At 40.7% G+C, this 288,358-nt stretch overlaps 13 protein-coding genes and 2 long non-coding RNA genes across 25 annotated transcripts; 1 reads left to right on the top strand and 14 right to left on the bottom strand.

Moving 5' to 3' along the window:
- Positions 1-3,319: 3,319 nt before the first annotated feature.
- LOC124279551 lies at positions 3,320-13,242 on the bottom strand. Its single transcript, XM_046715380.1, has 3 exons — positions 12,928-13,242; positions 12,492-12,772; positions 3,320-5,717 (listed from the first exon to the last, which is right to left on the bottom strand). The coding sequence occupies exons 2-3, from the start codon at positions 12,598-12,600 to the stop codon at positions 4,360-4,362; spliced, it is 1,467 nt and encodes a 488-aa protein (XP_046571336.1). The 5' UTR covers positions 12,601-12,772; positions 12,928-13,242; the 3' UTR covers positions 3,320-4,359.
- A 10,745-nt stretch (positions 13,243-23,987) lies between these two features.
- On the bottom strand, positions 23,988-31,962 carry LOC124279584 (tripartite motif-containing protein 45-like). The gene is made up of 4 exons (XM_046715425.1): positions 31,773-31,962; positions 26,946-26,992; positions 25,001-25,148; positions 23,988-24,841 (listed from the first exon to the last, which is right to left on the bottom strand). Exons 1-4 carry the CDS (start codon positions 31,960-31,962, stop codon positions 23,988-23,990), a joined length of 1,239 nt encoding a protein of 412 aa, XP_046571381.1.
- A 312-nt stretch (positions 31,963-32,274) lies between these two features.
- On the bottom strand, positions 32,275-42,874 carry LOC124279583 (tripartite motif-containing protein 45-like). Its single transcript, XM_046715424.1, has 3 exons — positions 42,848-42,874; positions 41,806-42,486; positions 32,275-32,601 (listed from the first exon to the last, which is right to left on the bottom strand). Exons 1-3 carry the CDS (start codon positions 42,872-42,874, stop codon positions 32,275-32,277), a joined length of 1,035 nt encoding a protein of 344 aa, XP_046571380.1.
- An 8,220-nt stretch (positions 42,875-51,094) lies between these two features.
- On the bottom strand, positions 51,095-102,349 carry LOC124279581. The gene is made up of 8 exons (XM_046715422.1): positions 102,298-102,349; positions 80,967-81,121; positions 79,573-79,879; positions 77,830-79,383; positions 66,046-66,164; positions 65,202-65,897; positions 64,118-65,116; positions 51,095-52,024 (listed from the first exon to the last, which is right to left on the bottom strand). The coding sequence occupies exons 3-7, from the start codon at positions 79,877-79,879 to the stop codon at positions 64,262-64,264; spliced, it is 3,531 nt and encodes a 1,176-aa protein (XP_046571378.1). The 5' UTR covers positions 80,967-81,121; positions 102,298-102,349; the 3' UTR covers positions 51,095-52,024; positions 64,118-64,261.
- On the bottom strand, positions 52,165-59,122 carry LOC124279582. The gene is made up of 3 exons (XM_046715423.1): positions 58,816-59,122; positions 58,559-58,665; positions 52,165-53,754 (listed from the first exon to the last, which is right to left on the bottom strand). The coding sequence occupies exons 1-3, from the start codon at positions 59,120-59,122 to the stop codon at positions 52,216-52,218; spliced, it is 1,953 nt and encodes a 650-aa protein (XP_046571379.1). The 3' UTR covers positions 52,165-52,215.
- Positions 86,938-88,741, bottom strand: LOC124279580 (E3 ubiquitin-protein ligase TRIM56-like). The gene is made up of 3 exons (XM_046715421.1): positions 88,634-88,741; positions 87,903-88,209; positions 86,938-87,746 (listed from the first exon to the last, which is right to left on the bottom strand). The coding sequence occupies exons 1-3, from the start codon at positions 88,739-88,741 to the stop codon at positions 86,938-86,940; spliced, it is 1,224 nt and encodes a 407-aa protein (XP_046571377.1).
- A 10,804-nt stretch (positions 102,350-113,153) lies between the features above and the next one.
- Positions 113,154-241,544, bottom strand: LOC124279547. Of its 5 annotated transcripts, none has more exons than XM_046715376.1 (4): positions 241,510-241,544; positions 117,399-117,544; positions 116,000-116,306; positions 113,154-115,823 (listed from the first exon to the last, which is right to left on the bottom strand). In XM_046715376.1, the coding sequence occupies exons 3-4, from the start codon at positions 116,304-116,306 to the stop codon at positions 114,193-114,195; spliced, it is 1,938 nt and encodes a 645-aa protein (XP_046571332.1). In that variant the 5' UTR covers positions 117,399-117,544; positions 241,510-241,544; the 3' UTR covers positions 113,154-114,192. The 5 variants fall into 5 exon arrangements, with proteins under 5 accessions (XP_046571332.1, XP_046571330.1, XP_046571329.1 ...); XM_046715374.1 differs by lacking the exon at positions 241,510-241,544 and adding an exon at positions 123,107-123,165; XM_046715373.1 differs by lacking the exon at positions 241,510-241,544 and adding an exon at positions 122,887-122,909.
- Positions 143,411-275,968, bottom strand: LOC124279579. Its single transcript, XM_046715420.1, has 7 exons — positions 275,733-275,968; positions 168,178-168,311; positions 166,023-166,329; positions 164,956-165,848; positions 158,137-158,337; positions 145,283-145,388; positions 143,411-145,122 (listed from the first exon to the last, which is right to left on the bottom strand). The coding sequence occupies exons 1-7, from the start codon at positions 275,929-275,931 to the stop codon at positions 143,411-143,413; spliced, it is 3,552 nt and encodes a 1,183-aa protein (XP_046571376.1). The 5' UTR covers positions 275,932-275,968.
- LOC124279552 (E3 ubiquitin-protein ligase TRIM56-like) lies at positions 168,937-175,756 on the bottom strand. The gene is made up of 3 exons (XM_046715382.1): positions 175,739-175,756; positions 173,514-173,820; positions 168,937-173,352 (listed from the first exon to the last, which is right to left on the bottom strand). Exons 2-3 carry the CDS (start codon positions 173,818-173,820, stop codon positions 172,520-172,522), a joined length of 1,140 nt encoding a protein of 379 aa, XP_046571338.1. The 5' UTR covers positions 175,739-175,756; the 3' UTR covers positions 168,937-172,519.
- Positions 190,013-234,502, bottom strand: LOC124279546 (protein wech-like). 7 transcript variants are annotated; one of them, XM_046715369.1, is made up of 3 exons: positions 234,436-234,502; positions 191,860-192,166; positions 190,013-191,697 (listed from the first exon to the last, which is right to left on the bottom strand). In XM_046715369.1, exons 2-3 carry the CDS (start codon positions 192,164-192,166, stop codon positions 190,052-190,054), a joined length of 1,953 nt encoding a protein of 650 aa, XP_046571325.1. In that variant the 5' UTR covers positions 234,436-234,502; the 3' UTR covers positions 190,013-190,051. The 7 variants fall into 7 exon arrangements, with proteins under 7 accessions (XP_046571325.1, XP_046571324.1, XP_046571322.1 ...); XM_046715368.1 differs by lacking the exon at positions 234,436-234,502 and adding an exon at positions 223,138-223,231; XM_046715366.1 differs by lacking the exon at positions 234,436-234,502 and adding an exon at positions 209,782-209,830.
- On the top strand, positions 198,116-218,691 carry LOC124279556. The gene is made up of 3 exons (XR_006899411.1): positions 198,116-198,255; positions 217,460-217,464; positions 218,628-218,691. It is a non-coding gene; the product is annotated as an uncharacterized LOC124279556 (long non-coding RNA).
- Positions 238,259-258,273, bottom strand: LOC124279550 (E3 ubiquitin-protein ligase TRIM56-like). The gene is made up of 3 exons (XM_046715379.1): positions 258,135-258,273; positions 256,232-256,538; positions 238,259-239,954 (listed from the first exon to the last, which is right to left on the bottom strand). The coding sequence occupies exons 1-3, from the start codon at positions 258,177-258,179 to the stop codon at positions 238,834-238,836; spliced, it is 1,473 nt and encodes a 490-aa protein (XP_046571335.1). The 5' UTR covers positions 258,180-258,273; the 3' UTR covers positions 238,259-238,833.
- On the bottom strand, positions 245,967-248,759 carry LOC124279553. The gene is made up of 2 exons (XM_046715383.1): positions 248,627-248,759; positions 245,967-247,760 (listed from the first exon to the last, which is right to left on the bottom strand). The coding sequence occupies exon 2, from the start codon at positions 246,900-246,902 to the stop codon at positions 246,240-246,242; it is 663 nt and encodes a 220-aa protein (XP_046571339.1). The 5' UTR covers positions 246,903-247,760; positions 248,627-248,759; the 3' UTR covers positions 245,967-246,239.
- On the bottom strand, positions 262,040-271,829 carry LOC124279558. Its single transcript, XR_006899413.1, has 3 exons — positions 271,754-271,829; positions 270,176-270,182; positions 262,040-262,229 (listed from the first exon to the last, which is right to left on the bottom strand). It is a non-coding gene; the product is annotated as an uncharacterized LOC124279558 (long non-coding RNA).
- A 4,798-nt stretch (positions 275,969-280,766) lies between the features above and the next one.
- On the bottom strand, positions 280,767-282,396 carry LOC124279578 (E3 ubiquitin-protein ligase TRIM56-like). The gene is made up of 2 exons (XM_046715419.1): positions 282,075-282,396; positions 280,767-281,887 (listed from the first exon to the last, which is right to left on the bottom strand). Exons 1-2 carry the CDS (start codon positions 282,394-282,396, stop codon positions 280,767-280,769), a joined length of 1,443 nt encoding a protein of 480 aa, XP_046571375.1.
- Between the last annotated feature and the right edge of the window lie 5,962 nt (positions 282,397-288,358).

Below are 288,358 nucleotides of genomic sequence, written 5' to 3'. Positions count from 1 at the left end.
AGAAGTGATCTGCAGCAACCCAAGCTGGTCCTTAGAGACGACTAACGGGATCGGGTGGTCAGGCTCGCCGTCTTGGTTGGCACATGTTATCGTATCCCAATTCCCAAGATCGAATCTCATGATGTTGATGACTGGATTGACTGGTAAAGACACGAATATTTACAGTATTCCGCCATGTAGCTGGAATATTGCTGAGTTGAGCGTTAAACAACAACAACAACAAACAACACAAAACTAATTACATCCCCGTGACATTGGTGTACGTGACTGTCGAATCTACTGAAGTCCCTTGGTCATCTCTTAAAGTCACCCTCCTATCAGGCTATTGGTTGAATGGTATGTTTTCTCTACTATTCCAAGTTTCATGTAAAGGGTGGAGTACTTTTTAGTTATAGAATGGGAAACATTTCTTATGATGGCCTTTCTTTACTTGGCTGTTTCATGTTCATAATATCTTTTGTGTCTATAACTCAATCCACGAATGGTCAATGCCATACATTACATTTGAAAATTATACAGTCTGTTTTAGTTGTACTGTTCTCCATTTGTGTTATTTATAGGTAACATAAAGAAATACCGAAAAAGTGAAGAAATCTTGCCCCAACTTCAGTGAACAGTTTTTGATGATGCTAGTAAATGATTTGATACTTCAAATAGAAGTTGAGTTCATGATACTGCCTCCTGAGGTGTGCAAATTCTAAACTAATACTGAAAGCCATTAAAAACGCAATTGGTATTTGTTGTCCTGAAACTTACAAAAGTTCTATTGAAGTTTTTTTAGTGCGATACAGAGGATGTAGGGATAAAAGGCTGTTATTCTGGCCCATTTCGTGTTCGAGTCCCGGAGCATTCCTCTCACATGAACTTTGATACTTAAAACTGAACCTTTGATATTTCTCGTAAACACAACCACATTCATGAAACACGTTGTGCACATGCGTTACCTGCACCCAGGCCCTGTAAAAGCACAAGGAATTGTGGAACTCAATCACTTTGAGAAAATGCCACACTTGACACAAGACGACAGGAATCAGGTTATCGGTATGGTCAGCCAAGGTGCTTCAGATGTGATGATTGCCAGGCACTTTAATGTGCATCCATCCACTGTAAGTCGACTCAGACAACGTTTTCGGGCTACCGGAAGTGTTGCTGATCGTCCGCGACCTGGTGCACCACCTGTGATAACAGCTCGACAAAACTGCAATATCCGAGTTTCACACTTGCGAAATCGGTTCCAAACAGCTGATGATTAGGCAAGGAAGACAATTGGGACAAGTCAACGTCATTTCAGCGCCCAAAAGGTGCAAGGACGCCTTGCTGCCTTCAACATCCGGTGTCGTCACCCGTACCGTGGTCCAACCTTATTGCATCGCCACAGACTTGCCAGACAGCGATGGCCAGCAAATGGGACCAATCTTGGCAACAGGACATGGCCAGATGTCATTTTTTTCAAATGAATCCTTGTTTAACTTATCCTTTGCAGATGGACGTCAACAGATTTATCGACGTAAAGGAGAAAGACTTGCGCCAAACTGTGTCATTGAACATGATCGTTTTGGAGTGTGTGTGTGTGTGTGTGTGTGTGTGTGTGTGATGATCAGACCACAGACCATCAGAGGCTGCAGACCATCCAACAACTGTTCCTGAGAATTGTGTGTCTTTCAATGCCCCAAACACTGCGAGCATGTCTTGCAGCGCACGGTGGACACACACGATATTGGCTGAAAGTGACCCCCTCCTTTGTGTGATGTCGTTGTTGCGTCACTGATGTTGTTGTTGACTGGACATTTTCAGATGTAATTATTCACAGATGTTTACTTAAAACATATCTGCCAGTTTGGTTTATATATGTTGAATAAGTGTGAGTAAAGAAAGTATGAATGTCAAATTGCATTTTTAATGGCTTTCAGTATATATCGTTCCTGTTTGCAACTGTTTTGTTCCTACACAATGGCAAACATAAAGCTATGTTTCACAGAAATCAGTATATTATTACTGTTTTCCATATAACCATACTTTGTACGAAGTTAAAGTTGTAATGCACGTGCATCACGATCACAGCCCGTGCTTGAATAATGACAATTCAAGCAGCTCCATCGCCCTATTTGGACCATGAATGTAACCGTATTGTCTAGTCCGGCTCTACGCAAAGGACCACATTGCTACTCAGGCTGAAATGCGACCTAACCTTAGTCAGAAACTATCATCGAACACGAATAAATATCATGCACTACTTGAGCTCAGCTTGGATTGTCAGCTTTAACATTGCTCTGGGTGCAGTTAAAAAACACACACAAATACTTTAGTGTGAACAAGACCCTATTAGGCTATCATGGATATTTTCTCTCGTTTTTTCGCTCATATTTCAGAATTATTACTAGACAGTTTATGTCATGCTCAAGAAACAAAATGCTTTTACATTTTGACAAAAGTTCGACGTATTACCTTGATAAATCAGATAATATATATAGAGGGCACAGCCACTCATCTGATATGCTCCGGAAATGAAGCCAAACTTTCGTTAAAGTCTCACACAAATCTCAAGGCTCCTGCAACTCCTAAATGCATAGTATACCGCACGCTCCATGTCAATTCCCAACTTGTTTGAATCAGCGACGTGAAATTGACCAGAGACATGTGAATGAATATTGAGAAAGAAAGACAAGAAATGTTGCCTCATTTTAACGCTGGGTCAAATGAACTGGCAAACACTCAAGTGTAATTTTAATAATTTTTCCGCGAATGTGGAAAGTGTTTTGTTTAAAATTTTCCGGAATGTTCATGCATGTGGTTGTTAGGGAAACTGTATCCTTCCGATTATTGTAATCACATATCTTATTAACATGGAATTCCATGGGTCCTTACAAATATACTTGACGTCTTTCAAAAACAGAGTATGTCCCATTTCACTAACACCAAAACAAACATACTTTGAACAAACTGACACTTTATGTGTTTTCAATTTAATGACCTACTACTTTTTTTCACCAAAAGTATCACCGTCAAACAATATCTGTCGCTGGCCAAAATATACGTACAATCTAGACTGACAGTATCTCAGACTGGTATCCCAGATTTGCGATCTCGTCCCAGCAATTTCATCTATAAAAGGTGGGGCCAAATGTTACCAAATGTCCTTGTCCTCCTCTCTAGTATAGTCTACTCACAGTATTTTGTGCCTCTCGTCATCATGCCCATCTAACTGTATCACTATAGCACAGCTGTTCAAAGCGGCATTACACCTCATTCCATTGACTTACAACTCGCGATCGTTCATTCACGGCTACAAAGAGAAACGAAGCAAAACAGAACCAAAAGCTGAAATATACATGTGCAATATAATGGTCTGATGTATAGGAAATGTGAAAATGGGTGCACAAAATAGAAACGTGACGTCAAGTATTTCAAATGTTAGCATTGCTCTACGAAATAATATAATTTAATACCTGAAATCTCACTAAATTTCCTTGTCCAACCATATTATCACATGAATTTCTCATCTTCAGGGTCATCTAACGGACAGAAATAAAAACTGCGCACATTCATTTTACTTCCTAACAAGCAATAAAATCTGAAAAGAGAACAATTTGGCTTGGGGTGACATTTCAATATAGTGTCTCCTGTGTACAATATGTGAAAACAGGGATACAGTATACCCTTGACCTCAAGACTTCAATTTGTATACTTCCTTTCAAAAGTTTAGACTCACTTAAAACAGTCTAAACTTTTGATGGGAATTATATTACACTAGTGAGTCTAAACTTTTTGAAAGGAATTATATAATGTTTTAGGAAACATCACTCAATACTAGAAATATCGTTTGGAATTTGTTTGGGCCCACGCTTTGTTCAACGGATGATGAGATCATTCTAAATACACATACACTGGTGTGGTCATATACACGGAAACATGTACACTTCCGAGTAACAAAAAACCTAACCAGCACCGGGGTCGTTATTCCTCAATTCTATCCAACACAAAATGTTCTTCGTTTTTCGAAAAACAAATAATATACCCTGACTCTTTCTTAGCTTTAGTCTATCATAGGGATAACGGAGAGGAATATTTATATTTAGGGATTTCTTCAAACTTCAGCTGGTTCAGCACACTGTTGAGATCAAGTAGTCGTTGTGTAGCTCAGGTCATCCCAGGAATCTCCACAACAGCTGGTGATCTTTCACCTGGTGGACTTTTTCACTTCATTCTGGAAACGACCTAATTGAATATTGCATGTCTGCAATTCACTGACAAAGCTATGCCCATACGTTTTGGTGAAGACACAAGCCATTCCTGACGAACACCATGCACAGAATGTCATAAACCACAGCTCTGCACTGACTTTCATTCTTTTGATTTTTGTCAGACAAACACGTACTCGTTCACTTCCGTGCCTGTGCATAGAAATAGGAAACCGTATTTATCACAGAATATATCCCACATGTCTGTCAGATCGATATCTTCGAACGTGAGCAGTTCACTGACAAACTCTCCCGACTCTGTCAGCTGTATCACCATGTTTGCGTTCCTATCTGTAACCAGGATGTCTCCTGTGCTGGTAGTTGTGATACCATGAGGGTAACCGAGTCCCTTGTCTCCGGTGGGGGCGTATTTCCACACAACATCCCCTTCTGACGTCAGACATGTCACAGACTTCTTCCCCCAGTCAGACACAAGTAGGTTGCCCTCGTTGTTGACACACATGTACCAGGGGCGGGTAAACAGTGAGTCGCCATTGTATGTAGTGACTGACCTCAACACGTGTCCAGCCATGTCCAGGATATCAACACAGTCCCAAGTACCTGCTGCTAGAGATGAAGGATTCAGAACAGCCAGACTGTAGTATCCGGTACGTGTTGTGATGGTAGAGAGCAGCACCAGCTCAGGGGTCAATTCTACTGTTACAATCTGATGGGAGTCTCTGACAGCAACCATCACCTGCTTCTCATTCAACTGTGTTATCCCATGTGGGGCGTTGCCAAGGGGAAGTTTACTATGGCATGAATGATTATTTCTTGTGAAGAAAGATTTCACGCACTTGTTATTATCGTCCGTAACAACACATGTTTGTACACCATCTACAACCAGGACTGTCACATCACATAGAAGAGGGTCCTCCTCATCACCCGACACCCTCATATCTATCGTGTCACCCAGCACTAGAGATGGCAGATATTGCTCCTGATCCTGGTATGTGACGTCAATCTCCCCCAACTGCAGGTTATCTAGGACCTTCAGGACGTTGTCAGTGTCTGGTGTAAAGATGATGTCATCTATTCTCCGGGTGTCTGCTGCCTCTGTATCCCTGACATCCTCCATCTCTACAGCTCCAGACTTCCAGGCCTGATACGCGTCATACAGGTCCATCTCACAGTCCGATACCAAGGCCTGGTCAATAAACTCACAATGTTGTCTGTACATCTGCATCTCGATCTCTTCCAGCTTAACATCAGCTTGGAGTTGGCCGGCGTATGTCTGTGTTGTGTTATTCAGTTCATCCAAGAGTTGTGTTTCTTTCTGTTTAATCTTGTTAATCGCTGTCTGGCAGATCGACCTGATATTTTGAACAGCTGACTCTGTGATTCTAGAATTACTTTGGAGCTTCTCGTTTCGTATGTCTACTTTCTTCGACCTCACTTTCACTCTCTTCTCCATGCCAAGTCTCTTCTCCATCAGTGCTGCCTTCATCCCTGGCTTCATAGACTCAATGGTGACGACAGTTTTACAAGCTCTGTGGTAGATGATGCAACATGTCTGACAGGCAGCCTTCCCACAGTCTTGACAGTGGAACTCAACACGGTTACTCTTGTGTTCCGTACACTTGATCCTACGTTTGACCTTTGACCTAGACGACAGATCACACAGGATATGGTTCAATGAATTGGGTGTCACTCGGTGTATCTTCACACATTTGTCACAGAGGGCCACTTCACACTCAGGACACCACAAGGCCCCCTGGAGTTGTTTCCCCTAGTTGCTGACAGATCGTACAACAGGTGCTCGAGGTCCCTGTAAAACAAGTACATACGTACATATTTTCATCGCAATTTGAAAAGGCTACGAAAGGAAGCAGGGTATTTTTTTACACACTACCACTGGTTTTAAATACACACACACGCAGGCACACGCACACGCACACACGCATATCATATTTTCACTTTACCTTGCACAGCCACCTCCGACCTATAGGTGTCAATCAGCCCCTGTATAATGATGCTGGGTTTGATCTGCCCCGCCCACTCCTCCACCGGCCTGCTGGGGTCGGGGACCTTGGTATCTTGTCGACAGCAGGGACAGGGGATGGTCTTGGACTGTACAGCATCAGGTCTGGTTTGGATGTATGAGGTGACACATTTCCTGCAGAATGTGTGATCACACCTCAGTGTACACGGGTCTGTGTACATCTCGAAGCAGATGGAGCACGTCAGGAAATTATCCTTTACTTTCTTCTCTAACCCGGCGGTCGCCATCTGTAAGATACACATGCAGTTTGTGCCGTCTTAGTTTAATAGAAATTAATTAGATTCAGTATAAGCAGCAATGATTGATCTGAACATACGCGCATCTGTATGTGAAGCTGTACACGAACACGCGCACACACACAGATACATAGTAAATATAAACGGATATCTATCTACATGTCTATCATCTATCTATGTATCTATATCCGAGCAGTCAGACTGGGAACACTGACATCTTGTTGACCTTATTATTTACCATGCAAGTCCGTAATAATTTTGGGAGCGTATTCGTGCCAGTGGTGCCAATTTCAGCTGTTTGTCGTCCAGGAATATGTTACTACTATACAGTATCGGGGCCAGGTTTTCACCCATCATCTTCGGCCATATATGCAGCTACATGATCCTGGACTGACATGTTACTATGACAACGTCGAGCCCCACCCTGTTATTACTAACGCTGGTGTTGATGTCATGGACTGTCCTTCCTGTTCCCCATTAGGATATACACAGTGTTTTCTCTTACTGTCTATATTGAACAGTATATTAACAGGGTAGTTCGGACGAAACCTACCTTCCTGTCATGATGATCAGGCGTGGCAAACACAACCCACATATCTGCACCGGCACGACTTGGAGCATTACATGTTATCTATTCACTCACGGATAACCTCGACCCCTTTCAAAGGCAAACACTGACACTACACATGCTCGACACGCCCTCTAGCCACAGACAGTAAGTTGTCGCACAAAACACAGATGTAGGAAGGATTGAATGGATACCTTCACCGAAATAACACCTGAACACTGTTAAATTTTCAACTCAATGAACCAGTCAATGATAATAGCCTTGTATAATTAGATTTACCCAGTTAGCTCCATCGCTGCATGTTACAACATCATCGCGAGGCCATCGTTTATAGTGATAACGAAAGTAGACAACTTCCCCGTTAAATTCTCACTATTATCACTGATTTCAAAACGTATTGACACTCGTAGACTTCTGTTAGATAATGAATAACGATAGACAAAACACAATACCAGTATGAGTGATTAGTTTGACAACATGTACTCTACAGAAAGTCCACCTTTCCGCTGGCTGTGTCCTCGAGCATTGTTTGTCACAATCGGTTGAACTCGGCCTTTTCCGTATAATATTATGTTCTCTCGGCTGGGCTCTTATCGGCCGGTATTGACTATCCGTAAAAACCCGCACCAGGTGTTGGTATGTTCACAGGAAATTCACGTAATTTGTCACCACAACCCAAAGGAAACGTCGACGCAGGGCATCTACACGGCAGCAACACAGTATCACATTTTCATTGAAGTGCCAAACAAATTAAATGTCCCATAAAACAACTTTCAGAAAATGTTGGAAACAACATGAACAATACTTGTTACAATTATTTCCCTGTCCTACACCCACTCCCTGTGTTCCCTACTAAGTGATTACATGTGTCACATATACTGAATTTGAAGGCTGGACACGATTTCTCGAAACAAATTTAAGTTTTTACTCCAATTTCAAACTGAGTTTTACAATTTGAAGCAGCTGAATTTCTAACTTGGCTGCATTTTTAAAATAAAGAGCTCAAACAATTTAGTACTCTATTCTTCCAACTCAAATTGTCTACTATATTTGAGTTTATTACCGATTCTGGGCAATGCGTTCTCTCAAATTTGAGCAAAAACTCTAACTTAAGTCAAAACTCAGACTTAAGTTTGTTTCTAGAAATCGGGGCCTGAACAGTAAGTGAGCGTTGTCGCCCATAAGGCTAACTCTTGTAATGAATTGGCACGGTGACACCTCCTTTCACTCGACAAACTTTCCAACCAAAGGCAATAATTTTAGTGTTTTAAAATCCCGAACAGCTAGAATCTTATGGGAAGTCTGAAAAAGTATGACATGTTGCAAACCGTTTTCTAAAATAAAGAAATGCATGTGTTTTGGAACTGTTTCTCCCATTGACTTCTCGGAGCACTAATTCAAAGAGAAAGAGAACAAAAAATACCCTGGTTATTCAAATTCTAATTTTAAAACATACAGTGAGAAAAACGTTATTCGGAATGTTATATTGACATAGCCACATTGAGAAACATATGTTTAGCAGACTGATGTCAGCTGGTGCAGGCGGAGCAGCACTCTCTACGTACACGATGTGTCAGTGTCTCTCGCTCTAGCGGTTCACTTGTTCCACAGGTATATGTTGTTTGGCCTCTTTTATGCGCTTACTTCCTCTATGGGGTACATTAACACCGCTCGCTGGGACCTCGAAATAATCTCGGTAGTGTTGTCTCCCTTCCATTATTGCAAAACTCTTTCCTGCACTGTTAATGGATTTAGAACTGAAGAAAACACACCCAGCAATACTGAAGTGTCACAAACCAGAGTTGAACTGCATGCATTTCCTATAAAGTTACCGATAAAGCGACATGTACTTACTTTCTTTTTTAAAATAAAAGCTTGAGGTATTGTGATATTTTAAATCATTCAATGGCCACCAAATAGCTAGTTCTCTTCCACTTATTCGACCAATTGAATTGTAAATGCACGAGGCCGGTGAGACGAGTCATCTCTGTATATTTATCCCTAAAGATTTAGAATGACACTTTCCACACGACTTTATAACAAGAGGATGTCTTCAACCTTCCAACAGTCAAGTTATTTATGTGCAAGTCAAATGTCCGAAAGTAGAAGCCATTATTTCCTGCTGCAGTCATGGGTTGTTCTCTGTGTATGGAAAACGGAAAGTAGCGAACGCGTCAGGACTACAGGTATGTTTCACACAGGTAAATATTGTTTGAAGATCCACTAATGTCTTAGTGATACAGTATTCTTTCTCTGCGCAGTCTCTTTGTTTCACGAAGGAGAGACCAGAGATCTTTCAAATGATTAGTTTACCTTCAGTCTTCCTATTTTCAACACATAGACGTTGCCAGTTAGCTAGGGCACCGGACGTCCTGTAGTACTTAAAACCCCATGAAGATCCGGGTTAGAAGTGATCTTCAGGAACCCATGCTTGTCCTAAGAGACGATAACGGGTTGACACATGTCATCGTATCCCAATTGCCAAGATCGATTATCATGATGGTGATCTCTGGATTGACTGGTCCAGACTCGATTATTTACAATATTCCGCCATAGAGCTGGAATATCCCCGAGTTGAGCATTAAACAACAAACAAGCAAACAGGACAACAATAATTACATCCCCGTGACATTGGTGACAATTAGATAATCCGCATATCAGGGTATAAGATGAATGGTTTTCTCTGCCATTCCAAATCTCAGACTGCAATTAATTTCTAGTTATAAAATGGTGATCATTTCTTTCCATGGCCTTTTCTTACTGGATGTTTCATGTTTGTGTTGTGTCCGACATAAATCAGTCCACGATGAGCATATTTAATGTCATAAATTACGTTTGTAAATTATCCAGTATGTTTTAGTTATACTGTTTTGCATTTGTTTTGGGGTAACGCAAAGAATTACCGATAAAGTTAAATATGCCCCTAACTTTAGTGAACAGTTTTTGATGATGTTGTTAAATGATTCCTCGTTTTAGTTCATGATATCACCTCCCGAGGTGTGCGTTCTAAACTATATGTTGCAGCTTTCCTGTTTGCAACTGTTAGGTTCCTACATAATGTCAAACATAAAGTTAAAATGGAACATACACGATGAAGCTTAAGTTCTTCCTATATGCCATAAAAATCCGTATATTATTACTTTGTTCCATATATAAATACGTTTTACTCAGTTACAGTTGTAATGCACGTGCAACACGATCACAGTCCGTGCTTGAACAATGAAAATTCCAGCAAATTTCCATCGTCTTCTTCGGGTCATGAATGTAACCGTTTGGTCGAGTCCGACTAGACAAAACGAATAAGTATCACTACTTGACCTCAGTTTGGATTGTCAGCTTGATATTGCTCTGGGTGTCGTTAGATAAAAAGCACAAATACCTTCATTTTAACAATGCCCATTTAGACTATCAAGGACCTTTTTTCTATTTTATTTTTGTGCAGTTTCAGAATTAATACACTACAGTTTATGTCAAGCTCAAGAAAACCGTTAACGGTCCCACATTTTGACAAAGGTTCGCCGTCTTGCTTTGAAAAAAGTAAATAATCTGTTATGCTCATCTGTTATGCTACTTAATGAAGCCAAACATTTGTTCAAGAACCACACAAATGTAAAGGCTCGTGCAGCACTTAAATGCCGTGTATCCCTCATGCTATTTAGCCGATTCCTACATCGTTTAAAACAGCGAAGTGGCTTTGACAAAAGACACGTGACCGAATATTGAAAAAGAAAATGTTACCTCGGTTTAACGCCGGGTCAAATGAACTGGCAAACACTCAAGTGTAATTTTAACTATTATCCCCGAAAAATAAATCGGATTGTAACCATCTGACTGTCTAATGTGTGTTTTCAAATGAAAAAACAGCCTTCATGTCATGAATCCTTTAACAGTGCTCAGTTAATCCACATAGCACATGATTGTGTTAAAGTGGTCGACAAACAGTATATTCCTGGAAACAGCTTCTCGTTGACAAAACACTACCGACAATAGTCAATGAAGCGTAAGTTTAAAATGTGGATGTATGTGGTTGTGAGGGAAACTATATCCTCCCGTTACTCAAATCCCTTTTTATTCCCGTACCGAAGAGGCCACAGACCTATCGTACAAAATCAGATGGCATGCAATCACAATGTTTGAAGTCGGGTTTTTTCTGTGTACAAAAACATGTTATATGTTATAAAATATATCCAATTACGCTGAATCCTATGAAACTTCGAAAACTGACCAAACATTTCACAGCTGCCGTGGTCCTTGTCCATCCATCCATTAGTCTGTGCATACGCATGTCTCCTCGGTTTCATGCATACTTTGAACGAAGATATATATTTCCTTTTACCAGGGAAGATCCGGGTTAGACTTGATCTGCAGCAACCCATGCATGTCGTAAAAGGCGACTTACGGGACTGTGTAGTCAGGCTCGCTGACTTGGTGACACATGTCATCGTATCCCACTTTTGTAGATGAATGCTCATGTTATTGATCACTGGATTGTCTGGTCCAGACTCGATTATTTACAGACCACCATCATATTACTTCTTTGATGGGCATTTTAGAAGCTGAGTTGATGAAGAATGATGACAATTTTTATGGATATACAACTTCTTTTATTCTGTGAAGGGCGGCGTTTCGACATAGACATTAGAATCTTCCCAGAATAAAAGAATTTGTACATCCATAAAAATTGTCACCATTCTTCGCCATCATATTGCTGGAATAATGCTGAGTGCGGTGTGAAACTGGGTTATATGCGTGGAACTGTTTTTATGTCTACTGGGTTTCATGCATGTTTTGAATAGAAAGGTATATTTCCTGAGGGTTTCGTTACACTTCAGCTGTGCTCAGGACGTTTGTACTTCAGCTAGCACCAGGTTCAGCACACTGTTGAGATCAAGGAGTCGTTGTGTAGCTCAGGTCATCCCAGGAATCTCCACAACAGCTGGTGTATTTCACCTGATGATCATGTGGACTATTTCACTTCATGCTTGAAATGGTCTTTTTGAATATTGCATGTCTGCAATTAACTGACAAGGCGATGCCCATAGGTTCTAGAAGACATTCATTGAACCTTAGTATTCTTTTCATGGACTGGATCTGTTTTCTCTGTAAATGTTTTCGGAGTAAATCACCTGAAACACAGCTTTAGATTTAACCTCCAGTTTTCGTTTTCTACCAGGCTATATGCGATTTCACCCCCGTGTCTTTGCATAGAAAGAGGAATCCGTATTTATCATCCGTCTTTCAAATCATCATCTTCTGACGTAAGCACATCTCTGACAAACTCCCCCGACTCTGTCAGCAGTATTACCTTGTGACTGCTTTCTACACGCAGGACGCCCTGTGCTGGTAACTGTGATAACAGAAGCGCTACGAAGTGCACTGTCCCCAGTTTCGTATGTCTACTTTCTTCGACCCCATCCCTGGCTTCATTGACTCAATGGTAACGACAGTCTTACAAGCTCTGTGGTAGATGATACAACATGTCTGACAGGCAGTCTTCCCACAGTCTCCAAAGTGGAACTCAACACGGTTACTCTTGTGTTCCGTACACTTGATCATCCGTTTGACCTTGACGACAGGTCACACAGGTCATGGTTCAATGAACTGGGCGTCACCCGGTGTGTCTTCACACATTTGTCACAGGGGGCCACTTCACACTCAGGACACCACAAGGCCCCTGGAGTTGTCTCCCCTAGTTGCTGACAGATTGTACAACAGGTGCCGAAGGTCTCTGTAAACACAAATACACACGTACTTATTTTCATTGAAATATGGAAAGGCTAGGAAAGTAACAAGGATGTATATTATCACAACACAAATGTCAATGTTAGTCCACCACAGGTTTTAAATACATACACACACACGAATATCATATTTTCACTTTACCTTGCACACCTGGGACCTATAGGTGTCAATCAGCCCCTGTATAATGATGCTGGCTTTGATCTGCCCCGCCCACTCCTCCACCGGCCTCCTGGGGTGGGGGACCTTGGTATCTTGTCGACAGCAGGGACAGGGGATGGTCTTGGACTGTACAGCATCAGGTCTGGTTTGGATGTATGAGGTGACACATTTCCTGCAGAATGTGTGATCACACCTCAGTGTACACGGGTCTGTGTACATCTCGAAGCAGATGGAGCACGTCAGGAAATTATCCTTTACTTTCTTCTGTAGCCCGGTGGTCGCCATCTGTAAGATACACATGCAGTTTGTGCCTTTTTAGTTTAATAGAAATTAATTAGATTCAGTACAAGCAGCAATGATAGATCTGAGCAGACGCGCAGATATTGCCAGCAGAATCGTTGTATGTCTGCCTCCTGGGCAATCATTCCAACCAAATTCACACTCAAGGTTGAATGTGTACTCCCATTTGCGTGCATGCATACATTGACACCTTAGCCACTTGGAGTGCATGGTGTCCAGGCCACTGTATCTACACATATTTATAATGGGCGCACATCCACGCTCATAAGAATGTTCTTGGCGCTACATTAAAATACATACATCATTATATTCAGTAAGTGTCTACTGATATCAGTTATATCAACACGAGTTGATAAAGTTACAAGTGTCAGAGGCTGGCCGAGGATATATGTAGTTTTATCAACGAGTGTTGATATATTTGATATCAGAAGACACAAGGGTGAGATTCTAATTATGATCAAAATCCCTCTTCATTAGTTTTAAATAAAACATGTATATCTCTCAAAGCTGTACCACCATGAGACATGAAGTGCAGCGATGTCATAGCATTGTGACGACATCACGTTCGTGACACCATAGCATTGTCAGGGCATTTGTACAAAATCTACTGTCAAAACAATATCTCCAAGGTGGGGATGTGGGGTGACATTGTTTACGTTTTGTCTATGAGAAATATATGTGTCGCCCAGTAGTGAAGGTCGCCATTGGTCGCCATTGTTGGTATCAGTGTCGAAGCGTAGCGCAGAAGACCTAGTGAACCAGGCTTTTCGTATTAAAGGTACCTCGTCAATTACCTCTGTGTCTCCGACATGCCAGCAGAACACACACATGCAAACATTATGCATGTGGCATATAGAGAATACTACACGAGGTCTAATTAGACACGAATTATACGAAACGAGTGTCCTTCCTACGGTATCTGACCGAGCTAAAGCGAGGTCAGAAACCATAGGAAGGTCACGAGTTTCGTATAACTCGTATGTAATGAGACAGAGTGTGGTATTTTATTTATTACCCACGTCTTACATGCATTAAATTGACAAAATAGCGTATTATTGTTATTGTTATGGTTTCAAAGCGAAACCGGTTACATAGAGAGGTTGCGGAAGAATTTTGTTCTGTAATCACTTTTGCATGACGTCACACTGTATTGACGTCGCTACGCCATTCTCGTCTGTCCCCCTTGGTAACCGACGTCACGATACATGTCAGTTGTCATCGCCTCCTACTGCTTCCTACAGTAAACTACTCCGTAGCACCCCTTTGCTTCACTCGGCTAACATCACTTGTGGAAACATTACGTTTATGTTTTTAGACGGATTTTATGTCTCAGTTCGACTCACAATTAAACAGCAACACGGCAACTTTCGCAATGTTTACATTCCCACAATGCATTTAAGTTGTAGAATGAATGAATTCACGTGTTTGTTATGAATGAACAAGTAGTTCTGTCACACTGTGACCTAATTGAGAGGTCATCGGCTATCCAATAAAATCGTTAGAATCTCAGGTCAAGTCGTTACGACACAGGCCAACGCGATACGACACTTGTGTGACGTACGAGATCAGTATGCAACTACCCATACGTTGACCACGTGGGTAATAATTATTCATGCCTGGACCTGACATTCCAGTGACTGACATCATCAACGTTGATCGACGTACACTTACACATGATGACACGCAGTTACCAAATCACAGAGACAGGCCGCACCTGCCCAGTCCACATAGTCGCCTCTTGGGTTTACCAGGGGCCCACACTCCGGCACAGCGATGACTAACATAACATCACTGCCACAGGCTAATTTGCATATCACGTGACCGACTTTTCTCTTGTTTGTTATCAAACGCGCATATTCATAATAAGAAGAGACTGGACTCACGAAAGCTTTTCGGCGCTCCCTTCATAATGTTTTACTTTGTCACATATATATTCTTCCACAACTGCGACAGTAAGGTCTATGACAGTACATATTTAGATACCAAACTGGCTGCATCGTTTGCTCTTCATCAGCTTCGATGACAGCACGTGGAGCCGTACAACCTATGTAAACAAAGGATCGCTACGCAAATCGAAATAGTGTTACATGTTTTTGGATATTTTCTCAGTGAAACTAAACTATTCTATTAAAGATGATTAGTTAGATGTGTAGACTCGTCAAAAATAAAAGAGTTAAGAAAGATGTACATTATATTGAATGGACGGTGCAAGATGTGACGAATCGTCACATTTTTGTGGCCTGTGGCAGAGGTACTATGCTGGCTTGCCGCACGGAACTCTGGGTAGGAGAGTGCCAGGGGCCCAGATTCTTACCAGAAATCATGTATATTGTAATACTGATAGCGGGTGTAGTGTTGTGTTGATACGTTGATGGCTAATTATCAGGAGAGTTCGTTGTTGTGTGAAAACAGACAACGTGTGGAGAATATCGTGATCAAATCAAGACAAACACGTAGAGAGTCGGGGTATATACTAGCTGTCTATTCTACGACACGTAACGTCACCCCTGCGAACACGGGTAGTATACATTATCTGCTCGTTCCATGGCAACACATTGTAAGGTACAGATTGACACATGGTTAAGGAGGAACTGTTCAGTAGATATCTTCGCCGAAATTCGACTGGGACCTGACTTTTGCTCATATTATTCAAATCTGAGAACCATTTTATGAAAACTCTGTATTATTTTGTCTATTTTGTTTATTTGTCAGTGTCAGGGGTATGTGACGTAACACCACCAGGAGGGTATAACGTTATGGCTAAAGCCCGTAACTTCCATTTAAGATTTGTCGTTTTTCGATATCAGGATGCTCAGGTACTTCTAACATCACGAATAATGTTTTATAAAGATTCAGCTGGACAGTATATACTAGTACGTTTAAAGAAACATCAAATATATCTGAAAATCTACCTTTCCGCCGGGTGTGTCCTGATGTGATTTGGTTTGAGTCGCCTTCTTTGTGACCGTTCACTCGGCTGCACTCGCCCTAACTCGCCCGTTCCCAAATCGTCGTCATTCGGCATTGTCCGTTAAAACATGGCCTGGCACTAACAGCTCACTGATTGCAGGGATACAAAGTTAAGTTGGGGACTATGTTCACAAAATAGAATCTTGACGTCAGGAATTTCAAAATAGGAAATAGTATGCTTAAGTCTCACCAAATCGCCTTGTCCATATTTTGCCATTCGTCACCCATCGCCCCTTTCCGTAAGCCCCAAGAACAGTCTTGTACCGGAATAACACGAGTTGGTCACGACTGAATATTTTGTGTTTCTCATCTTCGGGTAAGCCTAAGTGCCACACTGTGACAAAACTGTAAACTCACCACGGGGGTTTAAAGAGCTTTCTACTTAATAATATCAAACTCGTCCGCCAGTCTTCAAGCTAGTTTCCAAGGGAGCGGTCGTTCTGAAGGAAACAATGAAAGCTCAAAATAAGATACAACTCCAGGAAATATGAAAGATGGGTACATAAACTGACTCGCTGAAGTCGGGAGTTTGAAGCATAGATATTTCATTTTTTCAGGTGTTAAGTGGCAGTGTTAGTGATTGTGATAGAAGGTTCTAAGTGCAATACATTACACAAGTGGATAGTCAGTGAGGGGCAGTGGTGTGCTATATCTATACATGTACAAACATCTGGAAGCTACTCGAGGATACTACAATCCAAAGGTTATGATAACACAATGCCATTTGTGTGTGATGGTCATTGTACCCTTGGAAATCTGTATTTCTTGCAAGCAGGAATATTGTTGAACATAGATTCATCAAATAGCATCTTCTAAAATGTCAACGAAGCAGGAATATTGTTGATAAAACTGAATATTACCACATTGTTGTAATCACTGCCCTTCTATTATTACTGAGTTTGAATCTGTAGTACTACTGCGCTACCCTTATAATGATTTGTGATCTTAGTTAATTTGAGAATAATTTCGTTGTGAACATTACAGTAACTACATTCCTTATGGCTTAACTGGTCACGTGTTATTGCATTGATTTCCCAATGATTGTGAAAAGCGGACCAAAGCGGACTACTTTTACTGCTACAGATTGTTGGAGAATATCGTCTACAATCAAGGCAAGTCCCCTTTTTGTTTGACCCATGAAGATCCGGGTTAAAATTGATTTTCAGCAACCCATGCTTGTCGTAAGAGGCCGTTGGGTGGTCAGACTCGCTGACTTGGTTGAAAAATGTCATTCTTATTGGGAAGATCGACGCTCATGCTGTTGATCACTGGATTGTCTGGTCCAGACTCGATTATTTACAGACCGCCGCCATAAAGCTGGAATATTGCTGAGTGCAGCTTTAAACAACCAACCAACCCTTTCTGTTTACCTGTGTGATTCGTCTACAGGACATTTAAGCGATGTTCATTTATATGCAGGATCACTCACCTATCTTTCGATACAGAAGCCTGAAAGGAATGCATTAACATCCCTGCAGGGACTGAAGGCTCGCTGTCTTGATGTTTATTTTGAGTTACACAAAGGACATGTGTTCGGGTTCTATTCTCAAGTAGCATTTTTTAAAATGTGTCCGCTCGTTCTCAGGAAACCAATGCTTGAATTTGGTTGTTACTGACCATCTCAAGTAAAATAGAAACCTTCTGCCTGACATGTTTGTTCGTTCGTTCCAGTCTGACGTTTGTAGTTCTTCTAGCCTCCTACTGTGATCGATGGGTCCTGTCGGCCTATGCTACTCTCCGCTGATCGGCTACTGACGTTATGTGCATAAATTAACAACAATAACCTTACACACGTCACGCCACAGTATGAATTCATTCTCGTATTTTCTGCCAGTTTTAATGTATAGGGCTTTCTTATGAAAGTGTTGTAGATATCTTTTTGGGAACAATTGAATAGGGGGATTGACGGAGTTCCTTTTTTCTAGGTTCACTGAGGTATGAATCGAAAAAAGATGTGCAAACTGTATGAATTCGCTCGGTTTTTCGATTCATACCACAGTGAATCACATTTCTTTGGTTTATTTCGTCGGTTTCACATCTAATTCTTTATGGACTGTTTTTCGGTTGGATGAAAATGTTTCAGCAAAGTATGCGCATGATTACTGTGATGTAATATTCAAAGAAACGTAAAGGTGTGATGCAATTGACTCTTTCTCTCTCTGCTTCACAGTACATTTCCTATATATAGTTGCAGTTCCAGTCATTCTTGATTGAATCAGAGGACTCACTTAAAATCTCACCAGAGAACAAATAAACAGGATATCATACTGAAGAAACGCCCATGCTCTGTATACAACAACTTACTCCCCTCTTACGTGCTGCTGGATCCAATGTCATACTTATCCTTGATCCTTGATTGGACCAGTCTACGTAAGATTATATGAGGTGGAGATGGTAGCATAAAATGGAATTGTTTCATGGTCATTGCAATTCCAGTGGTATTGCAGTAATTGAGATTGTAATGTTACTCATCAAGTTTAAATTTAAAAAGGACTGAATACATTTAGTTTTGTGTATTATATTGACAGTTATTCATTTCGAACATGACGTAACCTATCTCCCCCATTAGATAATAGCGTAACCCTTCTTTTGTCGTTTCTCGTAACTGGGGCGACAGCGAACCTGACCACGAGAGGCTAACCGCATAGATCATTCTTGGCCAATATGCATGACCTCGAGGTCAAATCGAAAGCGAGGCTTAAATAGGTTGACCCAACCTTGAAAATGTCGACCTCGAAAGGGAAAGATTACTGCCGTGTGCCTTTGCGTTGGAGTGATGCCCGTAAGGATTTTACGGTATCTTTTCACCATATTCCCAAGAATAAGATCAGAAGAAGGCAGTGGTTGACGAAAATACGGAGAGATCCTGGAAAATGATTCATAGTAAGTACAAAATAATAACGGCACATGGCATAGTCTAGATCTGCCGTGTAATGTACAAACTGTTCACTATGCAAGGTATTAATATCAGGGGCAAATGTACAATGTGAATGTCACACACACACAGACACATTCAACCCCCAACCCCCCACACACATTGTCATGTTCAAAATCAGTGATCACCCCCTAGTTCATATGTACACAACTGACCCCTCCCCCTGCCTCCCAAAACAAACTGGGAGACACCCCAACCCCCACAAACACCGCACCTAAAATCATCATCACCCCCCTAGTCATAAATTATGAACGGTCCAATATATTAAAAAAAATTAAGCATATGGACATGTGCAGACACTCTTGTCATGATGGCAAGGGAATTTTATTTGCAAATATTCTGTATCCGTGAAATTAGATTGGCTGCAAATCAAAGTAACATTTCAAGTACATATACATTTGTATATGCAGGACATTCACATGCTGTTAAAAAAATCTTAAATATGTATCTACTTTCAAAATTACTGCATACTGTCCAGTACTTCAGGGATACAGGACATATTACTGGACAATCTAATTACACCAACTGAAATATATTTAGTGTTTAAATATCCATTCTAGATGGTGCTAATTAAGAGTCAGAGAGCATGCCACCAGCTCAGGAACCTCCCATAAGTAATCTACCACAGTCACCATCTCAGATACAGTAAGAATCTCAGATCGTATTAAGTTAATTTTGCCAACTGACATGGTTTTAAAGAATTTAATACAACTGAACTTTGACCTATATGCTATGTTATTTACATATAAAAATATTGATTGCCCATACTGTCTAAAATATGAAATGATGTTAGCCTCTATTTGTAATTCCAGAGATATATTTATTGTTTGTGTGGTCGAAGAGATAATAGTGATGCTTTACAATGCTTATATTACAGTGAAGCAGAGAGTGATACAGCAGCCACTGACCCCAGTCCTACATAGAACAACTCCAGCAAAACTTACATGAACAGGGGAGGCAACTCAAGGAAAAGGTTGACAAAATAGAAAAATTGAACAGAAAACTGAACTTGAAAAGTTTGGAGTTTGTAAATTCATGTATGATGATAAAAATTGATTGAACATTTTACAGTATTCCATCATTTCAAACATTGGCACTGATAAGCTGGAACGTTTTTATTTGTTGAATATCTTCCCAGGTTTTGTGAAGTACCTTGCCCAAACAGCACAAAAATTGAATGTAAATGAAATTGTTTGGTGCTTTTGTGTTGTGTAAATGATGGATGAAAAAAAAGACATCTGTAATACATACACATTGATGGATTTAACTGAATAATAGAAAGGTCTTTCATAATGGCATAGTTGTAGATGTAACTCATTTGCTGCTGTTTAATTAATAATTGATGAAAAAGAATGTATTTCATCCTGTTTGAAAAGAGTTAGTTGGGAATCAGAAAAAAACATCATTCATAGGTATTATATTATGATAATGTGTAAGGGGGAGAAAACTATGATAAATTATGCATTGATCCAGCTGTAATTGTTGCCATTTATGTCAGACTAATCTAAAAGGATACTTCTATCAACATAAATATTGCACCCAATATATTTTCAATTTGCATCCTCTGAAAATTTTATTGTTATTCATCAGTATTACAGTTGGAAGCTATTGTGAATGTGTCTATTGTTATTGGACTTTTAAGACACCATTTCAAAATACATTTTTATTAACTGCACTCCAGGTGTTCGTTATTTATTTGGGTTAATTGTTTGCTGTAGTGTGAATCTTGTTATGTTAATCTGATAATATGTTCTCCTTAAAAATGTCTTCAGTTACGGTGGTACAGAATAAATACACCTGATCTACAATAAAGCAATGTTATGGTATAGTAACACAATATTGAAAATTGGTTTAAATATTCCCCATGCAGGTACCACTTGTCCATTTAGGTAAATTAATTATTCACCTCCAAATCAGTCAAGAAAAAACTTGAAAAAAATCATCCAGTTTTGTCTTGTGTCCCACCAGAGACCATATAATAGATATGGTCTCTGGTCCCACTCATGTTGATTGAAATAAATAGTTTCTACATGATGATGTGGCGATTCGTTTTTCCTCTGCGATTGTAACATGCAGCTGCGCGCACATCGCCATCACCACTAGTCCTGTACAACTGAAAATAAATGCGTGAATATATACCCTATATCTATAAAACAGAGTCGATAGGACAAAACATTTTAAACAGAAAATATACCAAACAAATAATTTCATCACATGAATAATACAAACAAATTTGTTTGGTCCAGATCCACTCGAGGAGAGCTATCTTGATCTACACATTACTTATAATCTCGATTATCCAGCTCAAGAATTAACAACACTACTCCCATATGGAAGTGGATGATTTGAATCCAGGTCAGGAAATACGTTGAGTCTTTTGCTTTGTTCATATGTTGATAAAGTAAACGTAATTGACTTCCCTTGGTAATATTTCCACTAATGTGACTTTAGAGTAGCTTCCCTTCATAAATGCTGCGCAACATGGTAAACGTTAACCTAGATATCTAGGTCATATGACTTATCGTGATATGTCGTGATGTACAGTAATTATTAACCCTTCAATCCGTGGATATGCTACAGAAACATTTGTGTAGCCCTTTCCAATTTCTCTGCGATTTCCCCGAACTACTGGACAGTTTCGTAATGTACCGTTCAAGGGAAATTTGAAACCAGGAAGTATACATTGAGATTTGTCGCCATTATGCGATTGTGTCCTTGCCCCATTTAGCCTCGTTTTGGTACAGATATGAATATTCATGAGGCCTCATTAAGAATGGTCTATTGCGACACACGATCGCGCTACATTCAAAGAGCTCCTTGGAAAAAGGCTTCTCACTACAAATTGGTTTACAATATCGATAAATAGTTTGCTTTGTTCAATTTCCGGGATTCACGCCGTCGATTTTAAACTAAATTTGCCTATGTTGAATTCCAATGAATCCCGGAAATTGAACAAACCAAACTATTTATCTTCTAATTCCATTGACTTACACACTCGTCCATTCATAGTTATGCAGCTACAAAGAGAAACGAAGCAAAACAGAACCAAAACTGAAATATACATGTGCAATATAATGGTCTGATATATAGGAAATGTGAAAATGGGTGCACAAAATAGAAACGTGACGTCAAGTATTTCAAATGTTAGCATTGCTCTACGAAATAGTATAATTCAATACCTGAAATCTCACTAAATTTCCTTGTCCAACCATATTATCACATGAATTTCTCATCTTCAGGGTCATCTAACGGACAGAAATAAAAACTGCGCACATTCATTTTACTTCCTAACAAGCAATAAAACAATTTGGCTTGGGGTGAGATTTCAACATGTGTATAATATGTGAAAACAGGGATACAGTATACCCTTGACCTCAAGACTTCAATTTGTATACTTCCTTTCAAATGTTTAGACACACTTAAAACAGTCTAAACTTTTGATGGGAAATATATTACACTAGTGAGTCTAAACTTTTTGAAAGGAATTATATATGGTTTTAGGAAACACCGCTCAATACTAGAAATATCGAATTTGTTTGGGCCCATGCTTTGTTGAACGGATGATGAGATCATTCAAAATACACATACAGTGGTGTGGTCATATACACGGAAACATGTACACTTCCGAGTAACAAAAAACCTAACCAGCACTGGGTTCGTTATTTCTCAGTTCTATCTAACACAAAATGTTCTTCGTTTTTCGAAAAACAAATAATATACCCAGACTCTATCTTAGCTTTAGTCTATTATAGGGATAACGGAGAGGAATATTTCCTTTAGGGATGTCTTCAAACTTCAGCTGGTTCAGCACACTGTTGAGATCAAGTAGTCGTTGTTTAGCTCAGGTCATCCCAGGAATCTCCACAACAGCTGGTGATCTTTCACCTGGTGGACTATTTAACTTCATGCTGGAAACGATGTATTTGAATACTGCATGTCTGCAATTCACTGACAAAGCTATGCCCATACGTGTTTCCAGACTAACACCATGCACAGAATGTCATAAACCACAGCTCTGCACTGACTTTCATTCTCTTGATTTTTATGTCAGACAAACACGTACTCTTTCACTTCCGTGCCTGTGCATACAAATAAGAAACCGTATTTATCACAGAATATATCGCACGTGCCTGTCTCACCGCCATCTTCTAACGTGAGCAGTTCCCTGACAAACTCCCCCGACTCTGTCAGATTTATTACCTTGTCAGTGTCTCTGTCTACAAGCAGGATGTCTCCTGTGCTGGTAGTTGTGATACCACGAGGGTTGGTGAGTGTTCTGTCTCCAGTAGGGGCGTATCTCCACATAACACCCCCGTCTGACGTCAGACATGTCACAGACTTCTTCCCCCAGTCAGACACGAGTAGGTTGCCCTTGTTGTTGACACACATGAACCAGGGGCGGGAAAACAGTGAGTCGTCATTGTATGTAGTGACTGACCTCAACACGTGTCCAGCCATGTCCAGGATATCAACACAGTCCAAGCACCTGCTGCTAGAGATGAAGGATACAGAACAGCCAGACTGGAGTATCCGGTACGTGTTGGGATGGTTGAGAGCAGCACCAGGTCAGGGGTCACTTCTACTGTTACAATCTGAAGGCAGTCTGGGACAGCAACCATCACCTGCTTCTCATTCAACTGTGTTATCGCACCTGGATTTCTATCCAGGGGAAGTTTACTATGGCATGAAAGATTCTTTCTTGTGAAGTATGATTTCACACACTTGTTATAAAAGTCCGTAACAACACATGGTTGTACACAATCTATAACCAGAACTGTAACGTCTTGTAGCAAAGGCTTCTCCTCATCACCCGACACCCTCCCATCTATCGTGTCAACTAGCAGAGAGTTGGCAGACATGTGCCCTGATTCTGGTATGTGACGTCAATCTTCCCCAACTGCAGGTTATCTAAGACCTTCAGGACGTTTTCAGTGCCTGGTGTAAACCCGATGTCTTCTATTCTCCAGGCGTCTGCTGCCTTTGTATCCCTGACATCCTCCATCTTTACAGCTCCAGATTCCCAGGCCTGATACGCGGCATACAGGTCCATCTCACAGTCCGATACCAATGCCTGGTCAATGAACTCACAATGTTGTCTGTACATCTGCATCTCGATCTCTTCCAGCTTCACATCAGCTTGGAGTTGGCCGGCGCATGTCTGTGATATCTTATTCAGTTCATCCAAGAGTTGTGTTTCCTTCTGTTTAATCTTGTTAATGGCTGTCTGGCAGAACAACCTGATAGTTTGAACAGCTGACTCTGTGAATCTATAACTACTTTGGAGTTTCTCCTGTTTTATGTCTACTTTCTTCGACCTCACTTTCAGTCTCTTCTCTATGCCACGTCTCTTCTCCATCAGTGCTGCCTTCATCCCTAGCTTCATAGACTCAATGGGGACGACAGTTTTACAAGCTCTGTGGTAGATGATACAACATGTCTGACAGGCAGCCTTCCCACAGTCTTGACAGTGGAACTCAACTTGGTTACTCTTGTGTTCCTTACACATGATCCTCCGTTTGACCTTTGACCTAGACGACAGGTCACATAGGTCATGGTTCAATAAAGTAGGGGTCACCCGGTGTGTCTTCACACATTTGTCACAGAGGGCCACTTCACACTCAGGACACCACAATGCTGCTGGAGTTGTCTCCCCTAGTTGCTGACAGATCGTACAACAGGTGCTCGAGGTCTCTGTAAACACAAGTTAACGTACTTATTTTCATCACAACTTGTAAAGGCTACTAAAGAAAGCAGGGTATTTTAACACACACAGATGTAAATGTTAAGTCTACCACTGGTTTTAAATACATACATACACATACACACACGCATACCATATTTTCACTTTACCTTGCACAGCGACCTCGGACGTATAGGTGTCAATCAGCCCCTGTATCACAATGCTGGCTTTTATCTGCCCCGCCCACTCCTCCACCGGCCTGCTGGGGTGGGGGACCTTGGTGTCTTGTCGACAGCAGGGACAGGGGATGGTCTTGGACTGTACAGCATCATGTCTGGTTTGGATGTATGAGGTGACACATTTCCTGCAGAATGTGTGATCACACCTCAGTGTACACGGGTCTGTGTACATCTCGAAGCAGATGGAGCATGTCAGGAAATTATCCTTTCCTTTCTTCTCTAGCCCGGCTGTCGCCATCTGTAAGATGCACATGCAGTTTGTGCCTGTTTAGTTTAATACAAATAAATTACGCTTTACTCACTACAGATTCCATAAGCAGCAATGGAAGATCTGAACATACACGCACCTGCATGTGAAGCTGTATACAAACACACTCACACACTCAGACACACTTGAAATATAAACGGATGTCTATCTACCTGTCTTTCTCTCTATCTATCTAACTGTATATACATACATACACACAGAGAGAGAGAGAGAGAGAGAGAGAGAGAGAGAGAGAGAGAGAGAGAGTCTGTGTGTGTGTCTGTGTGTGTGTGTGTTATGTAAACTGCATGTGAGCCTCTGTACCCGAGCAGTCAGACTGGGTACACTGACACCTTTTTAACCTTACCATAGTTACCATATTATTTACCATGCACGTCCGTAGTAATCTTGGGAGCATATTCGTGCACATGGTGCCAATCTGAACTGCTTGTCGTCCAGGATGTTACTGCCACACAGTATCGGAGACAGGTCTTCATCCACGTTCTTCTGCCATATAAGCAGCTACATGATCCTGGACTGACATGTTACCATGACAACGTCGAGCCCCACCTTGTTGTTACTAACGCTGGTGTTGACGTCATGGACTGGCCTTCCCAATTGTATACACATTTGACTGGAACGGTATATCATAGGGAAGTTCGGCCAAAACCTTTATTCCTGCACATGCACATGCACTTCAGGTGTGGAAAACACAACCGACATATCTGCACCGCCATGAATTGGATCATGTACATATATTTAATCTAATCGCTCACCATTAACCTCAACCCTACTCAAAGGCAAACACTGAATCTACACATGGTCGACACGCCCCCTAGCCACCAGAAGTAAGGTATCGCACAAAACACAGTAGGAGGAACGATTGAATGGACACCCTCACCGAAATTATACCTGAACACTGACTTTTACACAAATCAATGAACAGGTCAATGTCAGATCTTATTTACGTCATCATAGTTACCATATTATTTACCATGCATGTACTTAATAATCTTGGGAGCATATTCGTGCCAATGGTCGATCTCAGCCGATTGTCATCCAGGATAATGTTACTGCTATACAGTATCGGACCAGGTTAACAGGGACTCTCGACCTAAACCTACGTTCCTGCCAGATACATGCACTTCAGGCGTGGAGAACACAACCGACATACTGCACCGCCACCACTATACATGGTGTCTATTAACCTCAACCCTTTTCAGAGACAAACATTGACAATGCATATGATCGGCAAGCCCCGCAGCCAACAGTAGTAAGGTATCGCACAAAACATGGTAGGAGGAACGATTGAACGGATACATTCATTGAAATTACACCTGAACACTATTAATCAACTCCACGAATCAGTCAACGACAAAACCTTTGTATAATTGGATTTACCCACTTAGCTCCAGTACTACGTGTTACAACACCAATGCGAGGATATCGTATAAAGTGATAACGAAACTACAAAACTGACGGGGTCTTAGTACTATTAACGCTAAAAACTACCATCAAGGTATATACTGTCACTGACGGGGTCTTATAGTACTAAGACCCCGTCAGTGACAGTATATACCTTGATGGCAGTTTTTAGCGTTACAAGCCCCTGCGAAGTAGACAACTTACCCTCACAATTATCACTGATTTCAAGACGTACTGACACTCGTACATTTCTATTAGATAATGAACAGTTTACAAAACACAATAAATGGTATCAGTTGTCAGTTTAACAATATCTACTTTGCCGAAAATCACAAGCAATGACTTAAGTCTACCTTTCCGGTGGCTGTGTGTTCGTGTGGTTTGTCGCATTCGGTTGAACTCGACCTTTTCCGTAACTGTTCCCTCGGCTGGGCGCGTATTGCCCTTTGTTGACGTGGAGGACGTTTCTGTTTTCTGTGCTTTATGACAAACCTAAAGTCTATGTCTTTTTTCGCTGATTTGCCATTATTGTAAATCTTTGGTTACAAACAGGTGATATGTTTTGAAGGGTATATACGTCAATAATGTCGGCCTCATTAAAAGTATATTTAATGATTCTGAACTCTTGTTAAAGGGAAATATGGATGTGATATGATCTTGGAATCTACAGAATTTAGGACCCACTTTGTTGAAGGTGTGTAAATAGCAAATATTTCTATTGTCTAGGACATCGCAGTGAGGCAGTAAGGGTGTACAAACGGTTATCTGACGACCAGAAAGCTGCAGTGTCCAACTACCTGAAAAGTCAAGACCAGCCGAGGCTCACCTGCAAACCACCGTAACCATGGTTACAAAGACCGACCCAGAGCCAGAATGTGCTTTTGGAAAGGCTCGTTCACAACCCGAAATCCTATCTACTGACAAACCTTTCCATGTCACTCTAAGCTTTAAGCAGTTAATAATTAAATAAACAATTTTATCTTTCGAATTTTGTTATTTTATCTTGTCACAGGTATTCCCACTTGTAAAACCCGGTAAGGGGTCTTTATTCAAAAGTAAAACCTCTAAAACCTCTAACCTCTTGGAAATTCCAAGGTGTTAACTACTTCAATAAAATGGACAAAAATAGGGTTAGGGTTTATAATGTCTGTAAAACACGACCCGGTGTTGGTATGCTTACAAGAATTTCAGATAATGTGTCAACATAACCAAAAGAGAACGTTGATGCATTAAAGTGGCAAAAAAACTAAATGTCCAGTAAAGCAACTTTCAGAAAATCTTTGAAACAACATAAACAATACTGGTTACAATTCTTTCCCTGTTCTACACCTACTCCCTGTGTTTCCCAACTCAGCGGTTTAATCTTTTACACATACGTATACTGAGTTTGAACACGTATCTAAACAGTAAGTGACCGTTCACATGTATTCATGTTCATCCAACTTCTAAATGCCTTCCAAGAACTGAAATGCCAGTGTTGTGTAATTGTTACTTATAACTCTCCCATTGACTTCTCCCACCCGTGAAGGTCCAGGTTAGAATTGATCCTCAGTAGCCCATGCTTGTCGGCTTGTCGTAGGAGGCGACTAACGGGATCGGTTGGACAGGCTGGCTGACTTGGTTGACTCATGTCATCGTATCCCCATTGCAAAGATCGATGTTCATAATGCTGATCACTGTCTGTTCCAGGCTCGATTATTTACAGATAGCCGCCATATAGCTGGAACGTAGCTGAGTGCGGCGTTAAACAAACCATAATCAGCCAACATTGACCTCTCTGAACACTAATTTAAATAGAAGAGAAAAAACACCTTGTTTATTCAAATTCTAATTTTTAAAATTACAGTGACAAAAATAGGTATTCAAGATGTTATACTGACACAGACACATTGAGAAACATATGTTTATCAGGCCGAGGTCAGCTGTTGCTGGCGAGGTGCAGGCGGAGCAGCATTCGGCACATACACGATGTATCAATGTCTCTCGCTCTCTCGGTTCATGATGTTGATCACTGGACTAACCGGTCCAGACTCGATTAGTTACAATATTCCGCCATATAGTTGGAATATCGCTGAGTTGAGCGTTAAACAAGAAACAAACAAACAGGACAGAAATAATTACATCCCCGTGACATTGTGACAATTAAGATCACCCGCATATCAGGCTAATAGATGAATGGTTTTCTCTGCCATTCCAAGTTTCATGCAAAAAGTGCAATATTTTCTATGTACAGAATGGGGATGATTTCTTTTATTAGCCTTTTCTTACCGGATGTTTCATGTTGATAATATGTGTTGTGTCCGACATAAATCAATCCACGATGAGCATATTCAGTGTCAAACATTACGTTTGTAAATTCTCCAGTATGTTTTAGTTATACTGCTTTGCATTTGTTTTGGGAGAAAGTGATGAAATATTCCCCAACTTTAGTGAACAGTTTTCGATGATGCTAGCAAATGATTTGGTACTTCAAATAGAAGTTGAGTTCATGATATCACCTCCCGAGGTATGAAATCTGAACTAGATGTTGCAGCTTTCCTGTTTGCAACTGTCATGTTCCTACACAATGTCAAGCATAAAGTTTAAATGCAACATCCACGATGAAGCTGAAACTCTTGCTACGTTTCACAGAAATCAGCATATAGTAATACCTTTTCCATATAAACATACCTTTTACACAGTTAAAGTTGTAATGCACGTGCATCACGTGATTGAATAATGACAATTCAAGCAAATTCATCGTCCTATTTGGATCATGAATGTAACCGTTTTGTCTAGTCCGGCTCCACGTCAAGGACCACATTGCTACTCAGGCTGAAATGCGACCTAACCTTAGTCAGAAACTATCATCGAACACGAACAAATATCATGCACTACTTGAGCTTAGCTTGGATTGTCAGCTTTAATATTTCACTGGGTGCAGTTAAACAAAAAGCACAAATACCTTCATGTGAACAAGACCCTATTAGGCTATCATGGATATTTTCTCTTTTTTTTTCGCTCATATTTCAGAATTATTACTAGACAGTTTATGTCATGCTCAAGAAACAAAATGCTTCTATATTTTGACAAAGGCTCGACGTATTGCCTTGATAAATCAGATAATATATAGAGGGCACAGACACTCATCTGATATGCTGAAATGATGCTAAACTTTCGCAAAGACAAAATCTCAAGGTTCCTGCAGCTCTTTAATGCAGAATATGCCGCACGCTCCATGGCGATTCCCAACTTGTTTGAATCAGCGAAGTGAAATTGACCAGAGACATGTGAATGAATATAGAGAAAGAAAGACAAGAAAATGTTGCCTCATTTTAACGCCGGGTCAAATGAATTGGCAAACACTCAAGTGTAATTTTAATAATTTTTCCGCGAATGTGGAAAGGGTTTTGTTTAAAATTTTCAGGAATGATCATGCATATGGTTGTTGGGGAAACTGTATCCTTCCTATGATTGTAATCACATATCTTATGAAAATGGATTTCCATGGGTTGTTACAAATATGCTTGACGTCTTTCATAAACAGAGTATGTCCCATTTCACTAACAGCAACAGAAACATACTTTGAACAAACTGACATTTTATGTGATTTCAATTTAATTACCTACAACTTTTTTACCACAAGTATCACCGTCAAAGAATAACTGTCGCTAGCGGAAATATACTTCCAATCTAGACTGACAGTATCTTAGACTGGTATCCCAGATTTGCGATCTCGTCACTGCAATTACATCTATAAAGGTGGAGCCAAATGTTACCAAATTTTCCTTGTCCTCCTCTCTAGAATAGTCTACTGACAGTTTTGGTTTTTCATTAAACCTCATTCCATTGACTTACAACTCGTTCATTCATCGTCATGCAGCTACAAAGAGAAACGAAGCAAAACAGAACCAAAACTGAAATATACATGTGCAATATAATGGTCTGATGAATCGGAAATGTGAACATGGGTGCACAAAATAAAAACGTGACGTCAAGTATTTCAAATGTTAGCATTGCTCTACGAAATAATATAATTTAATACCTGAAATCTCACTAAATTTTTCTTGTCCAACCATATTATCACATGAATTGCTCATCTTCAGGGTCATCTAACGGACAGAAATAAAAACTGCGCACATTCATTTTACTTCCTAACAAGCAATAAAATCTGAAAAGAGAACAATTTGGCATGGGGTGACATTTCAATGTAGTGTCTCCTGTGTATAATATGTGAAAACAGGGATACAGTATACCCTTGACCTCAAGACTTCAATTTGTATACTTTCTGTCATAAGTTTAGACTCACTTGAAACAGTCTAAACTTTTGATGGGAAGTATATTACACTAGTGGGTCTAAACTTTTGGAAAGGAATTATATATGGTTTTAGGAAACATCGTTCAATACTAGAAATATCGTTTGGAATGTGTTTGGGTCCATGCTTTATTGAACGGATGATGAGATCATTCTAAATACACATGCACTGGTGTGGTCATATACACGGAAACATGTACACTTCCGAGTAACAAAACCCTAACCAGCACCGGGTTCGTTATTCCTCAGTTCTATCCAACACAAAATGTTCTTCGTTTTTCGAAAACAAATAATATACCCAGACTCTGTCTTAGCTTTAGTCTATCATAGGAATAAGGGAGAGGAATATTTCCTTGAGGGATTTCTTCAAACTTCAGCTGGTTCAGCACACTGTTGAGATCAAGTAGTCGTTGTGTAGCTCAGGTCATCCAAAGGAATCTCCACAACAGCTGGTGATCTTTCACCTGTTGGACTTTTCACTTCATGCTGGAAACGACCTATTTGAATATTGCATTGTCTGCAATTCACTGACAAAGCTATGCCCATAGGTTTTGGTGAAGACACAAGCCATTCCTGACTAACACCATGCACAGAATGTCATAAACCACAGCTCTGCACTGACTTTCATTCTCTTGATTTTTTATGTCAGACAAACACGTACTCTTTCACTTCCGTGTCTGTGCATAGAAATAAGAAACCGTATTTATCACAGAATATATCACACATGCCTGTCTCACCACCATCTTCTAACGTGAGCAGTTCCCTGACAAACTCTCCCGACTCTGTCAGCTGTATCACCTTGCACGTGTCTCTGTCTACAAACAGGATGTCTCCTGTGCTGGTTGTTGTGATACCACAAGGGTTGGTGAGGGCCTTGTCTCCGGTACGGTTGCGTATCTCCACAATACCCCCTCTGGCGTCAGACATGTCACAGACTTCTTCCTGTAGTCAGACACGAGTATGTTACCCTTGTTGTTGACACACATGTAGCCAGGGATGGTAAACAGTGAGTCGCCATTGTATGTAGTGAGTGACCTCAACACGTGTCCAGCCATGTCCAAGATATCCATGCGTTCGAAAGCACCTGCTGCTAGACAGGAAGGATTCAGAACAGCCAGACTGAAGTATCCGGTACATGTTTTGGTGGTAGAGAGCAGCACCAGGTCAGGGTCACTTCTACCGTTACAATCTGATGGGAGCCTGGGACAGCAACCATCACCTGCTTCTCATTCAACTGTGTTATCCCACGTGAGGGGTTTGCCAGGGAAGTTTACTATGGCATGAATTATTATTTCTTGAGAAGAAAGATTTCACACACTTGTTATCATAGTCCGTAACAACACATGTCTGTACACCATCTACAACCAGGACTATCATATCCCATAGATTAGGCTTCTCATCACCCACCACCCTCCCTTCTCTCGTGTCAACCAGCACAGGAGTTGACAGACATCTGTCCCGGTATGTGACGTCGATTACCCCAAACTGCAGGCTATCGAGGACCTTCAGGACGTTTACAGTGTCTGGTGTAAACCCGATGTGATCTATTCTCCGGGTGGCTGCTGCCTCTGGACATCTGAAATCCTCCATCTTTACAGCTGCAGACTCCCAAACCTGATACGCTTCATACAGGTCCATCTCACAGTCCGATACCAAGGCATGGTCAATGAACTCACAATGTTGTCTGTACATCTGCATCTCGATCTCTTCCAGCTTCACATCAGCTTGGAGTTGGTCGGCGTATGTCTGTGATATGTTATTCAGTTCATCCAACAGTTGTGTTTCTTTCTGTTTAATCTTGTTAATGGCTGTCAGGCAGATCAATCTAATATTTTGAACAGCTGACTCTGTGATTCTAGAATTACTTTGGAGCTTCTCGTTTCGTATGTCTACTTTCTTCGACCTCAACTTTCAGTCTCTTCTCCATGCCAAGTTTCTTCTCCATCAGTGCTGCCTTCATCCTTGGCTTCATAGACTCAATGGTGACGACAGTCTTACAAGCTCTGTGGTAGATGATACAACATGTCTGACAGGCAGCCTTCCCACAGTCTTGACAGTGGAACTCAACACTGTTACTCTTGTGTTCCGTGCACTTGATCCTCCGTTTGACCTTTGACCTAGACGACAGATCACATAGGTCATGGTTCAATGAAATAGGGGTCACCCGGTGTGTCTTCACACATTTGTCACAGAGGACCACTTCACACTCAGGACACCACAAGAACCCTGGAGTTGTTTCCCCTAGTTGCTGACAGATCATACAACAGGTGCTTGAGGTCCTGTAAACACAAAGTACATATGTACTTATTTTCATCGCAATTTGAAAAAGGCTACGAAAGGAAGCAGGGTATTTTTTACACACACATATGTCAATGTTAAGCCTACCACCGGTTTTAAATACACACACACAGGCACAGGCACACGCACACGCACACGCACACACGCATATCATATTTTCACTTTACCTGGCAGAGCCACCTCGGACCTATAGGTGTCAATCAGCCCCTGTATAATGATGCTGGGTTTGATCTGCCCCGCCCACTCCTCCACCGGACTGATGGGGTGGGAACCTTTGGTGTCTTGTCGACAGCAGGGACAGGGGATGGTCTTGGACTGTACAGCACCTGGTCTGGTTTGGATGTATGAGGTGACACATTTCCTGCAGAATGTGTGATCACACTTCAGTGTACACGGGTCTGTGTACATCTCCAAGCAGATGGGGCACGTCAGGACATTATCCTTTACTTTCTTCTCTAGCCCGGCGGTCGCCATCTGTAAGATACACATACGGTTTGTTCCTTTTTAGTTTAATAGAAATTAATTAGATTCAGTACAAGCGGCAATGATTGATCTGAACATACGCGCATCTGTATGTGAAGCTGTACACGAACACGCGCACACACACAGACACATAGTAAATATAAACAGATATCTATCTACATGTCTATCATCTATCTATCTATTTATATCTGAGCAATCAGACTGGGAACACTGACATCTTATTGACTTGATTATTTACCATCCAAGTTCGTATTAATTTTGGGAACATATTCGTGCCAATGGTGCTTATCTCAGCTGATTGTCGTCCAGGAATATGTTACTACCATACAGTATCGGGGCCAGGTTTTCACCCATCATCTTCCATATATGCCATATATGCCTGGCTACATGTTACTATGACAACGTCGAGCCCCACCCTGTTATTACTAACGCTGCTGTTGATGTCATGGACTGGCCTCCACGTTCCCCATTAAGGTATACACAGTGTTTTCTCTGTCAATATTGAACAGTATATTAACAGGGTAGTTCGGCCCAAACCTATATTCCTGCCATGATACATGCACTTCAGGCGTGGATAACACAACCCACATATCTGCGCCGCCGATTCTGAGCATGTATATGTTATCTATTCACTCACCGTTAACCTCGACCCTTTTCTTAAACAAACACTGACAACGCATGACCAACACGTCCCCGAGCCGCCAGTATTAAGGTATCGCACAAAACACGGTAGGAGGAACCATTGAATGGATAGCTTCACCGGAATTACATCAGAACACTGATTATTATTCAACCCAATGAACCAGTCAATGTCAATACCTTTGTATAATTGGATTTACCCACTTAGCTCAAGTGCTACCATGGTTAAAACTGATGACGAAAGTAGACAACCTACCCTCACAATTATCACTGATTTCAAGACGTACTGACACTCGTATATTTCTATCAGATAATGACTGACTGAGTTTGGTTTTACGCCGCTGTTAGCAATATTCCAGCAACATCACGGCGGGGGACACCAGAAATGGGCTTCACTCATTGTGCCCATGTGGGGATTCGAACCGGGGTCTTCGGCGTGACGAGCCAACGCTTTCACCATTAGGCTACCCCACCGCCCCCTATCAGATAATGAATAACATTTGACAAAACACAATAAATGGTAACAGTTCAACAATATGTACGTTACAGAAAATCACAAGCAATGACTTAAGCCTACCTTTCCGGTGTGGTTTTGGGTGTGGTTTGCTGCAATCGGTTGTACTCGACCTTTTCCGTAAATGTTCACTCGGCTGGGCGCTTATCAGCCGTTGTTGACTGAGCATAAAACAAGCCCCCAGTGTTGGTCATGTTTACATTCAACATAACCAAAAGGAAACGTCTTCAGGACATGCACATTGCAGCAGCACAATATCATATTTGTTCATTAAAATGGCAAACAAACATAATGTCCCATAAAGCAACTTTCAGAAAATCTTTGAAACAACATAAACAATACTGGTTACAATTCTTTCCCTGTTCTACACCTACTCCCTGTGTTTCCCAACTAAGCGATTTAATCTTTTACACATACGTATACTGAGTTTGAACACGTATCTAAACAATAAGTGAGCCATGTTATGTATTCATGTTCATCCGACTTTTAAATGCCTTTCAAGAACTGTAATGCATGTGTTGTGTAGTGGTTACTTATAACTCTTGGTCTTCAGTAACCCATGCTTGTCTACCAGAAGATCCGGGTTAGAATTGGTCTGAGTGCGTCGTTAACCAACCAACCAACATTAACTTCTCTGAACATTAATTCAAATAGATGAGAAAATACCGTGTTTATTCAAATTCTAATTCTAAAACTTACAGTCACAAAAGAAGTTATTCAAAATGTTATACTGATACAGACACATTGAGAAACATATGTTTATCAGGCCGAGGTCAGCTGGTGCTGGCGAGGTGCAGGCGGAGCAACACTCCGCACGTACACGGAGTATCAGTGTCTGTCTCTTGCATTCTCAGTTCACTTGTTCCATAGGTATATGTTTAACTGTTGTTTGGCCTCTTTTATGCCTTATTGTCTTAGTGGTGTTGTTTAGCCATTCCCATAGTTACATAGATGCAAACATATAATTGTAACAGAAGTGAGTGAGAGATTATGTTTTAACGCCGCTTTCATTATTGCAAAACACTTTCCACACTGTTGGGGCGGTTGGGTAGTCTAGTGGTTAAAGCGTTGGCTCGTCACGCCGAAGACTCGGGTTCGAATCCCCACATGGGTACAATGAGTGAAGCCCATTTCTGGTGTCCCCCGCCGTGATATTGCTGGAATATTGCTAAAAGCGGCGTAAACCCAAACTCAGTCATTCAGTCAGTTCCAAACTGTTAATCACTTTAAGGCTCCGTTGAAAATAAAGCTGAAACATTTTACAACTTAATCGTGATGTGTAAAACACATACACCAAAACAGTATTGTCACAGACCAAATGTGAAATGCATGCATTTCCAGTACAGTTACGAATATAACTTAAGTTTCGAAGATCTTTTATGTTCAATGGCTATCAAATAGCTAGTTCCCTTCCATTTGTTTGCCCTCGGGGACTATGAGATACAGGAGGCCGGTGAGACGTGTCATCTATTTATATTTATCTCCAAAGATTTAGAGTGACACTGACCATAAGACAATATGACAAAATGGTTTCTACTTTGTTTAAAGACATCGACCAAAGACAAGTGAATGAATATTGACAAAGAAATACAAGAAAATGCTGCATTGGTTTAACGCCGGGTCAAATGAACTAGCAAACACTCAAGTGTAATTTTAATAATTTTCCCCGACAAAACCCCCTGCTGGATTGTTATTATCGGACTGTGGATTGCTACTATAGGACTGTTCCATGTGTGTTTTCAAAAGAAAATATTAGCCTACATGTCATGAATCCTCGAACCGTGCTCCGTTCATCCACATAAAACATGCTTTTGTTTAAGTGGTAATATAGTTACTGTACTAAAAGCAGCTGTTCAACCAGAACGTTACCCAAGATAGTCAATTAAGCGTATGTATCCTTCCTATTATTGTAATCATCTTATGAAAATCGAATTACATGCGTTTTAAAAAATATACATGACAGCGTATACACATTTTCACTAACACCGACAGAAACATACTTTGAACATATTAATAGCACTTTATGTGTTTCCAGTTTAATTTCCCACAAGTTCTATTTTCCAAAAGTATCACCGTCAAAGAATACCTGTCACCAGCTGAAATATACTTCCAATCTGGACTGACAGTATCTCAGACTGATGTCACAAGACTTGTCATCTCGTCCCTGCAATTACATTTGGAAGATACATCTGTACCAGTAAGGGCCAAATGGCACCAAATCCCCTTGTCCACTCTAGTATAGTCTACTGACAATATTTTGTGTGTCTCTCGTCTTCATGCTCATCTGGGGCGGTAGGGTAGTCTAGTGGTTAAAGCGTTGGCTCGTCACGCCGAAGACCCGTGTTCGAATCCCCACATGGGTACAATGTGGGAAGCCCATTTCCAGTGTCCCCCGCCGTGATATTGCTGGAATATTGCTAAAAGCGGCGTAAAACCAAACTCAGTCAGTCAGTCAAACCTGTGTACATCCATTTTATCATAAACTCTCAACAAGCAGTAAAATCGTAAAAAAAGAACAATCAGTCTTGGATTGACACTACAACATTGTTGTCTGTGAAAACAGGCACACAAGGTGTACCCTTGACCTCAAGCCTTAATTATAAATATGGTTCTTGGACACAAAGATCAATACTAAAAAAATATCGTTTGGTGTATTTTTGGACCAAGGCTTTGTTAAAAGGGTGCTAAGATCATTCTAAAGATACAGCACTTGATGCTCAGTGCTTACCAAAGTATTCTAGATGAGGACATGTTTGCTCAAGGTAAAACAACACTGAGCAGGAAAACAATACTGTAATAATGAAAGAAATAGAAAGGCATGTTCTACATAATTATACAAGAAGTCAGGATAAAGGCGTCGTACATTAGGTACCTGGGTGTGTGGTAACACTTGAAGTGATTTAAGACACCTTTCCAGACTGTTTTGTTTCGGATGTGTGATCTAAGAAGACTATGGACACGGGTGGGTGGGTGGACAACCTGTCTCCCGCCAGGTGTGAACCTGAAATACTATGCCACGTGCACGTGTCTTATGTAGCCTTGCATAACTCCAGCACAAAACGCACATTTACCTTCGCAGTTTGTACACAAACCGTATTTACACTAATATAAATGATTGTAATGCAAGAAACTAGTTCTGTTTCTCGGTAAATTTCCCGTTCACAAATATAAGGTCTGGTCATTCTTGATCCTCGTGTCAGAAGACTCACTTACATTCTCTCCATAAAACAAAAAATAAACCAGATATCATCTTGATATGTAATTAGGTTTCCTTCCGACCAATCCATTTTGCAATGCAGATGCTCTAGATCAAGTCTCTTTAAATCTTTGAGTCCACTTGTGTTCCTTTTTAATTTAATTGGACTTATATGTATCTTATAAATCCAGACACTAAGCTTTAGTCTACCATACCTACATCTGGATCCTTTTACTAACGCTTTGTCTCAATAGACATAATTTGGATAGTAACAAATAATCCCATTGAAACTGAAATTGAGCTGTAGTAAGATGGGAGATCCTGAACCCGATTCAGATTTTCTAGAAGGTTACATTACTTATGACGAATTATTGATGTCGCTGAAAAGTATGAAAAACAACAAAGGTCCCGCTACAGATGGTTTTACTGCAGAATTCTTCAAGATTTGGGTTATTTTGTGTTGCGGTCAATCAATAGTGCTATCGACATTGGCGAGTTATCCATTACACAAAAATTAGGTGTATTCCTAAGGGTGATAAACAATGTGTAGACCAGTTAAGGTTGGTGGACTGGGTATGATTAATATATTTGAATATGTCCGAGCTTTGAAGGTGACTTGGATGAGAAAACTAGTCACTAAAGATGGCAAGTGGAAATATATTTTAAATGTTAGTTACTGTAAATGTAGTGAATTTGATGAGCATGGCAAAGGATTTTTTTTTACAAAATTGTCAGAAATCTAAAAAATCCCTTCTATATTGATTGTTTCAATGCTTTTTATGATTTTTCAAGTAAAATTAAACCTGACAATTTTGAAGATTTCTTGTCTGATCATATATTTTATAATAGCAATATTGTTATTAATTAGAAAACATGTTTTTATGAAGGGTGGTTTCAAAGGGGTATCTCTCAAATTTGTGATCTTGTTGATGAACATGACAATTATCTGTCATTGGTTGATGTTAATGAAATGTATCAGCATAGAATTCTCCATAGAATTTTAACTACTGACTCTGTTTTTGACTTGCTCATATTATTTCGAAAATATAACTTGTACAAATGCATGCTCAATTCTGCTTCACCAAATATTGCTCAGTTCAGAAGTAAGTTGAGATTGAGATACAGTATTGAAAAATGTATTTTCTTTTACAAAAGCTGTAACACCGAATTTTATTCTAAATGGCTCTTGTATCATGACTTATTCAAAGACGACTGAATTAATTATATTCTTAATTAATTTGTTTGATAATTAGAAATAATCTTGTGTTTGTGTGAATGGTGAGTGGATGGTTTGTCTTGTTTCGTAAAAACTTACACCTGTATCCCATTAGATTGCTGCATGTCTTCTGACTGAGCGGTTCCCTGACTGCTGAGTCTTGAGTGTAACAGGGTTTCAGAAATAAAATTTAAATTACGAAAAGAAAAGAAAAAAAGAGACTTCCCACGTGCACTTGCATTTACATTCACATTTTGTCCACAGCAGCACCGAATTACCGTATTTACACTAACACAATGTAATGCAAGAAATGCTCTAGATGAAGTTCCTTTTCATTTTAATTGGAGTTATATGTATCAGATGGTATAATAAAGCTTTGTCTCTGAATATCCATAATTTTGATAGCTACAAATAATCCCAATTAAATTGAAAAAGAGCCCAAAAAAGAATGTGAGGAAATCTAGACTTGCGTCATTTAGGGCTTCGGCATTGCAGATGGCGCTAAGCAATCGGGGAAATAATGGCTTTGAGACAGCCTACTGCAGCTGGATCGGTGTCCATTCACCTTCTATGTTAAGATTACATTGTCCTTCCGTCTAAGTATATCTATAACCACTGTCAACACTCTCTATAACCACTGTCAACACTGATGTGTTTCACCCAGTCATCATACTCCATTTATTTGCTAGAAATGACATATAACTGCATATGGTATGTCTGTACTGGACAATATAAACTATATCCGCAGATCCTCAAGATCACGTGTATCGATACTGAATACTCTGAGAGGAAGAAACTGTAAAATTGACCAATCTTTGGGGTTTCCTTTGCCCAGGACGTTTATACTTCAGGTAGCAGGAAAGCTGACCTTGTCAAAGTCCATCCGTATATTAGTCTATATGTCTCCTGGGTTTCATGCATACTTGAAACGGAGAGGTATATTTCCTTTGGGGATTTCTTTACATTTAAGCTGTGCCCGGGACGTTTTATACGTCAGGTACCGCCAGGTTCAGCACACTGTTGACATTAGTAATTGTTGTGTAGCTCAGGTCATCCTAGGACTCTCCCAATAGCCATATCCACTGGTGTCTTTCACCTGGTGATCATGTGGACTATTTCACTTCATTCTTGAAATGGGGGGCGGTGGGGTAGCCTAGTGGTTAAAGCGTTCGCTCGTCACGCCGAAGACCCGGGTTCGATTCCCCTCATGGGCACAATGTGTTAAGCCCATTTCTGGTGTCCCCCGCCGTCATATTGTTGGAATATTGCTAAAAGCGGCATAAAACTAAACTCAGTCAGTCAGTCAGTCAGTCATTCTGGAAATGACCTATTTGATTACTGCATGTGTGCAATTCACTGACAAAGCAATGCTCATACAGTTGGTGAATACACACACATTTCCAGACTAACCCCATGCACAGTATATAACGAACCGTCAGTGACAAACGCTTAAACCACAGATCTGCACTGACTTTCATTCTTTTGTTTTCTATATCAGACAAATATGTACTCTTTCACTTCCGTGTCCTTGCATAGAAAGAGGAAACCGCATTTATCACAGAATACATCGCACATGCCTGTCTCATCATCATGTTCTATCGTGAGCAGATCCCTGATATAATCCCCTGACTCTGTCAGTTGTATCACCTTGTGAGTGTGCCTGTCTACAAGCAGGATGTCTCCTCTGTTGGTAGTTGTGATACCACAAGGGAAGGTGAGTTCTCCGTCTTCGGCAGGGGCGTATCTCCATACAACATCCCCCTCTGACGTCAGACATGTCACAGACGTGATCCCCATGTCAGACACGAGTAGGTTGCCCTTGTTGTTGACACACATGTACCAGGGGTATGTAAACAGTGAGTCATCATTGTATGTAGTGATTGATCTCAACACGAGTCCAGCCATGTCCAGGATATCCATGCGTTCCCAAGTACCTGCTGCAAGACAGGAAGGATCCACAACAGCCAGACAGCGGTATGCACTACGTGTTTTGATGGTTGAGAGCAACAACAGGTTAGGGGTCACTTCTATTGTTAGAATCTCATGGGAGTCTGGGACAGCAACCATCACCTGCTTCTCATTCAACTGTGCTATCCCGATTGGAGAGTTATCCAGGGGAAGTTTACTATGGCATGAATGATTATTTCTTGTGAAGAAAGATTTCACGCACTTGTTATTATAGTCCGTAACAACACATGCCTGTACACCATCTACAACCAGAACTGTCACGTCTTGTAGGAAAGGCTCCTCCTCATCACCCGCCACCCTCCCATCTACAATGTCATGCAGCACTGGAGATGGCAGACATGTACCCTGATCCCGGTATGTGACGTCAATCTTCCCCAACTGCAGGTTATCTAAGACCTTCAGGACGTTGTCAGTGTCTGGTGTAAAGATGACGTCATCTATCCTTGTGTCTGCTGCCTCTGTATCCCTGACATCCTCCATCTCTACAGCTCCAGACTCCCAGGCCTGATACGCGTCATACAGGTCCATCTCACAGTCCGATACCAAGGCCTGGTCAATAAACTCACAATGTTGTCTGTACATCTGCATCTCGATCTCTTCCAGCTTCACATCAGCTTGGAGTTGGTCGGCGTATGTCTGTGATATGTTTTTCAGTTCATCCAACAGTTGCGTTTCTGTCTGTTTAATCTTGTTAATGGCTGTCTGGCATATCACCCTGATAGTTTGAACAGCTGACTCTGTGATTCTAGAACTACTTTGGAGTTTCTCGTGTTTTATGTCTACTTTCTTCGACCTCACTTTCAGTCTTTTCTCCATGCCAAGTCTCTTCTCCATCAGTGCTGCCTTCATCCCTAGCTTCATAGACTCAATGGTGACGACAGTTTTACAAGCTCTGTGGTAGATGATACAACATGTCTGACAGGCAGCCTTCCCACAGTCTTGACATTGGAACTCAACACGGTTACTCTTGTGTTCCGTGTACGTGATCCTCCATTTGACCTTTGACCTAGACGACAGGTCACACAGGTCATGGTTCAATGAATTGGGTGTCACCCGGTGTATCTTCACACATTTGTCACAGAGGGCCACTTTACACTCAGGACACCACAAGGCCCCTGGAGTTGTCTCCCCTAGTTGCTGTAAGATCGTACAACAGGTGCTCGAGGTCTCTATAAACACAAGTTAACGTACTTATTTTCATCACAACTTGGAAAGGCTACTAAAGAAAGCAGGGTATTTTTAACACACACAGATGTAAATGTTATGTCTACCACTGGTTGATCTGCCCCGCCCACTCCTCCACCGGACTGCTGGGATTGGGGACCTTGGTGTCTTGTCGACAGCAGGGACAGGGGACGGTCTTGGACTGTACAGCATCTGGTCTGGTTTGGATGTATGAGGTGACACATTTCCTGCAGAATGTGTGATCACACCTCAGTGTACACGGGTCTGTGTATATCTCCAAGCAAATGGAGCACGTCAGGAAATTATCTTTTACTTTCTTCTCCAGCCTGGCGGTCGCCATCGGTAACATGCAGTTTGTGTCTTTTTAGTTTAATACAATCTATCCATCTATCTATCTACCTACCTACCTTCCTGCCTATCTACCTATCTCTCTATCTATGTGTATATACATACACACATATATGTGTGCGTCCATGATAATGTTACTGCCATACAGCATCGGGACCTGGGAGGACGTCCTTCTGCCATGTATGCAGCTATATGGTCCTGACATGTTACTATGACAACGTCGAGCCCCACCCTGTTGTTACTAACGCCTCCCCGTTGCCTATTAAGATATATACAGTGTTTTCTCTGACTGTCTATATTGAACGGGATATTAACAGGGAAGTTCGGCCAAAACCTACATTCCTGCCAGATACATGCACTTCAGGTTTGGAAAACACAACCGACATATCTGCACCGCCACGACTCGTAGCCTGTACAAGTTATCTAATCACTCGCGGATACCCTCGAACTTCTCAAAGGCAAACACTCCCAATGCACATGATCGACACGCCCCCTAGCCACCAGTAGTAAGGTATCGCACAAAACACGGTAGGAGGAACGATTGAACGGATACCTTCACCGAAATTACACCTGAACACTGACTCCATGAACCAGTCAATGTCAATACCTTTATATATTTGGAATTATACAGTTAGCTTCAATGCTACGGGTTACATCACCGCGTGGCCATCGTTTAATGTGACAGAGAAAGTAGACAACTTCATCGTTAAATCTTCATGTATCACGGATTCCAAGACGCACTAACGCTGGTATATTTCTCTTAGATAATGAAAAACATTTGACAAAACACATTAACTGGTATCCGTTATCAGTTCAACAATACGTACTCTACAGAAAATCACAAGCAATGACTTAAGTCTACCTTTCCGCTGGCTGTGTGCTCCGGTCTGGTTTGTCACAATCGGATGAACTCGCCCTTTTCCGTAACTGCTCTGTCGGCTGGGCGCTTATCGGCCTTTGTTGACTGTCCGTAAAACAAGCACTCTAAGCACTCCCTACTAAGTGATGACATCTTTTACCCATACTGAATTTGAACTTATATCTCCACAGTGAGGGAGCGTCGTCGCCCATCAGGTAAACTCTTGCTAATTGGTAGGGTGGCACTTCCTGTGATTGGACAAACTTTCCAAAGAAAGGCACTCATTTCAGTGTTATAAAAACCTAAAATTGAAAACTTAAAATGTTATGGGGAGTATAAAAAAGTATGACATATTGCAAACAATTGTTTTGAAAAAAGAAATGCACGTGATTTGGAATCACTCATAAATCAAATTGACTTCTCTGAACACTTGGGGCGTTGGGGTGATTAAAGCGTTCTCTCGTCACGCCGAAGACCCGGGTTCGCTTTCCCACATGGGTACAATGTGTGAAGCCCATTTCCTGTGTCCCCGGCCGGGATATTGTTGGAATATTGCTAAAAAGCGGTGAAAATCTAAATTCACCCATTCAGTTTAATAGAAACTATACCATCACTCATCAACACAAATTCAAAACAAAACCAATTGTAAAACATACAGTGATGAAAAGGTTTTTCAGAATATTGTATTAACAGAGGCACATTCAGATAAAGAAATGTTTTGTTGGGTGAGATCAGCTGCACGATGTATCAGTGTCTGTCTCTCGCTCTCTCGGTTCACTTGTTCAACATGTATATGTTTGACTGTTGTTTGGCCTCTTTTATGTGCTTTCTTCCTCTATGGAGTACATTTACAGCGCTGGAACCTCGGAATAATCTCGGTAGTGTTGTCTCCCTTTCATTATTGCAAAACACTTCCGAAGACTGTAAAAATGAATTTAGGACTGAACAAAAACACACAAACCAAAACTGAATTGTCACAAACAAGTAGGGCCCAGAGTTGAAATGCATGCATTTCCTATACAGTTACCTATAAAGCGACATGTGCTTACTTTCTTTTTTAAGATAAAAAGCCTAAGCTTGAGGTAGAGCGATATTTTAAATCATTCAATGGCCATCAAATAGCTAGTTCCCTTCCACTTATTTGCCCAAATGAACAGTAAATGCACGAGGCCGGTGAGACGTGTCATCTCTGTATATTTAATGACACTTTCCAAACGACTCTATAACAAGAGGATGTCTTCAACCTTCCATCACTCTAGTTATGTATGAGCAGGTCTGATGCCATAACGAAAGTAGAAGCTATTATTTCCTGCTGCAGTTATGGGTTGTTTTCTGTGTGTGGAAAATGGAACGTAATGAACGCGCCAGGACTACAGGTACCGTAGTTAGCTATAAGTGAGTCATCATTTGTGAAATTTCCATATACTTTCACGTTAATTAAATGTTGCAAGAATAATTTTTATAAATTTAGTAGAAGTATTTCTATTTTGATATTTGGCAAACATCTTGGAAATCATCTTCAGCTACGTGTACATAATTTTCTTTCATTTTTCCGTTGATGTTTTCGAATGGCACCTGATTAAGCACTATACATAAGTACAACTTTTAATCTATCCCATAGACAGCCATGTTAAACCTGATTGGTATGTCTAATATATGTTGTTTTAATAGTTGCAGTTTTCTTAATAATCATCGGAAAATTGAATGGAAATTATGTGTATGTAGCTGAAATGATTTTCCAGCAGGTAGATACGTATTGAAAGCAATTCGACCGAAACTAAATTTATGAAATTATTCTTGCAAGAGTCAATTAACATGCAAGTCTATGGGAATTTCTCTAATGATGACTCACTTATGGCCAACAACTGTATGTTTCACACAGGTAGAAATTTTGTTTGTACATCCACTAATGGTTTTCAGTGACACAGTATTCTTTCTCTGCGCAGTCTCTTTGTTTCCAGAAGGAGAGATCAGATATCTTTCAAATGACAAGTTTACCTTCAGTCTTCCTATTTTCATCACATAGTCGTTGCCAGTTAGCTAGGGCACCGGACGTCCTCTGTGTAGTACTTAAAACCCCATGAAGATCTGGGTTAGAAGTGATCTTCAGGAACCCATGCTTGTCCTAAGAGACGACTAACGGGATCGAGTTGGCACATGTCATGTATCCCAATTGCCAAGATCGATTATCATGATGTTGATCTCTGGATTGACTGGTCCAGACTCGATTATTTACAATATTCCGCCATAGAGCTGGAATATCCCCGAGTTGAGTGTTAAACAACAAACAAACAAGCAAACAGAACAACAATAATTACATCCCCGTGACAATTAAGATCACTCGCATATGAGGCTATAAGATGAATGGTTTTCACTGCCTTTGCAAGTTTCATGCAAAGACTGCAGTAATTTCTAGTGATATAATGGGGATCATGTCTTTCATGGCCCTTTCTTACTGGATGTTTTATGTTGATTACTAGTATATGTGTGTCAGTCCACGATGTGCACATTCAATGTCATAAATTAGGTTTGTAAATTACCCAGTATGTATTAGTTGTACTGTTTTGCATTTGTTTGGGGGTAACACAAAGAATTACCGAAAAAGTTAGAAATATGCCCCTAACTTTAGTGAACAGTACTTGATGATGCCAGTAAACGATTCCTCGTTTTCAAATAGAAGTTGTGTTCATGATAGCACCTCCCGAGATGTGCAATGTAAACTATATCTTTATAGTCTCATGGAGGACAGTATCAAATACTTATCAAGAAAATTCATACTTGCCTCAATCATCCCCAGTATATAAAATATGACCTGGTGTTTACGTTAGTGGTCATCAGATACAATTGTCACAAACAATGAATGATCACAAGATCCCCGATTCACTTGGCTTCTAATCATTATAGGTTGGCCCTGGGAGTCTCTCTTGTAGGTGTATTTCAAAGAGTAGACAAACTGGGAGTAATCAGCTATACAGGTACAGTACATTATTAAGTGTAGGTGTGCTCCATTACATATTTATGGTCACGAGAAGACAAACTGGGAGTAATCGGGTACAGTTCATTATTAAGTGTAGGGGTGCTCCATTATATGTTTATGTTCATGAGTAGTCAAACTGGGAGTAATCAGCTATACAGGTACAGTACATTATTAAGTGTAGGCGTGCTCCATTACATATTTATGGTCATGAGTAGTCAAACTGGGAGTAGTCAGCTATACAGGTACAGTACATTATTAAGTGTAGGTGTGCTCCATTACATATTTATGGTCACGAGTAGACAAACTGGGAGTAATCAGCTATACAGGTACAGTACATTATTAAGTGTAGGTGTGCTCCATTACATATTTATGGTCACGAGTAGACAAACTGGGAGTAATCACCTATACAGGTACAGTACATTATTAAGTGTAGGTCTGCTCCATTACATATTTATGTTCATGAGTAGTCAAACTGGGAGTAGTCGGCTATACAGGGACAGTACATTAAGTGTAGGTGTGCTCCATTACATATTTATGGTCATGAGTAGTCAAACTGGGAGTAATCAGCTATACAGGTACAGTACATTATTAAGTGTAGGTGTGCTCCATTACATATTTATGGTCACGAGAAGACAACTTGGAGTAATCGGGTATACAGGTACAGTACATTATTAAGTGTAGGTGTGCTCCATTACATATTTATGGTCACGAGAAGACAAACTGGGAGTAATCGGCCATACAGGTACAGTACATTATTAAGTGTAGGTGTGTTCCATTACATATTTATGGTCACGAGTAGTCAAACTGGAAGTATTCAGCTATGCAGGTACAGTACATTATTAAGTGAAGGGGTGCTCCATTACATATTTATGGTCATGAGTAGACAAACTGGGAGTAATCAGATATACAGGTACGGTACATTATTAAGTGTAGGTGTGTTCCATTACATATGTATGGTCATGAGTAGTCAAACTGGGAGTAATCAGCTATACAGGTACAGTACATTATTAAGTGTAGACGTGCTCCATTACATATTTATGGTCACGAGTAGACAATCTGGGAGTAATCGGCTATACAGGTACAGTACATTATTAAGTGTAGGGGTGCTCTATTACATATTTATGGTCACGAGTAGTCAAATTAGGAGTAATCAGCTATACAGGTACAGTACATTATTAAGTGTAGGGGTGCTCCATTACATATTTATGGTCACGAGTAGTCAAACTGGGAGTAGTCAGCTATACAGGTACAGTACATTATTAAGTGTAGGTGTGCTCCATTACATATTTATGGTCACGAGTAGTCAAACTGGGAGTACTCAGCTATACAGGTACAGTACATTATTAAGTGTAGGGGTGCTCCATTACATATTTATGGTCACGAGAAGACAAACTGGGAGTAATCGGCCATACAGGTACAGTACATTATTAAGTGTAGGTGTGTTCCATTACATATTTATGGTCACGAGTAGTCAAACTGGAAGTATTCAGCTATGCAGGTACAGTACATTATTAAGTGAAGGGGTGCTCCATTACATATTTATGGTCATGAGTAGACAAACTGGGAGTAATCAGATATACAGGTACGGTACATTATTAAGTGTAGGTGTGTTCCATTACATATGTATGGTCATGAGTAGTCAAACTGGGAGTAATCAGCTATACAGGTACAGTACATTATTAAGTGTAGACGTGCTCCATTACATATTTATGGTCACGAGTAGACAATCTGGGAGTAATCGGCTATACAGGTACAGTACATTATTAAGTGTAGGGGTGCTCTATTACATATTTATGGTCACGAGTAGTCAAATTAGGAGTAATCAGCTATACAGGTACAGTACATTATTAAGTGTAGGTGTGCTCCATTACATATTTATGGTCACGAGTAGTCAAACTGGGAGTAGTCAGCTATACAGGTACAGTACATTATTAAGTGTAGGTGTGCTCCATTACATATTTATGGTCACGAGTAGTCAAACTGGGAGTACTCAGCTATACAGGTACAGTACATTATTAAGTGTAGGGGTGCTCCATTACATATTTATGGTCACGAGTAGTCAAACCGGGAGTAGTCATACTGAGAAGATGCCCTTCAGTGAACAGTTTTTGATGATGATAGTAAATGATTCAACGTTCTCAAAAAGAAGTTGAGTTCATGATACCACCTCCTGCGATGTGCAATATAAACTATGTGTTGCAGCTTTCCTGTTTGCAACTGTTAGGTTCCTGCATAATGTCAAACATAAAGTTGCAATGGAACATACACGATGAAGCTGAAACTCTTGCTATGTTTCACAGAAATCCGTATATTATTACTTTTTTCCTTATGTAAATACTTTTTACTCAGTTAAAGTTAAAAGGCACGTGCAACACGACCACAGTCCGTGTTTGAACAATTAAAATTCCAGCAAATTTCCATCGTCTTCTTCGGGTCATAAATGTAACCGTTTCATCTCGTCCGTCACGACAAAACGAATAATTATCACTACTTGACCTCAGTTTGGATTGTCAGCTGGATATTGCTCTGGGTGTCGTTAGATAAAAAGCACAAATACCTTCATTTCAACAAAGCCCATTTAGACTATCAAGGACCTTTTTTCTATTTTATTTTTGCGCAGTTTCAGAATTAATACACGACAGTTTATGTCAAGCTCAAGAAAACCGTTAAGGTTCCCACATTTTGACAAAGGTTCGCCGTCTTGCTTTGAAAAAAGTAAATATTCTGTTATGCTCATCTGTTATGCTACTTAATGAAGCCAAAGATTTGTTGAAGAACCACACAAATCTAATGGCTCGTGCAGCACCTAAATGCCGCGTATCTCTCATGCTATTTAGCCGATTCCTACATTGTTTAACACAGGGAAGTGGCTTTGACAAACGACATGTGAACGAATATTGAAAAAGAAAATGTTGCCTCGGTTTAACGCCGGGTCAAATGAACTGTCAAACACTCAAGTGCAATTTGAACTATTATCCCCGAAAAAACAATCGGATTGTAACTATCTGACTGTCTAATGTGTGTTTTCTAATGAAAATAACAGCCCTCATGTCATGAATCCTTTAACAGTGATCAGTTAATCCACATAGCACATGATTGTGTTAAAGTGGTCAACAAGTAGTATATTACTCGAAACAGCTGCTCATTCAGAACGTTACCGACAATAGTCAATTAAGTGTATGTTTAAAATGTGCATGTATGTGGTTGTGAGGGGAACTGTATCCTTCCCGTTACTCAAATCCCTTTTTATTCCCGTACCGAAGATGTTACAGACCTATAGTACAAAATCGGATGTCAATGGTGGCATGCAATCATAATGTTTGTAGTTGGGGTGCTTTTGCATGCAAAAGCATGTTATATTTATAAAAAATATATATCCAATCACGCTGAATCCCATGCCACACATTTGCCAGTGCTTCATGCAAGTCACGAGCAGATAAGTAAGTTTTGCTTTTGATAGAATGCCTCCGCGAGTACAAATTACCACATTTCCTAAAGATCACGCTGTCCTTCTATGGCCAAAGTATAAATATCTCTATAATCACTGTCACCAGTGGTGTGTTTCAACAAGTCCTTTGCTGGACAATGTAAGCTTTATCCTCCGGCTTGGGTGAAGATCACATGTATCGATACTGAATATTCTATGAGGAAGAAACTCCGAAAACTGACCAAACGTTTCACACCTGCCGTGGCCATTGTCCATCCATCCATTAGTCTGTCCATACGCATGTCTCCTGGGTTTTTATGCACACTTTGAACGATCATATATATTTCCTTTTACCAGGGAAGATCCGGGTTAGATTTGATCTGCAACAACCCATACCTGTCGTAAAAGGCGACTTACGGGACTGTGTAGTCAGGCTCGCTGACTTGGTGACACATGTCATCGTATCCCACTTTTGTAGATGAATGCTCATGTTATTGATCACTCGATTGTCTTGTCCAGCCTCTATTATTTACAGACCGCCATCATATTGCTGGAATATTGCTGAGTGCGGCGTGAAACAGCAATCATTCAATCAATCAACTATATTTCTTCTTGGGGTTTCTTTACACTTCAGCTATGCCCAGGACGTATATACTAGTACTTCAGCAGGCCGGCTGACCTAGTCCTTGTCCATCCATACATTAGTCTATGGATATGTGTCTACTGGGTTTTATGCATGCCTTGAATAGAATGGTATATTTCCTCTTGTGGTGTCGTTACACATCAGCTGTACCCAGGACGGTTATACCTCAAGTAGCACCAGGTTCAGCAGATTGTTGAGATCAAGTAGTCGTTCTGTAGCTCAGGTCATCCCAGGACTCTCAACAAGAGCTATATCAACTGGTACTTTTGTAAACGGGCTAGTCCCATTGATGACAAGGGCCAGCCGTAGGTCAGAGTTCTTTATTTAATCCAGCCAGATGTAGTGGTACACACTCGCGATCAATTCTGCAATATGTTATAGCACATGTACGTGTGTCACAGATTATAACATTTAAATACAAAGTAATCTTTAAATATTGCATAAACATTAAATAAATATAACTTACTATTTAAGGAACATTACAGAAACATTAAATAAATATACATGTGGCCAGTGACAGCTATTATAATTATTGAAAATAGCATTATGGATAAAACTACCAAATTACACATAATTACCAGCTATGGGCTGAATCAAATGGCTGGTGCTTCATCAGAACGCCTTCACTAGTATATCTAAACACAATATTAAAATTATAAATGTTATGCAAAACACTAGTATAAAATACATCACAAGTGCAATGCAAATTGTTTTGCACAAATACATCACCAAGATATTGGAAAGTATTTTAGCTCAACATTCCATATACTTTCAACATTTCTTTAAAACACCATAAACCAACTGAAATATTTTTGTACTGTTTATCCTTAATAAAATACATTATAATACATAAAACTAACCTTCAGTTACTTCAAGACCAAAACATGTGTCCCTGATGAAGTTGCCAGCCAGAATGACAAATACTGAGCATCTTGCCTTGCATGAAAAGCTTGAGCAGCAACTTACAGCTAATGAGAAGTTTCAAGGCTTCTTCATAAACTTTGGGCCAATCAGCACAGTTGGTATAAAATATGAACTGTGAACTATCCTTACATAGGTGGCAAGGCTCCAAATGAGTAGTCCTGAGGGTCCCCACATCATTATGAAATTAATATTTTAAAGCTCATAATTAAAGCCAAACACCAAGACAATACCAAAATAAATACAGTATTTTGCACCTGTTACATGTTTCACCTGGTGATCATGTGGACTATTTCACTTCTTGCTGGAAATGACCTATTTGAATATTGCATGTCTGCAATTCACTGACAAAGCGATGCCCATACGTCTTGGTGAAGACACAAACATTTCCAGACTAACCCCATGCACAGTATGTCACGATATTCAATGACAAACGCTTAAACCACAGCTTAGTTGTTAGGCTAATCCCAGCTCTGCACTAACTTCTTTTTGTTCTATGTTTTATGTCAGATAAACATGTACTCTTTCACTTCCGAGTTGGTGCATAGAAATACGAAACCGTCTTCATCACAGAATATACCGCACATGCCTGTCTCATCATCCCCTTCTAACGTGAGCAGTTCTCTGACAAGCTCCCCCGACTCTGTCAGCTGTATCACCTTGCACGTGCTCCAGTCTGCAAGCAAGATGTCTCCTGTAGTGGTAGCTGTGATACCACGAGAGTTGCAGAGTGCTCTGTCTCCGGTAGGGGCGTATCTCCACACAACATCCCCCTCTGGCGTCAGACATGTCACAGACTTCTTCTCACAGTCAGACACGAGTAGGTTGCCCTTGTTGTTGACACACATGTAGTCGGGGTAGGTAAACAGTGAGTTGCCACTGTATGTATTGACTGACCTTAACACGTGTCCAGCCATGTCCAGGATATCAACACATTGCCAGTCACCTGCTGCTAGAGATGAAGGATTCAGAATAGCCAGACTGCAGTAACCGGTACGGGTTGTGATGGTTGAGAGCAGCACCAAGTCACGGGTCACTTCTATTGTTACAATCTCATGGGAGTCTCTGACAGCAACCATCACCTGCTTCTCATTCAACTGTGTTATCCCACGTGGAGAGTTATCCAGGGGAAGCTTCCTATGGCATGAATGATTCTTTCTTGTGAAGAAAGATTTCACGCAATTGTTATTATAGTCCGTAACAACACATGTCTGTACACCATCTATAATCAGAACTGTTATGTCTTGTAGGTAAGGCTCCTCATCATCATCCGACACCCTCCCATCTATCCTGTCAATCAGCACAGGAGATGACAGACATGTACCCTGATCCCGGTATGTGACGTCAATCTTCCCCAACTGCAGGTTATCTAGGATCTTCAGGCCGTTGTCTGTGTCAGGTATAAACCTGATGTGCTCTATTCTCCGGGTGTCTGCTGCCTCTGTACCTCTGACATCCTCCATCTTTACAGCTCCAGACTCCCAGGCCTGATACGTGTCATACAGATCCATCTCACAGCCCGATACCAAGGCCTGGTCAATGAACTCGCAATGTTGTCTGTACATCTGCATCTCGATCTCTTCCAGCTTCACATCAGCTTGGAGTTGGTCGGCGTATGTCTGTGATATGTTATTCAGTTCATCCAAGAGTTGTGTTTCTTTCTGTTTAACCTTGTTAATAGCTGTCTGGCAGATCAACCTAATATTGTGAACAGCTGACTCTGTGATTCTAGAATTACTTTGGAGCTTCTCGTTTCGTATGTCTATTTTCTTCGACCTCACTTTCAGTCTTTTCTCCATGCCAAGTCTCTTCTCCATCAGTGCTGCCTTCATCCCTGGCTTCATAGACTCAATGGTGAGGACAGTCTTACAAGCTCTGTGGTAGAGGATACAACATGTCTGACAGGCAGCCTTCCCACAGTCTTGACAGTGGAACTCAACACAGTTACTCATGTGTTCCGTGCACTTGATCATCCATTTGACCTTTGACCTAGACGACAGCTCACACAGGTCATGGTTTAGTGAATTGGGTGTCACCCGGTGTATCTTCACACATTTGTCACAGAGGGCCACTTCACACTCAGGACACCACAAGGCCCCTGGAGATGTCTCCCCTAGTTGCTGACAGATCGTACAACAGGTGCTCCAGGTCTCTGTAAACACAAGTAAAAACGTACTTATTTTCATCACAACTTGAAAAGGCTACTAAAGAAAGCAGGGTATTTTTAACACACACAGATGTCAATGTTATGTCCACCACTCTGTGTTAAATACAAACACACACGCCTATCATATTTTCACTTTACCTTGCACAGCGACATCGGACCTATAGGTGTCAATCAGCCCCTGTATCACAATGCTGGCTTTGATCTGCCCAGCCCACTCCTCCACCGGACTGCCGGGGTGGGGGACCTTGGTGTCTTGTCGACAGCAGGGACAGGGGATGGTCTTGGACTGTACAGCATCAGGTCTGGTTTGGATGTATGAGGTGATACATTTCCTACAGAATGTGTGATCACACCTCAGTGTACACGGGTCTGTGTACATCTCGAAGCAGATGGAGCACGTCAGGAAATTATCCTTTTCTTTCTTCTCTAGCCCGGCGGTCGCCATCTGTATCATGCAGTTTGTGTCTTTTTTAGTTTAATACAATCTATCCATCTTTCTACCTACCTACCTACCTACCTTCCTGCCTATCTACCTATCTCTCTATCTATGTGTATATACATACACACATATATGCGTCCATGATAATGTTACTGTCATACAGCATCGGGACCAGGGATGACGTCCATCTGCCATGTATGCAGCTACATGGTCCTGACATGTTACTATGACAACGTCGAGCCCCATCCTGTTGTTACTAACGCTGGTGTTGATGTCATGGCCTGGCTCTCTTATAGGTATACACGGTGTTTTCTCTGACTGTCTATATTGAACAGTATATTAACAGGGTAGTTCGGCCAAAACCTACATTCTGACCAGATACATGCACTTCAGGTTTGGAAAACACAACCGACATATCTGCACCGCCACGACTCGGAGCCTGTACACGTTATCTAATCACTTGCGGATACCCTCGAACTTCTCAAAGGCCAACACTCCCAATGCACATGATGGACACGCCCCCTAGCCACCAGTAGTAAGGTATCGCACAAAACACGGTAGGATGAACGATTGAACGGATACCTTCACCGAAATTACACCTGAACACTGACTCCATGAACCAGTCAATGTCAATACCTTTGTATATTTGGAATTATACAGTTAGCTTCAATGCTACGGGTTACATCACCGCGTGACCATCGTTAAATGTGATAAAGAAAGTAGACAACTTCATCGTTAAATCCTCATGTTTTACGGATTTCAAGACGTACTAACGCTGGTATATTTCTGCTAGATAATGAATAACATTTAACAAAACACAAGAACTGGTATCCGTTATCAGTTCGACAATACGTATTCTACAGAAAATCACAAGCAATGACTTAAATCTACCTTTCCGCTGGCTGTGTGGTCCGGTCTGGTTTGTCACAATCGGCTGAACTCGCCCTTTTCCGTAACTGCTCTGTCGGCTGGGCGCTTATCGGCCTTTGTTGACTGTTCGTAAAACAAGCACTCTAAGCACTCCCTACTAAGTGATGACATCTTTTACCCATACTGAATTTGAACTTATATCTCCACAGTGAGGGAGCGTCGTCGCCCATCATGTGAACTCTTTGTTAATTGGTAGGGTGGCACTTCCTGTGATTGGACAAACTTTCCAAAGAAAGGCACTCATTTCAGTGTTATAAAAACCTAAAATTGAAAACTTAAAATGTTATGGGGAGTATAAAAAAGTATGACATATTGCACACAATTGTTTTAAAAAAAGAAATGCACGTGATTTGGAATCACTCATAAATCAAACTGACTTCTCTGAACACTTGGGGTGTTGGGGTAGCCCAGTGATTAAAGCGTTCTCTCGTCACGCCGATGACCCGGGTTCGCTTTCCCACATGGGTACAATGTGTGAAGCCCATTTCCTGTGTCCCCGGCCGAGATATTGCTGGAATATTGCTAAAAAGCGGCGAAAATCTAAATTCACCCATTCAGTTTAATAGAAACTATACCATCACTCGTCAACACAAATTCAAAACAAAACCAATTGTAAAACATACAGTGATGAAACGGTTATTCAGAATATTGTATTAATAGAGGCACATTCAGATAAAGACATTTTTTGTTGGGTGAGATCAGCTGCACGATGTATCAGTGTCTGTCTCTCGCTCTCTCGGTTCACTTGTTCAACATGTATATGTTTGACTGTTGTTTGGCTTCTTTTATGTGCTTACTTCCTCCATGGAGTACATTAACACCACTAGGACCTCGGAATGATCTCGGTAGTGTTGTCTCCCTTTCATTATTGCAAAACACTTCCGAAGACTGTAAAAATGAATTTAGCACTGAACAAAAACACACACACCAAAACTGAATTGTCACAAACAAGTGGTGCCCAGAGTTGAACTGCATGCTTTTCCTATACAGTTACCGATAAAGCGAGATGTGCTTACTTTCTTTTTTAAGATAAAAAGCCTAAGCTTGAGGTAGAGCGATATATTAAATCATTCAATGGCCTTCAAATAGCTAGTTCCCTTCCACTTATTTGCCCAAATGAACTGTGAGATGGCCGGTGAGATGTGTCATCTCTGTATATTTATCCCTAAAGATTTAGAATGACACATTTCACACGACTCTATAGCAAGAGGATGTCTTCAACCTTCCAACACTCTAGTTATGTATGAGCAGGTCTAATGTCATAACGAAAGTAGAAGCTATTATTTCCTGCTGCAGTCATGGGTTGTTTTCTGTGTGTGGAAAATGGAACGTAATGAACGCGCCAGGACTACAGGTACCGTAGTTAGCCATAAGTGAGTCATCATTTGTGAAATTTCCATATACCTACACGTTAATTAACTGTTGCAAGAATACTTTTTATAAATTTAGTAGAAGTCATTTTATTTTGATATTTTGCAAACATCTTGGAAATCATCTTCAGCTACGTGTACATAATTTTCTTTCATCTTTCCGTTGATGTTTTTGAATGGCACCTGATTAAGCACTATACATAAGTACAACTTTTAATCTATCCCATAGACAGCCATGTTAAACCTGATTGGTATGTCTAATATATATTGTTTTAATAGTTGCAGTTTTCTTAATAATCATCGGAAAATTGAATGGAAATTATGTGTATGTAGCTGAGATGATTTTCCAGCAGGTAGATAAGTATTGAAAGCAATTCGACCGAAACTAAATTTATGAAAATTAATCTTGCAAGAGTCAATTAACATGCAAGTCTATGGGAATTTCACTAATGATGATTCACTTATGGCCAACAATTGTATGTTTCACACAGGTAGAAATTTTGTTTGTAGATCCACTTATGGTTTTCAGTGAAGAAAATTTCTTTCTCTGCGCAGTCTCTTTTTTTTTGACGAAGGAGAGATCAGACATCTTTCAAATGATTAGTTTACCTTCAGTCTTCTTATTTTCAACACACAGATCTTGCCAGTTAGCTAGGGCACCGGACGTCCTCTGTGTAGTACTTGAAACCCCAGAAGTGATCTTCAGGAACCCATGCTTGTCCTAAGAGATGACTAACGGGATCGAGTTGGCACATGTCATCGTATCCCAATTGCAAAGATCGATTATCATGATGTTGATCTCTGGATTGACTCGATTATGTACAATATTCCGCCATATAGCTGGAATATCCCCGAGTTGAGCGTTAAACAACAAAGAAACAAGCAAACAGGACAAAAATAGTTACATCCCCGTGACATTGGTGACAATTAGATCATCCGCATATCAGGGTATAAGATGAATGGTTTTCTCTGCCATTCCAAATTTCAGACTGCAATTAATTTCTAGTTATAAAATGGTGATCATTTCTTTCAATGGCCTTTTCTTACTGGATGTTTCATGTTTGTGTTGTGTTCGACATAAATCAGTCCACGATGAGCATATTCAATGTCATAAATTACGTTTGTAAATTATCCAGTATGTTTAGTTGTACTGTTTTGCATTTGCTTTGGGATAACGCAAAGAATTACCGAAAAAGTTTAATATGCCCCTAACTTAAGTGAACAGTATTTGATGATGTTAGTAAATGATTCCTCGTTTGAGTTCATGATACCACCTCCCGAGGTGTGCGTTCTAAACTATACGTTGCAGCTGTTTGCAACTGATAGGTTCCTACATAATGTCAAACATAAAGTTAAAATGGAACATACACGATGAAGCTTAAGTTTTTGCTATATGCCATAGAAATCCGTATATTAAAAATTACTTTTTTCCATATATAAATACGTTTTACTCAGTTAAAGTTGTAATGGACGTGCAACACGATCACAGTCCGTGCTTGAACAATGAAAATTCCATTAAAATTTCATCGTCTTCTTCGGGTCATGAATGTAACCGAGTCTGACTTTTGTTGGGTTGAGTCCCATCCGGGATTCGAACCCATACCCTTAGTCCCGGTGGATGATCAACCTGATATTTTGAACAGCTGACTCTGTGATTCTAGAATTACTTTGGAGCTTCTCGTTTCGTATGTCTACTTTCTTCGACCTCACTTTCAGTCTCTTCTCCATGCTAAGTCTCTTCTCCATCAGTGCTGCCTTCAGCCCTGGCTTCATAGACTCAATGGTGACGACAGCCTTACAAGCTCTGTGGTAGATGATACAACATGTCTGACAGGCAGCCTTCCCACAGTCTCGACAGCGGAACTCAACTTGGTTACTCTTGTGTTCCGTACACTTGATCCTCCGTTTGACATTTGACCTAGACGACAGATCTCACAGGTCACCTTCACACATTTGTCACAGAGGGCCACTTCACACTCAGGACACCACAAGGCCCCTGGAGTTGTCTCCCCTAGTTGCTGACAGATCGTACAACAGCTGCTCGAGGTCTCTGTAAACACAAGTTAACGTACTTATTTTCATCACAACTTGGAAAGGCTACTAAAGAAAGCAGAGTATTTCAACACACGCAGATACCAATGTTATGTCCACCACTCTGTGTTAAATACATACACACACGCATATAATATTTTCACTTTACCTTGCACATCTTCCTCGGACCTATAGGTGTCAATCAGCTCCTGTATAATGATGCTGGGTTTGATCTGCCCCGCCCACTCCTCCACCGGCCTGCTGGGGTGGGGGGCCTTGGTATTTTGCTGACAGCAGGGACAGGGGATGGTCTTGGACTGTACAGCATCTGGTCTGGTTTGGATGTATGAGGTGACACATTTCCTGCAGAATGTGTGATCACACCTCAGTGTACACGGGTCTGTGTACATCTCGAAGCAGATGGAGCACGTCAGGAAATTATCCTTTACTTTCTTCTCTAGCCCGGCGGTCGTCATCTGTAAGATACACATGCAGTTTGTGCCTGTTAAGTTTAACACAAATAGATTACGTTATACTCACTACAGATTCCATAAGCAGCAATGGAAGATCTGAACATACACGCATCTGCATGTGAAGCTGTATACAAACACACTCACACACACAGACACACTTTAAATATAAGCAGATGTCTATCTACCTGTCTAGCCCGGGTAAGGCAGCCGACTTTGTGTGCTGGCGATTTGGTGCCTGATTCTGAGGGTGTGGGTTCGAATCCCGGATGGGACTCAACCCCCCAAAACGTGCTAGAATTTGTACTTTACTAAGAAAATGTAATCCAAAATATAACATATGTAACAAATATTTCTATTGTCTAGGACATTGCAGTGAGGCAGTAAGGGTGTACAAACGGTTATCTGACGACCAGAAAGCTGCAGTGTCCGACATCTGACGAGTCAAGACCAGCCGAGGCCCACCCGCAAACCACTGTAACCATGGTTACAAAAACCGACCTACAGCCAGAATGTTCTGTTGGAGAGGCTCGTTAACACTCCGAAATCCCATCTACTGACTTGCACAAAACTGTCCATGTCACTCAAAGCTTTAAGAAGTTAATAATTAAATAAAGAATTTTATGTTTTGAATTTTGTTCTTTTATCTTGTCACAGGTATTACCACTGGTAAAACCCGGTTAGGGGTCATTATTCAAAAAGTAGCACCTCGTACCGGGTTTTACCACTGATAAAACCTCCAAATGGAGATTATTCCAAGGTTTTAAGCTACCTCTTCAATAAAATGGACAAAGATAGGGGTAGGTTTTTAATGTCTGTAAAACACGCACCCGGTGTTGGTATGCTTACAAGAAATTCAGATAATGTGTCAACATAACCAAAAGAGAACGTTGATGGATTAAAGTGGCAAAAAAACTAAATGTCCAATAAAGCAACTTTCAGAAAATGATTGAAACAACATAAACAATACTGGTTACAATTCTTTCCCTGTTCTACACCTACTCCCTGTGTTTCCCAACTAAGCGATTTAATCTTTTACACATACGTATACTGAGTCTGAACACGTATCTAAACAGTAAGTGACCGTTCATATGTATTCATGTTCATCTCTAAATGCCTTCCTTGAACTGAAATGCATGTGTTGTGTAATTGTTACTGATAACACCCATTGACTTCTCCCACCCGTGAAGGTCCGGGTTAGAATTGATCCTCGGTAACCCATGCTTGTCGGCTTGTCGTAGGAGGCGACTAACGGGATCGGGTGGACAGGCTGGCTGACTTGGTTGACTCATGTCATCGTATGTCAATTGCAAAGATCGATGTTCATAATTCTGATCACTGTCTGGTCCAGGCTCGATTATTTACAGGTAGCCGCCATATAGCTGGAACGTAGCTGAGTGCGGCGTGAAACAACAAACCATAATCAACCAACATTGACCTCTCTGAACACTAATTCAAATAGAAGAGAAAACACACCTTGTTTATTCAAATTCTAATTTAAAAAATTACAGTGACAAACAAGAAAAAATTGTGTCCAGGGACACAGATGCCCCCGCTGCTGTAGGAAGAGTTCACACATTCAGGGTCCCACTGAAGTACTTGAAAACACTAAAAACAATGTGTTGAGGAGTTGGATAACACAACCTATTATCATATAAAGATCAATAATTGAACAAAATTCACGAACAAGTTCAATAAACATCTATGAAACTATGAGATGCACACCTTTAGAGTCCCAATGAAACACGTGTAAGCTTAATCAATTCTGTTGAGAAGTTTTTGTGGAGAAGTGGATGGATTTCACCCCCTACAACACTATATTCAGAGAGAAATTCAACAAAATTTATCTAAGTTCAAACGGCATTAAAATTGGAAAAATAAATAAAATACAAAATTAAAATATGAGATGTACACCTTTAGAGTCCCTATAAAGCACATGTGTAATCTAAATGAATTCCATAAAATAGTTTTTGAGGAGACGTGGATAACGTACATCCCGTGTTGGATGGAACGAACAGGCTTAATAGAACAAAATTCAACTAAGTTCAAACATCTGTAAAAGTGACAAAATTAAGAAATTGGATGAACAAGGTATGAGATGCACACCTTTAGAGTTCCAATGAAACACACGTAGAAGCTCAATCAATTCTGTTGAGCAGCTTTTGTGGAGAAGTGGATAGACTTCACCCCCTACAACACTATATTCAGAGAGAAATTCAACAAAGTTTATCTAAGTTCAAACGGCATTAAAATTCGAAAAATAAATAAAATACAAAATCAAAATATGCGATGCACGCCTTTAGAGTCCATATAAAGCACATGTGTAATCTAAATGAATTCCATAAAGTAGTTTTTGAGGAGAAGTGGATAACGTACACCCCCTGTTGGATGAAACGAACAGGCTGAATAGAACAAAATTCAACTAAGTTCAAACATCTGTAAAAGTGACAAAATTAAGAAATTGGATGAACAAGGTATGAGATGCACACCTTTAGAGTTCCAATGAAACACACGTAGAAGCTCAAACAATTCTGTTGAGCAGCTTTTATGGAGAAATGGATAGACTTCACCCACTTCAACACTATATTCAGAGAGAAATTCGACAAAATTTATCTAAGTTCAAACGGCATTAAAATTGGAAAAATAAATAAAATACAAAATCAAAATATGCGATGCACGCCTTTAGAGTCCATATAAAGCACATGTGTAATCAAATGAATTCCATAAAGTAGTTTTTGAGGAGAAGTGGATAACGTACACCCCCTGTTGGATGAAACGAACAGGCTGAATAGAACAAAATTCAACTAAGTTCAAACATCTGTAAAAGTGACAAAATTAAGAAATTGGATGAACAAGGTATGAGATGCACACCTTTAGAGTTCCAATGAAACACACGTAGAAGCTCAAACAATTCTGTTGAGCAGCTTTTATGGAGAAATGGATAGACTTCACCCCCTTCAACACTATATTCAGAGAGAAATTCAACAAAGTTTATCTAAGTTCAAACGGCATTAAAATTGGAAAAATAAATAAAATACAAAATCAAAATATGCGATGCACGCCTTTAGAGTCCATATAAGGCACATGTGTAATCTAAAGGAATTCCATAAAGTAGTTTTTGAGGAGAAGTGGATAACGTACACCCCTGTTGGATGAAACGAACAGGCTGAATAGAACAAAATTCAACTAAGTTCAAACATCTGTAAAAGTGACAAAATTAAGAAATTGCATAAAAAATTATGAAATGCACACCTTTAGAGTCCCTACAAAAGACATGTAGAAGTTCATTCAATTCTATTTAGCAGTTTTTGTGGAGAAGTGGATAGACTTTACCCCTATTACACTATCAGCATAGAGAAATTCAGCAAAATGTACCTAAGTGCAAATGTCTCTAAACTTACAAAAAAAAAACAAATAAAATAAAAAACAAAATATGAGATGCACACCATTAGAGTCCCAAGAAAGCCCATGTATAAGTTCATTGAATTCCACAGAGCGGTTATGTTGGAGAAGTGGATAGAATACATTCCCTGTTTCGTACGGACGGACGGAAAGACGGACGGACGGACGGACGGACACCGAGGGTAACCCTATATGCCCCCAGCCAATATGGCGGGGTCATAAAAAAGGTATTCAGAATGTTATATTGACACAGACACATTGAGAAACATATGTTTATCAGGCCGAGGTCAGCTGTTGCTGGCGAGGTGCAGGCGGAGCAGCATTCGGCACGTACACGATGTATCAATGTATCTCGCTCTCTCGGTTCATGATGCTGACCACTTGACTAACCGGTACAGACTCGTTTAGTTACAATATTCCGCCATATAGTTGGAATATCGCTGAGTTGAGCGTTAAACAAGAGACAAACAAACAGGACAGAAATAATTACATCCCCGTGACATTGTGACAATTAAGATCACCCGCATATCAGGCTAATAGATTAATGGTTTTCTCTGCCATTCCAAGATTCATGCAAAAAGTGCAATATTTTCTATGTACAGAATAGGGATGATTTCTTTTATTAGCCTTTTCTTACAGGATGTTTCATGTTGATAATATGTGTTGTGTCCGACATTAATCAATCCATGATGAGCATATTCAGTGTCAAACATTACGTTTGTAAATTCTCCAGTATGTTTTAGTTATACTGCTTTGCATTTGTTTTGGGAAAAAGTGATTGAAATATTCCCCAACTTTAGTGAACAGTTTTTGATGATGCTAGCAAATGATTTGGTACTTCAAATAGAAGTTGAGTTCATGATATCACCTCCCGAGGTGTGCAATCTAAACTAGATGTTGCAGCTTTCCTGTTTGCAACTGTTATGTTCCTACACAATGTCAAGCATAAAGTTGAAGTGCAACATTCACGATGAAGCTGAAACTCTTGCTACGTTTCACAGAAATCAGCATATAGTACAGTATACAGGGATACAGTATACCCTTGACCTCAAGACTTCAATTTGTATACTTCCTTTCAAAAGCTTAGACTCACTTAAAACAGTCTAAACTTTTGATGGGAAGTATATTACACTAGTGAGTCTAAACCTTTTGAAAGGAATTATATATGGTTTTAGGAAACATCGCTCAATACTAGAAATATCGTTTTGAATTTGTTTGGGCCCATGCTTTGTTGAACGGATGATGAGATCATTCTAAATACACATACACTGGTGTGGTCATATACACGGAAACATGTACACTTCCGAGTAACAAAAAAACTAACCAGCACCGGGTTCGTTATTCCTCAATTCTATCAAACCCAAAATGTTCTTCGTTTCTCGAAAAACAAATAATATATCCAGACTCTATCTTAGCTTTAGTCTATCGTAAGAATAACGGAGAGGAATATATATATTTAGGGATTTCTTCAAACTTCAGCTGGTTCAGCACACTGTTGAGATCAAGTAGTCGTTGTGTAGCTCAGGTCATCCAAGGAATCTCCACAACAGCTGGTGATCTTTCACCTTGTGGACTATTTCACTTCATTCTGGAAACGACCTATTTGAATATTGCATGTCTGCAATTCACTGACAAAGCTATGCCCATACGTTTTGGTGAAGACACAAGCCATTCCAGACGAACACCATGCACAGAATGTCATAAACCACAGCTCTGCACTGACTTTCATTCTTTTGTTTTATGTCAGACAAACATGTACTCTTTCACTTCCGTGTCTGTGCATAGAAATAAGAAACCGTATTTATCACAGAATATATCGCGCATGCCTGTCTGATCGCCATCTTCTAACGTGAGCAGCTCCCTGACAAACTCTCCCGACTCTGTCAGCTGTATCACCTTGTCTGTGTTCCATTCTACAAACAGGATGTCTCCTGTGCTGGTAGTTGTGATACCAAAAGGTTGGCCGAGTGCCTTGTCTCCGGTACGGTTGTATCTCCATAAAACATCCCCCTCTGACGTCAGACATGTCACAGACCTCTTCTCACAGTCAGACACAAGTAGGTTGCCCTTGTTGTTGACACACATGTACCAGGGGCGGGCAAACAGTGAGTCATCATTGTGTGTAGTGATTGACTTCAACACGTGTCCGGACATGTCCAGGATATCAACACAGTCGTTACTACTTGCTGCAAGACAGGAAGGATTCAGAACAGCCAGACTGTAGTATTCGGCACGTGTTTTGATAGTAGAGAGCAGCACCAGGTCAGGGATCACGTCTACCGTTACAATCTGACGGGATAAAGGGACAGCAACCATCACCTGCTTCTCATTCAACTGTGTTATCCCGTTTGGAGTGTTATCCAGGGGAAGTTTACTGTGGCATGAATGATTATTTCTTGTGAAGAAAGATTTCACACACATGTTCTTAAAGTCCGTAACAACACATGTTTGTACACCATCTACAACCAGGACTATCATATCACATAGATTAGGCTTCTCATCATCCACCACCCTCCCATCTCTCGTGTCAACCAGCACAGGAGTTGACAGACATGTGTCCCTGGTATGTGACGTCGATGTCCCCAAACTGCAGGTTATCTAGGACCTTCAGGACTTTTACAGTGTCTGGTGTAAACCCGATGTGATCTATTCTCCGGGTGGCTGCTGCCTCTGTATCCCTGACATCCTCCATCTCTACAGCTCCAGACTCCCAGGCCTGATACGCGTCATACAGGTCCATCTCACAGTCCGATACCAAGGCCTGGTCAATGAACTCACAATGTTGTCTGTACATCTGCATCTCGATCTCTTCCAGCTTCACATCAGCTTGGAGTTGGCCGGCGTATGTCTGTGATATGTTATTCAGTTCATCCAAGAGTTGTGTTTCTTTCTGTTTAATCTTGTTAATCGCTGTCTGGCAGATCAACCTAATATTTTGAACAGCTGACTCTGTGATTCTTGAATTACTTTGGAGTTTCTCGTTTCTTATGTCTACTTTCTTCGACCTCACTGTCAGTCTCTTCTCCATGCCAAGTCTCCTCTCCATCAGTGCTGCTTTCAGCCCTGGCTTCATAGACTCAATGGTGACGACAGCCTTACAAGCTCTGTGGTAGATGATACAGCATGTCTGACAGGCAGCCTTCCCACAGTCTTGACAGTGGAACTCGACACGGTTACTCTTGTGTTCCGTACACTTGATCCTCCGTTTGACCTTTGACCTAGACGACAGATCACACAGGTCATGGTTTAGTGAATTGGGTGTCACCCGGTGTATCTTCACACATTTGTCACAGAGGACCACTTGACACTCAGGACACCACAAGGCCGCTGGAGTTGTCTCCCCTAGTTGCTGACAGATCGTACAACAGGCTCGAGGTCTCTGTAAACACAAGTTACACGTACTTATTTTCATCACAACTTGAAAAGGCTACTAAAGAAAGCAGGGTATTTTTAACACACACAGATATCAATGTCATGTCTACCATTGGATTTAAATACATACATACATACGCATATCATATTTTCACTTTACCTTGCACATCTTCCTCGAACCAATATGTGTCAATCAGCCCCTGTATCACAATGCTGGCTTTGATCTGCCCCGCCCACTCCTCCACCGGCCTGCTGGGGTGGGGGACCTTGGTGTCTTGTCGACAGCAGGGACAGGGGATGGTCTTGGACTGTACAGCATCTGGTCTGGTTTGGATGTATGAGGTGATACATTTCCTGCAGAATGTGTGATCACACCTCAGTGTACACGGGTCTGTGTACATCTCGAAGCAGATGGAGCACGTCAGGAAATTATCCTTTACTTTCTTCTCTAGCCCGGCGGTCGCCATCTGTAAGATACACATGCAGTTTGTGCCTGTTTAGTTTAATACAAATAAATTACGTTTTACTCACTACAGATTCCATAAGCAGCAATGGAAGATCTGAACATACACGCATCTGCATGTGAAGCTGTATACTAACACGCGCACAGACACACTTTAAATATAAACGGATGTTTGTCTCTCTATCTATCTAACTGTATATACATACAGTATATATACATACACACACACACACACACATATATATAGAGATAGAGAGAGAGAGAGAGAGAGAGAGAGAGAGACAGAGAGAGAGAGAGAGAGAGAGATGTGTGTGTGTGTGTGTGTGTGTGTGTGATATGTAAACTGCATGTGAGCCTCTGTACCCGAGCAGTCAGACTGGGATCACTGAGATCTTATGTACCTTTACCATAGTTACCATATTATTTACCATGCAAGTCCGTAGTATTCTTCGGGAGCATATTCGCGCAAATGGTGCCAATCTGAACTGCTTGTCGTCCAGGATAATACTGCCACACAATATCAGGAACAGGTTTTCACCCACGTTCTTCTGCCATATATGAAGCTACATGGTCCTGGACTGACATGTTACTATGACAACGTCGAGCCCCACCCTGTTGTTACTAACGCTGGTGTTGATGTCATGGACTGACCTTCCATTTCCCCATTCAGGTATACACAGTGTTTTCTCTGACTGTCTATATTGAACGGTATATTAACAGGGTAGTTCGGCCAAAACCTTCATTCCTGCCAGATACATGCACTTCAGGTGTGGAAAACACAACCCACATATCTGCTCCGCCACGACTTGGATCATGTACCATGTACATATGCATGTATTTAATCTAATTACCGTTAACCTTTAACCTCGACCCAAACAATAACCAACAAAGCACATGATCGACACCCCCACCCCAACACACACACACACACACACACACACACACACACACACACACACACACACACACACACACACACACACACACACAGACACACACCAGTAGTAAGGCATCGCAGAAAACACAGTAGGGACAACGATTGAATGGACACCCTCACCGAAATTATACCTGAACATTGACTATTTCACAAACAACAGGTCAATGTCGGATCGTATTTACGTCATCATAGTTACCATATTATTTATGCATGTACTTAATAATCTTGGGAGCATATTCGTGCCAATGGTCGATCTCAGCCAATTGTCACCCAGGATAATGATACTGCTATACAGTATCGGGACCAGGTTAACAGGGACTCTCGACCTAAACCTACGTTCCTGCCAGATACATGCACTACAGGCGTGGAGAACACAACCGACATACCTGCACCGCCACGACTATACATGGTGTCTACTCACTCACCTTTAACCTCAACCCTTTTCAGAGACAAACACTGACAATGCACATGATCGGCAAGCCCCGCAGCCAACAGTAGTAAGGTATCGCAAAAAACACGGTAGGAGGAACGATTGAACGGATACATCTATTGAAAGTACACCTGAACACTTTTAATCAACTCCATGAATCAGTCAACGACAAAACCTTTGTATAATTGGATTTACCCACTTAGCTCCAGTACTAGGTGTTACAACACCATCGCGAGGATATCGTATAAAGTGATAACGAAAGTAGACAACTTACCCTCACAATTATCACTGATTTCAAGACGTATTGACACTCGTATATTTCTATCAGATAATGAACAACATTTGACAAAAAACAATAAATGGCATCAGTTATCAGTTCAACAATATGTACGTTACAGAAAATCACAAGCAATGACTTAAGCCTACCTTTCCGGTGTGGTTTTGGGTGTGGTTTGCTGCAAACGGTTGAACTCGACCTTTTTATCCCTTTGTTGAGTGTTCTAAAGGGAGGAAACACCGAAGGGCTGGGCGCTTATCGGCCTTTGTTGACGTGAAGGATATGTTTTGAAAACACGTCTGTGTAAGTATTTTATATACTCATAAGGTGGGGAGGGGGGTGACAACCATTATTGGCATGAGTATATGATTCAAATCTCTTGTTAAAACGGAAATATGGATGTGATCTGATCTTGGAATCTACAGAATTTACTGAAAACACTTTGTTGAAGGTGTATAAATAACAAATATTTATGATTACACAATGCTTTTTTTTGTGGGGATGAGTCCCATCCGAGATTCGAACCAACACCCTCAGAGTCAGGCACCAAATCGCCAGCACACAGACTACCAGTTGTCCAACTTCCATTTTTGTGGAAGTCGCGCTGGCTGAGCGGGTTAGGCGGCTGACTTTGTGTGCTGGCGATTTGGTGCCTGATTCTGAGGGTGTGGGTTCGAATCCCGGATGGGACTCAACACACCAAAAGTACTAGAATTTGTACTTTACTAAGAAAGCGTAATCCCAAATATAACATATGTAACAAATATTTCTATTGTCTAGGACATCGCAGTGAGGCAGTAAGGGTGTACAAACGGTTATCTGACGACCAGAAAGCTGCAGTGACTGACATCTGAAAAGTCAAGACCAGCCGAGGCCCACCCGCAAACCACCGTAACCACGGTTACAAAGACCGACCCACAGCCAGAATGTGCTGTTGGAGAGGCTCGTTCACAACCCGAAATCCCATCTACTGACTGGCACAAAACTTTCCATGTCACTCTAAACTTTAGGCAGTTAATAATTAAATAAAGAATTTTATCTTTTGAATTTTGTTATTTTATCTTGTCACAGGTATTATCACTGGTAAAACTCGGTTAGGGTACTTTATTAAAAAGTAAAACCTCTAACCGGGTTTTACCACTGGTAAAACCTCCAACTGGAGATTATTCCAAGGTTTTAAGCTAACTCTTCAATTAAATGGACAAAAATAGGTTTAGGTTTATAATGTCTGTAAAACACGACCCGGTGTTGGTATGCTTACAAGAAATTCAGATAATGTGTCAACATAACCAAAAGGGAACGTTGATGCATTAAAGTGGCAAAAAAACTAAATGTGCAATAAAGCAACTTTTAGAAAATCTTTGAAACCACACAAAAACAATACTGGTTACAATTCTTTCCCTGTCCTACACCTAATCCCTGTGTTTCCCAACTAAGCGATTTAATCTTTTACACATACGTATACTGAGTCTGAACACGTATCTAAACAGTAAGTGACCGTTCACATGTATTCATGTTCATCCAACTTCTAAATGCCTTCCAAGAACTGAAATGCATGTGTTGTGTAATTGTTACTTATAACACCCATTGACTTCTCACACCCGTGAAGGTCCGGGTTAGAACTGATCCATGCTTTGTCGGCTTGTCGTAGGAGGCGACTAACGGGATCGGTTGGATAGGCTGGCTGACTTGGTTGACTCATGTCATCGTACCTCAGGTACAAAGATCGATGTTCATAATGCTGATCACTGTCTGGTCCAGGCTTGATTATTTACAGATAGCCGCCATATAGCTGGAACGTAGCTGAGTGCGGCGTTAAACAACAAGCCATAATCAACCAACATTGACCTCTCTGAACACTAATAGAAAAGAAAAACACCTTGTTTATTCAAATTCTAATTGTAAACATTACAGTGACAAAAAAAAGGTATTCAGAATGTTATACTGACACAGACACATTGAGAAGCATGTGTTTATCAGGCCGAGGTCAGCTGTTGCTGGCGAGGTGCAGGCGGAGCAGCATTCGGCACATACACGATGTATCAATGTATCTCGCTCTCTCGGTTCATGATGTTGATCACTGGACTTACCGGTCCAGACTCGATAAGTTGCAATATTCCGCCATATAGCTGGAATATCTCTGAGTTGAGCGTTAAACAAGAAACAAACAAACAGGACAGAAATAATTACATCCCCGTGACATTGTGACAATTAAGATCACCCGCATATCAGGCTAATAGATGAATGGTTTTCTCTGCCATTCCAAGATTCATGCAAAAAGTGCAATAATTTCTATGTACAGAATGGGGATGGTTTCTTTTCATAGTGGGACGGTGGGGTAGCCTAGTGGTTAAAGCGTTGGCTCGTCTCGCCGAAGACCCGGGTTCGAATCCCCACATGGATACAATGTGTAAAGCCCATTTCTGGTGTTCCCCGCCATGATGTTGCTGGAATATTTCTAAAAGCAGCGTAAAACCCAACTCACTGACTCACTCACTCTTACCCGATGTCTCATGTTGATAATATGTGTTGTGTCCGATATAAATCAGTCTACGATGAGCATATTCAGTGTCAAACATTACTTTTGTAAATTCTCCAGTATGTTTTAGTTATACTGCTTTGCATTTGTTTTTGGAAAAGGTGATTGAAATATTCCCCAACTTTAGTGACCAGTTTTTGATGATGCTAGCAAATGATTTAATACTTCAAATAGAAGTTGAGTTCATGATATCACCTCCCGAGGTGGGCAATCTAAACTAGATGTTTCAGCTTTCCTGTTTGCAACTGTTATGTTCCTACACAATGTCAAGCATAAAGTTGAAATGCAGCATGCTCGATGAAGCTGAAATTCTTGCTATTTTTCACAGAAATCAGCATATAGTAATACTTTTTCCATATGAACATACATTTTATACAGTTAAAGTTATATTGCACATGCAACAATTAAAATTCAAGCAGCCCCATCGCCCTATTTGGATCATGAATGTAACAGTTTTGTCTGGTCTGGCTCGACGTCAAGGACCACATTGCTAATCCGGCTGATTAATCATATCAAGAATCAAACTTTATTAAACAATTATCATTGAAAAGAAATAATTATAACTACCTGCACACAGTTGGATTGTCATCCTATCCCAAATGCCAAGATTGATTCTCACTGGACTGACTGGTAAAGACTCGAATATTTACACTATTCCGCCATGCAGCTGGAATATTGCTGAGTTGAGTTGAGTGTTAAACAACAAACCAACAAACAACACAAAACAAATTACATCCCCCCATATGTTGAATCTACTGAAGTTCCTTGGTCATCTCTTAAGGTCACCCGCCTATCGGGCTATCTCTTCCAAGTTTCATGCATAGAGCGGCGCATTTTTTGTTATAGAATGGGAAACATTCCTTTTGATGGCCTTTCTTTTCTTGGCTGTTTCATGTTCATAATATCTTTTGTGTCATAACTCAATCCACGACGGGCATATTCAATGTCATACATTACATTTGTAAATTGTACAGTATGTTTTAGTTGTACTGTTGTCCATGTGTGTTGTATATAGGTAATACAATGTATAAGCAAATGCCGAAAAAGTGGGGAAATATTGCTCCAACTTATTCAGGCTGATTAATCAAATGACATAAAATCAAACTTTATAAAACAATTATCAATGAAAAGGAATAATTATTTCTACCTGCACTCAGTCTGGATTGTCAGCTGGAATATTGCTCTAGGTTCCTTTAAACAAACCGCACAAATACCAACAAATAACAAAGCCAAATTAGGCTATCATGGATCTCTTTCATGTGTGCGTTTTTTTGTTTTTTTGTTGCTCAATTTCAAAATTAATACTTGACATTACTTTGATGGGCATTTTAGAAGTTGAGGTGATCAAGAATGATGATAATTTTATTGATATACAACTTTTTTATTCTGTGAGGGCAAAGTTTGGGCATAAAGAGGTCAACAGGTAGTATATTACTAGAAGCAGCTGTTCATTCGGAAGGTTTACCAGAAAAGTACATTAAGCGTATGTTTAAAAGTTTCGGGAATGTTCATGCATATGGTTGTTAGGGAAACTGTATCCTTCCTATTATTGTAATCATGTATCTTTGGAATTCCATTCATCCTTAAAATATACTTGACGTTTTTCATAAACAGAGTATGTTCCATTTCACAAACACCAAAAGACAAAATACGTTGAACAAAGTGACACTATATGTGTTTCAAATTTAATTAAACTCTTATTTTCCAAAAGTATCCCCGTCAAAGAATAATTTTCGCTAGTTGAAACATACTTCCAATGTGGACTGACAGTATCTCAGACTGATACCCTAGATTTGTGATCTAGTCTCAGCAATAACATCTGGAATATACATACATCTGTATCAGATAGGACCAAATGACATGATCGCCTCCGTGGTGTAGTGGTTAGAGCGTCCGCCCAGAGAGCGGAAGGTCGCGGGTTCGATCACCGACCGCGTCATACCAAAAGACCTTAAAATATGGTACTTGTTGGTCCCTGCCTGGCGCTCGGCATTAATGGGTACAACAAGGACCGGTCGGCTCGGAGTCAGTATAATGTGTCTGAGTGGGGTATTCATGCTTCACTGCGCGTGGGCGAACACTTTTAAAACCAGCTTCAGTCTGGGCTAGTACAAGCAGCCGCACATACACATACACATGCATGCACGTCGACATATGAGCGAAATATTCTCAAGCAGGACGTAAAACCCAATTTCACCTCAACTTACCAAATGACACCAAATCCCCTCGTCCGCTCTTGTATAGCTATAGTCTACTCACAGTATTTTGTGTGTCTCTCGTCTTCATGCTCATCTAACTGAATTACTAGAGTACAACTATTCAAAGCAGCATTACACTAAGTCTATTGAATTACAAACTGAGGTCATTGCAAATACCCATACAGAAAAAATATAAAGCACTTGATGCTTAGTGCTCACCAAAGTATTCTAGAGCGGAGCAACGCTCCCTCCGAACACGATGTTGTCTCTCGCTCTCTCGGTTCACTTGTTCCACAGGTACTGATTGACTGTTGTTTAGCCTCTTTTATGTGCTTACTTCCTCTATGGAGTACATTTACACCGCTGGAACCTCGGAATGATCTCGGTAGTGTTGTCTCCCTTTCATTCATGCAAAACACTTTCCAACACTGAAAATGAATGTAGGGCATCCAATTGAACAAAACACACACACCAAAACTGAAGTGTCACAAACAATTGAGGAAAAGAGTTGAATGCATGCATATTTCCTTTAACGTTACCCATAATCCGAGTCACTGGCGTGAGGAGCGAACGCTTTACCCACTAGGCCACCCCACCGCTCCGGTTGCCAGGTAGCTATAGTACCGGACGTCCTCTGACTGGTAATTACAACTTGTGAAGATCTGGCTTAGAAGTGATCTGCAGCAACCCAAGCTGGTCCTTAGAGACGACGAGACGACTAACGGGATCGGGTGGTCAGGCTCGCCGTCTTGGTTGGCACATGTTATCGTATCCCAATTCCCAAGATCGAATCTCATGATGTTGATCACTGGATTGACTGGTAAAGACACGAATATTTACAGTATTCCGCCATGTAGCTGGAATATTGCTGAGTTGAGCGTTAAACAACAACAACAAACAACACAAAACTAATTACATCCCCATGACATTGGTGTACGTGACTGTCGAATCTACTGAAGTTCCTTGGTCATCTTTTAAAGTCACCCTCCTATCAGGCTATTGGTTGAATGGTATGTTTTCTCTACTATTCCAAGTTTCATGTAAAGGGTGGAGTACTTTTTAGTTATAGAATGGGAAACATTTCTTTTGATGGCCTTTCTTTACTTGGCTGTTTCATGTTCATAATATCTTTTTTGTCTATAACTCAATCCACGAAGGGCCATACATTACATTTGAAAATTATACAGTCTGTTTTAGTTGTACTGTTCTCCATTTGTGTTGTTTATAGGTAACATAAAGAAATACTCAAAAAGTGAAGAAATCTTGCCCCAACTTCAGGGGAACAGTTTTTGATGATGCTAGTAAATGATTTGATACTTCAAATAGAAGTTGAGTTCATGATATGGCCTCCTGAGGTGTGCAAATTTTAAACTAATACTGAAAGCCATTAAAAACGCAATTGGTATTTGTTGTCCTGAAACTTACAAAAGTTCTATTGAAGTTTTTTTCCTGCGATACAGAGGATGTAGGAATAAAAGGCTGTTGTTCTGGCCCATTTCGAGTGAACTGTGATACTTAAAACTGAACCTTTGACACTTCTCGTAAACACAACCACATTCATGAAACACGCTGTGCACATGCGTTACCTGCACCCAGGCCCTGTAAAAGCACAAGGAATTGTGGAACTCTATCACTTTGAGAAAATGCCACACTTGACACAAGACGAAAGGAATCAGGTTATCGGTATGGTCATCCAAGGTGCTTCGGATGTGATGATTGCCAGGCACTTTAATGTGCATCCATCCACTGTAAGTCGACTCAGACAACGTTTTCGGGCGACCGGAAGTGTTGCTGATCGTCCGCGACCTGGTGCACCACCTGTGATAAGAGCTCAACAAAACCGCAATATCCGAGTTTCACACTTGCAAATCGGTTCCAAACAGCTGATGATTAGGCAAGGAGGACAATTGGGACAAGTCAACGTCATTTCAGCGCCCAAATGGTGCAAGGACGCCTTGCTGCATTCAACATCCGGTGTCGTCACCCGTACCGTGGTCCAACCTTATTGCATCGCCACAGACTTGCCAGACAGCGATGGGCAGCAAATAGGACCAATCTTGGCAACAGGACATGGCCAGATGTCATTTTTTCAGATGAATCTTTGTTTAACTTATCCTTTGCAGATGGACGTCAACAGATTTATCGACGTAAAGAAGAAAGACTTGCGCCAAACTGTGTCATTGAACATGATCGTTTTGGAGGGGGTGCGGGATGTGGGGTGTGGGGTGTGGGGTGTGGGTGTCTTGATCAGACCACAGACCATCAGAGACTGCAGACCATCCAACAACTGTTCCTGAGAAATGTGTGTCTTTCAATGCCCCAAAGACTGCGAGCATGTCTTGCAGCGCACGGTGGACACACACGATATTGACTGAAAGTGACCCCTCCTTTGTGTGATGTCGTTGTTGCGTCACTGATGTTGTTGTTGACTGGACATTTTCAGATGTAATTATTCACAGATGTTCACTTAAAACATATCTGCCAGTTTGGTATATATATGTTGAAATTAGTGTGAGTAAAGAAAGTATGAATGTCAAATTGCATTTTTAATGGCTTTCAGTATATATCGTTCCTGTTTGCAACTGTTATGTACAATGGCAAACATAAAGCTATGTTTCACAGAAATCAGTATATTATTACTGTTTTCCATATAACCATACTTTGTACACAGCTAAAGTTGTAGTGCACATGCATCACGATCACAGACCGTGCTTGAATAATGAGAATTCAAGCAGCTCCATCGCCCTATTTGGACCATGAATGTATCCGTTTTGTCTAGTCCCACTCTACGTCAAAGACCACATTGCTACTCAGGCTGAAATGCGACCTAACCTTAGTCAGAAACTATCATCGAACACGAATAATTAACATGCACTACTGGAGCTCAGCCTGGATTGTCAGCTTTAATATTGCTCTGGGTGCAGTTAGAAAAAACCCACAAATACCTTCGTGTGAACAAGACCCTATTAGGCTATCATGGATATTTTCTATCGTTTTTTCGCTCATATTTCAGAATTATTACTAGACAGTTTATGTCATGCTCAAGAAACAAAATGCTTCTACATTTTGACAAAAGTTCGACGTATTGCCTTGATAAATCAGATAATATATAGAGGGCACAGCCACTCATCTGATATCCTCCGGAAATGAAGCTAAACTTTCGTAAAAGTCTCACACAAGTCTCATGGCTCCTGCAGCTCCTAAATGCATAGTATATCGCACGCTCCATGTCAATTCCCAACTTGTTTGAATCAGCTAAGTGAAATTGACCAGAGACATGTGAATGAACATTGAGAAAGAAAGACAAGAAATGTTGCCTCATTTTAACGCCGGGTCAAATGAACTGGCAAACACTCAAGTGTAATTTTAATATTTTTTCCGCGAATGTGGAAAGTGTTTTTTTCTTTTAAATTTCCGGAATGTTCATGCATGTGGTTGTTAGGGAAACTGTATCCTTCCTATTATTGTAATCACATATCTTATTAACATGGAATTCCATGGGTCATTACAAATATACTTGACGTCTTTCATAAACAGAGTGTGTCCCATTTCACTAACACCAAAAGAAACATACTTTGAACAAACTGACACTTTATGTATTTTCAATGTAATTACCTACAACTTTTTATCACCAAAAGTATCACCGTCAAACAATATCTGTCGCTGGCCAAAATATACATACAATCTAGACTGACAGTATCTCAGACTGGTATCCCAGATTTGCGATCTCGTCCCAGCAATTACATCTATAAAAGGTGGGGCCAAATGTTACCAAATGTCCTTGTCCTCCTCTCTAGTATAGTCTACTCACAGTATTTTGTGTGTCTCTCATCATCATGCCCTTCTAATTGACTTGCTGAGTGCAGCTGTTCAAAGCGGCATTACACCTCATTCCATTGAATTACACACTCGTTCATTCATCGTCATGCAGCTACAAAGAGAAACGAAGCAAAACAGAACCAAAACTGAAATATACATGTGCAATATAATGGTCTGATGTATAGGAAATGGGGAAATGGGTGCACAAAATAGAAACGTGACGTCAAGTATTTCAAATGTTAGCATTGCTCTACGAAATAATATAATTTAATACCTGAAATCTCACTAAATGTCCTTGTCCAACCATATTATCACATGAATTTCTCATCTTCAGGGTCATCTAACGTACAGAAATGAAAACTGCGCACATTCATTTTACTTCCTAACAAGCAATAAAATCTGAAAACAGAACAATTTGGCTTGGGGTGACATTTCATTATAGTGTCTCCTGTGTATAATATGTGAAAACAGGGATACAGTATACCCTTGACCTCAAGACTTCAATTTGTATACTTCCTTTCAAAAGTTTAGACTCACTTAAAACAGTCTAAACTTTTGATGGGAAGTATATTACACTAGCGAGTCTAAACGTTTTGAAAGGAATTATATATGGTTTTAGGAAACATCGCTCAATACTAGAAATATCGTTTGGAATTTGATTGGGCCCATGCTTTGTTGAACGGATGATGAGATCATTCTAAATACGCATACAGTGGTGTGGTCATATACACGGAAACATGTACACTTCCGAGTAACAAAACACCTAACCAGCACCGGGTTCGTTATTCCTCAATTCTATCCAACACAAAATGTTCTTCGTTTTTCGAAAAACAAATAATATACCCAGACTCTTTCTTAGCTTTAGTCTAGCATAGGGATAACGGAGAGGAATATTTCCTTGAGGGATTTCTTCAAAGTTCAGCTGGTTCAGCACACTGTTGAGATCAAGTAGTCGTTGTGTAGCTCAGGCAATCCCAGGAATCTCCACAACAGCTGGTGATCTTTCACCTGGTGGACGTTTTCACTTCATGCTGGAAACGACCTATTTGAAAATTGTATGTCTGCAATTCACTGACAAAGCTATGCCCATACGTTTTGGTGAAGACACAAGCCATTTCTGACTAACACCAGGCACAGAATGTCATAAACCACAGCTCTGCACTTTCATTGTTTTGAGTTTTGTGTCAGAAAAACATGTACTCTTTCACTTCCGTGCCTGTGCATAGAAATAAGAAACCGTATTTATCATAAACTATATCGCGCATGCATATCTCACAGCCATCTTCTAATGTGAGCAGTTCCCTGGCAAACTCCCCCGCCTCTGTCAACTGTATCACTTTGTACATGTCACTGTCTACAAGCAGGATGTCTCCTGTGCTGGTAGTTGTGATACCACGAGGGATGGTGTGTGTTCTGTCTCCAGTAGGGGCGTATATCCACACAACATCTCCCTCTGACGTCAGACATGTCACAGACTTCTTCCCCCAGTCAGACACGAGTAGGTTGCCCTTGTTGTTGACACACATGAACCAGGGGTCGGAAAACAGTGAGTCGCCATTGTATGTAGTGATTGACCTCAACACGTGTCCAGCAATGTCCAGGATATCCACACAGTCCCAAGTACCTGCTGCTAGACAGGAAGGATTCAGAATAGCCAGACTGTAGTATCCGGAACGTGTTGTGATGGCTGAGAGCAGCACCAGGTCAGGGGTCACTTCTATTCTTAAAATCTGAAGGGATTCAGGGACAGCAAACATCACCTGCTTCTCATTCGACTGTGTCATCCCTTTAGGAGACGTTTCCAGGGGAAGCTTACTATGGCATGAATGATTCTTTCTTGTGAAGAAAGATTTCACACAGTTGTTATTATAGTCCGTAACAACACATGCCTGTACACCATCTACAACCAGAACTGTCACGTCTTGTAGGTAAGGATCCTCCTCATCACCCGCCACCCTCCCATCTATCCTGTCAACCAGCACTGGAGATGGCAGACATTGCTCCTGATGCTGGTATGTGACGTCAATCTCCCCCAACTGCAGGTTATCTAAGACCTTCAGGACGTTGTCAGTGTCAGGTGTAAACCTGATGTCATCTATTCTCCGGATGTCTGCTGCCTCTGTATCCCTGACATCCTCCATCTCTACAGCTCCAGACTCCCAGGCATGATACGCGTCATACAGGTCCATCTCACAGTCCGATAACAAGGCCTGGTCAATGAACTCACAATGTTGTCTGTACATCTGCATCTCGATCTCTTCCAGCTTCACATCAGCTTGGAGTTGGTCGGCGTATGTCTGTGATATGTTATTCAGTTCATCCAAGAGTTGTGTTTCTTTCTGTTTAATCTTGTTAATGGCTGTCTGGCAGATCAATCTAATATTTTGAACAGCTGACTCTGTGATTCTAGAATTACTTTGGAGCTTCTCGTTTCGTATGTCTACTTTCTTCGACCTCACTTTCAGTCTCTTCTCCATGCCAAGTCTCTTCTCCATCAGTGCTGCCTTCATCCCTGGCTTCATAGACTCAATGGTGACGACAGTCTTACAAGCTCTATGGTAGATGATACAACATGTCTGACAGGCAGCCTTCCCACAGTCTTGACAGTGGAACTCTACATGGTTACTCTTGTGTTCCGTGCACTTGATCCTCCGTTTAACCTTTGACTTAGACGACAGATCACATAGGTCATGGTTCAGTGAAATAGGGGTCACCCGGTGTATCTTCACACATTTGTCGCAGAGGACCACTTCACACTCAGGACACCACAAGACCCCTGGAGTTGTTTCCCCTAGTTGCTGACAGATCATACAACAGGTGCTTGAGGTCCCTGTAATCACAAGCACATTTGTACTTATTTTCATCGCAATTTGAAAAGGCTACGAAAGGAAGCAGGGTATTTTTTTACACACACATATGTCAATGTTAAGTCTACCACTGGTTTTAAATACACACACACACGCAGGCACACGCGCACGCACATGTACACTCACACACGCATATCATATTTTCACTTTACCTGGCACAGCCACCTCGGACCTATAGGCGTCAATCAGCCCCTGTATAATGATGCTGGGTTTGATCTGCCCCGCCCACTCCTCCACCGGACTGCTTGGGTAGGGGACTTTGGTGTCTTGTCGACAGCAGGGACAGGGGATGGTCTTGGACTGTACAGCATCAGGTCTGGTTTGGATGTATGAGGTGACACATTTCCTGCAGAATGTGTGATCACACTTCAGTGTACACGGGTCTGTGTACATCTCGAAGCAGATGGAGCACGTCAGGAAATTATCCTTTACTTTCTTCTCTAGCCCGGCGGTCGCCATCTGTAAGATACACATGCAGTTTGTGCCTTTTTAGTTTAATAGAATTGTTTTAGATTCAGTACAAGCAGCAATGATTGATCTGAACATATGCGCATCTGTATGTGAAGCTGTACACGAACACGCGCACACACACAGCCACAGAGTAAATATAAAGAGATATCTATCTACATGTCTATCATCTATCTATCTATAACTGAGCAGTCAGACTGGGAACACTGACATCTTATTGACCTTATTCTTTACCATGCAAGTCCGTAATAATTTTGGGAACGTATTCGTGCCAATGGTGCTTATCTCAGCTGATTGTCGTCCAGGAATATGTTACTACCATACAGTATCAGGGTCAGGTTTTCACCCATCATCTTCGGCCATATATGCAGCTACATGATCCTGGACTGACATGTTACTATGACAACGTCGAGCCCCACCCTGTTATTGCTAACGCTGGTGTGGATGTCATGGACTGTCCTTCCCGTTCCCAATTGAGGTATACACAGTGTTTTCTCTGTCTATAGTGAACAGTATATTAACAGGGTAGTTCGGCCCAAACCTATATTCCTGCCAGATATATGCACTTCAGGTGTGGAAAACAGAACCCACATATCTGCACTGCCAAGACTCGGATCCTATACATGCTGTCTATTCAATCTCGGATAACCTCGACCCTTTTTCTACAGTAAACACTGACAACGCACATGATCGATACGGCCCCTAGCCACCAGTAGTAAGTTATAGCACAAAGCACAGTGGGAGGAACGATTGAATGGATACCTTCACCGAAATTACACCTGAACACTGACTATTATTCAACTCTTTGAATCTGTCAATGTGAAAACGTTTGTATAATTGTAACTATCAAGTAAGCTGCAGTGCTACGAGTTGCAACACCATCGTGAGGTTATCGTTAAATATGATAACGAAAGTAGACCACTTCCGCGTTAAATCCTCAAGTATCACTGATTTCAAGACGTAGTAACACTTGTATATTTCTGTCAGATCATGAATATCATTTGACAATGCACAATAACTGGTATCAGTTTGACCATATGTACTTTACAGAAAATCACAAGCAAAGACTTAAGTCTACCTTTCCGCTGGCTGTGTGTTCGGGTGTGGTTTGTCACAATCGGTTGAACTCGCCCTTTTCCGTAAATGTTCTCTCGGCTGGGTGCTTATCGGCCTTTGTTGACTAACTGTGAAACACGCACGCGATGTTGGTATGTTCACAGGAAGTTCAGATACCTTTATGATAAAGATATAGTTAAGATATTTCATATTTGCAAATAGCAGTCTGGTTATGAATAGATGTTTCATTTACTTAATGCTGTTGTGAGATCAACTTGTAGACTGACAATATTCAAGAAGAGTGTGGAAACAATTCCTAAAAAAAACATCTGCACAGCCAAGTGGAAGAGGCTCCTCATCTTGTGGTTTTCCTTGACAGCTCAAAACACATCATATGCTTTGAACTTTCAAAAACTCTTGTCGGTAGTAATGCTGCAATGTATGCCATTTTTTTATCAAATGACATGATATTTCTCTAATAATATGTTAAAACAAAAGGTAAAAAAGTCAGTGAACCAGGGAACATCCTTAAGAAGAACTTTGTGAAAGGAAACAGACTGATTCTGCCCTTAGGTTTCAGTACAATGATATTGTCAATTTCAAATTTGTGCAAACTGCTGATATTCTAAAGAGAAAGATTATTTAACAAATTATGAAAGCCAAAATATTTCAAAGACCGTACATAGTACCTATTGCTCATTCTGTTAAGCCAAACAGAAGTGTTTTTCCTGTTCAAAAGAATTGAATGTCATTTATTGTGCCAAATTGAACTAAATTTCGACCACCTCGTCTGTTCGCAATAAACTGCACATTAACTTGAACATTAGCCATTGTGACATGGTGATCTAATGTCTGATGATCTTACATATACATTAACCCCACTGGAAGTTGTTTTAAGTTGTTTTTTTTGTTTTTTTTGTTTTTTTTAAAAAAATTTTATTCATTCCCATCTAATATATACAGACATATTCACAACAGCTTCTAGTTTATTTGCCTTCAACGAAAGTTTGCAAATTGTAACACATTCTAAGATGCCTAGCTGTTAGAGCAATCGAAGAAAACAAACATTATGAGACAATAAAGGTATAGTTTTTTGATGACGTAACAATTGAATGACGTTATCCCGTCAGTGCGCCATTCTAGTGTGCCCCCTCGTAATCGAATCATTTTACATTACGTCACAATGTAAGCGACGTCACGATGCATGTCAGTTGTCATCGCCTCGTATGGCCTCCTTCAGTAAACTACACCGTTGTATCCAGTTTCTTGGTTTGCTGTTGCTTCACGCAGCTAACATCACTGGTGGAAATATTACGTTTATGTTTTACTACGGTTAAAATGTGTCATTTCGACTCACACGTTTTCAGCAACACGGTAACGTTCGTAATGTTTACATTCCCACAATGCAATTGTGGAATGTCGCTTGACTACTCAACTTCCTCTGGATGTACTGATCTAAACTTCTGCTGATAGTTGAAATGCAACGTTCATATTGCCCCATATGGTTTACGTTAATGACAGATGTAATTAAAATAATTCCAAGAAGATATTTAATCCGAACGTAAACCGTCATCAAACTGTTATCATTTGTTTTTTTCTGGTAATGTTCGTCTTAACGTAGGGGGCAGACACATCAATAGAACAGCGCGCCAGTTAGCCCTGTGCGAGGATTCTTAATTTAGGTCACCGACACCGTCGTTTGTTTTCTGCCTTAAATTAATCGTAATTATCTTTAGAAAGTATTAAATTTGGCATCTTAGAAAAGAAATACACTTCGCCCTACCACCACGTATAGTGTAATAAAACACACTTATGCCCTGAACTATTATAACGTTAAAGCACAAGGACGCAAGCGTCCTCGTGCTTTAACGTTATAATAGTTCACGGAAAAAGTGTGTTTTATTACACTATACATGGTGGTAGAGCGAAGTGTATTTCTTAATTATATCGTCAATATTGTTGCTTGAAGATTCGCATTATGTTTTGCACCCAGCTCATCTGTACACCACAATCATTATTGTTATTACTATTGTATCATTGTTAGGGAGCGTCATTAATATAAGCATGTTTTATTGCTTGTTTGCCAATCCCATCATGAGTAAATGAATAAATATGTTTAAACCATACAAACACATTATTGTAACAGAAGTGAGTGAGTGAGTGAGTGAGTGAGTATGGTTAAGCGCCACTCTTAGGAACACTCCAGCAATATCATGGAGTGGGATATTATTTTTTCTATAACCAACCGTCGAGACATAAATTCTGTATGACACTTCGCACAGAAAACATTGACTTGTTGTTTAAGCTAGTCCTTGTGTTGTACCACATACTTATGTTGAGAGAAAAAATGTAAATTGTGAATGGGTGTTTATGGATTTATTGATGTTCCTATAGCTCGCCTATTTACAGGTTGCGCATAAATGCACTGCTATTATTGTACACATGTACTATTGGCCTCAGGGCCACATATACAAATAAATATGTCTGTCTGTCTGTCTGGGATATCAGAAACGAGTCCAACAGACAGTACCCATTTGATAGAACCCGGAGTGACGAGCCAAAGCCTTAACCACTAGATAGGCTACTCTGCCACCACAGTAACAAAATGTATACGTAGGGAGTTAATATTTTTGCCGCACTCAGCAATATTCCAGCTATATGGCGGCTGTAATATACAAGTAAGATAAGTTGACACATACCAGCTTCTAAAGGTGGTTGAACAGCCAATGATTGAGAAATGGGATGAAAGGAAACCATTTTTTTTCAAAATTCAAGCACATTCATCGCCCTATTTGGATCATGAATGTAACTGTTTTGTCTAGTCCGGCTCTAAGGACCACATTGCTACTCAGGCTGAAATGCGACCTAACCTTAGTCAGAAACTATCATCGAACACGAATAAATATCATGCACTACTTGAACTCAGCTTAGATTGTCAGCTTTAATATTGCTCTGTGTGCAGTTAAACAAAAAACACAAATACCTTCGTGTGAATAAGACCCTATTAGGCTATCATGGATATTTTCTCTCGTTTTTTCGATCATTTTTCAGAATTATTACTAGACAGTTTATGTCATGCTCAAGAAACAAAATGCTTCTACATTTTGACAAAAGTTCGACGTATTGCCTTGATAAATCAGATAATATATAGGGGGCACAGACACTCATCTGGCCCCGATTTCTCGAAACAAACTTAAGTTTTTACTCAAATTTCAAACTGAGTTTGACAATTTGAAACAGCTGAATTTTAAACTCAACTGCATTTTGTAAATAAAAGAGCCCAAACATCTTAAGTCATCTATCCACCAAACTCAAATTGTCCACTATGTTTGAGTTTATTATCGATTTTAGTTCATTCTGGGAAATGCATTTTCTCAAATTTGAGTAAAAACTCGAACTTAAGGCAAAACTCAGACTTAAGTTTGTTTCGAGAAATCGGAGCCTGATATGCTCCGGAAACTTGTTTGAATCAGCTAAGTGAAATTTACCAGAGACATATGAATGAATATTGAGAAAGAAAGACAAGAAAATGTTGCCTCATTTTAACGCCGGGTCAAATGAACTGGCAAACACTCAAGTGTAATTTTAATAATTTTTCCGCGAATGTGGAAAGGGTTTTGTTTAAAATTTTCAGGAATGATCATGCATGTGGTTGTTAGGGAAACTGTATCCTTCCTATTATTGTAATCACATATCTTATGAAAATGGAATACCATGGGTCCTTACAAATATGCTTGACGTTTTTCATAAACAGAGTATGGCCAATTTCACTAAGAGCAACAGAAACATACTTTGAACAAACTGACACTTTATGTGATTTCAATTTAATTACCTACAACTTTTTCACCAAAAGTATCACCGTCAAAGAATAACTGTCGCTAGCTGATATATACGTCCAATCTAGACTGACAGTATCTCAGACTGGTATACCAGATTTGCGATCTCGTCCCAGCAATTACATCTGTAAAAGGTTGGGCGAAATGTTACCAAATTTCCTTGTCCTCCTCTCTAGTATAGTCTATTCACAGTATTTTGTGTGTCTCTCGTGAATCACTATAGTACAGCTGTTCAAAGCGGCATTACACCACATTCTATTGACTTACAACTCGCGATCGTTCATTCATCGCTACAAAGAGAAACGAAGCAAAACAGAAACAAAAGACTGAAATATACATGTGCAATATTTCAAATGTTAGCATTGCTCTACGAAATAATATAATTTAATACCTGAAATCTCACTAAATTTCCTTGTCCAACCATATTATCACATGAATTTCTCAACTTCAGGGTCATCTAACGGACAGAAATAAAAACTGCGCACATTCATTTTACTTCCTAACAAGTAATTAAATCTGAAAAGAGAACAATTTGGCTTGGGGTGGCATTTCAACATAGTGTCTCCTGTGTATAATATGTGAAAACAGGGATACAGTATATCCTTGACCTCAAGACTTCAATTTGTATACTTCCTTTCAAAAGTTTACACTCACTTAAAACAGTCTAGACTTTTGATGGGAAGTATATTACACTAGTGAGTCTAAACATTTTGAAAGGAATTATATATGGCTTTAGGAAACAACGGTCAATACTAGAAATATCGTTTGGAATTTGATTGGGCCCATGCTTTGTTGAACGGATGATGAGATCATTCTAAATACGCATACAGTGGTGTGGTCATATACACGGAAACATGTACACTTCCGAGTAACAAAAAACCTAACCAGCACCGGGTTCGTTATTCCTCAATTCTATCCAACACAAAACGTTCTTCGTTTTTCGAAAAACAAATAATATAACCAGACTCTATCTTAGCTTTAGTCTATCATAGGGATAACGGAGAGTAATATTTCCTTGAGGGATTATTCACACTTCAGCTGGTTCAGCACACTGTTGAGATCAAGTAGTCGTTGTGTAGCTCAGGTCATCCCAGGAATCTCCACAACAGCTGGTGTGTTTCACCGGGTGATCTTTCACCTGGTGGACTATTTCACTTCATGCTGGAAACGACCTATTTGAATATTGCATGTCTGCAATTCACTGACAAAGCTATGCCCATACGTTTTGGTGAAGACACAAGCCATTCCAGACGAACACCATGCACAGAATGTCATAAACCAGAGCTCTGCACTGACTTTCATTCTTTTGAGTTTTGTGTCAGAAAAACATGTACTCTTTCACTTCCGTGCCTGTGCATAGAAATAAGAAACCGTATTTATCACAAAATATATCGCGCATGCCTGTCTTATCGCCATATTCTAACGTGAGCAGCTCCCTGACAAACCCTCCCGACTCTGTCAGCTGTATCACCTTGCCACTGCGGCTGTCTACAAACAGGACGTCTCCTGTGCTGGTAGTTGTGATACCACAAGGGTAGCCGATTGCCTTGTATACGTAACGGTAGTATCTCCATAAAACATCCCCCTCTGACGTCAGACATGCCACAGACTTCCTCCCACAGTCTCACACGAGTATGTTGCCCTTGTTGTTGACACACATGTACCTGGCGTAGGTAAACGGTGAGTCATAATTGCGTGTAGTGATTGACCTCAACACGTGTCCAGCCATGTCCAGGATATCAACACATTTCCCCGTACCTGCTGCTAGAGATGAATGATTCAGAACAGCCAGACTGTAGTGTCCCGGTATATGTTGTGATGGTTGAGAGCAGCACCAGGTCGGGGGTCACTTCTACCGTTACAATCTGACGGGATAAAGGGACAGCAACCATCACCTACTTCTCATTCAACAGTGTTATCCCACGTAGAGAGTTATCCAGGGGTAGTTTACTATGGCATGACTGACTATTTCTTGTGAAGTATGATTTCACGCACATGTTATTAGTGTCCGTAACAACACATGTCTGTACACCATCTATAATCAGAACTGTTATGTCTTGTAGGTAAGGTTCCTTCTCATCATCCGACACCCTCCCATCTATCGTGTCAACCAACACTGATGATGGCTGACATGTACCCTGATCCGCGTATGTGACGTCAATCTTCCCCCAACTGCAGGTTATCCAGGACCTTCATTACGTTGTCAGTGTCTGGTGTAAAGATGACGTCATCTATTCTCCGGATGTCTGCTGCCTCTGTACATCTGACATCCTCCATCTCTACAGCTCCAGACTCCCAGGCCTGATACGCTTCATACAGGTCCATCTCACAGTCCGATACCAAGGCCTGGTCAATGAACTCACAATGTTGTCTGTACATCTGCATCTCGATCTCTTCCAGATTCACATCAGCTCGGATTTGGTCGGCGTATGTCTGTGATATGTTATTCAGTTCATCCAAGGATTGTGTTTCTTTCTGTTTAATCTTGTTAATGGCTGCCTGGCAGATCAACCTGATATTTTGAACAGCTGACTCTGTGATTCTAGAACTACTTTGGAGCTTCTCGTTTCGTATGTCTACTTTCTTCGACCTCACTTTCAGTCTTTTCTCCATGCCAAGTCTCTTCCCCATCAGTGCTGCCTTCATCCCTGGCTTCATAGACTCAATGGTGACGACAGCCTTACAAGCTCTGTGGTAGATGATACAACATGTCTGACAGGCAGCCTTCCCACAGTTTTGACAGTGGAACTCAACACGGTTAATCCTGTGTTTCGTACACTTGATCCTCCGTTTGACCTTTGACCTAGACGACAGATCACACAGGTCATGGTTTAGTGAATTGGGTGTCACCCGGTGTATCTTCACACATTTGATACAGAGGGCCACTACACACTCAGGACACCGCAAGGCCCCTGGAGTTGTCTCCCCTAGTTGCTGACAGATCGTACAACAGGTGCTCGAGGTCTCTGTAAACACAAGTACAAACCTACTTATTTTAATCACAACTTGAAAAGGCTACTCAAGAAAGCAGGGTATATTTAACACACACAGATGTCAATGATATGTCTACCACTGGTTTTAAATACATACATACACACACGCATATCCTATTTTCACTTTACCTTGCACATCTTCCGCAGACCTATAGGTGTCAATCAGCCCCTGTATCAAAATGCTGGCTTTGATCTGCCCCGCCCACTCCTCTATCGGCCTCCTGGGGTTGGGGACCTTGGTATTTTGTCGACAGCAGGGACAGGGGATGGTCTTGGACTGTACAGCATCTGGTCTGGTCTGGATGTAAGAGGTGACACATTTCCTGCAGAATGTGTGATCACACCTCAGTGTACACGGGTCTGTGTACATCTCCAAGCAGATGGAGCACGTCAGGAAATCATCCTTTACTTTCTTCTCTAGCCCGGCTGTAGCCATCTGTAAGATACACATGCAGTTTGTGCCTGTTTTGTTTAACACAAATAAATTACGCTTTACTCACTACAGATGCCATAAGCAGCAATGGAAGATCTGAACATACACGCATCTGCATGTGAAGCTGTATACTAACACACTCACGGACACAGACACACTTTAAATATAAACGGATGTCTATCTACCTGTCTATCTATCTATCTATCTAACTGTATATACATACATACATACATACACACACACACACATTTATATATATATTGTAATAGAATCTAAATTGATATAGTATAAGTATTAAAAACATCATGTAAACTTTGTCAATCATAAGTGTCACCTTTTTTCGTTATATCACGATCTATCTGCAAATGTCCATCCATATTTTTAACATTAAAGTAAATTTTAACCTAACAACATCATAGACAGTTACCTGATTCTGAAGTTCACAGATCTGAAGTATCTTTAAGGGGGCAAATTCACTGTTGATAGTTGTTTTATCAAGCACTGAACGTTCGCGGTAGCAGCACTTGTCAGACATGACCTAATTACCACAGTGTGTCACTACGCTATTTACATCCATGAAGGATTCTACTACTGATGTCATTCTGTACTATTATTGTACAGACTTATGTATTTCATGTCTCCAAATGATGTATTTATTCACTTTCTTGAATCATTGTGTATTTTGAGTGTTAACACCGATGTTTGTCAGGGACTAATTCTTGTGTACACTCCTGCTTCGTGGCTATTTATAGAAAGTAAGTGTGACTTTTGACCCAGATAAACAATGACTTATTACACTTGTTAATGACGATTTTCTGATAACTTTCTTGCTCAGAAGTGTTGTAAAGTGTATTCCATGATACATACTAATGAAAATTACACTTGATTGAACTGAATAACGAATTTGATCTGTTTGACATTTCTCGGGTTACGATGACCTGTCAACAACATTTACGTTAGGCTGAGTGACTAATTATAAATTGGATGTCCGTTTTTATATCAAAGCCACATATTCATTATCTGGTATTTTCCTGCATTATATGGTAGAAATGCCTTGCTTTACGATATAGAGGACAATGTATAACCACCTGTATTTCCTACATTTGTACCTGCAATATGACAGTCGTTTCGTGTTTTGACATTTGTTGCCAACAATCATTCTAGGCCCTAATTGACAGTCTGCTGTCCGTTTTCTCTGTTTGCATTTACCAAATAATTTAGCAAACTTGTTCGTGTCCGAATTGTTAAAGGACACATAGGACAACATCAATTCCTGGATACAGGGCATATTGATGGTACACTGGGCCAAAGTTGTCAATGGTCTTAGTATACATTTGACGTCTGTCAAAATGTCGTCCCGCCGCTTGGCCTAAATATAATCGTTGTCCTTATTCTTGTTATATAACATGTTTACACAAATCTCACTTGTCCATCATGGTTGATCTTTTCGGACACTTTATTTAACATAAGGACAATACCATATGATAAAGGAAACTGATGCTTTTGTAAATTTCACTTGTCATAGAGCCGACCACAAACCAAGATGGCGGCCACTGACGCTACGTTGACGGAAAGATATTGTCCGTTTTATTATAACAAAATGTCTCGATGTCCTGATTATTTCTACTGTGTCCTAATTGTATTCGGACAAGAAGGGCAACATAAGGACAATTAGTAGTCACTTACTTGTGTTAGAAATGAAACTGCCTATGCAGCGTTTCTTGTATGCAAGCCATCAAACCTGTGTTCTGATTGGTTGAGAAAGGTCACATGACCTCCTGATGATGCCTATAAATACGATCACTGGTAAAGGCCTGACACACTCGATTCGGATTCGCATTCGGACTCGGGTCACTCGATTTAGATAAAATAAGACTTTCAGTCTGATTAAAGGCTTCTGCTCATATTTTTACCTGGCACCTCACCTGACTTAGATTTATCACCATAACTGCTTCTAGGTATATATTTTAAGTCAAATTACAATCAATTTAATAACTTTATTACATACACAGTAACATTTCTGCAAGCTATTTGAGTTGAAATAACAAAATAACTATTTCCTTGGAGACTGAGCCTTGTCATTAGATATATATATATATATATATATACAGGCCGAGTAGTGTGTGATATTTATTGGCATCATTTATTTTAGTGCATTGCTAACAAAATCCCATCTACATTCTTGCCATTGAAACAAAATTAAAACAAAGTTTGCATATATCACGGCAAACTTTGCTCTCTACTTCATCGTCTCCTTGTGTTATTTGTTTTCCAACGTGCACCCCAAGGGTGTTACAATATATATATATATATATAGAGAGAGAGAGAGAGAGAGAGAGAGAGAGAGAGAGAGAGAGAGAGAGAGAGAGAGAGAGAGAGAGAGAGAGAGAGAGAGAGAGAGAGAGAGAGAGAGAGAGAGAGAGAGAGAGAGAGAGTGTGTGTGTATGTGTGTGTGTGTGATATGCAAACTGCATGTGAGCCTCTGTACCCGAGCAGTCAGACTGGGATCACTGAGATCTTATTTACCTTACCATAGTTACCATATTATTTACCATGCAAGTCCGTAGTAATCTTCGGAGCACATTCGCGCAAATGGTGCCAATCTCAACTGCTTGTCGTCCAGGATAATCCTGCCACACAGTATCGGAGACAGGTTTTCACCCACGTACTTCTGCCACATAAGCAGCTACATGATACTGGACTGACAGGTTACTATGACAACGTCGAGCCCCACCTTGTTGTTACTAACGCTGGTGATGATGTCATGGGCTGGCCTTCCATTTCCACATTATGATATTCACAGTGTTTTCCCTGACTGCCTATATTGAACGGGATATTAAAGGTCACATAAACCCTAGGGGGTACAATTACATAAATCACTAACTGGCATCGTTATAAATGAAACTCCGTCATTAAAACTACTCATTTCGACCTTTAATTGACTGAAATCGACCTTTTTGACAACAGTGCCCAATTCTCACCCGCGAACGAAATTTCAACCAATGAGAGCGGCGCGCCTCTGTGACGTCATATGAGGAATAGCTTTGAGGGCCGATGCAGAATTCATCTACATTTTTGGGGTTAAATTATCTTGTTTACAGGCTTGTATAAACCTGAAATCGCGACAATTGTTGTGGAAAATGAAAGCTATATGTTCTCACAATCTACTGTCATTTAATTTTGTCTCCTGCTTTGCCTAGTTTCCGAGTTACAACTTGTTTTCATAGACGATTCTGTCAAAATCGCTTGGTGTCGTTAGGCCCTATTTGTATAATGACTGATCCAAATTGATCCCATTTATGTGTTTTTTTACCTCGATATTTAATCATGTCATGTAAAAATCTGTATTCTCAAAACAGTGTCGGCCCATAAGTTTTCACATGCAATACAGCAATTAATACTCTCTTGTTGTAACCCGTGTTAGGTGGTATAAACCTACACATGTTATTTGTCATCATTCACTTGATGGTCAGTTAATGAATTTATAACAGGCATAATTAGTGGTAACACACTTAGATTACCCGACAAAGGTTCCCATTTGGCATTTCTTGTGTCTGGAGTAAATATTCAACATTATAAACATCGATCAAAGGATTAACCGATAACACGCTGATTGATAAACTACTTTTATCTTACACAGGGGAATTGTCAAAAGGTAGTGTTTATGTATGTAGATTTACTAATCTATACTGAATACACTCTGTCGTGTCGGTGTCTGCGTAAAAACAACGTCCTTCTTTCAAAGGATTAACCGGCAATACATTGATTGATTGCCCATTATTGGCTAACTAAATTACTGTTTTTAAAGAAAGGCGGACATTATGCAATTAGTTGCCAGGTGTGCTATCTTGGGTGACCAATGAGACTATACACCAATACCTGAAAAGATTTATCTCTTTTTCGTATATTAAACAGTTAAAAGACACATCATTTGGAACAGTTTTGTGGATATTGATGGATGCATTCCTCGAACAAGGTAATGGCCTGATATTGTTCCTATAACTTTAATCTCTTTTAATTTTAATATTTGCATTTTGTTTTTTATTCATTTGTCGTAGCATTCAACAGAATCATTGTTTTCGCCGTGAAGTGTAATGAGACAGACAACATGCACTAGGGTGTGTGTGCGAATTATGATTCACATTGGCAAACTATAAAATGTCTAGATATTACAGTTCTGTTATAAATTCACTATAAGTATCAGCAGATCGTCTGCTTTTTATTTAGTTTCAAAATGCATACAAGTATGATAATAAACTAACTAGGATTATAAGACCAAATATAAAGACGCACATTGACTAGTATCTACATACTGGTGAGTTCGACCCCCACCTCGCTTCCGTGGAAGAAATCGTTATGTTATAAGTTGTGTCATGCAAAATCCGTTTGGTTATGATTCCAATACATATTTAACTACGAGTAGAAAGTAGTCTTGATTTTCTAACTTGATGAAAACAAACTATAATCTCATTAATTCTAACAGATTTTTTTATTTTTAAAAATGGCGGCGCCCTGTCGGGAACATCCGCCAGTCTGAGGATAAATGGTATTTAGGTTTGTTTTCACCGAGTTACAAAATCAAAACTACTTTCTACTGGTAGTAAAATATGTATTTTATTGATGGCCAATAGGATTTTGCATGACAAAGCGTATAACATAACAATTTCTCTCGTGGCAGCGAGGTGGGTGTCAATATAATACTACTTACAATATTATTGTTACTTCGACCACAACCTCACTTCCGAGGAAGAAATCGTTATGTTACAAGTTGTGTCATAGAAAATCTCTATTGTCATCAATCATATGCATATTTTACTACAACTAGTAAGTAGTTTTGATTCTTTAACTTCCGTGAAGCGTTCTGAACACAAGTAAGATATCGTTTCAGGCTTCCACAACGCTCGCTTCGCACTCACAAACATAACCCAATTAGCACGAACTGCGGGGTCCTGTGGAAATCTGTGCATGGTGACACCATCGCCCGACCCCTAGGAGCAATTGACGACAAAGCAACGATTCGGCATGTCGTCGTTGATGTCGAGAAATCATCAAAATGATGAGCGTGCTACACATTTTCTATACAACTAACTGAAAATCGTTCCTCATATGACGTCACTGCAGTGCTTTGGCGACAGAGTTACGTAACCTGTCTGTGGTTTCGTTGGCGGGCGAGAGGGAAGCAGGCGACTTTTTGGCCACTTTTAATCGCTCGGTATTAATTAACCACAAGTTTTTAAAGAATAAATTTGGTGTTCCGCATAAGACTAACCACAAATCTTTCATATGTAATGGTTAAAAGAGTAACAAAAAACAAAGTTTAGTGGTTCTTTAATAGGGTAGTTCGGCCCAAACCTACATTCCTGCCTGATATATGCACTTCAGGTGTGGAAAACACAACCCACATATCTGCGCCGCCATGACTTGGATCATGTACCATGTACATATACATGTATTAAATATAATTACTCACCTTTAACCTCGACCCTTTTCAAAGGCAAACAATAACAACAACGCACATGATCGAACGTATCAAGACGTATGGACACTCGTATATTTCTGTCAGATAATGAACATTTGACAAAACACAATAACTGGTATCAGTTGTCAGTTTAACAATTTACAGAAAATGACAAGCAATGACTTAAGTCTACTTTTCCGGTGTGTTTTTGGGTGTGGTTTGCTGCAATCGGTTGAACTCGACCTTTTCCGGAAGTGTTCTCTCGGCTGGGCGCTTATCGGCCTTTGTTGACGTGAAGGAGAAAACACGTCTGTGTATAAGAAAAACCTAAAGGGAGGGAAACACCCCGAGGGATTTAGCCCGACAAACAGTCTTTTCGCTGATTTGTGGATCCATTACTGTAAATCTTTGAATACTTGTAGTCGACGTGATATGTTTTGAAGGGTATATACGTCAATACTGCTCCCTCAAGGCTTATAATAAAGTATATTATATACTCATGCCAATAATAGTTGTCACCCTTTCAATTTTTTTTAATTGGAGAGTTTGGCTTCATGGTGCATGGTGAGGTGTGTGAGGGTTGGGTGGGGTGGGAGAGGGGTGACAATACATTATTGGCATGAGTATATGATTCAAATCTCTTGTTAAAACGGAAATATGGATGAGATCTGATCTTGGAATCTACAGAATTTACTGAAAACACTTTGTTGAAGGTGTATAAATAACAAATATTTCTGATAACACAATGCTTTATTTGGGTTCAGTCCAATCCGAGACTCGAACCAACACCCTCAGAGTCAGGCACCAAATTGCCAGCACACAGACTACTAGCTGTCGAACTTCCATTTTTGTGGAAGTCACGCTGGCTGAGCGGGTTAGGCGGCTGACTTTGTGTGCTGGCGATTTGGTGCCTGATTCTGAGGGGTGTGGGCTCGAATCTCGGATGGGACTCACCCCCACCCCACCCCACCCCAAAGTGCTAGAATTTGTACTTTACTAAGAAAGTGTAATCCCAAATATAACATATGTAACAAATATTTCTATTGTCTAGAACATCGCAGTGAGGCAGTAAGGGTGTACAAACGGTTATCTGACGACCAGAAAGCTGCAGTGTCTGACATCTGAAAAGTCAGGACCAGCCGAGGTCCACCCGCAAACAACCGTAACCACGGTTACAAGGAGCGACCCACAACCAGAATGTGCTGTTGGAGAGGCTCGTTCACAACACGAAATCCCATCTACTGACTGGCACAAAACTTTCCATGTCACTCTAAGCTTTAAGCAGTTAATAATTAAATATAGAATTTTATCTTTTGAATTTTGTTATTTTATCTTGTCACAGGTATTCCCACTGGTAAAACCCGGTTAGGGGTCTTTATTCAAAAAGTGAAACCTCTAACCGGGTTTTACAACTGGTAAAACCTCCAATTGGGGGTTATTCCAAGGTTTTAAGCTACCTCTTCAATAAAATGGATAAAATTAGGTTTAGGTTTTTAATGTCCAGTAAAGCAACTTTCAGAAAATCTTTGAAACAACATAAACAATACCGGTTACAATTCTTTCCCTGTCCTACCCCTACTCCCTGTGTTTCCCAACTTGATTAATAGTGTTCAGGTGTAATTTCAATGAATGTATCCGTTCAATCGTTCCTCCTACCGTGTTTTGTGCGATACCTTACTACTGTTGGCTGCGGGGCTTGCCGATCATGTGCATTGTCAATGTTTGTCTCTGAAAAGGGTTGAGGTTAATAGACACCATGTATAGTGGTGGCGGTGCAGTATGTCGGTTGTGTTCCCCACGCCTGAAGTGCATGTATCTGGCAGGAACGTAGGTTTGGGTCGAGAGTCCCTGTTAACCTGGTCCCGATACTGTATAGCAGTAACATTATCCTGGATGACAATCGGCTGAGATCGACCATTGGCACGAATATGCTCCCAAGCGGTTTAATCTTTCACACATACGTATACTGAGTTTGAACACGTATCTAAACAGTAAGTGACAGTTCACATGTATTCATTTTCATCTCTAAATGCCTTCCAAGAACTGAAATGCATGTGTTGTGTAATTGTTACTGATAACTCCCATTGACTTCTCCCACCCGTGAAGGTCCGGGTTAGAATTGATCCTCAGTAGCCCATGCTTGTCGGCTCGTAGGAGGCGACTAACGGGATCGGTTGGACAGGCTGGCTGACTTGGTTGACTCATGTCATCGTATCCCTGTTGCAAAGATCGATGTTCATAATGCTGATCACTGTCTGGTCCAGGCTCGATTATTTACAGATAGCCGCCATATAGCTGGAACGTAGTTGAGTGCGGCGTTTGCACCATGTTTATTCAAATTCTAATTTTAAAAATTACAGTGACAAAAAAGGGTATTCAGAATGTTATACTGACATAGACACATTGAGAAACATATGTTTATCAGGCCGAGGTGAGGTGTTGCTGGCGAGGTGCAGGCGGAGCAGCATTCGGCACGTACACGATGTATCAATGTCTCTCGCTCTCTCGGTTCATGATGTTGATCACTGGACTAACCGGTCCAGACTCGATTAGTTACAATATTCCGCCATATAGCTGGAATATCGCTGAGTTGAGCATTAAACAATAGACAAACAAACAGGACAGAAATAAATACATCCCCGTGACATTGTGACAAATAAGATCACCCGCATATCAGGCTAATAGATGAATGGTTTTCTCTGCCATTCCAAGATTCATGCAAAAAGTGCAATATTTTTCTATGTACAGAATAAGGATGATTTATTTTATTAGCCTTTTCTTACAGGATGTTTCATGTTGATAATATGTGTTGTGTCCGACATAAATCAATCCACGATGAGCATATTCAGTGTCAAACATTACTGTTGTAAATTCTCCAGTATGTTTTAGTTATACTGCTTTGCATTTGTTTTGGGAAAAAGTGATGAAATATTCCCCAACTTTAGTGAACAGTTTTTTATGATGCTAGCAAATGATTTGGTACTTCAAATAGAAGTTGAGTTCATGATATCACCTCCCGAGGTGTGCAATCTAAACTAGATGTTGCAGCTTTCCTGTTTGCAACTGTTATGTTCCTACACAATGTCAAGCATAAAGTTGAAATGCAACAAGCACGATGAAGCTGAAACTCCTGCTACGTTTCACAGAAATCAGCATATAGTAATACCTTTTCCATATAAACATACGTTTTACACAGTTAAAGTTGTAATGCACGTGCATCACGATCACAGCTCGTGGTTGAATAATGACAATGCAAGCAGCTCCATCGCCCTGTTCGGATCATGAATGTAACCGTTTTGTCTAGTCCGGCTCTACGTCAAGGACCACATTGCTAATCAGGCTGAAATGCGACCTAACCTTAGTCAGAAACTATCATCGAAAACGAATAAATATCATGCACTACTTGAGCTCAGCCTGGATTGTCAGCTTTAATATTTCACTGGGTGCAGTTAAACAAAAAGCACAAATACCTTCATGTGAACAAGACCCTATTAGGCTATCATGGATATTTTCTCTCGTTTTTTTCGCTCATATTTCAGAATTATTACTAGACAGTTTATGTCATGCTCAAGAATCAACATGCTTCTACATTTTGACAAAAGTTCGACGTATTGCCTTGATAAATCAGATAATATATAGAGGGCACAGCCACTCATCTGATATGCTCCGGAAACTTGTTTGAATCAGCTAAGTGAAATTGACCAGAGACATGTGAATGAATATTGAGAAAGAAAGACAAGAAATGTTGCCTCATTTTAACGCCGGGTCAAATGAACTGGCAAACACTCAAGTGTAATTTTAATAATTTTTCCGCGAATGTGGAAAGGGTTTTGTTTAAAATTTTCAGGAATGATCATGCATGTGGTTGTTAGGGAAACTGTATCCTTCCTATTATTGTAATCATATATCTTATGAAAATGGAATTCCATGGGTCCTTACAAATATGCTTGACATCTTTCATAAACAGAGTATGTCCCATTTCACTAACACCGAAAGAAACATACTTTGAACAAACTGACACCTTATGTGTTTCCTATTCAATTACCTACAACTTTTTTTACCAAAAGTATCACCGTCAAAGAATAACTGTCGCCAGCCGAAATATACGTCCAGTCTAGACTGACAATATCTTAGAATGGTATCCCAGATTTGTGATCTCGTCCCAGCAATTACATCTATCAAAGGTGGAGCCAAATGTTACCAAATGTCCTTGACCTCCTCTCTAGTATAGTCTTCTCACAGTATTTTGTGTGTCTCTCGTCTTCATGCCCATCTAACTGTATCACTATAGCACAGCTGTTCAAATCGGCAGGACACCACATTCCATTGAATTACAACTCGCGATCGTTCATTCATCGCTACAAACAGAAACGAAGAAAAACAGAAACAAAAGGTGAAATATACATGTGCAATATAATGGTCTGATGTATAGAAAATGTGAAAATTGGTGCACAAAATAGAAACGTGACGTCTAGTATTTCAAATGTTAGCTTTGCTCTTCGAAATAATATAATTTGACACCTGAAATCTCACTAAATTTCCTTGTCCAACCATATTATCACATGAATTTCTCATCTTCAGGGTCATCTAACGGACAAAAATAAAAACTGCGCACATTCATTTTACTTCCTAACAAGCAATAAAACAATTTGGCTTGGGGTGACATTTCAACAAAGTGCCACCTGTGTATAATATGTGAAAACAGAGATACAGTATACCCTTGACCTCAAGACTTCAATTTGTATACTTCCTTTCAAAAGTTTAGACTCACTTAAAACAGTCTAAACTTTTGATGGGAAGTATATTACACTAGAGAGTCTAAACGTTTTGAAAGGAATTATATATGGCTTTAGGAAACATCGCTTACTACTAGAAATATCGTTTGGAATTTGTTTGGGCCCATGCTTTGTTGACCGGATGATGAGATCATTCTAAATACACATATACACGGTCATATACACGGAAACATGTACACTTCCGAGTAACAAAACACCTAATCAACACCGGGTTCGTTATTCCTCAATTCTATCCAACACAAAATGTTTTTCGTTTCTCGAAAAACAAATAATATACCCAGACTCTATCTTAGCTTTAGTCTATTATAGGGATAAGGGAGAGGAATATTTCCTTTAGGGATTTCTTCAAACTTCAGCTGGTTCAGCACACTGTTGAGATCAAATAGTCGTTGTGTAGCTCAGGTCATCCCAGGAATCTCCACAACAGCTGGTGATCTTTCACCTGGTGGACTATTTCACTTCATGCTAGAAACGACCTATTTGAATATTGCATGTCTGCAATTCACTGACAAAGCGATGCCCATACGTGTTGGTGAAGACACAAGCCATTCCTTACCAACACAATGCACAGAATGTCATAAACCACAGCTCTGCACTGACTTTCATTCTTTTGATTTTTATGTCAGACAAACACGTACTCTTTCACTACCGTGTCTGTGCATAGAAATAAGAAACCGTATTTATCACAAAATATATCGCGCATGCCTGTCTGATCGCCATCTTCTAACGTGAGCAGTTCACTGACAAACTCTCCCGACTCTGTCAGCGGTATCACCTTGTCAGTGTCCCTGTCTACAAACAGGATGTCTCCTGTGGTAGTTGTGATACCTGTGGTAGTTGTGATACCATAAGGGTAGCCGAGTGCTTTGTGTCCGGTATGGTTGTATCTCCATAAAACATCCCCCTCTGACGTCAGACATGTCACAGACTTGTTCCCACAGTCAGACACAAGTATGTTGCCCTTGTTGTTGACACACATGTATTCGAGGAAGGAAAACAGTGAGTCATCATTGTATGTAGTGACTGACCTCAACACGTGTCCAGACATGTCCAGGATATGCATGCTGTCCCATGAACCTGCTGCTAGAGATGAAGGATTCAGAACAGCCAGACAGTAGTACCAGGTACGTGTTGTAATGGTTGAGAGCAGCATCAGGTCAGGGGTCACTTCTATTGTTACAATCTGATTGGAGTCTGGAACAGCAACCATCACCTGCTTCTCATTCAGCTGTGTCATCCCTTTTGGACGGTTATCCAGGGGAAGCTTACTATGGCATGAATGATTATTTCTTGTGAAGAAAGATTTCACACATATGTTATCATTGTCCGTAACAACACATGTTTGTACACCATCTACAACCAGGACTATCATATCATATAGATTAGGCTTCTCATCATCCACCACCCTCCCATCTATCGTGTCAACCAGCACAGGAGTTGACAGACATCTGTCCTGGTATGTGACGTCGATGTCCCCAAACTGCAGACTATCTAGGACCTTCAGGACTTTTTACAGTGTCTGGTGTAAACCCGATGTGATCTATTCTCCGGGTGTCTGCTGCCTCTGTACCTCTGACATCCTCCATCTTTACAGCTGCAGACTCCCAGACCTGATACGCGTCATACAGGTCCATCTCACAGTCCGATACCAAGGCCTGGTCAATGAACTCACAATGTTGTCTGTACATCTGCATCTCGATCTCTTCAGCTTCACATCAGCTCGGAGTTGGTCGGCGTATGTCTGTGATATGGTATTCAGTTCATCCAAGGATTGTGTTTCTTTCTGTTTAATCTTGTAAATGGCTGTCTGGCAGATCAACCTTATATTTTGAACAGCTGACTTCGTGATTCTAGAATTACTTTGGAGCTTCTCGTTTCGTATGTCTACTTTCTTCGACCTCACTTTCAGTCTCTTCTCCATGCCAAGTCTCTTCTCCATCAGTGCTACCTTCATCCCTGGCTTCATAGACTCAATGGTGACGACAGTTTTACAAACTCTGTGGTAGATGATACAACATGTCTGACAGGCAGCCTTCCCACAGTCTTGACAGTGGAACTCAACACGCTTACTCTTGTGTTCCGTACACTTGATCATCCGTTTGACCCTTGACCTACATGACAGGTCACATAGGTCATGGTTCAATAAAGTAGGCGTCACCCGGTGTGTCTTCACACATTTGTCACAGAGGACCAGTTCACACTCAGGACACCACAAGACCCCTGGAGTTGTTTCCCCTAGTTGCTGACAGATCGTACAACAGGTGCTTGAGGTCCCTGTAAACACAAGTACATATGTACTTATTTTCATCGCAATTTGAAAAGGCTACTAAAGGAAGCAGGGTATTTTTTTACACACACATATGTCAATGTTAAGTCTCCCACTGGTTTTAAATACACACACACACGCAGGCACACGCACATGCACACGCACACACGCATATCATATTTTCACCTTACCTTGCACAGTCACCTCGGACCTATAGGTGTCAATCAGCCCCTGTATAATGATGCTGGGTTTGATCTGCCACGCCCACTCCTCCAACGGCCTCCTGGGGTGGGGGACCTTGGTGTCTTGTCGACAGCAGGGACAGGGGATGGTCTTGGACTGTACAGCATCTGGTCTGGTTTGGATGTATGAGGTGACACATTTCCTGCAGAATGTGTGATCACACTTCAGTGTACACGGGTCTGTGTACATCTCGAAGCAGATGGAGCACGTCAGGAAATTATCCTTTACTTTCCTCTCTAGCCCGGCGGTCGCCATCTGTAAGATACACATGCAGTTTGTGCCTTCTTAGTTTAAAAGAAATTAATTAGATTCAGTATAAGCAGCAATGATTGAGCTGAACATACGCGCATCTGTATGTGAAGCTTTACACGAACACGCGCACACACACAGACACATAGTAAATATAAAGAGATATCTATCTACATGTCTATCATCTATCTATCTATCTATCTATCTATCTATATCTGAGCAGTCAGACTGGGAACACTGACATCTTATTGACCTGATTATTTACCATGCAAGTCCATAATAATTTTGGGAACGTATTCGTGACAATGGTGCCAATCTCAGCTGATTGTTGTCCAGGAATATGTTACTACCATACAGTATCGAGACCAGGTTTTCACCCATCATCTTCGGCTATATATGCAGCTACATGATCCTGGACTGACATGTTACTATGACAACGTCGAGCCCCAGCCTGTTGTTACTAACGCTGGTGATGATGTCATGGACTTGCCTCCCCGTTCCCCATTCAGGTATACACAGTGTTTTCTCTGACTGTCTATATTGAACAGTATATTAACAGGGTAGTTCGGCCAAAACCTACCTTCCTGTCATGATGATCAGGCGTGGCAAACACAACCCACATATCTGCACCGCCACGGCTTGGAGCATTACATGTTATCTATTCACTCACGGATAACCTCGACCCCTTTCAAAGGCAAACACTGACACTACACATGCTCGACACGCCCCCTAGCCACAGACAGTAAGTTGTCGCACAAAACACAGAAGAAGGAACGATTGAATGTATACCTGAACACTGTTAAATTTTCAACTCAATGAGCCAGTCAATGATAATAGCCTTGTATAATTCGATTTACCCAGTTATCTCCATTGCTGCATTTTACATCACCATCGCGAGGCCATCGTTTATAGTGATAACGAAAGTAGACAACTTCCCTGTTAAATTCTCACTATTATCACTATTTCAAAACGTATTGACACTCGCAAACGTCTGTTAGATAATGAATAACGATAGACAAAACAAAACAATACCAGTATGAGTGATTAGTTTGACAACATGTACTCTACAGAAAGTCTACCTTTCCGCTGGCTGTGTCCTCGAGCATGGTTTGTCACAATCGGTTGAACTCGCCCTTTTCCGTATAATATTATGTTCTCTCGGCTTGGCTCTTATCGGCCGGTATTGACTATCCGTAAAAACCCGCACTAGGTGTTGGTATGTTCACAGGAAATTCACGTAATTTGTCAACACAACCCAAAGGAGGGCATCTACACGGCAGCAACACAGTATCACATTTTCATTGAAGTGCCAAACAAATTAAATGTCCCATAAAACAACTTTCAGAAAATGTTGGAAACAACATTAACAATACTTGTTACAATTATTTCCCTGTCCTACACCGGCCCACTCCCTGTGTTCCCTACTAAGTGATTACATGGGTCACATATACTGAATTTGAAGGCTGTATCTGGACCCGATTTCTCGAAACAAATTTAAGTTTTTTCTCCAATTTCAAACTGAGTTTTACAATTTGAAGCAGCTGAATTTCTAACTTGGCTGCATTTTTAAAATAAAAGAGCTCAAACAATTTAGTACTCTATTCTTCAAACTCAAATTGTCTACTATATTTGAGTTTAATATCGATTCTGGGAAATGCGTTCTCTCAAATTTGAGCAAAAACTCTAACTTAAGTCAAAACTCAGACTTAAGTTTGTTTCGAGAAATCGGGGCCTGAACAGTAAGTGAGCGTTGTCGCCCATAAAGCTAACTCTTGTAATGAATTGGCACGGTGACACCTCCTTTCACTCGACAAACTTTCCAACCAAAGGCAATCATTTCAGTGTTTTAAAAGCCCGAACAGCTAGAATCTTATGGGAAGTCTGAAAAAGTATGACATGTTGCAAACCGTTTTTTAAAATAAAGAAATGCATGTGTTTTGTAACTGTTACTCCCATTGACTTCTCGGAGCACTAATTCAAAGAGAACAAAAACTACCCTGGTTATTCAAATTCTAATTTTAAAATATACAGTGAGAAAAAAGTTATTCAGAATGTTATATTGACATAGCCACATTGAGAAACATGTTTAGCAGGCTGATGTCAGCTGTTGCTGGCGAGGTGCAGGCGGAGCAGCACTCCCTACGTACACGATGTGTCAGTGTCTCTCGCTCTTGCGGTTCACTTGTTCCACAGGTATATGTTGTTTGGCCTCTTTTATGCGCTTACTTACTCTATGGAGTACATTAACACCGCTGGCTGGGACCTCGAAATAATCTCGGTAGTGCTGTCTCCCTTCCATTATTGGAAAACTCTTTCCTGCACTGTTAATGGATTTAGGACTGAAGAAAACACACCCAGCAGTACTGAAGTGTCACAAACCAGAGTTGAACTGCATGCATTTCCTATGAAGTTACCGATAAAGTGACATGTGCTTACTTTCTTTTTTAAGATAAAAAGCCCAAGCTTGAGGTAGAGCGATATATTAAATCATTCAATGGCCATCAAATAGCTAGTTCCCTTCCACTTATTTGCCCAAATGAACTGTACGAGGCCGGTGAGACGTGTCATCTCTGTATATTTATCCCTAAAGATTTAGAATGACACTTTCCACACGACTTTATAACAAGAGGATGTCTTCAACCTTCCAACAGTCAAGTTATTTATGTACAAGTCAAATGCCATATCGAAAGTAGAAGCCATCATTTCCTTCTGCAGTTATGGGTTGTTCTCTGTGTATGGAAAACGGAACGTAGCGAACGCGTCAGGACTACAGGTATGTTTCACACAGGTAAATATTGTTTGAAGATCCACTAATGTCTTAGTGATACAGTATTCTTTCTCTGCGCAGTCTCTTTGTTTCCAGAAGGAGAGACCAGACATCTTTCAAATGATTAGTTTACCTTCAGTTTTCCTATTTTCAACACATAATCGTTGCCAGTTAGTCCTGTAGTACTTAAAACCCCATGAAGATCCGGGTTAGAAGTGATCTTCAGGCACCCATGCTTGTCCTAAGAGACGATAACGGGTTGACACATGTCATCGTATCCCAATTGCTAAGATCGATTATCATGATGTTGATCTCTGGATTGACTGGTCGAGACTCGATTATTTACAATATTCCGCCATAGAGCTGGAATATCCCCGGGTTGAGCATTAAACAACAAATAAGCAAACAAGACAACAATAATTACATCCCCGTGACATTGGTGACAATTAGATCATCCGCATATCAGGGTATAAGATGAATGGTTTTCTCTGCCATTCCAAATTTCAGACTGCAATTAATTTCTAGTTATAAAATGGTGATCATTTCTTTCCATGGCCTTTTCTTACTGGATGTTTCATGTTTGTGTTCTGTCCGACATAAATCAGTCCACGATGAACATATTCAATGTCATAAATTACGTTTGTAAATTATCCAGTATGTTTTAGTTGTACTGTTTTGCATTTGTTTTGGGGTAACGCAAAGAATTACCGATAAAGTTAAATATGCCCCCAACTTTAGTGAACAGTTTTTGATTATGTTGGTAAATGACTCCTCGTTTTAGTTCATGATATCACCTCCCGAGGTGTCCGTTCTAAACTATATGTTGCAGCTTTCCTGTTTGCAACTGTTAGGTTCCTGCATTATGACAAACATAAAGTTAAAATGGAACACACACGATGAAGCTTAAGTTCTTGCTATATGCCATAGAAATCCGTATATTATTACTTTTTTCCATATATAAATACGTTTTACTCAGTTACAGTTGTAATGCACGTGTAACACGATCACAGTCCGTGCTTGAACAATGAAAATTCCATCAAATTTCCATCGTCTTCTTCGGGTCATGAATGTATCTACCTGACCTCAGTTTGGATTGTCAGCTGGATATTGCTCTGGGTGTCGTTAGATAAAAAGCACAAATACCTTCATTTTAACAAAGCCCATTTAGACTATCAAGGACCTTTTTTCTATTTTATTTTTGTGCAGTTTCAGAATTAATACGCGACAGTTTATGTCAAGCTCAAGAAAACCGTTAAGGTTCCCACATTTTGACAAAGGTTCGCCGTCTTGCTTTGAAAAAGTAAATAATCTGTTATGCTCATCTGTTATGCTACTTAATGAAGCCAAACATTTGTTAAAGAACCACACAAATCTAAAGGCTCGTGCAGCACTTAAATGCCGTGTATCCCTCATGCTATTTAGCCGATTCCTACATCGTTTGAAACAGCGAAGTGGCTTTGACAAAAGACATGTGAACGAATATTGAAAAAGAAAATGTTGCCTCGGTTTAACGCCGGGTCAAATGAACTGGCAAACACTCAAGTGTAATTTTAACTATTATCCCCGAAATATAAATCGGATTGTAACTATCTGACTGTCTAATGTGTGTTTTCAAATGAAAAAACAGCCTTCATGTCATGAATCCTTTAACAGTGCTCAGTTAATCCACATAGCACATGATTGTGTTAAAGTGGTCGACAAACAGTGTATTCCTGGAATCAGCTTCTCGTTCACAACGTTACCAACAATAGTCAACGAAGCGTAAGTTTAAAATGTGCATGTGGGTGGTTGTGAGGGAAACTATATCCTCCCGTTACTCAAATCTCTTTTATTCCACTACCGAAGAGGCCACAGACCTATAGTACCAAATCAGATGGCATGCAATCACAATGTTTGTAGTCGGGTTTTTTTTATGTGAACAAAAACATGTAATATGTAATAAAATATATCCAATAGCGCTGAATCCTATGAAACTCCAAAAACTGACCAAACGTTTCACAGCTCCCGTGGTCCTTGTCCATCCATCCATTAGTCTGTGCATACACATGTCTCTTGGGTTTCATGCATAAGATATATACTTCCTTTTACCAGGGAAGATCCGGGTTAGATTCGGGTTAGATTTGATCTGCAGCAACCCATGCATGTCGTAAAAGGCGACTTACGGGACTGTGTAGTCAGGCTCGCTGACTTGGTGACACATGTCATCGTATCCCACTTTTGTAGATGAATGCTCATGTTATTGATCACTGGATTGTCTGGTCCAGACTCGATTAGTTACAGACCGCCATCATATTACTTCTTTGATGGGCATTTTAGAAGCTGATTTGATGAAGAAGGATGACAATTTTTTTATGGATATACAACCTCTTTTATTCTGTGAAGGGCGGCGTTTCGACATAGACATTAGAATCTTCCCAGAATAAAAGAATCTGTACATCCATAAAAATTGTCACCATTTTTCGTTTTCGCCATCATATTGCTGGAATAATGCTGAGTGCGGCGTGAAACTGGGCTATATGCGTGGAACTGTTTTTATGTCTACTGGGTTTCATGCATGCTTTGAAGAGAAAGGTATATTTCCTGAGGGTTTCGCTACACTTCAGCTGTGCTCAGGACGTTTGTACTTCAGCTAGCACCAGGTTCAGCACACTGTTGAGATCAAGGAGTCGTTGTGTAGCTCATGTCATCCCAGGAATCTCCGAAACAGCTGGTGTATTTCACCTGATGATCATGTGGACTATTTCACTTCATGCTCGAAATGGTCTTTTTGAATATTGCATGTCTGCAATTAACTGACAAGGCGATGCCCATAGGTTCTGGAGAAGACATTCATTGAACCTTAGTGTTTTCTTCATGGACTGGATCTATTTTCTCTGTAAATGTTTTCGGAGTAAATCACCTGAAACACAGCTTTAGATTTAACCTCCAGTTTTCGTTTTCAACCAGACTATATGCGATTTCACCTCCGTGTCTTTGCATAGAAAGAGGAATCCGTATTTATCATCCGTCTTCAAATCATCATCTTCTGACGTAAGCACATCTCTGACAAACCCCCCACCCCACCCCACCCCCTGCAGTTTGTGCCTTCTTAGATTAATAGAAGTTACTTAGACTCAGTACAAGCAGCATTGATAGATCTGAGCAGACGCGCAGATATTGCCAGCAGAATCGTTGTATGTCTGCCTCCTGGGCAATCATTCCAACCAAGTTTACACTCAAGGTTTAATGTGTACTCCCATTTGCGTGCATGCATACATTGACACCTTAGCCACTTGGAGTGCATGGTGTCCAGGCCACTGTATCTACACGTATTTATAATAGGGCACATCCACGCTCATAAGAATGTTCTTGGCGCTACATTAAAATACATACATCATTGTATTCAGTAAGTGTCTACTGATATCAATTATATCAACACGAGTTGATAAAGTTACAAGTGTCAGAGGCTTGCCGAGGATATTTTTAGTTTTATCAACGAGTGTTGATATATTTGATATCAGAAGACACGAGGGTGAGATTCTAATTATCATCAAAATCACTCTTCATTAGTTTTAAATAAAAAATGTATTATATCTCTCAACGCTGTACTACCATGAGACTTGAAGTGCAGCGATGTCATAGCATTGTGACGACATCAAGTTCGTGACACCATTGCATTGTCAGGGCATTTGTACAAAATCTACTGTCAAAACAGTATCTCCAAGGTGGGGATGTGGGGTGACATTGTTTACATTTTTTCTATGAGAAATATATGTGTCGCCCAGTAGTGAAGGCCGCCATTGGTCGCCATTGTTGGTATCAGTGTCGAAGCGCGGCGCAGCAGACCTAGTGAACCAGGCTTTTCGTACCAAAGCTACCTCGTCAATTGCCTCTGTGTCTCCGACATGCCAGCAGAACACACACATGCACACATTATGCATGTGGTATATAGAGAATACTACACGGGGCCTCATTAGATACGATTATACGAAACGAGTGTCCTTCCTACGGTATCTGACCGAGCAAAAGCGAGGTCAGAAACCATAGGAAGGTCACGAGTTTCGTATAACTTGTATGTACTGAGACCGAGTGTGGTATTTTATTATTACCCACGTCTTACATGCATTAAATTGACAAAATAGCGTATTTTTGTTATTGTTATGGTTTCAAACCGAAACCGGTTTCATTGAGAGGCTGCGGAAGAATTTTGTTCTGTAATCTCTTTTGCATGACGTCAGACTGTATTGATGTCGCTACGCCATTCTCGTCTGTCCCCTTGGTAACCGACGTCACGATACATGTCAGTTGTCGCTTCCTACAGCCTCCTACAGTAAACTACTCCGTAGCACCCCTTTGCAATTGCTTCACTCGGCTAACATCACTTGTGGAAACATATATGATATAATGTCTCAGTTCGACTCACAATTAAACAGCAACACGGCAACTTTCGCAATGTTTACATTCCCACAATGCATTTAAGTTGTAGAATGAATGAATTCACGTGTTTGTTATGAATGAACAAGTAGTTCTGTCACACTGTGACCTAACTGAGAGGTCATCGGCTATCCAATCAAATCGTTAGAATCTCAGGTCAAGTCGTTACGACACAGGCCAACGCGATACGACACTTGTGTGACGTACGAGATCAGTATGCAACTACCCATACGTTGACCACGTGGGTAATAATTATTCATGTCTGGACCTGACATTCCAGTGACTGACATCATCAACGTTGATCGACGTACACTTACACATGATGACACGCAGTAACCAAATCACAGAGACAGGCCGCAACTGCCCAGTCCACATAGTCACCTCTTGGGTTTACCAGGGGCCCACACTCGAGCACAGCGATGACTAACATAACATCACTGCCACAGGCTAATTTGCATATCACTTGACCGACTTTTCTCTTGTTTGTAATCAAACGCGTATATTCATAATAAGAAGAGACTGGACTCACGAAAGCTTTTCGGAGTTCTCTTCATAATGTTTTACATTGTTACATATATAGTCTTCCACAACTGCGACAGTAAGGTCTATGACAGTACATATTATAGATACCAAACTGGCTGCATCGTTTGCTCTCCATCAGCTTCGATGACAGCACATGGAGCCGTACAACCTATGTAAACAAAGGATCGCTACGCAAATCGAAATAGTGTTACATGTTTTTGATATTTTCTCAGTGAAACTAAACTATTCTATTAAAGATGATTACTTAGATGTGTAGACTCGTCAAAAATATAAGAGTTACGAAATATGTACATTATATTGAATGGACGGTGCAAGATGGACGAATCGTCACATTTTTGTGGCCTGTGGCAGAGGTACTATGCTGGCTTGCCGCAAGGAACTCTGGGTAGGAGAGTGCCAGGGGCCCAGATTCTTACCAGAAATCATGTATATCGTAATACTGATAGCGGGCGTAGTGTTGTGTTGAAACGTTGATGGCTAATTATCAGGAGAGTTCGTTGTTGTGTCTGTTGTATGAAAACAGACAACGTGTGGAGAATATCTAGATCAAATCAAGACAAACACGTAGAGAGTCGGGGTTTATACTAGCTGTCTGTTCTACGACACGTAACGCCAGCCCAGTGAAATCGGGTAGTATACATTATCTGCTCGTTCCATGGCAACAAATTGTTAGGTACAGATTGACACATGGTTAAGGAGGAACGGTTCAGTAGATATCTTCGCCGAAATTCGACTGGGAACTGACTTTTGCTCATATTATTCAAATCTGAGAACCAGTTTTATTTTGTCCATTTTGTTTATTTGTCAGTGTCAGGGCTATGTGACGTAACACAACCAGGAGGGTATAACTTTATCGCTGAAGCTGGTAACTTCCATGTAAGATTTGTCGTTTTTCGCTATCAGGATGCTCAGGTACTTCTAACATCACGAATAATGCTTTATAAAGTTTCAGTTGGACAGTATATACGTTTAAAGAAACATCAAATTTATCTGAAAATCTACCTTTCCGGCAGGTGTGTCCTGATGTGATTTGCAGCAATTTTTTTTAGTCGCCTTCTTTGGTAACCGTTCACTCGGCTGCACTCGCCCTCACTCGCCCGTACTTTCTTAGTAGAGTACATATTCTAGTACTTTTGTTGGGTTGAGTCCCATCCGGGATTCGAACGCACACCCTCAGTCGCGGTGGATGAGCGGGTTAGGCGGCTGACTTTGTGTGCTGGCGATTAGGTGCCTGACTCTGAGGGTGTGGGTTTGAATCCCGGATGGGACTCAACCCAACAAAGTACTAGAATCTGTACTGTACTAAGAAAGTGTAATCCCAAATATAGCATATGTTAAACCCCATAGGTTATTGGAGAATCCACTGGTGTCTTCGTCTTCGGTATATGGGGGGAGGTATCTCTTGCCTCTATTTTCATATGACATTTCATAGCTGTACGAAGGCAAGCATTGTGTGTGATGGTCATTGTACCCTGGAAACTCTGTATTTCTTGCAAGCAGGAATATTGTTGAACATAGATTCATCAAATAGCATCTTCTAAAATGTCAACCAAGCAGGAATATTGTTGATAAAACTGAATATTACCACATTGCTGTAATCACTGCCCTTCTATTATTACTGAGTTTGAATCTGTACTACTACTGCGCTACCCTTATATTGATTTGTGATCTTAGTTAATTTGAGAATAATTTCGTTGTGAACATTGCAGTAACTACATTCCTTATGGCTTAACTAGTCACGTGTTATTACATTGATTTCCCAATGAATGTGAAAAGCAGACCAAAGCGGACTACTTTTACTGCTATAGATTGTTGGAGAATATCGTCTACAATCGAGGCAAGTCCCTTTTTGTTTGACCCGTGAAGATCCGGGTTAAAATTGATTTCAGCAACCCATGCTTGTCGTAAGAGGCGGTTGGGTGCAGCTTTAAACAACCAACCAACCCTTTCTGTTTACTTGTGTGATTCGTCAACAGGACATTTAAGCGATGTTCATTTATATGCAGGATCACTCACCCCTCTTTCGATACAGAAGCCTGAAAGGAATGCATTAACATCCCTACAGGGACTGAATGCTCGCTGTCTTGATGTTTATTTGGAGTTACACAAAGGACATGTGTTCGGGTTCTATTCTCGAGTAGCATTTTTTAAAATGTGTCCGCTCGTTCTCAGGAAACCAATGCTTGAATTTGGCAGTTACTGACCATCTCATGTAACACAGAAATAGAAACCTTCTTCCTGACATGTTTGTTCGTTCGTTCCAGTCTGACGTCTGTAGTAGTTCATCTAGCCTCTTACTGTGATTGATGGGTCCTGTCGACTTATGCTACTCTCTGCTGACTTGTGTGCTTGTCACGTTATGTGCATAAATTAACAACAATAACCTTACACACGTTACGCCACAGTATGAATTCATTCTCGTATTTTCTGCCAGTTTTAATGTATAGGGCTTTTTAATGAAAGTGTTGTAGATATCTTTTGGGGAACAATTGAATAAGAGGGATTGACGGAGTTCCTTTTTTCTCGGTTCACTGAGGTATGAATCGAAAAAAGATGTGCAAACTGTATGAATTCGCTGCTCTATTCGTATGCATAGGGTCTGCACATCGGTTTTTCGATTCATACCACAGTGAATCACATTTCTTTGGTTTATTTCGTCGGTTTCACATCTAATTCTTGATGGACTGTGTTTCGGTTGGATGAAAATATTTCAGCAAAGTATGAGCATGATTACTGTGATGTAATATTCAAGAAAAGGTAAAGGTGTGATGCAATACGACTCTTTCTCTCTCTGCCTCACAGTACATTTCCTATATATAGTTGCAGGTCAAGTCATTCTTGATTGAATCAGAGGACTCACTTAAAATCTCACCAGAGAACAAATAAACAGGATATCATACTGAAGAAACGTCCATGCTCTGTATACAACAACTTACTCCCCTCTTACGTGCTGCTGGATCCAATGTCATACATATGTCCATGCTGTCAGCGTTTCATGAGCAGAGATGTTAGAATGCCTACTGGGGTATTTTGTCAAGACATGCCTGGGCTGGTTTACTGCAGGTGATACAAAATATTGAATTTGTTCAGATCATGCTGTCCTTCTGTCATCATTTCGTTTATTTAATTGACATATAAGTGAACTTGGTATGTCTGTATAGCACAGAGTAAACCATACCCACAGGAAATCTTGTGTTGATAGTGAATGGATAGACTGACGCTTACTCTCTGAAACAATAGAACTGTATAGAAGTAAATTACTTATTATAAACTGAAATGAAGCCCCAAAAAAACCTGAGGACAATTAACACTTGGTTAATTTGGGCATTTGCATTACACAAGATGCTAGGTGGAGGGGGAATATTGCGGTTCAAGAACTGGAAGACTCGAAAGATTGGCAAATACTTTTGTGGCTGGTGTGGTCGTGGTCAAGTAGTTATTGTGCAGCTCAGGTCATTCCAGGTATCTCTCCAACAACCGTATCCACTGGTCTGATTCTCCTGTGGGTCGTATGGACTTTGTCATTTCAGGCTGCAAATGGCCTATTTGAAATTTCCAGGCTTGCAATTTACGGACTAAATGATGCCCATAGGTTTTGGCAAAACCCTTTATTGACGCTTAGTGTTCTATGCACTGAATGGCTCGCGTGCCTCCATACATTAACCTGATATACAGTTTGTCACGTTCAACCAATGCCGAATACTTAACCCACAGCTACAGACATAGCGTTCATTAGTGTAATCACATATCTGATGAAAATGAAATTCCATGGGTCCTTAAAAATATACTTGACGTTTTTCATAAACAGAGTATGTCCCATTTCACTAGCACCGAAAGAAACAAACATTGAACAAACTGACACCTTATGTGTTTCCTATTTTTTTTTTTCCTAACTTTTATTTTCCAAAAGTATCACCGTCAAAGAATAACTGTCGCTAGCTGAAATATACTTCCAATCTCAGACTTGTGACCTCGTCGCAGCTGTTACATCTGGTAGATACATGCATCTCTATATGGTAGGGCCAAATTCCCTGTCGTCTTTAGTATAATCTACTCACAGTATTTTGTGTCTCTCGTCATCATGCCCATCTAACTGTAGCACTATAGTACAGCTGTTGAAAGCGGCATTACACCTTATTGCATTGACTTACACACTCATTCATTCATCGTCATGCAGCTACAAAGAGAAACGAAGCAAAACAGAACCAAAACTGAAATATACATGTGCAATATAATGGTCTGATGTATAGGAAATGTGAAAATTGGTGCACAAAATAGAAACGCGACGTCAGGCATTTCAAATGTTAGCATTGCTCTACGAAATAATATAATTTAATACCTGAAATCTCACTAAATTTCCTTGTCCAACCATATTATCACATGAATTTCTCATCTTCAGGGTCATCTAACGGACAGAAATAAAAACTGCGCACATTCATTTTACTTCCTAACAAGCAATAAAATCTGAAAAGAGAACAATTTGGCTTGGGGTGACATTTCAATATAGTGTCTCCTGTGTATATTATGTGAAAACAGGGATAAAGTATACCCTTGACCTCAAGACTTCAATTTGTATACTTCCTGTCAAAAAGTTTAAACTCACTTAAAACAGTCTAAACGTTTGATGGGAAGTATATTACACTAGTGAGTCTAAACTTTAGAAAGAAAATAAATATGGTTTTAGGAAACATCGCTCAATACTAGAAATATCGTTTGGAATTTGTTTGGGCCCATGCTTTGTTGAACGGATGATGAGATCATTCTAAATACACATACAGTGGTGTGGTCATATACACGGAAACATGTACACTTCTGAGTAACAAAAAAACTAACCAGCACCGGGTTCGTTATTCCTCAATTCTATCCAACACAAAATGTTCTTCGTTTTTCGAAAAACAAATAATATATCCAGACTATATGTTAGCTTTAGTCTATCATAGGGATAACGGAGAGGAATATTTCCTTTAGGGATTTCTTCAAAGTTTAGCTGGTTCAGCACACTGTTGAGATCAAGTAGTCGTTGTGTAGCTCAGGTCATCCCAGGAATCTCCACAACAGCTGGTGATCTTTCACCTGGTGGACTATTTCACTTCATGCTGGAAACGACCTATTGGAATATTGCATGTCTGCAATTCACTGACAAAGCTGTGCCCATACGTTTTGGTGAAGACACAAGCAATTCCAGACGAACACCATGCACAGAATGTCATAAACCACAGCTCTGCACTGACTTTCATTCTTTTGATTTTTGTCAGACAAACACGTACTCTTTCACTTTCTTGACTGTGCATAGAAATAAGAAACCGTATTTATCACAAAATATACCGGGCATGCTTGTCTCAAAGCCATCTTCTAACGTGCGCAGTTCCCTTACAAACTCTCCCGACTCTGTCAGCTGTATCACCTTGCCCCTCTGTAGAAGCAAGATGCCTCCTGTCGTGGTTGTTGTGATACCACGAGGGTAGCTGAGTGCCTTGTCTCCGATAGGGTTGTATCTCCATAAAACATCCCCCTCTGACGTCAGACATGTCACAGACTTCTTCCCCCAGTCAGACACGAGTATGTTGCCCTTGTTGTTGACACACATGTAGTCGGGGTAGGTAAACAGTGAGTCATCATTGTATGTAGTGACTGACCTCAACACGTGTCCAGCCATGTCCAGGATATCAACACATTCACAAGCACCTGCTGCTAGAGATGAAGGATTCAGAACAGCCAGACTGCAGTAACCCGTACGTGTTGTGATAGTAGAGAGCAGCACCAGGTCAGGGGTCACTTCTATTGTTACAATCTGAAGGGAGTCTGGGACAGCAACCATCACCTGCTTCTCATTCAACTGTGTTATCCCATTTGGAGAGTTATCCAGGGGAAGCTTACTATGCCTTGAAAGATTATTTCTTATGAAAAAAAATTTCACGCACATGTTATTGATGTCCGTAACAACACATGTTTGTACACCATCTACAACCAGGACTATCATATCACATAGATCAGGCATGTCATCATCCACCACCCTCCCATCTCTCGTGTCAACAAGGACAAGAGTTGACAGACAACTGTCCTGGTATGTGACGTTGATGTCCCCAAACTGCAGGTTATCGAGGACCTTCAGGACGTTGTCAGTGTCAGGTGTAAACCCGATGTGATCTATTCTCCGGTGGCTGCTGCCTCTGTATCCCTGACATCCTCCATCTTTACAGCTTGCAGACTCCCAGGCCTGATACGCGTCATACAGGTCCATCTCACAGTCCGATACCAAGGCATGGTCAATGAACTCACAATGTTGTCTGTACATCTGCATCTCGATCTCTTCCAGATTCACATCAGCTCGGAGTTGGTCGGCGTATGTCTGTGATATGGTATTCAGTTCATCCAAGAGTTGTGTTTCTTTCTGTTTAATCTTGTTAATGGCTGTCTGGCAGATCAACCTAATATTTTGAACAGCTGACTCTGTGATTCTAGAATTACTTTGGAGTTTCTCGTTTCGTATGTCTACTTTCTTCGACCTAACTTTCAGTCTCTTCTCCATGCCAAGTCTCTTCTCCATCAGTGCTGCCTTCATCCCTGGCTTCATAGACTCAATGGTGACGACAGTCTTACAAGCTCTGTGGTAGATGATACAACATGTCTGACAGGCAGCCTTCCCACAGTCTTGACAGTGGAACTCAACACGGTTACTCTTGTGTTCCGTACACTTGATCCTCCGTTTGACCTTTGACCTAGATGACAGGTCACACAGGTCATGGTTCAATAAAGTAGGGGTCACCCGGTGTATCTTCACACATTTGTCACAGAGGACCACTTCACACTCAGCACACCACAAGGCCCCCTGAGTTGTTTCCCCTAGTTGCTGACAGATCGTACAACAGGTGCTCGAGGTCCCTGTAAACACAAGTACATATGTACCTATTTTCATCGCAATTTGAAAAGGGTACGAAAGGAGGCAGGGCATTTTTAACACACACAAATGTCAATGTAAAGTCTACCACTGGTTTTAAATACACACGCACACGCACACGCACACGCACACGCACACGCATATCATATTTTCCTTTTACCTTGCACAGCTACCTCGGACCTATAGGTGTCAATCAGCCCCTTTATGATGATGCTGGCTTTGATCTGCCTCGCCCACTCCTCCACCGGCCTGCTGGGATTGGGGACCTTGGTATCTTGTCGACAGCAGGGACAGGGGATGGTCTTGGACTGTACAGCATCAGGTCTGGTTTGGATGTATGAGGTGACACATTTCCTGCAGAATGTGTGATCACACCTCAGTGTACACGGGTCTGTGTATATCTCGAAGCAGATGGAGCAAGTCAGGAAATGATCCTTTACTTTCTTCTCTAGCCCGGCGGTCGCCATCTGTAAGATACACATGCAGTTTGTGCCTTTTAAGTTTAATAGAAATTAATTAGATTCAGTACAAGCAGCAATGATAGATCTGAACATACGCGCATCTGTATGTGAAGCTGTACACGAACACGCGCACACACACAGACACATAGTAAATATAAAGAGATATCTATCTACATGTCTATCATCTATCTATCTATCTATCAATATCTCAGCAGTCAGACTGGGAACACTGACATCGTATTGACCGTATTATTCACCATGCAAGTGTTTTCTCTTTCTATATTGAACAGTATATAATCAGGGTAATTCGGCCCAAACCTATATTCCTGCTAGATACATGCACTTCAGGCGTGGAAAACAGAACCGACGTATCTGCACCGCCACGACTCGGATCATACACATGTTGTCTATTCACTCTTGGATAACGTCGAGACAGCCTCCGTGGTGTAGTGGTCAGAGCATCCGCCCGGGGTGCGGAAGGTCGCTGGTTCGATCCCCGACCGCGTCATACCAAAAGACGTTAAAATATGGTACTTGTTGGTCCCTGCCTGGCGCTCGGCATTAATGGGTACAACAAGGACTGCTCGGCTCGGAGTCAGTATAATGTGTCTGAGTGGGGTATTCATGCTTCACTGCGGCATGGTATCTTAGTGGGCTAGCAGTATAATTAATAAAACCAGCTTCAGTCTGGGTAGTACAAGCAACCGTACTGCCCCTAGCCACCAGTAGTAAGGAATAGCACAAAGCACAGTGGGAGGAACAATTGAATGGATACCGTCACCGAATTACACCTCAACACTGATTATTATTCAACTCATTGAATCTGTCAATGTCAATACCTTTGTATTATTGTAACTATCAAGTAAGCTGCAGTGCTACGAGTTGCAACACCATCGTTATCGTTATCGTTAAATGTGATAACGAAAGTAGACCACTTCCGCGTTAAATCCTCAAGTATCACCGATTTCAAGACGTAGCAACACTTGTATATTTCTGTCAGATCATGAATATCATTTGACAATGCACAATAACTGGTATCAGTTGTGAGTTTGATAATATGTACTTTACAGAAAATCACAAGGAATGACTTAAGTCTACCTTTCCGCTGGCTGTGTGTTCGGGTGTGGTTTGAACTCGCCCTTTTTTTTGCGTAAATGTTCTCTCTGCTGGGTGCTTATCGTCCTTTGTTGACTGACTGTGAAACACGCACCAGATGTTGGTATGTTCACAGGAAGTTCAGATACCTTTATGATAAAGATATAGTTAAGATATTTCATATTTGCAAATATTTGCAGTCTGGTTATGAATAGATGTTTCATTTACTTAATGCTGTTATGAGATCAACTTGTAAACTGACAATATTCAACCCTAACAAAATGTTATTGTATGTTAAAAGGATGTGAAGAGTGTGGAAACAATTCCTAAAACATCTGCACAGCCAAGTGTAAGAGGCTCCTCATCTTGTGGTTTTCCTTGACAGCTCAAAACACATCATATGCAATTCATTGTGGGAGACAATGTAAAGATTTTTCTTCAAACTCAGTCATTGTTTGATGCAGTGCCCAGTCTCCTTAGGGAGTTACTATGTTTTTTTTATTTGGAGTACCCCCTGCATATAGCCAGGTTCTTGGTCTGCTACAGCAGTAGGTTGTACCTGATACATTTACTGGATCAAGGACATCCAATTGGATAAAGTTTAGTGATGAATGGCAAGATCCAAAGATAAGCACTGAGCTACTAGAATGTTTTCCAATCAAGCTTCGAAGCTTCAAAAACTCTTGTCGGTAGTAATGCTGCAATGTGTGCCATTTCTTTATCCAATGGCATGATGTTTCTCTAATAATATGTTAAAACAAAAGGTAAAAAAGTCAGTTATACCAGGGAACATCCTTAAGAAGAACTTTGTGAAAGGAAACAGACTGATTCTTCCCTTAGTTTTCAGTACAATGATATTGTCAATTTCAAATTTATGCAAACTGCTGATATTCTATAGAGAACGATTATTAAACAAATTATGAAAGCCCAAATATTTCAAAGACCGTTCATAGTACCATTTTTTTTTTATTCATTCCCATAGTTACATATATACATACATATTCACAACAGCTTCTAGTTTATTTGCCTTCAACGACAGTTTGCAAATTGTAACACAATATATCGTCAATATTGTTGCTTGAAGATTCACATTATGTTTTGCACCCAGCTCATGTGTACACCACAATCATTATTGTTATTACTATTGTATCATTGTTAGGGAGCGGCATTGATGTAAGCATGTTTTATTGCTTGTTTGCCAATCCCATCATGAGTAAATGAATAAATATGTTTAAACCATACAAACATATTATTGTAACAGAAGTGAGTGAGTGAGTGAGTATGGTTAAGCGCCACACTTAAGAACACTCCAGCAATATCATGGAGTGGGATATGAGAAACGAGTCCCACAGAAAGTACCCATTGGATTGAACCCGGCGTGACGAGCCAAAGCCTTAGCCACTAGGCTACTCTGCCACCACAGTAACAATAGCAATATACAAGTAGTGAGTTAATATTTTTGCCGCACCCAGCAATATTGCAGCTATATGGAGGCTGTAATATACAAGGAAGATAGGTTGACACATACCAACTTCTAAAGGGTGTTTGAACAGTCAATGATTGAGAAATGGGATGAAAGGAAACCATTTTTTTTCAAAATTTTCCACATCATTGTTTCTTTTAGAAATGTTTTTTTTCTGCAAGAGAGATAAATTCTAAGGTTTTCAGATAGTTATTTAATTTGGGAATTGTGTTTTTGATATTACATAAATAGATATGTCTCTTTGCAGAGAAAATTATATGGTTTAGTATTTTGTTGGCTTGTAAAGTACCAAACCAAACCAGATATTTTGATATTTTGATTTCTTTATTGAGGTATTTTTTCATCGAGATCTCAAGCTCATTCCAAAAAGTCTTGGTTTCCTTACAATTCCAGTATACATGACAGATTGTTTCCTGTAGGTCATAACAAAAGCTGTTCATGTCGGAATCTACTACATGTAGTTTCATTTCAAAAGCTCCCTTTTGAAAAATATTACTCCCCGTAAGAATTTATACTGAAAATCAAGAAGTTTAACAGCTTTTAAACCATATGTATAAATACTGAAAATCTTATGCCATTCAAAGTCACAATTAAAAAGTTTTCCCCATTTCGAACAGGTATCATCCTGTTATTTCTAACAGTTTGTTTCCAGGATATATGCAAGACGTGCATAACATAATTGTAATCCAACATTGTTGCTCTTATATCATACATATGTTTTAGCGTTTCAAAAGGCATAACTCCAGATTTATCACATATATCTTTAGTTAAGATTCCTTTATCAGCCCAGTGTTGTATGAAGTGATGAGTATCTTTTAATCTGTGATTAAACAATAAAGGCTGTGCGAGGATATCATCAATATTACCTGCATCAACTTCAGTTTTTTCACAATATTTAGTCCATGCTATTAGAACATCGATATCAATCCAAGGGTTTTGGATCCAACATTGTTCCTCTTATATCATACATATGTTTTAGCGTTTCAAAAGGCATAACTCCAGATTTATCACATATATCTTTAGTTAAGATTCCTTTATCAGCCCAGTGTTGTATGAAGTGATGAGTATCTTTTAATCTGTGATTAAACAATATTCTTTTAAGCATTAGCCCTAAACTTGAATATCATGGAAGGGTGTATCACATGGATTATTTGCCGTGAGTTTCTACAATGTAATCTCAAAGTGGAGATTTTTAAAGCTTCATTAAAAGTTTGTATATCAATCATCTGTAGCCCACCCTCTTTTTAAAATCTTTTCATAGTTTCTCTTTTAATTTCATCGTTTTTGCCATTCCAAATAAATTTGAAGAATATTCTTCCAAGTGAAGTAATGAAAGTGTTGGGTGGATTTGGTAATGTGTTAAAAATGTGGACTAAGTTTGAAACTTCTAATGTCTTGATAACTGTAATCTTTCCTATTGATGTTAAATGCCTTTTTCTCCAGACCGCAAATGGTCTGTTAATTTCTTCAAGTCTTTTCCTAGTATTAATCACCCATAAGTCACATAGTGTCGAAGTAAATTTGATACCTAATACCTCAAATTCATCTATGTGCCATTCTATGTTCATATCATTACCTAATCTTTCCTAACTACCCGCTTTTGATCCTATCCAAATTGTTTTAGTTTTATCAATATTTATATTTAGACCCGACATATTGTAAAGGTATTCAATGTATTGTTAGCAGCATATAGACTATCTTCTGAGCCATCAAGAAATAATTCTGTCATCATCATATTGTCCAAGTTTATATTCTTTATCATCTATAGTAATTCCTTTTATGTCATTATTTGCTCTTTCCATACAACTTAAAATTTCAGCTACAAAGAGAAATAGGTAAGGGGATATGGGGTCTCCTTGTCTGCAGCCTCTTTCATTTGTAACAAAAATCGGATAAATGGACATATTTAATTACACAGGATGTTGTGTCTAAAGTTAAGAGGTGTATCCAGCTTCTAAGTTGAGGGCCAAAACCAAATTTTTCCAGTACTAAATCAATAAACCTTTTTTGAGACAGTATCAAAAGCCTTTTCGAAATCAATCCAAATTAGTAAACCTGGAATATTTGTGTTTTCACTATTGATTCTGCCAGGAATAAATCCAGTTTCATTACCATGAATAAGTGAATCTAAAGTTTTCTTTATCCGGTTTGTAATACAAGTGCTGATTATCTTATAAAGGGCTTTTAAAAGAGTTATTGGCCTCCAATTTGATTGAAAGATTGAAAATCTGTATGCTCTAATTCTTAGGGAACTAGATTTGTTTAATTTCAAGCTATATCAGAGTTTAAAACTCATCTTTATTTGGCACTGTCTACCTTTTAATGTATAAGGGTGGCTTTAACAAAATCAGCATTTTCGCTAGCTCTTGGGCTACCTGTATTTTTTGACAATTTGGACTGGGTTATAGAACTAGTGACAATTTTGATACTATATTCTCCAAAAAAAATGAAAACCCCATAGCACATTTCTGAAGATGATGCGTACACTGTGCAGCTACTTTAGGTTACAAACACCAATATCTTTTATATGTGTTGCCCTTATATTGTTCATTGTCTGAATGCTGCAATATGTATTGCAATGTATCAGTATCTTTGCATTAATTTATGTAACATGTATGTATATATGCATACCATTTTGATACTGTCCTAACCGTAGAAGGAATGGTTATCCTCAAAATACATGCCATTATTCATGTTCTGTTAAAATTCAGTCAAACGTTCACCATTCTGTGCCTTAAGATTCAAGTATTAACAGTATTACCGGGTTTTTTTTGCATGTGTCATAAATAAATATGCATTATTGTGAAGGATTCTGTGGAATTTCGTTTATATCTTCATATCTGCGTATGCGCATTGAATGTAACAGTTTGCTCAATTTTTATGAGGATTTGATTTTTTTCTGATGAATAAATTCAAGTGAAATTGTGTTTACTGCTTTAATTTATTTGGATTTATTACTAGTAGTTGTATTATATGGAACCCTGAAACTGTACTTAGTCCTTATTTGCTTTCATATTGATTACACCATAACGAATGTGAAGATAAATCTTTTGTCACCATGTCCTTTTCTAATTGGGAAATTATCACATTCAGTAATATCAAGGAGATTAATCCAGTTTCAGGGTTTTCAGCAAGAGTGGAACTGCATGTTACAATATTTGAAGACAACAGGAATTATTCTACGTAGAGTTAACCATTGATGGATGTTAATTCTTGAATATACATTTCAGCCAAACTTTCTCTAAGGAGTGATTTGTGGATCTCATTTCTTTGTTACTTTACAAATGTGTTAAATTATTAACACTTGCATTCTTATAAACATGTTAATGTGTGAAAAAGGTGTTACCAGCAAGCTTATGAAATAAACATGTTAATGTGTTAATCTTGTAAACACTTTAACAAGTTTTTAAATTAACACTAGTGTTAAACAGTATTAACACTTTTATATGTTAATTTACTGTTACCAAGATAGTGTTAATAATAGTGTTAATTCAATAACACTTGTTTTTACAGTGTTCTTCTGCCATATATGCAGCTACATGGTCCTGGACTGACATGTCAACATGACAACGTCAAACCCCACCCTGTTATTACTAACGCTGGTGGTGATGTCATGTGACTGTCCTTCCCGTTCCCCATTAAGGTATACACAGTGTTTTCTCTGACTGTCTGTATTGAACAGTATATTAACAGGGAAGCTCGGACAAAACCTACATTCCTGTCATGATGATCAGGCGTGGCAAACACAACCCACATATCTGCACCGCCACGACTTGGAGCATTACATGTTATCTATTCACTCACGGATAACCTCGACCCCTTTCAAAGGCAAACACTCACAATGCACATGTTCGACACGCCCCCTAGCCACAGACAGTTAGTTGTCGCACAAAACACAGAAGTAGGAACGATTGAATGGATACCTTCACCAAAATAACACCTGAACACAGTTAAATTTTCACCTCAATGAACCAGTCAATGATAATAGCCTTGTATAATTAGATTTACCCAGTTAGCTCCATCGCTGCATGTTACAACACCATCGCGAGGCCATAGTTTATAGTGATAACGAAAGTAGACAACTTCCCCGTAAACTTCTCACTATTATCACTGATTTCAAAACGTATTGACACTCGTAGACTTCTGTTAGATAATGAATAACAATAGACAAAACTCAATACCAGTAGGAGTAATTAGTTTGACAACATGTACTCTACAGAAAGTCTACCTTTCCGCTGGCTGTGTGCTCTAGGATGGTTTGTCACAATCGGTTGAACTCGCCCTTTTCCGTATAATATTATGTTCTCTCGGCTGGGCTCTTATCGGCCGGTATTGACTATCCGTAAAAACCCGCACCAGGTGTTGGTATGTTCACAGGAAATTCACGTAATTTGTCAACACAACCCAAAGGAGGGCATCTACACGGCAGCAACACAGTATCACATTTTCATTGAAGTGCCAAACAAATTAAATGTCCCATAAACCAACTTTCAGAAAATGTTGGAAACAACATGAACAATACTGGTTACAATTATTTCCCTGTCCTACACCCATTCCCTGTGTTCCCTACTAAGTGATTACATCTGTCACATATACTGAATTTGAAGGCTGTATCTGGGCCCGATTTCTCGAAACAAATTTAACTTTATTACTCCAATTTCAAACTGAGTTTTACAATTTGAAGCAGCTGAATTTCTAACTTGGCTGCATTTTTAAAATAAAAGAGCTCAAACAATTTAGTACTCTATTCTTCAAACTCAAATTGTCTACTATATTTGAGTTTAATATCGATTCTTCGAAATGGGTTCTCTCAAATTTGAGCAAAAACTCTAACTTATGTCAAAACTCAGACTTAAGTTTGTTTCGAGAAATCGGGGCCTGAACAGTAAGTGAGCGTTGTCGCCCATAAGGCTAACTCTTGTAATGAATTGGATCGGTGACATCTCCTTTCACTCGACAAACTTTCCAACCAAAGGCAATCATTTCAGTGTTTTAAAAGCCCGAACAGCTAGAATCTTATGAGAAGTCTGAAAAAGTATGACATGTTGCAAACCGTTTTTTAAAATAAATAAATGCATGTGTTTTGTAACTGTTACTCACATTGACTTCTCGGAGCACTAATTCAAAGAGAACAAAAAATACCCTGGTTATTCAAATTCTAATTTTAAACAATACAGTGAGAAAAAAGTTATTCGGAATGTTATATTGACATAGCCACATTGAGAAACATATGTTTAGCAGGCTGATGTCAGTTGGTGCAGGCGGAGCAGCACTCCCTACGTACACGATGTGTCAGTGTCTCTCGCTCTAGCGGTTCACTTGTTCCACAGGTATATGTTTAATTGTTGTTTGGCCTCTTTTATGCGCTTACTTCCTCTATGGAGTACATTAACACCGCTCGCTGGGACCTCGAAATAATCTCGGTAGTGTTGTCTCCCTTCCATTATTGCAAAACTCTTTCCTGCACTGTTAATGGATTTAGGACTGAAGAAAACACACCCAGCAGTACTGAAGTGTCACAAACCAGAGTTGAACTGCATGCATTTGCTATAAAGTTCCTGATAATGCGGCATATGCTTACTTTCTTTTTTAAGATAAAAAGCCTAAGCTTGAGGTAGAGCGATATTTTAAATCATTCAATGGCCACCAAATAGCTAGTTCCCTTCCACTTCCCTTTGCCCAAATGAACTGTAAATGCACGAGGCCGGTGAGACGTGTCATCTCTGTATATTTATCCCTAAAGATTTAGAATGACACTTTCCACACGACTATATAACAAGAGGATGTCTTCAACCTTCCAACACTCTAGTTATTTATGTGCAGGTCTGATGCCATAACGACAGTATAAGCCATCATTTCCTGCTGCAGTCATGGGTTGTTCTTTGTGTATGGAAAACGGAACGTAGCGAACACGTCAGGACTACAGGTATGTTTCACACAGGTAAGTATTGTTTGAAGATCTGTTAATGTCTTAGTGATACAGTATTCTTACTCTGCGCAGTCTCTTTGTTTCCAGAAGGAGAGACCAGGCATCTTTCAAATGATTAGTTTACCTTCAGTTTTCCTATTTTCAACACACAGACGTTGCCAGTTAGCTTGGGCACCGGACGTCCTCTGTGTAGTACTTAAAACCCCAAGAAGATCCGGGTTAGAAGTGATCTTCAGGAACCCATGCTTGTCCTAAGAGACGACTAACGGGATCGAGTTGGCACATGTCATCGTATCCCAATTTCCAAGATCGATTATCATGATGTTGATCTCTGGATTGACTGGTCCAGACTCGATTATTTACAATATTCCGCCATAGAGCTGGAATATCCCCGAGCTGAGCATTAAACAACAAACAAACAAACAGGACAACAGTAATTACATCCCCGGACATTGGTGACAATTTGATCATCCGCATATCAGGGTATAAGATGGATTGTTTTCTCTGCCATTCTAAATTTCAGACTGCAATTAATTTCTAGTTATAAAATGGTGATAATTTCTTTCCATGGCCTTTTCTTACTGGATGTTTCATGTTTGTGTTGTGTCCGACATAAATCAATCCACGATGAGCATATTCAATGTCATAGATTACGTTTGTAAATTATCCAGTATGTTTTAGTTATACTGTTTTGCAATTGTTTTGGGGTAACGCAAAGAATTACCGGAACAGTTTAATATGCCCCTAACTTTAGTGAACAGTATTTGATGATGCCAGTAAACGATTCCTCGTTTGAGTTCATGATATCACCTCCCGAGGTGTGCGTTCTAAACTATATGTTGCAGCTTTCCTGTTTGCAACTGTTAGGTTCCTACATAATGTCAAACATAAAGTTAAAATGGAACACACACGATGAAGCTTAAGTTCTTGCTATATGCCATAGAAAATCCGTATATTATTACTTTTATCCATATATATATACGTTTTACTCAGTTAAAGTTGTAATGCACGTGCAACACGATCACAGTCCGTGCTTGAACAATGAAAATTCCAGCAAAATTCCATCGTCTTCTTCGGGTCATGAATGTAACCGTTTCGTCGAGTCCAACTCGACAAAACGAATAATTATCACTACTTGACCTCAGTTGGATTGTCAGCTGGAATTTTGCCCTTGGTGCCGTTAAATAAAAAGCACAAATGTTTATTTTTTTCCATTTAGACTATCAAGGACCTTTTCTTCTCTTTTTTTTGAAAAAGCAAATGGTCTTTTTGAATATTGCATGTCTGCAATTAACTGACAAGGCGATGCCCATAGGTTCTGGAGAAGACATTCATTGAACCTTAGTGTTCTTTTCATGGACTGGATCTATTTTCTCTGTAAATGTTTTCGGAGTAAATCACCTGAAACACAGCTTTAGATTTAACCTCCAGTTTTCGTTTTCTACCAGACTATATGCAATTTCACCTCCGTGTCTTTGCATAGAAAGAAGAATCATCATATTTATCATCCGTCTTTCAAATCATCATTTTCTGACGTAAGCACATCTCTGACAAACTCCCCCGACTCTGTCAGCAGTATCACCTTGTGACTGCTTTCTACAAGCAGGACGTCTCTGTGCTGGTAACTGTGATACCAGAAGCGCTACGAAGTGCACTGTCCCCAGTAGGCGCGTGTCTCCACACAACATCCCCCTCTGACGTCTACCTCCAGTTAGACACGAGTATGTTGCCCTTGGTGTTGACACACATGTAGGCGGGGTAGGTAAACAGTGAGTCATCATTGTGTGGAGTGATTGTCCTCAACACGTGTCCAGACTTGTCAATGATCTCAACATTGCCGTAGCCATCACAATTCTCGCCACCTGCTGCCAGAGATGAAAGGTTTAGAACAGCCAGACTGTAGTAACTATTGCTAGTTAGGATGGTTGAGAGCAGCACCAGGTCGGGGGTCACCTCTACTGTTACAATCTGGCGGGACGAAGGTACAGCAACCATTACCCGCTTCTGCTTCAACTGTGTTATCCCATATGGAGAGTTATCCAGGGGAAGCTTACTATGGCATGGATGGTTGGCTCTTGTGTACAAAGATTTCAGGCAATGATTTGACATGTCAGTGACAACACTTGTCTGTATATCACCAGCTGTCATGATTGTTACGCAACTTAAGTGAGTTCTCATTTCATCAAGCGATATCCTCCATCTATCGTGTCAATCAGCACTGGAGATGACAGACCCTGATCCTGGTATGTGACGTCAATCTCCCCCAACTGCAGGTTATCTAGGACCTTCAGGACGTTGTCAGTGTCAGGTGTAAAGATGATGTCATCTATTCTCCGGGTGTCTGCTGCCTCTGTATCCCTGACATCCTCCATCTCTACAGCTCCAGACTCCCAGACCTGATACGCGTCATACAGGTCCATCTCACAGTCCGATACCAAGGCCTGGTCAATAAACTCACAATGTTGTCTGTACATCTGCTTCTCGATCTCTTCAAGCTTCACATCAGCTTGGAGTTGGCCAGAGTATGTCTGTGATATGGTATTCAGTTCGTCCAAAAGTTGTGATTCTTTCTGCTTAATCTTGTTAATGGCTGTCTGGCAGATCAACCTAATATTTTGCACAGCTGACTCTGTGAATTTAAAATTAATTTCGAGTTTATCGTTTCGTATGTCTACTTTCTTCGACCGCATCCCTGGCTTCATTGACTCAATGACGACAGTCTTACAAGCTCTATGGTAGATGAACAACATGTCTGACAGGCAGCCTTCCCACAGTCTCGACAGTGGAACTCAACACGGTCACTCTTGTGTTCCGTACACTTGATCCTCCCTTTGACCTTTGACCTAGATGACAGGTCACACAGGTCATGGTTCAATAAAGTAGGGGTCACCCGGTGTATCTGCACACATTTGTCACAGAGGACCACTTCACACTCAGGACACCACAAGACCCCTGGAGTTGTCTCCTCTAGTTGCTGACAGATTGTACAACAGGTGCCAGAGGTCTCTGTAAACACAAGTACACACGTACTTATTTTCATTGAAATATGGAAAGGCTAGGAAAGTAAGCAGGCTGTATATTATCACAACACAAATGTCAATGTTAGTCCACCACTGGTTTAAAATACATACACACACACGAATATCATATTTTCACTTTACCTTGCACAGCCACCTCGGACCTATAGGTGTCAATCAGCCCCTGTATAATGATGCTAGGTTTGATCTGCCCCGCCCACTCCACCGGCCTGCTGGGGTGGGGGACCTTGGTATCTTGTCGACAGCAGGGACAGGGGATGGTCTTGGACTGTACAGCATCTGGTCTGGTTTGGATGTATGAGGTGACACATTTCCTGCAGAATGTGTGATCACCTCAGTGTACACGGGTCTGTGTACATCTCGAAGCAGATGGAGCATGTCAGGAAATTATCCTTTACGTTCTCCTCGAGCCCGGCGGTCGCCATCTGTGAAATTCAAGTGTCACAGAATTCCATTTCCATAACCACATCCGTTAATTTCAGGCATTTCTACAACATACGCGTGCACGTGGGTCGGAATCCCTATTCCTCCTCATTCTGTTTCTTGGTTTTTCGGCATGTTTTAACCTTGTTTTGGGGTTTCACCTAAGTAGCATCATTTCAGGCTTTCGTCCCTCACCAAGGTGACACGCCCCGATAGAATACTGTACAGTGTTACCCTAATATGGCTTCCAAGGGAGATACTGCTTGTGAGCAGACGGTTGCAATGTTATTGTTTGTAAACCATGACATCATCAGCTACACAATAACTGGAACAATAACAGACAAAACTGGAACTGCCTACCACTTTATGACAAAATATCATTTACACATTTGGACAGTGGTAGCCTAGTTGTTGAAAAGTTCGCTCGTTTCACCGAAGACCTGGGTTCGATTCTCCACATGGATACAGTGTGGGAAGCCATTTTCCGGTGTCTCCACTGTGATATTGCTGGGATATTGCTAAAAACGGCGTATAACTAAACTCACTCACTCGCTCACTTACACATGTATGGTTAACTGAACAATTCTGAAAGTGTTCTGCTCGTGCCAGAGGTATTACCTGAACGCAAGGAACTCCGGTTAGGAGAGTAAAAGTTGTTTTGGGCCCCGTTCAAGACAGCGTTCGTTATACTACGTCATTTGTAGGCCTATGATAAACTATACGGTTACGATAACTCGTAATGCTACATGTATGTGTGCCTTGTGTGGTCGGAACTCTGAGATATATTGGAATAAATTAATCGTTAATTAAATGCGTATAGGTTCGCCAAACTGAATGGACGTTTTACAAATCTGGAGTTGAGAACAAAAAAGGTACTATCCAAGAAACACTCACTTATTTATTACACAAAACTGTTTATGAACGGGAATCGTTGGCAAATTGATTTTCATTGATGGAATCTCACCAAAGTATATTACTGTACAAGTGTTCATGGATGACTGCAAACAAACTAAAACTTAATGAGATAAAACGGAGGCTCTCTCAGCTGGAACTAAACAGCAACTTAGAAAGTCAGATGTTGAATCTGTTGCTGTTTCAGACTAGGATCTAGGAATACTCTTGGATCCAAGTCTGTCCATGGAAGCACAGATAAACAACTTATGCAGAACTTGCTTCTCTCATCTTAGAGTGATTGGCAGTATCCGTCCTCTTGTCAGCACAGAATCTGCTCATTGCCTTGTCCATGCAGTCCACGCGACCGCCCAGTCCACATAATCGCCTCTTGGGTTTACCAGGGGCCAAGATTCTTACCAGAAATCATGTATATCGTAATACTGATAGCGGGCGTAGTGTTGTGTTGAATCGTTGATGACTAATTATCAGGAGAGTTCGTTGTTGTGTCTGTTGTATGAAAACAGATAACGTGTGGAGAATATCGTGATCAAATCAAGACAAACACGACGTAACTTGGGGTATATACTAGCTGTCTGTTCTACGACACGTAACGCCAGCCCAGTGAACACGGGTAGTATACATTATCTGCTCGTTCCCTAGCAACAAGTTGTTAGGTACACGTTGACTCATAGTTAAAGAGGACGGTTCAGTAGATATCTTCGCCGAAATTCGACTGGGAACAAATCAAAGAGAATTCAAATCTGAGAATTTTATGAAAATTCTATTTTATTTTGTCTATTTTGTTTATTTGTCAGTGTCAGGGCTACGTGACGTAACACCACCAGGAGGGTATAACGTTATCGCTAAAGCCGGTAACTTCCATGTCAGATTTGTCATTTTGATATCACGACGCTTACTTCTAACATCACGTACAATTAATGTTTTACAAAGTTTCAGTTTGACCGTATATACGTTTAAAGAAACATCAAAAGGTATCTAAAAAACCTACCTTTCCGGCAGGCGTGTCCTGGTGTGATTTGCAGCAATGGTTTGAGTCGCCTTCTTTGGTAACCGTTCACTCGGCTGCACTCGGCCTCACTCGCCCGTTCCCAAATCGTCGCCATTCGGCATTGTCCGTTAAAACATGGCCCGGCACTAAGAGCTCATCACTGATTGCAGGGATAAAAAGTAAAGTTGGGCACTATGTTCACAGACAGTCAGAATCCCGGACTCTTACCCTTTTTGTGTCTAGATGTGAGCATACTAAGTATATATATATATACAGTTTTTGACAACAATGGACAGGCGATGACTCATCAATGGACTGACAGAAAAATAATAGCACTTCCTTGACCAGTTGATGTGATGGCAGACACGGCCAAGGGAGATTACCAATGAAGGTTATAAATGTCTTATACAATAATTAATGGGCTAACGAGTCAATTTACAATGCGGTAGTGATAAGGATGTACAGTAGTGATCAAAATACAGGTTAGCGTCATATATATATTACAATAAAGTCTCACATGTCTTGAGTACATAGTTTTGGACTTTTTCAATATTTGGACGATGACTGTCCTGCATTAGTCCCTATAACACATGTACAAACATCTGGAAGCTACTCGACGGTACTACAATTTTTGATTGTGATACAAGGTTCTAAGTGCAATACATTACACAAGTGGATAGTCAGTGAGGGACAGTGGTGTGCTATATTTATACATGTACAAACATCTGGAATCTACTCGAGGATACTACAATCCAAAGGTTATGATAACACAGTGCCATTTAGGAAGTGGTCAAATGTAACATATGTTATATTTGGGATTACACTTTCTTAGTAAAGTACATATTCTAGTACTTTTGTTGGGTTGAGTCCCATCCGGGATTTGAACGCACACCCTCAGTCGCGGTGGATGAGCGGGTTAGGCGGCTGATTTTGAGTGCTGGCGATTAGGTGCCTGACTCTGAGGGTGTGGGTTTGAATCGCGGATGGGACTCCACCCCCAAAAAGTACTAGAATCTGTACTTTACTAAGAAAGAGTAATCCCAAATATAACATATGTTAAACCCCATAGGTTATTGGAGAATCCACTGGAGTCTTCGTCCTCGGTATATGAGGGGAGCTAACTCTTGCCTCGCGTCTCATATGACATTTCACAGCTGTACGAAGGCAAGCATTGTGTGTGATGGTCATTGTACCCTGGGAACTCTGTATTTCTTGCAAGTAGGAATATTGTTGAACATAGATTTATCAAATAGAATCTTCTAAAATGCCAATCAAGCAAGAATATTGTTGATGAAAGTGAATATTACCACATTGCTGTAACCACTGCCCTTCCATTATTACTGAGTTTGAATCTGTACTACTACTGCGCTACCCATTTAATGATTTGTGATCTTAGTTAATTTGAGAATAATTTCGTTGTGTACATTGCAGTAACTACATTCCTTATGACTGAACTGGTCACGTGTTACTGCATTGATTTCCCAATGAATGTGAAAAGCGGACCAAAGCGGAGTGCTTTTACTGCTACAGATTGTTGGAGAATCTCATCTACAATCGAGGCAAGTCCCGTTTTGTTTGACCCCTGAAGATCCGGGTTAAAATTGATCTTCAGCAACCCATGCTTGTCGTAAGAGGCGGTTGGGTGGTCAGACTCGCTGACTTGGTTGACAAATGTCATTCTAATTGCGAAGATCGACGCTCATGCTGTTGATCACTGGATTGTCTGGTCCAGACTCGATTATTTACAAACCGCCGCCATATAGCTGGAATATTGCTGAGTGTAGCTTTAAACAACCAACCAACCCTTTCTGTTTACCTGTGTGATTCGTGTACAGGACATTTAAGCGATGTTCATGTATATGCAGGATCGCTCACCCATCTTTCGATACAGAAGCCTCAAAGGAATGCATTAACATCCCTGCAGGAATTGAAGGCTCGCTGTCTTGGTGTTTAATTGGAGTTACACAAAGGACATGTGTTCGGGTTCTATTCTCAAGTAACATTTTAAAAAATGTGTCCGCTTGTTCTCAGGAAACCAATGCTTGAATTCGTCAGTTACTGATTATCTCATGTAACATAGAAACCTTCTTCCTGACATGTTTGTTCGTTTGTTCCAGTCTGACGTTTGTAGTTCTGCTAGCATCTTACTGTGATTGATGGGTCCTGTCAACTCTTATGCTACTCTCCGCTGATTGGCTACTGACTTTTTGTGCTGGTCACGTTATGTGCATAAATTAACAACAATAACCTTACACACGTCACGCCAAAGTATGAATTCATTCTCGTATTTTCTGTCAGCTTTAATATATAGGGCTTTTTTTATGAAAGTGTTAAGATATCTTTTTTGGTAACAATTGAATCAGAAGGATTGACGGAGTTCCTTTTTTCTCGGTTCACTGTATAAATTCGCTGCTCTATTCGGATGCATACAGTCTGCACATCGGTTTTTCGATTCATACCACAGTGAATCGAAAACATATGCATGGTCAACCCGTAACTGCAATAATTAATTAAAGCACATTTCTTTGGTTTATTTCGTCGGTTTCACATCTAATTCTTTATGGACTGTTTTTCGGTTGGATGAAAATATTTCAGCAAAGTATGAGCATGATTACTGTGATGTAATATTCAAGAAAAGGTAAAGGTGTGATGCAATACGACTCTTTCTCTCTCTGCTTCACAATACATTTCCTATATATAGTTGCAGGTCCAGTCATTCTTGATTGCATCAGAGGACTCACTTAAAATCTCACCAGAGAACAAATACTAGTAAACAGGATATCATACTGAACAAACGTCCATGCTCTGTATACAGCAACTTACTCCCCTCTTACGTGCTGTTGGATCCAATGTCATACATATGTCCATGCTCTGTATACAACAACTTACTCCCCTCTTACGTGCTGCTGGATCCAATGTCATACTTATGTCCATGCTCTGTATACAACAACTTACTACCCTCTTACGTGCTGCTGGATCCAATGTCATACATATGTCCATGCTATCAGTGTTTCATGAGCAGAGATGTTAGAATGCCTACTGGGGTATTTTGTCAAGACATGCCTGGGCTGGTTTACTGCAGGTGATACAAAATATTGAATTTGTTCAGATCATGCTGTCCTTCTGTCATCATTTCGTCTATTTAATTGACATATAAGTGAACTTGGTATGTTTGCATAGCACAGAGTAAACGATACCCACAGGCAATCTTGTGTTGATAGTGAATGCATAGACCAACGCTTACTCTCTGAAACAATAGAACTGTATAGAAGTAAAAACCTTAGTATAAACTGAAATGAAGCCCCAAAGAACCTGAGGACAATTACCACTTGGTTCATTTTGGGCATTTGCATGACACAAGCTCCTAGGTGGAGGGGGAACATTGTGGTTCAAGAACTGGAAGACTCGGAAGATTGGCAAATACTTTTGTGGCTGGTGTGGTCGTAGTCAAGTAGTTGTTGTGCAGCTCAGGTCATTCCAGGTATCTCTCCAACAACCGTATCCACTGGTCTGATTCTCCTGTGGGTCGTAGGGACTTTGTCATTTCAGCCTGCAAATGGCCTATTTGAAATTTCCAGGCTTGCAATTAACGGACTAAGTGATGCCCATAGGTTTGGGCAAAACCCTTTATTGACGCTTAGTGTTCTATGCAGTGAATGGCTTGATTTTCTCCATACATTAACCTGATATACAGTTTGTCACGTTCAGCCAATGCCGAATACTTAACCCACAGCTACAGACATAGCGTTCATTAGGGTAAATCACATATCTGATGAAAATGAAATTCCATGGGTCCTTAAAAATATACTTGACGTTTTTCATAAACACAGTATGTCCCATTTCACTAACACCGAAAGAAACATGATTGAACAAACTGACACCTTATGTGTTTCCTATTTAATTACCTACAACGTTTATTTTCCAAAAGTATCACCGTCAAAGAATAACTGTCGCTAGCTGAAATATACTTCCAATCTCAGACTTGTGACCTCGTCGCAGCTGTTACATCTGGTAGATTCATGCATCTTTATATGGTAGGGCCAAATGGCACCAAATTCCCTTGTCTTAAGTATAGTCTACTCACAGTATTTTGTGTCTCTCGTCATCATGCCCATCTAACTGTATCACTATAGTACAGCTGTTCAAAGCGGCATTACACCTCATTCCATTGACTTACAAACCCGTTCATTCATCGTCATGCAGCTACAAAGAGAAACGAAGCAAAACAGAACCAAAACTGAAATATACATGTGCAATATAATGGTCTGATGAAAAGGAAATGTGGAAATGGGTGCACAAAATAGAAACGCGACGTCAAGTATTTCAAATGTTAGCATTGCTCTACGAAATAATATAATTCAATACCTGAAATCTTACTAAATTTCCTTGTCCAACCATATTATCACATGAATTTCTCATCTTCAGGGTCATCTAACGGACAGAAATAAAAACTGAGCACATCCATTTTACTTCCTAACAAGCAATAAAACAATTTGGCTTGGGGTGACATTTCAACATGTGTATAATATGTGAAAACAGGGATCCAGTATACCCTTGACCTCAAGACTTCAATTTGTATACTTCCTTTCAAATGTTTAGACTCACTTAAAACAGTCTTAACTTTTGATTGGAAGTATATTACACTAGTGAGTCTAAACTTGGTTTTAGGAAACATTGCTCAATACTAGAAATATCGTTTGAAATTTGTTTGGGCCCATGCTTTGTTAAACGGATGATGCGATCGTTCTAAATACACATACAGTGGTGTGGTCATATACACGGAAACATGTACACTTCCGAGTAACAAAAAACCTAACCAGCACCGGGTTCGTTATTCCTCAGTTATATCCAACACAAAATGTTCTTCGTTTTTCGAAAAACAAATAATATATCCAGACTCTATCTTAGCTTTAGTCTATCATAGGGATAACGGAGAGGAATATTTCCTTTAGGGATTTCTTCAATGTTCAGCTGGTTCAGCACACTGTTGAGATCAAGTAGTCGTTGTGTAGCTCAGGTCATCCCAGGAATCTCCACAACAGCTGGTGATCTTTCACCTGGTGGACTATTTCACTTCATGCTGGAAACGACCTATTGGAATATTGCATGTCTGCAATTCACTGACAAAGCTATGCCCATACGTTTTGGTGGAGACACAAGCCATTCCAGACTAACACCATGCATAGAATGTCATAAACCACAGCTCTGCACTGACTTTCATTCTTTTGATTTTTGTCAGACAAACACGTACTCTTTCACTTCCGTGCCTGTGCATAGAAATAAGAAACCGTATTTATCACAAAATATATCGCGCATGCCTGTCTCACCGTCATCTTCTAACGTGAGCAGTTCTCTTACAAACTCTCCCGACTCTGTCAGCTGTATCACCTTGTCTGTGTTCCTATCTACAAACAGGATGTCTAATGTGCTGGTAGTTGTGATACCACAAGGGTAGCTGAGTGCCTTGTCTCTGGTGGGGGCGTATCTCCATAAAACACTCCCTTCTGGCGTCAGACATGTCACAGACTTCTTCCTGTAGTCAGACACAAGTATGTTGCCCTTGTTGTTGACACATATGTACCAGGGGCGGGTAAACAGTGAGTCGCCATTGTATGTAGTGATTGACCACAACACGTGTCCAGCCATGTCCAGGATATCAACACATTTCCACATACCTGCTGCTAGACAGGAAGGATTCAGAACAGCCAGACTGTAGTATTCGGCACGTGTTTTGGTGGTAGAGAGCAGCACCAGGTCAGGGGTCACTTCTACCGTTACAATCTGATGGGAGTCTGGGACAGCAACCATCACCTGCTTCTCATTCAACAGTGTTATTCCAAATGGAGAGTTATCCAGGGGAAGTTTACTGTGGCATGAATGATTATTTCTTATGAAGAAAGATTTCACACACATGTTCTTATAGTCCGTAACAACACATGTTTGTACACCATCTACCACCAGGCCTATCATATCATATGGATCAGGCTTCTCATCATCCATCACCCTCCGATCTCTCGTGTCAACCAGCACTGAAGTTGACAGACATCTATCCTGGTATGTGACGTCGATGTCCCCAAACTGCAGGTTATCGAGGACCTTCAGGACTTTTACAGTGTCAGGTGTAAACCCGATGTGATCTATTCTCCGGGTGTCTGCTGTCTCTGTACCTCTGACATCCTCCATCTTTACAGCTGCAGACTCCCAGGCCTGATACGCGTCATACAGATCCATCTCACAGTCCGATACCAAGGCCTGGTCAATGAACTCACAATGTTGTCTGTACATCTGCATCTCGATCACTTCCAGATTCACATCAGCTTGGAGTTGGTCGGCGTATGTCTGTGATATGTTATTCAGTTCATCCAAGAGTTGTGTTTCTTTCTGTTTAATCTTGTTAATGGCTGTCTGGCAGATCAACCTAATATTTTGAACAGCTGACTCTGTGATTCTAGAACTACTTTGGAGCTTCTCGTTTCGTATGTCTACTTTCTTCGATCTCACTTTCAGTCTCTTCTCCATGCCAAGTCTCTTCTCCATCAGTGCTGCCTTCATCCCTGGCTTCATAGACTCAATGGTGACGACAGTTTTACAAGCTCTGTGGTAGATGATACAACATGTCTGACAGGCAGCCTTCCCACAGTCTTGACAGTGGAACTCAACACGGTTACTCTTGTGTTCCGTACACTTGACCCTCCGTTTAACCTTTGACTTAGACGACAGGTCACATAGGTCATGGTTCAATGAACTGGGCGTCACCCGGTGTATCTTCACACATTTGTCACAGAGGGCCACTTCACACTCAGGACACCACAATACACATGGAGTTGTCTACCCTAGTTGCTGACAGATCGTACAACAGGTGCTCGAGGTCTCTGTAAACACAAGTGAACGTACTTATTTTCATCACAACTTGAAAAGGCTACTAAAGAAAGCAGGGTATTTTTAACACACACAGATGTCAATTTTAAGTCTACCACTGGTTTTAAATACATACATACACATACACAAACGCATATCATATTTTCACTTTACCTTGCACAGCGACCTCGGACCTATAGGTGTCAATCAGCCCCTGTATCACAATGCTGGCTTTTATCTGCCCCGCCCACTCCTCCACCGGCCTGCTGGGGTGGGGGACCTTGGTGTCTTGTCAACAGCAGGGACAAGGGATGGTCTTGGACTGTACAGCATCGGGTCTTGTTTGGATGTATGAGGTGACACATTTGCTGCAGAATGTGTGATCACACCTCAGTGTACACGGGTCTGTGTACATCTCGAAGCAGATGGAGCACGTCAGAAAATTATCCTTTACTTTCTTCTCTATCCCGGCGGTCGCCATCTGCAAGATACCCATGCAGTTTGTGCCTGTTTAGTTTAACACAAATAAATTACTTTTTACTCGCTACGGACTCCATAAGCAGCAATGAAAGATCTGAACATATACGCATCTGCATGTGAAGCTGTATACTAACACACTCACACTCACACACACAGACCCACTTTATATATAAACAGATGTCTATCTACCTGTCTATCTGTCTAACTGTATATACATACACACACACACACACACACACAAACACATATCAACACCGCCACGACTTGGATCATGTACATATATTGTATCTAATCGCCCATCGTTAACCTCAACCCTTCTCAAAGGCAAACACTAACACTACACATGGTCGACACGCCCCCTAGCCACCAGAAGTAAGGTATCGCACAAAACACAGTAGGAGGAACGATTGAATGGACACCCTCAGCGAAATTATACCTGAACACTGACTATTACACAAATCAATGAACAGGTCAATGTCAGATCTTATTTACGTCATCATAGTTACCATATTATTTACCATGCATGTACTTAATAATCTTGGGAGCATATTAGTGCCAATGGTCGATCTCAGCCGATTGTCATCCAGGATAATGTTACTGCTATACAGTATCGGGACCAGGTTAACAGGGACACTCGACCCAAACCTACGTTCCTGCCAGATACATGCACTTCAGGCGTGGAGAACACAACCGACATACCTGCACCGCCATGACTATACATGGTGTCTATTCACTCGCCTTTAACCTTAAACACTGACAATGCACATGATTGGCAAGCCCCGCAGCCAGCAGTAGTTAGGTATCGCTAAAAGCACAGTACGAAGGAGCTACGATTGAACGGATACATTCATTGAAATTACACCTGAACACTATTAATCAAGTCAATGAATCAGTCAACGACAATACCTTTGTATAATTGGATTTACCCACTTAACTCCAGCACTACGTGTTACAACCCCATCGCGAGGATATCGTATAAAGTGATAACGAAAGCAGACAACAGGGGCTTGTAATGCTAAAAACAGCCATCAAGGTATATACTATTATAGTACTAAGACCCCGTCAGTGACAGTATATACCTTGATGGCAGTTTTTAGCGTTACAAGCCCCTGTGAAGTAGACAACTTACCCTCACAATTATCACTGATTTCAAGACGTACTGACACTCGTACATTTCTATCAGATAATGAACATTTGACAAAACACAATAAATGGCATCAGTTGTCAGTTTAACAATATCTACTTTGCAGAAAATCACAAGCAATGACTTAAGTCTACCTTTCCGGTGGCTGTGTGTTTGTGTGGTTTGTCGTATTCGCTTGAACTCGACCTTTTCCGTAAGTGTTCTCTCGGCTGGGCGCGTATTGCCCTTTGTTGACGTGAAGGACGTTTCTGTGTATAGGTAAGAGTCTATGTCGGCCTTTTCGCTGATTTGTGGGTCCATTATTGTAAATCTTTAGTTACTTGTAGTCTATGGTACGTGATATGTTTTGAAGGGTATAGACGTCAATAATGCTCCCACAAGGCTCATAATAAAAAGTATATTTAATGATTCTAATCTCTTGTTAAAACGGAAATATGGATGTGATATGATCTTGGAATCTACAGAATTTACTGAAAACACTTTGTTGAAGGTGTGTAAATAGCAAATATTTCTATTGTCTAGGACATCGCAGTGAGGCAGTAAGGGTGTACAAACGGTTATCTGACGACCAGAAAGCTGCAGTGTCTGACATCTGAAAAGTCAAGACCAGCCGAGGCCCACCCGCAAACCACTGTAACCACGGTTACAAAGACCGACCCATAGCCAGGATGTTCTGTTGGAGAGGCTTGTTCCACAATCTGAAATCCCATCTACTGACTGGCACAAAACTGTCCATGTTACTCTAAGCTTTAAGCATTTAATCATTAAATAAAGAATATTATCTTTTGAATTTTGTTATTTTATCTTGCCACAGGTATTCCCACTTGTAACACCCGGTTAGGGGTCTTTGTTCAAAAAGTAAAACCTGTAACTGGGTTTTACCACTGGTAAAACCTCCAACTGGAGGTTATTCCAAGGTTTTAAGCTACCTCTTCAATAAAATGGACAAAAATAGGGTTAGGTTTATAATGTCTGTAAAACACGCACCCGGTGTTGGTATGCTTACAAGAAATTCAGATAACGTGTCACCATAACCAAAAGGGAACGTTGATGCATTAAAGTGGCAAAAAGAAACTAAATGTCCAGTAAAGCAACTTTTAGAAAATCTTTGAAACAACATAAACAATACTGGTTACAATTCTTTCCCTGTCCTACACCTACTCCCTCTGTTTCCCAACTAAGCGATTTAATCTTTTACACATACGTATGTTGAGTTTGAACACGTATCTAAACAGTAAGTGACCGTTCACATGTCTTCATGTTCATCCAACTTCTAAATGCCTTCCTAGAACTGAAATGCATGTGTTGTGTAATTGTTACTTATAACACACCTTGACTTCTCCCACCCGTGAAGATCAGGGTTAGAATTGATCCTCAGTAGCCCATGCTTGTCGGCTTGTCGACTAACGGGATCGGTTGGACAGGCTGGCTGACATGGTTGACTCATGTCATCGTATCCCTGTTGCAAAGATCGATGTTCATAATGCTGATCACTGTCTGGTCCAGGCTCGATTATTTACAGATATCCGCAAAATAGCTGGAACATAGCTGAGTGCGGCGTTAAACAACAAACCATAATCAGCCAACATTGACCTCTCTGAACACTATTTCAAATAGAAGAGAAACAACACCTTGTTTATTCAAATTCTAATTTTTAAAATAACAGTGACAAAAAAAGGTATTCAGAATGTTATACTGACATAGACACATTGAGAAACATATGTTTATTAGGCCGAGGTCAGCTGTTGCTGGCGAGGTGCAGGCGGAGCAGCATTCGGCACGTACACGATGTATCAATGTCTCTCGCTCTCTCGGTTCATGATTATGATCACTGGACTAACCGGTCCAGACTCGATTAGTTACAATATTCCGCCATATAGCTGGAATATCGCTGAGTTGAGCCTTAAACAAGAGACAAACAAACAGGAGAGAAATAATTACATCCCCGTGACATTGTGACAATTAAGATCACCCGCATATCAGGCTAATAGATGAATGGTTTTCTCTGCCATTCCAAGATTCATGCAAAAAGGTGCAATATTTTCTATGTACAGAATGGGGATGATTTCTTTTATTAGCCTTTTTTTTACCGGACGTTTCATGTTGATAATATGTGTTGTGTCCGACATAAATCAGTCTACGATGAGCATATTCAGTGTCAAACATTACGTTTGTAAATTCTCCAGTATGTTTTAGTTATACTGCTTTGCATTTGTTTAGGGAAAAAGTGATGATATATTCCCCAACTTTAGTGAACAGTTTTTGATGATGCTAGCAAATGATTTGGTTCTTCAAATAGAAGTTGAGTTCATGATATCACCTCCCGAGGTGTGCAATCTAAACTAGATGTTGCAGCTTTCCTGTTTGCAACTGTTATGTTCCTACACAATGTCAAGCATAAAGTTGAAATGCAACATGCACGATGAAGCTGAAACTCTTGCTATGTTTCACAGAAATCAGCATATAGTAATACCTTTTCCATATAAACATACCTTTTACACAGTTACAGTTGTAATGCACGTGCATCACGATCACAGCCCGTGCTTAAATAATGACAATTCAAGCAGCTCCATCGCCCTATTTGGATCATGAATGTAACCGTTTTGTCTAGTCCGTCTCTATGTCAAGGACCACATTGCTACTCAGGCTGAAATGCGACCTAACCTTAGTCAGAAACTATCATCGAACACGAATAATTATCATGCACTTCTTGAGCTCAGCTTGGATTGTCAGCTTTAATATTGCTCTGGGTGCAGTTAAACAAAACACACAAATACCTTCGTGTGAACAAGACCCTATTAGGCTATCATGGATATTTTCTCTCGTTTTTTCGCTCATATTTCAGAATTATTACTAGACAGTTTATGTCATGCTCAAGAAGCAAAATGCTCCTACATTTTGACAAAGGCTCGACGTATTGCCTTGATGAATCAGATAACATATAGAGGGCGCAGCCACTCATCTGATATGCTCCGGAAATGAAGCCAAACTTTCGTAAAGTCTCACACAAATCTCAAGGTTCCTGCAGCTCTTTAATGCAGAATATACCGAACGCTCCTTAGGCGATTCCCAACTTGTTTGAATCAGCTAAGTGAAATTGACCAGAGACATGTGAATGAATATTGAGAAAGAAAGACAAGAAAATGTTGCCTCATTTTAACGCCGGGTCAAATGAACTGGCAAACACTCAAGTGTAATTTTAATAATTTTTCCGCGAATGTGGAAAGGGTTTTGTTTAAAATTTTCCGGAATGTTCATGCATGTGGTTGTTAGGGAATCTGTATCGTTCCTGTTATTGTAATCATATATCTTATGAAAATGGAATTCCATGGGTCCTTACAAATGTGATTGACGTCTTTCATAAACAGAGTATGTCCCATTTCACTAACACCAACAGAAACATATTTTGAACAAACTGACACTTTATGTGATTTCAATTTAATTACCTACAACTTTTTTCACCAAAAGTATCACCGTCAAAGAATAACTGTCGCTAGCCGAAATATACTTCCAATCTAGACTGACAGTATCTCAGACTGGTATCCCAGATTTGCGATCTCGTCCCAGCAATTACATCTATAAAAGGTAGGGCCAAATGTTACCAAATTTCCTTGTCCTCCTCTCTAGTAAAGTCTACTCACAGTATTTTGTGTGTCTCTCGTCATCATGCCCATCAAACTGTATCACTATAGCACAGCTGTTCAAAGCGGCATTACACCTCATTCCATTGAATTACAACTCGCGATCGTTCATTCATCGCTACAAAGAGAAACGAAGCAAAACAGAAACAAAAGCTGAAATGTACATGTGCAATAAAATGGTCTGATGTATAGGAAATGTGAAAATGGGTGCACAAAATGGAAACGTGACGTCAAGTATTTCAAATGTTAGCATTGTTCTACGAAATAATATGATTTAATACCTGAAATCTCACTAAATTTCCTTGTCCAACCATATGATCACATGAATTTCTCATCTTCAGGGTCATCTAACGGACAGAAATAGAAACTGCGCACATTCATTTTACTTCCTAACAAGCAATAAAATCTGAAAAGAGAACAATTTGGCTTGGGGTGACATTTCAATATAGTGTCTCCTGTGTATAATATGTGAAAACAGGGATACAGTATACCCTTGACCTCAAGACTTCAATTTGTATACTTCCTTTCAAAAGTTTAGACTCACTTAAAACAGTCTAAACTTTTGATGGGAAGTACATTACACTAGTGAGTCTAAACTTTTTGAAAGGAATTATATATGGTTTTAGGAAACATCGCTCAGTACTAGAAATATCGTTTGAAATTTGTTTGGGCCCATGCTTTGTTGAACGGATGATGAGATCATTCTAAATACACATACAGTGGTGTGGTCATATACACGGAAACATGTACACTTCCGAGTAACAAAAAACCTAACCAGCATCGGGTTCGTTATTCCTCAATTCTATCCAACACAAAATGTTCTTCGTTTTTCGAAAAACAAATAATATACCCAGACTCTACCTTAGCTTTAGCCTATCATAGGGATAACGGAGAGGAATATTTCCTTCAAACTTCAGCTGGTTCAGCACACTGTTGAGATCAAGTAGTCGTTGTGTAGCTCAGGTCATCCCAGGAATCTCCACAACAGCTGGTGATCTTTCACCTGGTGGACTATTTCACTTCATGCTGGAAACGACCTATTTGAATATTGCATGTCTGCAATTCACTGACAAAGCTATGCCCATACGTTTTGGTGAAGACACAAGCCATTCCTGACTAACACCATGCACAGAATGTCATAAACCGCAGCTCTGCACTGACTTTCATTCTTTTGATTTTTATGTCAGACAAACGCGCACCCTTTACTTCCGTGTCTGTGCATAGAAATAAGAAACCGTATTTATCACAGAATATATCGCACATGCCTGCCTGATCGCCATCTTCTAACGTGAGCAGCTCCCTGACAAACTCTCCCGACTCTGTCAGCTGTATCACCTTGTCTGCGTCCCAGTCTACAACCAGGATGTCTCCTGTGCTGGTAGTTGTGATACCACAAGGGTAGCTGAGTGCCTTGTCTCCGGTGGGGGCGTATCTCCATAAAACATCCCCCCCTGACGTCAGACATGTCACAGAAGTATTCATACAGTCAGACACAAGTAGGTTGCCCTTGTTGTTGACACACATGTTGAAGGGACAGGAAAACAGCGAGTCATCATTGTATGTAGTGACTGACCTCAACACGTGTCCAGCCATGTCCAGGATATCAACACATTCCCAAGTACCTGCTGCTAGAGATGAAGGATTCAGAACAGCCAGACTGAAGTATCCAGCAGGTGTTTTGGTGGTAGAGAGCAGCACCAGGTCAGGGGTCACTTCTATTATTACAATCTGATGGGAGTATGGGACAGCAACCATCACTTGCTTCTCATTCAACTGTGTTATCCCACGTGGGGCGTTGCCAAGGGGAAGTTTACTATGGCATGAATGATTATTTCTTGTGAAGAAAGATTTCACGCACTTGTTATTATCGTCCGTAACAACACATGTCTGTACACCATCTACAACCAGGACTGTCACATCAAATAGAAAAGGGTCCTTCTCATCACCCTCCATCCTCCCATCTATCGTGTCACCCAGCACTGGAGATGGCAGATATTGCTCCTGATCCTGGTATGGGACGTCAATCTTCCCCAACTGCAGGTTATCGAGGACCTTCAGGACGTTGTCAGTGTCTGGTGTAAAGATGACGTCATCTATTCTCCGGATGTCTGCTGCCTCTGTACCTCTGACATCCTCCATCTCTACAGCTCCAGACTCCCAGGCCTGATACGCGTCATACAGGTCAATCTCACAGTCCGATACCAAGGCCTGGTCAATAAACTCACAATGTTGTCTGTACATCTGCATCTCGATCTCTTCCAGCTTCACATCAGCTTGGAGTTGGTCGGCGTATGTCTGTGATGTGTTATTCAGTTCATCCAAGAGTTGTGTTTCTTTCTGTTTAATCTTGTTAATAGCTGTCTGGCAGATCAATCTAATATTTTGAACAGCTGACTCTGTGATTCTAGAATTACTTTGGAGTTTCTCCTGTTTTATGTCTACTTTCTTCGACCTCACTTTCAGTCTCTTCTCCATGCCAAGTCTCTTCTCCATCAGTGCTGCCTTCATCCCTGGCTTCATAGACTCAATGGTGACGACAGTCTTACAAGCTCTATGGTAGATGATACAACATGTCTGACAGGCAGCCTTCCCACAGTCTTGACAGTGGAACTGAACAAGGTTACTCTTGTGTTCCGTGCACTTGATCCTCCGTTTGACATTTGACCTAGACCACAGATCACACAGGTCATGGTTTAGTGAATTGGGTGTCACCCGGTGTGTCTTCACACATTTGTCACAGAGGGCCACTTCACACTCAGGACACCACAAGACCCCTAGAGTTGTCTCCCCTAGTTGCTGACAGATCGTACAACAGGTGCTCGAGGTCTCTGTAAACATAAGTTCACGTACTTATTTTCATCACAACTTGAAAAGGCTACTAAAGAAAGCAGGGTATTTTTAACACACACAGATGTAAATGTTAAGTCTACCGCTGGTTGTAAATACATACATACACATACACACACGCATATCATATTTTCACTTTACCTTGCACAGCTACTTCGGACCTATAGGTGTCAATCAGCCCCTGTATCACAATGCTGGCTTTGATCTGCCCCGCCCACTCCTCCACCGGCCTGCTGGGGTGGGGGACCTTGGTGTCTTGTCGACAGCAGGGACAAGGGATGGTCTTGGACTGTACAGCATCAGGTCTGGTTTGGATGTATGAGGTGACACATTTCCTGCAGAATGTGTGATCACACCTCAGTGTAGACGGGTCTGTGTACATCTCGAAGCAGATGGAGCATGTGAGGAAATTATCTTTTACTTTCTTCTCTAGCCCGGCGGTCGCCATCTGTAAGATACACATGCAGTTTGTGCCTGTTTAGTTTAACACAAATAAATTACGTCTAGCCCGGCGGTCGCCATCTGTTAAATTCACGTGTCAGAGTTCCTGATCTAGTTCAAAAGTTACATACGATATGCATTATTTCCAGGCATTTCTACAACATACGCATGCACGTGGGTCAGAACCCCGATTCGCCCTCATTCTGTTTCTGGGGTTTTCGGCATCATAACCTTGTTTCAGAGGCAAGAGTCACAGAACGGTCCCCATATTAGGGAACATGAATTAGCGACATGACCCACCTCTCCCTCATCGGTCAGGCATCCGATGGGTTGAGACATAAGCCTGTCTAAAGATACAAAGTGACCATAGGTAGCTTCCCCAAACATGAAATGAGGGAAACTGGATACGGGCCAGGAATGTCAGTTATTCTAATTAAAAGAATGTATATATAACTGTGAACCAGCAGTGCTAGGCAGGCCGGGCTGAAGCTGAGAGTTCAGGGCCACCTCCTGAACACCATACCCGAATAAATCGCTGTGGACCCACAAACGGACTTGTGTTCTGAACAGAAGGGGGCGGTGGGGTAGTCTAATGGTTAAAGCGTTGGCTCGTCACGCCGAAGACCCGGGTTCGAATCCCCACATGGGTACAATGAGTGAAGCCCATTTCTGGTGTCCCCCGCCTTGATATTGCTGGAATATTGCTAAAAGCGGCGTAAAACCAAACTCAGTCAGTCTGAACAGAAGACATATCCCGCAGAGCATCAACTAATCTGAGGCACATATTATATACTTGTGGGGTTTCACCTAAGTAGCATCGTTCTAGGCTTTCGTCCCTCACCAAGGTGACACCCTCAGATAGAATACTGTACAATGTTATCCTATCCATAATGGCTTCCAAGGGAGATACTGCTTGGGTGCAGACGGTTGCGATGTTATTGTTTACCATGACATCATCAGCAATGACACAATAACTGGAACAGTAACGGACACAACTGGAACTGCCTACCGCTTTATGACAACATATCATTTACTCATTTCGACGGTGGGGTAGCCTATTGGATAAAGGTTTGCCCGTCACGCCGAACACCTGGGTTCGATTCTCCATACGGGCACAATGTGTGAAGCCCATTTCTGCTATCCCCCGCCGTGCTATCGGCGCATAATAGAGAAGACATGTAAAGGCGTCAGAAATGTAGAGCTCCACTTCTACAGTGAACACGGGTATATTGATTAATGCACACTGTTGACGTGCTCCGTGGCAACAAGGTACATATGGACTAATTAGGAGGAGCGATATGCTCGCCGAATGACGCCATTGTTAATATTATTCATCACTGCATTAATATTAACCATTACTGAGGTAAAATCTGTAAACATGTAACACTTCATATACATGCTTTGTTTGACCATTTTACATATTTGGGAATAGCATGATATGGGACAATATGATCAAGGAAACACTGTACTTGTGTACTATGAGGCTACCTGTACTGTACTGTACTGTACTGTACTACCGAGGTTAAGTCTGCAAACATGTAATACTTCATATACATGCTTAGTTTGACCATTTTACATATTTGGGAATAGCATGATATTTGACAATGTTATCAAAGCAACACTACTTGTGTACTATGAGGCTACCTGTACTGTACTGTGCTACTGAGGTAAAATCTGTAAACATCTAATACTTCATATACATGCTTAGTTTGACCATTTTGCATATTTGTGAACAGCATGATGTAAGAGTGAGTGACAAAGGAAACACTGTACTTGTGTACAATGAAGCTATCTGTACTATACTGTGTACTACCGAGGTAAAATCTGCAAACATGTAACACTTCATATACAGTCTTAGTTTTGACCGTTTTACATATTTGTGAACAGCATGATATTTTGACAATATGATCAAGGAAACACTGTACTTGCATACTATGAAGCAACCTGTACTGTAATACTGAGGTAAAGTCTGTAAACATAATTCTGGGAATAAAAACATGGGGGAAAATTCTATTTATAAACGTATTTTGTGATTGTCTCTATTCAGTAAGTTTCAGGGCTGGGTGGCACAACAACACAGCCAGGTTGTAATGTGAAAACGAAAGTAGGTGACTGCCTTGTTACAACCGGTATTCAATCGACTAGATATTTGTAGAATAATGATTTACAAAAACAATAAATCCATGGTGTCAGCTTGACAAGATCTACGTTTAGGTTAACGACAAAAGGCACCTGAATGTCTTCCTTTCCTATAGGTGTGTCCAAGTGTGATTACTGCACTGTTTCAAGAAGTCTTTTCTGTAACCGTTCACGCAGCTGCACTCACCCTCACTCGGTCGCAGTTCGGCTCTGTCCGTAAAACGGAGCCCGGCACAATTCATTCCATTCCATTCGTCACATCTCGCCGCACTCCAAGAACGATTCAGCTTGTCCCGGAATGACACGAGTTGGTCACGAATGAAATAGAGGCGAGTAGTTACGAAAGAATTATTGACCCAGCATAATACTATATGTAGAACAGCTCAGGTAGTGGAGGAACGATTGTGTAGATGCGTAAAACAATTTACCGTTGAGGATTATATTTATAACGCTGTAATTCAGTCAAAGTGAATAAAGTTTACTTAAAAAGTCTGCACTCGCCCTATAGGGTGAGAAATATAAACTTTCCACTCGTCCTTCTAGAATTGTACTTGCCCTAAGGACATGCATCACAATGAATGTAAATTTAAATTATATTATTTCAAAATGTTTGCTTCCAGTAAAACTGCAATAAACATTACTTACTTTGTCTTCCGTACAAACTCTTTGACAAAATTGAATTCTTTCACCATTTAAGATAGCTGAACTACAAGGAAAAAAAAGAAAAATATTACTTTTGGGTCAGAAAACGTACTCGTCCTCTAGGACAAGCAAATTATGTTTTTCCCTTGCCCGAAACACATTTTACTCGTCAATACGAGCGGACGAGTGGAATTTCGAGCCCTGACTGTTCTGTAATTATAAACTGTTTTGTTTGTCTGTTTGTTGTTCTATGGTGGCTCATTCGGGCCATCGCTTTATCGCCCTGTAAAATCTAGGCCATATCGCGACAAAGCGACAGTACGACACGACATTACCATATGGTGACACGATATAGCGATATTGCGATACAGCCCAAAAAACCAAATAGCGATAACACGACACGATATGACGATAGCAAGACACGACATGGCGATAACTCGACACGACAATGCGATAACACGACACGAAATGGCGAAATGGTGATACTGCGATAAAGCGATAATGCGATATAAACAGGCGACACGGTGATATTGCGACATAACGATATGACGAAATAGCGATACTGCGATAAAACGAAATTGCAATAATGCGAAATGGTTATACGCGACATGGCGATACTGCGATATGGCGATAAAGCGATATATTCATCTTTATATGAGTTTGTGTGTATGTGGTATGTGCGTGTGTGTGTATGTGTGTGTGTGTGTGTGTGTGGTGCGTCCATGTTGTATTTGAATTAGTATCGTATTACCTTTAGTCAGAAAGCAAACACTTTCTAGGGATTTCACGTAATGATAATATTCGGTGTATGCAAGTGGATTTTATCCAATAGTAATCTCCTATGCGTGCACAGCATGAATATGGTGCTAGTGTGTAACTCATCGTCTGAATCATCAAAATGCTGCAACAACCGAATAATACATACAGAAAGAAACAAACATGATCGACGAAGCACCGCGAAAAGAACATGAAAAGATGGAGTGGTTATTATTATTTATGACTGGATCTCTTATAGCAGCTGTTAAACTTCGGCGTCATATCACCATTAAGTAAAGCACAACGGAACAACGTCGGCGAATGGAATCATTGTTCCATCCATAAGTGTAGAAAATGACACTAAATGTAAAAATGTTTGATTTATTTACCAGTTTTCTTTAAATGGTCATTACTAGCATATCATTTGGCTGATTTTATTCAATCTTAATACATACAACACGAAGTAAAAGTTTGTTATTGTACAAATTTATCATTGTCTTATCTTTAAAACCATCGTATGAGCTACAACCAAAAAGTGTTATTAATACATTGCATGTACAAAATAAGGTTCTGCTGTTTTAAAATAAAGTGTACTATTCAGCTTTTTCTCGAATTGCGTAAACTGTCATGCCGTTTTGGGGTACATGTGTTTTAAGGCCTATGACAAACGGCTTATTAACATCTGTAGCGCGTATACGTGTTGTAACTAAATATACACATGAGCGTTAATTAAGCATCACCTGAAACTAAGGGCTATTGTAAAACTTTTATTTCAAACAGGCGATCATACTAGAATGCACGAATGCACATGTTAAGCACGTGCTTCACCCAACATATAAAACGCAGTGGGTCGCAGGTTCATGTTCTGCGAACGCGCCTAGCACATTGGGGTATATATTGCAGTATGTGCACTCCGAACTGATATATAAGATGGCAGTACAAAACATCAACGTTTCTTGACAAGGCAAGACTTTCGGTAAATGGAAAGTTATTGGCATTGATGACGCCCCATGCCAAGTCAGCATCGGTGCTAAGGTTAACATTAACGGTTGTTAGCTGACTTGTAAGGAAGCACGTGGTCACCGGTGAACTGAAGGATCGTTCAAGACCTGAAAGATCGAGAAGGCCAATGACCTTGATGTTGATTCGACGCAATCCCATGCCTCATGCCGAGGAATTGCGCCGGAAAAGGAAATTGGCTGGTCAGGGGTATGTCGTCCGATTAGACTAGAGCCGTCATCGCCCATTTGGAGAACAACGCCATCGAAACATTACCCTGACGCACAAGGAAGAAGAAGAAGAAGAAGGGTTTATTTTTTGTATAAAGGCCATACGACCCATCGTACAAGGTGGTACAATAGTGATTTTGGTTACCATTTTCATACAACAACGCTAACAGGAGCAGAATAAACATGTTCTAAGAACTGGACAAAATTATTTATGCTGTTATTGTTGGATGATGTACATATGCTGCGAAGTGAATAATAACATCCATGGACCGTTTTCGGGGAATGTAACGCCGACGCATATCCTCATAGCGTTTACAAATATAGACAATATGGATTTCATCCTCAATACTTTTACAGTGTTTACATAATACAATATCATCATTGCAGGAGGCAGTACCTCTTCTAATATATTTGATACCTAGTGCATTACACCCTGATCTAAATAATGTGAACAGACGCTTGCACTTATTACTTATGTTCAATGATAAATATTTTTGACAGGTCAACAGAGATTTATGGGACTTATAGAAGGACAGCGAAGGAACATCTAGGGACAAATGCCACTCTTGCATAGAGCAGTTGTTAATTCTTTCAGTAAACATATATAGAAACATTTTTGTATCCCCGACATCTTGTGAAATCCAAGCTATACCAAAGCCAAGATAAAATAACAAATCACTGACATGCCGAGCCCATGTGGGACGTTTCCTGAATTCAACAGATAATAAAAAAATTATAACATTGATATGGATATCTACTTTGATGCATTCTCAATAATCTTAGCCAGTATTTAATACATTTGACAAAACACACATTGCTTAAGGGTGCCCTCCCACATTCCCAATATGCAGCATCATTAGATGGAGAAGGAGCCCCGATATGAACACCATCAACCATCTCTGAGACTATCTTGAACGACAAAATAGAGCTGGAGGTCCTCCTGTACAAAATCTGCAGGATTGGCGCATACACTCCATGAAAAATGGCAAAGCATTTCGATCCTTAGACTTCGAGGCATGATTGTCAGTATGAGGAGGAGACTGACAGATGTTATCCGTGCGAGGGGTGGCAACACCAGGGACTAATGCGGTCGCCAGTGGTGGTTCATACAATCATAGTAAACAATTATATTATTTGAGAACTGTTTGACAATTAGATTGGTGACGTAGTCATGGTGACCATACTTTCCGGCATTGTCCAACAAATTCAGTTTTGTTTTTGTTTTAATCAGAGTAAAATATTTATGTTAACATTTTAATGCGCGGGATCTTGTTTGTTTTTCAACGTGTAGTATTTCCGTACTTATTTAGATAAAATGTGGGTGGTGCTTCATATAATCCTTTTGTGTACATGACCATATCCACACAAGTTTGTAACTGTTTGTTTCCAAATCGTTTTCCAGTGGCATCATGTTATAACAACTACAAGACAGCATGCTTAATACCATAAACCAGTCTTTCATGATCTATAAATATCTATATAGACAGATTGAAACCCTTGCACATTAATCATATACATTTATTATATATCTGAATTTATACTTTATAAACTAGATTTTTCACCCCCAAAATGTTTACATTCCCATACATATACTTTTCCAGTAAAATCCTAATGTTCTAGCCTCGACAAATCTGATAAAAATAAATGAATTGGACCTACTTTTGTATCAAATACTTTAATCCAATCATGTGTAATATTATAGAACAAACTTTATGATAACAACTAAAAAGCCCGGGATACAATATTACACATAACTTCTTTGAGTAGCATTTTAGAAGTTGGGAAGTACAATGTAGAACAAACTTTATGGATAACAATTTCTTTTTATTCGTGAGTGCGAATGACTATTTGGACAATATTTTTTACAAATAAAAAGCCAGATTTTTGAAACCGTATATTGTTTATATAATTGTATTAATGTTATGTCATTAATCATGAAAGGCATTTCTACATCATTAGTATTATTTTGATACTGTTTTGTGGTATCTTTGATCCGCTTCACTTTGTCAACATATATGTTTATCTCGTAAAAGAGAGAGCTGTTCAATTTCCAAAATCCACGGCCTTTTTTACATCACTGAATTTCAAAGCAATCCAGTGTAATGAGTGGTCTACCCTATAGCTTGGATCTATACCTGTGTTTGTGACAGAATTCTCAAGACTTCTTGATAAAAGGAATTAGTCCACTCTAGCTTGTTTTATAAGGTTTTGATGGCGCCACGTATATCACTCTTGTAAAGGGTTATTATCTCCACGGATCAATAACATTAAATTCTTCAATATATTCTAGCAATACATTTCTCACCTTAGTGTTATTTACATGCTTGTTGTTATAAAGATCAAGTTCAATATCTTGGATAATGTTCCAATTACCACAAATAATCAAATACTCTGAGTCCAAGCGTTTGATGATATCAAATATGTTATGGATACATTTTTATTGTGACCATACACCGATATCAAAGTAATTGTTCTTTCTTCAATTTCTATTTTTAATGATAAGTAGTTTCCAAATTCTTCATCTTTAATTTCTTCTATAATTTTGAATTCAAAGTTCTTATTGAATAAAATTGCTACTCCTATGGAGTTACTTCTATAGGAACTGCATTTACAATGTTTTGATCACCATTCATGTTCGATATTACGTTCTAAATCGGATGTAAAGTGGGTGTCTTGTAGACAGTATATACAGTATGTGCTTTTCAAATATTCAAACACATCTCTGCTTTTGTTCACATTGTTTAGGCCTTGACAGTTATTACAATATATTTTTACACTGTCTAACATGTTGGGTATTTTCTATGCTTAACCAAGTAGATGAAATGTGTGCCAACCATAGGTAATTCAGTATTTGATGGGCAATGTTTAGTACCTGGGTTTTTACAAAAACATGAAAAAAGGTAAAGTTGGTAAAATAACAATTCATTAGAAACACCCAAAAAACCTCCGAAAGCTCCAACCACCTATGACTGGGGCTATAGAAAACTCGTTTCTAAACAAAATTCACCAAACCTTGTCCTCTGTAAATATAATTCAAGTTGTAGTACATGTATATATCTGTCTGGTTTAAAGCCAGACTGAGAGTATCAAATATTAATATCAAGCACGTTACTAACACCTTCTTCTGCGACTGAATCTCGTCTTTACCGAATTTCCGGCAACACATATGTTGTTTCATACGTCCGTGAGTGTCTTTTCATGATAATTCATAACTGTAGAAACAAAACAATACCACAATACATAAAAAGTTCATGAATGTCCATCCATTTCTTGTAAGTGAACTTGCTCATCTGACACCCGTCTCTACACCACGTATCGGGCAATCACTGTCACTTACTGCACGTGCCGCATCAAGTTGCAGTGGCGGCATTTGTTTACAAAACATGAGTGACGTGTGAAAATACAATTATTGTACATCAAATTTTGTAATATCACACACACACACACACACACACACACACACACACACACACACACACATATATATCAATACATACACACATAAACATACACACACACATATATACATATATATATATATATATATATATATATATATATACATACAGAGAGAGAGAGTGAGTCTAAACTTTTGATGGGTAGTGCGCGCACGCGCACACACACACACACACACACACACACTTTTGGTGCAGCTTAAAATTAGAGCTTAAACAAATTTGCATATTGAGGCTCATATAAATAAAGGCTTTGGAATGCGTTGATTTATGTTCCCTGAATGTTGTCCTTGAGAGGTATTACAATATATTTTTACTTTGTATAACATGTTGGGTATTTCCTATGTTATCCACGTAGATGAAATGTGTGCCCAGCATAAGTACTTCAGTATTTGATGGGCAATGTTTAGAATCTGATTTTTAACTAAAACAAAAATTGAAGGTACACTAGGTAAAGTAACAATTCATTATTAGCTTCCGAAAAAACAAACCAAAGGCTCCAACCACTTATGACAAGGGACATAGGAAGCTCGTTTCCAAACTAACTTCACCAAAACCTGTCCTCTGTAAATATAACTCAACTAGTAACAACATCTGTCTGGTTTAAAGCCAGAGTATCAAATATTAATATCAAGATGGGCAATGTTTAGAATCTGATTTTTAACTAAAACAAAAATTGAAGGTACACTAGGTAAAGTAACAATTCATTATTAGCTTCCGAAAAAACCTCCGAAAGCTCCAACCACCTATGACTGGGGCTATAGAAAACTAGTTTCTAAACAAAATTCACCAAACCTTGTCCTCTGTAAATATAATTCAAGTTGTAGTACATGTATATATCTGTCTGGTTTAAAGCCAGACTGAGAGTATCAAATATTAATATCAAGAACGTTACTTACTAGTTTTCTGCGAATGACTTACTCAGTCACTTATTCACGTGTTCATAGTCTGTCTGACAGTCCCTGAACCACATTATTGTCCCTACAGCCTAGCCCTCGCTGCAATGTTAAGGCCCTAAATGAAGCAAGTCTAGATTTCCCCAGGTTATTTTATTATAGGATATTTATTTAGCGCACATATCCACGCAATTAGTACATGCTCAAGGCGTTGATATTTTCCCCCTCGATATCAATGGATGTCAATCTCCACGGCACATCGTATTATCAATCTCAAGTCTCCGGGGAGCATACAACTCTTGCAGCCACTAGGCGCACCGAGTTATTGCGGCTTTCTCATCCTTACGAGGTACCCACTGACAGCTGGGTGGACTGGGACACAGTCACAGTACTTGGTAAGAGTTCATCCCGTTCCCCCATCCCAAATAATATTTATAGATATACTAAAATTATTAACAAAACTTAACACAACAATTACTAGAAAACTCACAAAATGACTAAAAGTCCAAAATTTACGTTAGGGTTAGGTTTCGGGTTAGGTTTAGAGTTAGGTTTCGTGTTAGGTTTAGGGTTGGGGGAACGGAAGGAACTCTTTCCCAGTACTTTGTCCAAGTTTACTGCACGTTGTTGTACCCGCAACTAGGTGTTTGCACGTATTCATGTCGCCACCATCTGGTCATATACCAACGATTCGTGGATTCTTTTATTGTTTCGTTTGTTTGTTTGTGTGTGTGTGTGTGTGTGTGTTTGTTTGTGTGTGTTTGTGTGTGTTTGTGTGTGTGTGTTTGTGTGTGTGTGTGTGTGTGTGTGTGTGTGTGTGTGTGTGTGTGTGTGTGTGTGTGTGTTTCATGGGGGTCGATCCCCCCCTTTTGAAAGTGACTTAAGACCACATTAACAAAATAAAAATTGCGTTGGCGGAGCCAAGGGGGGTTCAGGCGGTGGGGAACCCGTCCCTTTCAAAATTCCTGGATCCACCCATGCACAGGGTTGTGTCTACTGTACACTAGGGGTTGTTACAACACTGAAAGAGTCTACACACAAGGTTGTCTCCAAGGTTTCCACACCCGATCACAGGCTTGATCCCGACACCTCAAGCTCTCTGGATCACTAGCCTGGCGCCTTAGCCAGATCGCCCACCATGCCCCAGGTTCTAAATCTCTTGACTCACTGGGGGTCGTTTTCAGTTTAAATGGGTTTATTTGTTACAACCAAAATTATATATATTCAGAGATTAAGCGTTAGTCTAACTTGTTCACTACAATTGTTAATGCAAGAACACAGAAGCTGATACTCGCATCAACAGGGTTTATTGTAATACTATTAACATTAGCTTTTAGAGTTCATTGTACATGGCTGCGACTGAGGATTACACAGATGAATATTAGTTGCTTTGAGTTGAGTATAGTTGATACGTTGATGAGGTTCAGAAAACTAAAATAAACAATAGCTTTCTATAAATTCAGAAAATGTACAAGTTTCATAGTACATAATATATTCAATATTTAATTCAAATGAAATATGAATACACTGAAATTGCAAAATTAACAACCACAAATTTACAAATAATTGTGTCGAAATATAGTTTTTGCACTAACCAATTTATATTGGCATATACACAATTTCATGGGCATAGAGCCCAGGTCACAAAAAAGATGAAGTTAAGGAACGTTGGTCACGGAGAGGTCCTGGATGGGTGACCGTGTGGGGTGCAGATTTTCATCAGGCCTCTGGGGTACGAGGGTACGGGTCAGACGACCAGAAGTCAGAATGCAGCTCACCTCTATACTGCGGAGGGCTCTCATCATTGCCCTGACAGCAATGGATTTGAGTAAAATGGGTTCACCGACAGCACGAGTTAAAATCAACTAAAATTTGTACTCCTTCACCTCTGCGTTACAACATATAAAGAAGGATCCGCGTGAATGACAGAAAATACTCTTCAGGGCAGATACATTATCTTCTGAAGTGAGAAGATCTCTGACAAACTCTCCCGTCTCTGTCAGCTGTATGATGGTATTAGAGTTACTGTTGACCACTAGAATGTCTCCCGTCCTGGTCGTGGTAATTCCCTGCGGAATGCCAAGCGCTCTGTCTCCTTCTGGGGCGTATCTCCACACAACATCCCCCTCAGACGTCAGACATGTCACAGACTTCTCCCCCCAGTCAGACACAAGTATGTTGCCTTTGTTGTTGACGTAGATGTAATCGGGGTAGCTGAAGAGCTGCATATTGTTGTGTGTTGTAACTGACCTCAACACCAGTCCCGACATATCCAGGATATCAACGCAATAGTCTGTACTTGCTGCAAGCGATGACGGACTCAGTACAGCCAGACAGTAGTACCCGATACGTGTTGTGATGGTTGAGAGTGGCACTAGGTCCGGGGTGACAGCCACTTTCAGTATCTGGCATGATTCGGGGACAGCAACAAGTACCTGCTTCTTCTCCACCTGGGTTACTCCCCACGGAGATTCCTTCAGACGACGTGAAGTGCAACGCCACGTGTTGTTTCTGGAGTAAAACGATGTTATACAGTTATTGTCCCCGTCAGCGACTACAACTGCCTGTACACCATCTACGACGAGGACTGCGATGGCACGGATATTAAATAAGATCTTGCCCCAGATCTTCCTGGTATCAATGGTGTTAACTAGCTTGGTGCCTTCAGATTACACCTTCGGGTTTTTATTGTGGACCTTCTCCCTTTCTGGAATTGGCTCGTCGCTTTCGCCCTTTCCCCCCTTTTGCTTGGTTTCAATTTCAAAGAGGTCATGGTCACTTGACATAGGGCTGACCCAATGTATCTTCACGCATCTTTCGCAGAGGACCACTTTGCATTCTGGACACCACAGATTCCCTGAAGTTATCTCCCCTAGTTGCTGACAGATTGTGCAGCAGTTATTTGTCAACACTGCAAAAATAATTCAACAAAGAATTATTATTCTAAGATATTTTTAGGAACAAGTGGAGACACTTGACAAATGAAATCTATTTCAGTTCAGTAAATATAACACAGTTCAGTTTATATAACATTTATTTACTGTTAATATATTAATGATATACGTGATCAATCTGACAGCAGTTACGTTTACCCTGTGTCAGTTTGTAACTTACTAGTGAGGCATACGTTTTCTCCTTAACACACTTTATTTTCTAAATTTGATCTATAAATTTTTACTGTTACACGTTAGCGCAATTTTCTATTCATGAAATATTTTATAAACAGAATTTATAAGTTTAATCTTCCTCAAATTACCCAACACCTCATGTCACATGACATATGATCTGTTTTGATCAAATTAAATCAATATATAAATAATAACACTGCTTGACCATTTAGATTTCACTTAACCTGGTTTGTCAGTCAACTTCTGTATAATGATGCTGGGTTTGATCTGCCTCGCCCACTCCTCCACCGGCCTCCTGGGGTTGGGGACCTTGGTGTCTTGTCGACAGCAGGGACAGGGGATGGTCTTGGACTGTACAGCATCAGGTCTGGTTTGGATGTATGAGGTGACACATTTCCTGCAGAATGTGTGATCACACCTCAGTGTACATGGGTCTGTGTACATCTCGAAGCAGATGGAGCAAGTCAGGAAATTATCTTTTACTTTTTTCTCCAGCCCGGCGGTCGCCATCTGTAAGATACACATGCTGTTTGTGTCTTTTTATTTTAGTACAAATAGATTACATTTTACTCACTACAGATTCCATAAGCAGCAATGATACATCTGAACACACAAGCATTTGCATGCGAAGCCGAATACGAACGCACGCGCGCGCACATACATACATATGATGCATGCATGAATGTAGGCATGTGTACGGTGTGATCTGTAGCATGTGCCAGAGTATGTCCTTATGTATCCAAGCTGTCAGACCGCTCCGAGGAAACGCTGACATTTTCCCGACATTTATTATTCAGATTAAGAATAAATATGTTGACAGCAAACAGACGACGTAATGGACAAGAGTTACTTCCCTTTACTTTTAAAACCTCAACAATACTGGTGCAGATAAGAAAGTTACAGGAAATGTGTTCCAAATGATGTCTTACTCACACCACATAAAAGCTAGTTTAACATCTCAGGTTATGTCTCCTTAAACAATCGGTAACACAACATTGTGTTCTAACACTATGATGTGTTTGTGATGCTGACGATTTGGATAAGAATGCGTATTGGTTTGGGGGCATTTCGCGCCGACATTAAACCTTAACTGAATGTATTATTAGTCTGTTTGGCTCAAAAGCAGACCGATGAATTGCAATCTAACTCGAAAACTAATAAACATATTATACTCAATGAAACGCTGATCACAATCAAAACATCAGACCTACTCTGTGATTTGTTTGCAGAATTTATGTCCCAAAATTAAAAAAGTTGTTTAACAAACTATCATTAAAATATCGACACAATTCACTATATGTTACGAGGGACGAGTGCAGAGAAAGGGACAGCCAGGTATGCGAGAAATTTAAAGGATGGAGACGGCACAGCACAAGTTAATGAATCAATAACGTTGTCGGCATTTGTACACGTGATTCTCTAACACCTGGCTGTCCCTTTCTCTGCACTCTTCCCTCGTAACAAATGGTGAACTATGTCAAAATTTTCATGATAGTTTGTTAAACAACTTTTTTAATGTTAGAACATAAATTCTGCAAACAAATCACAGGGTAGGTCTGATGTTTTGATTATGATCAGCGTTTCGTTGAGTATTATATGTTTATTAGTTTTCGAGTTTGATTGCAATTCATCAGTCCGCTTTTGAGCCAAACGGACTATAATCTTACTACCATACAGTATGGAGAGGAAGAACTGACCCTGGGTATTCTGCCGTTCATGCAGATACATGGTCCTGGACAGACATTTCAACTCCAAGTCTAATGAGGCGTAGCATCTTGCGTAAAGTCGATGTTGATGTTATTGACAGGCCTTTAAGTTCTACATATAACAATCTCTGACTGTCCACATTGAACAGTATATAAACGGTGACTCTCGACCCAAACCTATGTTCCTGCCAGATACATGCACTTCAGGCGTGGAGAACACAACCGACATACCTGCACCGCCACGACTATACATGTTGTCTATTCACTCGTGGATAACCTCAACCCTCTTCTAAGGGAAACACTAACACTACACATGCTCGACACGCCCCGCAGCCATCAGTAGTAAGGTATCGCAAAAAGCACAGTCGGAGGAACGATCGAGTGAACGGATACGTTCATCGAAATTACACCTGAACACTATTAATCAAGTCCATGAATAAGTCAATGACAATACCTTTGTATAATTGGATTTACCCACTAAGCTCCAGTCCTACATGTTACAACCCCATCGAGGGGCCATCGTTTAAAGTGATAACGAAAGTAGACAACTTCCGCGTTAAATGCTCAAGTATCACTGACTTCAAGACGTACTGACACTCGTATATTCAGAATCTGTCAGATCATCAAAAACATTTGACAAAACACAATAACCGGTATCAGGTATCAGCTTGACAAAACGTAGTTCACAGAAAATGACAAGCAATGACTTAGTCTACCTTTCCGCCGGCTGGTGTTCGGGCGTGTTTCGTCACAATCGGTTGAACTCGCCGTTTTCCGTAAATGTTCTGTCGGCTGGGCGGTGATTGGTCTTTATTGACTCTCTGTAAAACACGCACCCGGTGTTGGTAGGAAATTCAGATAATTTGTAAACATAAATTAAGGAAACATTGATACAGGGCATCCACACGGGAGCAACACAGTATCATATTTTCATTTAAATGCCAAACACACTAAATGTACATCGTCAAGAAAATAACTTTCAGAAAATGTTGGAAACAGTATAAACAACACTGGCTTCAATTATTTCCCTGTCATGGAATTTATGCACACGTCAAATGTCTTATCGAAAGTAGAAAAAATATATCCTGCTGCAGTTATGTGTTATTTTCTGTGTATGGAAAATGGAATGTAACGAACTCGTCAGGACTTCAGGTATGTTTCACACAGGTAAAATATTGATTTTAGATCCACTAATGTTTCTCTGTGACACAGTATTCTTACTCTGCGCAGTCTCTTTGTTTCCGGAACGAGAGACCAGACATCTTTCAAATGAATAGTTTTCCCTCAGACTTTATATATTCAACACATAGTCGTTGCCAGTTAGGTAGGACACCGGGCGTCCTGTCTAGTAATTACAACCCCATGAAGATCCGGGCTAGAAGTGGTCTTCAGGAACCCATGCTTGTCCTAAGAGGCAAATAACGGGATCGGGTGGTCAGGCTAGCATGGTTGGCACATGTCAATCAGTCAAACAGTCCAATCTCACTAGGTGGGTACATTGTCACCTCATTCTCCTCTCAGCAGGAGAGTTAGCAAACGTCTCACCATGGTGGGTAGTCATACTTACATACTTACACTTCACTACCTGGGTTATAAGACTTGGACTGTAGGACCTTTATATTTATACCTGTATTCTTACATTTTCTTATGGTTTGTTAGAAGCATGCTTTGTCTCACTTAAGCCGAGCCGTGAGTTCCGGGTAAGAACTGATCTTCAATAATCCATGCTTGTCGTAAGAGGGAACTAGCGGGATCTGGTGCTCAAGCTCGCTGACTTGATTGACACATGTCATCGAATCCCAGCTGTTTAGACCGATGCTCATGATGTTGATCACTGGATTGTCTGGTCCAGATACGATTATTTACAGTATTCCGCTATATAGTTTGAATATCGCTGAGTTGAGCGTTAAACAAGAAACAAACAAGACAAAAGTAATTGCATCTCCATGACACCGGTGTACATGACAGTAGAGTACACTGAATTTCATTGGTCATCTTTCAAGATAACCAGTGTATCATATTTCATGAATGGGTTTCTATGCCATTCCAAGTTTCATACGAAGAGTGCAATGATTTCTAGTTATAAAATGGGGATTATTTCTTTCCATGGTCTTTTCTTGCCGACTGTTTCATGTTGTTAATATCTGTTGTGTCCGACATAAATCAGTCCACGAAGAGCGTATTCGATGCCATGCATTGCGCTTGTAAATTCTCCACCATTCTCCAGTATGTTTTAGTTGTAGTGTTTTGCATTTGTTTTGGGTCACTTAAAGAAATACCGAAAAAGTGAAGAAATATTCCCCCAACATTAGTGAACAGTGTTTGATGATGCTCATAAATGATTCCTCGTTTTCAAATAGAAATTGAGTTCATGATATCACCTCCCGGGATGTGCTGTCTAAAGTATCCTGTATGCAACTGTTCTGTTCCTACATAATCTGATAATATCAAACAACAAACGCGATGGAGCTGAAACTCCTGCTGTATTTCATAGAAATCCGTATATTATTACTTTTTCCATATGAAAATACTTTTTACCCAGTTAAAGTTGTAATGCACGTGCAACACAATCACAGCCCGTGCTTGAACAATGAAAGTTCAAGCAAATTTCCATCGCCTTATCCGGATCATGAATGTAACCGTTTTGCCTAGTCTCGCTAGACGTCAAGGACCACGTTGCTAATCAGGCTGAAAAACGTCCTAACCTTAGTCAGAAACTATCATCGAAAACGAATAATTATCACAACTTGAACTCAGCTTGGATTGTCAGCTGATTATTGTCCTGGGGCCGTTACACAAAAAGCACAAATGCCTTCTTTTTAACAAAGCCAAATAGAATATTATGGATATGTTTTTCTTGATTCTTTTGTTCAGTTTCACAATGAATATTAGACAATTAATTCATGCTCAAGAAATAAAAACGTTTCCACGTTTTGACGAAAGTCGACGACATATTGCCTTGAAAACGCAAATAATCCAAAGCAGCTCATCTGTTATGCTCCGGAAATGAAGTCAAACTATTGTTAAAGAATCACATAAATCAAAAGGCTCTTGGAGGAATTTAATGACGTGTATACCTTACGCTCTGTAGGCGATTCCCATCTACATCGACATTGACAGAAGACAAGTGAACGAATATTGAGAAAGAAAATGTTGCCTCGGTTTAACGCCGGGTCAAATAAACTAGCCAACTCTGAAGTGTAAATTTAATCTTTATCCCCGAAACAACCCACTAATGGATTGTAACTATCCCACTGTCTAATGTCTGTTTTCAAATGAAAACTATAGCCTATATATCATGAATCCTTGAACAGTGCTCAATTAATCCACATAGCACATGCTTGAGTTACGAGAGGGTATAAAAAAATTCTAATTATCACCAAGACGTATTCAGGGTAAAAACTTTATCTTGATTTCTTGTCCTTAAGACTTCTATATACACAGGCCCAATCCAGAGTTCTCCTAACATTTCTTGACCTTGTGCAGACGCCTGTATAGAACCCCTGATTTCATGGAAAACCAACCCCACCTCTTGAATGACCTCAATGTTATCGTCAAAACGGCGTCCACTTCTTGGCTCATCTGTGAGGGACATATGACCTGTTTGAAAATCCCTTTTCCATCTCACAACAGTTTCATAAGATCTTCACAATATACAGATTTCATCTCCTCGTGAATCTGTCGAGAAGTGCAACCCTTCAAGTGCAAAAACTTGATAACACTGCGCGCCTCAATCTTCTCCATACTTGGGTTTACTCGTGATAAACTAGCACGAGGTTGAATGAAGTGAAGTAAATAGTTTTTGGTCCATTAACTAGATATGGACCACTGATGAGATGGGAGATCCTGGACCTGAGGAAATCTAGACTTGTGCATTTATGGCTTTGGCATTACAGGGTTGGCTAAGCAACAGGGGGACAAAATGTGGTTCACAGACACTGAGACAGACTACTGGATCGTATGCCATACACCTTTCTATGTTGATAGCGTTTCACGCAAGTCATGAGCAGAGACGTAATGTTTCCTTTTCACCACATGCCTCGGCTTTTAACCATAAGTGGTATGCATTATCATACTATGTTAAGATCATATTGTCCTGTCTAAGAGTAGGTTCAACCACTATCACCACTGATGTGTTTCACCGAGTCATCATGCGGTCCATTTAATTGCTGGAAGTGACCTGTAAGGGAATATGGTATGTCTCAACTAGACAATATAAGCTATATCATCAGGGTTGGGTGAACATCGTGTATAGTGATACTGAATATTCTATGAGGAAGAAACTCCGAAAACTGACCAACAGTTTCAGAGTTCCGGTGGCCTAGTCCATCCATACATTAGTCTGTGTATATATGTCTCCTGGGTTTCATGCATGGGGTTTCTTTGAACTTCAGCTGGTTCAACACACTGTTGAGATGAAGTAGTGGTTGTGTAGCTCAGGTCATCCCAGGAATCTCCACAACAGCTGGTGTGTTTCACCTGGTGATCATGTAGATTATTTCCCTTCATTTGAATATTGCATGTCTGCAATTCACTGACAAAGCTATGCCCATACGTTTTGGTGAAGACACAGACATTTCCAGACTAACCCCATGTACAGAATGTCATAAACCACAGCTCTGCACTGACTCTCATTCTCTTGATTTTTATGTCAGACAAATACGTACTCTTTCAATGCCGTGTCTGTGCATAGAAATAAGAAACCGTATTTATCACAGAATATATCGCACATGCCTGTCTCATCGCCATCTTCTAGCGTGAGGAGCTGCCTGACATACTCCCCCGACTCTGTCAGCTGTATCACCTTGTCAGTGTTCCCGTCTACAAGCAGGATGTCTCCTGTGCTTGTAGTTGTGATACCATAGGCGCAACCAATGGCATTGTGACCGGTAGGGGCGTGTCTCCACACAACATCTCCCTCTTGTGTCAGACATGTCACAGACTCACGTTCCCAGTCAGACACGAGTATGTTGCCCTTGTTGTTGACACACATGTACCAGGGGTAGGCAAACAGTGGGGCATCATTGTGTGTAGTGATTGACCTCAACACGTGTCCAGACATGTCAAGGATTTCAACAATGCCGTAACCATGACAATCCTCGCCACCTGCTGCCAGAGATGAAAGGTTCAGAACAGCCAGACTGTAGTAACTATTGCTAGTTAGGATGGTTGAGAGCAGCACCAAGTCAGGGGTCACTTCTACTGTTACAATCTGGCGGGATTCAGGGACAGCAACCATCACCTGCTTCTGCTTCAACTGTGTTATCCCACGTGGAGAGTTATCCAGGGGAAGTTTACTATGGCATGGATGATTGTCTCTAGTGTACAAAGATTTCAGGCAGTTGTTCAAACAGTCAGTGACAACACATGTCTGTATATCACCTACAGCCAGGACTGTCAGCCAACCTAAGGGAGGGCTCACCTTATCATCATCCGCCATCCTCCTATCCATCGTGTCAACCAGCACTAGAGATGGCACACATCGCTCCTGATCCCTGTATGTGACGTCAATCTTCCCCAACTGTAGGTTATCTAGGGCCTTAAGGACATTGTCAGTGTCTGGTGTAAAGATGACGTCATCTATTCTCCGGGTGTCTGCTGCCTCTGTACCTCTGACATCCTCCATCTCTACAGCTCCAGACTCCCAGACCTGATACGCGTCATATAGGTCCATCTCACAGTCCGATACCAAGGCCTGGTAAATAAACTCACAATGTTGTCTGTACATCTGCATCTCGATCTCTTCCAGTTTCACATCAGCTCGGAGTTGGTCGGCGTATGTCCGTAATATGTTATTCAGTTCTTCCAAGAGTTGTGTTTCTTTCTGTTTAATCTTGTTAATGGCTGTCTGGCAGATCAATCTTATATTTTGAACAGCTGACTTCGTGATTCTAGAACTACTTAGGAGCTTCTCGTTTCGTATGTCTACTTTCTTCGACCTCACTTTCAGTCTCTTCTCCATGCCAAGTTTCTTCTCCATCAGTGCTGCCTTCATCCTTGGCTTCATAGACTCAATGGTGACGACAGCCTTACAAGCTCTGTGGTAGATGATACAACATGTCTGACAGGCAGCCTTCCCACAGTCTTGACAGTGGAACTCAACACGGTTACTCTTGTGTTCCGTACACTTGATCCTCCGTTTCACCTTTGACCTACACGACAGGTCACACAGGTCATGGTTCAGTGAAATAGGGGTCACCCGGTGTGTCTTCACACATTTGTCGCAGAGGACCACTTCACACTCAGGACACCACAAGACCCCTGGAGTTGTCTCCCCTAGTTGCTGACAGATCGTACAACAGGTGCTTGAAGTTCCTGTAAACACAAGTACATATGTGCTTATTTTCATCGCAATTTAAAAAGGCTACGAAAGGAAGTAGGGTATTTTTAACACACACAGATGTCAATGTTATGTCTTCCACTGGTTTTAAATCAATACACACGCAGGCACACGCACACGCACACACGCATATCATATTTTCACTCTACCTGGCACAGCCACCTCAGATCTATAGGTGTCAATCAGCCCCTGTATAGTGATGCTGGGTTTGATCTGCCCCGCCCACTCCTCCACCGGACTGCTGGGGTTGGGGACCTTGGTGTCTTGTCGACAGTTGGGACAGGGGATGGTCTTGGACTGTACAGCATCAGGTCTGGTTTGGATGTATGAGGTGACACATTTCCTGCAGAATGTGTGATCACACCTCAGTGTGCACGGGTCTGTGTACATCTCGAAGCAGATGGAGCACGTAAGGAAATTATCCTTTACTTTCTTCTCTAGACCGGCGGTCGCCATCTGTAAGATACACATGCAGTTCGTGCCTTTTTAGTTTAATAGAAATTAATTAGATTCAGTACAAGCAGCAATGATTGATCTGAACATACGCCCAACTGTATGTGAAGCTGTACACGAACACGCGCACACACACAGACACATAGTAAATATAAACGGATATCTATCTATCTATCTATATCTCAGCAGTCAGACTGGGAACACTGACATCTCAGAATACATTCCATCAAGATCACTCCGGTCCCAGAATCTACTACAAGTTCCCCAATTCCATCTAGTTTCATATGGGAAAAGGGCTTTCTCCTATGTTGCACCAACCCTTTGGAACTCTTTACCTTTAGAAATCAAATTATGTGAATCTCTCTCAACCTTCAAGTCAAAAGTTAAAACTCACCTGTTTAAAAGTGCCTATGACTGACTCTTTTACTCAATTCTTTTCAGCGCATTGAGCATTCATAAGTGTGTGGACATTTGCGCTTTATAAGTGACATTATTATTATTATTATTATCTTATTGACCTTATTTTTTACCATGCAAGTCCGTAATAATTTTGGGAACGTATTCGTGCCAATGGTGCCAATGTCAGCCGATTGTCGTCCAGGAATATGTTACTACCATACAGTATCGGGGGTCAGGTTTTCACCCATCATCTTCGGCCATATATGCAGCTACATGATCCTGTACTGACATGTTACTATGACAACGTCGAGCCCCACCCTGTTATTACTAACGCTGGTGTTGATGTCATGTTAATGTCATGTATGTATGTATGTATGTATGTATGTATGTACGTACGTATGTATGTATGTATGTATGTATGTATGTACGTATGTATGTATGTATGTATGTATGTATGTATGTATGTATGTATGTATGTATGCATGCATGCATGCATGCATGTATGTATGTATGTAGATACCGGTTGAGATAAGCAAGTTACAGGAAATGTGTTCCTATTGATGTCTTACTGACACCACATGAAAGTTAGTTTAACATCTCAGTTGTCCACTCGGATAAAAGGTTATGTCTCCTTAAACACAACATTGTGTTCGTGAGGTTGACGATTTGGATGAGGAAGCGTAATGGTTTGGGGGAAATTTCGCGCCAACAGTAATCCTCAACTGAATCTAATCTTACTGCCATGCAGTATGGGGAAGAAGAACTGACCCCAGGTATTCTGCCGTTCATGCAGTTACATGGTCCTGTACATACATTTCAACATGACAACTCTAAGCCCAATGAGGCGTAGCATCTTGCGTAAAGTCGATGTTGATGTTATTGACAGGCCTTTAAGTTATACAGATAACAATCTCTGTCTGTCCATATTGAAGAGTTTATGAACAGGGACTATCGACCAAAACTTACGTTCCTGTCAGATACATGCACTTTAGCCGTGGAAAACACAACCGTCCCACATATCTGCACCGCTACGGCTTGGCTCATACATATTCTGTCTATTCACTCGCGGATAACCTCAACCCTTTTCAAAGGGAAACATTTGCAATGCCCATGATCGACACGCCCAGCAACCACGAGTTGTAACTTATCGCACAATGCATGTCGGAGGAACGAGTGAACGGATACCTTTATCGAAATTACACCTGAATTTAATCAACTCCTCGAATCAGTCAATGTTATTACCTTTGAATAATTGGATTTACCCAGTTAGCTCCAGTCCCTCGTGTTACAACACCATCGAGGGACCATCCGCGTTACATCCTCAAGTTTCACTGATTCCAAGACGTACTGACACTCGTATGTGTGTCGAAACACCATAGCAAGTATCAGTTGTCAGTTTGACAAAATGAAGTTCAACGCTACAGAAAATCACAAGCAATGACTGAAGCCTACCTTTCCGGTGTCTGTGTGTTCGCGCGTGGTTAGTGGCAATCGGCTGAACTCGCCCTTTTCCGTAACTGTTCTGTCCGCTGGGCGCTTATCGGCCTTTGTTGTCTGACTGTAGACACGCACACAGTGTTGGTAGGCTTACAAGAAATTCAGATAATATGTCAATATAACCAAAGGAAACGTTGATCCAGGGCATCCACATTGCAGCAACACGGTATCATATTTTGTATTTAAATGCCAAACAAATCAAATGTACATTGTCAAGAAAACAACGTTCAGAAAATGTTGGAAATTGTATAAACAACACTGGCTTCAATTATTTCCCTGTAATGTTATTTATGTACACGTCAAATGTCACATCGAAAGTAGAAGAAAATATGTGTATGGAAAATGGAACATAACGAACGCGTCAGGACTACAGGTATTTTTCACACAGATAAATATCGATTTTAGATCCACTTATGTCTTTCAGTGATACAGTATTCTTACTTGTTTTGGTTTTTTTGTTTCCCAACCCGTGAAGATCCGGGTTAGAATTGATCTTCAGCAACCCATGCTTGTCGTAAGAGGCGACTAACGGGATCGAGTGATCAGTCTCGCTGACTTGGTTGAAACATGTCATCGTATCCCAATTGCGCAGATCGATGCTCATGCTGTTGATCACTGGATTGTCTGGTCTAGACTCGATTATTTACAGTTATCCGACATCGAGCTGGAATATTGTAGAGTTGAGCGTTAAACAACAAACCAACAAGACATCGGTGTACATGACGGTCGAATCCACTGAACTTTATTGGCAATCTTTCAAGGTAACCAGTATATCAGACTATTTCATGGTTTTCTATGCCATTCCAAATTTCATGCAAAGAGTGCAATGATTTCTAGTTATAAAATTGGGATCATTTCTTTCCATGGTCTTTTCTTGCCGACTGTTTCATGTTGTTAATATCTGTTGTGTCCGACATAAATCAGTCCACGAAGAGCTTATTCAATGTCATACATTGCGCTTGTAAATTCTCCACCATTCTCCAGTATGTTTTAGTTGTAGTGTTTTGCATTTGTTTTGGGTCACTTAAAGAAATACCGAAAAAGTGAAGAAATATTCCCCCAACATTAGTGAACAGTCTTTGATGATGCTCATAAATGATTCCTCGTTTTCAAATAGAAATTGAGTTCATGATATCACCTCCCGGGATGTGCTGTCTAAACTATCTGTTTCAGCATTCATGTATGCAACTGTTCTGTTCCTACATAATCTGATAATGTCAAACATAAAGTTGAAATGCAACAAACGCGATGGAGCTGAAACTCCTGCTGTATTTCATAGAAATCCGTATATCATTACTTTTTGCCATATGAAAATACTTTTTACCCAGTTAAAGTTGTAATGCACGTGCAACACGATCACAGCCCGTGCTTGAACAATGAAAGTTCAAGCAAATTTCCATCGCCTTATCCGGATCATGAATGTAACCGTTTTGCCTAGTCTCGCTAGACGTCAAGGGCCACATTGCTAATCAGGCTGAAAAACGACCTAACCTTAGTCAGAAACTATCATCGAAAACGAATAATTATCACAACTTGAACTCAGCTTGGATTGTCAGCTTATTATTGTCCTGGTGCCGTTACACAAAAAGCACAAATGCCTTCTTTTTTAACAAAGCCAAATAGAATATTATGGATATGTTTTTCTTGTTTCTTTTGTTCAGTTTCAGAATAAATATTAGACAATTTATGTCATGCTCAAGAAATAAAAACGTTTCCACGTTTTGACGAAAGTCGACGACATATTGCCTTGAAAACGCAAATAATCCAAAGCAGCTCATCTGTTATGCGCCCAAAATGAAGTCAAACTATTGTTAAAGAATCACATAAATCAAAAGGCTCTTGGAGGAATTTAATGACGTGTATACCTTACGCTCTGTAGGCGATTCCCATCTACATCGACATTGACAGAAGACAAGTGAACGAATATTGAGAAAGAAAATATTGCCTCGGTTTAACGCCGGGTAAAATAAACTAGCCAACTCTGAAGTGTAAATTTAATCTTTATCCCCGAAACAACCCACTAATGGATTGTAACTATCCCACTGTCTAATGTCTGTTTTCAAATGAAAACTATAGCCTATATGTCATGAATCCTTGAACAGTGCTCAATTAATCCACATAGCACATGCTTGAGTTACGAGAGGGTATAAAAAAAAATTCTAATTATCACCAAGACGTATTCAGGGTAAAAACTTTATCTTGATTTCTTGTCCTTAAGACTTCTATATACATAGGCCCAATCCAGAGTTCTCCCAACATTTCTTGACCTTGTGCAGACGCCTGTATAGAACCCCTGATTTCATGGAAAACCAACCCCACCTCTTGCATGACCTCAATGATATCGTCGTCCACTTCTTGGCTCATCTGTGAGGGACATATGACCTGTTTGAAAATCCCTTTTCCATCTCACAACAGTTTCATAAGATCTTCACAATATACAGATTTCATCTCCTCATGAATCTGTCGAGAAGTGCAACCCTTCACGTGCAAAAACTTGATAACACTGCACGCCTCAATCTTCCCCCCATACTTGGGTTTACTCGTGATAAACTAGCACAAGATTGAATGAAGTGAAGTAAATAGTTTTGGTCCATTAACTAGATAAGGAGCACTGATGAGATGGGAGATCCTGGACCTGAGGAAATCTAGACTTGTGCATTTATGGCTTTGGCATTACAGGGTTGGCTAAGCAACAGGGGGACAAAATGTGGTTCACAGACACTGAGACAGACTACTGGATCGTATGCCATACACCTTTCTATGTTGATAGCGTTTCACGCAAGTCATGATCATGAGCAGAGACGTAAGGTTTCCTTTTCACCACATGCCTCGCTTTTAACCATAAGTGGTATGCATTATCATACTATGTTAAGATCATATTGTCCTGTCTAAGAGTAGGTACAACCACTATCACCACTGATATGTTTCACCGAGTCATCATGCCGTCCATTTAATTGCTTGAAGTGACCTGTAAGGGAATATGGTATGTCTCAACTAGACAATATAAGCTATATCATCAGGTTTGGGTGAAGATCGTGTATATTGATACTGAATATTCTATGAGGAAGAAACTCCGAAAACTGACCAACAGTTTCAGAGTTCCTGTGGTCCTAGTCCATCCATACATTAGACAATGTATACATGTCTCCTGGGTTCCATGCATGGGGTTTCTTTGAACTTCAGCTGGTTCAGCACACGTTTGAGATGAAGTAGTGGTTGTGTAGCTCAGGTCATCCAAGGAATCTCCACAACAGCTGGTGATCTTTCACCTTGTGGACTATTACCCTTCATGCTGGAAATGACCTAATATAATAATGCATGTCTGCAATTCACTGACAAAGCTATGCCCATACGTTTTGGTGAAGACACAAACATTTCAAGACTAACCCCACGTACAGTAGATCACGAGCAGTAAAATGACAAACGCTGAAACCACAGCTTTGCACTGACTTTCATTCTTTTGTTTTATGTCAGACAAACATGTACTCTTTCACTGCTGATTTTGTGCATAGAAAAAAGAAACCGTATTTATCACAGAATATATCGCACATGCGTGCTTCATCGCTATCTTCTAACGTGAGCAGTTCACTGACAAACTCCCCCGACTCTGTCAGCTGTATCACCTTGTCATTGCGGCTGTCTACAAGCAGGACGTCTCCTGTGCTGGTAGTTGTGATACCAGAGGCGCAACCAATGGCACTGTCACTGGGGCGTGTCTCCACACAACATCTCCCTCTTGTGTCAGACATGTCACAGACTCACATTCCCAGTCAGACACGAGTATGTTGCCCTTGTTGTTGACACAGATGTGCCAGGGGTAGGCAAACAGTGAGACATCATTGTATTTACTGATTGAACTCAACACGTGTCCAGAAATGTCCAGGATTTCAACAATGCCGTAACCATGACAATCCTCGCCACCTGCTGCCAGAGATGAAAGGTTCAGAACAGCCAGACTGTAGTAACTATTGCTAGTTAGGATGGTTGAGAGCAGCACCAAGTCAGGGGTCACTTCTACTGTTACAATCTGGCGGGATTCAGGGACAGCAACCATCACCTGCTTCTGCTTCAACTGTGTTATCCCACGTGGAGAGTTATCCAGGGGAAGTTTACTATGGCATGGATGATTGTCTCTAGTGTACAAAGATTTCAGGCAGTTGTTCAAACAGTCAGTGACAACACATGTCTGTATATCACCTACAGCCAGGACTGTCAGGCAACCAAAGGGAGAGCTCACCACATCATCATCCGCCATCCTCCTATCTATCGTGTCAACCAGCACTAAAGATGGCACACATTACTCCTGATCCTGGTATGTGACGTCAATCTTCCCAAACTGCAGGTTATCTAGGGCCTTCAGGACGTTGTCAGTGTCTGGTGTAAAGATGACATCATCTATTCTCCGGGTTTCTGCTGCCTCTGTATCCCTGACATCCTCCATCTCTACAGCTCCAGTCTCCCAGACCTGATACGCGTCATATAGGTCCATCTCACAGTCCGATACCAAGGCCTGGTGAATGAACTCACAATGTTGTCTGTACATCTGCATCTCGATCTCTTCCAGCTTCACATCAGCTCGGAGTTGGCCGACGTATGTCTGTGATGTGTTATTTAGTTCATCCAAGAGTTGTGTTTCTTTCTGTTTAATCTTGTTAATCGCTGTCTGGCAGATCAACCTAATATTTTGAACAGCTGACTTCGTGATTCTAGAATTACTTTCGAGTTTCTCGTTTCGTATGTCTACTTTCTTCGACCTCACTTTCAGTCTCTTCTCCATGCCAAGTCTCTTCTCCATCAGTGCTGCTTTCATCCTTGGCTTCATTGACTCAATGGTGACGACAGTTTTACAAGCTCTGTGGTAGATGATACAACATGTCTGACAGGCAGCCTTCCCACAGTCTTGACAGTGGAACTCAACACGGTTACTCTTGTGTTCCGTACACATGATCCTCCGTTTGACCTTTGACCTAGATGACAGGTCACATAGGTCATGTTTCAATAAAGTAGGGGTCACCCGGTGTGTCTTCACACATTTGTCACAGAGGGCCACTTCACACTCAGGACACCACAAGACCCCTAGAGTTGTCTCCCCTAGCTGCTGACAGATCGTACAACAGGTGCTTGAGGTCTCTGTAAACACAAGTTAACGTACTTATTTTCATCACAACTTGAAAAGGCTACTAAAGAAAGCAGGGTATTTTTAACACAACACAGATGTCAATGTTATGTCTACCACTGGTTTTAAATACACACATACACATACACACACGCATATCATATTTTCACTTTACCTTGCACAGCGACCTCGGATCTATAGGTGTCAATCAGCCCCTGTATCACAATGCTGGGTTTGATCTGCCCCGCCCACTCCTCCACCGGCCTGCTGGGGTGGGGGACCTTGGTGTCTTGTCGACAGTTGGGACAGGGGATGGTCTTGGACTGTACAGCATCTGGTCTGGTTTGGATGTATGAGGTGACACATTTCCTGCAGAATGTGTGATCACACCTCAGTGTACACGGGTCTGTGTACATCTCCAAGCAGATGGAGCACGTCAGGAAATTATCCTTTACTTTCCTCTCTAGCCCGGCGGTCGCCATCTGTAAGATACACATGCAGTTTGTGCCTGTTTAGTTTAATACAAATAAATTACGCTTTACTCAATACAGATTCCATAAGCAGCAACGGAAAATCTGAACATACACGCACCTGCATGTGAAGCTGTATACAAACACACTCACACACACAGACACACTTTAAATATAAACAGATGTCTATCTACCTGTCTTTCTCTATATATATCTAACTGTATATACATACATACAGAGAGAGAGCGAGAGAGAGAGAGAGAGAGAGAGAGAGGAATCTGTGTGTGTGTGTGTGTGTGTGTGTGTGTGTGTGTGTGTGTGTGTGTGTGTGTGTGTGTGTGAATGTGTGTGATATGTAAACTGCATGTGAGCCTCTGTACCCGAGTAGTCAGACTGGGTACACTGACACCTTTTTTACCTTACCATAGTTACCATATTATTTACCATGCAAGTCCGTAGTAATCTTGGGAGCATATTCGTGCAAATGGTGCCAATCTGAACTGCTTGTCGTCCAGGATGTTACTGCCACACAGTATCGGAGACAGGTCTTCACCCACGTTCTTCTGCCATATAAGCAGCTACATGATCCAGGACTGACATGTTACTATGACAACGTCGAGCCCCACCTTGTTGTTACTAACGCTGGTGTTGACGTCATGGACTGGCCTTCCCGTTCCCAATTGAGGTATACACAGGATTTTTCCCTACTGTCTCTATAGAACAGTATATCATAAGGGAAGTTCGGTCAAAACCTTTATTCCTGCCAGATACCGTCCGGCTAAGCGAGTACAATTACTGAAGGCAAGTTTCCGGGGTTTCCGGGTATACGGGGTTCGACTGTACATGCACATGCCCAAACCTTCATTCCTGCCAGATACATGCACTTCAGGTGTGGAAAACACAAGCGACATATCTGCACCGAAACGACTTGGATCATGTACATATATTTAATCTAATCGGTCACCGTTAACCTCAACCCTTCTCAAAGGCAAACACTGAATCTACACATGGTCGACACGCCGCCTAGCCAACAGAAGTAAGGTATCGCACAAAACACAGTAGGGGAATTATTGAATGGACACCCTCACCGAAATTATACCTGAACATTGACTATTACACAAATCAATGAACAGGTCAATGTCAGATCTTATTTACGTCATCATAGTTACCATATTATTTACCATGCATGTACTTAATAATCTTGGGAGCATATTCGTGCCAATGGTCGATCTCAGCCGATTGTCATCCAGGCTAATGTTACTGCTATACAGTATCGGGACCAGGTTAACAGGGACTCTCGACCGACATACCTGCACCGCCACGTCTATTCACTCGCCTTTAACCTCAAACACTGACAATGCATATGATCGGCAAACCCCGCAGCCAGCAGTAGTTAGGTATCGCTAAAAGCACAGTACGTAGGAGGAACGATTGAGCGGATACATTCATTGAAATTACACCTGAACACTATTAATCAAGTCCATGAATCAGTCAATGACAAAACCTTTGTATAATTGGATTTACCCACTTAGCTCCAGTACTACGTGTTACAACACCATCGCGAAGATATCGCATAAAGTGATAACGAAAGTAGACCACGGGGGCTTGTAACGCTAAAAACTGCCATCAAGGTATATGCTGTCACTGACGGGGTCTTAGTACTATTAACGCTAAAAACTGCCATGAAGGTATATACTGTCACTGACGGGGTCTTAGTACAGTAGTATATACCTTGATGGCAGTTTTTAGTGTTACAAGCCCCTGTGAAGTAGACAACTTACCCTTACAATTATCACAGATTTCAAGACGTACTAACACTCGTACATTTCTATCAGATAATGAACAGTTGACAAAACACAATAAATGGTATCAGTTGTCATTATAACAATATCTACTTTGCCGAAAATCACAAGCAATGACTTAAGTCTACCTTTCCGGTAGCTGTGTGTTCGTGTGGTTTGTCGCATTCGGTTGAACTCGACCTTTTCCGTAAGTGTTCTCTCGGCTGGGCGCGTATTGCCCTTTGTTGACGTGAAAGACGTTTCTGTGTATATGACACACCTAAAGGGCTTTAGCCCGACAAACAGGTAAGAATCTATGTCGGCCTTTTCGCTGATTTATGGGTCCATTATTGTAAATCTTTGGTTACTTGTAGTCTATGGTACGTGATATGTTTTGAAGGGTATATACGTCAGTAATGCTCCCACAAGGCTCATAATAAAAAGTATATTTAATGATTCTAATCTCTTGTTAAAACGGAAACATGGATGTGATATGATCTTGGAATCTACAGAATTTACTGAAAACTCTTTGTTGAAGGTGTGTAAATAGCAAATATTTCTATTGTCTAGGACATCGCAGTGAGGCAGTAAGGGTGTACAAACGGTTATCTGACGACCAGAAAGCTGCAGTGTCTGACATCTGAAAAGTCAAGACCAGCCGAGGTCCACCCGCAAACAACCGTAACCATGGTTACAAAGACCGACCCACAGCCAGGATGTTCTGTTGGAGAGGCTTGTTCCACAATCCGAAATCCCATCTACTGACTGGCACAAAACTGTCCATGTTACCCGAAGCTTTAAGCAGTTAATAATTAAATAAAAAAAATTATCTTTTGAATTGTGTTATTTTTTCTTCAAAAAGTAAAACCTCTTACCGGGTTGTACACCTGATAAAACCTCCAAATGGAGATTATTCCAAGCTTTTAAGCTACCTCTTCAATAAAATGGACAAAAATAGGTTTAGGTTTATAATGTCTGTAAAACACGCACCCGGTGTTGGTATGCTTACAAGAATTTCAGATAATGTGTCACCATAACCAAAAGAGAACGTTGATGCATTAAAGTGGCAAAGAAACTAAATGTCCATTAAAACAACTTTCAGAAAATCTTTGAAACAACATAAACAATACTGGTTACAATTCTTTCCCTGTTCTACACTTACTCCCTGTGTTTCCGAACTAAACGATTTAATCTTTTACACATACGTATACTGAGTTTGAACACGTATCTAAACAGTAAGTGACCGTTCACATGTATTCATGTTCATCCAACTTCTAAATGCCTTCCAAGAACTGAAATGCATGTGTTGTGTAATTGTTACTGATAACACCCATTGACTTCTTCCACCCGTGAAGGTCCGGGTTAGAATTGATCCTCAGTAGCCCATGTTTGTCGGCTTGTCGTAGGAGGCGACTAACAGGATCGGGTGGACAGGCTGGCTGACTTGGTCGACTCATGTCATCGTATCCCCATTGCAAAGATCGATGTTCATAATGCTGATCACTGTCAGGTCCAGGCTTGATTATTTACAGATAGCCGCCATATAGCTGGAACGTAGCTGAGTGCGGCGTTAAACAACAAACCATAATCAGCCAACATTGACCTCTCTAAACACTAATTCAAATAGAAGAGAAAAACACCTTGTTTACAGTGACAGTGACAACAAATTGGTATTCAGAATGTTATACTGACATAGACACATTGAGAAACATATGTTTATCAGGCCGAGGTCAGCTGTTGCTGGCGAGGTGCAGGTGGAGCAGCATTCGGCACATACACGATGTATCAATGTCTCTCGCTCTCTCGGTTCATGATGTTGATCACTGGACTAACCGGTCCAGACTCGAGTAGTTACAATATTCCGCCATATATTTGAAATATCGCTGAGTTGGGCGTTCAACAAGAAACAAACAAACAGGACAGAAATAATTACATCCCCGTGACATTGTGACAATTAAGATCACCCGCATATCAGGCTAATAGATGAATGGTTTTCTCTGCCATTCCAAGATTCATGCAAAAAGTGCAATAATTTCTATGTACAGAATGGGGATGATTTCTTTTCATAGTGGGGCGGTGGGGTAGCCTTGTGGTTAAAGCGTTGGCTCGTCACGCTGAAGACCCGGGTTCGAATCCCCACATGGATACAATGTGTGAAGCCCATTTCTGGTGTCCCCCGCCTTGATGTTGCTGGAATATTGCTAAAAGCTGCGTAAAACCGAACTCAGTCAGTCAGTCTTTTCATAGCCTTTTCTTACCGGATGTTTCATGTTGATAATATGTGTTGTGTACGACATAAATCAGTCCACGATGAGCATATTCAGTGTCAAACATTACGTTTGTAAATTCTCCAGCATGTTTTAGTTATACTGATTTGCCTTTATTTTTGGAAAAGGTGATGATGATGTTTTTGATGATGCTAGCAAATAAGTAGATACTTCAAATAGAAGTTGAGTTCATGATATCACCTCCCGAGGTATGCAATCTAAACTAGATGCTGCAGCTTTCCTGTTTGCAACTGTAATGTTCCTACACAATGTCAAGCATAAAGTTGAAATGCAGCATGCACGATGAATCTGAAACTCTTGCTATGTTTCACAGAAATCAGCATATAGTAATACTTTTTCCATATAAACATACCTTTTACACAGTTCAAGTTGTAATGCACGTGCATAACGATCACAGCCCGTGGTTGAACAATGACAATTCAAGCAGCTCCATCGCCCTATTTGGATCATGAATGTAACCGTTTTGTCTAGTCCGGCTCTACGTCAAGAAATAAGAAAACATGTTTTTATGAAGGGTGGTTTCAAAGGGGTATCTCTCAAATTTGTGATCTTGTTGATGAACATGGCATTTATTTGTCATTGGTTGATGGTAATGAAATGTATCAGGATACTCCATAGAATTTTAACTACCAATACATTTCTTAAATAATTACAATAAAAGATTCTGATTTATGTTCATTCTGTAATGAAGAAAAGGAATCTATTTGTCACTTGTTATGGGAATGTGAATTTGTGCAAACCTTTTGGTAATTTTTTTATCATGGTTAACAGAAGGTTGTGATCACATCCATAATCTCAAACTCACTCTGGAACTGACACATTTGGCTGTAAGAAAAATGTTTTACTGACTCTGTTTTTGACTTGCTCATATTATTTCGAAACTATTAAATGTACAAATGCACGCTTAATTCTGCTTCACCAAATATTGCTCAGTTCAGAAGTAAGTTGAGATTGAGATAAAGTATTGAAAAATGTATTTTCTGTTACAAAAGCTGTAACACCGAATTTTATTCTAAATGGCTCTTGTATCATGGCTTATTCAAAGACGACTGAATTCATTATATTCTTAATTAATTTGTTTGATAATCAGAAATAATCTTGTGTTTGTGTGAATGGTGAGTGGATGGTTTGTCTTGTTTCGTAAAAACTTACACCTGTATCCCATTAGATTGCTGCATATCTTCTGACTGAGTCTTGAGTGTAACAGGGTTTCAGAAATAAAATTTAAATTACGAAAAGAAAAGAAAAAAAAGAGACTTCCCACGTACCCTTGCATTTACCTTCACATTTTGTGCACAGCAGCACCGAATTACCGTATTTACACTAACACAATGTAATGCAAGAAATGATCTAGATGAAGTTCCTTTTCATTTTAATTGGAGTTATATGTATCAGATGGTATAATAACGCTTTGTCTCTGAATATCCATAATTTTGATAGCTACAAATAATCACAATTAAATTGAAAAAGAGCCCGAAAAAGAACGTGAGGAAATCTAGACTTGCGTCATTTAGGGTTTCGGCTTGCAGATGGCGCTAAGCAATCGGGGAAATAATGGCTTTGAGACAGCCTACTGCAGCTGGATCGGTGTCCATTCACCTTCTATGTTAAGATTACATTGTCCTCCGTCTAAGTATATCTATAACCACTGTCAGCACTCTCTATAACCACTGTCAACACTGAGGTGTTTCACCCAGTCATCATACTCCATTTAATTGCTAGAAATGACATATAATTGTATATGGTATGTCTGTACTGGACAATATAAACTATATCCTCAGATCCTAAAAAGATCACGTGTATCGATACTGAATACTCTGAGAGGAAGAAACTGTAAAATTGACCAATCTTTGGGGTTTCCTTTGCCCAGGACGTTTATACTTCAGGTAGCAGGAAGGCTGACCTTGTCCTGGTCCATCCATATATTAGTCTACATGCCTGCTTGGTTTCATGCATACTTTAAATGGAGAGGTATATTTCCTTTGGGGATTTCTTTACATTTAAGCTGTGCCCAGGACGTTTATACGTCAGGTAGTGCCAGGTTCAGCACACTGTTGAGATTAGTAATTGTTGTGTAGCTCAGGTCATCCTAGGACTCTCCCAATAGCTATATCCACTGAAGTCTTTCACCTGGTGATCATGTGGACGATTTCACTTCATTCTGGAAATGACCTATTTGATTACTGCATGTGTACAATTCACTGACAAAGCAATGCTCATACAGTTGGTGAACACACAAACATTTCCAGACTAACCACATGCACAGTATATAACGAACCGTCAGTGACAAACGCTTAAACCACAGATCTGCACGTACTTTCATTCTTTTGTTTTCTATATCAGACAAACATGTACTCTTTCACTTCCGTGTCCTTGCATAGAAATAGGAAACCGCATTTATCACAGTATACATCGCACATGCTTGTCTCATCATCACGTTCTATGGTGAGCAGCTCCCTGATATAATCCCCTGACTCTGTCAGTTGTATCACCTTGTGAGCGTGCCTGTCGACAAGCAGGATGTCTCCTCTGCTGGTAGTTGTGATACCACAAGGGAAGGTGAGTTCTCCGTCTTCGACAGGGGCGTATCTCCACACAACATCCCCCTCTGACGTCAGACATGTCACAGACGTGATCCCCTTGTCAGACACGAGTAGGTTGCCCTTGTTGTTGACACACATGTAGAAGGGGTAGGTAAACAGTGAGTCATCATTATATGTAGTGATTGACCTCAAAACGTGTCCAGTCATGTCCAGGATATCAACAGAGTCCAAAGGCCTGGTCAATGAACTCACAATGTTGTCTGTACATCTGCATCTCGATCTCTTCCAACTTCACCTCAGCTCGGAGTTGGCCGGCGTATGTCTGTGATATGGTATTCAGTTCATCCAAGAGTTGTGTTTCTTTCTGTTTAATCTTGTTAATGGCTGACTGGCAGATCAACCTAATATTTTGAACAGCTGACTCAGTGATTCTATAAATTACTTTGGAGCTTCTCGTTTCGTATGTCTACTTTCTTCGACCTCACTTTCAGTCTTTTCTCTATGCCAAGTCTCTTCTCCATCAGTGCTGCCTTCATCCCTGGCTTCATAGACCCAATGGTGACGACAGCCTTACAAGCTCTGTGGTAGATGATACAACATGTCTGACAGGCAGCCTTCCCACAGTCTCGACAGTGGAACTCAACACGGTTACTCTTGTGTTCCGTACACTTGATCCTCCGTTGGACCTTTGACCTAGACGACAGGTCACACAGGTCATGGTTCACACATTTGTCACAGAGGACCACATCACACTCAGGGCACCACAAGGCTGCTGGAGTTGTCTCCCCTAGTTGCTGACAGATCGTACAACAGGTGCTTGAGGTCTCTGTAAACACACGTACTTATTTTCGTTGAAATATGGAAAGGCTAGGAAAGTAAGCTGGCTATATTTAACACACACAGATGTCAATGTTATGTCTACCACAGGTCTTAAATACATACATATACGCATATCATATTTTCAGTTTACCTTGCACAGCGACCTCGGACCTATAGGTGTCAATCAGCCCCTGTATCACAATGCTGGCTTTGATCTGCCCCGCCCACTCTTCCACCGGCCTGCATGGGTGGGGGACCTTGGTATCCTGTCGACAGCTGGGACAGGGGATGGTCTTGGACTGTACAGCATCAGGTCTGGTTTGGATGTATGAGGTGATACATTTCGTGCAAAATGTGTGATCACACCTCAGTGTACACGGGTGTGTGTACATGTTGAAGCAGATGGAGCATGTCAGGAAATTATCCTTTACTTTCTTCTCTAGCCCGGCGGTCGCCATCTGTAAGATACACATGCTGCTGTGCCTGTTTAGTTTAATACAAATAAATTACGCTTCACTCAATACAGATTCCATCAGCAGCAATGGAAGATCTGAACATACACGCATGTGCACGTGAAGCTGTATACAAACACACTCACACACACAGACACACTTTAAATATAAACGGATGTCTATCTACCTGCCTATCTATCTATCTATCTATCTATCTATCTAACTGTATATATATGGTAGAAGAACGTGGGTGAACACACAGACACACACACATATATATATAGAGAGAGTGTGTGTGTGTGTGTGTTTTCACCCACGTTCTTCTGCCATATAGGCAGCTACATGATCCAGGGCTGACATGTTACCATGACAACGTCGAGCCCCACTTTGTTGTTACTAACGCTGGTGTTGGTGACAGGCCTTCCCGTTCCCAATTGTGGTATACACAGGATTTTCCCTGACTGTCTCTATTGAACAGTATATCATAAGGGAAGTTCGGCTAAAACCTTTATTCCTGCCAGATACATGCACTTCAGGTGTGGAAAACACAACAGACATATCTGCACCGAAACGACTTGGATCATGTACATATATTTAATCTAATCGCTCACCGTTAACCTCAACCCTTCTCAAAGGCAAACACTGACACTACACATGGTCGACACGCCGCCTAGCCAACAGAAGTAAGGTATCGCACAAAACACAATAGGGGAATTATTGAATGGACACCCTCACCGAAATTATACCTGAACATTGACTATTACACAAATCAATGAACAGGTCAATGTCAGATCTTATTTACGTCATCATAGTTACCATATTATTTACCATGCATATACTTAATAATCTTTGGAGCATATTCGTGCCAATGGTCGATATCAGCCGATTGTCATCCAGGATAATGTTACTGCTATACAGTATCGGGACCAGGTTAACAGGGACTCTCGACCCAAACCTACGTTCCTGTCAGATACATGCACTTCAGGCGTGGGGAACACAACCGACATACTGCACCGCCACCACTATACATGGAGTCTATTAACCTCAACCCTTTTCAGAGACAAACATTGACAATGCACATGATCGGCAAGCCCCGCAGCCAACAGTAGTAAGGTATCGCACAAAACACGGTAGGAGGAACGATTGAACGGATACATTCATTGAAATTACACCTGAACACTATTAATCAAGTCCATGAATCAGTCAACGAGAAAACCTTTGTATAATTGGATTGACCTACTTAGCTCCAGTGCTAAGTGTAACAACAACATCGAGGGGCCATGGCTTAAACTGATAACGAAAGTAGACAACCTACCCTCACAATTATCACTGATTTCAAGACGTATTGACATGAGATAATGAACAACATTTCACAATACACGATAACTGGTATCATTTGTCAGTTCAACAATATGTACATTACAGAAAATCACAAGCAATGACTTAAGCCTACCTTTCCGGTGTGTTTTTGGGTGTGGTTTGCTGCAATCGGTTGAACTTGACCTTTTCCAGAAGTGTTCTCTCCGCTGGGCGCTTATCGGCTTTTGTTGACGTGAAGGAGAAAACAGGTCTGTGTATAAGAAAAACCTAAAGGGAGGGAAACACCCCGAGGGCTTTAACCCGAAAACAGTCTTTTGGCTGATTTGTGGATCATTACTGTAAATCTTTGAATACTTGTAGTCGACGTGATATGTTTTGAAGGGTGTATTCGTCAATAATGCTCCCACAAGGCTTATAATAAAAAGTATATTATATGATTCAAATCGCTTGTTAAAACGGAAATATGGATGTGATCTGGACCTTGGAATCAACAGAATTTACTGAAAACACTTTATTGAAGGTGTATAAATAACAAACATTTCTGATTACACAATGCTTTTTGGTGGTCCCATCCGAGATTCGAACCAACACCCAAATCTCCAGCACACAGACTACCAGTTGTCCAACTTCCATTTCTGTGGAAGTCGCGCTGGCTGAGTAGCTTAGGCGGCTGACTTTGTGTGCTGACGATTTGGCGCCTGATTCTGAGGGTGTGGGTTCGAATCCCGGATGGGACTCAACCCCCAAAAAGTACTAGAATTTGTACTTTACTAAGAAAGTGTAATCCCAAATATAACATATGTAACAAATATTTCTATTGTCTAGGACATCGCAGTGAGGCAGTAAGGGTGTACAAACGGTTATCTGACGACCAGAAAGCTGCAGTATCCAACTATCTGAAAAGTCAAGACCAGACGAGGCCCACCCGCAAACCACCGTAACCACGGTTACAAAGACCAACCCACAGCCAGAATGTGCTGTTGGAGAGGCTCGTTCACAACCCGAAATCCCATCTACTGACTGGCACAAAACTTTCCATGTCACTCTAAGCTTTAAGCAGTTAATAATTAAATAAAGAATATTATCTTTTGAATTTTGTTATTTTATCTTGTCACAGGTATTACCACTGGTAAAACCCGGTTAGGGGTCTTTATTCAAAAGGTAACACCTCTAACCGGGTTTTACCACTGATAAAACCTCCAAATGGAGAGTTTTCTGGTGTCCCCCGCCGTGATGTTGCTGGAATATTGCTAAAAGCGGCGTAAAATTCAAACTCAGTCAGTCAGTCAGTCCAAATGGAGATAATTCCAAGGTTTTAAGCTACCTCTTCAATAAAATGGACAAAAATAGGTTTAGGTTTATAATGTCTGTAAAGCAAGCACCCGGTGTTGGTATGCTGACATAAAATAAAATTCATCAAAAGAGAATGTTGATGCATTAAAGTGTCAAAAAACTAAATGTCCAATAAAGTAACTTTCAGAAAATCTTTGAAACAACATAAACAATACTGGTTACAATTCTTTCCCTGTTCTACACTTACTCCCTGTGTTTCCGAACTAAACGATTTAATCTTTTACACATACGTATACTGAGTTTGAACACGTATCTAAACAGTAAGTGACCGTTCACATGTATTCATGTTCATCCAACTTCTAAATGCCTTCCAAGAACTGAAATGCATGTGTTGTGTAATTGTTACTGTTACTGATAACTCCCATTGACTTCTCCCACCCTTGAAGGACCCGGGTTAGAATTGATCCTCAGTACCCATGCTTGTTGGCTTGTCGTAGGAGGCGACTAACGGGATCGGGTGGACAGGCTGGCTGACTTAGTTGACTCATGCATGTCATCGTATCCCAATTGCAAAGATCGATGTTCATAATGCTGATCACTGTCTGGTCCAGGCTCGATTATTTACAGATAGCCGCCATATAGCTGGAACGTAGCTGAATGCGGCGTGAAACAAACCATAATCAGCCAACATTGACCTCTCTGAACACAAATCAAATAGAAGAGAGAAAAAACACCTTGTTGATTCAAATTCTAATTTAAAAATTACAGTGACAAAAAAAGGAATTCAGAATGTTATACTGACACAGACATATTGAGAAATATATGTTTATCAGGCCGATGTCAGCTGTTGCTGGCGAGGTGAAGGCAGAGCAGCATTCGGCACGTACACGGAGTATCAATGTCTCTCGCTCTCTCGGTTCATGATGTCGATTAGTTACAAATTCCTCCATATAGCTGAAATATCGCTGAGTTGAGCGTTAAACAAGAGACAAATAAACAGGACAGAAATAATTACATCCCCGTGACATTGTGACAATTAAGATCACCAGCATATCAGGCTAATAGATGAATGGTTTTCTCTGCCATTCCAAGATTCATTAAAAAAAGTGCAATAATTTCTATGTACAGAATGGGGATGATTTCTTTTCATAGCGGGGCGGTGGGTTGGCCTAGTGGTTAAAGCGTTGGCTCGTCACACCGAAGACCCGGGTTCGAATCCCCACATGGATACAATGTGTGAAGCCCATTTCTGGTGTCCCCCGCCTTGATTTTGCTGGAATATTGCTAAAAGCTGCGTAAGCAAACTCAGTCAGTCAGTCAGTCTTTTCATAGCCTTTTCTTACCGGATGTTTCATGTTGATAATATGTGTTGTGTCCGACATAAATCAATCCACGATGAGTATACTCAGTGTCAAACATTACGTTTGTAAATTCTACAGCATGTTTTAGTTATACTGCTTTGCATTTGTTTTGGGAAAAGGTGATGAAATATTCCCCAACTTTAGTGAACAGTTTTTGATGATGCTAGCAAATGATTTGATACTTCAAATAGAAGTTGAGTTCATGATATCACCTCCCGAGGTGTGCAATCTAAACTAGATGTTGCAGCTTTCCTGTTTGCAACTGTTATGTTCCTACGCAATGTCAAGCATAAAGTTGGAATGCAACATGCACGATGAATCTGAAACTCTTGCTACGTTTCACAGAAATCGGCATATAGTAATACTTTTTCCATATAAACATACCTTTTACACAGTTAAAGTTGTAATGCACGTGCAACAATAAAGATTCAAGCAGCCCCATCGCCCTATTTGGATCACGAATGTAACAGTTTTGTCTCGTCTGGCTCGACGTCAAGGACCACATTGCTAATCAGGCGGATTAATCAAATCAAATCAAATCAAGAATCAAACTTTATTAAACAATTATCAATGAAAAGGAATAATTATTTTTACCTGCGCTCAGTTTGGATTGTCAGCTGGAATATTGCTCTGGGTGCCGGTAAACAAAACGCACAAATACCTTTATTTTGAACAAAGCCAAATTAGGCTATAATGGATCTTTTTCCTGTATGTGGTTTTGGTTTTTGTTATTGTTTTTCTTCAATTTCAAAAGAATACTAGACATTACTTTGATGGGCATTTTAGAAGTTGAGGTGATCAAGAATGATGATAATTTTATGGATATACAAGTTATTTATTCTGTGAGGGCGAGGTTTTGGCATAGGTTCTAATGTCCTTGTCACTTGCTTGACATTAGAACCAATGCCAAAACGTCGCCCACACAGAATAAGAAGGTTTCATATCCATAAAATTATCATCATTCTTAATATTACACAGTTTATATCATGCTCAAGAAATAAAAACGTTCCCACATTTTGATAAAAGCCTACATCTCATCTGTCCTCGAACACTGAATCCTCCACATAAGACATGCTTTTGTTAAAGAGGTCAACAGGTAGTATATTACTGCAAGCAGCTGTTCAACCAGAACGTTAACCAGATTAGTAAATTAAGCGTATGTTTAAAAGTTGTTCATGCATGCGATTGTGAGGGAAACTGTATCCACCATTGATTGTAAAAATGGAATTCCATGTGTCCTTAAAGATATACTTGACGTCTTTCATAAACAGAGCATGTTCCCTTTCATCAAAACACCAAAAGAAACATATACCCCATGCCAATAATGGTACTCACCCCCAGTCATATTAATACAATTGAAGGGGGTGACAACCATTATTGGCATGGGGTATACTCTGAACAAACTGACACTTTATGTGTTTCCAGTTTAATTGCCACCAAATTCCCTGCCCACTCTAGTATAGTCTACTCACAGTATTTTGTGTGTCTCTCGTTTTCATACCCATCTAACTGAATTACTATAGTACACCTGTTCAAAGCGGCATTACACCACTTTCCACTGAATTAACGAAAACTCGTTCATTCATCGTCATGTTCAGCTACAAAGAGAAACGAAGCAAAACAGAAACTAAAGTATGCAGGTAAAATCTTTGGTTGATACTACAAGATTATAGGTTCACAAAATAGAGCGTGACCTCGTGTATTTCAAACTTAAGCATCGTTCTAGGAAGTAATACAGCTTAATACATGAAATCTCATCTAATATCTATATCCTGCCGTATTGTTTGGGTAACAAATAATCCCATTTAAATTAAAAAAGCAGCCCCAGTGAGATGGGAGATCCTGTACCCGAAGAAGCTTCATTTAGGGCCTTAGCAATGCAGGGTGGGCTACGGGGATAAAGGGAAATAATGGTGTTCAGGGACTTTGAGACAGTCTACTGGATCGGATGCCATACACCTTTCTATGTTGCTAGCGCTTCATACAAGTCATAAGCATGGAGGTACGTTTTCCTTTATACGACACCCCTCACCACTTTAACTACAAGTGGTATACGTTATCGTGCTTTGTTACACAACCACTATCACCACTGATGTGTTTCACTCAGTAATCATGCGGTCCATCTAATTGCTGGAAGCTACCTATAAGAAACTATATTTGTCTGTTCTGGACGATGTAAGCTATATCCTCAGGTTTTGATGAAGATCACGTATATCAATACTGACTACTCTGTGAGGAAGAAACTCCCAAAACTGACCAAACGTTTTGTGGCTGGTGTAGTCCTCGTCCATCCATCATTAAGCTACGTATATGTATCTCCTGGGTTTCATGCATGCCTTGAACGGAGAGATATGTTTCCTCTTTGTGGTTTCTTCACATTTCAGTTGTCCCCAGGACGTTTATCCTTATGGTAGCACAAAGTTCAGCACACTATTGAGATCAAGTAGTCGTTGTGTAGCTCAGGTCATTCCAGGAATCTCCTCAATGGATGGTGTGTTTCACCTGGTGATCATGTGGTCTATTTCACTTCATGTTGGAAATGACCTCTTTCAATAATGTGTGACCGCCGCAATACAGACCGCCACCATATAGCTGGAATATTGCTGACTGCGGCGTTAAACAAGAATAAATCAATCACCTATATTTATTCTTGTGTCTGTTTACACTTCAGCTGTCCCCAGGACGTTTATCCTTAAGGTAACACCAGGTTCAGCACACTGTTGAGAGCAAGTAGCCGTTGTGTAGCTCAGGTCATCCCTGAAATCTTCCCAACAGCTATAACCACAGTTATGTTCCACTGGTGCTCATGCGGACTATTGCACTTCATGCTGGAAATGACCTCTTTGAATATTGCATGTTTGCAATTCACTGACAAAGCGATGCCCATCCGTGAAAACACAAACATTTCCAGACTAACCCAATGCACCGTATGTCACGAGCAGTCAATGACAAACGCTTAAACCACAGCCCCGCACTAACTTTCATTCTTTTTTTTTCATGTCAGACACACATGTACTCTTTAACTTCCGTGTCTGTCCACAGAAATAAGAAACCGTATTTATCACGGAATACATCCCTAATGAATGCATCATCATCATCATCATCGTCGTCGTCGTCGTCATCATCATTATCATCATCATTATCATCATCATCATCATCATCATCATCCTCATCATCCTCTTCAAACATGGGCAATTCTCCAATTAACTGCCCCGACTCTGTCAGCTGTACCACCTTGTCAGTGCCACTGTCCATAGTCAAGATACCTCCTGTGCTGGTAGTAGTGATACCACGAGAGTTCCTGAGTGCTTTGTCTCCGGTAGGGGAGTATTTCCACACAACATCCCCCTCTGACGTTAGACATGTCACAGACTTCTTCCCACAGTCAGACACGAGTAGGTTGCCCTTGTTGCTGACACACATGTCGATGGGACTGGTAAACAGTGAGTCATCATTGTATGTGGTGACTGACCTCAACACGTGTCCAGCCATGTCCAGGATATCAACACAGCCGCAAACACCTGCTGCCAGATCGGAAGGATTCAGTACGTGTTTTGATGGTTGAGAGAAACAACAGGTCACGGGTCACTATAGTACAGCTGTTCAAAGCGGCATTACACTTCATTCCATTGAATTACAAACTCGTTCATTCATTGTCATGCAGCTACAAAGAGAAACGAAGCAAAACGGAACCAAAACTGAAATATACATGTGCAATATAATGGTCTGATGTATAAGAGATGTGAAAATGGGTGCACAAAATAGAAACGTGACGTCAAGTATTTCAATTTGCTCTACGAAATAATATAATTTAATACCTGAAATCTCACTAACTTTTCTTGTCCAACCATATTATCATATGAATTTCTCATCTTCAGGGTCATCTAACGGACAGAAAGAAAAACTGCGCACATTCAGTTTACTTCCTAACAAGCAATACCACAATTTGGCTTGGGGTGACATTTCAACATAGTGTTTCCTGTGTATAACATGTGAAAACAGGGATACAGTATACCCTTGACCTCAAGACTTCAATTTGTATACTTCCTTTCAAATATTTAGACTCACTTAAAACAGTCTAAACTTTTGATGAGAAGTATATTACACTAATGAGCCTAAACTTTTTGAAAGGAATTATATATGGTTTTAGGAAACATCGCTCAGTACTAGAAATATCGTTTGGAATTTGTTTGGGCCCTTGCTTTGTTGACCGGGTGATGAGATCATTCTAAATACATACAGTGGTGTGGTCATATACACGGAAACATGTACACTTCCGAGTAACAAAAAACCTAACCAGCACCAGGTTCGTTATTCCTCAAACACCATGCACAGAATGTCATAAACCACAGCTCTGCACTGACTTTCATTCTTTTGATTTTTATGTCAGACAAACACGTACTCTTTCACTTCCGTGTCTGTGCATAGAAATAAGAAACCGTATTTATCACAAAATATATCGCGCATGCCTGTCTCACCGCCATCTTCTAACGTGAGCAGTTCCCTGACAAACTCCCCCGACTCTGTCAGCTGTATCACCTTGTAAGTGTCCCTGTCTACAAGCAGGATGTCTCCTGTGCTGGTAGTTGTGATACCACAAGGGTAGCTGAGTGCCTTGTCTCCGGCAGGGGCGTATCTCCATAAAACATCCCCCTCTGACGTCAGACATGTCACATACTTCTTCCCGTAGTCAGACACGAGTATGTTGCCCTTGTTGGTGACGAAGATGTAGTCAGGGTAGGCAAATAGTAACGTTTTCTTTTCTGTAATGACAGATCTCAACACGTGTCCAGCCATGTCCAGGATATCCATGCGTTCCTTAGTACCTGCTGCTAGGCAGGAAGGATTCAGTACAGCCAGACTGTCGTATCCGGTACGTGTTTTGGTGGTAGAGAGCAGCACCAGGTCAGGGGTCACTTCTATTGTTACAATCTGAAGGGATAAAGGGACAGCAACCATCACCTGCTTCTCATTCAACTGTGTTATCCCCTTTGGAGAGTTACCCAGGGGAAGCTTACTATGGCTTGAATGATTATTTCTTGTGAAGAAAGATTTCACGCACTTGTTATTATAGTCGGTAACAACACATGTCTGTACACCATCTACAACCAGAACTGTCACGTCTTGTAGGTAAGGCTCCCCATCATCACCCGACACCCTCCCATCTCTCGTGTCAACCAGCACTAGAGATGGCAGACATGTACCCTGATCCTGGTATGTGACGTCAGTCTTCCCCAACTGTAGGTTATCTAGGACCTTCAGGACGTTGTCAGTGTCTGGTGTAAAGATGATGTCTTCTATTCTCCGGATGTCTGCTGCCTCTGTATCCCTGACATCCTCCATCTTTACAGCTCCAGACTCCCAGACCTGATACGCGTCATACAGATCCATCTCACAGCCCGATACCAAGGCCTGGTCAATGAACTCACAATGTTGTCTGTACATCTGCATCTCGATCTCTTCCATCTTCACATCAGCTTGGAGTTTGCCGGCGTAGGTCTGTGATATGTTATTCAGTTCATCCAAGAGTTGTGTTTCTTTCTGTTTAATCTTGCTAATAGCTGTCTGGCAGATCAACCTAATATTTTGAAGAGCTGACTCTGTGATTCTAGAATTACTTTCGAGTTTTTCGTTTCGTATGTCTACTTTCTTCGACCTCACTTTCAGTCTCTTCTCCATGCCAAGTCTCTTCTCCATCAGTGCTGCCTTCATCCCTGGCTTCATAGACTCAATGGTGACGACAGTTTTACAAGCTCTGTGGTAGATGATACAACATGTCTGACAGGCAGCCTTCCCACAGTCTTGACAGTGGAACTCAACACGGTTACTCTTGTGTTCCGTACACTTGATCATCCGTTTGACCTTTGACCTAGACGACAGATCACACAGGTCATGGTTCAATGAAGTAGGGGTCACCCGGTGTGTCTTCACACATTTGTCACACAGGGCCACCTCACACTCAGGACACCACAAGGCCCCTGGAGTTGTCTCCCCTAGTTGCTGACAGATCGTACAACAGGTGCTCGAGGTCTCTGTAAACACAAGTACAAACGTACTTATTTTCATCACAACTTGAAAAGGCTACTAAAGAAAGCAGGGTATTTATAACACACACAGATGTCAATGTTAAGTCTACCACTGGTTTTAAATACATACATACACATACACACACGCATATCATATTTTCACTTTACCTTGCACAGCGACATCGGACCTATAGGTGTCAATCAGCCCCTGTATCACAATGCTGGCTTTGATCTGCCCCGCCCACTCCTCCACCGGCCTGCTGGGGTGGGGGACCTTGGTGTCTTGTCGACAGCAGGGACAGGGGATGGTCTTGGACTGTACAGCATCTGGTCTGGTTTGGATGTATGAGGTGATACATTTCCTGCAGAATGTGTGATCACACCTCAGTGTACACGGGTCTGTGTACATCTCGAAGCAGATGGAGCACGTCAGGAAATTATCCTTTACTTTCTTCTCTAGCCCGGCGGTCGCCATCTGTAAGATACACATGCAGTTTGTGCCTGTTTAGTTTAACACAAATAAATTACGCTTTACTCACTACAGATTCCATAAGCAGCAATGGAAGATCTGAACATACACGCACCTGCATGTGAAGCTGTATACAAACACACTCACACACTCAGACACACTTTAAATATAAACGGATGTCTGTCTACCTGTCTTTCTCTCTATCTATCTAACTGTATATACATACATACAGAGATAGAGATAGAGAGAGAGAGAGAGAGAGAGTATGCCTCTGTGTGTGTGTGTGTGTGTGTGTGTGTGAATGTGTGTGAATGTGTGTGATATGTAAACTGCATGTGAGCCTCTGTACCCAAGCTGTCAGACTGGGTACACTGACACCTTTTTTTACCTTACCATAGTTACCATATTATTTACCATGCAAGTCCGTAGTAATCTTGGGAGCATATTCGTGCACATGGTGCCAATCTGAACTGCTTGTCGTCCAGGATGTTACTGCCACACAGTATCTGAGACAGGTCATCACCCACGTTCTTCTGCCATATAAGCAGCTACATGAACCAGGACTGACATGTTACCATGACAACGTCGAGCCCCACCTTGTTGTTACTAACGCTGGTGTTGACGTCATGGACTGGCCTTCCCGTTCCCAATTGAGGTATACACAGGATGTTCCCTGACTGTCTCTATTGAACAGTATATCATAAGGGAAGTTCGGCCAAAACCTTCATTCCTGCCAGATACATGCACTTCAGGTGTGGAAAACACAACCGACATATCTGCACCGCAACGACTTGGATCATGTACATATATTTAATCTAATCGCTCACCGTTAACCTCAACCCTTCTCAAAGGCAAACACTGACACTACACATGGTCGACACGCCGCCTAGCCAACAGATGTAAGGTATCGCACAAAACACAATAGGGGAATTATTGAATGGACACCCTCACCGAAATTATACCTGAACACTGACTATTACACAAACCAATGAACAGGTCAACGTCAGATCTTATTTACGTCATCATAGTTACCATATTATTTACCATGCATGTACTTAATAATCTTTGGAGCATATTCGTGCCAATGGTCGATCTCAGCCGATTGTCATCCAGGATAATGTTACTGCTATACAGTATCGGGACCAGGTTAACAGGGACTCTCGCCCCAAACCTACGTTCCTCTCAGATACATGCACTTCAGGCGTGGAGAACACAACCGACATGCCTGCACCGCCACCACTATACTCATGGTGTCTATTCACTCGCCTTTAACCTCAAACACTGACAATGCACATGATCGGCATTCCCCGCAGCTAGCAGTAGTAAGGTATCGCTAAAAGCACAGTACGTAGGAGGAACGATTGAACGGATACATTCATTGAAATTACACCTGAACAATATTAATCAAGTCCACGAATCAGTCAATGACAAAACCTTTGTATAATTGGATTGACCCACTTAGCTCCAGTACTACGTGTTACAACACCATCACGAGGATATCGTATAAAGTGATAACGAAAGTAGACCACAGGGGCTTGTAACGCTAAAAACTGCCATCAAGGTAAATACTCTCACTGATGGGGTCTTAGTACTATTAACGCTAAAAACTGCCATCAAGGTATATACTGTCACTGACGGGGTCTTTGTACTATTATAGTGCTAAGACCCCGTCAGTGACAGTATATACCTTGATGGCAGTTTTTAGCGTTACAAGCCCCTTTGAAGTAAACAACTTACCCTCACAATTATCACTGATTTCAAGACGTACTGACACCCGTACATTTCTATCAGATAATGAAGAACATTTGACAAAACACAATAAATGGTATCAGTTGTCAGTTTAACAATATCTACTTTGCGGAAAATCAGAAGCAATGACTTAAGTCTACCTTTCCGGTGGCTGTGTGTTCGTGTGGTTTGTCGTATTCGGTTGAACTCGACCTTTTCCGTAAGGGTTCTCTCGGCTGGGCGCGAATTGCCCTTTGTTGACGTGAAGGACGTTTCTGTGTATATGACACACATAAAGGGCTTTAGCCCGACAAGCAGGTAAGAGTCTAAGTCGGCCTTTTCGTTGATTTGTGGGTTCATTATTGTAAATCTTTAGTTACTTGTAGTCTATGGTACGTGATATGTTTTGAAGGGTATATATGTCAATAATGCTCCCACAAGGCTCATAATAAAAAGTATATTTAATTATTCTAATCTCTTGTTAAAACGGAAATATGGATGTGATATGATCTTGGAATCTACAGAATTTACTCAAAACACTTTGTTGAAGGTGTGTAAATAGCAAATATTTCTATTGTCTAGGACATCGCAGTGAGGCAGTAAGGGTGTACAAACGGCTATCTGACAACCAGAAAGCTGCAGTGTCTGAGATCTGAAAAGTCAAGACCAGCCGAGGCCCACCCGCAAACCACTGTAACATGGTTACAAAGACCGACCCACAGTCAGAATGTGCTGTTGGAGAGGCTCGTTCACAACACGAAATCCCATCTACTGACTGGCACAAAACTGTCCATGTCACTCTAAGCCACAGGTATTCACACTTGTAAAACCCGGTTAGGGGTCTTTGTTCAAAAAGTAAAACCTCTTACCGGGTTTTACAACTGGTAAAACCTCCCATTGGAGGTTATTCCAAGGTTTTAAGCTACCTCTTCAATAAAATGGGCAAGAATAGGTTTAGGTTTATAAAGTCTGTAAAACAAGCACCCGGTGTTGGTATGCTTACAAGAAATTGAGATAACGTGTCACCATAACCAAAAGGGAACGTTGACGCATTAAAGCGGCTAAGAAACCAAATGTCCAGTAAAGCAACTTTCAGAAAATCTTTGAAACAACATAAACAATACTGGTTACAATTCTTTCCCTGTCCTACACCTACTCCCTGTGTTTCCCAACTAAGCGATTTAATCTTTTACACATACGTATACTGAGTTTGAACACGTATCTAAACAGTAAGTGACCGTTCACATGTATTCATGTTCATCTCTAAATGCCTTCCAGGAACTGAAATGCATGTGTTGTGTAATTGTTACTGATAAATCCCATTGACTTCTCCCACCCGTGAAGGTCCGGGTTAGAACTGTTCCTCAGTAGCCCATGCTTGTCGGCTTGTCGTAAGAGGCAACTAACGGGATCGGGTGGACAGGCTGGCTGATTTGGTGGACTCATGTCATAGTATTTCAGTTGCAAAGATTGATGTTCATAATGCTGATCACTGGCTGGTCCAGGCTCGATTATTTACAGATAGCCGCCATATAGCTGGAACATAGCTGAGTGCAGCGTTAAATAACAAACCATAATCAACCAACGTTGACCTCTCTGAACACTTATTCAAATAGAAGAGAAAAAACACCTTGTTTATTCAAATTCTAATTTTAAAAATTACAGTGACAAAAAAAGGTATTCAGAATGTTAAACTGACACAGACACATTGAGAAGCATATGTTTATCAGGCCGAGGTCAGCTGTTGCTGGCGAGGTGCAGGCGGAGCAGCATTCGGCACATACACGATGTATCAATGTCTCTCGCTCTCTCGGTTCATGATGTTGATCACTGGACTAACCGGTCCAGACTCGATTAGTTACAATATTCCGCCATATAGTTAGTATTTGATGATGCCAGTTAACGATTCCTCGTTTTCAAATAGAAGTTGTGTTCATGATAGCACCTACTGAGTTGTGCAATGTAAACTATATCTCTAGAGTCTCATGGAGGACAGTATTACTTTTTGCCATATGAAAATACTTTTTACACAGTTAAAGTTGTAGTGCACGTGTATCACGATCACAGCCCGTGCTTGAATAATGACAATTCAAGCAGCTCCATCGCCCTATTTGGACCATGAATGTAACCGTTTTGTCTAGTCCGGCTCTACGTCAAGGGCCACATTGCTACTCAGGCTGAAATGCGACCTAACCTTAGTCAGAAACTATCATCGAACACGAATAATTATCATGCACTTCTTGAGCTCTGCTTGGATTGTCAGCTTTAATATTGCTCTGGGTGCAGTTAAAAAAAACCCACAAATACCTTCGTGTGAACAAGACCCTATTAGGCTATCATGGATATTTTCTCTCGTTTTTTCGCTCATATTTCAGAATTATTACTAGACAGTTTATGTCATGCTCAAGAAACAAATTGCTCCTACATTTTGACAAAGGCTCGACGTATTGCCTTGATAAATCAGATAATATAGAGAGGGCACAGCTACTCATCTGATATGTTCCGGAAATGAAGCCAAACTTTCGTTAAAGTCTCACACAAATCTCAAGGCTCCTGCAGCTCTTTAATGCAGAATATACCGCACGCTCCTTAGGCGATTCCCAACTTGTTTGAATCAGCTAAGTGAAATTGACCAGAGACATGTGAATGAATATCGAGAAAGAAAGACAAGAAAATGTTGCCTCATTTTAACGCCGGGTCAAATGAACTGGCAAACACTCAAGTGTAATTTTAATATTTTTTCCGCGAATGTGGAAAGGGTTTTGTTTAACATTTTCAGGAATGATCATGCATGTGGTTGTTAGGGAAACGGTATCCTTCCTATTATTGTAATCACATATCTTATGAAAATGGAATTCCATGGGTCCTTACAAATATGCCTGACGTCTTTCATAAACAGAGTATGTCCCATTTCACTAACACCAAAAGAAACATACTTTGAACAAACTGACACTTTATGTGTTTTCAATGTAATTACCTACAACTTTTATCACCAAAAGTATCACCGTCAAAGAATAACTGTCGCTAGCCGAAATATACTTCCAATCTAGACTGACAGTATCTTAGACTGGTATCCCAGATTTGTGATCTCGTCCCAGCAATTACATCTATAAAAGGTAGGGCCAAATGTTACCAAATGTCCTTGTCCTCCTCTCTAGTATAGTCTACTCACAGTATTTTGTGTGTCTCTCATCATCATGCCCATCTAACTGTATCACTGTAGCACAGCTGTTCAAAGCGGCATTACACCTCATTCCATTGAATTACAACTCGCGATCGTTCATTCACCGCTACAAAGAGAAACGAAGCAAAACAGAAACAAAAGCTGAAATATACATGTGCAATATAATGGTCTGATGTATAGGAAATGTGAAAATGGGTGCACAAAATAGGAACGTGACGTCAAGTATTTCAAATGTTAGCATTGCTCTACGAAATAATATAATTTAATACCTGAAATCTCACTAACTTTTCTTGTCCAACCATATTATCATATGAATTTCTCATCTTCAGGGTCATCTAACGGACAGAAATCTAAAACTGCGCACATTCATTTTACTTCCTAACAAGCAATAAAATCTGAAAAGAGAACAATTTGGCTTGGGGTGACATTTCAACATAGTGTCTCCTGTGTATAATATGTGAAAACAGGGATACAGTATACCCTTGACCTCAAGACTTCAATTTGTATACTTCCTTTCAAAAGTTTAGACTCACTTGAACAGTCTAAACTTTTGATGGGAAGTATATTACACTAGTGAGTCTAAACTTTTTGAAAGGAATTATATATGGTTTTAGGAAACATCGCTCAGTACTAGAAATATCGTTTTGAATTTGTTTGGGCCCATGCTTTGTTGAACGGATCATGTGATCGTTCTAAATACACATACAGTGGTGTGGTCATATACACGGAAACATGTACATTTCCGAGTAACAAAAAACCTAACCAGCACCGGGTTCGTTATTCCTCAGTTCTATCCAACACAAAATGTTCTTTGTTTTTCGAAAAACAAATAATATACCCTGACTCTTTCTTAGCTTTAGTCTATCGTAAGGATAACGGAGAGGAATATTTATATTTAGGGATTTCTTCAAAGTTCAGCTGGTTCAGCACACTGTTGAGATCAAGTAGTCGTTGTGTAGCTCAGGTCATCCCAGGAATCTCCACAACAGCTGGTGATCTTTCACCTGGTTGACTTTTTCACTTCATGCTGGAAACGACCTATTTGAATATTGCATGTCTGCAATTCACTGACAAAGCTATGCCCATACGTTTTGGTGAAGACACAAGCCATTCCAGACGAACACCATGCACAGAATGTCATAAACCACAGCTCTGCACTGACTTTCATTCTTTTGATTTTTATGTCAGACAAACTCGTACTCTTTCACTTCCGTGTCTGTGCATAGAAATAAGAAACCGTATTTATCACAAAATATATCGCGCATGCTTGTCTCATCGCCATCTTCTAAAGTGAGCAGTTCGCTGAAAAACTCCCCCGACTCTGTCAGCTGTATCACCTTGTCTGTGCCCCTGTCTACAAACAGGATGTCTCCTGTGCTTGTAGTTGTGATACCACGAGGGTAGCTGAGTGCTCTGTCTCCGATACGGTTGTATCTCCATAAAACATCCCCCTCTGACGTCGGACATGCCACAGACTTGTTCCGACATTCAGACACGAGTACGTCGCCCTCGTTGTTGACACACATGTAGTCGGGGTAGGCAAACAGTGAGTCATCATTGCATGTAGTGATTGACCTCAACACGTGTCCAGCCATGTCCAGGATATCAACACATTCCCAAGTACCTGCTGCTAGAGATGAAGGATTCAGAACAGCCAGACTGTAGTATCCGGTATGTGTTGTAATGGTTGAGAGCAGCACCAGGTCAGGGGTCACTTCTACCGTTACAATCTGACGGGATAAAGGGACAGCAACCATCACCTGCTTCTCATTCAACTGTGTTATCCCGTTTGGAGAGTTATCCAGGGGAAGCTTACTATGGCATGAATGATTTTTTCTTGTGAAAAAAGATTTCACACACATGTTATTATTGTCGGTAACAACACGTTTGTACACCATCTACAACCAGGACTATCATTTCATATAGATAAGGCTTCTCACCATCCACCAACCTCCCATCTCTCGTGTCAACCAGCACAGGAGTTGACAGACATCTGTCCTGGTATGTGACGTCGATGTCCCCAAACTGCAGACTATCTAGGACCTTCAGGACTTTTACAGTATCTGCTGTAAAACCCATGTGATCTATTCTCCGGGTGGCTGCAGCCTCTGTACATCTGGAATCCTCCATCTTTACAGCTCCAGACTCCCAGACCTGATACGCGTCATACAGATAGATCTCACAGTCCGATACCAAGGTCTGGTCAATGAACTCACAATGTTGTCTGTACATCTGCATCTCGATCTCTTCCAGCTTCACATCAGCTCGGAGTTGGTCTGTGATATGTCATTCAGTTCATCCAAGAGTCGTGTTTCTTTCTGTTTAATCTTGTTAATGGCTGTCAGGGAGATCAACCTAATATTTTGAAGAGCTGACTTCGTGATTCTAGAATTACTTTGGAGCTTCTCGTTTCGTATGTCTACTTTCTTCGACCTCACTTTCAGTCTCTTCTCCATGCCAAGTCTCTTCTCCATCAGTGCTTCCTTCATCCCTGGCTTCATAGACTCAATGGTGACGACAGTCTTACAAGCTCTGTGGTAGATGATACAACATGTCTGACAGGCAGCCTTCCCACAGTCTTGACAGTGGAACTCAACACTGTTACTCTTGTGTTCCGTACACTTGATCATCCGTTTGACATTTGACCTAGATGACAGATCACACAGGTCATGGTTTAGTGAATTGGGTGTCACCTGGTGTATCTTCACACATTTGTCACAGAGGGCCACTTCACACTCAGGACACCACAAGACCCCTGGAGTTGTCTCCCCTAGTTGCTGACAGATCGTACAACAGGTGCTCGAGGTCTCTGTAAACACAAGTTAACGTACTTACTTTCATCACAACTTGAAAAGGCAACTAAAGAAATCAGGGTATTTCTAACACACACAGATGTCAATGTTAAGTCTACCACTGGTGTTAAATACATACACACACGCATATCATATTTCCACTTTACCTTGCACATCTTGCTCAGACCTATAGGCGTCAATTAGCCCCTGTATCACAATGCTGGCTTTGATCTGCCCCACCCACTTCTCCACCGGCCTGCTGGGGTGGGGGACCTTGGTGTCTCTATCTATCTAACTGTATATACATACACACTCACACACAGACACACACACAGACACACATATATATATATATATAGACAGAGAGAGAGAGAGAGAGTGATGTGTGTGTGTGTGTGTGTGTGTGTGATACGTAAACTGCATGTGAGCCTCTGTACCCGATCAGTCAGACTGGGTACACTGACACCTTTTTTACCTTACCATAGTTACCATATTATTTACCATGCGAGTCCGTAGTAATCGTCGGAGCACATTTGCGCAAATGGTGCCAATCTCAACTGCTCGTCGTCCAGGATAATCCTGCCACACACTATCAGGAACAGGTTTTCACCCACGTTCTTCTGCCATATATGAAGCTACACGGTCCTGGACTGACATGTTACTATGACAACGTCGAACCCCACCCTGTTGTTACTAACGCTGGTGTTGATGTCATGAACTGGCCTTCCATTTCCCCATACACAGTGTTTTCTCTGACTGTCTATATTGAACGGGATATTAACAGGGTAGTTCGGCTAAAACCTACATTCCTGCCTGATATATGCACTTCAGTTGTGGAAAACACAACCGACATATCTGCTCCGCCACGACTTGGATCTTGTACCATGTACATATACATGTATTTAATCTAATTACTCACCTTTGACCTCGACCCTTTTCATGGGCAAACAATAACCAAGAACGCACATGGTCTACACGCCCCCTAGCCACCAGAAGTAAGGTATCGCACCAAACACAGTAGGGGGAACGATTGAATGGACACCCTCACCGAAATTATACCTGAACACTGACTATTACACAAATCAATGAATAGGTCAATGTCAGATCTTATTTACGTCATCATAGTTACCATATTATTTACCATGCATGTACTTAATAATCTTGGGAGCATATTCGTGCCAATGGTCGATCTCAGCCGATTGTCATCCAGGATAATGTTACTGCTATACAGTATCGGGACCAGGTTAACAGGGACTCTCGACCTAAACCTACGTTCCTCTCAGATACATGCACTTCAGGCGTGGAGAACACAACCGACATACCTGCACCGCCACCACTATACTCATGGTGTCTATTCACTCGCCTTTAACCTCAACCCTTTTCAGAGACAAACACTAACACTACACATGATCGGCAAGCCCCGCAGCCAACAGTAGTAAGGTATCGCAAAAAAACACGGTACGTAGGAGGAACGACTGAACGGATACATTCAGTAAAAGTACACCTGGACACTATTAATCAAGTCCATGAATCAGTCAACGACAATACCTTTGTATAATTGGATTTACCTACTCAGCTCCAGTACTTCGTGTTACAACACCATCACGAGGATATCGTATAAAGTGATAACGAAAGTAGACAACTTACCCTCACAATTATCACTGATTTCAAGACGTATTCATATCTGTATATTTCTATCAGATAATGAACAACATTTGACAAAACACAATAAATGGTATCAGTTGTCAGTTTAACAAATTGTACTTTACAGAAAATCACAAGCAATGACTTAAGCCTACCTTTCGGCTGGCTGTGTGTTCGGGTGTGGTTTGTCACAGTCGGTTGAACTCGACCTTTTCCGGAAGTGTTCTCTCCGCTGGGCGCTTATCGGCCTTTGTTGACGTGAAGGAGAAAACACGTCTGTGTATAAGAAAAACCTAAACGAAGGGAAACACCCCGAGGGCTTTAGCCCGAAAACAGTATATAATAAAAAAGTATATTATATACTCATGCCAATAATGATTGTCACCCCCTTCAAGTTTTTTAATTGGAGAGGGGGTGTGGGGTGAGGTGTGTGTGGGGGGGTTGGGGTGGGAAGGGGGTTGACAACCACTATTGGCATGAGTATATGATTCAAATCTCTTGTTAAAACTGTAATATGGATTTGATCTGATCTTGGAATCTACAGAATTTACTGAAAACACTTTGTTGAAGGTGTATAAATAACAAATATTTCTGATTACACAATGCTTTTTTGGGGTTGAGTCCGATCCGAGATTCGAACCAACACCCTCAGAGTCAGGCACCAAATCGCCAGCACACAGATTACTAGTTGTCCAACTTCCATTTTTGTGGAAGTCGCGCTGGCTGATCGGGTTAGGCGGCTGACTTTGTGTGCTGGCGATTTGGTGCCTGATTCTGAGGGTGTGGGTTCGAATCCCGGATGGGACTCAACCCCCAAAAAGTACTAGAATTTGTACTTTACTAAGAAAGCATAATCCCAGTATAACATATGTAACAAATATTTCTATTGTCTAGGACATTGCAGTGAGGCAGTAAGGGTGTACAAACGGTTATCTGAAGACCAGAAAGCTGCAGTGTCTGACATCTGAATAGTCAAGACCAGCCGAGGCCCACCAGCAAACCACTGTAACCATGGTTGCAAAGACCGACCCACAGTCAGAATGTGCTGTTGGAGAGGCTTGTTCACAACCCGAAATCCCATGTACTGACTGGCACAAAACTTTCCATGTCACTCTAAGCTTTAAGCAGTTAATAATTAAATAAAGAATTTAATCTTTTGAATTTTGTAATTTTATCTTGTCACAGGTATTACCACTGGTAAAACCCGGTTAGGGGTCTTTATTCAAAACGTAACACCTCGTACCGGGTTTTACCACTGATAAAACCTCCAAATTGAGATTATTCCAAGCTTTTAAGCTACCTCTTCAATAAAATGGACAAAAATAAGGTTAGGTTTATAATGTTTGTAAAACAAGCACCCGGTGTTGGTATGCTTACAAGAAATTGAGATAATGTGTCAACATAACCAAGAGAGAACGTTGATGCATTAATGTGGCAAAAAAACACTAAATGTCAAGTAAAGCAACTTTCAGAAAATCTTTGAAACAACATAAACAATACTGGTTACAATTCTTTCCCTGTCCTACACCTACTCCCTGTGTTTCCCAACTAAGCGATTTAATCTTTTACACATACGTAAACTGAGTTTGAACACGTATCTAAACAGTTAGTGACCGTTCACATGTATTCATGTTCATCCAACTTCTAAATGCCTTCCAAGAACTGAAATGCATGTGTTGTGTAATTGTTACTTATAACACACCTTGACTTCTCCCACCCGTGAAGGTCCGGGTTAGAATTGATCCTCAGTAGCCCATGCTTGTCGGCTTGTCGACTAACGGGATGGGTTGGACAGGCTGGCTGACTTGGTTGACTCATGTCATCGTATCACAGTTACAAAGATCGATGTTCATAATGCTGATCACTGGCTGGTCCAGGCTCGATTATTTACAGATAGCCGCCATATAGCTGGAACGTAGCTGAGTGCGGCGTTAAACAACAAACCATAATCAGCCAACATTGACCTCTCTGAACACTAATTCAAATAGAAGAGAAAAAACACCTTGTTTATTCAAATTCTAATTTTAAAAATTAATGACAAAAAAAATGGTATTCAGAATGTTATACTGATATAGACACATTGAGAAGCATATGTTTATCAGGCCGAGGTCAGCTGTTGCTGGCGAGGTGCAGGCGGAGCAGCATTCGGCACATACACGATGTATCAATGTCTCTCGCTTTGTCGGTTCATGATGTTGATCACTGGACTAACCGGTCCAGACTCGATTAGTTACAATATTCCGCCGTATAGTTGAAATATCGCTGAGTTGAGCGTTAAACAAGAGACAAACAAACAGGACAGAAGTAATTACATCCCGTGACATTGTGACAATTAAGATCACCCGCATATCAGGCTAATAGATGAATGGTTTTCTCTGCCATTCCAAGATTCATGCAAAAAGTGCAATAATTTCTATGTACATAATGGGGATGATTTCTTTTCATAGTGGGGCGGTGGTGTAGTCTTGTGGTTAAAGCGTTGGCTCGTCACGCCGAAGACCCGGGTTCGAATCCCCACATGGATACAATGTGTGAAACCCATTTCTGGTGTCCCCCGCCTTGATGTTGCTGGAATATTGCTAAAAGCTGCGTAAAACCAAACTCACTCAGTCAGTCTTTTCATAGCCTTTTCTTACCGGATGTTTCATGTTGATAATATGTGTTGTGTCCGACATAAATCAGTCCACGATGAGCATATTCTGTGTCAAACATTACGTTTGTAAATTTTCCAGTATGTTTTAGTTATACTGCTTTGCATTTGTTTTTTGGAAAAGGTGATGATGATGTTTTTGATGATGCTAGCAAATAATTTGATACTTCAAATAGAAGTTGAGTTCATGATATCACCTCCCGAGGTGTGCAATCTAAACTAGATGCTGCAGCTTTCCTGTTTGCAACAGTAATGTTCCTACACAATGTCAAGCATAAAGTTGAAATGTAACATGCACGATGAATCTGAAACTCTTGCTATGTTTCACAGAAATCAGCATATAGTAATACCTTTTCCATATAAGCATACCTTTTACACAGTTAAAGTTATAATGCACGTGCATCACGATCACAGCCCGTGCTTGAATAATGACAATTCAAGCAGCTTCATCGCCCTATTTGGGGCCGTATTTTAACCGTTTTGTCTAGTCCGGCTCTACGTCAAGAAATAAGAAAACATGTTTTTATGAAGGGTGGTTTCAAAGGGGTATCTCTCAAATTTGTGATCTTGTTGATGAACATGGCATTTATTTGTCATTGGTTGATGGTAATGAAATGTATCAGGATACTCCATAGAATTTTAACTACCAATACATTTCTTAAATAATTACAATAAAAGATTCTGATTTATGTTCATTCTGTAATGAAGAAAAGGAATCTATTTGTGACTTGTTATGGGAATGTGAATTTGTGCAAACCTTTTGGTAATTTTTTTATCATGGTTAACAGAAGGTTGTGATCACATCCATAATCTCAAACTCACTCTGAAACTGACACATTTGGCTGTAAGAAAAATGTTTTACTGACTCTGTTTTTGACTTGCTCATATTATTTCGAAACTATTAAATGTACAAATGCAAGCTTAATTCTGCTTCACCAAATATTGCTCAGTTCAGAAGTAAGTTGAGATTGAGATAAAGTATTGTATACAAAATGTATTTTCTGTTACAAAAGCTGTAACACCGAATTTTATTCTAAATGGCTCTTGTATCATGACTTATTCAAAGACGACTGAATTAATTATATTCTTAATTAATTTGTTTGATAATTAGAAATAATCTTGTGTTTGTGTGAATGGTGAGTGGATGGTTTGTCTTGTTTCGTAAAAACTTACACCTGTATCCCATTAGATTGCTGCATAACTTCTGACTGAGCGGTTCCCTGACTGATGAGTCTTGAGTGTAACAGGGTTTCAGAAATACAATTTGAATTACGAAAAGAAAAAAAAAAAAGAGACTTCCCACGTGCACTTGCATTTACCTTCACATTTTGTCCACAGCAGCACCGAATTACCGTATTTACACTAACATAATGTAATGCAAGAAATGCTCTAGATGAAGTTCCTTTTCATTTTAATTGAAAAAGAGCCCGAAAAAGAACGTGAGGAAATCTAGACTTGCGTCATTTAGGGCTTTGGCATTGCAGATGACGCTAAGCAATCGGGGAAATAATGGTTTTGAGACAGCCTACTGCAGCTGGATCGGTGTCCATTCAACTTCTATGTTAAGATTACATTGTCCTCCGTCAAAGTATATCTATAACCACTGTCAACACTCTCTACAACCACTGTCAACACTCTCTATAACCACTGTCAACACTCTCTATAACCATTGTCAACACTCTCTATAACCACTGTCAACACTCTCTATAACCACTGTCAACACTCTCTATAACCACTGTCAACACTGATATGTTTCACCCAGTCATCATACTCCATTTATATGCTAGAAACGACCTATAACTGCATATGGTATGTTTATCTGGACATTATAAATGTAAGCTTGCATTTTCATTAAAAAATAAATTTATTTAAGTTGTAGTTGTATTATTTCAATTTTATTATAAAAATAAACTTCATATTTATCAACATGATATGGGTAATGTCTGTGAATGTCTACATCTCTACAATCCAAGATGGCGGTCAAATGTGAATAACGAACAACGGATATAGCGAATTAAATTTCTTGGTCCCTTGGAGTTCGTTATATCCGTGTTCTACTGTATATCCTCAGATCCTCAAGATCACGTGTATCGATACTGAATACTCTGAAAGGAAGAAAATGTAAAATTGACCAATCTTTGGGGTTTCCTTTGCCCAGGACGTTTATACTTCAGGTAGCAGGAAGGATGACCTTGTCCTAGTACATCCATATCTTAGTCTATATGTCTCTTGGGTTTCATGCATACTTTAAACGGAGAGGTATATTTCCTTTGGGGATTTCTTTACATTTAAGCTGTGCCCAGGACGTTTATACGTCAGGTAGTGCCAGGTTCAGCACACTGTTGAGATTAGTAATTGTTGTGTAGCTCAGGTCATCCTAGGACTCTCCCAATAGCTATATCCACTGAAGTCTTTCACCTGGTGATCATGTGGACTATTTCACTTCATTCTGGAAATGACCTATTTGAATACTGCATGTGTGCAATTTACTGACAAAACAATGCTCATACAGTTGGTGAACACACAAACATTTCCAGACTAACCACAGGCACAGTATATAACAGACGTCAGTAACGAACGCTTAAACCACAGATCTGCACGTACTTTCATTCTTTTGTTTTCTATATCAAACATGTACTCTTTCACTTCCGTGTCCTTGCATAGAAATAGGAAACCGCATTTATCACAGTATACATCGCACATGCTTGTCTCATCATCATGTTCTATGGTGAGCAGCTCCCTGACATAATCCCCTGACTCTGTCAGTTGTATCACCGTGTGAGTGTGCCTGTCTACAAGCAGGATGTCTCCTCTGCTGGTAGTTGTGATACCACAAGGGAAGGTGATTTCTCCGTCTTCGGCAGGGGCGTATCTCCACACAACATCCCCCCTCCGACGTCAGACATGTCACAGACGTGATCCTCCAGTCAGACACGAGTAGGTTGCCCTTGTTGTTGACACACATGTACCAGGGGTATGTAAACAGTGAGTCATCATTGTAAGTAGTGATTGATCTCAACACGTGTCCAGCCATGTCAAGGATATCCATGCGTTCCCAAGTACCTGCTGCGAGACAGGAAGGATTCAGAACAGCCAGACAGCGGTATGCACTACGTGTTGTGATGGTTGAGAGCAACAACAGGTCACGGGTCACTTCTATTGTTAGAATCTGAAAGGAGTCTGGGACAGCAACCATCACCTGCTTCTCATTCAACAGTGTTATCCCATATGGAGTGTTATCCAGGGAAAGTTTACTATGGCATGAATGATTCTTTCTTGTGAAGAAAGATTTCACACACTTGTTATTATAGTCCGTAACAACACATGTCTGTACACCATCTACAACCAGAACTGTCACGTCTTGTAGGAAAGGCTCCTCCTCATCACCGGACACCCTCCCATCTATCGTGTCAACCAGCACTGGAGATGGCAGACATGTACCCTGATCCTGGTATGTGACGTCAATCTTCCCCAACTGCAGGTTATCTAAGATCTTCAGGACGTTGTCAGTGTCTGGTGTAAAGATGACGTCATCTATCCTTCTGTCTGCTGCCTCTGTACATCTGACATCCTCCATCTCTACAGCTCCAGACTCCAAGGCATGATACGCGTCATACAGGTCCATCTCACAGTCCGATACCAAGGCCTGGTCAATGAACTCACAATGTTGTCTGTACATCTGCATCTCGATCTCTTCCAGCTTCACATCAGCTTGGAGTTGGTCGGCGTAGGTCTGTGATATGTTTTTTCAGTTCATCCAAGAGTTGCGTTTCTGTCTGTTTGATCTTGTTAATAGCTGTCTGGCATATCAACCTGATAGTTTGAACAGCTGACTCTGTGATTCTGGAACTACTTTGGAGTTTCTCATGTTTTATGTCTACTTTCTTCGATCTCACTTCCAGTCTTTTCTCCATGCCAAGTCTCTTCTCCATCAGTGCTGCCTTCATCCCTGGCTTCATAGACTCAATGGTGACGACAGTTTTACAAGCTCTGTGGTAGATGATACAACATGTCTGACAAGCAGCCTTCCCACAGTCTTGACAGTGGAACTCAACACGGTTACTCTTGTGTTCCGTGCACTTGATCATCCGTTTGACATTTGACCTAGACGACAGATCACATAGGTCATGGTTTAGTGAGCTGGGTGTCACCCGGTGTATCTTCACACATTTGTCACAGAGGGCCACTTCACACTCAGGACACCACAAGACCCCTGGAGTTGTCTCCCCTAGTTGCTGACAGATCGTACAACAGGTGCTCGAGGTCTCTGTAAACACAAGTTAACGTACTTATTTTCATCACAACTTGGAAAGGCTACTAAAGAAATCAGGGTATTTATAACACACACAGATGTCAATGTTAAGTCCACCACTCTGTGTTAAATACATACACACACGCATATCATATTTTCACTTTACCTTGCACATCTTGCTCAGACCTATAGGCGTCAATCAGCCCCTGTATCACAATGCTGGCTTTGATCTGCCCCACCCACTCCTCCACCGGCCTCCTGGGGTGGGGGACCTTGGTGTCTTGTCGACAGCAGGGACAGGGGATGGTCTTGGACTGTACAGCATCTGGTCTGGTTTGGATGTATGAGGTGACACATTTCCTGCAGAATGTGTGATCACACCTCAGTGTACACGAGTCTGTGTACATCTCGAAGCAGATGGAGCACGTCAGGAAATTATCCTTTACTTTCACCTTTAGCCCGGTGGTCGCCATCTGTATCATGCAGTTTGTATCTTTTTAGTTTAATACAATCTATCCATCTTTCTACCTACCTACCTACCTACTTTCCTGCCTATCTACCTATCTCTCTATCTATGTGTATATACATACACACATATATGTGTGCGTCCATGATAATGTTACTGTCACACAGCATCGGGACCAGGGAGGACGTCCTTCTGCCATGAATGCAGCTATATGGTCCTGACATGTTACTATGGCAACGTCGGGCCCCACCCTGTTGTTACTAACGCTGGTGATGATGTCATGGACTGGCCTCCCCGTTCCCTCTTAAGGTATACACAGTGTTTTCTCTGACTGTCTATATTGAACAGTATATTAACAGGGAAGTTCGGCCAAAACCTACATTCTTGCCAGAAACATGCACTTCAGGTTTGGAAAACACAACCGACATATCTGCACCGCCACGACTCGGAGCATGTACACGTTATCTAATCACTCGCGGATACCCTCGAACCTTCTAAAGGGCAAACACTCACAATGCACATGATGGACACGCCCCCTAGCCACCAGTAGTAAGGTATCGCACAAAACACGGTAGGAGGAACGATTGAACGGATACCTTCACCGAAATTACACCTGAACACTGACTCCATGAACCAATCAATGTCAATACCTTTATTTATTTGGAATTATACAGTTAGCTTCAGTGCTACGGGTTACATCACCGCGTGACCATCGTTAAATGTGATAAAGAAAGTAGACAACTTCATCGTTAAATCCACATGTTTTACGGATTTCAAGACGTACTAACGCTGGTATATTTCTGCTAGATAATGAATAACATTTAACAAAACACAATAACTGGTATCCGTTATCAGTTCGACAATACGTACTCTACAGAAAATCACAATAAATGACTTAAGTCTACCTTTCCGCTGGCTGTGTGGTCCGGTCTGGTTTGTCACAATCGGTTGAACTCGCCCTTTTCCGTAACTGCTCTGTCGGGTGGGCGCTTATCGGCCTTTGTTGACTGTCCGTAAAACAAGCACTCTAAGCACTCCCTACTATGTGATGACATCTTTTACCCATACTGAATTTGAACTTATATCTCCACAGTGAGTGAGCGTCGTCGCCCATCAGGTAAACTCTTTGTTAATTGGTAGGGTGGCACTTCATGTGATTGGACAAAATTTCCAAAGAAAGGCATTCATTTCAGTGTTATAAAAACCTAAAATTGAAAACTTAAAATGTTATGGGGAGTATAAAAATAGAATGATATATTGCAAGCAATTGTTTTAAAAAAAGAAATGCACGTGCTTTGGAATCACTCATCAATCAAATTGACTTCTCTGAACACTTGGGGCGTTGGGGTAGCCCAGTGATTAAAGCGTTCTCTCGTCACGCCGAAGACCCGGGTTCGCTTTCCCACATGGGTACAATGTGTGAAGCCGATTTCCTGCATCTCCAGCCGGGATATTGTTGGAATATTGCTAAAAAGCGGCGAAAATCTAAATTCACCCATTCAGTTTAATAGAAACTATACCATCACTCGTCAACACAAATTCAAAACAAACCAATTGTAAAACATACAGTGATGAAAAGGTTATTCAGAATATTATATTAACAGAGGCACATTCAGATAAAGAATTTTTTTGTTGGGTGAGATCAGCTGCACGATGTATCAGTGTCTGTCTCTCGCTCTCTCGGTTCACTTGTTCCACATGTATATGTTTGACTGTTGTTTGGACTATTTTATGTGCTTACTTCCTCCATGGGGTACATTTACACCACTAGGACCTCGGAATAATCTCGGTTGTGTTGTCTCCCTTTCATTCCTGCAAAACACTTCCGAAGACTGTAAAAATGAAGTTAGGACTGAACAAAAACACACACACCAAAACTGAATTGTCACAAACAAGTGGAGCCCAGATTTGAACTGCATGCATTTCCTATACAGTTACCTATAAAGCGACATGTGCTTACTTTCTTTTTTAAGATAAAAAGCCTAAGCTTGAGGTAGAGCGATGATTTTAAATCATTCAATGGCCATCAAATAGCTAGTTCCCTTCCACTTATTTGCCCAAATGAATTGTACGAGGCCGGTGAGACGTGTCATCTCTGTATATTTATCCCTAAAGATTTAGAATGACACTTTCCACACGACTCTATAACAAGAGGATGTCTTCAACCTTCCAACACTCTAGTTATTTATGTGCAGGTCTGATGTCATAACGAAAGTAGAAGCTATTATTTCCTGCTGCAGTCATGGGTTGTTTTCTGTGTATGGAAAATGGAACGTAATGAACGCGCCAGGACTACAGGTACCGTAGTTAGCCATAAGTGAGTCATCATTTGTGAAATTTCCATATACTTACACGTTAATTAACTGTTGCAAGAATAATTTTTTAAATTTAGTAGAAGTCATGTTATTTTGATATTTTGCAAACATCTTGGAAATCATCTTCAGCTACGTGTACATAATTTTCTTTCATCTTTCCGTTGATGTTTTCGAATGGCACCTGATTAAGCACTATACATAAGTACAACGTTTAATCTATCCCATAGACAGCCATGTTAAACCTGATTGGTATGTCTAATATATGTTGTTTTAATAGTTACAGTTTTCTTAATAATCATCGGAAAATTGAATGGAAATAATGTGCATGTAGCTGAGATGATTTTCCAGCAGGTAGATAAGTATTGAAAGCAATTCGACCGAAACTAAATTTATGAAAATTATTCTTGCAAGAGTCAATTAACATGCAAGTCTATGGGAATTTCACTAATGATGATTCACTTATGGCCAACAACTGTATGTTTCACACAGGTAGAAATTTTGTTTGTACATCCACTAATGGTTTTCAGTGACGCAGTCTCTTTGTTTCACGAAAGAGAGATCAGACATCTTTCAAATGATTAGTTTACCTTCAGTCTTCCTATTTTCAACACACAGACGTTGCCAGTTAGCTAGGGCACCGGACGTCCTCTGTGTAGTACTTAAAACCCCATGAAGATCCGGGTAAGAAGTGATCTTCAGGAACCCATGCTTGTCCTAAGAGACGACTAACGGGATCGAGTTGACACATGTCATCGTATCCCAATTGCACAGATCGAATATCATGATGTTGATCTCTGGATTGACTGGTCGAGACTCGATTATTTACAATATTCCGTCATAGAGCTGGAATATCCCCGAGTTGAGCGTTAAACAACAAACAAACAAGCAAACAGGACAACAGTAGTTACATCCCCGTGACATTGGTGACAATTAAGATCACTCGCATATGAGGCTATAAGATGAATGGGTTTCTCTGCCATGCCAAGTTTCATGCAAAGACTGCAATAATTTCTAGTTATAAAATGGGGATCTCTTTCATGGCCCTTTCTTACTGGATGTTTTATGTTGAATACTAGTATATGTGTGTCAGTCCACGATGTGCATATTGAATGTCATAAATTAGTTTTGTAAATTACCCAGTATGTTTTAGTTGTACTGTTTTGCAATTGTTTGGGGGTAACACAAAGAATTACCGAAAAAGTTAGAAATATGCCCCTAACCCTAGTGAACAGTATTTGATGATGCCAGTTAACGATTCCTCGTTTTCAAATAGAAGTTGTGTTCATGATAGCACCTCCCGAGATGTGCAATGTAAACTATATCTTAAGAGTCTCATGGAGGGCAGTATCAAATACTTATCAAGAATATTCATACTTGCCCCAATCATCCCCAGTATATAAAACATGACCTGGTGTTTACGTTAGTGGTCATCAGATACAATTGTCACAAACAATGAATGATCACAAGATCCCAGATTCACTTGGTTTCTAATCATTATAGGTAGGCCCTGGGAGTCTCCCTTATAGGCTTATTTCAAAGAGTAGACAAACTGGGAGTAATCGGCTATACAGGTACAGTACATTATTAAGTGTAGGTGTGTTCCATTACATATTTATGGTCACGAGTAGACAAACTGGGAGTAATCGGGTACAGTACATTATTAAGTGTAGGTGTGCTCCATTATATGTTTATAGTCATGAGTAGACAAACTGGGAGTAATCGGCTATACAGGTACAGTACATTATTAAGTGTAGGCGTGCTCCATTACCTATTTATGGTCATGAGTAGTCAAACTGGGAGTAGTCAGCTATACAGGTACAGTACATTATTAAGTGTAGGTGTGCTCCATTACATATTTATGTTCATGAGTAGTCAAACTGGGAGTAATCGGCTATACAGGGACAGTACATTAAGTAGGTGGTGTGCTCCATTACATATTTATGGTCATGAGTAGTCAAACTGGGAGTAATCAGCTATACAGGTACAGTACATTATTAAGTGTAGGTGTGCTCCATTATATATTTATGGTCATGAGTAGACAAACTGGGGAGTAATCAGCTATACAGGTACAGTACATTATTAAGTGTAGGCGTGCTCCATTACATATTTATGGTCATGAGTAGTCAAACTGGGAGTAATCAGCTATACAGGTACAGTACATTATTAAGTGTAGGTGTGCTCCATTACATATTTATGGTCATGAGTAGACAAACTGGGGTAATAATCAGCTACATCACAGGTACAGTACATTATTAAAGTGTAGGTGTGCTCCATTACATATTTATGTTCATGAGTAGACAAACTGGGAGTAATCAGCTATACAGGTACAGTACATTATTAAGTGTTGGCGTGCTCCATTACATATTTATGGTCACGAGTAGACAAACTGGGAGTAATAGGGTACAGTACATAATTAAGTGTAGGTGTGCTCCATTATATGTTTATGTTCATGAGTAGACAAACTGGGAGTAATCGGCTATACAGGTACAGTACATTATTAAGTGTAGGTGTGCTCCATTACATATTTATGGTCATGAGTAGTCAAACTGGGAGTAATCAGCTATACAGGTACAGTACATTATTAAGTGTAGGTGTGCTCCATTACATATTTATGGTCACGAGTAGACAAACTGGGAGTAATCGGCTATACAGGTACAGTACATTATTAAGTGTAGGTGTGCTCCATTACATATTTATGTTCATGAGTAGACAAACTGGGAGTAATCGGCTATACAGGTACAGTACATTATTAAGTGTAGGTGTGCTCCATTACATATTTATGGTCGTGAGTAGTCAAACTGGGAGTAGTCAGCTGTACAGGTACAGTACATTATTAAGTGTAGGTGTGCTCCATTACATATTTATGGTCACGAGTAGACAATCTGGGAGTACTCGGCTATACAGGTACAGTACATTATTAAGTGTAGGTGTGCTCCATTACATATTTATGTTCATGAGTAGACAAACTGGGAGTAATCAGCTATACAGGTACAGTACATTATTAAGTGTAGGTGTGCTCCATTACATATTTATGGTCACGAGTAGACAAACTGGGAGTAATCAATCAGGTACAGTACATTATTAAGTGTAGGTGTGCTCCATTATATGTTTATAGTCATGAGTAGACAAACTGGGAGTAATCGGCTATACAGGTACAGTACATTATTAAGTGTAGGCGTGCTCCATTACCTATTTATGGTCATGAGTAGTCAAACTGGGAGTAGTCAGCTATACAGGTACAGTACATTATTAAGTGTAGGTGTGCTCCATTACATATTTATGGTCACGAGTAGACAATCTGGGAGTAATCGGGTACAGTACATCAGCTATACAGGTACAGTACATTATTAAGTGTAGGTGTGCTCCATTACATATTTATGTTCATGAGTAGACAAACTGGGAGTAATCAGCTATACAGGTACAGTACATTATTAAGTGTAGGTGTGCTCCATTACATATTTATGTTCATGAGTAGACAAACTGGGAGTAATCGGCTATACAGGTACAGTACATTATTAAGTGTAGGTGTGCTCCATTACATATTTATGGTCACGAGTAGACAAACTGGGAGTAATCGGGTACAGTACATTATTAAGTGTAGGTGTGCTCCATTATATGTTTATAGTCATGAGTTGACAAACTGGGAGTAATCGGCTATACAGGTACAGTACATTATTAAGTGTAGGCGTGCTCCATTACATATTTATGGTCATGAGTAGTCAAACTGGGAGTAGTCAGCTATACAGGTACAGTACATTATTAAGTGTAGGTGTGCTCCATTACATATTTATGGTCACGAGTAGACAATCTGGGAGTAATCGGGTACAGTACATCAGCTATACAGGTACAGTACATTATTAAGTGTAGGTGTGCTCCATTACATATTTATGTTCATGAGTAGACAAACTGGGAGTAATCAGCTATACAGGTACAGTACATTATTAAGTGTAGGTGTGCTCCATTACATATTTATGGCCATGAGTAGTCAAACTGGGAGTAATCAGCTATACAGGTACAGTACATTATTAAGTGTAAGTGTGCTCCATTATATGTATATGGTCATGAGTAGTCAAACTGGGAGTAGTCATACTGAGAAGATGACCTTCAGTGAACAGTTTTTGATGATGCTAGTAAATGACTCAACGTTTTCAAAAAGAAGTTGAGTTCATGATACCACCTCCTGCGATGTGCAATATAAACCATGTGTTGCAGCTTTCCTGTTTGCAACTGCTAGGTTCCTACATAATGTCAAACATAAAGTTGCAATGGAACATACACGATGAAGCTGAAACTCTTGCTATGTTTCACAGAAATCCGTATATTATTACTTTTTTTTCCATATGAAAATACTTTTTACTCAGTTAAAGTTAAAATGCACGTGCAACACGATCACAGTCCGTGTTTGAACAATTAAATTCCAGCAAATTTCCATCGTGTTCTTCGGGTCATAAATGTAACCGTTTTATCTAGTCCGACTCGACAAAACGAATAATTATCACTACTTGACCTCAGTTTGGATTGTCAGCTGGATATTGCTCTGGGTGTCGTTAGATAAAAAGCACAAATACCTTCATTTTAACAATGCCCATTTAGACTATCAAGGACCTTTTTTCTATTTTATTTTTGTGCAGTTTCAGAATTAATACACGACAGTTTATGTCAAGCTCAAGAAAACCGTTAACGTTCCCACATTTTGACAAAGGTTCGCCGTCTTGCTTTGAAAAAGTAAATAATCTGTTATGCTCATCTGTTATGCTACTTAATGAAGCCAAACCTTTGTTAAAGAACCACACAAATCTAAAGGCTCGTGCAGCATTTACATGCCGTGTATACCCGATTCTATGTAGGCGATTCCTACATTGTTTAAAACAGCGAAGTGACATTGGCAAAAGATAATTGAACGAATATTGAAAAAGAAAATGTTGCCTCGGTTTAACGCAGGGTCAAATGAACTGGCAAACACTCAAGTGTAATTTTAAATTATCATCTCCCAAATGTTTTGGGGATTGTGACTATCTGAATGCGTGTTTTCGAATGAAAATAACAGCCTTCATGTCATGAATCCTTTAACAGTGCTCAGTTAATCCACATAGCACATGATTGTGTTAAAGTGGTCAACAAACAGTATATTCCTGGAAACAGCTGCTCATTCAGAACGTCACGGACAATAGTCAATGAAACGTAAGTATAAAATGTGCATGTATGTGGTTGTGAGGGAAACTGTATCCTTCCCGTTATTCAAATCCCTTTTTATTCCAGTACCGAAGAGGCCACAGACCTATAGTACAAAATCAGATGGCAATGATGGTATGCAATCATAATGTTTGTAGTCGGGGTTTTTTGCATACAAAAGCATGTTATAGTTTATAAAATATATATATCCAATCACGCTGAATCCCATGCCACGCATTTGCCAGTGCTTCATGCAAGTCATGAGCAGATAAGTTAGTTTTGCTTTTCATAGAATGCCTCCGCGAGTACAAATTACCACATTTCGTAAAGATCACGCTGTCCTCCTATGGTCAAAGTATAAATATCTCTATAATCACTGTCACCAGTGGTGTGTTTCACCAAGTCCTTTGCTGGACAATGTAAGCTTTATCCTCCGGCTTGGGTGAAGATCACATGTATCGATACTGAATATTCTATGAGGAAGAAACTCCGAAAACTGACCAAACGTTTCACACCTGCCGTGGCCATTGTCCATCCATCCATTAGTCTGTCCATACGCATGTCTCCTGGGTTTTTATGCATACTTTGAACGAAGATATATATTTCCGCTTACCAGTGAAGATCCGGGTGAGATTTGATCTGCAACAACCAATACCTGTCGTAAAAGGCGACTTACGGGACTGTGTAGTCAGGCTCGCTGACTTGGTGACACATGTCATCGTATCCAGCATTTGTAGATGAATGCTCATGTTATTGATCACTGGATTGTCTGGTCCAGCCTCGATTATTTACAGGCCGCCATCATATTGCTGGAATATTGCTGAGTGCGGCGTGAAACAGCAGTCATTCAATCAATCAACTATATTTCTTCTTGGGGTTTCTTTACACTTCAGCTATGCCCAGGACGTATATACTAGTACTTCAGCAGGCCGGCTGACCTAGTCCTTGTCCATCCGTACATTAGTCTATGTATGTCTACTGGGTTCCATGCATGCCTTGAATAGAATGGTATATTTCCTCTTATGGTGTCGTTACACATCAGCTGTACCCAGGACGGTTATACCTCAAGTAGCACCAGGTTCAGCAGATTGTTGAGATCAAGTAGTCGTTCTGTAGCTCAGGTCATCCCAGGACTCTCCACAAGAGCTATATCTACTGGTACTTTTGTAAACGGGCTAGTCCCATTGATGACAAGGGCCAGCCGTAGGGCAGAATTCTTTATTTAATCCAGCCAGATGTAGTGGTACACGCTCGCGATCAATTCTGCAATATGTTATAGCACATGTACGTGTGTCACAGATTATAACATTTAAATACAACGTAATCTTTAAATATTCCATAAACATTAAATAAATACATTTAAGGAACACTACAAAAACATTAAATAAATATACATGTGGCCAGTGACAGCTATTATAATTATTGAAAATAGCATTATGGATAAAACTACCAAATTACACATAAACACCAGCTATGGGCTGAATCAAATGGCTGGTGCTTCATCAGAACGCCTTCACTAGTATATCTAAACACAATATTAAAATTATAAATGTTATGCAAAACACTAGTATAAAATACATCACAAGTGCAAAGCAAATTGTTTTCCACAAATACATCACCAAGATATTGGAAAGTATTTTATCTCAACATTCCATATACTTTCAACAATTCTTTGAAATACCATAAACCAATTGAAATATTTTTGTACTGTTTATCCTTAATAAAATACATTATAATACATAAAACTAACCTTCAGGTTCTTCAAGACCAAAACATGTGTCCCTGATGAAGTTGCCAGCCAGAATGAACAATACTGAGCATCTTACCTTGCATACAAAACATGAGCAGCAACTTACAGCTAATGAGAGGTTTCAAGGCTTCTTCATAAAGTTTGGGCCAATCAGCAGAGTTGGTATAAAAAATGAACTGTGAACTATCCTTACATAGGTGGCAAGGCTCCAAATGAGTAGTCCTGAAGGTCCCTACATCATTATGAAATTAATATTTTAAAGCTTATAATTAAAGCCAAACACCAAGACAATGCAAAAATAAATACAGTATTTTGCACCTGTTACATGTTTCACCTGGTGATCATGTGGACTGTTTCACTTCTTGCTGGAAATGACCTCTTTGAATACTGCATGTCTGCAATTCACTGACAAAGCTATGCCCATACGTGTTGGTGAAAACACAAGCCATTCCAGACTAACACCATGCACAGAATGTCATAAACCACAGCTCTGCACTTTTGATTTTTATGTCAGACAAACACGTACTCTTTCACTTCCGTGTCTGTGCATAGAAATAAGAAACCGTATTTATAACAGAATATATCACACATGCCGGTCTCACCGCCAGCTTCTAACGTGAGCAGTTCACTGACAAACTCTCCCGACCCTGTCAGCTGTATCACCTTGTCAGTGTCCCTGTCTACAACCAGGATGTCTCCTGTGCTGGTAGTTCTGATACCATGAGGGTAGCCGAGTGCCTTGTCTCCGGTACGGTTATATCTCCATAAAACATCCCCCTCTGACGTCAGACATGTCACAGACATCTTCATCCAGTCAGACACGAGTATGTTGCCCTTGTTGTTGACACACATGTACCAGGGGCTGGCAAACAGTGACTCGCCATTGTGTGTAGTGATTGACTTCAACACGTGTCCAGCCATGTCCAGGATATCAACACATTTCCTCGTACCTGCTGCTAGACAGGAAGGATTCAGAACAGCCAGACTGTAGTATTCGGCAGGTGTTTTGGTGGTAGAGAGCAGCACCAGGTCAGGGGTCACTTCTACCGTTACAATCTGATGGGAGTGTGGGACAGCAACCATCACCTGCTTCTCATTCAACAGTGTTATCCCACGTGGAGAGTTATCCAGGGGAAGTTTACTATGGCATGACTGACTATTTCTTGTGAAGTATGATTTCACGCACTTGTTATTATAGTCCGTAACAACACATGTCTGTACACCATCTACAACCAGAACTGTCACGTCTTGCAGTTTAGTCTTCTCCTCATCACCCGCCACCCTCCCATCTATCGTGTCAACCAGCACTGGAGATGGCAGACATGTACCCTGACATGTGACGTCGATCTTCCCCAACTGCAGGTTATCTAAGACCTTCAGGACGTTGTCAGTGTCTGGTGTAAAGATCATGTCTTCTATTCTCCGGGTGTCTGCTGCCTCTGTATCCCTGACATCTTCCATGTCTACAGCTCCAGACTCCCAGGCCTGATACGCGTCATACAGGTCCATCTCACAGTCCGATACCAAGGCCTGGTCAATGAACTCACAATGTTGTCTGTACATCTGCATCTCGATCTCTTCCAGCTTCACATCAGCTTGGAGCTGACCAGAGTATGTCTGTGATATGTTATTTAGTTCATCCAAAAGTTGTGTTTCTTTCTGTTTAATCTTGTTAATAGCTGTCTGGCAGATCAACCTAATATTTTGAACAGCTGACTCTGTGATTTTGGAACTACTTTGGAGCTTCTCGTTTCGTATGTCTGCTTTCTTCGATCTCACTTTCAGTCTCTTCTCCATGCCAAGTCTCTTCTCAATCAGTGCTGCCTTCATCCCTGGCTTCATAGACTCAATGGTGACGACAGTTTTACAAGCTCTATGGTAGATGATGCAACATGTCTGACAGGCAGCCTTCCCACAGTCTTGACAGTGGAACTCAACACTGTTACTCTTGTGTTCCGTACACTTGATACTCCGTTTGACCTTTGACCTAGATGACAGGTCACATAGGTCATGGTTCAGTGACATGGGGGTCACCCGGTGTGTCTTCACACATTTGTCACAGAGGGCCACTTCACACTCAGGACACCACAAGACCCCTGGAGTTGTCTCCCCTAGTTGCTGACAGATCGTACAACAGGTGCTCGAGGTCTCTGTAAACACAAGTACACACGTACTTATTTTCGTTGAAATATGGAAAGGCTATGAAAGTAAGCAGGCTTTATTTTAACACAACACAAATGTCAATGTTATGTCTACCACTAGTCTTAAATACATACACATACGTAGATCACATTTTCACTTTACCTTGCACAGCTACCTCGGACCTATAGGTGTCAATCAGCTCCTTTATAATGATGCTGGGTTTGATCTGCCCCGCCCACTCCTCCACCGGCCTCCTGGGGTGGGGGACCTTGGTGTCTTGTCGACAGCAGGGACAGGGGATGGTCTTGGACTGTACAGCATCAGGTCTGGTTTGGATGTATGAGGTGACACATTTCCTGCAGAATGTGTGATCACACCTCAGTGTACACGGGTCTGTGTACATCTCGAAGCAGATGGAGCACGTCAGCAAATTATTCTTTACTTTGTTCTCTAGCCCGGCGGTCGCCATCTATAAAATTCACGTGTCAGAGTTCCTGTTCTATTTCAAAAATTACATACGAGATGCATTATTTCCAAGCATTTCTACAACATACGCGTGCACGTGGGTCACAACCCCGATTCGCCCTCATTCTGTTTCTGGGGTTTTCGGCATCATAACCTTGTTTCAGAGGCAAGAGTCACAGAACGGTCCCCATATTTGGGAACATGAATTAGCGACATGACCCACCTCTCCCTCATCGGTCAGGCATCGGATGGGTTGAGACATAACCCTATCTAAAGATACAAAGTGACCATAGGTAGCTTCCCCAAACATGAAATGAGGGAAACCGGATACGGGCCAGGAATGTCAGTTATTCTAATTAAAAGAATGTATATATAACTGTGAACCAGCAGTGCTAGGCAGGCCGGGCTGAAGCTGAGAGTTCAGGGCCACCTCCTGTACACCCTACCCGAATAAATCGCTGTGGACTTGTGTTCTGAACAGAAGACATATCCCCCAGAGCATCAACTAATCTGAGGCGCATATTATATACTTGTGGGGTTTCACCTAAGTAGCATCATTCTAGGCTTTCGCCCCTCACCAAGGTGACACCCTCAGAGAGAATACTGTACAATGTTATCCTATCCTAACATGGCTTCCAAGGGAGATGCTGCTTGGGTGCAGACGGTTGCGATGTTATTGTTTACCATGACATCATCAGCAATGACACAATAACTGGAACAATAACGGACACAACTGGAACTGCCTACCGCTTTATGACAACATATCATTTACACATTTCGACGGTGGGGTAGCCTATTAGATAAAGGTTTGCCCGTCACGCCGAACACCTGGCTTCGATTCTCCATACGGGCACAATGTGTGAAGCCCATTTCTGCTATCCCCCGCCGTGCTATCGGCGCATAATAGAGAAGACATGTAAAGGCGTCAGAAATGTAGAGCTCCACTTCTACATTGAACACGGGTATATTGAGTAATGCACACTGTCGACGTGCTCCATGGCAACAACGTACATATGGACTAATTACATGTAGGAGGAGCGATATGCTCGCCGAATGACGCCATTGTTAATATTATTCATCACTGCAATAATATTAACCATTACTGAGGTTAAATCTGTAAACATGTAACCCTTCATATACATGCTTAGTTTGACCATTTTACATATTTGGGAATAGCATGATATGGGACAATATGATCAAGGAAACACTGTACTTGTGTACTATAAGGCTACCTGTACGGTACTGTACTACCGAGGTAAAGTCTGTAAACATGTAACACTTCATATACATGCTTAGTTTGACCATTTTACATATTTGGGAATAGCATGATATGGGACAATATGATCAAGGAAACACTGTACTTGTGTACTATAAGGCTACCTGTACGGTACTGTACTACCGAGGTAAAGTCTGTAAACATGTAACACTTCATATACATGCTTAGTTTGACCATTTTACATATTTGGGAATAGCATGATATGGGACAATATGATCAAGGAAACACTGTAACACTATACTACCTGTACGGTACTGTACTACCGAGGTAAAGTCTGTAAACATGTAACACTTCATATACATGCTTAGTTTGACCATTTTACATATTTGGGAACAGCATGATATTTGACAATGTTATCAAGGAAACACTGTACTTGTGTACTATGAGGCTACCTGTACTGTACTGTACTACCGAGGTAAAGTCTGTAAACATGTAACACTTCATATACATGCTTAGTTTGACCATTTTACATATTTGGGAATAGCATGATATTTGACAATGTTATCAAAGAAACACTACTTGTGTACTATGAGGCTACCTGTACTGTACTGTACTGTACTACTGAGGTAAAATCTGTAAACATGTAATACTTCATATACATGCTTAGTTTGACCATTTTGCATATTTGTGAACAGCATGATGTAAGAGTGAGTGACAAAGGAAACACTGTACTTGTGTACAATGAAGCTATCTGTACTGTACTGTGTACTACCGAGGTAAAATCTGCAAACATGTAACACTTCATACACAGTCTTAGTTTTGACCGTTTTACATATTTGTGAACAGCATGATATTTGACAATATGATCAAGGAAACACTGTTCTTGCATACTATGAAGCTACCCGTACTGTACTACTGAGGTAAAGTCTGTAAACATAACTCTGGGAATAAAAACATGGGGAAAAAATTCTATTTATAAACGTATTTTGTGATTGTCTCTATTCAGTAAGTTTCAGGGCTGGGTGGCACAACAACACAGCCAGGTTGTAATGTCAAAACGAAAGTAGGTGACTGCCTTGTTACAACCGGTATACAATCACCTAGATATTTGTAGAATAGTATTACAAAAACAATAAATCCATGGTGTCAGTTTGACAAGATCTACGTTTAGGTAAACGACAAAAGGCACCTGAATGTCTACCTTTCCTATAGGTGTGTCCAAGTGTGATTACTGCACTGTTTCAAGAAGTCTTTTCCATAACCGTTCACGCAGCTGCACTCGCCCTCACTCGGTCGCAGTTCGGCTCTGTCAGTAAAACGTTGCCCGGCACAATTCATTCCATTCCATTCGTCACATCTCGCCGCACTCCAAGAACGATTCGGCTTGTCCCGGAATGACACGAGTTGGTCACGAATGAGAAAGAGGCGAGTAGTTACGAATGAATTATTGACCCAGCATAATACTATATGTAGAACAGCTCAGGTAGTGGAGGAACGATTGTGTAGATGTGTAAAACAATTTACAGTTGAGGATTTTATTTATAACGCTGTAATTCAGTCAAAGTGAATACAGTTTAACTTTAAAAATCTGCACTCGCCCTATAGGGTGAGAAATATAAACTTTCCACTCGTCCTTCTAGAATTGTACTTGCCCTAAGGTCATGCATCACAACGAATATAAATTTAAATTATATTATTTCTAAATGTTTGCTTCTTTTAAAACTGCAATAAACATTACTTACTTTGTCTTCCGTACAAACTCTTTGACAAAATTGAATTCTTTCACCATTTAAGATAGCTGAACTTCAAGGAAAAACGAAAAATGTTACTTTTGGGTCAGAAAACGTACTCGTCCTCCAGGACAAGCAAATTAAGTTTTTCACTTGCCCGAAACACATTTTACTCGTCAATACGAGCGGACGAGTGGAATTTCGAGCCCTGACTGTTCTGTAATTATAAATTGTTTTGTTTGTCTGTTTGTTGTTCTATGGTGGCTCATTCGGGCCATCGCTTTATCGCCCTGTAAAATCTAGGCCATATCGCGACAAAGCGACAGTACGACACGACATTACGATATGGTGACACGATATAGCGATATTGCGATACAGCCCAAAAACCAAATAGCGATAACACGACACGATATGACGATAGCAAGACACGACATGGCGATAACTCGACACGACAATGCGATAACACGACACGAAATGGCGATAACACGACACGAAATGGCGAAATGGTGATACTGCGATAAAGCGATAATGCGATATAAACAGGCGACACGGTGATATTGCGACATAACGATATGACGAAATAGCGATACTGCGATAAAACGAAATTGCGATAATGCGAAATGGTTATACGCGACATGGCGATACTGCGATATGGCGATAAAGCGATATATTCATCTTTATATGAGTTTGTGTGTATGTGGTATGTGCGTGTGTGTGTATGTGTGTGTGTGTGTGTGTGTGGTGCGTCCATGTTGTATTTGAATTAGTATCGTATTACCTTTAGTCAGAAAGCAAACACTTTCTAGGGATTTCACGTAATGATAATATTCGGTGTATGCAAGTGGATTTTATCCAATAGTAATCTCCTATGCGTGCACAGCATGAATATGGTGCTAGTGTGTAACTCATCGTCTGAATCATCAAAATGCTGCAACAACCGAATAATACATACAGAAAGAAACAAACATGATCGACGAAGCACCGCGAAAAGAACATAAAAAGATGGAGTGGTTATTATTATTTATGACTGGATCTCTTATAGCAGCTGTTCAACTTCGGCGTCATATCACCATTAAGTAAAGCACAACGGAACAACGTCGGCGAATGGAATCATTGTTCCATCCATAAGTGTAGAAAATGACACTAAATGTAAAAATGTTTGATTTATTTACCAGTTTTCTTTAAATGGTCATTACTAGCATATCATTTGGCTGATTTTATTCAATCTGATTTTGTTATTGTACAAATTATCATTGTCTTATCTTTAAAACCATCGTATGAGGGGCGGTAAATGGATAAAGTTTGTTATTGTACATGGGCACAATTTATCATTGTCTTATCTTAAAACCAAACTCAAAAGACCATCGTATGAGCTACAACCAAAAAGTGTTATTAATACATTGCATGTACAAAATAAGGTTCTGCTGTTTTAAAATAAAGTGTACTATTCAGCTTTTTCTCGAATTGCGTAAACTGTCATGCCGTTTTGGGGTACATGTGTTTTAAGGCCTATGACAAACGGCTTATTAACATCTGTAGCGCGTATACGTGTTGTAACTAAATATACACATGAGCGTTAATTAAGCATCACCTGAAACTAAGGGCTATTGTAAACCTTTTATTTCAAACAGGCGATCATACTAGAATGCACGAATGCACATGTTAAGCACGTGCTTCACCCAACATATAAAAACGCAGTGGGTCGCAGGTTCATGTTCTGCGAACGCGCCTAGCACATTGGGGTATATATTGCAGTATGTGCACTCCGAACTGATATATAAGATGGCAGTACAAAACATCAACGTTTCTTGACAAGGCAAGACTTTCGGTAAATGGAAAGTTATTGGCATTGATGACGCCCCATGCCAAGTCAGCATCGGTGCTAAGGTTAACATTAACGGTTGTTAGCTGACTTGTAAGGAAGCACGTGGTCACCGGTGAACTGAAGGATCGTTCAAGACCTGAAAGATCGAGAAGGCCAATGACCTTGATGTTGATTCGACGCAATCCCATGCCTCATGCCGAGGAATTGCGCCGGAAAAGGAAATTGGCTGGTCAGGGGTATGTCGTCCGATTAGACTCGAGCCGTCATCGCTCATTTGGAGAACAACGCCATCGAAACATTACCCTGACGCACAAGGAAGAAGAAGAAGAAGAAGGGTTTATTTTTTGTATAAAGGCCATACGACCCATCGTACAAGGTGGTACAATAGTGATTTTGGTTACCATTTTCATACAACAACGCTAACAGGAGCAGAATAAACATGTTCTAAGAACTGGACAAAATTATTTATGCTGTTATTGTCGGATGATATACATATGCTGCGAAGTGAATAATAACATCCATGGACCGTTTTCGGAATGTAACGCCGACGCATATCCTCATAGCGTTTACAAATATAGACAATATGGATTTCATTCTCAATACTTTTACAGTGTTTACATAATACAATATCATCATTGCAGGAGGCAGTACCTCTTCTAATATATTTGATACCTAGTGCATTACACCCTGATCTAAATAATGTGAACAGACGCTTGCACTTATTACTTATGTTCAATGATAAATATTTTTGACAGGTCAACAGAGATTTATGGGACTTATAGAAGGACAGCGAAGGAACATCTAGGGACAAATGCCACTCTTGCATAGAGCAGTTGTTAATTCTTTCAGTAAACATATATAGAAACATTTTTGTATCCCCGACATCTTGTGAAATCCAAGCTATACCAAAGCCAAGATAAAATAACAAATCACTGACATGCCGAGCCCATGTGGGACGTTTCCTGAATTCAACAGATAATAAAAAATTATAACATTGATATGGATATCTACTTTGATGCATTCTCAATAATCTTAGCCAGTATTTAATACATTTGACATAACACACATTGCTTAAGGGTGCCCTCCCACATTCCCCATATGCAACAGCATTAGATGGAGAAGGAGCCCCGATATGAACACCATCAACCATCTCTGAGACTATCTTGAACGACAAAATAGAGCTGGAGGTCCTCCTGTACAAAATCTGCAGGATTGGCGCATACACTCCATGAAAAATGGCAAAGCATTTCGATCCTTAGACTTCGAGGCATGATTGTCAGTATGAGGAGGAGACTGACAGATGTTATCCGTGCGAGGGGTGGCAACACCAGGGACTAATGCGGTCGCCAGTGGTGGTTCATACAATCATAGTAAACAATTATATTATTTGAGAACTGTTTGACAATTAGATTGGTGACGTAGTCATGGTGACCATACTTTCCGGCATTGTCCAACAAATTCAGTTTTGTTTTTGTTTTAATCAGAGGAAAATATTTCTGTTAACATTTTAATACGCGGGATCTTGTTTGTTTTTCAACGTGTAGTATTTCCGTACTTATTTAGATAAAATGTGGGTGGTGCTTCATATAATCCTTTTGTGTACATGACCATATCCACACAAGTTTGTAACTGTTTGTTTCCAAATCGTTTTCCAGTGGCATCATGTTATAACAACTACAAGACAGCATGCTTAATACCATAAACCAGTCTTTCATGATCTATAAATATCTATATAGACAGATTGAAACCCTTGCACATTAATCATATACATTTATTATATATCTGAATTTATACTTTATAAACTAGATTTTTCACCCCAAAATAAAATGTTTACATTCCCATACATATACTTTTCCAGTAAAATCCTAATGTTCTAGCCTCGACAAATCTGATAAAAATAAATGAATTGGACCTACTTTTGTATCAAATACTTTAATCCAATCATGTGTAATATTATAGAACAAACTTTATGATAACAACTAAAAAGCCCGGGATACAATATTACACATAACTTCTTTGAGTAGCATTTTAGAAGTTGGGAAGTACAATGTAGAACAAACTTTATGGATAACAATTTCTTTTTATTCGTGAGTGCGAATGACTATTTGGACAATATTTTTTACAAATAAAAAGCCAGATTTTTGAAACCGTATATTGTTTATATAATTGTATTAATGTTATGTCATTAATCATGAAAGGCATTTCTACATCATTAGTATTATTTTGATACTGTTTTGTGGTATCTTTGATCCGCTTCACTTTGTCAACATATATGTTTATCTCGTAAAAGAGAGAGCTGTTCAATTTCCAAAATCCACGGCCTTTTTCACATCACTGAATTTCAAAGCCATCCAGTGTAATGAGTGGTCTACCCTATAGCTTGGATCTATACCTGTGTTTGTGACAGAATTCTCAAGACTTCTTGATAAAAGGAATTAGTCCACTCTAGCTTGTTTTATAAGGTTTTGATGGCGCCACGTATATCACTCTTGTAAAGGGTTATTATCTCCACGGATCAATAACATGAAATTCTTCAATATATTCTAGCAATACATTTCTCACCTTAGTGTTATTTACATGCTTGTTGTTATAAAGATCAAGTTCAATATCTTGGATAATGTTCCAATTACCACAAATAATCAAATACTCTGAGTCGAAGCGTTTGATGATATCAAATATGTTATGGATACATTTTTATTGTGACCATACACCGATATCAAAGTAATTGTTCTTTCTTCAATTTCTATTTTTAATGATAAGTAGTTTCCAAATTCTTCATCTTTAATTTCTTCTATAATTTTGAATTCAAAGTTCTTATTGAATAAAATTGCTACTCCTATGGAGTTACTTCTATAGGAACTGAATTTACAATGTCTTGATCACCATACATGTTCCATATTACGTTCTAAATCGGATGTAAAGTGGGTGTCTTGTAGACAGTATATACAGTATGTGCTTTTCAAATATTCAAACACATCTCTGCTTTTGTTCACATTGTTTAGGCCTTGACAGTTATTACAATATATTTTTACACTGTCTAACATGTTGGGTATTTTCTATGCTTAACCAAGTAGATGAAATGTGTGCCAACCATAGGTAATTCAGTATTTGATGGGCAATGTTTAGTACCTGGGTTTTTACAAAAACATGAAAAAAGGTAAACTTGGTAAAATAACAATTCATTAGAAACACCCAAAAAACCTCCGAAAGCTCCAACCACCTATGACTGGGGCTATAGAAACCTCGTTTCTAAACAAACTTCGCCAAACCTTGTCCTCTGTAAATATAATTCAAGTTGTAGTACATGTATATATCTGTCTGGTTTAAAGCCAGACTGAGAGTATCAAATATTAATATCAAGCACGTTACTAACACGTTCTTCTGCGACTGAATCTCGTCTTTACCGAATTTCCGGCAACACATATGTTGTTTCATACGTCCGTGAGTGTCTTTTCATGATAATTCATAACTGTAGAAACAAAACAATACCACAATACATAAAAAGTTCATGAATGTCCATCCATTTCTTGTAAGTGAACTTGCTCAACTGACACCCGTCTCTACACCACGTATCGGGCAATCACAGTCACGTACTGCACGTGCCGCATCAAGTTGCAGTGGCGGCATTTGTTTACAAAACATGAGTGACGTGTGAAAATACAATTATTGTACATCAAATTTTGTAATATCACACACACACACACACACACACACACACACACACATATATATATATATCAATACATACACACATATACATACACACACACATATATACATATATATATATATATATACATACAGAGAGAGAGAGTGAGTCTAAACTTCTGATGGGTAGTGCGCGCGCGCGCACACACACACACACACACACACCAATTTTGGTGCAGCTAAAAATTAGAGCTTAAACAAATTTGCATATTGAGGCTCATATAAATAAAGGCATTGGAATGCGTTGATTTATGTTCCCTGAATGTTGTCCTTGAGAGGTATTACAATATATTTTTACTTTGTCTAACATATTGGGTATTTCCTATGTTATCCACGTAGATGAAATGTGTGCCGAGCATAAGTAATTCAGTATTTGATGGGCAATGTTTAGAATCTGATTTTTAACTAAAACAAAAATTGAAGGTACACTAGGTAAAGTAACAATTCATTATTAGCTTCCGAAAAAACAAACCAAAGGCTCCAACGACTTATGACAAGGGACATAGGAAGCTCGTTTCCAAACTAACTTCACCAAAACCTGTCCTCTGTAAATATAACTCAACTAGTAACAACATCTGTCTGGTTTAAAGCCAGAGTATCAAATATTAATATCAAGAACGTTACTTACTAGTTTTCTGCGAATGACTTACTCAGTCACTTATTCACGTGTTCATAGTCTGTCTCACAGTCCCTGAACCACATTATTGTCCCTACAGCCTAGCCCTCGCTGCAATGTTAAGGCCCTAAATGAGGCAAGTCTAGATTTCCCCAGGTTATTTTATTATAGGATATTTATTTAGCGCACATATCCACGCAATAAGTACATGCTCAAGGCGTTGATATTTTCCCCCTCGATATCAATGGATGTCAATCTCCACGGCACATCGTATTATCAATCTCAAGTCTCCGGGGAGCATACAACTCTTGCAGCCACTAGGCGCACCGAGTTATTGCGGCTTTCTCATCCTTACGAGGTACCCACTGACAGCTGGGTGGACTGGGACACAGTCACAGTACTTGGTAAGAGTTCCTCCCGTTCCCCCATCCCAAATAATATTTATAGATATACTAAAATTATTAACAAAACTTAACACAACAATTACTAGAAAACTCACAAAATGACTAAAAGTCCAAAATTTACGTTAGGGTTAGGTTTCGGGTTAGGTTTAGAGTTAGGTTTCGTGTTAGGTTTAGGGTTGGGGGAACGGAAGGAACTCTTTCCCAGTACTTTGTCCAAGTTTACTGCACGTTGTTGTACCCGCAACTAGGTGTTTGCACGTATTCATGTCGCCACCATCTGGTCATATACCAACGATTCGTGGATTCTTTTATTGTTTTGTTTGTTTGTTTGTTTGTTTGTTTGTTTGTGTGTGTGTGTGTGTGTGTGTGTGTGTGTGTGTGTGTGTGTGTGTGTGTGTGTGTGTGTGTGTGTGTGTGTTTCATGGGGGTCGATCCCCTCCTTTTGAAAGTGACTTAAGACCACATTAAAAAAATAACAATTGCGTTGGCGGAGCCAAGGGGGGTTCAGGGGATGGGGAACCCGTCCCTTTCAAAATTCCTGGATCCACCCATGCACAGGGTTGTGTCTACTGTACACTAGGGGTTGTTACAACACTGAAAGAGTCTACACACAAGGTTGTCTCCAAGGTTTCCACACCCGATCACAGGCTCGATCCCGACACCTCAAGCTCTCTGGATCACTAGCCTGGCGCCTTAGCCAGATCGCCCACCATGCCCCAGGTTCTAAATCTCTTGACTCACTGGGGGTCCTTTTCAGTTTAAATGGGTTTATTTGTTACAACCAAAATTATATATATTCAGAGTTGCTTAACTTGTTCACTACAATTGTTAATGCAAGAACACAGAAGCTGATACTCGCATCAACAGGGTTTATTGTAATACTATTAACATTAGATTTTACAGTTCATTGTACATGGCTGTGACTGAGGATTACACAGATGAATATTAGTTGCTTTGAGTTTAGTATAGTTGTTACGTTGATGAGGTTCAGAAAACTAAAATAAACAATAGCTTTCTATAAATTCAGAAAATGTACAAGTTTCATAGTACATAATATATTCAATATTTAATTCAAATGAAATATGAATACACTGAAATTGCAAAATTAACAACCACAAATTTACAAATAATTGTGTCGAAATATAGTTTTTGCACTAACCAATTTATATTGGCATATACACAATTTCATGGGCATAGAGCCCAGGTCACAAAAAAGATGAAGTTAAGGAACGTTGGTCACGGAGAGGTCCTGGATGGGTGACCGTGTGGGGTGCAGATTTTCATCAGGCCTCTGGGGTACGAGGTACGGGTCAGACGACCAGAAGTCTGAATGCAGCTCACCTCTATGCTGCGGAGGGCTCTCATCATTGCCCTGACAGCAATGGATTTGAGTAAAATGGGTTCACCGACAGCACGAGTTAAAATCAACTAAAATTTGTACTCCTTCACCTCTGCGTTACAACATATAAAGAAGGATCCGCGTGAATGACAGAAAATACTCTTCAGGGCAGATGCATTATCTTCTGAAGTGAGAAGATCTCTGACAAACTCTCCCGTCTCTGTCAGCTGTATGATGGTATTATAGTTACTGTTGACCACTAGAATGTCTCCCGTCCTGGTCGTGGTAATTCCCTGCGGAATGCCAAGCGCTCTGTCTCCTTCTGGGGCGTATCTCCACACAACATCCCCCTCAGACGTCAGACATGTCACAGACTTCTCCCCCCAGTCAGACACAAGTATGTTGCCTTTGTTGTTGACGTAGATGTAATCGGGGTAGCTGAAGAGCTGCATATTGTTGTGTGTTGTAACTGACCTCAACACCAGTCCCGACATATCCAGGATATCAACGCAATAGTCTGTACTTGCTGCAAGCGATGACGGACTCAGTACAGCCAGACAGTAGTACCCGATACGTGTTGTGATGGTTGAGAGTGGCACTAGGTCCGGGGAGACAGCCACTTTCAGTATCTGGCATGATTCGGGGACAGCAACAAGTACCTGCTTCTTCTCCACCTGGGTTACTCCCCACGGAGATTCCTTCAGACGACGTGAAGTGCAACGCCACGTGTTGTTTCTGGAGTAAAACGATGTTATACAGTTATTGTCCCCGTCAGCGACTACAACTGCCTGTACACCTTCTACGACGAGGACTGCGATGGCACGGATATTAAATAAGATCTTGCCCCAGATCTTCTTGGTATCAATGGTGTTAACTAGCTTGGGTGCCTTCAGATTACACCTTTCGGGGTTTTTATTGTGGACCTTCTCCCTTTCTGGAATTGGCTCGTCGCTTTCCCCCTTTCCCCCCTTTTGCTTGGTTTCAAGTTCAAAGAGGTCATGGTCACTTGACATAGGGCTGACCCAATGTATCTTCACGCATCTTTCGCAGAGGACCATTTTGCATTCTGGACACCACAAATTACCTGTAGTTATCTCCCCTAGTTGCTGACAGATTGTGCAGCAGTTATTCGTCAACACTGCAAAAATAATTCAACAAAGAATTATTATTCTAAGATATTTTTAGGAACAAGTGGAGACACTTGACAAATGAAATCTATTTCAGTTCAGTAAATATAACACAGTTCAGTTTATATAACATTTATTTACTGTTAATATATTAATGATATACGTGATCAATCTGACAGCAGTTACGTTTACCATGTGTCAGTTTGTAACTTACTAGTGAGGCATACGTTTTCTCCTTAACACACTTTATTTTCTAAATTTGATCTATAAATTTTTACTGTTACACGTTAGCGCAATTTTCTATTCGTGAAATATTTTATAAACAGAATTTTTAAGTTTAATCTTCCTCGAATTACCCAACACCTCATGTCACATGACATATGATCTGTTTTGATCAAATTAAATCAATATATAAATAATACCACTGCTTGACCATATAGATTTCACTTAACCTGGTTTGTCAGTCAACTTCTGTATAATGATGCTGGGTTTGATCTGCCCCGCCCACTCCTTCACCGGCCTGCTGGGGTTGGGGACCTTGGTATCTTGTCGACAGTTGGGACAGGGGATGGTCTTGGACTGTACAGCATCAGCTCTGGTTTGGATGTATGAGGTGACACATTTCCTGCAGAATGTATGATGACACCTCAGTGTACACGGGTCTGTGTATATCTCGAAGCAGATGGAGCAAGTCAGGAAATTATCTTTTACTCTCTTCTCCAGCCCGGCGGTCGCCATCTGTAAGATACACATGCAGTTTGTGTCTTTTTATTTTAATACAAATAGTTTACATTTTACTCACTACAGATTCCATAAGCAGTAAAGATACATCTGAACACACAAGCATTTGCATGCGAAGCCGAATACGAACGCGCGCGAACACACATACATACATAGCCTACATATGATGCATGCATGTATGTATGTAGGCATGTGTACGGTGTGATATGTAGCATGTGCCAGAGTATGTCCTTATGTCCGAGGAAACGTTGACATTTTCCCCACATTTATTCATTCAGATTAAGAATAAATATGTTGACAGCAAACAGACGAAGTAATGGACAAGAGTTACTTCCCTTTACTTTTTTAAAAACCTCAACAATACCGGTGCAGATAAGCAAGTTACAGGAAATGTGTTCCAAATGATGTCTTACTCACACCACATAAAAGCTAGTTTAACATCTCAGTTATCCACTTGGAAAAAAGGTTATGTCTTCTTAAACAATCGGTAACACAACATTGTGTTCTAACACTATGATGTGTTTGTGATGCTGACGATTTGGATAAGGAAGCGTATTGGTTTGGGGGCATTTCGCGCCGACAGTAAACCTTAACTGAATGTATAGTCTGTTTGGCTCAAAAGCGGACCGGTGAATTGCAATCTAACTCGAAAACCAATAAACATATAATACTCAATGAAACGCTGATCATAATGAAAACATCAGACCTACTCTGTGATTTGTTTGCAGAATTTATGTCCTAAAAATAAAAAAGTTGTTTGACAAACTATCATTATAATATCGAGACAATTCACTATATGTTACGAGGGGCCATCGTTTATAGTGATAACGAAAGTAAACAACTTCCGCGTTAAATGCTCAAGTATCACTGATTTCAAGACGTACTGACACTCGTATATTCAGAGTCTGTCAGATCATCAATAACATTTGACAAAACACAATAACCGGTATCAGGTATCAGCTTGACAATACGTAGTTTACAGAAAATGACAAGCAATGACTTAGTCTACCTTTCCGCTGGCTGTGTGTTCGGGCGTGTTTTGTCACAATCGGTTGAACTCGCCGTTTTCCGTAAATGTTCTGTTGACAGGGCGGTTATTGGCCTTTATTGACTCTCTGTAAAACACGCACCCGGTGTTGGTAGGAAATTCAGATAATTTGTAAACATAAATTAAGGAAACATTGATACAGGGCATCCACACAGGAGCAACACAGTATCATATTTTCATTTAAATGCCAAACACACTAAATGTACATTGTCAAGAAAATAACTTTCAGAAAATGTTGGAAACAGTATAAACAACACTGGCTTCAATTATTTCCCTGTCATGCTATTTATGCACACGTCAAATGTCTTATCGAAAGTAGAAAAACATTTTCCTGCTGCAGCTATGTGTTATTTTCTGTGTATGGAAAATGGAATGTAACGAACTCGTCAGGACTTCAGGTATGTTTCACACAGGTAAAATATTGATTTTAGATCCACTTATGTTTTTCAGTGACACAGTATTCTTACTCTGCGCAGTCTCTTTGTTTCCGGAACGAGAGACCAGCTAGAAATCTTTCAAATGAATAGTTTGCCCTCAGACTTCATATATTCAACACATAGTCGTTGCCAGTTAGGTAGGGCACCGGACGTACTGTCTAGTAATTACAACCCCATGAAGATCCGGGCTAAAAGTGGTCTTCAGGAACCCATGCTTGTCCTAAGAGGCAAATAACGGCATCGGGTGGTCAGGCTAGCATTGTTGGCACATGTCAATCAGTCAAACAGTCCAATCTCACTAGGTGGGTACATTGTCACCTCATTCTCCTCTCAGCAGGAGAGTTGTCAAACGTCTCACCATGGTGGGTAGTCATACTTACATACTTACACTTCACTACCTGGGTTATAAGACTTGCACTGTAGGACCTTTATTTTAATACCTGTATTCTTACACTGTCTTATGGTTTGTTAGAAGCATGCTGTGTCTCACTTAAGCCGAGCCGTGAAGATCCGGGTTAGAACTGATCTTCAATAATCCATGCTTGTCGTAAGAGGGAAATAACGGGATCTGGTGGTCAGGCTCGCTGACTTGATTGACATGTCATCGAATCCCAGCTGCGTAGACCGATTCTCATGATGTTGAGCACTGGATTATCTGGTCCAGACTCGATTATTTACAGTATTCCGCCATATAGTTGGAATATCGCTGAGTTGAGCGTTAAACAAGAAACAAACAAGACAAAAGTAATTGCATCTCCATGACACCGGTGTACATGACAGTAGAATCCACTGAATTTCATTGGTCATCTTTCAAGATAACCAGTATATCATATTTCATGAATGGGTTTCTCTGCCATTGCAAGTTTCATGCAAAGAGTGCAATGATTTCTAGTTATACAATGGGGATAATTTCGTTCCATGGTCTTTTCTTGCCGACTGTTTCATGTTGTTAATATCTGTTGTGTCCGACATAAATCATCCATGAAGAGATTATTCAATGCCATACATTGCGTTTGTAAGTTCTCCACCATTCTCCAGTATGTTTTAGTTGTAGCGTTTTGCATTTGTTTTGGGTCACTTAAAGAAATACCGAAAAAGCGAAGAAATATTCCCCCAACATTAGTGAACAGTGTTTGATGATGCTCATAAATGATTCCTCGTTTTCAAATAGAAATTGAGTTCATGATATCACCTCCCGGTATAAGCTGTCTAAACTATCCTGTATGCAACTGTTCTGTTCCTACATATTCTGATAATGTCAAACAACAAACGCGATGGAGCTGAAACGCCTGCTGTATTTCATAGAAATCCGTATATTATTACTTTTTGCCATATGAAAATACTTTTTACCCAGTTAAAGTTGTAATGCACGTGCAACACGATCACAGCCCGTGCTTGAATAATGAAAATTCAAGCAAATTTCCATCGCCTTATCCGGACCATGAATGTAACCGTTTTGCCTAGTCTCGCTAGACGTCAAGGACGACATTGCTAATCAGGCTGAAAAACGACCTAACCTTAGTCAGAAACTATCATCGAAAACGAATAATTATCACAACTTGAACTCAGCTTGGATTGTCAGCTTATTATTGTCCTGGTGCCGTTACACAAAAAGCACAAATGCCTTCTTTTTTAACAAAGCCAAAGAGAATATTATGGATATATTTTTCTTGTTTCTTTTGTTCAGTTTCAGAATGAATATTAGACAATTTGTGTCATGCTCAAGAAATAAAAACGTTTCCGCGTTTCGACGAAAGTCGACGACATACTGCCTTCAAAACGCAAATAATCCAAAGCAGCTCAACTGTTATGCTCCCGAAATGAAGTCAAACTATTGTTAAAGAATCACATAAATCAAAAGGCTCTTGGAGGAATTTAATGACGTGTATACCTTACGCTCTGTAGGCGATTCCCATCGACATCGACATTGACAAAAGACAAGTGAACGAATATAGAGAAAGAAAATGTTGCCTCGGTTTAACGCCGGGTCAAATAAACTAGCAAACTCTCAAAAGTAAATTTAATCTTTATCCCCGAAACAACCCACTAATGGATTGTAACTATCCCACTGTCTAATGTCTGTTTTCAAATGAAAACTATAGCCTATATGTCATGAATCCTTGAACAGTGCTCAATTAATCCACATAGAACTTGCTTGAGTTACGAGAGGGTATAAAAAAATTCTAATTATCACCAAGACGTATTCAGGGGAAAAAATTATCATGATTCCTTGTCGTTAAGACTTCTATATACACAGGCCCAATCCAGAGTTTTCCTAACATTTCTTGACCTTGTGCAGACGCCTGAATAGAACCCCTGATTTCATGGAAAACCAACCCCACCTCTTGAATGACCTCATTGATATCGTCAAAACGGCGTCCACTTCTTGGCGCATCTCTGAGGGACATATGCCCGGTTTGAAAATCCTTTTTCAATCTCACAACACTATCATAAGATCTTCACAATATACAGATTTTATCTCCTCGTGAATCTGAGAAGTCTTCAAGTGCAATATACAGATTTTATCTCCTCGTGATAAACTCTGTGAAGAAGTAAATAGTGCCAACCCTTCAAGTGCAAAACTTGATAACTTTGGCACTGCGCGCAACAGGGGACGTTTCACAGACACTGAGACTACTGGATCGTATGCCATACACCTTTCTAAGTTGATAACACTGCGCGCGCGTTTCACGCAAGTCATGATCATGAGCAGAGACGTAAGGTTTCCTTTTCACCACATGTCTCGGCTTTTAACCATAAGTGGTATGCATTATCATACTATGTTAAGATCATATTGTCCTGTCTAGGTATAGGTTCAACCACTATCACCACTGATGTGTTTCACCGAGTCATCATGCGGTCCATTTAATTGCTGAAAATGACCTTTAAGTGAATATGGTATGTCTCAACTAGACAATATAAGCTATATCATCAGGTTTGGGTGAAGATCGTGTATATTGATACTGAATATTCTATGAGGAAGAAACTCCGAAAACTGACAAACAGTTTCAGAGTTCCTGTGGTCCTAGTCCATCCATACATTAGTCAATGTATATATGTCTCCTGGGTTTCATGCATGGGGTTTCTTTGAACTTCAGCTGGTTCAGCACACTGTTGAGATCAAGTAGTCGTTGTGTAGCTCAGGTCATCCCAGGAATCTCCACAACAGCTGGTGTGTTTCACCTGGTGGACTTTTTCACTTCTTGCTGGAAACGACCTATTTGAATATTGCATGTCTGCAATTCACCGACAAAGCTATGCCCATACGTTTTGGTGAATACACAAACATTTCCAGATTAACCCCACGTACAGTAGATCACGAGCAGTAAAGTGACAAACGCTTAAACCACAGCTCTGCACTGACTTTCATTCTTTTGATTTTTATGTCAGACAAACACGTACTCTTTCACTTCCGTGTCTGTGCATAGAAATAAGAAACCGTATTTATCACAAAATATATCGCACATGCCTGTCTGATCGCCATCTTCTAACGTGAGCAGTTCACTGACAAACTCCCCCCGACTCTGTCAGCTGTATCACCTTGTCTGTGTTCCTATCTACAACCAGGATGTCTCCTGTAGTGGTAGTTGTGATACCACGAGGGTAGCTGAGTGGCTTGTCTCCGGTACGGTTGTATCTCCATAAAACATCCCCCTCGGACGTCAGACATGTCACAGTCTTGTTCCCCCAGTCAGACACGAGTATGTTGCCCTTGTTGTTGACACACATGTGCCTGGGGTAGGTAAACAGTGAGACATCATTGTGTGCAGTGATTGTCCTCAACACGTGTCCAGACATGTCCAGGATTTCAACAATACCGTAACCATGACAATCCTTGCCACCTGCTGCCAGAGATGAAAAGTTCAGAACAGCCAGACTGTAGTAAGTATTGTTAGTGAGGATGGTTGAGAGCAGCATCAGGTCAGGGGGTCACCTCTACCGTTACAATCTGGCGGGATTCAGGGACAGCAACCATCACCTGCTTCTGCTTCAATTGTGTCATCCCAAATGGTGAGTTATCCAGGGGAAGTTTACTGTGACATGGATGATTGTCTCTAATGTACAAAGATTTCAGGCAATTGTTATAACAGTCAGTGACAACACATGTCTGTATATCATCTACAGCCAGGACTGTTATGCACCTTAAGACAGGGCTCATCTTATCACTCTCCACCCTCACATCTATCGTGTCAACCAGCACTGGAGACAGTAGACATGTGCCCTGGTATGTGACCCCAATTTTCCCAAACTGCAGTTTATCTAGGGTCTTCAGGACCCTGAAAGTGTTAGGTATAAACCTGATCTCAGCTATTCTCCGGGTGTCTGCTGCCTCTGTATCCCTGACATCCTCCATCTCTACAGCTCCAGACTCCCAGGCCTGATACGCGTCATACAGGTCCATCTCACAGTCCGATACCAAGGCATGGTCAATGAACACACAGTGTTGTCTGTACATCTGCATCTCGATCTCTTCCAGCTTCACATCAGCTTGGAGTTGGTCGGCGTATGTCTGTGATATGGTATTCAGTTCATCCAAGAGTTGTGTTTCCTTCTGTTTAATCTTGTTAATCGCTGTCTGGCAGATCAACCTTATATTTTGAACAGCTGACTCTGTGATTCTAGAACTACTTTCGAGTTTCTCGTTTCGTATGTCTACTTTCTTTGACCTCACTTTCAGTCTCTTCTCCATGCCAAGTCTCTTCTCCATCAGTGCTGCCTTCATCCCTGGCTTCATAGACTCAATGGTGACGACAGTCTTACAAGCTCTGTGGTATATGATACAACATGTCTGACAGGCAGCCTTCCCACAGTCTTGACAGTGGAACTCAACACGGTTACTCTTGTGTTCCGTACACTTGATCCTCCGTTTGACCTTTGACCTAGACGACAGATCACACAGGTCATGGTTCAATGAATTCGGTGTCACTCGGTGTATCTTCACACATTTGTCACAGAGGGCCACTTCACACTCAGCACACCACAAGGCCCCTGGAGTTGTTTCCCCTAGTTGCTGACAGATCGTACAACAGGTGCTTGAGGTCCCTGTAAAACAAGTACATATGTACATGTTTTCATCGCAATTTGAAAAGGCTACGAATGGAAGCAGGGTATTTGTTTACACACACATATGTCAATGTTATGTCTACCACTGGTTTTAAATACACACACACACACGCAGGCACACGCACACACGCATATCATATTTTCACTTTACCTTGCACAGCCACCTCGGACCTATAGGTGTCAATCAGCCCCTGTATAATGATGCTGGGTTTGATCTGCCCCGCCCACTCCTCCACCGGCCTGCTGGGGTGGGGGACCTTGGTGTCTTGTCGACAGCAGGGACAGGGGATGGTCTTGGACTGTACAGCATCAGGTCTGGTTTGGATGTATGAGGTGACACATTTCCTGCAGAATGTGTGATCACACCTCAGTGTAGACGGGTCTGTGTACATCTCCAAGCAGATGGAGCAAGTCAGGAAATTATCCTTTACTTTCTTCTCTAGCCCGGCGGTCGCCATCTGCAAGATACACATGCAGTTTCTGCCTTCTTAGTTTAATAGAAATTACTTAGATTCAGTACAAGCAGCAATGAAAAATCTGAACAGACGCGCATCTGTATGTGAAGCTGTACACGAACACGCGCACACACACAGACACATAGTAAATATAAACAGATATCTATCTACATGTCTATCATCTATCTATCTATCTATATCTGAGCAGTCAGACTGGGAACACTGACATCTTATTGACCTTATTATTTACCATGCAAATCCGTAATAATTTTGGGAACGTATTCGTGCCAATGGTCGAAATCTCAGCTGATTGTCGTCCAGGAATATGTTACTACCATACAGTATCGAGACCAGGTTTTCACCCATCATCTTCGGCCATATATGCAGCTACATGGTCCTGGACTGACATGTTACTATGACAACGTCGAGCCCCACCATGTTATTACTAACACTGGTGATGATGTCATGGACTGTCCTTCCCGTTCCCTATTAAGGTATACACAGTGTTTTCTCTGACTGTCTATATTGAACAGTATATTAACAGGGAAGTTCGGACAAAACCTACATTCCTGTCATGATGATCAGGCGTGGCAAACACAACACACATATCTGCACCGCCACGACTTGGAGCATTACATGTTATCTATTCACTCACGGATAACCTCGACCCCTTTCAAAGGCAAACACTCACAATGCACATGCTCGACACGCCCCCTAGCCACAGACAGTAAGTTGTCGCACAAAACACAGAAGTAGGAACGATTGAATGGATACTTTCACCGAAATAACACCTGAACACTGATAAATTTTCAACTCAATGAACCAGTCAATGATAATAGCCTTGTATAATTAGATTTACCCAGTTAGCTCCATTGCTGCATGTTACAACACCATCGCGAGGCCATCGTTTATAGTGATAACGAAAGTAGACAACTTCCCTGTTAAATTCTCACTATTATCACTGATTTCAAAACGTATTGACACTCGTAGACTTCTGTTAGATAATGAATAACAATAGACAAAACACAATACCAGTAGGAGTGGTTAGTTTCACAACATGTACTCTTCAGAAAGTCTACCTTTCCGCTGGCTGTGTGCTCGAGCATGGTTTGTCACAATCGGTTGAACTCGCCCTTTTCCGTATAATATTATGCATTCGTCACCACTCGCCACCACTCGCCCCACTCGTTCACAGGAAATTCACGTAATTTGTCAACACAACCCAAAGGAAACGTCGACGCAGGGCATCTACACAGCAGCAACACAGTATCACATTTTCATTGAAGTACCAAACAAATTAAATGTCCCATAAAACAACTTTCAGAAAAAGTTGGAAACAACATGAACAATACTTGTTACAATTATTTCCCTGTCCTTCACCCACTCCCTGTGTTCCCTACTTAGTGATTACATGGGTCACATATACTGAATTTGTAGGCTGTATCTGGACCCGATTTCTCGAAACAAATTTAAGTTTTTACTCCAATTTCAAACTGAGTTTTACAATTTGAAACAGCTGAATTTCTAACTTGGCTGCCTTTTTAAAATAAAAGAGCTCAAACAATTTAGTACTCTATTCTTCAAACTCAAATTGTCTACTATATTTGAGTTTAATATCGATTCTGGGACATGCGTTCTCTCAAATTAGGCTAACTCTTGTAATGAATTGGCACGGTGACACCTCCTTTCACTCGACAAACTTTCCAACCAAAGGCAATAATTTTAGTGTTTTAAAATCCCGAACAGCTAGAATCTTATGGGAAGTCTGAAAAAGTATGACATGTTGCAAACCGTTTTTTAAAATCAAGAAATGCATATGTTTTGTAACTGTTACTCCCATTGACTTCTCGGAGCACTAATTCAAAGAGAACAAAAAATACCCTGGTTATTCAAATTCTAATTTTAAAAAATACAGTGAGGAAAAAGTTATTCGGAATGTTATATTGACATAGCCACATTGAGAAACATGTTTAGCAGACTGATGTCAGCTGTTGCTGGCGAGGTGCAGGCGGAGCAGCACTCCCTACGTACACGATGTGTCAGTGTCTCTCGCTCTAGCGGTTCACTTGTTCAACATGTATATGTTGTTTAGCCTCTTTTAAGCGCTTACTTCCTCTATGGAGTACATTAACACCGCTCGCTGGGACCTCGAAATAATATCGGTAGTGTTGTCTCCCTTCCATTATTGCAAGACTCTTTCCTGCACTGTTAATGAATTTAGGACTGAAGAAAACACACACAGCAATACTGAAGTGTCACAAACCAGAGTTGAACGGCATGCATTTCCTATAAAGTTCCCGATGAAGCGGCATGTGCTTACTTTCTTTTTTAAGATAAAAATCCTAAGCTTGAGGTAGAGCGATATTTTAAATCATTCAATGGCCACCAAATAGCTAGTTCCCTTCCACTTCCCTTTGCCCAAATGAACTGTAAATGCACGAGGCCGGTGAAACGTGTCATCTCTGTATATTTATCCCTAAAGATTTAGAATGACACTTTCCACACGACTTTATAACAAGAGGATGTCTTCAACCTTCCAACAGTCAAGTTATTTATGTGCAAGTCAAATGTCATATCGAAAGTATAAGCCATTATTTCCTTCTGCAGTTATGTGTTGTTCTCTGTGTATGGAAAACGGAACGTAGCGAACGCGTCAGGACTACAGGTATGTTTCACACAGGTAAATATTGTTTGAAGATCCACTAATGTCTTAGTGATAAAGTATTCTTTCTCTGTGCAGTCTCTTTGTTTCCAGAAGGAGAGATCAGACATCTTTCAAATGATTAGTTTACCTTCAGTCTTCCTATTGTCAACATATAGTCGTTGCCAGGATCGGACGTCCTCTGTGTAGTACTTAAAACCCCATGAAGATCCGGGTTAGAAGTGATCCCATACTTGTCCTAAGAGACGACTAACAGGTTGACACATGTCATCGTATCCCAATCGCCAAGATCGATTATCATGATGGTGATCTCGGGATTGACTGGTCCAGACTCGATTATTTACAATAGTCCGCCATAGAGCTGGAATATCGCTGAGTTGAGTGTTAAACAACAAACAAACAAACAAACAGGACAACAATAATTACATCCCCGTGACATTGGTGACGATTAGATCATCCGCATATCAGGGTATAAGATGAATGGTTTTCTCTGCCATTCCAAATCTCAGACTGCAATTAATTTCTAGTTATAAAATGGTGATCATTTCTTTCCATGGCCTTTTCTTACTGGATGTTTCATGTTTGTGTTGTGTCCGATAAAATCAGTCCACGATGAGCATATTCAATGTCATAAATTACGTTTGTAAATTATCCAGTATGTTTTAGTTGTACTGTTTTGCATTTGTTTTGGGGTAACGCAAAGAATTACCGATAAAGTTAAATATGCCCCCATCACTTATGATGTTGGTAAATGATTGCTCGTTTGAGTTCATGATATCACCTCCCGAGGTATGCGTTCTAAACTATATGTTGCAGCTTTCCTGTTTGCAACTGTTAGGTTCCTACATAATGTCAAACATAAAGTTAAAATGGAACATAAACGATGAAGTTTAAGTTCTTGCTATATGCCATAGAAATCCGTATATTATTACTTTTTTCCATATATAAATACGTTTTACTCAGTTAAAGTTGTAATGCACGTGCAACACGATCACAGTCCGTGCTTGAACAATGAAAATTCCATCAGGCGATTAGGTGCCTGACTCTGAGGATGTGGGCTCGAGTCCCGGATGGGACTCAACCCACCCACCCCCCCACCCCAAAGTACTAGAATATGAACTCTACTAAGAAAGTGTAATCCCAAATATAACATATGTTAAACCCCATAGGTTATTGGAGAATCCACTGGAGTCTTCGTCTTCGGTATATGAGGGGAGCTAACTCTTGCCTCTCGTCTCAGCATTGTGTGTGATGGTCATTGTACCCTGGAAACTCTGTATTTCTTGCAAGTAGGAATATTGATGAACATAGATTCATCAAATAGCATTTTCTAAAATGCCAATCAAGCAGGAATATTGATGATGAAAGTGAATATTACCACATTGCTGTAATCACTGCCCTTCTATTATTACCGAGTTTGAATCTGTACTACTACTGTGCTAACCTTATAATGATTTGTGATCTTAGTTAATTTGATAAAAAATAATTTCATTGTGTACATTGCAGTTACTAAATTCCTTATGGCTGAACTGGTCACGTGTTATTGCATTGATTTCCCAATGAATGTGAAAAGCGGACCAAAGCGGACTACTTTTACTGCTATAGATTGTTGGAGAATATCGGCTACAATCGAGACCAGTCCCTTTTTGTTTGATCCGTGAAGATCCGGTTAAAATTGATTTTCAGCAACCCATGCTTGTCGTAAGAGGCGGTTGGGCAGTCAGACTCGCTGACTTGGTTCGAAAATGTCATTCTAATTGCGAAGATCGACGCTCATGCTGTTGATCACTGGATTGTCTGGTCCAGACTCGATTATTTACAAACCGCCGCCATATAGCTGGAATATTGCTGAGTGCAGCTTTAAACAACAAACCAACCCTTTCCTTTTACCTGTGTCAATCGTCTACAGGGCATTTGGGCAATGTTCATCTATATGCAGGATCACTCACCCATCTTTCGATACAGAAAGGAATACATTAACATCCCTGCAGGAACTGAAGGCTCGCTGTCTTGATGTTTATTTTGAGTTACACGAAGAACATGTGTTCGGGTTCTATTCTCAAGTAGTATTTTTTTAAATGTGTCCGCTCGTTTTCAGGAAACCAATGCTTGAATTTGGCAGTTACTGACCATCTCAAGTAAAATAGAAACCTTCTTCCTGACATGTTTGTTCGTTCGTTCCAGTCTGACGTTTGTAGTTCTGCTAGCCTCCCACTGTGATCGATGGGTCCTGTCGGCCTATGCTACTCTCCGCTGATCGGCTACTGGCGTTATGTGCATAAATTAACAACAATAACCTTACACACGTTACGCCACAGTATGAATTCATTCTCGTATTTTCTGTCAGCTTTAATGTATAGGGCGTTTTTATGAAAGTGTTGTAGATATCTTTATCGGAACAATTGAATCAGAAGGATTGACGGAGTTCCTTTTTTCTCGGTTCACTGAGTTATGAATCGAAAAAAGGTGTGCAAACTGCAAACTGCAAACTGCAATAATTAATTAAAGCACATCTAATTCTTTATGGACTGTTTTTCGGTTGGATGAAAATATTTCAGCAAAGTATGAACATGATTACTGTGATGTAATATTCAAAGAAACGTAAAGGTGTGATGCAATTGACTCTTTCTCTCTCTGCTTCACAGTACATTTCCTATATATAGTTGCAGGTCAAGTCATTCTTGATTGAATCAGAGGACTCACTTAAAATCTCACCAGAGAACAAATAAACAGGATATCATACTGAAGAAACGTCCATGCTCTGTATACAACAACTTACTCCACTCTTACGTGCTGCTGGATCCAATGTCATACATATGTCCTTGCTATCAGCGTTTCATGAGCAGAGATGTTAGAATACCAATACTCACATTCGATGGTGACACAAACCTTTATTTATTTGTTCACATTAAACATGACATCGAAGCAATATTTGCCATTAACGACAGTTTGAATCATTTATCAGTAGAAACTGGACAAGTGTTTCGGGACGTCTACAATATAAGTAGAGAGAGAGAGAGAGAGAGGGAGAGATTGATCAGATTCATTACATCACTTGATGTCAATAACTTACGAGGGGCGGTGGGGTAGGCTAGGGGTTAATCAATCGCTCGTCACACCGAAGACCCGCACATGACGAGGTAGGTATCACTGCTTCTGTACAGCGAAGGAAAACTCTTTTATATGATTTCCGTCACATACGAATAAATGACCACGTTTATCAAGACACAGTCCAGATGGTGTCTGAAGACCATTGTCCGCCGTGAGGACGTCTCTGACAAACTCCCCGGTCCCTGTGAGAAGCATCACCTTGTTGCCGCCGTTCTCTCCTGACACAAGGACGTCCCCGGTGTTGGTCTGGACGATCCCTAAAGGGTACCCAATTGACGGCGTGCTCCTGCTGGGGTCGTGTTTCCACACCACGTCACCATCGGGGGTCATGCAAAACACTGAATTTGTACTTTTGTCGGACACAACGATGTTGCCACTGTTGTTGAGGAAGAGGTAAGCCGAGTGGTAGATGAGGGAGCCGGTTATTGATCTCAATATATTGCCTTCCATGTCAATGACGTCGACACAGTAGCCAGTAGCGTGCTGACCTCCCCCCGCTACCAAAGATGAAGGGCTGAGAACAGCCATGTTGTAATATCGCTTACAGGTGATTTTTGACAGGAGGGTCAGTTCAGGGGCCACTTTTACTGTTACAAGCTGGGCAATCTTTGGTAGAGCTATTATCACCCTGTTCTCTGTGAGACGTGTAATCCCACGGGTGATAATGGTCCAGTGGAAGAACACTATAGCAAGGCCCATTGTGTCTTGTGTAGAAAGATATCAGTTGGTTGTTTCTATCATCGGTGACGACAAGTACCTGCGACCCATCGACATCGAGAACAGTGACATCTGTTGCATCTATAGCCCGGGCTTTCTCATTCAAAGATGTGTAGGTGATCGTGTTCACTAACACCGGTACATATAAGGGGTTATCGTGGTACGTGAAATCAACCTCCGCCAGGCGCAGGTTCTCAACGGCTTTGCCAACTTTCTCAGATTCATGATTGAAAGTGATTGTGTTTATTGAACGAACAACATCCCCCTGGCTCGCCCCATCCCCAATGTCCGTCAAGTCTTCCAGAAAAGTCTGACAATTCGCCCCATTACCATCCTGCATAGCTTTGTTGATAAAGTCAGATTGTTGTTGGAACCTGTACAGGTCTGCTTCCTCCTTCAGCAATTCATCATTCAGCTGCTGAAGCTGCTTCTCCGTCATTTCATCCAGCTCTGTCATCAGCTTCGTTTCCTCGTGCTTAATCATATCCACGGCATCCTTGACAATTTCCACAATGCGAGCTTGATTGGATTCCTTGCGTTCACGGGCCTCCGTAACGACTCTCTGTTAATGTTGTACGTACGCTGACCGTTTGTCCACCTCCTTGGAGAACGACTCCACTTGGTCCACCAGGACACACTTGAGGTCTGACGTCGTGGGATGAGTCGTAATGGCGACGCTGTCGTTGGATTGTTGAGACGGCTTACTTGTTTCTGAATTGCCAACACTTGGCAATTTGGGATTCCTTCTGATTCGACCCATCTTAACTTCAACCCCCATCGCTGGATTACCGAGGTCACGTTTGCGACTGGACCGAGTTTGAGGCATCTTTGCACTGGTGCCTACAAAATACACTACTTTCAATGATGAAATCAGTTATAAAAACGTTGTAATTCACGTTACTTGCTGTATTTCGATTAGTTACATCAACTGCTAAAGGGTTAAGGTAAAGCATAGGGCGCTCAGCTTTCCGAGGTCGCTTAAAATTTGTGGAAGAAAACCAACCTTACTGTATGCAAAATGTTTGTTTGCTTGTTGTTTAACGCCAGAATCAGCAATATTCCATCTTCGTGGGTAGTACACAGAATGATCATCTCGTGCCACTGTGTGCATGCATGGTAATGTTGATGCATTCAACTCCTGTACGTGTATAGCGAGACGGAGATCCCACTGAGGCTGTATTTATTTTGTTCTGTACTTCTGATCTCTAGCCCCCACTGAATATTTGTTCTGACATAAAATAAGTTTTTCCTATGTCGCCATTCCCCCACATGAGAAAATTCAAGCCCCCATGAAATAGAAAAATACTTTTCCCGTAGCCCTCGGTCCGCTTGATTTTCATTTACCTTTTGTTAAAAGATTCGTGTCCAAAACAAACTCGATCTGTCCCGTTATAATACATTTAAAGACTGACGCCACGTGTTCTAAACTTTAGAACATAAACTAAGTTACACAATTAATAGAATGATACAATGACATGTGGTCAGCCAAGTCAGCGAGCCTGACCATCCGGGTGCCGTTGTACAAAGCGATCTTAGGTGACTGTAACTCCCATACCTTAACATAGACATAAGGTAGACTTAGCGCTAAGGTTGTTTTGTACAACGGCACCCCGATCTCATTAGTCACCTCCTACGACAAACATGGGTTATTGAAGACCAATTCTAACCCAGATCTTCACGGGTCAACGTGAAAGTGATGTACTTACCTACTTACACCTTGGTCAGACTGAAGGCAAGTGTGCACAGCGTGCTCGCAGTATTCAGATCCTCAACACGCGATGTGGTCAGTGGGATTAACAGCGGGTCAGGTTTCATCGGTGTGACCTACTTTAATGGAAAACGCCCCCTTACTGATAAACTGATAGGACATATCTTGTACCAAGCTACCCAGGACTGTGATCCATGAGTCACTGACAGTCAGGGTTCAAGTTAAAAATATTTGCTGAATTACGCTGATATCGATGCAAACCGCACTTAAATAAATCGACGGTTAGGAGAGAATATAGAAGAATGAAAAAAAACAACAACAAACAAACAACCCAAACAAAACATGAAAAGCTTTGCAAATTTACAATGCCACTCTTACGCCTGTGAACGCATTAGCACATTGATGAGTCGGACATGTGATGTCATGTTTGTTTTTGTTCCGTTGATATTGACGCAACAATCTAACTCATCAAATACATAACGTGCGAAATAACCTCTCTTAGTTACCAGCTTAGACTAACATGAGGTCAGCAGACCTCAAGCCCTCCCTTCTAGATGTGACTCCGATAGACACATCCTGGCCTATGACTGACTCTAAAATATAATTCTGGAATAAATCGTAATACTAACAAAAGAAAATAGTCACTTAATGTATAGTCGACATCTAAAATTACTTTCCAGAAGTGTCAATACATGGCACAGTCAAATACGTTGTGTCGAACTCATGGTTGTCTCGAAGCAAAGGTTTGGTCCCTTCGTATGATGTATGTCGAAGCTCGGATAACTCGAAGTATTTACGTACAACCCTTCAACTTCGACACAACAGTGTTGACTGTATATTATGTAGGTTATATGAAGGATTTAACACTATGTCGACACCATCACATACACACAATACAAGATCTACCGTAGGCCTAAATACATAAAGAAATTAATTAGTTAAACAATCAACAAAATATGAAGCAACACTCAACGTTTTATGCTTGTAATAACGTATATAGTGTGTGATGGCATATATTAACTTTCCTTGTTATGTTCATTTAGGGCAAAAGATACTCCTTCACTTCTCCACCAACACCAACAAATAAATGTCTCTCATTGTATAGATACAATGCAGTGGGAGAAGCCAGTCCATCTTCAGGCACAAGAATGTCCTTGACAAACCGCCCAGACTCGGTCAGCTGGATCACCCTGCTGGTTTCATAGTCTGCCAGAAGGATTTCCCAAGTTCTGGTAGTCTTCACACGGAAGGGTCTGCTGAACTCCCCATTCTCAGCAGGGGAGTGCTCCCACAATGCATCTCCCTGTGGTGTCAGGCAAACGAGAGACTTACTATTCCAGTTGGATACGAGTACTTGAAACACACAACCTGTTATAAATACTTTTGTCCTTAATACTTCCAGACAGAACGAGTTGGAGTTCCTTCCCCTCCATGTCCAGGATATCAATGGCTGCTGTATCATACTTACACCCTACTAGCGTGGAAGGGGTTAACATACGTAGGCCAATGTAACGACGTGTTGATATCAGAGAGGCAAATGAGGTCAGGCGTGACAGCTAGTATCGATATCCTGAAGGAATCGGGGGCCGACACCATCACTTGGTTTTGTTCCAGGTGTGTTAGATCATGAGGTGTGGCCACGCCATACTCACTGTGGCAAGATTTGTCATTTCTAACGTAAAAGGACTTCACAGATGTATTGTGAAGGTCGGACACAACAATGGTCTTGATGCCTTCAACATCAAGGATAATTATATCAAATACGTAGCCAGTCTCTCGAAAGTCATTCTTTAGGGCAACAGTGGTTCGACACATTAATGAGTCGGACATGTGATGTCATGTTTGTTTTTGTTCCGTTTCCGTTGAATTCATTGTCCTGTTAATCTTTCTAAAGTTGATTTTTCAAACTGGATTAAACTTTTGAAACCCGAAAGGAATATCAACCAAGACATCAACACCAAGGTCACAGTATCACAATAGTTCTGTAGTCATCCATCTCAAGAAATAAACGAACTGGGTTGTTTCGGGGATAAAGATTAAATTTACTTTTGAGAGTTTGCTAGTTTATTTGACCCGGCGTTAAACCGAGGCAACATTTTCTTTCTCAATATTCGTTCACTTGTCTTTTGTGAATGTCGATGTCGATGGGAATCACCTACAGAGCGTAAGGTATACACGTCATTAAATTCCTCCAAGAGCCTTTTGATTCATGTGATTCTTTAACAATAGTTTGACTTCATTTCGGGAGCATAACAGATGAGCTGCTTTGGATTATTTGCGTTTTCAAGGCAGTATGTCGTCGACTTTCGTCGAAACGTGGAAACATTTTTATTTCTTGAGCATGACATAAATTGTCTAATATTCATTCTGAAACCGAACAAAAGAAACAAGACAAATATATCCATAATATCCTATTTGGCTTTGTTAAAAAAGAAGGCATTTGTGCTTTTTGTGTAACGGCACCAGGACAATAATAAGCTGACAATCCAAACTGAGTTCAAGTTGTGATAATTATTCGTTTTCGATGATAGTTTCTGACTCAGGTTAGGGCGTTTTTCAGCCTGATTAGCAACGTGGTCCTTGACATCTAGCGAGACTAGGCAAAACGGTTACATTCATGGTCCGGATAAGGCAATGGAAATTTGCTTGAATTTTCATTGTTCAAGCACGGGCTGTGATCGTGTTGCACGTGCATTACAACTTTAACTGGGTAAAAAGTATTTTCATATGGAAAAAGTAATAATATACGGATTTCTATGAAATACAGCAGGAGTTCCAGCTCCATCGCGTTTGTTGTTTGACATTTTCAGATTATGTAGGAACAGAACAGTTGCATACAGGATAGTTTAGACAGCACATCCCGGGAGGTGATATCATGAACTCAATTTCTATTTGAAAACGAGGAATCATTTATGAGCATCATCAAACACTGTTCACTAATGTTGGGGGAATATTTCTTCACTTTTTCGGTATTTATTTAAGTGACCCAAAACAAATGCCAAATACTACAACTAAAACATACTGGAGAATGGTGGAGAATTTACAAACGCAATGTATGACATCGAATAAGCTCTTCGTGGATTGATTATGCCGGACACAACAGATTAACAACATGAAACAGTCGGCAAGAAAAGACCATGGAAAGAAATGATCCCCATTTTATAACTAGAAATCATTGCACTCTTTGCATGAAACTTGGAATGGCAGAGAAACCCATTCATGAAATATGATATACTGGTCATCTTGAAAGATGACCAATGAAATTCAGTGGATTCTACTGTCATGTACACCGGTGTCGTGGAGATGCAATTACTTTTGTCTTGTTCGTTTCTTGTTTAACGCTCAATTCAGCGATATTCCAGTTATATGGCGGAATACTGTAAATAATCGAGTCTGGACCAGACAATCCAGTGGTCAACATCATGAGCACCGGTCTACGCAGCTGGGATTCGATGACATGTGTCAATCAAGTCAGCGAGCCTGACCACCAGATCCCGTTAGTTCCCTCTTATGACAAGCATGGATTATTGAAGATCAATATTCTAACCCGGATCTTCACGGCTCGGCTTAAGTGAAACACAGCATGCTTCTAACAAACCATAAGAAAATGTAAGAATACAGGTATAAAAATAAAGGTCCTACAGTCCAAGTCTTATAACCCAGGTAGTGAAGTGTAAGTATGTAAGTATGACTACCCACCATGGTGAGACGTTTGACGACTCTCCTGCTGAGAGGAGAATGAGGTGACAATGTACCCACCTAGTGAGATTGGACTGTTTGACTGATTGACATGTGCCAACCATGCTAGCCTGACCACCCGATCCCGTTATTTGCCTCTTAGAACAAGCATGGGTTCCTGAAGATCACTTCTAACCCGGATCTTCATGGGGTTTTAAGTACTACACAGAGGACGTCCGGTGCCTTAGCTAACGGACAACGACTATGTGTTGAATATATGATGTCTGAGGGTAAACTATTCATTTGAAAGATGTGATTCTAACTATCCCACTATCTAATGTCTGTTTTCAAATGAAAACTATAGCCTATATGTCATGAATCTTTGAACAGTGCTCAATTAATCCACATAGCACTTGCTTGAGTTACGAGAGGGTATAAAAAAATTCTAATTATCACCAAGACGTATTCAGGGTAAAAACTTTATCTTGATTTCTTGTCCTTAAGACTTCTATATACATAGGCCCAATCCAGAGTTCTCCTAACATTTCTTGACCTTGTGCAGACGCCTGAATAGAACCCCTGATTTCATTGAAAACCAACCCCACCTCTTGAATGACCTCATTGATATCGTCAAAACGGCGTCCACTTCTTGGCTCATCTGTGAGTAGCATATGACCGGTTTGAAAATCCCTTTTCCATCTCACAACACTATCATAATATCTTCACAAAATACAGATTTCATCTCCTCGTGAATCTGTCGAGAAGTGCAACCCTTCAAGTGCAAAAACTTGATAACACTGCGCGCCTCAATCTTCTCCATACTTGGGTTTACTCGTGATAAACTAGCACAAGATTGAATGAAGTGAAGTAAAATAGTTTTGGTCCATTAACTAGATAAGGAGCACTGATGAGATGGGAGATCCTGGACCTGAGGAAATCTAGACTTGTGCATTTATGGCTTTGGCATTACAGGGTGGGCTAAGCAACAGGGGACAAAATGTGGTTCACAGACACTGAGACAGACTATTGGATCGTATGCCATACACCTTTCTATGTTGACAGCGTTTCACGCAAGTAATGAGCAGAGACGTAAGGTTTCCTTTTCACCACATGCCTCGGCTTTTAACCATAAGTGGTGTGCATTATCATACTATGTTAAGATCATATTGTCCTGTCTAAGTGTAGGTACAACCACTATCACCACTGATGTGTTTCATCGAGTCATCATGCGGTCCATTTAGTTGCTGGAAGTGACCTTTAAGTGAATATGGTATGTCTCAACTAGACAATATAAGCTATATCATCAGGTTTGGGTGAAGATCGTTTATATGGATACTGAATATTCTATGAGGAAGAAACTCCGAAAACTGACCAACAGTTTCAGAGTTCCTGTGGTCCTAGTCCATCCATACATTAGTCAATGTATATATGTCTCCAGGGTTTCATGCATGGGGTTTCTTTGAACTTCAGCTGGTTCAGCACACTGTTGAGATCAAGTTGAGGTGAGGTGAAATTAGGCAACTTCGTGCTTGAGAATATTTCGCTCATATGACGACGTGCATGCGTGTGTATGTGTATGTGCGGTTGCTTGTACTAGCCCAGACTTAAGCTGGTTTTATAGTGCTAGCCCACTGAGATACCATGCCGCAGTGAAGCATGAATACCCCACATAGACACATTATACTGACTCCTAGCTGACCAGTCCTTGTTGTACCCATTAATGCCGAGCGCCAGACAGGGACCAACAAGTACCATATTTTAACGTCTTTTGGTATGACGCGGTCAGGGATCGAACCCGCGACCTTCCGCTCTCCGTGTGGACGCTCTTACCACTACACCATGGTCATCTCAGGTCATCCAAGGAATCTCCACAACAGCTGGTGTGTTTCACCTGGTGATCATGTGGACTATTTCCCTTCATCCTGGAAATGACCTGTTTGAATACTGCATGTCTGCAATTCACTGACAAAGCGATGCTCATACGTTTTGGTGAATACACAAACATTTCCAGACTAACCCCACGTACAGTAGATCACGAGCAGTGAAGTGACAAACGCTTAAACCACAGCTCTGCACTAACTTTCATTCTTTTGTTTTATGTCAGACAAACACGTACTCTTTCACTGCCGTGTCTGTGCATAGAAATAAGAAACCGTATTTATCACAGAATATATCGCACATGCCTGTCTCATCGCTATCTTCTAACGTGAGCAGCTCCCTGACAAACTCCCCCGACTCTGCCAGCTGTATCACCTTGTCAGTGCGGCTGTCTACAAGCAGGATGTCTCCTGTGCTGGTAGTTGTGATACCAGAGGCGCAACCAATGGCGCTGTCACCGGTAGGGGCGTGTATCCACACAACATCTCCCTCTTGCGTCAGACATGTCACAGACTCACGTTCCCAGTCAGACACGAGTATGTTGCCTTTGTTGTTGACACACATGTACCAGGGGTAGGCAAACAGTGAGACGCCATTGTATTTACTGATTGACCTCAACAGGTGTCCAGACATGTCAAGGATATCAACAATGCCGTAACCATCACAATCCTCGCCACTTGCTGCCAGAGATGAAAGGTTCAGAACAGCCAGACTGTCGTAACTATTGCGAGTTAGGATGGTTGAGAGCAGCACCAGGTCGGGGGTCACTTCTACTGTTACAATCTGGCGGGACGAAGGTACAGCAACCATTACCTGCTTCTGCTTCAACTGTGTTATCCCAGATGGTGGGTTATCCAGGGGAAGCTTACTGTGGCATGGATGATTGTCTCTAGTGTACAGAGATTTCAGGCAGTTGTTAGAAAAGTCAGTGACAACACGTGTCTGTATATCACCTACAGTCAGGACTGTTATGCACCTTAAGTCAGGGCTCATCTCATCACTCTCCACCCTCACATCTATCGTGTCACCCAGCACTGGAGACAGTAGACATGTGCCCTGGTATGTGACGTCAATTTTCCCAAACGGCAGTTTTTCTAGGGTCTCCTGGACCCTGAAAGTGTTAGGTATAAACCTGATGTCATCTATTCTCCGGGTGTCTGATGCCTCTGTATCCCTGACACCCACCATTTCTACAGCTCCAGATTCCCAGACCTGATACGCGTCATACAGGTCCATCTCACAGTTCGATATCAAGGCCTGGTCAATGAACTCACAATGTTGTCTGTACATCTGCATATCGATCTCTTCCAGCTTCACATCAGCTTGGAGTTGGTCGGCGTATGTCTGTGATATGTTATTCAGTTCATCCAACAGTTGTGATTCTTTCTGTTTAATCTTGTTAATCGCTGTCTGGCAGATCAACCTAATATTTTGAACAGCTAACTCTGTGATTCTAGAACTACTTTGGAGCTACTCGTGTTTTATGTCTACTTTCTTCGACCTCACTTTCAGTCTCTTCTCCATGCCAAGTCTCTTCTCGATCAGTGCTGCTTTCATCCCTGGCTTCATAGACTCAATGGTTACGACAGTCTTACAAGCTCTGTGGTAGATGATACAACATGTCTGACAGGCAGCCTTCCCACAGTCTTGACAGTGGAACTCAACACGGTTACTCTTGTGTTCCGTACACATGATCCTCCGTTTGACCTTTGACCTAGACGACAGGTCACATAGGTCATGGTTCAATAAAGTAGGGGTCACCCGGTGTGTCTTCACACATTTGTCACAGAGGGCCACTTCACACTCAGGACACCACAAGACCCCTAGTGTTGTCTCCCCTAGTTGCTCACAGATCATACAACAGGTGCTCGAGGTCTCTGTAAACACAAGTACACACGTTCTTATTTTCATCACAACTTGAAAAGGCCACTCAAGAAAGCAGGGTATTTTTAACACACACAGATGTAAATGTTAAGTCTACCACTGGTTTTAAATACATACATACACATACACACACGCACACACGTGGATCATATTTTCACTTTACCTTGCACAGCCACCTCGGATCTATAGGTTTCAATCAGCCCCTGTAAAATGATGCTGGGTTTGATCTGCCCAGCCCACTCCTCCACCGGCCTGCGGGGGTGGGGGACCTTGGTGTCTTGTCGACAGCAGGGACAGGGGATGGTCTTGGACTGTACAGCATCAGGTCTGGTTTGGATGTATGAGGTGACACATTTCCTGCAGAATGTGTGATCACACTTCAGTGTACACGGGTCTGTGTACATCTCCAAGCAGATGGAGCACGTCAGGAAATTATCCTTTACTTTCTTCTCTAGCCCGGCGGTCGCCATCTGTAAGATACACATGCAGTTTGTACCTGTTTAGTTTAAAACAAATAAATTACGCTTTACTCACTACAGATTCAATAAGCAGTAATGGAAGATCTGAACATACGTGCACCTGCATGTGAAGCTGTATACAAACACACTCACACACACAGACACACTTTAAATATAAACTGATGTCTATCTACCTGTCTTTCTCTCTATGTATTTAACTGTATATACATACATACAGAGAGAGAGAGAGGCAGCGAGAGAGAGAGAGAGAGAGTCTCTCTCTGTGTGTGTATGTGTGTGTGTGTGTGTGTGTGTGTGTGAATGTGTGTGATATGTAAACTGCAAGTGAGCCTCTGTACCCGAGCAGTCTACTGGGCACACTGACATCTTTTTTACCTTACCATAGTTACCATATTATTTACCATGCAAGTCGGTAGTAATCTTGGGAGCATATTCGTGCACATGGGTGCCAATCTGAACTGCTTGTCGTCCAGGATGTTACTGCCACACAGTATCGGAGACAGGTCTTCACCCACGTTCTTCTGCCATATAAGCAGCTACATTATCCAGGACTGACATGTTACCATGACAACGTCGAGCCCCACCTTGTTGTTACTAACGCTGGTGTTGACGTCATGGACTGGCCTTCCCGTTCCCAATTGTGGTATACACACGATTTCCCTGACTGTCTCTAATGAACAGTATATCATAAGGGAAGTTCGGCCAAAACCTTCATTCCTGCCAGATACATGCACTTCAGGTGTGGAAAACACAACCGACATATCTGCACCGCCATGAATTGGATCATGTACATATATTTAATCTAATCGCTCACCGTTAACCTCAACCCTACTCAAAGGCAAACACTGAATCTACACATGGTAGACACGCCCCCTAGCCACCAGAAGTAAGGTATCGCACAAAACACAGTAGGAGGAACGATTGAATGGACACCCTCACCGAAATTATACCTGAACACTGACTATTACACAAACCAATGAACAGGTCAATGTCAGATCGTATTTACGTCATCATAGTTACCATAATATTGACCATGCATGTACTTAATAATCTTGGGAGCATATTCGTGCCAATGGTCGATCTCAGCAGATTGTCATGCAGGATAATGTTACTGCTATACAGTATCGGGACCAGGTGAACAGGCACTCTCGACCCAAACCTACGTTCCTGCCAGATACATGCACTTCAGGCGTGGAGAACACAACCGACATATCTGCACCGCCACCACTATACATGGTGTCTATTCACTCACCTTTAACCTCAAACACTGACAATGCACATGATCGGAAAGCCCCGCAGCCAGCAGTAGTAAGGTATCGCTAAAAGCACAGTACGTAGGAGGAACGATTAAACGGATACATTCATTGAAAGTACACCTGAACACTATTATTCAAGTCCATGAATCAGTCAATGACAAAACCTTTGTATAATTGGATTTACCCACTTAGCTCCAGTGCTACGTGTTACAACACCATCGCGAGGATATCGTATAAAGTGATAACGAAAGTAGACTATAGTACTAAGTGACAGTATATACCTTGATTGCAGTTTTTAGCGTTACAAGCCCCTGTGAAGTAGACAACTTACCCTCACAATTATCACTGATTTCAAGACGTACTGACACTCGTACATTTCTATCAGATAATGAACAGTTGACAAAACACAATAAATGGCATCAGTTGTCAGTTTAACAATATCTACTTTGCAGAAAATCACAAGCAATGACTTAAGTCTACCTTTCCGGTGGCTGTGTGTTCGTGTGGTTTGTCGTATTCGCTTGAACTCGACCTTTTCCGTAAGTGTTCTCTCGGCTGGGCGCGTATTACCCTTTGTTGACGTGAAGGACGTTTCTGTGTATAGGTAAGAGTCTATGTCGGCCTTTTCGCTGATTTGTGGGTCCATTATTGTAAATCTTTGGTTACTTGTAGTCTATGGTACGTGATATGTTTTGAAGGGTATAGACGTCAATAATGCTCCCACAATGCTCATAATAAAAAGTATATTTAATGATTCTAATCTCTTGTTAAAGCGGAAATATGGATGTGATATGATCTTGGAATCTACAGAATTTACTGAAAACACTTTGTTGAAGGTGTGTAAATAGCAAATATTTCTATTGTCTAGGACATCGCTGTGAGGCAGTAAGGGTGTACAAACGGTTATCTGACAACCAGAAAGCTGCAGTGTCTGACATCTGAAAAGTCAAGACCAGCCGAGGCCCACCCGCAAACCACTGTAACCACGGTTACAAAGACCGACCCACAGCCAGGATGTTCTGTTGGAGAGGCTTGTTCCACAACCCGAAATCCCATCTACTGACAGGCACAAAACTGTCCATGTTACTCTAAGCTTTAAGCAGTTAATCATTAAATAAAGGATTTCCTCTTTTGAATTTTGTTATTTTATCTTGTCACAGGTATTCCCACTTGTAACACCCGGTTAGGGGTCTTTGTTCAAAAAGTAACACCTCGTACCGGGTTTTACAACTGGTAAAATCTCCAACTGGAGGTTATTCCAAGGTTTTAAGTTAACTCTTCAATAAAATGGACAAAAATAGGGTTAGGTTTATAATGTCTGTAAAACACGACCCGGTGTTGGTATGCTTACAAGAAATTCAGATAATGTGTCAACATAACCAAAAGAGAACGTTGATGGATTAAAGTGGCAAAGAAATTAAATGTCCAGTAAAGCAACTTTCAGAAAATCTTTGAAACAACATAAACAATACTGGTTACAATTCTTTCCCTGTTCTACACCTACTCCCTGTGTTTCCCAACTAAGCGATTTAATCTTTTACACATACGTATACTGAGTTTGAACACGTATCTAAACAGTAAGTGACCGTTCACATGTATTCATGTTCATCTCTAAATCCTTCCAAGAACTGAAATGCATGTGCTGTGTAATTGTTACTTATAACTCCCATTGACTTCTCCCACCCGTGAAGGTCCGGGTTAGAATTGATCCTCAGTAGCCCATGCTTGTCGGCTTGTCGTAGGAGGCGACTAACGGGATCGGGTGGACAGGCTGGCTGACTTGGTTGACTCATGTCATAGTATCCCCATTGCAAAGATCGATGTTCATAATTCTGATCACTGGCTGGTCCAGGCTCGATTATTTACAGATAGCCGACATATAGCTGGAACGTAGCTGAGTGCGGCGTTAAACAACAAACCATAATCAGCCAACATTGACCTCTCTGAACACTAATTCAAATAGAAGAGAGACACAGACACATTGAGAAACATATGTTCATCAGGCCGAAGTCAGCTGTTGCTGGCGAGGTGCAGGCGGAGTAGCATTCGGCACGTACACTATGTATCAATGTCTCTCGCTCTCTCGGTTCATGATGTTGATCACTGGACTAACCGGTCCAGACTCGATTAGTTACAATATTCCGCCATATAACTGGAATATCGCCGAGTTGAGCGTTAAACAAGAAACAAACAAAAAGGACAGAAATAATTACATCCCCGTGATATTGTGACAATTAAGATCACCCGCATATCAGGCTAATAGATGAATGGTTTTCCCTGCCATTCCAAGATTCATGCAAAAGTGCAATATTTTTTATGTACAGTATGGGGATGATTTCTTTTATTAGCCTTTTCTTACAGGATGTTTCATGTTGATAATATGTGTTGTGTCCGACATAAATCAATCCACGATGAGCATACTCAGTGTCAAACATTACGTTTGTAAATTTCTCCAGTATGTTTTAGTTATACTGCTTTGCATTTGTTTTGGGAGAAGTTGATGAAATATTCCCCAACTTTAGTGAACAGTTTTTGATGATGCTAGCAAATGATTTGGTACTTCAAATAAAAGTTGAGTTCATGATATCACCTCCCGAGGTGTGCAATCTAAACTAGATGTTGCAGCTTTCCTGTTTGCAACTGTTATGTTCCTACACAATGTCAAGCATAAAGTTGAAATGCAACATGCACGATGAAGCTGAAACTCTTGCTACGTTTCACAGAAATCAGCATATAGTAATACCTTTTCCATATAAACATACCTTTTACACAGTTAAAGTTGTAATGCACGTGCATCACGTGTTTGAATAATGACAATTCAAGCAAATTCATCGCCCTATTTGGATCATGAAGGTAACCGTTTTGTCCGGCTCTACGTCAAGGGCCACATTGCTAATCAGGCTGAAATGCGACCTAACCTTAGTCAATAACTATCATGAAATACGAATAAATATCATGCACTACTTGAACTCAGCTTAGATTGTCAGCTTTAATATTGCTCTTGGTGCAGTTAAACAAAAAACACAAACACCTTCGTGTGAACAAGACCCTATAAGGCTATCATGGATATTTTCTCTCGTTTTTTCGCTCATATTTCAGAATTTTTACTAGACAGTTTATGTCATGCGCAAGAAACAAAATGCTTCTACAAAAGTTCGACGTATTGCCTTGATAAATCAGGTAATATATAGAGGGCACAGCCACATATCTGATATGATCCGGAAACTTGTTTGAATCAGCGAAGTGAAATTAACCAGAGACATGTGAATGAATATTGAGAAAGAAAGACAAGAAAATGTTGCCTCATTTTAACGCCGGGTCAAATGAACTGGCAAACACTCAAGTGTAATTTAAATAATTTTTCCGCGAATGTGGAAAGTGTTTTGTTTAAAATTTTCAGGAATGATCATTTTTGTGGTTGGTAGGGAATCTGGGTCCTTCCTATGTTTGTAATCACATATCTTATGAAAATGGAATTCCATGGGTCCTTACAAATATGCTTGACTATGTCCCATTTCACTAACACCGAAAGAAACATACTTTGAACAAACTGACACTTTATGTGATTTCAATTTAATTACCTACAACTTTTTTCACCACAAGTATCACCGTCAAAGAATAACTGTCGCAAGCTGAAATATACGTCCAATCTGGACTGACAGTATCTCAGACTGGTATCTCAGACTGGTATCCCAGATTTGCGATCTCGGCCCAGCAATTACATCTATAATTTCCTTGTCCTCCTCTCTAGTATAGTCTACTCACAGTGTTTTGTGTCTCTCGTCATCATGCCCATCTAACTGTAGCACTATAGTACAACTGTTCAAAGCGGCATTACACCACATTCCATTGACTTACAACTCGTTCATTCATCGTCATGCAGCTACAAAGAGAAACGACGCAAAACAGAAACAACAGCTGAAATATACATGTGCCAGATAATGGTCTGATGTATAGAAATGTGAAAATGGGTGCACAAAATAGAAACGTGACGTCAAGTATTTCAAATGTTACTAACTTGCTCATTCATCGCTACAAAGAGAAACGGAGCAAAAAAACCCACAAAAACCCGAAACAAAGAAACCCTAAAAAATACAGGTACAACAAAATTGTCTATTGTATAGGAAATTTGAAAATGGGTTAATAAAATAGAAACGTGACGTCATGTCATGCATTTCTACGAAAGAATATAATTTAATACCTGAAATCTCACTAAATTTCCGTGTCCAACCATATTATCACATGAAGTTCTCATCTTCAGAGTCATCTAACGGACAGAAATAAAAACTGCGCACATTCATTTTACTTCCTAACAAGCAATAAAACAATTTGGTTTGGGTTGACATTTCAACATAGTGTCTCCTGTGTAAAATATGTGAAAACAGGGATACAGTATACCCTTGACCTCAAGACTTCAATTTGTATACTTCCTTTCAAAAGTTTAGACTCACTTAAAACAGTCTAAACTTTTGATTGGAAGTATATTACACTAGTGAGTCTAAACTTTTGAAAGGAATTATATAATGTTTTAGGAAACATCGCTCAATACTAGAAATATCGTTTGGAATTTGTTTGGGACTATGCTTTGTTGACCGGATGATGAGATCATTCTAAATACACATACAGTGGTGTGGTCATATACACGGAAACATGTACACTTCCGAGTAACAAAAAACCTAACCAGCACTGGGTTCGTTATTCCTCAGTTCTATCCAACACAAAATGTTCTTCGTTTTTCAAAAAACAAATAATATACCCAGACTCTATCTTAGCTTTAGTCTATCATAGGGATAACGGAGAGGAATATTTCCTTTAGGCATTTCTTCAAACTTCAGCTGGTTCAGCACACTGTTGAGATCAAGTAGTCGTTGTGTAGCTCAGGTCATCCCAGGAATCTCCACAACAGCTGGTGATCTTTCACCTGGTGGACTATTTCACTTCATGCTGGAAACGACCTATTTGAATATTGCATGTCTGCAATTCACTGACAAAGCTATGCCCATACGTTTTGGTGAAGACACAAGCCATTCCAGACGAACACCATGCACAGAATGTCATAAACCACAGCTCTGCACTGACTTTCATTCTTTTGATTTTTATGTCAGACAAACACGTACTCTTTCACTTCCGTGTCTGTGCATAGAAATAAGAAACCGTATTTATCACAGAATATATCGCACATGCCTGTCTCACCGCCATCTTCTAACGTGAGCAGCTCCCTGACAAACTCTCCCGACTCTGTCAGCTGTATCACCTTGTCAGTGTCTCTGTCTACAAACAGGATGTCTCCTGTGCTGGTAGTTGTGATACCACAAGGGTAGACGAGTGCCTTGTCTCCGGTACGGTTGTATCTCCATAAAACATCCCCCCTCTGACGTCAGACATGTCACATACTTCTTCCCCCAGTCAGACACGAGTAGGTTGCCCTTGTTGGTGACGAAGATGTAGTCAGGGTAGGCAAATAGTAACGCTTTCTTTTCTGTAATGACAGACCTCAACACGTGTCCAGCCATGTCCAGGATATCCATGCGTTCCCAAGTACCTGCTGCTAGACAGGAAGGATTCAGAACAGCCAGACTGTAGTATTCGGCACGTGTTTTGGTGGTAGAGAGCAGCACCAGGTCAGGGGTCACTTCTACCGTTACAATCTGACGGGATAAAGGGACAGCAACCATCACCTGCTTCTCATTCAACTGTGTTATCCCGTTTGGAGAGTTATCCAGGGGAAGTTTACTATGGCATGAATGATTATTTCTTGTGAAGAAAGATTTCACACACTTGTTATTATAGTCCGTAACAACACATGTCTGTACACCATCTACAACCAGAACTGTCACGTCTTGTAGGTAAGGCTCCTCCTCATCACCCGACACCCTCCCATCTATCGTGTCAACCAGCACTGGAGATGGCTGACATGTCCCTGATCCCGGTATGTGACGTCAATCTTCCCCAACTGCAGGTTATCTAAGACCTTCAGGACGTTGTCAGTGTCTGGTGTAAAGATGATGTCATCTATTCTCCGGGTGTCTGCTGCCTCTGTATCCCTGACATCCTCCATCTCTACAGCTCCAAACTCCCAGACCTGATACGCGTCATACAGGTCCATCTCACAGTCCGACACCAAGGCCTGGTCAATGAACTCACAATGTTGTCTGTACATCTGCATCTCGATCTCTTCCAGATTCACATCAGCTCGGAGTTGGTCGGCGTATGTCTGTGATATGTTATTCAGTTCATCCAAGAGTTGTGTTTCTTTCTGTTTAATCTTGTTAATAGCTGTCTGGCAGATCAACCTAATATTTTGAACAGCTGACTCTGTGATTCTAGAATTACTTTGGAGCTTCTCGTTTCGTATGTCTACTTTCTTCGACCTCACTTTCAGTCTTTTCTCCATGCCAAGTCTCTTCTCCATCAGTGCTGCCTTCATCCCTGGCTTCATAGACCCAATGGTGACGACAGCCTTACAAGCTCTGTGGTAGATGATACAACATGTCTGACAGGCAGCCTTCCCACAGTCTTGACAGTGGAACTCAACACGGTTACTCTTGTGTTCCGTACACTTGATCCTCCGTTTGACATTTGACCTTGACGACAGGTCACACAGGTCATGGTTCAATGAATTGGGTGTCACCCGGTGTATCTTCACACATTTGTCACAGAGGACCACTTCACACTCAGGACACCACAAGGCTACTGGAGTTGTCTCCCCTAGTTGCTGACAGTCCGTGCAACAGGTGCTTGAGGTCTCTGTAAACACAAGTGCACATGTACCTATTTATATCGCAATTTGAAAAGGCTACGAAAGGAAGTAGGTTTTTCTTTCACACAACACAAATGTCAATGTTATATCTACGACTAGTTTTAAATACATACACACACACGGATATCATATTTTCACTTTACTACTCCTAGGCCAAATGTAGAGATAACATCATTATCAGGTAATATGATACACCAGGCCTTATCACCAATACTGCATATCCTGATCATGTTGAACACCACTGCTTGTCACCGTCCATTAAACCATGCGGTTAATACTCATGAAGTTGGTCTATGAACATGTGGACACTGTTTCAACAGCGGGGTAATCCTTGTTTGTTTTCAGCAACCTGATACATTCTGTGTCTAGTTCCACATTGACAAGATCTCTGGAGGGTGGGAGTTGTCATACCAAGTACTGGATAACGCTTTTACTGCTGCTGAGAGATCCTAAAAGATAGGGACTTTTCTAACATTTGGCCTAGGACTATTTACCTTGCACATCTTCCTCGGACCAATAGGAATCAATCAGCCCCTCTATAATGATGCCCACTCCTCCACCGGCCTGTTGGGGTGGGGAACCTTGGTATCTTGTCAACAGCAGGGACAGGGGATGGTCTTGGACTGTACAGCGTCAGGTCTGATTTGGATGTATGAGGTGATACATTTCCTGCAGAATGTGTGATCACACCTCAGTGTACATGGGTCTGTGTACATCTCCAAGCAGATTGAGCACGTCAGCCAATTATTCTTTACTTTGTTCTCTAGCCCGGCGGTCGCCATCTATAAAATTCACGAGTTCCTGTTCTAGTTCAAAAATTACATACGAGATGCATTATTTCCAAGCATTTCTACCACATACGCGTGCACGTGGGTCACAACCCCGATTCGCCCTCATTCGCCCTGAGCACGTCAGGAAATTATCTTTTGCTTTCTTCTCTAGCCCGGCGGTCGCCATCTGTAAGATACACATGCAGTTTGTGCCTTTTTAGTTTAATAGAAATTAATTAGATTCAGTACAAGCAGCAATGATAGATCTGAACATACGCGCAGATATTGCCAGCAGAATCGTTGTATGTCTGCCTCCTGAGCAATCATTCCAACCAAGTTTAAACTCAAGGTTGAATGTGTACTCCCATTTGCGTGCATGCATACATTGACACCTAAGCCACTTGGAGTGCATGGTGTCCAGGCCACTGTATCTGCACATATTTATAATGCGCGCACATCCACGCTCATAAGAATGTTCTTGGCGCTACATTAAAATACATACATCATTATATTCACCCAAGTGTCTACTGATATCACGAGTTGATAAAGTTACAAGTATCAGAGGCTTGCCGAGGATATTTTTAGTTTTATCAACGAGTGTTGATATATTTGATATCAGAAGACACGAGGGTGAGATTCTAATTATCATCCAAATCACTCTTCATTAGTTTTCAATAACAAATGAATATCTCTCAACGCTGTACTACCCTGAGACTTGCAGTGCAGCGATGTCATAGCATTGTGACGACATCAAGTTCGTGACATCATAGCATTGTCAGGGCATTTGTACAAAATCTACTGTCAAAACGATATCTCCAAAGTGGGGATGTGGGGTGACATTGTTTTCATTTTTTCTATGAGAAATATATGGCGTGTCGCCCAGTAGTGAAGGTCGCCATTGGTCGCCATTGTCGGTATCAGTGTCGAAGCGCGGCGCAGCAGACCTAGTGAACCAAGCTTTTTGTACCAAAGGTACCTCGTCAATTGCCTCTGTGTCTCCGACATGCCAGCAGAACACACACATGCACACATTATGCATGTGGTGTATAGAGAATACTACACGAGGTCTCATTAGACACGAATTATACGAAACGAGTGTCCTTCCTACGGTATCTGACCGAGCGAAAGCGAGGTCAGAAACCATAGGAAGGTCACGAGTTTCGTATAACTCGTATGTAATGAGACCGAGTGTGGTATTTTATTTATTACCCACGTCTTACATGCATTAAATTGACAAAATAGCGTATTTTTTTTATTCTTATGGTTTCAAACCGAAACCGTTTTCATAGAGAGGTTGCGGAAGAATTTTGTTCTGTAATCACTTTTGCATGACGTCACACTGTATTGACGTCGCTACGCCATTCTCGTCTGTCCCCTTGGTAACCGACGTCACGATACATGTCAGTTGTCATCCTCCTACAGCCTCCTACAGTAAACTACTCCGTAGCACCCCTTTGCAATTGCTTCACTCGGCTAACATAACTTGTGGAAACATTACGTTTATGTTTTTCGACGGATATAATGTCTCAGTTCGACTCACAATTAAACAGCAACACGGCAACGTTCGCAATGTTTAAATTCCCACAATGCATTTAAGTTGTAGAATGAATGAATTTACGTGTTTGTTATGAATGAACAAGTAGTTCCGTCACACTGTGACCTAACTGAGAGGTCATGGGCTATCCAATCAAATCGTTAGAATCTCAGGTCAAGTCGTTACGACACAGGTCAACGCGATATTGACCACGTGGGTAATAATTATTCATGTCTGGACCTGACATTCCAGTGATTGACATCATGAGCGTCGATCCACGTACACTTACACACGATGACACGCAGTAACCAAATCACAGAGACAGGCCGCGACCACCCAATCCACATAATCGTCTCTTGGGTTTACCAAGGGCCCAGATTCTTACCCGAAATCATTTATATCGTAATACTGATAGCGGGCGTAGTGTTGTGTTCAAACATTGATGGCTTATTATCAGGAGAGTTCGTTGTTGCAGGGAGACTATTTATCCCTGATTGTTGTGTCTGTTGTTTGAAAACAGACAACGTGTGGGAGAATATCGTGATCAAATCAAGACAAACACGACGCAACTTAGGGTATATACTAGCTGTCTGTTCTACGACACGTAACGCCAGCCCAGTGAACACAGGTAGTATACATTATCTGCTCGTTCCCTGGCAACAAGTTGTTAGGTACAGATTGACTCATCGTTAAAGAGGAACGGTTCAGTAGATATCTTTGCCGAAATTCAACATGGAACTGTCTGTTACTCATATTATTCAAATGTGTGAACCATTTCATCAATTTTCTGTTATTTTGTCTCTATTGAGTCTATGTCGGGGCTATGTGACATGACACCACCAGGAGAGAATAAAGTTATTGCTAAAGCTGGTGACGTCTCCATATAAGATTTGTCATTTTGATATCACGACGCTTGGATACTTCTAACATCACTATAATGTTTTACAAAGTTTCAGTTGACAGTATATACGTTTAAAGAACCATCAAATGGTATCTAAAAAAACTACCTTTCGGCAGGCGTGTCCTGGTGTGATTTGCAGCAATGGTTTGAGTCGCTTTCTTTGGTAACCGTTCACTCGGCTGCACTCGGCCTCACTCGCCCGTTCCCAAATCGTCGCCATTCGGCATGGTCCGTTAAAACATGGCCTAGCACTAACAGCTCACTGATTGCAGGGATACAAAGTAAAGTTGGGGACTATGTTCACAAAATAGGACCTTGACGTCAGGAATTTCAAAATAGGAAATAGTATGCTTAAATGTCACCAAATCGCTTTGTCCACTCAGAATATTTTGTCATTCGTCACCGATCGCCCCTTTCCGTAAGCCCCAAGAACAGTAATGTACCGGAATAACACGAGTTGGTCACGAATGATTATTTTGTGTTTTTCATCTTCGGGAAAGCCTAACTGCCACACTGTTACCAAACTGTAAACTTTCCACTGGGGTTTAAAGAGCTTTCTACTTAATAATATCAAACTCGTCCGCCAGTCTTCATGCTAGTGTCCGAGGGAGCGGTCGTTCTGAAGGAAACAATGAAAGCTCAAAATATAATACAACTCCAGGAAATTTATAAAAAAGATGGGTTCATAAACTGACTCGCTGAAGTCGGGAGTTTGAAGCATAGATATTTTTTTCAGGTGTTATGTGGTAGTGTTAGTGATTGTGATACAAGGTTCTAAGTACAATACATTACACAAGTGGATAGTCAGTGAGGGACAGTGGTGTGCTATATTTATACATGTACAAACATCTGGAAGCTACTCGACGGTACTACAATCCAAAGGTTATGATAACACAATGCCATTTAGGAAGTGGTCAAATGTAACATATGTTATACTTGGGATTACACTTTCTTAGTAAAGTACTGATTTTAGTACTTTTGTTGGGTTGAGTCCCATCCGGGATTCGAATGCTCACCTTCAGAGTCACTGTGGATGAGCGAGTTAGGCGGCTGACTTTGTGTGCTGGCGATTAGGTGCCTGACTCTGAGGGTGTGGGTTCGAATCCCGGATGGGAGTCAACATAAACAAAGTACTAGAAGATGTACTCTACTAAGAAAGTGTAATCCCAAATATAAAATATGTTAAGCCCCATAGGTTATTGGAGAATCCACTGGTGTCTTCGTCTTCGGTATATGAGGGGAGCTAACTCTTGCCTCTCGTCTCATATGACATTTCACAGCTGTACGAAGGCAAGCATTGTCTGTGATGATCATTGTACCCTGGAAACTCTGTATTTCTTGCAAGTAGGAATATTGTTGAACATAGATTCTATTATTACTGAGTTTGAATCTGTACTACTACTGCGCTACCCTTATAATGATTTGTGATCTTAGTTAATTTGAGAATAATTTCTTTGTGAACATTGCAGTTACTACATTCCTTATGGCTGAACTGGTCACGTGTTCTTCCATTAATTTCCCAATGAATGTGAACAAAGCAATGCCCACCAAAACGGACTACTTTTACTGCTACAGATTGTTAGAGAATCTCATCTACAATCGAGGCAAGTCCCATTTTGTTTGACCCGTGAAGATCCGGGTTAAAATTGATCTTTAGCTACTAATGCTTGTCGTAAGAGGCGGTTGAGTGGTCAGACTCGCTGACTTGGTTGACAAATGTCATTCTTATTGCGAAGATCGACGCTCATGCTGTTGATCACTGGATTGTCTGGTCCAGACTCGATTATTTACAGACCGCCACCATATAGCTGGAATATTGCTGAGTGCAGCTGTAAACAACCAACCAACCCTTTTTGTTTACCTGTGTCAATCGTGTACAGGACATTTAAGTGATGTTCATGTATATGCAGGATCACTCACCCATCTTTCGATACAGAAGCCTGAAAGGAATGCATTAACATTCCTGCAGGGACTGAAGGCTCGCTGTCTTGGTGTTTATTTTGAGTTACACAAAGGACATGTGTTAGGGTTCTATTCTCAAGTAGCATTTTTTAAAATGTGTCCGCTCGTTCTCAGGAAACCAAATGCTTGAATTTGGCAGTTCCTGACCATCTCATGTAAAATAGAAACCTTCTTCCTGACATGTTTGTTCGTTCGTTCCAGTCTGACGTTTGTAGTTCTGCTAGCCTCTTAATGTGATTGATGGGTCCTGTCGGCCTATGCTACTCTCCGCTGATTGGCTACTGACGTTATGTGCATAAATTAACAACAATAACCTTACACACGTTACGCCACAGTATGAATTCATTCACGTATTCTCTGTCAGCTTTTATATATAGGGCTTTTTTATGAAAGTGTTGTAGATATCTTTTTTGGAACAATTGAATCAGAAGGATAGACTGAGTACCTTTTTTCTCGGTTCACTGAGGTATGAATAAAAAACAATGTGCAAACTGTATGAATTCGCTGCTCTATACGGATGCATACATTCTGCACAATGGTTTTTCGATTCATACCTCAGTGATTTGAAAACATGGTCAACCCTTAACTGCAATAATTAATTAAAGCACATTTCTTTGGTTTATTTCGTCGGTTTCACATCTAATTCTTTATGGACTGTTTTTCGGTTGGATGAAAATATTTCAGCAAAGTATGAGCATGATTACTGTGATGTAATATTCAAAGAAACGTAAAGGTGTGATGCAACTGACTCTTTCTCTCTCTGCTTCACAGTACATTTCCTATATATAGTTGCAGGTCCAGTCATTCTTGATTGAATCAGAGAACTCACTTAAAATCTCCCCAGAGAACAAATAAACAGGATATCATACTGACGAAACGTCCATGCTCTGTATACAACAACTTACTCCCTTCTTACGTGCTGCTGGATCCAATGTCATATATATGTCCATGCTCTGTATACATAGAGAATACTAAACTCGGTCTCATTACATAGGAATTATACGAAACGAGTGTCCTTCCTATGGTATAGCGAAAGCGAGGTCAGATAACATAGGAAGGTCACGAGTTTCGTATAATTCGTATGTAATGAGACCGAGTGTGGTATTTTATTTATTACCCACGTCTTACATGCATTTAAATTGCCAAAATAGGGTATTTTTGTTAGGTTTTTGGTTTCAAACAGAAAACGTTTTCATAAAGAGGTTGCGGAAGAGTTTTGTACTGTAGTACAATATTTGCATGACGTCACACTAATAACGTCACTGCCATTGTAACCGACATCACGATGCATGTCAGTTGTCATCGCCTCGTACAGCCTCCTACAGTAAACTACTCCTTTGCACCTCGTTTCTTGGTTTCCAGTTGCTTCATTCGGCTAACATCACTGGTGGAAACATTGCGTTTATGTTTTTCGACAGATATAATGTCTCAGTTCGACTAACAATTAAAACAGCGACACGGCAACGTTCGCAATGTTTACATTCCCACAATGCATTAAGTTGTAGAATGAATGAATTTACGTGTTTGTTATGAATGGAAATAAGTTACGTCAGAATGTGACCTAATTGAGAGGTCATCAGTTATCCAATCAAATCGTTAGAATTTCAGGTCAAGTCGTTACGACACAGGTCAACGCGATACGACACTCGTGTGACGTACGAGATTAATATGCAACTACCCATACATTGACCACGTGGGTAATAAAACAACTTACTCCCCTCTTTCGTGCTGCTGGATCCAATGTCATACATATGTCCATGCTACCAGGGTTTCATGAGCAGAGATGTTAGAATGCTTACTGGGCTGGTTTACTACAGGTGGTATAAAATAAAGATCATTCTGTCATCATTTCGTCTATTTAATTGACATATAAGTATATAAAATACACATACACTGGTGTGGTCATATACACGGAAACATGTACACTTCCGAGTAACAAAAAACCTAACCAGCACCGGGTTCATTATTCCTCAATTCTATCCAACACAAAATGTTCTTCGTTTTTCGAAAACAAATAATATACCCAGACTCTATCTTAGCTTTAGTCTATCATAGGGATAAGGGAGAGGAATATTTCCTTTAGGCATTTCTTCATACTTCAGCTGTTTCAGCACACTGTTAAGATCAAGTAGTCGTTGTGTAGCTTAGGTCATCCCAGGAATCTCCTCAACAGCTGGTGATCTTTCACCTGGTGGACTATTTCACTTCATGCTGGAAACGACCTATTTGAATATTGCATGTCTGCAATTCACTGACAAAGCTATGCCCATACGTTTTGGTGAAGACACAAGCCATTCCAGACGAACACCATGCACAGAATGTCATAAACCACAGCTCTGCACTGACTTTCATTCTTTTGATTTTTATGTCAGACAAACACGTACTCTTTCACTTCCGTGTCTGTGCATAGAAATAAGAAACCGTATTTATCACAAAATATATCGCGCATGCCTGTCCGATCGCCATCTTCTAACGTGAGCAGTTCCCTGACAAACTCTCCCGACTCTGTCATCTGTATCACCTTGCCTGTGATCATATCTACAAACAGGATGTCTCCTGTGCTGGTAGTTGTGATACCACGAGGGTAACTGAGTGTCTTGTCTCCGGTACGGTTGTATCTCCATAAAACATCCCCCCTCTGACGTCAGACATGTCACAGACTTGTTACCACAGTCAGACACGAGTAGATTGCCCTTGTTGTTGACACACATGTACCAGGGGCGGGCAAACAGTGAGTCTTCATTGTATGTAGTGATTGACCTCAACACGTGTCCAGCCATATCCGGGATATCAACACAGTTCAAAGCACCTGCTGCTAGAGATGAAGGATTCAGAACAGCCAGACTGTAGTATTTGGTACGTGTTGTGATGGTTGAGAGCAGCACCAGGTCAGGGGTCACTTCTACCGTTACAATCTGACGGGATAAAGGGACAGCAACCATCACCTGCTTCTCATTCAACAGTGTTATCCCACGTAGAGAGTTATCCAGGGGAAGTTTACTATGGCATGAAAGATTATTTCTTGTGAAGAAAGATGTCACACACATGTTATCACAGTCCGTAACAACACATGTCTGTATACCATCTACAACCAGGACTGTCATATAAAATAGATTAGGCTCCTCTTCATCACTCGCCACATTCGAATCTATCGTGTCAACCAGAACAGGAGATGGCTGACATGTAACCTGATCCCGGTATGTGACGTCAATCTCTCCCAACTGCAGGTTATCTAGGACCTTCAGGACGTTGTCAGTGTCAGGTGTAAACCCGATGTGATCTATTCTCCGAGTGGCTGCTGCCTCTGTACCTCTGACAGCCTCAATCTCTACAGCTCCAGACTCCCAGACCTGATACGCGTCATACAGATGACGTCAGGGGTGCCTTCTACCGTTACAATCTGACGGGATAAAAGGACAGCAACTATCACCTGCCTCTCATTTAACTGTGTTATCCCGTTTGGAGAGTTATCCAGGGGAAGCTTACTATGGCATAAAAGATTATTTCTTGTGAAGAACGATTTCACACAGATGTTATTATAGTCCGTAACAACACATGTTTGTACACCATCTACAACCAGGACTTTTTATCATATCATATAGATCAGGCTTCTCATCATCCGCCACCCTCCCGTCTCTCGTGGCAACCAGCACAGGAGTTGACAGACATCTGTTCTGGTATGTGACGTCGATGTCCCCAAACTGCAGACTATCTAGGACCTTCAGGACTTTTACAGTGTCAGGTGTAAACCGGATGTGATCTATGCTCCGGGTGGCTGCTGCCTCTGTATCCCTGACATCCTCCATCTCTACAGCTCCAGACTCCAAGGCCTGATACGCGTCATACAGGTCCATCTCACAGTCCGATACCAAGGCCTGGTCAATAAACTCACAATGTTGTCTGTACATCTGCATCTCGATCTCTTCCAGCTTCACATCAGCACGGGGTTGGTCGGCGTATGTCTGTGATATGTTATTCAGTTCTTCCAAGAGATGTGTTTCTTTCTGTTTAATCTTGTAAATGGCTGACTGGCAGATCAACCTTATAATTTGAACAGCTGACTCTGTGATTCTAGAATTACTTTGGAGCTTCTCGTTGCTTATGTCTACTTTCTTCGACCTCACTTTCACTCTCTTCTCCATGCCAAGTCTCTTCTCCATCAGTGCTGCCTTCATCCCTGGCTTCATAGACCCAATGGTGACGACAGTTTTACAAGCTCTGTGGTAGATGATACAACATGTCTGACAGGCAGCCTTCCCACAGTCTTGACAGTGGAATTCAACACGGTTACTCTTGTGTTCCGTACACTTAATCCTCCGTTTGACCTTTGACCTAGACGACAGGTCACACAGGTCATGGTTCAATTAATTGGGTGTCACTCGGTGTATCTTCACACATTTGTCACAGAGGGCCACTTCACACTCAGGACACCACAAGACCCCTGGAGTTGTTTCCCCTAGTTGCTGACAGATCGTAGAACAGGTGCTCGAGGTCTCTGTAAACACAAGTACAAACATACTTATGTTCATCACACACAGATGTCAATGTTATATCTACCACTAGTTTTAAATACATACACTCACGCATATCATATTTTCACTCTACCTTGCACATCTTCCTCGGACCTATAGGTGTCAATCAGCCCCTGTATCACAATGCTGGCTTTGATCTGCCCCGCCCACTCCTCCACCGGCCTGCTGGGGTGGGGAACCTTGGTGTCTTGTCGACAGCAGGGACAGGGAATGGTCTTGGACTGTACAGCATCTGGTCTGGTTTGGATGTATGAAGTGGCACATTTCCTGCAGAATGTGTGATCACAGCTCAATGTACACGGGTCTGTGTACATCTCCAAGCAGATGGAGCATGTCAGGAAATTATCCTTTACTTTCCTCTCTAGGCCGGCGGTTGCCATCTGTAAGATACACATGCAGTTTGTGCCTGTTTAGTTTAATACAAATAGACTACGCTTTACTCACTACAGATTCCATAAGCAGCAATGGAAGATCTGAACATACACGCAGGAAGATCTGAACATACACGCATCTGCATGTGAAGCTGTATACTAACACACTCACACACAGAGACACACTTTAAATATAAACAGATGTCTATCTACCTGTCTATCTTTCTATCTAACTGTATATATATTTATATATATATATATATATATATATATATATATATATAGTGTGTGTGTGTGAGAGAGAGAGAGAGAGAGAGAGAGAGAGAGAGAGAGAGAGAGAGAGAGAGAGAGAGACTTGGATCATGTACATATATTTAATCTAATCGCTCACCGTTAACCTCAACCCTACTCAAAGGCAAACACTGACACTACACATGGTCGACACGCCCCCTAGCAACCAGATGTAAGGCATCGCAGAAAACACAGTAGGGGCAACGATTGAATGGACACCCTCACCGAAATTATACCTGAATACCGACTATTACACAAACCAATGAACAGGTCAATGTCACTCGATTTACGTCATCATAGTTACCATATTATTGACCATGCATGTACTTAATAATCTTGGGAGCATATTCGTGCCAATGGTCGATCTCAGCCGATTGTCATCCAGGATAATGTTACTGCTATACAGTATCGGGACCAGGTGAACAGGGACTCTCGACCCAAACCTACGTTCCTGCCAGATACATGCACTACAGGCGTGGAGAACACAACCGACATACCTGCACCGCCACGACTATACATGGTATCTATTCACTCAACTTTAACCTCAAACACTGACAATGCACCCCGTCAGTGACAGTATATACCTTGATGGCAGTATAGTACTAAGACCCCGTCAGTGACAGTATATACCTTGATGGCAGTTTTTAGCGTTACAAGCCCCTGCGAAGTAGACAACTTACCCTCACAATTATCACTGATTTCAAGACGTACTGACACTCGTACATTTATATCAGAAAAATCACAATAAATGGTATCAGTTGTCAGTTTAACAATATCTACTTTGCAGAAAATCACAAGCAACGACTACCTTTCCGGTGGCTGTGTGTTCGTGTGGTTTGTCGCATTCGGTTGAACTCGCCCTTTTCCGTAAGTGTTCTCTCGGCTGGGCGCGTATTGCCCTTTGTTGACGTGAAGGACGTTTCTGTGTATATGACACACATAAAGGGCTTTAGCCCGACAAACAGGTAAGAGTCTATGTCGGCCTTTTCGCTGATTTGTGGGTCCATTATTGTAAATCTTTGGTTACTTGTAGTCTATGGTACGTGATATGTTTTAAAGGGTATATACGTCAATAATGCTCCCAAAAGGCTTATAATAAAAAGTATATTTAATGATTCTAAACTCTTGTTAAAACGGAAATATGGATGTGATATGATCTTGGAATCTACAGAATTTACTGAAAACACTTTGTTGAAGGTGTGTAAATAGCAAATATTTCTATTGTCTAGGACATCGCAGTGAGGCAGTAAGGGTGTACAAACGGTTATCTGACGACCAGAAAGCTGCAGTGTCCAACTACCTGAAAAGTCAAGACCAGCCGAGGCCCACCCGCAAACCACCGTAACCATGGTTACAAAGACCGACCCACAGCCAGAATGTGCTGTTGGAAAGGCTCGTTCACAACACGAAATCCTATCTACTGACTGGCACAAAACTTTCCATGGCACTCTAAGCTTTAAGCAGTTAATAATTAAACAAACAATTTTATCTTTTGAATTTTGTTATTTTATCTTGTCACAGGTATTACAACTTGTAAAACCCGGTTAGGGGTCTTTATTCTTTTAAGCTACCTCTTCAATAAAATGGACAAAAATAGGGTTAGGTTTATAATGTCTGTAAAACACGACCCGGTGTTGGTATGCTTACAAGAAATTCAGATAATGTGTCAACATAACCAAAAGAGAACGTTGATGCATTAAAGTGGCAAAAAACTAAATGTCCCATAAAGCAACTTTTAGAAAATCTTTGAAACAACATAAACAATACTGGTTACAATTCTTTCCCTGTCCTACACCTACTCCCTGTGTTTCCCAACTAAGCGGTTTAATCTTTTACACATACGTATACTGAGTTTGAACACGTATCTAAACAGTAAGTGACCGTTCACATGTATTCATGTTCATCCAACTTCTAAATGCCTTCCAAGAACTGAAATGCATGTGTTGTGTAATTGTTACTTATAACTCCGATTGACTTCTCCCACCCGTGAAGGTCCGGGTTAGAATTGATCCTCAGTAGCCCATGCTTGTCGGCTTGTAGGAGGCGACTAACGGGATCGGTTGGACAGGCTGGCTGACTTGGTTGACTCATGTCATAGTATCCCCATTGCAAAGATCGATGTTCATAATGCTGATCACTGTCTGGTCCAGGCTCGATTATTTACAGATAGCCGCCATATTGCTGGAACGTAGCTGAGTGCGGCGTTAAACAAACCATAATCAGCCAACATTGACCTCTCTGAACACTAACTCAAATAGAAGAGAAAAAACACCTTTTTTATTCAAATTCTAATTTTAAAAATTACAGTGACAAAAATAGGTATTCAAGATGTTATACTGACACAGACACATTGAGAAACATATGTTTATCAGGCCGAGGTCAGGTGTTGCTGGCGAGGTGCAGGCGGAGCAGCATTCGGCACATACACGATGTATCAATGTCTCTCGCTCTCGCGGTTCATGATGTTGATCACTGCACTAACCGGTCCAGACTCGATTAGTTACAATATTCCGCCATATAGCTGGAATATCGCTGAGTTGAGCGTTAAACAAGAAACAAACAAACAGGACAGAAATAATTACATCCCCGTGACATTGTGACAATTAAGATCACCCGCATATCAGGCTAATAGATGAATGGTTTTCCCTGCCATTCCAAGATTCATGCAAAAGTGCAATATTTTCTATGTACAGTATGGGGATGATTTCTTTTATTAGCCTTTTCTTACAGGATGTTTCATGTTGATAATATGTGTTGTGTCCGACATAAATCAATCCACGATGAGCATACTCAGTGTCAAACATTACGTTTGTAAATTTCTCCAGTATGTTTTAGTTATACTGCTTTGCATTTGTTTTGGGAGAAGTTGATGAAATATTCCCCAACTTTAGTGAACAGTTTTTGATGATGCTAGCAAATGATTTGGTACTTCAAATAAAAGTTGAGTTCATGATATCACCTCCCGAGGTGTGCAATCTAAACTAGATGTTGCAGCTTTCCTGTTTGCAACTGTTATGTTCCTACACAATGTCAAGCATAAAGTTGAAATGCAACATGCACGATGAAGCTGAAACTCTTGCTACGTTTCACAGAAATCAGCATATAGTAATACCTTTTCCATATAAACATACCTTTTACACAGTTAAAGTTGTAATGCACGTGCATCACGTGTTTGAATAATGACAATTCAAGCAAATTCATCGCCCTATTTGGATCATGAAGGTAACCGTTTTGTCCGGCTCTACGTCAAGGGCCACATTGCTAATCAGGCTGAAATGCGACCTAACCTTAGTCAATAACTATCATGAAATACGAATAAATATCATGCACTACTTGAACTCAGCTTAGATTGTCAGCTTTAATATTGCTTTTGGTGCAGTTAAACAAAAAACACAAACACCTTCGTGTGAACAAGACCCTATTAGGCTATCATGGATATTTTCTCTCGTTTTTTCGCTCATATATCAGAATTTTTACTAGACAGTTTATGTCATGCGCAAGAAACAAAATGCTTCTACAAAAGTTCGACGTATTGCCTTGATAAATCAGGTAATATATAGAGGGCACAGCCACTTATCTGATATGATCCGGAAACTTGTTTGAATCAGCGAAGTGAAATTAACCAGAGACATGTGAATGAATATTGAGAAAGAAAGACAAGAAAATGTTGCCTCATTTTAACGCCGGGTCAAATGAACTGGCAAACACTCAAGTGTAATTTAAATAATTTTTCCGCGAATGTGGAAAGTGTTTTGTTTAAAATTTTCAGGAATGATCATTTTTGTGGTTGGTAGGGAATCTGGGTCCTTCCTATGTTTGTAATCACATATCTTATGAAAATGGAATTCCATGGGTCCTTACAAATATGCTTGACTATGTCCCATTTCACTAACACCGAAAGAAACATACTTTGAACAAACTGACACTTTATGTGATTTCAATTTAATTACCTACAACTTTTTTCACCACAAGTATCACCGTCAAAGAATAACTGTCGCAAGCTGAAATATATGTACGTCCAATCTGGACTGACAGTATCTCAGACTGGTATCTCAGACTGGTATCCCAGATTTGCGATCTCGGCCCAGCAATTACATCTATAATTTCCTTGTCCTCCTCTCTAGTATAGTCTACTCACAGTGTTTTGTGTCTCTCGTCATCATGCCCATCTAACTGTATCACTATAGTACAACTGTTCAAAGCGGCATTACACCACATTCCATTGACTTACAACTCGTTCATTCATCGTCATGCAGCTACAAAGAGAAACGAAGCAAAACAGAAACAAAAGCTGAAATATACATGTGTCAGATAATGGTCTGATGTATAGTAATGTGAAAATGGGTGCACAAAATAGAAACGTGACGTCAAGTATTTCAAATGTTAGCATTGCTCTACGAAAGAATATAATTTAATACTAGAAATCTCACTAAATTTCCTTGTCCAACCATATTATCACATGAATTTCTCATCTTCAGAGTCATCTACCGGACAGAAATAAAAACTGCGCACATTCATTTTACTTCCTAACAAGCAATAAAACAATTTGGTTTGGGTTGACATTTCAACATAGTGTCTCCTGTGTATAATATGTGAAAACAGAGATACAGTATACCCTTGACCTCAAGACTTCAATTTGTATACTTCCTTTTAAAAGTTTAGACTCACTTAAAACAGTCTAAACTTTTGATGGGAAGTATATTACACTAGTGAGTCTAAACTTTTTGAAAGGAATTATATATGGTTTTAGGAAAAATCGCTCTATACTAGAAATATCGTTTGGAATTTGTTTGGGCCCATGCTTTGTTGACCGGATGATGAGATCATTCTAAATACACATACACTGGTGTGGTCATATACACGGAAACATGTACACTTCCGAGTAACAAAAAACCTAACCAGCACCGGGTTCGTTATTCCTCAGTTCTATCCAACACAAAATGTTCTTCGTGTTTCAAAAAACAAATAATATATCCAGACTCTATCTTAGCTTTAGTCTATCATAGGGATAACGGAGAGGAATATTTCCTTTAGGCATTTCTTCAAACTTCAGCTGGTTCAGCACACTGTTAAGATCAAGTAGTCGTTGTGTAGCTCAGGTCATCCCAGGAATCTCCACAACAGCGGGTGATCTTTCACCTGGTGGAATTTTTAACTTCATGCTGGAAACGACCTATTTGAATATTGCACGTCTGCAATTCACTGACAAAGCGATGCCCATACGTTTTGGTGAAGACACGAGCCATTCCAGACTAGCACCATGCACAGAATGTCATAAACCACAGTTCTGCACTGACTTTCATTCTTTTGATTTTTATGTCAGACAAACACGTACTCTTTCACTTCCGTGTCTGTGCATAGAAATAAGAAACCGTATTTATCACAGAATATATCGCACATGCCTGTCTCACCGCCATCTTCTAACGTGAGCAGCTCCCTGACAAACTCTCCCGACTCTGTCATCTGTATCACCTTGTCAGTGTCTCTGTCTACAAACAGGATGTCTCCTGTGCTGGTAGCTGTGATACCACAAGGGTAGACGAGTGCCTTGTCTCCGGTACGGTTGTATCTCCATAAAACATCCCCCTCCTCTGACGTCAGACATGTCACATACTTCTTCCCCCAGTCAGACACGAGTAGGTTGCCCTTGTTGGTGACGAAGATGTAGTCAGGGTAGGCAAATAGTAACGCTTTCTTTTCTGTAATGACAGACCTCAACACGTGTCCAGCCATGTCAAGGATATCCATGCGTTCCCAAGTACCTGCTGCTAGACAGGAAGGATTCAGAACAGCCAGACTGTAATATTCGGCACGTGTTTTGGTGGTAGAGAGCAGCACCAGGTCAGGGGGCCACTTCTACCTTTACAATCTGACGGGATAAAGGGACAGCAACCATCACCTGCTTCTCATTCAACTGTGTTATCCCGTCTGGAGAGTTATCCAGGGGAAGTTTACTATGGCATGAATGATTATTTCTTGTGAAGAAAGATTTCACACACTTGTTATTATAGTCCGTAACAACACATGTCTGTACACCATCTACAACCAGAACTGTCACGTCTTGTAGGTAAGGCTCCTCCTCATCACCCGACACCCTCCCATCTATCGTGTCAACCAGCACTGGAGATGGCTGACATGTACCCTGATCCCGGTATGTGACGTCAATCTCTCCCAACTGCAGGTTATCTAGGACCTTCAGGACGTTGTCAGTGTCTGGTGTAAAGATGATGTCATCTATTCTCCGGGTGGCTGCTGCCTCTGTATCCCTGACATCCTCAATCTCTACAGCTCCAGACTCCCAGGCCTGATACGCGTCATACAGGTCCATCTCAGAGTCCGATACCAAGGCCTGGTCAATGAACTCACAATGTTGTCTGTACATCTGCATCTCGATCTCTTCCAGATTCACATCAGCTCGGTCGGCGTATGTCTGTGATATGTTATTCAGTTCATCCAAGAGTTGTGTTTCTTTCTGTTTAATCTTGTTAATAGCTGTCTGGCAGATCAACCTAATATTTTGAACAGCTGACTCTGTGATTCTAGAATTACTTTGGAGTTTCTCGTTTCGTATGTCTACTTTCTTCGACCTCACTTTCAGTATCTTCTCCATGCCAAGTCTCTTCTCCATCAGTGCTGCCTTCATCCCTGGCTTCATAGACTCAATGGTGACGACAGTTTTACAAGCTCTGTGGTAGATGATACAACATGTCTGACAGGCAGCCTTCCCACAGTCTTGACAGTGGAACTCAACACGGTTACTCTTGTGTTCCGTACACTTGATCCTCCGTTTGACCTTTGACCTAGACGACAGGTCACATAGGTCATGGTTCAATAGAGTAGGGGTCACCCGGTGTATCTTCACACATTTGTCGCAGAGGACCACTTCACACTCAGGACACAACAAGACCCCTGGAGTTGTTTCCCCTAGTTGCTGACAGATCGTACAACAGGTGCTTGAGGTCCCTGTAAACACAAGTACATATGTACTTATTTTCATTGCAATTTAAAAATGCTAATAAAGGAAGCAGGGTATTTTTTTACACACACATATGTCAATGTTAAGTCTACCACTGGTTTTAAATACACACACACGCAGGCACACGCACACGCACACGCACACGTACACACGCATATGATATTTTCACTTTACCTGGCACAGCCACCTCGGATCTATAGGTGTCAATCAGCCCCTGTATAATGATGCTGGGTTTGATCTGCCCAGCCCACTCCTTCACCGGCCTCCTGGGGTGGGGAACCTTGGTGCCTTGTCGACAGCAGGGACAGGGGATGGTCTTGGACTGTACAGCATCTGGTCTGGTTTGGATGTATGAGGTGACACATTTCTTGCAGAATGTGTGATCACACTTCAGTGTACATGGGTCTGTGTACATCTCCAAGCAGATGGAGCACGTCAGGAAATTATCCTTTACTTTCTTCTCTGGCCCGGCGGTTGCCATCTGTAAGATACACATGCAGTTTGTGCCTTCTTAGTTTAATAGAAATTAATTAGATTCAGTACAAGCAGCAATGAAAGATCTGAACATACGCGCATCTGTATGTGAAGCTGTACACGAACACGCGCACACACACACAGACACATAGTAAATATAAACGGATATCTATCTACATGTCTATCATCTATCTATCTATCTGTCTGTATCTGAGCAGTCAGACTGGGAACACTGACATCTTATTGACCTTATTATTTACCATACAAGTTCATAATACTTCTGGGAGCATATTCGTGCCAGTGGTGCCAGTCTCAGCTGATTGTCGTCCAGGAATATGTTACTAAATACAGTATCGGAGCCAGGTTTTCACCCGCGAACTTCTGCCATATATGCAGCTACATGATCCTGGACTGACATGTTACTATGACAACGTCGAGCCCCACCCTGTTATTACTAACGCTGCTGTTGATGTCATGGACTGGCCTCCACGTTCCCCATTAAGGTATGCACAGTGTTTTCTCTGTCTATACTGAACAGTATATTAACAGGGTAGTTCGGCCCAAACCTATATTCCTGCCACATATATGCACTTCAGGTGTGGATAACACAACCCACATATCTGCGCCGCCACGATTCTGAGCATGTATATGTTATCTATTCACTCACCGTTAACCTCGACCCTTTCAAAGTTAAACAAACACTGACAACGCACATGACCAACACGTCCCCGAGCCGCCAGTATTAAGGTATCGCACAAAACACGGTAGGAGGAACCATTGAATGGATAGCTTCACCGGAATTACATCAGAACAATGATTATTATTCAACCCAATGAACCAGTCAATGTCAATACCTTTGTATAATTGGATTTACCCACTTAGCTCAAATGCTACCATGGTTAAAACTGATGACGAAAGTAGACAACCTACCCTCACAATTATCACTGATTTCAAGACGTACTGACACTCGTATATTTCTATCAGATAATGACTGACTGAGTTTGGTTTTACGCCGCTGTTAGCAATATTCCAGCAACATCACGGCGGGGGACACCAGAAATGGGCTTTTCCATTGTGCCCATGTGGAGATTCGAACCCGGGTCTTCGGCGTGACGAGCCAACGCTTTCACCATTAGGCTACCCCACCGCCCCCTATCAGATAATGAATAACATTTGACAAAACACAATAAATGGTAACAGTTATCAGTTCAACAATATGTACGTTACAGAAAATCACAAGCAATGACTTAAGCCTACCTTTCCGGTGTGGTTTTGGGTGTGGTTTGCTGCAATCGGTTGTACTCGACCTTTTCCGTAAATGTTCAACTCGGCTGGGCGCTTATCAGCCGTTGTTGACTGAGCATAAAAAAGCCCCCAGTGTTGGTATGTTTACATTCAACATAGCCAAAAGGAAACGTCTTTTCAGGACATGCACATTGCAGCAGCACAATATCATATTTTTTCATTAAAATGGCAAACAAACTTAATGTCCCATAAAGCAACTTTCAGAAAATCTTTGAAACAACATAAACAATACTGGTTACAATTCTTTCCCTGTTCTACACCTACTCCCTGTGTTTCCCAACTAAGCGATTTAATCTTTTACACATACGTATACTGAGTTTGAACACGTATCTAAACAATAAGTGAGCCATGTTATGTATTCATGTTCATCCGACTTTTAAATGCCGTTCAAGAACTGAATGCCTGTGTTGTGTAGTGGTTACTTATAACTCTTGGTCTTCAGTAACCCATGCTTGTCTACCAGAAGATCCGGGTTAGAATTGGTCTGAGTGCGTCGTTAACCAACCAACCAACATTAACTTCTATGAACATTAATTCAAATAGATGAGAAAATACCGTGTTTATTCAAATTCTAATTCTAAAACTTACAGTCACAAAAGGAGTTATTCAAAATGTTATACTGACACAGACACATTGAAAAACATATGTTTATCAGGCCGAGGTCAGCTGGTGCTGGCGAGGTGCAGGCGGAGCAACACTCCGCACGTACACGGAGTATCAGTGTCTGTCTCTTGCATTCTCAGTTCACTTGTTCCATATGTTTAACTGTTGTTTGGCCTCTTTTATGCCTTATTGTCTTAGTGGTGTTGTTTAGCCATTCCCATAGTTACATAGATGCAAACATATAATTGTAATAGAAGTGAGTGAGAGATTATGTTTTAACGCCGCTTTCAGGATATCTTGGTAGTGTTGCCCCCCTTTCATTATTGCAAAACACTTTCCACACTGTTGGGGCGGTGGGGTAGTCTAGTGGTTAAAGCGTTGGCTCGTCACGCCGAAGACTCGGGTTCGAATCCCCACATGGGTACAATGAGTGAAGCCCATTTCTGGTGTCCCCCGCCGTGATATTGCTGGAATATTGCTAAAAGCGGCGTAAAACCAAACTCAGTCATTCAGTCAGTTCCAAACTGTTAATCAATTTAAGGCTCCGTTGAAAATAAAGCTGAAACATTTTACAACTTAGTCGTGATGTGTAAAACACATACACCAAAACAGTATTGTCACAGACCAAATGTGAAATGCATGCATTTCCAGTACAGTTACGAATATAACTTTAGTTTCGAAGATCTTTTATGTTCAATGGCTATCAAATAGCTAGTTCCCTTCCATTTGTTTGCCGGTGGGGTAGCCTAGTCGGGGACGCCGATGAGATACAGGAGGCCGGTGAGACGTGTCATCTATTTATATTTATCTCCAAAGATTTAGAGTGACACTGACCACAATATTTATCTCCAGATTTAGAGTGAATATGACAAAATGGTTTCTACTTTGTTTAAAGACATCGACCAAAGACAAGTGAATGAATATTGACAAAGAAATACAAGAAAATGCTGCATTGGTTTAACGCCGGGTCAAATGAACTAGCAAACACTCAAGTGTAATTTTAATAATTTTCCCCGACAAAACCCCCTGCTGGATTGTTATTATCGGACTGTGGATTGCTACTATAGGACTGTTCCATGTGTGTTTTCAAAAGAAAATATTAGCCTACATGTCATGAATCCTCGAACCGTGCTCCGTTCATCCACATAAAACATGCTTTTGTTTAAGTGGTAATATAGTTACTGTACTAAAAGCAGCTGTTCAACCAGAACGTTACCCAAGATAGTCAATTAAGCGTATGTATCCTTCCTATTATTGTAATCATCTTATGAAAATCGAATTACATGCGTTTTCAAAAATATACATGCCAGCGTATACACATTTTCACTAACACCGACAGAAAAACATACTTTGAACAAATGGCACTTTATGTGTTTCCAGTTTAATTACCCACAAGTTCTATTTTCCAAAGTATCACCGTCAAAGAATACCTGTCACCAGCTGAAATATACTTCCAATCTGGACTGACAGTATCTCAGACTGATGTCACAAGACTTGTCATCTCGTCCCAGCAATTACATTTGGAAGATACATCTATACAAGTAAGGGCCAAATGGCACCAAATCCCCTTGTCCACACTAGTATAGTCTACTCACAGTATTTTGTGTGGCTCTCGTCTTCATGCTCATCTGGGGCGGTAGGGTAGCCTAGTGGTTAAAGCGTTGGTTCGTCACGCCGAAGACACGGGTTCGAATCCCCACATGGGTACAATGTCGGAAGCCCATTTCTGGTGTCCCCCGACGTGATGTTGCTGGAATATTGCTAAAAGCGGCGTAAAACCAAACTCACTCAGTCAGTCATGCTCATCTAACTGAATCACTATAGTACAACTGTTCACAGCTACATGTTCGTGTTCAGCTACAAAACAAAACAGAAAACAGAAACCAAAACTGAAATATACGGGAAAGATCTCTGGTTGATGCCACAACATAATTGTCTACTGTGCAAGAATGTGAATATAGGGTCACAAAATATAAACGTGACGTCAAGTATTTCAAACGTCAGCATTGTTCTACGAAATAATGTAGCTTAATACTTGAAATCTCACCAAATTCCCTTGTTCAGCCATATTATCACATTCTCATCTTCGGGTTCATCAAACGGACACAACTAAAACCTGTGTACATCCATTTAATCATACACTCTCAACAAGCAGTAAAATCGGAAAAAAAGAACAATCAGTCTTGGATTGACACTACAACATTGTTGTCTGTGAAAACAGGCACACAAGGTGTACCCTTGACCTCAAGATTTAATTATAAATATGGTTCTTGGACACAAAGATCAATACTAAAAAATATCTTTTGGTGTATTTTTGGACCCAGGCTTTGTTAAAAGGGTGCTAAGATCATTCTAAATACGCATACAGAAAAAAAGATAAAGCACTTGATGCTCAGTGCTTACCAAAGTATTCTAGATGAGGACATGTTTGCTCAAGGTAAAACAACACTGAGCAGGAAAACAATACTGTAATAATGAAACAAATAGAAAGGCATGTTCTACATAATTATACAAGAAGTCAGGATAAAGGCGTCGTACATTAGGTACCTGGGTGTGTGGTAACACTTGAAGTGATTTAAGACACCTTTCCAGACTGTTTTGTTTCGGGATGTGTGATCTAAAGAAGACTATGGACACGGGTGGGTGGGTGGACAACCTGTCTCCCTGCCAGGTGTGAACCTGAAATACCCCATGCCACGTGCACGTGTCTTATGTAGCCTTGCATAACTCCAGCACAAAACGCACATTTACCTTCACGGTTTGTACACAAACCGTATTTACACTAATATAAATGATTGTAATGCAAGAAACTAGTTCTGTTTCTCGGTAAATTTCGTTCACAAATATAAGGTCTGGTCATTCTTGATCCTCGTGTCAGAAGACTCACTTAGATTCTCTCCATAAAACAAAAATAAACCAGATATCATCTTGATATGTAATTAGGTTTCCTTCCGACCAATCCATTTTTGCAATGTAGATGCTCTAGATCAAGTCTCTTTAAATCTTTGAGTTCACTGGTGTTCCTTTTTAATTTAATTGGACTTATATGTATCTTATAAATCCAGACACTAAGCTTTAGTCTACCATACCTACATCTGGATCCTTTTACTAACGCTTTGTCTCAATATACATAATTTGGATAGTAACAAATAATCCCATTGAAACTGAAATTGAGCTGTAGTAAGATGGGAGATCCTGAACCCGATTCAGATTTTCTAGAAGGATACATTACTTATGACGAATTATTGATGTCGCTGAAAAGAATGAAAAACAACAAATGTCCCGCTACAGATGGTTTTACTGCAGAATTCTTCAAGATTTGGGTTATTTTGTGTTGCGGTCAATCAATAGTGCTATCGACATTGGCGAGTTATCCATTACACAAAAATTAGGTGTATTCCTAAGGGTGATAAACAATGTGTAGACCAGTTAAGGTTGGTGGACTGGGTATGATTAATATACATGTATTTGAATATGTCCGAGCTTTGAAGGTGACTTGGATGAGAAAACTAGTTACTAAAGATGGCAAGTGGAAATATATTTTAAATGTTAGTTACTGTAAATGTAGTGAATTTGATGAGCATGGCAAAGGATTTTTTTTTACAAAATTGTCAGAAATCTAAAAATTCCCTTCTATATTGATTGTTTCAATGCTTTTTATGATTTTTCAAGTAAAATTGAACCTGACAATTTTGAAGATTTCTTGTCTGATCATATATTTTATAATAGCAATATTGTTATTAATTAGAAAACATGTTTTTATGAAGGGTGGTTTCAAAGGGGTATCTCTCAAATTTGTGATCTTGTTAATGAACATGACAATTATCTGTCATTGGTTGATGTTAATGAAATGTATCAGCAGAGAATACTCCATAGAATTTTAACTACCAATACATTTCTTAAAAAATTAAAATAAAAGATTCTCATTTATGTTCATCCTCTAATGAAGAAAAGGAATCTATTTGTCACTTGTTATGGGAATGTGAATTTGTGCAAACCTTTTGGTCAACATATTTATCATGGTTAACGAAAGGTTGTGATCACATCCATAATCTCAAACTCACTTTGGAACTGGT

The sequence above is a fragment of the Haliotis rubra genome, unplaced genomic scaffold (assembly GCF_003918875.1).
Source record: "Haliotis rubra isolate DU_JTF1 unplaced genomic scaffold, ASM391887v1 Scf252, whole genome shotgun sequence".
Lineage (NCBI taxonomy): Eukaryota > Metazoa > Mollusca > Gastropoda > Lepetellida > Haliotidae > Haliotis > Haliotis rubra.
This window is presented reverse-complemented; position numbering and strand designations above follow the sequence as displayed.

Bases quoted from the DNA above. Each gene is read 5' to 3' on its own strand.
- LOC124279584 (XM_046715425.1), bottom strand. From the start codon at position 31,962: ATGTCTGACGCCAGAGGGGGTATTGTGGAGATACGCAACCGTACCGGA. The intron at 25,149-26,945 runs GTAAGTTGTCTA...GATGCTGTACAG, and splicing joins AATCAGTGATAATTGTGAGG to TCCAAGACCATCCCCTGTCC. The intron at 24,842-25,000 runs GTAAAGTGAAAA...TTGTGTTTACAG, and splicing joins GTCCGAGGTCGCTGTGCAAG to AGACCTCGAGCACCTGTTGT.
- LOC124279579 (XM_046715420.1), bottom strand. From the start codon at position 275,931: ATGGACCCACAAATCAGCGAAAAGGCCGACATAGACTCTTACCTGTTT. The intron at 165,849-166,022 runs GTAGAGTGAAAA...TTGTGTTTACAG, and splicing joins ATCTGAGGTGGCTGTGCCAG to GAACTTCAAGCACCTGTTGT. The intron at 145,389-158,136 runs GTCCCCAACCCC...CAAGACACCAAG, and splicing joins GCTGTCGACAAGACACCAAG to GTCCCCCACCCCAGCAGGCC.
- LOC124279581 (XM_046715422.1), bottom strand. From the start codon at position 79,879: ATGGCGACCGCCGGGCTAGAGAAGAAAGTAAAGGATAATTTCCTGACG. The intron at 79,384-79,572 runs GTAAAGTGAAAA...TTGTGATTACAG, and splicing joins GTCCGAGGTGGCTGTGCCAG to GGACCTCAAGCACCTGTTGT. The intron at 65,117-65,201 runs GTCAGGGATACA...TGAAGGTCCTAG, and splicing joins GAGCTGTAGAGATGGAGGAT to ATAACCTGCAGTTTGGGGAC.
- LOC124279553 (XM_046715383.1), bottom strand. From the start codon at position 246,902: ATGGGCCTTGCTATAGTGTTCTTCCACTGGACCATTATCACCCGTGGG.
- LOC124279546 (XM_046715364.1), bottom strand. From the start codon at position 194,248: ATGAACCCACAAATCAACGAAAAGGCCGACTTAGACTCTTACCTGCTT. The intron at 192,193-194,049 runs GTAGACTTAAGT...TAAACTAAACAG, and splicing joins AACACACAGCCACCGGAAAG to GCACAAACTGCATGTGTATC. The intron at 191,698-191,859 runs GTAAAGTGAAAA...TTGTGTTTACAG, and splicing joins GTCCGATGTCGCTGTGCAAG to AGACCTCGAGCACCTGTTGT.
- LOC124279550 (XM_046715379.1), bottom strand. From the start codon at position 258,179: ATGTACGAGTGTCAGTACGTCTTGAAATCAGTGATAATTGTGAGG. The intron at 256,539-258,134 runs GTAAGTTGTCTA...TGTATCTTACAG, and splicing joins AATCAGTGATAATTGTGAGG to ATGGCGACCGCCGGGCTAGA. The intron at 239,955-256,231 runs GTAAAGTGAAAA...CTTGTTTTACAG, and splicing joins ATCCGAGGTGGCTGTGCAAG to GGACCTCAAGCACCTGTTGT.
- LOC124279551 (XM_046715380.1), bottom strand. From the start codon at position 12,600: ATGATCAAGTGTACGGAACACAAGAGTAACCGTGTTGAGTTCCACTTT. The intron at 5,718-12,491 runs CTGTCGTTACCA...GAGCTTGTAAAA, and splicing joins CTACCACAGAGCTTGTAAGA to CTGTCGTCACCATTGAGTCT.
- LOC124279547 (XM_046715371.1), bottom strand. From the start codon at position 122,634: ATGTGGGTTGTGTTTGCCACGCCTGATCATCATGACAGGAAT. The intron at 116,307-122,592 runs GTAGGTTTTGTC...TGTATCTTACAG, and splicing joins CTGATCATCATGACAGGAAT to ATGGCGACCGCCGGGCTAGA. The intron at 115,824-115,999 runs GTAAAAGGAAAA...TTGTGTTTACAG, and splicing joins GTCCGAGGTAGCTGTGCAAG to GGACCTCGAGCACCTGTTGT.
- LOC124279552 (XM_046715382.1), bottom strand. From the start codon at position 173,820: ATGGCGACCGCCGGGCTAGAGAGGAAAGTAAAGGATAATTTCCTGACG. The intron at 173,353-173,513 runs GTAAAGTGAAAA...TTGTGTTTACAG, and splicing joins ATCCGAGGTCGCTGTGCAAG to AGACCTCAAGCACCTGTTGT.
- LOC124279582 (XM_046715423.1), bottom strand. From the start codon at position 59,122: ATGACGACCGCCGGGCTAGAGAAGAAAGTAAAGGATAATTTCCTGACG. The intron at 58,666-58,815 runs GTAAAGTGAAAA...TTGTGTTTACAG, and splicing joins GTCCGAGGAAGATGTGCAAG to AGACCTCGAGCAGCTGTTGT. The intron at 53,755-58,558 runs GTGACCTGTGAG...AAATGTGTGAAG, and splicing joins TCTGTGACAAATGTGTGAAG to ATACACCGGGTGACACCCAA.
- LOC124279583 (XM_046715424.1), bottom strand. From the start codon at position 42,874: ATGGCGACCGCCAGGCTGGAGAAGAAA. The intron at 42,487-42,847 runs GTAAAAGATAAT...ACGATCTTACAG, and splicing joins CCGCCAGGCTGGAGAAGAAA to CAACTAGGGGAGACAACTCC. The intron at 32,602-41,805 runs GCAGCAGACACA...AGATGTCCAGAG, and splicing joins AGGATGTCAGGGATACAGAG to GCAGCAGCCACCCGGAGAAT.
- LOC124279578 (XM_046715419.1), bottom strand. From the start codon at position 282,396: ATGTGTATCTTACAGATGGCAACCGCCGGGCCAGAGAAGAAAGTAAAG. The intron at 281,888-282,074 runs GTAAAGTGAAAA...TTGTGTTTACAG, and splicing joins ATCCGAGGTGGCTGTGCCAG to GGACCTCAAGCACCTGTTGT.
- LOC124279580 (XM_046715421.1), bottom strand. From the start codon at position 88,741: ATGTCTGACAAGTGCTGCTACCGCGAACGTTCAGTGCTTGATAAAACA. The intron at 88,210-88,633 runs GTAACTGTCTAT...TGTATCTTACAG, and splicing joins TCTGTGAACTTCAGAATCAG to ATGGCTACAGCCGGGCTAGA. The intron at 87,747-87,902 runs GTAAAGTGAAAA...TTGTGTTTACAG, and splicing joins GTCTGCGGAAGATGTGCAAG to AGACCTCGAGCACCTGTTGT.